This window comes from Carassius gibelio, chromosome A12 (assembly GCF_023724105.1).
Source record: "Carassius gibelio isolate Cgi1373 ecotype wild population from Czech Republic chromosome A12, carGib1.2-hapl.c, whole genome shotgun sequence".
NCBI lineage: Eukaryota > Metazoa > Chordata > Actinopteri > Cypriniformes > Cyprinidae > Carassius > Carassius gibelio.
The window spans coordinates 14,855,601-15,143,958 of record NC_068382.1 but is presented as its reverse complement, the minus strand read 5'-3'; the positions used below and the strand labels follow the sequence as shown (position 1 = coordinate 15,143,958).

General features: G+C 37.2%; 5 protein-coding genes, 1 long non-coding RNA gene and 2 pseudogenes across 30 annotated transcripts; 2 read left to right on the top strand and 6 right to left on the bottom strand.

Annotated features, from left to right (window-relative positions):
- Positions 1–71,795: 71,795 nt before the first annotated feature.
- LOC128025255 (ankyrin repeat and SOCS box protein 3-like) lies at positions 71,796–78,591 on the bottom strand (annotated as a pseudogene).
- On the top strand, positions 78,362–80,088 carry LOC128025647 (putative glutathione-specific gamma-glutamylcyclotransferase 2; annotated as a pseudogene).
- Positions 80,089–80,622: 534 nt separating this feature from the next.
- LOC128025250 (proteasome activator complex subunit 4B) lies at positions 80,623–103,788 on the bottom strand. Of its 2 annotated transcripts, XM_052611420.1 has the most exons (47): positions 103,266–103,788; positions 101,955–102,095; positions 101,456–101,572; positions 100,728–100,781; positions 99,047–99,091; positions 98,578–98,727; positions 98,388–98,451; positions 98,215–98,289; positions 97,630–97,752; positions 97,446–97,538; positions 96,622–96,887; positions 96,021–96,207; positions 95,769–95,858; positions 95,609–95,673; positions 95,376–95,526; positions 94,349–94,447; positions 94,175–94,244; positions 94,026–94,093; positions 93,543–93,758; positions 93,273–93,430; positions 93,071–93,166; positions 92,501–92,556; positions 92,341–92,397; positions 92,184–92,239; positions 91,954–92,052; positions 91,820–91,882; positions 91,222–91,317; positions 91,001–91,132; positions 90,689–90,898; positions 90,302–90,438; positions 90,164–90,217; positions 89,948–90,077; positions 89,050–89,131; positions 88,761–88,914; positions 88,603–88,669; positions 88,397–88,522; positions 87,343–87,495; positions 87,141–87,245; positions 86,678–86,769; positions 86,438–86,569; positions 86,034–86,328; positions 85,765–85,893; positions 83,812–83,967; positions 83,561–83,717; positions 82,719–82,852; positions 82,465–82,603; positions 80,623–82,006 (listed from the first exon to the last, which is right to left on the bottom strand). In XM_052611420.1, the coding sequence occupies exons 1-46, from the start codon at positions 103,460–103,462 to the stop codon at positions 82,469–82,471; spliced, it is 5,532 nt and encodes a 1,843-aa protein (XP_052467380.1). In that variant the 5' UTR covers positions 103,463–103,788; the 3' UTR covers positions 80,623–82,006; positions 82,465–82,468. The 2 variants fall into 2 exon arrangements, with proteins under 2 accessions (XP_052467380.1, XP_052467381.1); XM_052611421.1 differs by lacking the exon at positions 100,728–100,781 and having other exon boundaries at positions 103,266–103,787.
- Positions 103,789–106,288: 2,500 nt separating this feature from the next.
- LOC128025247 (supervillin) lies at positions 106,289–173,818 on the bottom strand. 22 transcript variants are annotated; one of them, XR_008186122.1, is made up of 44 exons: positions 164,232–164,423; positions 159,998–160,058; positions 159,399–159,484; positions 148,226–148,286; positions 147,859–148,016; positions 146,965–147,622; positions 146,164–146,238; positions 137,849–138,622; positions 137,198–137,365; positions 136,238–136,272; positions 134,594–134,658; positions 134,138–134,274; positions 133,388–133,483; positions 131,780–132,065; positions 130,989–131,051; positions 129,016–129,415; positions 123,305–123,539; positions 121,875–122,007; positions 119,951–119,998; positions 119,039–119,107; positions 118,443–118,493; positions 117,872–118,040; positions 117,629–117,724; positions 117,240–117,326; positions 116,939–117,116; positions 116,635–116,807; positions 116,213–116,368; positions 115,336–115,472; positions 114,524–114,671; positions 114,255–114,400; positions 113,704–113,879; positions 113,226–113,373; positions 112,927–113,120; positions 112,765–112,847; positions 111,447–111,595; positions 111,099–111,204; positions 110,745–110,952; positions 110,529–110,662; positions 110,017–110,172; positions 109,641–109,784; positions 108,711–108,832; positions 108,467–108,622; positions 108,042–108,103; positions 106,289–107,069 (listed from the first exon to the last, which is right to left on the bottom strand). XR_008186122.1 is itself a non-coding variant. In XM_052611411.1 (44 exons), the coding sequence occupies exons 4-44, from the start codon at positions 148,231–148,233 to the stop codon at positions 106,983–106,985; spliced, it is 6,633 nt and encodes a 2,210-aa protein (XP_052467371.1). In that variant the 5' UTR covers positions 148,234–148,286; positions 159,399–159,484; positions 159,998–160,058; positions 173,677–173,818; the 3' UTR covers positions 106,289–106,982. The 22 variants fall into 22 exon arrangements, 21 of the variants coding, with proteins under 21 accessions (XP_052467371.1, XP_052467359.1, XP_052467358.1 ...); XM_052611411.1 differs by lacking the exon at positions 164,232–164,423 and adding an exon at positions 173,677–173,818 and having other exon boundaries at positions 108,042–108,062; XM_052611399.1 differs by having other exon boundaries at positions 108,042–108,062; positions 134,594–134,655; positions 164,232–164,424.
- A 24,040-nt stretch (positions 173,819–197,858) lies between these two features.
- LOC128025251 (junctional cadherin 5-associated protein) lies at positions 197,859–216,994 on the bottom strand. 3 transcript variants are annotated; one of them, XM_052611425.1, is made up of 5 exons: positions 216,838–216,983; positions 206,823–207,304; positions 201,764–205,566; positions 201,401–201,694; positions 197,859–200,026 (listed from the first exon to the last, which is right to left on the bottom strand). In XM_052611425.1, the coding sequence occupies exons 2-5, from the start codon at positions 207,173–207,175 to the stop codon at positions 199,992–199,994; spliced, it is 4,485 nt and encodes a 1,494-aa protein (XP_052467385.1). In that variant the 5' UTR covers positions 207,176–207,304; positions 216,838–216,983; the 3' UTR covers positions 197,859–199,991. The 3 variants fall into 3 exon arrangements, with proteins under 3 accessions (XP_052467385.1, XP_052467382.1, XP_052467383.1); XM_052611422.1 differs by having other exon boundaries at positions 201,401–205,566; positions 216,838–216,994; XM_052611423.1 differs by lacking the exon at positions 216,838–216,983 and adding an exon at positions 207,512–207,629 and having other exon boundaries at positions 201,401–205,566.
- Positions 216,995–245,642: 28,648 nt separating this feature from the next.
- Positions 245,643–251,138, bottom strand: mtpap (mitochondrial poly(A) polymerase). Its single transcript, XM_052611429.1, has 9 exons — positions 250,845–251,138; positions 250,479–250,639; positions 250,138–250,365; positions 249,757–249,981; positions 248,944–249,152; positions 248,219–248,445; positions 247,265–247,357; positions 247,018–247,091; positions 245,643–246,522 (listed from the first exon to the last, which is right to left on the bottom strand). The coding sequence occupies exons 1-9, from the start codon at positions 250,996–250,998 to the stop codon at positions 246,169–246,171; spliced, it is 1,725 nt and encodes a 574-aa protein (XP_052467389.1). The 5' UTR covers positions 250,999–251,138; the 3' UTR covers positions 245,643–246,168.
- Positions 251,139–251,223: 85 nt separating this feature from the next.
- On the top strand, positions 251,224–259,169 carry LOC128025254 (mitogen-activated protein kinase kinase kinase 8-like). Its single transcript, XM_052611430.1, has 8 exons — positions 251,224–251,916; positions 252,551–252,884; positions 253,106–253,276; positions 254,958–255,219; positions 256,234–256,340; positions 256,991–257,143; positions 258,060–258,306; positions 258,398–259,169. The coding sequence occupies exons 2-8, from the start codon at positions 252,564–252,566 to the stop codon at positions 258,520–258,522; spliced, it is 1,386 nt and encodes a 461-aa protein (XP_052467390.1). The 5' UTR covers positions 251,224–251,916; positions 252,551–252,563; the 3' UTR covers positions 258,523–259,169.
- A 13,369-nt stretch (positions 259,170–272,538) lies between these two features.
- LOC128025256 (uncharacterized) lies at positions 272,539–280,036 on the bottom strand. Its single transcript, XR_008186123.1, has 3 exons — positions 277,399–280,036; positions 273,999–275,191; positions 272,539–273,889 (listed from the first exon to the last, which is right to left on the bottom strand). It is a non-coding gene; the product is annotated as an uncharacterized LOC128025256 (long non-coding RNA).
- Positions 280,037–288,358: the final 8,322 nt, after the last annotated feature.

Here is a 288,358-nt window from a genome sequence, read left to right as displayed (position 1 = left end):
AACAAGAGGATCGCTTAATTTTTACGGCTGCTGCACACACCTGAAATTCAAAAGGTACTGTAAATATGCATTGCCGTCAAATGTTATAGTTAGATATTAATTACTTTATGTACTGCAAACATGATGTGCTTCTTCTTCATCGTTGTCATGCTTGATGCACTCAACCAAGCCCCACAATCTTGCCCCTCCCCACTCCCCAACCATTCAAATTACTGTAGGCAGAAATTATTTTAATGATATTCTAAAAGACTGCTCTGTGACATCACAAAACCCGGAAGGCAACGCTGTAGTCCAAACAAGCCTTTCATTGTAGTTCTTGAAAAGGGATTTTGTTTTTTTTTGTTTTTTTACTAAATATCTCCTTTTGGAGTAGACTGAGATTTGTAACTTTGCAGATAATTTTTACTGCCCAAACATACACACTACACACTGACTTAAATTCAAACATTGAAAAGCATAATAGGACCCCTTTAAACTAAACCATTTAAAAATAAAAATATTCAAAAAAAAAAAAAAAGCCTTAAAGTGACAGTCCTCCTCATTTGCTCATCATCAAAGAAGATATTTTGAATAATGTTTGTAATCATTAATCATTAATCTTGAGTACCTATAAAGTAGTACTGCATCCTTCATATATAAAAAGTCGTGGTCCTCTTTCCCTCACATACAAAAACAAAGTTATTTGGAGACATTCTCTAACAAATCCTATGCAGCGCTGCCAACGATCTCACGATGAAGCGCGTTGATGTGCGTGGTCTCGCTCTCCTCTTTAATAAACTCCTTATCACTGCTTATAGATAGTAAGTAAGGTAGTTGCTGTAGTAACTATGTTTAGAAATGGGATTAAGCCTGTATTTCCGACATTTTAGTACATTTTTTTAAATGGTTTCAATGAGAGTTTCAATTAAGAATGTTCAAGCACTCATCACTTTTTAGTCAGAAAACCAATTACAGCGAAGGAGGGGCGGGACAAATTCCACCCCAACCAACCGACATCCTGCTTGTACAACAGCAACAGAGAACAACGAGAAGCACAGCAACTGAACAAAATCATTGAAAACAAGGGCCACAGCAAGTACTTTATAGTGTCAACATTTTTATATACAGAAATAAACTATCTGTGAAATCAGATAATAGTAACACCCTCAAGTGCTCACAGCTAGGTGTTTTCAGCTTTCAGACTAGCGTATTCAGCTTGGTAAAATGTTTTGGTGGATATATGACCTAAAGGATCTAGTATATAGTCATGCAGAAAAAGGCATTAACCCTTTCGAGTCGATTAACGCATATATGCGTTTTGAGTCATTTTCACCTGATAACCCCGAAAAGAACTTAAATTACACTCTCAGTTTTAATCGTACAGATAAGAGCAATACATCAATCGAATCTGTAAAGGGTCTAGTTTTTTTTTGGATACAGACATAATAACAAAAAACCTTTGTGCACTTATAAAATAAAGATAACAAACAAGGTGCGCTGTCTACAGTCTTTGTCTCCGCTGATCGTCATGTACAAACATTTCATTAAAATGAACTGTAACTCCGTGAATACTCAACGAAGAGACATGAGAGAGATATTTATAGAAAGCCTGGAATGTCTACTTTTAAACTAAACAAGTGCTGCCGAAAACAAATATTCTGAGATAAAGTAATCCATATGAAAACAACGCAATGTCTGTTTTTCATATCTCCGCTCATTATATCTAATGTGACCACGCCCCCGCGCTGAACGCGCTATTCAGATTCAAACTGAAGCGCGCGGCTTGAATACGCCCACACAGAATAAAAAGCGGCGAGACTATTCTTCAAGATTTTATTTTATTTTACTGTTTGCTTCGCGATGAGAGGACTAAGACATAATTCACCCCAAAAAGATGTGATGTGGTTGAGGATTTGAGAAATGGATTTCCTCAGAAAAAAGAATGAAGCACTTTATTCAGCAGAGATCATAAACATGAGTAAGTCTCTTTTTATTTATTTGTACTAGTTTTCACATAATGTGTAAACATTTTACTAGTTAGACTTTTTCCAAATACTTTTTCCAAACTATAATTCCTGACTAAATGTATAATCAAGTGAAACATTATGAAGTTTCAATAACAATATACAATACTATACCATTCAAAAGCTTGATGTAAATAATATAAATGTGACAAATAGAGATAACTCTAACAAATGTAAAAACAATGCAGTTCTTTCGATTTATTCCCCCTAAAAAAACCTGAAAAATATTATCAGCTCTTTTCAACATTAATAATAATAATAATAATAATGATGATAATAAATGGGGTTTATTTGGTAGAAAATAAGATTGTTAAAACGATTTCTGAAGGATTGTGTGACTAGAGAAAGGATGCCAAAAAATTTGAAAGTCAGCTTTGATTGTTCCTAATAAACTGTTTAACTGCTCCCCCAAGTGGATATCAAATTATGTTGTGGGATAATTAAATATATTCTTAAAAAACTACAAACATAAAATTATATACTTTTATTTTGTTCTCTTTCTTGTAAGTCCTCCCTCACAGTGGCACAGTTGAATGAGAGGCTCATTATGCAGCTCATTATGCGGGCCTTTGTCTTCTCAGGTGTAAATCACAATGATATTCATGATAGTTGACGCCTACTCGCATATGACTTTTACCAACAAAAAGTGTTTTAGAAAATTTAAATCAATATATTGTTTTCTGTGAGTGAGTAAACAAGATGATTTTCACATCATTCAGAAAGAAAAATTCTAGGCTACAAGCTCCAGTTCTCAACTTTTCCGGCAACCAATTTTATGTATGTGTTTTATTGCCTTATTCAAGTGATTTAACATTTTTAGTTTTTCACTAACCATGCATAACATTTTTTTTCTCAAAAATACAATCATGTACATGCATGGGTTTCACATATTATTATAGCCTATGTGCTATGTAAGTACTAATAAACGCCAATATGCTAGAAATATTTATGCTAGCCAATAGTAAATAGTTTTTCTAATTTAAAGTGTTACCAAAATTTCAACTAAAATTGAAACCAGAAAATATACAAATAAAAACGAATTTAAAATATCTATAAAAAAAACTACAACAAATCTAATTTTAAATAATACTGTTGCAAACTCCCCGCAGTCATATCCAGAGCTCATCTCTAGATGACTGACTTTTTTAATAAACACTTGTTAAACTGTATACGTCTGTCTTAATTAACCATAAAAACAGCCTTTGAATTGCTTCCAATGGCAGGCGGTGAACAGGCTCATGGGGAAGATCAACAAATGAGAATCTAATGAAAGTGTGAGCTGCCTGCCTTTCCTCAGCCTGGGGACAAAAGCACGAAAGCCCCGAACGCTCTCAGTGAGCCACAGCAGGAGTTAGAATGCAACAGTGCGGAGTATTTACTTCAAAAAGCTTAATTAGGTCCAAACTCAGTCAGCCACCACGGTAGAGCTGCTACCAAGGGAATGGAGCCTACGCCTGTGCGATTTCTTACCGAGCAGAAGGAACCAAACACCCCACAATAACACTGATGGAAAAAAATGCCTCACCCTGATTGGACAAGTGACATCACAAAGACGAATGAATGACATCAGCGAGAGTTACTGTGAAGGATACCATGTTTTAAAAGCTGTAAGGATGGACTTTCTTACCTACTGTAGAAAGGCCAATCACGGTGCAAAAGTTGAATTCCAAGGGAACTGTGGGTAGAGGAGGACAGATTAGTATAGCGAACACTGCAATGCCCTCTACTTTCCATCCTGCACCTTTCCTCCTGGACTTGGACTCTATTAATCATATTTAGTTAGATCACTTCCCCAGAGCATCTCCATCCCAGGAGGTTACGAGCATGAGAGCAAAGGTGGAAATCTACATTAGACCAGGGAGAGTATAATTATAACCTAATGATAGCATTTATACAAAATGGAGCATTATGGAAAAGATTGCAGTGAATAGAAAGATATCTTTGTTAGTATGACATTAGCGGATTTATTTTAATATTATTTAATTAGAAATTCTTAGGTGGAAAGTATTAATATTTAAACAACGTATGCATATAAAATCAAATGCAGAATAAAAGTGTGAAAATAAAGGAAATTCTTCCCTTAAGCATCCATTCCCCAACCCCTCACTACCCCCTCTGCTCTACTAGAAGAGAGGATCAGGTGGTGGCCTTCCCGTTGAGAGAAAGACCCATATGGTGCAACACATCAAGACCACAGACAAACATAACCTACAAAACATGTGGGTGTACAAAGATACAAACATTTCTAGAAAATACCAACTGCACCATAGGCATAGATTTGAGGGACAGTAGGACATGAACCTCTCGAACATTCCTATATTTGTACCTTAGGACTTTTGAATAACTCTGAATGTATTTCCCACAGCTAGATGTTTCCTTTTGACTTTAAGGTTAAATACTTGGTATATCTCAATCCATCCATATATCCATCACTGACTGTATTGCTCCAGATGTACTTATTTTAACTAAAATATTATTATTGCAACACATTGACTCTTTCAGCCACACTGGACATTTCAATTAATGAAGAATTAATGATATATAGGATATACAGAAATAAAAAAAAAATTGAAATGTTATTTGAAGTAGTAGTAGACTTGAGAAAACTCGAAACGAACTTGACACAAACTCGGGTAAATATGTCCTCAAACTATTTTTAACTATTTTTGACTAGTATTTCATCCAAGTACAGTCGAGTTCACGTCATGTGTAACACCAAAATTTAAATTAAGTAATAATATAAAATTAAGATAACAATAATAAGGAATTGGACTCAAAACTAAGTAGCAGTATAAATAATAATAACATTATTATTATTTTATAATTATGTATTTAAAGTGATTATTTTTGTATACTGGATACGCATCCATTATGACCAACAGACTAATGTAATCAGATTGACTATGGGGAAAGAACTTTTACTCTAGTCAAACATTATCAGCTAGATTTTACCAATCTGCATGATTTTTCAAAAGTCCCTGTTATTTCCAAGTTTTCACTGACTGTGGGACTCTAGCATATATCTCTACTCTAACTGCAAATTTCTTGACTGCTAGAAATAATTTGCTTTTAAAGCAGCCATTTACAGTATGCTAACCTGTCCATATACATTTTTTTTCACTTATATGAACAGAAAAGTGATCAAATTAGCATTGCAGATGGCACAACAGGATCATATGTGGTTTATAATAATGGCTTGATGAATGTTAGACTCATTTTGAGAGTGCAGCGCAAATATAATATAGTTATATGCAAATTAAGCATTTAAGCAATAATGCAAGAGGGAAGGACAAGACACCTGGCTCAGATACACAATGCCAAAAATGCAGACAAAACCAATAAGTATCCTATGTCCATTATAGGACAAAAATTAACTTTACCGATATCCTGCATTTGAGATTTTTAAGTGCTCTTGATACTATGATAGTTAGCTTCATTTGTTTAATTAAATGACTTAATTATGATTAAAATATAAAATACAAAACCAGCCTACACCACTGAACCAAACCACAAGCACTGGAGAGAAACGTGAATGGATGAACTCCTCACACACACTATCTTACAAGCATTTGATAGGAATCGACTGTTCCACAGTCAGAAGGAGGTTTATTCAGAAATGTCACTATTCTCCATCACCCTGGATAAAGTGCCATGCTGAGATAAAGCAGTAACCCCACCTACCTCTGATCTATGCTGCTGTTTCTTGCTCTCAACTTTAAACAGCAGGATGCCCCGGGGAGGCCATGTGTGGCCTCTGTATGCCACAGACCCTCTGGTTTCTGTATCTTCCAAGGCACTGTCTCAAGAACAGAGAGACAGAAAGCACAGAGCTCACAACACCAATTATCTAATGGGGTGCTAGAGGCCCTGACAAAAGAGCAGCAGGAAGAATCGTTTTTCTTCCTTGTGCTTCCGTCTCACTCCCTCTCTGTCTCACTTACTCTTTGTCTGTCTGCCAACCTGGGTGAAGGGCTGTTGCGCCATTGTGCTACAATCTTACTTCCTGTTCTCAAAGCTTGTCTCTTACCCAGCTATTTTTTAACTCTAGCTTGTCATGAAAAAAGCTACATAAATTACAATCAAGCTATATCAGCCAAAAACTAGTTTGCTACACAACTAGCTATAGAGTACTGTAGCAAATTACACTGAAGCTAAAGGAGCAAAATAATAATAATAAAAATTAATTTATATTGCTTAACAAAGGGGGAAGTCGTGGCCTAGTGATTAGAGATTTTGACTCCTAACCCTAGGGTTGTGGGTTCGAGTCTTGGGCAAGCAATACTACAACTTAGGTGTCCTTGAGCAAAGCACCAAACCCCCAACTGCTACCTGGGCGCTGCTGAATAAATGGCTGCCCACTGCTCCAGGTGTGTGTTCACGGTGTGTGTGTGCACTTTGGATGGGGTAAACGCAGAGCACGAATTCTGAGTATGGGTCACCATACTTGGCTGTATGTCACTTTCACTTTAAAAAAACACATTCATTTTACAACTAGCAATAATAATTCACTTGGCAAAATCATCTGATATGGTATGACTTGGATCGTATGAAATGGTACAATGGGAGGTACCAGAAACATAGATTTTTTTTTTCAGGCATGTCCAATAAAGACTGGTTGGGTTTTGAACAAATAAAAAAATGGAAATTACAGAAAAATTTACACCAAATACAACTAATAAAACTAAAAACTAATAAAACTAAAAACTAAAAAGTAGGGAAAAACAGTAATGAACAGCAGCGATTAAATTCAAAACACTGCACAATGCTGCACAAGGACTAAAATCAGCGACTCGTTTTGAATCCGTTTACATGAACCATCTTAATCATTTGCAGGAACCATCCAAACAAATCCATTTGAATTAATACAAGTTGTACGTTTTAGGAGAACATGTTTGACATCACATATGGCAATGTAATGGTGTATGATGCAACACTGTTACCTGTTCTGAAAATGTATGTATCCAGGGTCCCCATTGTCCACAACATTCTAAGAGTGCATGACTTTTCCATTCGCAATTTCCAACCAACAACATATTTAGAGCATGGCATGACTAGAAAAAATACAAATTCACTAATAAAAATGCCCATAGAGCCAAAACATTACAATAACATTAGCCATAAAATTATTAACAATATAACTAATTTACATGACTTCGCTAGTTCTAGAAATAATGTCGTAATGAAATAAAATAATTTCATAATATAATCAGACTACCTTATATAAAGATACGATTGTGCCCTGGTTATTTAATATGTATACATATGTAAGTTGTTAAGTGAGTGAATAAAAAGAAATGGCCTGATTTTTTGTTAAAGTTATTATAATGGTTGTTTTGACATATTTTAAATCACTAAGTCATCTTGAGGTTACCTTAGAACAGGGGTGCCCAAACCCGGTCCTGGAGGTCCTTACTGTCCATACTTGCAGGGAAATTTCTAGTATGCCTAGTAAGAGCTTGATTAGCTGGTTCAGTTGTGTTTAATTGGGGTTGGATCTAAACTTGACCCTCCAGGACCGAGTTTGGGCACCCCTGACTTAGAAGGTTGCTGAAGCCCCTGAGTGGGCCCCGGCCCCCTGTTTGAGAACCAAAGTTTTAGATTATTATTGCCAACAATGTTCCTACCCTCCCCAATCACATATTAGATTAGTCAATAACATTAGTACTGTACTAACAAATAAAGAAAGTAATAAAAACAGCACATAGAAAAAAACATGGTAAATTGTAACATGAATCACTTCAAATGGTAAGGTTTATCAAAACTCACAACAGACCTTTTCATATAATAAAAATACGTCAAGATACTTTGTATTCAGCTAACAGTCTGCTCTACAAAATGACTACTGTTTGAGCGCTTAGGCAATATTGGCAGTTTGTCCATCTTCATGAAACATTGCTTGGACACATGTCAATTTTCCTCATTTCCTTTTCAATCACATGTGTTCTTAATGTTTTTTTATTTGTATTTTTTTTTTTTTTGTGCCACAATCATGACCAACTCTGAGAGGCTTAAAGGAATTTAATTGAGCTAGCAAAAGAATTGGCACAAGCAGCAGTTCACTTTGGAGATAATTCATCAGAAGATGAAATGCTTAATGCAAAGAGCGTAATTTGTAAAGATAAACGTGCATTTCCTTCTCCACGCACTTTCACACAGATTTAATAGAGCTGACAGCACAAGAAAAAAAGAAAGAAGGGGGGAAGTGCGAGTGAGGGAGTGGGTGAGAAGATAAAGCCTCTATTTTGCTTCTTCTGCTGTACATTCACTGCTGCTATTGCATGCTGCAGAGAGTGAACTGCTGACACACGCAGTGAGAGAAGGTGAGAAATTTCACCACTGACAATGGCTAGACTTGTGGTGTATTACCATTTGCACCCTCAACATGTTACTATTTCAAAGTATTCAGCACCACCACACAAACTAGAAAATGAAGAGAGACAGGTATACATATACAGATGTTTAAAACGTAGGTGTATTTATGGAGCAAATTCTAATATAGAGAATACAGCGATAGCTTTGGCAGAGCGAATGAAGTTGTCAAAGGGAAGCCATTTTGAGTTCTTTATCTCCCTCTCTATAACGTTAACTGTTGCTGCCCTCCCTTTTCCCTCTTTTCTATCCCATTGGAGGAAACCCGCTCTATGATGTTTGCTATGCATACCTCAGCCGTGACAACGTCTCAATAGCTTAGCTCTCCCTGATGATCAATGGTGTGTCAGAATGACTAACTGAATTAGCTGAGGAGGTATGCCATGTTAATCTCCATCAAAAGGTCACTTTGAATATGAGCATAATTTGCTCTGTGCTGGTGTTGCAGAAAGGAGGGGGAATCTGAATCAAGGCTTTTGGCGCCATTATATTTTTTCTTTAAGGTCTGAGTTGTGACAAACTGCAGCAAGTCAGCTTTTCCTTGTCAATGGCTCAAGACCTGCCATACTCGCCATACTAGCTAAGAAAATCTCAAGTCAGTATTTATTTTACTGTGTCATTCTGAGGCATATTTCACAGCATGTTGTCTGAAAAACATAAAAGCAAACAAATGGGTTTTTTGATCACTTTATTGTGTGTTAGCACACTGACATGCTAGATTGACCTACATTAGGTGAAAGCAATGATCCTGGACGAGTTTCAGAGCATGGTCAGTAAGTAGACATGATTTTACATTTCTATATACTTTTGAAATAATATTAGAGATGAACTTGCATTGTTATTCAAAACAGAATCACATTATCCTCATCAACACAGATCTTGTTTAACCCTCATGTTCTGTTTGGGGTTTCACAGCCTCCATGGCCCTTGTTGTAGCTCTAAAAAAATTATTTAACATTGAAGTATCAAGTTCATACTTTCAGGTCTTTTAATAATCTCATGAACACTATATATAATAATTAGAGAGTTTGCCCAAATATGAAAATTCTGTTATTATTATCTGTTATTAAACTATTTGGTTACATAGTCAAAGTCATACAGGTGACTCATGAGGGTAAGTAAATGATGACAGAATATATTTTACGATTTATAACATGCATTAAACGTCCTTAATTAAATGTATTATTTATGTGTGGGGTCTTAGAGACCTCAGATGTGATTTTACTGGTGTGTATTTGACCAACAGACCTAATGCAACTATACTGGATAACAGATATTTAACAGATATATTAACACAGTACTGGGATCCCTGAGACCGCAAATATTAAGACAGTACAGTCAATGTCAACAGACTATGAGGGGTTAATGAATGTTTGAATGTTCATTATATTCTGTGTGTTGCCAAGTATGTGATTACCCTGCACAAACAGGTCACTGCAAATCTATTATATATTTCTTTTCTAATTCTTGTTGTTATAATGTCAGTTACTGTCAGTACATCAAATAATGAAGCACACATAAAGGTAACATAACCATTAATATAGTGTTGGGCAATATGCTCCAGTCATATCGTCTTAACGTCAGCCTGTGAGATTGCTGATACACAATATTATTGTGCTAATTTATTTAATTATTTACTTATTTTCATAGCCAGGGAGTGAACTAACTCCAGGGTCTGGCTAAAAGCAGCCTATTAGTCTAATCTATCCACTACACATTATTCATAGATATCATGTGATGTCACACAGTGGTGTGGCTGCCACCGTGTGTAGGACTGAATTGCAACATGCCGTCTATCTTCTGTGCTGTGGACTGTGACAACAGCTAATCACAATGGATTATTTACCAAGAGATGTGGATCTATGGCACCATTTTGGTTAAATATTTCTTTTAAGCATCGATGCACATTTACATTTTATTATTTTACCTAGCAGGCATTCATAAGTTCCTAGAAAAGACTTGCAAAAAGTTAAATTCACATGCAAGACTCGGCTTTAGCTACCTAAAGTTAAGGTGAAGAGGATAATGGTCCAGCATACACAAGGAGAAAGGTTTGTATTTTTAGTTTACAAATTCTATTTCTGAATGGTATTCTAATAAGCAAAATTATTTTTTTTATATATATTACTTTAAGGATGTTAGAGTGAAGAGGATTTGTTTGTACTATTAGTATTATGATTCTATAGAAAATAGTTGTCTTAAAATAACCTCGGTTAACTAAATACATAAGCTAGTTTCAGTGATTTTTACGATGAGAATGTACTACAGTCATATAAATATGCATTAGTATGTCTGAGACTATCTGCAATAGCTCTGTCCTGTACTGCTATTGATCTGCTGAATTTGGATTTTTCAGGCATTTTATTGCAGCATTCACTGTCATTTTTCTGCAGTGATGTTTCTACTAATTTACTTAAAAATATAGTCAACCCAGAATTTTGTCATCATTAACATCAGGGTTCCTCAATAGGTGGCACGTGGGGTAACATCAGGCTAGTGATAGAAAAAAGTTTGGCCCACACTAATTTCAAATACTGTGGCATGAAAATTCAAACGCAGCATCAGAAACCGACATTAACTTACATCATGCCTACACCAGACACCGGCGGTGCAAAGCAAAAACATGGTCAGTGTGTAGATAAGAAAAGTCCACATGGAAATATACATGAATATAGACGATCAACAAAAAAAATCTAAGCATAAAAATATTCAAACTGACAAATCTAATTATTGAATCTGCAATTAGGGAAAGTGGAGAGAAGAGATCCAGTTTGAGAATGAGCAGGAACAGTTGATTTGCATGGCAGACATGGAGATCCATATTTATTTGATTGTTCATTTGTTTTTAATATTCATATGGAAGGTTCTTCTGTATCTAAATGGAAAAATGTTTATAATTGTTTGAATAAAATAAACTACTGGGGAAAAAAACCTGAATACTGTATTCATCTTGTGATTATTTTCACAAAAGCAACAATAATATAATAATTGTAATAATAATAACAATTATAATAACAATACTATTTGTATTTAACATGATAACAGTTTAAAAGGAACATTGTAAGTTACTAATTATGATGCTTACATTTATATATATATATATATGCATTTATGAAATGTAGAAATGTAAGCATCATAATTAATGAGCACCATAATGAGATGATTAGGGCTGAATGCAACACCTCAACAAAACATGGGTGAAAAATCGGTGGATTCTACTTTAAACGCTTCTGATTGGCTGTTGGGTTCAAGAAATCAACGAATATGTCTGTGATACGCTTCATTGCTCATCGCTGTAAAAGATGTTGAAGTAGAAACCGATCAGCAGAGCCCAAACCATAAAGCACTGGATAGTCTGTCAAATCTACTTTGAAATGCCATTATTACAGCATTAACTAAGAATGCTATTGATATCATTTAAGGGTGCTTAACTGGGCCTGGCGAGAAACGGGCACTGAACAACAAAACACTGGTGTTTCAGCGATGACTCATCAGAATTCTGAATGCCTCTGATTGGCCTCTGCATTCATAAACTCATGTAAAAATGAGGAAAAATATGATGAAACAAATAAGCCCTGATATTAATTAGATGATAATACTAGCCTGAAAATAATCATAATAGTAATCGTCTTGCTATCGTCAAAAGCATCAGTCACAGGCTATAGGCTATTTCTTGAGTATCATAGATAAACTATCATCTATCGGCACAACCCTACATCATTAACTATGTCATCATACTACACTTTATTCAGCGTGACACAGTCCAATACATCAGACTCAGACAGCTCTTTAGATTTTCATATAATGGGATTGCAAAAGCCTTGAAGGCAAATTGAAATATCCTGTCATCTCACAGTCAGCTGAGGCTTATATTTAATCTATTGCAAAGTATTAAAAAAAATAATCACTAAGTGAAAATATTACTGGTGTTCAAGAAGTCATCTTATTAAGTGCTTAAAATGGACTTGCACATATTTCCTGTTGTAATATTACATAGGCCTACCATGGGCTGAAACTACTACCACTGGGCTGGTCGTGTTTATGTGTGTGCGTGCTCTAACATAGTGCATTTTTGTGTAGTTCATGTAGTTTTAATCTGCTTGGCCTTGATGCTTTTTCCTATTCAAAATGAAACAAAAAGACCATTGCCTAAGAAGAGAACAATGGAAAACATTACAGTTCATATACAATTGAGAAAGGCATTCTGATTATATCACTCAGTCAGTGCATCATGATTTGCCCAGATGTTAACAGCTAGGTACAAGCAAATGCACTTTCAGATGTTTTGGGGGTGGGGGAAATCACCTTCACTTTTGGCTAAAAACATCAGTGAATGTGGAATTTGTGAAACATATTTAGGATGGCAAATATGATCATATTTAAAGATATAGATATAAATATATTTCAAGAAATAGAAGCTGACTTCCTCTTTTAGAATGTTTTAGCACAGGGATAGGCAACTCCGCTCCTGGAGGGCTACTATCCTGCAGAGTTTTGCTCAAACCCTAATTAACACACCTGAACAAGGCAATCAGTGTTTTCGGGATTACTAGATACAGGCAGGTGAGTTTTTATGAGGGCTGAAGCTAAACTCTGCAGGAAAGTGCCCCTCCAGGACCAGAGTTGCCTATCCCTGTTTTAGCAGCTTGATAGAAAACATGTCAAAAATTGTACACTTCACACTTGGGTAAAAGCCCAAGATGACACCAAAAGAGAAAAAATAAAATAAACTCCAGGAGGGTTAAATGTGTCACCTTCCCCCTCATAACTTTGTCTCCTAGGGGATTGTGTGTGTCCGTGTGAGCCAGAAACAGAAAGAGGCAAAATAAATTGTATTATTTTTGTTTGCCTCAGAATACTTCATATTTTAAAGAATATTTTCATTTTTATTATTATTATTATTATTATTATTATTATTATTATTATTATTATTATTATTATTATTATTATTATTATTATTAATATAATTGTTTCTTCTTCCATATATTAAAGATCATTAAAAAATTATATTACAGATTTATACTATAATCATAACTATACATATACTGTATAAAATAAAATTGTAAAATATATTAAATTAGCAGTAATATATTACATTATTTTCATCATTATTATTATTATTATAGTAAAAAATATACAATGTAAGCAAATACTGTAATATATTACAGTATTATTATTATTGTAAAAATATTCACAATATAAAAAAATGTATGTATGATAAAAAAAAAAACAGAGAGTACAGTATAGAAGCATTGAACCTTAACACAGATGATAGAAATAATGTACTGACCTTCAGATTGAAATCACACAATTAATCACATATAAACCAGTAAACAAGTTCATACATCACCTTGCTGTTCTGTCATTTTGTGTCATTTAAGATAAAGGTTTGGGAAGATCGGCTCTGACTGTGTGCTGTAATGTTGCTCTTCTATCAGAGAGAGAGAGAGAGAGAGAATGAACTCCTGCTGGAGCTGCTGGGGACAGCAGGCTGGCAGACGCAGCACGTTGTACTGTGTTCTCTTTCATGGTTTTTAATTAACAGCCTGGGAATTTCCAAATTCCGGGGGAAAAAAAATTGAATAAATGAACAGTTCTGTGAGACAGATGTTCTGCTGCGCCACAAAGTGAGAGAAACAGGGAGGTGAAAAACTCTATAAATATGCCATGCACATCAATCAGCATATATTTATCTTAACATGGGAAAAAGCACAACAGTCATGTCAATAAAATTTTGCTTGGTTTCATTTAATATTCAATGGATAACGTCCACTCAACTTAGCTTCAAAACTGCATGTGGCTTTGACCGCCTTCACCATTGCTGAAGGTACGCTATCGACAACGTCTATAACAGTTTGTCCTTTGGAGGTCATAGTTAGCCATAACTGCAAGGCATAAAATTTCACAACATTATGTGTAGTGATCACAGACGATGCAAGGCCTTCATGTCAAATGGAATACTGAATTTTGAGACGCTGTAGAACTGTATCTGTAGAGAAGGGTTATGCATAAGCAGGAATTTCTCAAATAAAGAACTCAAGCATGCCTACAGGGCTGTGGATAACAAAACTCTGCTGAAAGTCACAAGAAACTGCTCCTGGTTCATTCTGAATAAGATATAACAGGAAAATGATTCACAGTTCTGCGAGGAGTCAGTGATGTCGTCATTAATGACTTTGAATGATTGATTCACTGACACAATGAGCTGATTCAAACCACTAACTCATAAGCAAATTCCAGGGAGTTTCATGAATCATTAAATATAACAAATTCATACAAGTCTTCGGTTGTTTGTTAATCAGACATCACAGCTAGTGCATGAGAGATGATATCTGGCAAAACCTGATTTGTATGGACACACAAGCTCTCCAATGGCAAATACATTTTAAAATATAGCTGCAAGCAGCAATTACCGGCGTTCAAGCACTTTAAGGGCTTTAAGATTCTATGCTTTTAGGGTGTAGTTCAACCCAAAATGTATGGCTGGAAGTAAAATACATTCATGATGGAGAATATACTTACACACAGAGAGAGAGAAATTAAATGATAACACACACACATTCTGTTGCACAAGTAGATTTCTGAAACAAAATGGTAAGTAACAAAATGCTTACTGCATGGAAGTCTTATAGTAGCAGCTCCTGACTGTAAATTTAGGTGGGGCAGATTCTGGGTCGTAGCGCTAGTTTAAACTCAAGAAAGCTTATAGTCTTTATATATTTCGACTTTATAGTCTAACACATACAAACACTTTTGGCAGGGATATAACATCCTTGCTTTATTATGTCCTGTAAACGGTGCAGTCTCTTTAATATATTCTGCTCACTTTATGATTTAAAATTGTCAAGAAAATCTAAAATATATTTCTTGTAGAATGCTGAACACATTTACTTTTCAAAATTACCCAAAGGGTGAAGGTCAACATTTTTTGATAATTATTGATCTAGAGAGTCCAGAGAATGGTACTGCAGTGGTTTTATTGAGGTTGAGTGAAAAACCTAGGACTAGATGGCAAAAGTAGTCATTTCAAATGCTGAACAAATTAATTGATTGACAACAGAGGTTCATGAGCCAGAGATTTATCATATGATATGAATATCGTGTGTGGGTCAAAGACGAAAAGGGGGTTTCATATATATATATATATATATATATATATATATATATATACAGTATTGTTCAAAATAATAGCAGTACAATGTGACTAACCAGAATAATCAAGGTTTTTCGTATATTTTTTTATTGCTACGTGGCAAACAAGTTACCAGTAGGTTCAGTAGATTCTCAGAAAACAAATGAGACCCAGCATTCATGATATGCACGCTCTTAAGGCTGTGTAATTGGGCAATTAGTTGAATTAGTTGAAAGGGGTGTGTTCAAAAAAATAGCAGTGTGGCATTCAATCACTGAGGTCATCAATTTTGTGAAGAAACAGGTGTGAATCAGGTGGCCCCTATTTAAGGATGAAGCCAACACTTGTTGAACATGCATTTGAAAGCTGAGGAAAAAGGGTCGTTCAAGACATTGTTCAGAAGAACAGCGTACTTTGATTAAAAAGTTGATTAGAGAGGGGAAAACCTATAAAGAGGTGCAAAAAATGATAGGCTGTTCAGCTAAAATGATCTCCAATGCCTTAAAATGGAGAGCAAAACCAGAGAGACGTGGAAGAAAACGGAAGACAACCATCAAAATGGATAGAAGAATAACCAGAATGGCAAAGGCTCAGCCAATGATCACCTCCAGGATGATCAAAGACAGTCTGGAGTTACCTGTAAGTACTGTGACAGTTAGAAGACGTCTGTGTGAAGCTAATCTATTTTCAAGAATCCCCCGCAAAGTCCCTCTGTTAAAAAAAAGGCATGTGCAGAAGAGGTTACAATTTGCCAAAGAACACATCAACTGGCCTAAAGAGAAATGGAGGAACATTTTGTGGACTGATGAGAGTAAAATTTTTCTTTTTGGGTCCAAGGGCCACAGGCAGTTTGTGAGACGACCCCCAAACTCTGAATTCAAGCCACAGTACACAGTGAAGACAGTGAAGCATGGAGGTGCAAGCATCATGATATGGGCATGTTTCTCCTACTATGGTGTTGGGCCTATTTATCGCATACCAGGGATCATGGATCAGTTTGCATATGTTAAAATACTTGAAGAGGTCATGTTGCCCTATGCTGAAGAGGACATGCCCTTGAAATGGTTGTTTCAGCAAGACAATGACCCAAAACACACTAGTAAACGGGCAAAGTCTTGGTTCCAAACCAACAAAATTAATGTTATGGAGTGGCCAGCCCAATCTCCAGACCTTAATCCAATTGAGAACTTGTGGGGTGATATCAAAAATGCTGTTTCTGAAGCAAAACCAAGAAATGTGAATGAATTGTGGAATGTTGTTAAAGAATCATGGAGTGGAATAACAGCTGAGAGGTGCCACAAGTTGGTTGACTCCATGCCACACAGATGTCAAGCAGTTTTAAAAAACTGTGGTCATACAACTAAATATTAGTTTAGTGATTCACAGGATTGCTAAATCCCAGAAAAAAAAAATGTTTGTACAAAATAGTTTTGAGTTTGTACAGTCAAAGGTAGACACTGCTATTTTTTTGAACACACCCCTTTCAACTAATTGCCCAATTGCACAGCCTTAAGAGCGTGCATATCATGAATGCTGGGTCTTGTTTGTTTTCTGAGAATCTACTGAACCTACTGGTAACTTGTTTGCCACGTAGCAATAAAAAATATACTAAAAACCTTGATTATTCTGGTTAGTCACATTGTACTGCTATTATTTTGAACAATACTGTATATATATATATAAATGTATCCTGTTTCATTTTGTTTTTCTGAACAAAAAAAAGATATATTATTAAAAACTATTACTATAATACAATATGAACAATTATTAAATAAACAGAAGACAACCACTAAAATGTCATTCAGTGTTACAATATTTACATACTAAAAAAATCTTATTAGGCATATTTTAAACAAGTAGAATTTGATAACAAATTCAAAGACTATATTTAAGTAGCACAGTGCAGCCCTCAAATACCAACTAACATAAATTTTTAAATCGTTATACTCTGCAAATGGCCTTCAGACCACTGGGGTTTATCCATTTGTCAGCAAGAAGTTTTCGCAAGTAAGTGAAAGTCAATATAATAACATTCAGTATCATCACATGTTCTTTCATGTATTTTAATAATTAAAGGTCAGAATATGTACATTGTTTCATTTTTACATAAATATATCTGTTATACATTGAAAGACGATGGTTTATTACTCTGAATTACACTTTGCCAAAAAGGGAAATATACAGTAGTCATCGTTCCCGTATTTGCAATGTTTTTGTAACATTGTTTGTATGATTAAATAAATTTTAATAATAATGCTCAGTAAATGATGGCAGAAGCAGATGTTGAAAAGTATTAAACATTTTATTCCACTGTTCTGATGCTCTCTGCCATGCTTGCTTAGCTTGTCACTGTTTATGACTTGCTCAATTGCTGCTTGCAGGTATATTTATGAATTTAGTGTGATATGTGATATTGCTGTCCAGTGGCTGATTTCTTTTGAATTTCTTAAGGACTTTTAGTGTCATGAGTCAAACAGGCCCACCCAGTTTCATTCTAATCTTAACTTTGGTTAACTTTTCCGATGGTGGCCACGCTTTTTGAGATACGCGAAAGATCTTATTGATGCTTGTGGCACTTTGGACAGAGACACGGCATATTTCAAGTCAATCGAACTAACAGGTGCATAGTTATAGCCATTTTTATACTTTTTCAGTGTTATAGCACCAAGTTGCCAAACTCTGCAATTTTTTTGTGATCTCAGATTGAGCTGTTACATAAGTGTACAAAGATATGTCATTCTGCTCAAGAGTTTTAGCATTTTAGTAAAAGTTGCTCTGCCCACTTCAAAATGCGAAATTCCAACTTTTTTGTTGATTATTTACTTTCACTCTCCAGAGAATATTTCTGCACTGGTTTGGTTCTGGTTTGGTGAAAACCCTAGGACTAGTTCGCAAAAGTTTTGAACAGAATTCAAAATAGCTGAAAATTTTGCATATAACTTGAAATTAAACTGCACCCCCTATAGGCCAATTGGGTCAATCATTGCCAATCTCTCCCTAAATTGAACTCTACCATTTGGCCAAGTTTCAAGTCTATAGTCCTTATGGTTTGGTCTGTATAATCTGTTTTATGGCAGAAAAATAATAATAAAAATCCTTACAATTACAGTGTTTCGCACTTGAACCCCTCATTATTGTCCTCATAATAATTAACAATCATTTATGAGATGAGAGATTTCTATTTAAATCGAACATATTGTATAAAAGAATTAGTTGCCATTTCAGTTAATATCTTTGTCATGTAATTAGCTTTTTTTATTATTATTATTAAGGCATGAACATTATTATGTATCAAGGTGCATAATGGTCTAAAAGAATATTACATTTTTGTTGATTGCTCATTTATTCATTTTTAATTATTTAAACGGCCTAGTCTTGTAAAAAGCACAAGAACAAAAGAAGAAAAATGGAAATGGTAATGGCCATTTAATAAAAAGGATATTAAACAGCTGCTTGTTACTGTTTGTTCTTAATTTCACTTCTCTGTAGCAAACACATCAACATTACCCCAACCAGCATGGTAAAATAAGACAGGGCAGTGGCAAACACACTGACTAAGGTTCATTATTATAGACCTACAGTAGCTTTTAGGTTTGTCATGCTACCTGATTAATGGTTGATCTTTCAAACATTCTCATTAATCCCTGAACTGAGATGCAGCCTCCAGACTAGGACTTTGTTTGACTCATAGTTTAGTCCTGAATTTGAAGACTTTAGATTTCATTTGGGCAAAACCTTCACCATTTACGTGTGTCTTGGCTTGACTAAGTCAACCCTCCACAAACATCAGTTCAATGTAGTGCGCAAGTTGATCAGATGATGAATATAATAGTATAATTATCACACACACTGGACTCGTTATATCAGTGATATTGTTTTTATTCTAAAATCATTCTTATATGCTTGTTTGGGTCGTCAGAAACATATCTTGTTATCATTTAAGTTTAAAATGAAAAGCAACCTTTGCAAATGCCTCCCCCAATTCAAACATCACAAATATAGCTCTTATGGGTCTATAAAACTGAAGGCATGTCTCAGGTAAAAGTAGACTACTTTCAATAAAAGGTCCAACATATTAGGAATACTTTATTTTAGCTTATCTGGAAGCTCAAAAGACCCATTGAGAAATATGGAGAATTAACATTCAAAGCTAGTCTCTGACATTCAGCGAGCACTTTGGGAGTGAGTCTGGCTTTTTTTTTTTTTTTCATGTGTGCAGGACGCAAAGTCTGAGCAAACAGGACTATAAATAATATGTTTGGAAACTGCCACCCTACTTACCGGCTCCTACGGCACAGCTATGGCAGCTTTTAGCTCCTGCAGAAGTGGAATTTGATTCACAAGGCCGAATCCTTTAAGCAGAAGTAGTAGTAAAGCTAAATCAAATCTTTTATTTATCAGGCCATTGAATACAGCAGGACAGGAAGTCAAGGGGTCACAATATACCGTGTTTATTTGCAGCTTTGTGTCAATTGGAGCTTGCGCTTCTTACTGTGGAAGAAATATACGAGCCCAGGCAAAAGCTGTGTACCGTAAAGCAATCACAGGAAAGACACTCGAGATTTTGAAAGGTGCTTTGCTCTGTGTGTGTGTGTGTGTGTGTGTGTGTGTGTGTGTGTGTGGTAAGCAGGACTGACTGAAGCAAGCTGTGTCTTTATTTTCACCACCCTTTTCTAAGATGTGATTCATGCTGTCTGAAAACGATGACCAACGCTGTGTTACAGACCCTCATACCTAGAATCCCAATCTCTCCATTGGCACGTCCATGTGCTTGTGTGTGTGTGCATACTGAAAAGGGCAGATATGGTGGTTGACAGGACCTGTCTGTTTAGGAGGTACACATGCCTTAATGTGTGAGAGATCAAAGTTTCCTCCATCGCTCCTCATATATCCCAATCACATGTTTCATCCTCTCTTCTCATGCAGCAGGTTTCCACATACAATGAAACCCTCATGAGCTCCACTGGAAGATTTTACCAGTGTAACAAGTTGAATACAGAATTTTGTTTGAGTAGTTCTCCTAACTGTTTCTTAATGTAATTTTGCTAAGGTCGTTTTGAAAAGGGTTAAAATGTATTATTATTATTTTTAACTAATCTTACTTTCTCTGTTACACTTTATATTTAAACGAAGACACATGGCAGTTTGTTGTCATATAGAGAGAATTAATTACAGTCATAAAGATAAAACGTTATAAAGACTTTTATGTGCTGTAGTGTAAAGTCTTTAAAACAAATGATTTACATTAAGTATTTTAATGACAAAAATCAGTTAAAGCCACGTTTGACCATGTTCTATATAATCAGAACATGCCATATGATTTTATTTAAAAGAGACACTAAATGCTTACTGAAACCATCCCAATCATGTTCTTCGTCCTGCTTATACCCTTTTCCATTTTTTCAGTTTTTTTAAAAAGTCATAATTCAGGTTGTGTCTATAATCATTAATCTTTTAGATATAATTTTCAACAGCTTATTTCTAATATTTGGATCATTCAGAAGGATTTGCAGACAAATGGGTCTAAAGAAATTTCCATACAAATACAAACATAACAAATGTTGTATAATAATAACTGGTTGCTGTTTTCTAAGCAATTACTATTAACATGGCAGCAAAAGCACAGTGATCATTTGAATTTATGGGTTGAATTTAAGGAGAGGATCAGTCCAGCTCTATGATACTGCATCTTACCTTCACACGCATATACAACCCATACTGTAGTATATGGCCTCACAGCGGATTTTACTTAACCTTTACTGTTCCTGAGGTTAGGCTTTAAATTCACCTTTAAAAGAGCACAATGGCATCTCCGACAGGGCTTATGGGATTTCTGTCTACTGGACAGGCCTACGTTTATTTCATCCAGTGCAGGATTTCACCTCCTGCAGGCGATTTTTCCCGCAGAAATGCTGCTGGCCAGAGTTATTTGCGGCTGTGTGATTGACTCATGAATCTGTAAGATGGGAAAAGGCTGCTCCACCTTGCCCTCCATCAATCAGAGACAGTGCAGGATCCCAAAGCCATGTGCATTCTATAGGCTTTCAGTCAAACCATACATTTGTACAGAGGAAATTCCCAACCACACGAAGGGTTGGAAAATGAGAACTGGTTCCATTTATAAAATGCAAATCCAGAATGAATGACTAACTAAGTTCCTGAGCATCTACCAATATGAAGATAGCGTCGCGGTAAATACCTTGAATGTTTCCTGCACTGCAGTGCTACTGTATTTTTACAACATGATGAGGATGTTTTAGCGAGCAATCCACAGATAAACTGATAACTTGAATATTAAAATCTATTTTTAAAAAAGCACAGAAATGAAAATGTCAACAAAAAAAAATTTTGTTGAAAAGTCAACAAAACTGCAATCGTTGATTTAACAATAAATATTACAAGTGAAATTAGGTATTAAAATGTATAGTAGAATTGATATACATTTTAAGATTTACTAAATATTATTTACGTGTACAGCACTGAAAAAAAAAGAAATCTCTGCAAAGTTATCTGTTTCCATGGTTTTAATATTAATAGGTATGTTTTTGAGTAAAATGAAAATTGTTGTTTTCTTTTATAAGCTACTGATGAGATTTCTCCCAAATTTTCCAAATAAACATATTGCCATTTAGAGCATGTATTTGCAGAAAATGACCCTGCATGTTCTCCACTAGTCTTTCACATTGCTGCTGGGTGACTTAATGCCAGTCCTGGCACACACTCCTTGGCTTTCAGTGGGGTTCATGTCTGGAGAATGGCCTGACCATGACAGGGTCTTGATCTGGTGCTCCTCCATCCACACCTTGATTGACCTGGCTATGTGGCATGGAGCATTGTCCTGCTGAAAAAAAAAAAAAAAACAATCCTCAGAATTAGGAAACATTGTCAGAGCAGAAGGAAGCAAGTTTCCTTCCGAAGTAACCTTGTATGTGGTTTGTTTCATTCAAAGTCGGTGCGATGCACTATGGCTTTACTTTCATTTTCTATGGCACTGTGTTAGATGTCTTTCAAAAACATGTATATTACTAAATAAACAAACAAATAAATAAATATCAGCTAATAAACATTTTGGTACAGATATATGAGCTAAGCATCATCACATGACAGCATTGAAAATATTTTCATTGGGTTCTGCTCGCCGACCTAAGCTCATAAATATCAGCCTTATTTTGACAGCTTCATTGCCATATAATTAGTTCACGGATGGCCCATAGTGGTATTAAGTAACGCCATGCTGTGGAAAAGAAAGGCTCTGTTGTTCTGGAACATGTCACTTTGCTGAGTCGCTACCTTTGGAGAAAGCCTGCCGTCTAGTCTTTGCGTCATGCCAGCTGCTTAAGCAGGGAATAAGTGCCCAGTTATAGCTCTGCTTTACAGCAATGCAGGTCTGTTGGGGAATAAATCATTTATTGTGATCGGATGAAAACAGCACTAAAGACGACTGCTTTAAAGGGCTTAGCGGTCAGACTGCCTTACTCTGTAATCAAGCCAGAGTACCATTTCACCACTTACCGACATGGAGCGGGCACTTGTCTGCAAGCGCTTTGGCCATGTCCAGTGCCAAATAAAGCAAGCAGGACTGTTATAAACACAGTATTAAAAGTAAGAACAAAATGACCAAGGAAGGTTTCAGAAAAGCAACCAGAAAAAAAAAATCTAATGCATCACAGAAAGGTCTGAAATCTCTTGCACATAGCTCTGGTCTAAAGCAGAGCTGTGTTTTTGTAGTTGAGCCACACCTGGACTTGAATGTCAATGTGTGCTGTGTGAGCAAGCCATGCGTCGAATGAGGGGCATACAGATGAGGCTGCTTCTTAACAACCACAGATAATGATGAAGAATGGTCTGCTTCACAGGGTCGTAAAAGCACAAGGAGCTTCAGAAGCGCAGATAGCAACCCCAGGCAACCATTCTTCCTCCTGCTGTCCATTTCTTTCCATACTTAGCATGCAGGAGATAATGAGTCAACACTTCTTTGTGAAAACAAAGAAACAACTGTGAGCATGGTAACCAAGATCATCGGACTCTCAGAGGAGCACGGCATCACGGCCAGATGCACAGTTTGTGCAAAATTATCCAAATGGTTTGTGTCAGAGAACAGATGATGACGGATGAGAGATGGATAATGTAGACAGAAATGCTGAAAATGATCTCCATTTCAAATCTGACACGTTAAATGCAATCTTAAAACATGAGAATTGGCGCGCATGCATTTGTCTATTTAGTCTGCATTCCTTTCTGCAGCGGCGTCCATTAAATTCAATAATTCAAAGCTTTTTCACCTGAAGAATGCAAGGCCAGAACATTTCTCATATGCATTTTATTCCTACACTCACAGCATCTCTGATTTATGCCTGTGAGGCATTGTCACCAAGCTCACCGCTGAGCTTCACATCTTTGAATAAGGAGGCTAAACTAGGAGAAGACATACATAGCAACAGCAAGGTCACCATGGTTGAACCCTTCCTACATTATTAATACGAAGAGAGAAAAAAAGAGGGTAAGGTGTAGAATATGCATTAAAATGAAATCATGAATGTCCTTAAGCTTCAAGCAACACAACCTTTACCTAATGTTGTATTGGAAGGGGGAAAAAAATTGCCTTTTTTTATACTCAGGTCCAGTTTTTAGTCTGATGCAATAGCATATTCATCACCAAACTTATCTACCTTTTGATTGCATTAATTAAATCCTCACTGCCAAGAGATTTTTGTTCTTTTTCACAATGTCATCCCATTACTGGAAATTCTTGTGATGATTTGCATATAAATTATTACAACTGTAACTACCCCACTTCCCTTGGTCAACTTTACACTCTCACAGACGCATGCACAAAAGAGCTTCATTTTTCACTGATGAAGTGGATCCATTTAAATACATCTGAACCACATCAGTCTTGTTTAGTTACTTGGTTAGTTATTCCATAAGTCAGCTACTCTGTTGAGGGGGAAAACAAGTTTATTTTTTACACCATTGGTAACTTTTTTTTCTTTTTTTTTAAGCATAGATTTAACAATTTAGTTAGGTTTATGCCTAAAACGATAAAAAATTATTATTATTTTTTTTTTTGCTTCAATCAAGATATATTCTGTTATATATTCTCTTTGACACAATTTGATTCAAGTACATTTTTTTGTTTTAAGTATGTTTAGATATTTTAGAAAACCAGGTATGTTGTTGTCTCAGTTTCAGCTGCAACCCAAGTTGCAAGTTTACAAAAATATCAAAGAGACACGTGAAAAAAAAAAAAAACTCCTGATGTTCACTGTCTTTGATATCTAGGAGGGAGGTAAGACCACAGAAGAGGAGAGGTCATACACAGGAGTGAAGCCTCACACTTTCGATTTGTATATCAGTTCATTTGTATATCAGAGTGTGTAAAGAGCCAAAATTAGATGTTCAAAAGAACCAAACGGACTTGAATGGATCTTAATCCACCTCCTCCAATATCTATATACTGACACTGAGCTCACATTGATGTCAGTACTTCCATTTGACCAGAAGACAGAAAACAATAGTAAAAAAATTTGCTTAGTTCGTTGTGCATATATTAGCAAATAGATGTTTCATATTATAATTTGTTAGAATTAAATATATATTTACTACTGCTCAGTACATAAAATGTATACTATTCTCTGCAGAAAATAATATATAGCCTTTATGCTACTGTACATTTATGTATCTAATTTAAGCTACTGTATGCACATAAAATGGCTTCCGCTGGAGAGGATAAGAACTAGCGCTAATTTAAGTCATATTTTGAAGAAGAAAAGCAGGAAGCAATGGCATATATAGCAAAGGGTTCAAGTAACGACGGACCGATCATTCCGCAGTGTTTCTTCATCTGAGAGCGCAGGGCAGAGCAGTGACACAAACAATTTTGTATATTCACAAGACAGTCCATAGGGAAAGACAGAAGAGACATGGATTTGGTTCACTGGTAAAGTGGAATTCCAGAGCTTAATGGGCCTATGTAGAAAAAAAAAATCAGGCTGCCATTCAAGGGACAAGTGGAGCGTTGGAGAAAGAGAAGGAATGGGAGGGGCGGAAAAACCTAGTGCACCCCATGACCAGAATACAAATTAGAGAAAGTAGGAGGAGAAGCATTAAATGGTCATTGATGTAGGAAACAACTTTAGGCTAACTTTTTATGGCATGGTTTATGTAGTCTACAGTCATAATCATTTATAAAGCTCGACATCAACTGCTAATGATTGTTCTCTGCATATTAGGGACGATGCATGAAAACCACAGAGTGAAACTAACGGTGTCCCTGAACGCACAGCTAGATACCTGAAGTCACATGTCTTCTCTTGAAAGAAGCTGTTTTGTCAGGGTACCGTAAGGAAAGCGAATGAGGCAGGGAAAGGTGATGTTCTTTACCAGCTCCCTCATGGACTGACACAAACCAACCCAAGAGACGAGCATCCGGAGCTGACATTCTCCCTTTCTCTGTGTCCGAAGAAACGTACTTCCCTGCTGCACAGAATGCAAAAGTAGTATGTCAAACAAGTAGGATATCCAAAAACTCTGTATTCATGACACAGCAGGTGAACAATACTTGGATGATGAACTGCACCTGCTGAGATCCTGAAGTGCGCAACTGTAGGACACTTTGCTATCCCATAATGGATTCAGCTGGATGGCTCTTTTCAAGTGCTATAGGTGCCAAGAAAGCTGTTCCTAGGGGTTCATTTGTTTTTGTTTAACAACTCCAAAGTTCACTGTTCCTGCACTTGTCGTCCATTTCAGTCATATTTGGACTCTGACATGCTCTGTGTTTCAGAGTGAAGCGCAACTATATGTTCATTTACACAAGTACAAAAAAAAAATCCTGTTTTTTCAGTGTCTCTGATCAGCTCCTACACGAACTCCGCAAGCACTGTGGGTCACTTCTTTTAAAAACATAATTTGCGCCAAACATCTTCCCAAATTTGTTATGTTAAACGGTTATATGTTTATCGGTTTTCAACAAATGAGCACAGCGCCTTAAGGTCTCACTGAAAATAAAACTAATAAAACAATTTAAAGCAAATAAAGACAGCTATAAACATTAATATTGTAATTTTACTGTTGAAAGATAATCTTCTTCTTCCTACTATTATTATTCAAAAGGTTTTTTTTTTTTTTTAAGTACACATTTATTGGCTGATTTTCTTACCTTTTATATAATAATAATAATAACTGTTGGTGGTGGTATTTTGGTATATATTTAGTTTTATCTTTGTTTTGGTATAATTGTACTGAAAAAGCTCCGTAAAATAATAGTGTGAATGTGAACTGAAGTAGGGAGAGAATTTTTACAATCTTTCTATTTAATCTAACAATATGACAAAATAAGTGCATTATATATATATATATATATATATATATATATATATATATATATATATATATATATATATATATATATATATATATATATATATATATATACATTATATATACATTATAAAAATATGATTTTATTAATGAATGAAAATATTTTTGTGTATTTATGTTTACAAAGTGAATCAGTTTAACTTGAGCTGTTTTTTGTTTATTTTTGCAGCCTGTGAAATTAAATTAGGTCTATTAAATGTTTTTGTTATGACTCACACTTTCTTTCATAACTGATCAATTTTAAACTTTAAAAATAAATTATGAAAATCATTATTTAATGCTACCTTTAAAATTTCAAGTGCTGGCATACAAACATTTTTATGAATCTAGGTACACAATTGTCACTGCGAGTCCCTGTCATTCAGTAGACAGTAAACAAGCGCCAGGAGAACATGGCATTATCTTCTTTGTCTTCATTGACTGTTTTGTTTGAAGCGTGTATCTGAGAAACAACCACGGTAAGAGCGATCTTTCTTTGTTTATCATGCCATCCACTAGCAAGGCGTTTAAACAGTGTGTACATCCGTGTCGACGTTATTTGACACCTGATGACACACAGTCTTTACGTCTCTTGTTTGGGCGAAGAGCACGCCCACGGTGTCCTTGAGGGGGCGATCTGCGTGCATTGTGAGCATTTTTCTATGAAAAAGCTCAGCTCTTCTTTGTCTCTCTTTTCGAGGAAAGAGGGACAGCCATCTGCTTCCTGCGGTTCAGGACCCGCCACTGCTGAGGCACGGAGGAGAATGAGCTTGTGGGGATCACAGGTGGATATCGTTGAGGAGTTTAGAGAGGGACTTTCCCTTTCACGCTCTTCGGCGGCAGATGAGAATTTCATGAGAAAGATGTATTGTCATTAACCCTTTCTGATACTGAAGTTAGTGCTCTGCTGGGTTCTGCCCAGGAAAAGAAGGAGATGTCTGAGGGTGGCGAAGAAGCCGAGGCTGAGCCTTCTCAATCCTCCTGCCCTGCGTATGTGGAGCTGTTAGAGATTATGGATCGTGCCACAACAAACTTGGACTTGCAATGGAAGCGTGCCAGCAAAGTGACGCCGCTGGTTGTCTCGGTGAGCGTTATGTGTCTGCCATAGCCCTCCAGCCCAGTTGAGCCTTCCATTCTTGCCTGATTTACGTTTAGAAGTCGAAAAAGAATGGAAAAGGCAGTTTTCTTCTTGCATCCATCTGTTTCAGCATACTAGTTATGCTAACATCGAGGGCATGCACTAAAACGGCTATGAGAAGATGCCCCCTGTAGAAGAGACACTGGCTAGCTATCTCTCTGTGGGGGTAACATCCTCTCTTAAATCTCCCTCTTTGCCATCTAAGCCCCTCCAGGATACATCCCGCTTAAATGGCAGAGCATACGCAGCAGCAGGTCAGGCTGTGGCTTTGTTGCACACGATGGCAGTGCTTCATGCTTATCAGGCTGAACTGCTGAAGAACCTGGATAAAGGCAAGGACCTTTCCACGGATCAGATAGCCAAGCTGCGCCGCACAACAGACCTCTCTCTCCATGGCCGCCTCCACCATCGGTAGGTCTATGGCGGCCATAGTGGTAACGGAAAGACATCTGTGGGTGTACCTGGCAGGCATCGGGAGGAAAGTAAGGGGCTTTCTTATCGATGATCTTGTCTTGCCATCTGAACTTTTCGGTACCTCCGTCGAGATGGTGGTCGAGAAGTTCAGGAAGGCAAGGGCACGCTCAGCTGCCTTTAAATCCTTCATTCCAAGAAGGTCCAGGTCCGAGCCCAAACACACAGGGGTCCTGGCCTGTCTCGATTTGAGGATCAAAGACTGGCGCAGAAGGCTAGTGTCGTGGCTTGCACTCCTCCCTCGCCTATGGGCAGGGGCAAAATGAATCATGGGTCACCAGGAGGTAAGCAGGACCTGAGGGATGTGATTCAGATGAGGCAGCGTTCTCATCCGAATCGGAACGATACCTAGGTAGCTACTCATTCCCTTTGGGTATTTTTAACTTCTTCTTTTATCCTCCCCTGCCTAATTCCCCTGTAACCACTAGCTCTCCAACTGATCAAGGTTAGGAGGTTAGGTGTTCTATATTCATAGTAACCACCTTACTGATGGTCCAGACTAAAAGCCAGTGTATCCATTCAGTCAGAGTGTATTGGTGTATACACTTCAAGCATTGCTTCCCTCAACGTGAGGGGATATCTGGGCGATTTTTTCTTGGTAATTAGCAGCGCTCCCCTTTTCCAAGAAGAATTACCTAAGAGTGTGCTACTCTGAATTTGTAGTTCTCCTCTCATATGAGACTGTGTTCTCTGTTTTTTCCAAACCAGAGTGCTCCAGCATTAGTTCCACAGATCAAGTTGATGACTCTCAAACATATTGTTTAAGATACACCATTCCATCTGTTAACGGCTTAGCGTGGTTGCTTCAGCCCTTCCTTGAGTTGGAAAAAGCCCCGTTCATCTTGGGTGCCACTCCATTTATGTAACCACGGATACCTATCTAAACAGGGTATTGCTACCAGGGATCTGTTGAGACAGCTCCTTCAACAAACTTGTGCGAGAGCAAGTGATAGCCCCTGTGTGACAGGCAAGACCTTGTATAAATTTTGGGTTCTTAGCCGTATCCCTTTGAAGGAATCCTTCCTGATTCCAAGTCTTTAGCTCTACCCTGGGCCGAGGCCCTAACAAATAAAAAGCTTAGGCCTTTGGCCGTAAAGGATAATGTCATGGACAGCCGTCTAACCATCCCAGGGGCAACTCCCATGGAAATGGTAGAGCTGAAACTTAGCGTTTGCCATGATTCTGACCTGCACTCCCCTCAGCATGGCGGTGTGGATATACTGTTCCCCAAAGCTCCCCCTAGAGCAGTGCTTCCCAAACCTGTCCTGGAGTACCCCCTGTCCTGCACATTTTGTATGTCTCCCTTATCTAACACATCTGATTCCACTCATCAGCTCATTAGTAGAGACTGCAAGAACTAAACTGGGTGTGTCTGATTAGGGAGACATACAAAATGCACAGGGCAGGGGGTCCTCCAGGACAGGTTTGGGAAGCACTGCCCTAGAGGACGCAGTTCGAAGTTCCCTTGAAAGGGAACATCTCAGGTTACAAATGTAACCATGGTTCCCTGAGCAGGGAACGAGACACTGCGTCCTCTAGCTCCCTGCCATGCTTCGGTCGCAAGCTTCAGATGAAGAAGTAAATGACGTGTTCTCCTGGCGCTTATTTATAGTCCCGCTGGTAGTGATGTAGGGGCTGTCGCCGGCAAACGCATTGGTGTTTTTGAAAGTATGCTTCAGACACGGAGTCACGGCAAGGTGTTCCCCAAAGTGCCCCCTAGAGGACGCAGTGTCTCTTTCCTTAACTCAGGGAACAATGGTTACATTCGTAACCTGAGATGTTACTCGTCATTCTACAAAAACAATATGGGGTATGTAGAAAAATTGTGATGGTGAATTAAAACCACTAGTAGATGCTTTGACATTGTCAGCCTTTAGGTTATCAGTCTTTATAGAACAGACATAACTTTATTAGTTCTGAGGTGCAGGATACTAGATTTTCGGATAGGGAGGATGGCAGCAAATACAATCATGGACTGAAGAAGAGGAGACAGAGGAGAAAATGCTGAGGGGAACTGATATTATCTCTGTTTTGTGTCCATCTAACACTGTGGTGCTTTTTACTTGTCAGCACTGTTTTTTGTTTTTGTTTTTACCAAGGTTAAATGATAAAGTCTCATTCATTTAATAAATAAAATAAAAATAAAGTTAACCTGCTGAAGTAATTAATCACAATTTATTTGCAGATTTTTTTCATTGCTGTAAATTACCACAATGTGGCCTTTTAAAATGAAGTGCATATTGTTCCAGTGCTCTTACCATTAACAAAAGAAAACCAAATAATATACTTTTGACCGGACAATATAGGTTATGAGTTATATGCCATAACTTCACAAAAAATGTTCAGGGAATTATCAGCAATTTAAGAATGGCTGCTGTAGGTTTATGTGTATTACACAGAGGGAACTGACTGTTCTTTCAGGCTGTTTGACAAAGAAAAGCTTTTAACAACATACTTTCTTTCCTGACATACTCCAATTTTGGGCCATTTTCCATGATTACAAGTAGTTTTGATACATCTGAAGGGTTTTTGCCATTCTTTGATAGTACAGGGAAGTATGCACTCCTTTATCAATCATAAGCCAGCTACTAGTATAATAATTTCTGTAATTTGTACACTCTGAATTTTCTCTCAATGTTTTTACCAATACATGCCATTGAAGCCCACTCAACAAAAAGATCTGTGTTCCATTCCTCAGATGCGTGAATAGAGGAGGAGAATTAATTTATTTAGAATACCTTTAGTAATCAGTGTCCAGCACTATTTACTATAATCAATTCAAGTTTTTTTTCAATTCAAGTTTATTTGTATAGCGCTTTTTACAAAATAAATCGTTACAAAGCAACTTTACAGAAAATTATGTTTCTACAATATTTAGTAGTAGCTAGTAGTTTGTGCACATTTGACAGGATTTTAGAAAAAAATACAAATAATAATAATAATACAAGACGTAGTCAGCTAGACGATGAACTATCAATATTATTAATTAAGTTATTATATGATTCAGTCACACATTTAGCAATAATTGTTAGCTCTGTTTGTTGATTCAAGGTTAGCATCATCTGAGGTCCTCTGAGGGTCAGCATCATCTCTTCTCAGGTGTTCTGGATCCAGACTGGAGCTTGTTTAAATCCTAGTTACCACGGGATGTAAATCCCGTGGCGAAACATAGAAACAAAATACAGACATCATTAGCATAGCTGCTGATCCAACAAAGTAAAATTAGTTTAACCCAAGTTAATGAATAAAAATGCACCTTTGAACAGATGCAACTACACTCACAATTAAAAAGATACATTATTCGAATGCTTGGCGAAAGAGATGTGTTTTTAATCTAGATTTAAACAGAGAGAGTGTGTCTGAACCCCGAACATTATCAGGAAGGCTATTCCAGAGTTTGGGAGCCAAATGTGAGAAAGCTCTACCTCCTTTAGTGGACTTTGCTATCCTAGGAACGACCAAAAGTCCAGCGTTTTGTGACCTTAGGGTGCGTGATGGGTTGTAACGTGGTAGAAGGCTAGTTAGGTACGCTGGAGCTAAACCATTTAGGGCCTTATAGGTAAGTAATGATAATTTGTAACTGATACGGAACTTAACAGGTAGCCAGTGCAGAGACTGTAAAATTGGGGTAATATGATCATATTTTCTTGACCTGGTAAGGACTCTAGCTGCTGCATTTTGGACTACCTGTAGCTTGTTTATTGACGAAGCAGGACAACCACCTAGAAGTGCATTACAATAGTCCAGTCTAGAGGTCATGAATGCATGAACTAGCTTTTCTGCATCAGAAACAGATAACATGTTTCGTAGCTTGGCAATGTTTCTAAGATGGAAGAATGCAGTTTTTGTAACATTGGAAATATGATTTTCAAAAGACAAATTGCTGTCTAATATAACACCCAGATTTCTGACTGTAGAGGAAGTAACAGTATATCCGTCTAGTTGCAGATTGTAATCTACAAGATTCTGTGTAGTGTTTTTTGGTCCAATAATTAGTATCTTCTGTCTTATCCGAATTTAATTGGAGAAAATTGTGTGTCATCCAATCTTTTACATTTTTAACACACTCTGTTAGCTTAGATAATTGGGAAGTTTCATCTGGTCTCGTTGAGATACAGTATATAGCTGAGTATCATCAGCATAACAGTGGAAGCTAATTCCGTATTTTCTAATAATATCACCAAGGGGCAACATATATATTGAAAATAGAAGGGGACCTAGGACAGATCCTTGTAGCACTCCATATTTTACTGATGATAAATGAGATGACTCCCCATTTAAGTAAACAAAATTGTAGCGATCGGACAGGTAGGATCTAAACCATCTTAGAGCCTGCCCTTGAATACCTGTATAGTTTTGTAATCGATCTATGAGTATGTCATGATCTATGGTGTCGAACGCAGCACTAAGATCAAGTAAGACTAGAAATGAGATGCAGCCTTGGTCTGACGCAAGGAGCAGGTCATTTGTAATTTTAACAAGTGCAGTTTCTGTGCTATGGTGGGGCCTAAAACCTGACTGAAATTCTTCATACAGATCATTTTTATGCAGGAAGGTGCTCAATTGAGCAGACACAACTTTCTCTAAAATTTTAGACATAAATGGAAGATTTGAAATAGGCCTATAATTTGCCAGTACACTAGGATCTAGTTTTGGTTTCTTAATAAGAGGCTTGATAACCGCCAGCTTGAATGGTTTTGGGACGTGTCCTAAAGTTAACGACGAGTTTATGATATTGAGAAGCGGTTCTTCGGCTACAGGTAACAGCTCTTTCAGTAATTTAATGGGTACAGGATCTAATAAACATGTTGTTGGTTTAGATACAGTGATAAGTTTATTTAGCTCTTCCTGTCCTATGGTTGTAAAGCACTGCAGTTTATCTTTGGGTGCGATGGATGAAACTGAAGTGTTAGACGCTGTAGAATCTATATTTGCTATTGTATTTCTAATGTTATCTATTTTATCAGTGAAGAAATTCATGAAGTCATTACTGTTTAACGTTGGTGGAATATTTGAATCAGGTGGCATCTGGTAATTTGTTAACTTAGCCACTGTGCTAAATAAAAACCTTGGATTGTTTTGGTTATTTTCAATGAGTTTGTGTATATGCTCTGCCCTAGCAGTTTTTAGAGCCTGTCTATAGCTGGACATACTGTTTTTCCATGCAGTTCTAAAAACTTCTAAGTTAGTTTTTCTCCATTTGCGTTCAAGACTACGAGTTAATTTCTTGAGAGAGTGAGTATTACTGTTATACCATGGTACAGTACGTTTTTCTCTAACTTTTTTCAATTTGATTGGGGCAACAGCTTCTAATGTATTAGAGAAAATAGTGCCCATGTTGTCAGTAATTTCGTCTAATTTGTGTGTATTTTTGGGTACAATTAGCAGTTGAGATAGATCAGGCAGGTTATTTGCGAATCTTTCTTTGGTGGCTGGAACAATAGTTCTGCCCAGACGGTAACGCTGCGACATATAGTTAATATCAGTTATACGCAGCATGCACGATACAAGGAAATGGTCTGTAATATCATCACTTTGAGGTACAATATCTACAGCAGTAAGATCGATTCCATGCGATATAATTACATCTAGTGTATGATTAAAACGATGAGTGGGCCCGGTGACATTTTGCTTGACTCCAAAGGAGTTTATTAGGTCAGTAAACGCAAGTCCTAATGTATCATTTGCATTATCAACGTGAATATTAAAATCTCCCACGATTAGCGCCTTATCAACTGTAACCAGAAGGTCTGAGAGGAAATCTGGAAATTCTTTTAGGAATTCTGTATACGGCCCTGGTGGTCTGTACACAGTAGCCAGAGCAAGAGATACATTAGATTTCTTTTGCATGTCTGACAGAGTAACATTTAGCAGAAGTATTTCAAAAGAGTTAAACCTGTATCCTGTTTTCTGGGTAACATTGAGAATATCACTATATATTGTTGCAACACCCCCGCCACGACCAGTCTGACGGGGCTTATGCTTATAACAGTAGTTTGGTGGAGTAGACTCATTTAGACCAAAATAATCATTTGGTTTTAGCCAGGTTTCAGTCAAGCAGAGTAAATCAAAACTATTATCTGTGATCATTTCATTTACAATAACTGCTTTTGGTGCAGTTTAACTTTAAAAATTGTTTTTGTTCATTTACTTTACATTTTTCTGGTTTAATTACGATAAGATTTTTTCTAGATCCTACATTATATTTATATTTTGACCTCACTATTCGGGGAACAGACACAGTCTTAATAGGTTTTACAGCGCAAGTACCTTTAGCATTTAAGCGGTTAGAACAAAACTCATCATAATGGTTATTTAAGAATTGTCTTACTAGTCACATGGAGCGAAGTGTCCTGGAGATGTTGTCAGAGAGAAGCTCCGCTCCAATTTTGCTGGGGTGTAATCCATCAGCGCGAAACAGTCTAGGACGCTCCCAGAAAAGATTCCAGTTATTAACAAATAGCAGTTTCTGTTCTTAACACCATGACAACAACCATTCATTTAAAGCAAAAAGTCTACTGAACCTTTCGTGTCCTCGTCGATACGTGGGCAGTGGTCCTGACATGACGATCGTCGCCGCGGGCGTCGTGCTGCGAACCGTCTCGATCAGGCTCCTGAAGTCCCTCTTCAGCGTCTCCGTCTGCCGCAGCGTGGTGTCGTTAACCCCGGCGTGAAGCACGACCGCTCTGGGGCTCTCGCCGTCCTTCAGGATCGCGGGTATCTGCGCAGAAACATCGAGAACACGAGAACCAGGCAAACAATGGGTGTGCACTTTACCTTCGGCTAACGTAGCACTTACGTGTCGGATGATGGAGTCTCCGATGATCACAGCGTCGCGTCCTGTCTCGCGGAGGGGAGCGAAGCGGTTCTGGATGGAGATCTCGAAGGCAGGAGGGGGAGAAGTCGTCGCCCGGGACCCAGCTCGCGTCCTCCGCTGTGGATGCACCCAGGGTCCGTGGTGTCCCGGCGTCGCAGTGAAGGACATCTGGGAAGATCGCGTCCTGGGTGCACCGGGCCTGCGCAGAGAAACACACGGAGTAGACGTGGTGGGACTGTTAACAGCACGCTGTATACTTACCCCGGACTTGTGAGCGTCAGCCCGGGATGATTCCAGCGCGGCTCTCCGCTCTCTCAGCTGGGCCTGCTTCTGTTCCAGGTCGCGAATCTGCTTCCCCACGGCCTCGAGCTCGAGCTGCAAAGAGTGGAGACATTCATCCGCCATTAAAGCAAGTAACAGTGAGTACAGCAGTGGTAATGTGTGAGAATAGAGTATTAGCAATGTAAGCGCAGTTAGCAGCAACCACGCTTGCTGATGCTAAAAGCTAATAGCGGACCCGGGAGATCAAAATAAAACTAGTGATAGCGAGGCGCTCTGATTGTTTTTTGTTGTAGAATACAATAGAGGATATATTCACGCGTTATATAAATGGAAACAATGATGTATAAAATTGATTTTTAAGTTAAAAATAGTCAATGAAAAGAATATAGTGACGGAGCTCAAACGTAGTACAGCCGTCAATCAAAAGGTAATCAAAAGCATAATCAAAGGGTAACACAATATTGATTCCCCCCAATTTCCTGACCTCAGGATACCTAAAAAAAATAAATAAATAAAAAATGATAATAATAATAATAATAATAATAATAATAAAATTATAATAAAAAGACAAAAAAATATGCAGATGTAATAAGCATCTATAGATTATTTAAATAATTGATTAAAATAATAATTCATAATTTTAATATATATATATATATATATATATATATATTTTTTTTTTTTTTTTTTTTTTTTTTTAATCTAGTTGTATTCCACCACAGGCTCCCGTTCAAAAAAAATAAAATAAAAAATAACAGTGCATTTCCGTGTTTTTTTTAATTATTTATTTTTATTTTTAGGACACAGAAATCAAGGAAAGACCTGAGCCACACCCATAATCAGGCCTTCCACATTCAAAACATTGGAGCATGTTCATTACCCACCAGGCCACTTCAACAATGTTACAGTTTACACTGTAATCTGTGACCTTTTTAAATAGTAAAATCAAACTGAAAAGCCCAAAAATAAATTTCATGCCATGTTATTCACACCTGTGACATGTTTATCCAGCAGGTAACAAAGGAGCAAAACAAATCATCAACACTTTGGCAAGAGGACAGATCCCAAAACTCATACATTTAATGAGAGAAACAGGATTTATCACCTTTTCCAGCTGTGAGAGAAATAGACTCTGCCAGTGAGAAAATCCCAACTTTAATTTTAAACAGCTGTTTTTAGCATATTTAAGAAGCACAGTCTTGCCAAGAGCAAACCAAACAGACTTTTGTTGAAAAGGACTTGCTATTTTAGTCCTGTACTGTTTGGCAGTGATGGCTGAGCTCCTAAACCTCATTACAGTTATTAAAGGAGCTTTTTGTCTTAATCCATTCCTCTCCTTTTTAATTAAGTTTAATATTACCATGCATGTATGTACCATACATTTAATTGTTTAAAGGCTGGAAGAACATTAGAGTGATTTAAATATCAGCATAAGATCACACAGAATGTAAGAAATCCATGCAAGGATTTAGCTCATACTTATCATGGATTTTTAAAGAACTACATGCAAATAACAGCAGCAGATGAAAATAAAAAATCTCAAATACCCTTATAGTTAGCTTTACCAGCATATACTACAATATGTCTTAAGAGGAACATTCAGCATTCTATCAAACAAAGGAGAATGGCAGACAGATATTACAATCCAAAAGCTTGTCATTTTTACCCAAACACTCAACAGTGTCATAGTTAAAATATGTCTCAGCAAGAGCTTTAAGTAAGTGTCACTTGGGTATAAATGAACTTGGACTGCTCTGCGCTTCTCATATGAGATGGTTGTCCAGGGAGCTTTTCCTCTTTGGAAGCTTACAGAGAGAGTGTGACAGAAAAACTAAGAGGGAGAGAAAAATAGACTCTGATTTACTAATGGTTTGGGTGAAAATATATCTGATCTCATATACTAACATTCACTAGCCTATTAAGTGTTCAAGATTAATATGTGCTTTATAAGTAATAATCAACAGCCAATATGCTAGTCATATGGAGACTAGTTAATAGTGAGAATTGGTCTTTTACTGAATATTCATATGTATACACACCATTCAAAGGTTTGGGGTCAGTAAGTCTCTTATGCTCACAACGCTGCATTTAATTTATCAAAAATACAATAAAACCAGTGATATTGTGAAATAATTCAAACTTATGCGCCCTCCAGAAACTTGCGCTCTGCAAGTGAACAACGCCTTGTGGTGCCATCCCAAAGAGGTTCAATATCACTCTCACGGACCTTTTCCTGGAATGTGCCAAGCTGGTGGAATGACCTCCCAATCTCAATTCGAACAGCTGAGTCTTTACTCATTTTCAAAAAAAAACATCTTAAGTCTCATCTTTTTCGCCAGCACTTGACCAACTAATACTAGCACTGACCTTTTCTTGTCTATCCAATTCTGGAAGAAAAAAAAACATAGCTACACGTTCTGTGGTAGACTACTGAGACTTGTCATGGCACTTGTTTACTGTTGTTCTCTCGTTGATCTGATTGCTTCTATTGTTCTCATTTGTAAGTCACTTTGAATAAAAGCGTCTGCTAAATGATTAAATGTAAATGTTAATATAATATAATTTAAAATGACTTTTGATAACAATTTTAGCATCCTTTTAGTATCCTATGTTTTAACTGTAATAATAAAAGTACATTATGTATAATTACTTTTAACTAAATCAAACTCGAATCGAATCTGAAGATCTTACCATTTCTGTTTGTACTTCTCCGTGGCTAACGACAATAATACAAGATTGATGTTTGTGTGAACCGTGAGCAAGGTAACAAGATCTAGTCAAAGTTTTCACTTTAAAATACACAACATAAGACAATGATTTTTTATAATAAAACATAAATTCATTTGAGCTACTCTAAATCATTAAACTAAACTAATGAAAACACACAGACACACACACACACACATAGAGTTCTGAAGATGAGAGTTAACAGAGTTTGCATGAAGTTCCAAAAGTTTAGTACTGTAAAGCCGCGTTTCCACCGCAGGAACTTTACCCAGGAACTAGGGACTTTGGCCTGGTACTTTGTGTGTTTCCACCGCAGGAACCAGGAACTAAATAAAGTTCCGGGTAACAAAAATGCCCCTCAGAAAGTCCCTGCTGGCGAGGTGGTACTTTTTCAGAGTTCCGGAACTTTCGGGGGCGGGACTTTGGCGCTAAACATTCTGATTGGTTGAGTTCACGCAGCATTGGTTGAGTTCAACCACCATTTATTCGGATCAACATTTTCAAAATATTACTGTTATTGTGTCATGAAATGTAATTTTAAAAGTATTTCAGGCGAGAATGTAGTTGTTTAAAACTCAAATCTGTTGTTTATTTATAAAGACAGCGCCTATTTAAAAATGTGTTTCGCCGATCTCTGAGACGGTGAGCTCCACGCAATCAGCGGGAGCTCAGTCCTCATGTATCCGCCGAGAAGCAGCCTCAGCTTGGATAGACCTTCTGATATGTGCCGCTGGCTCTGATGTCTCTTTAGTGGTTAAACATAAAATATAATTCAGCTGCTGGGTAAATCTAACAGGTTTTCTTCGGTCTGTATTCAATTTATCTATATGTTCAAATGAAAATAAAAATGGTAAGTCTATATAATATTTCGTTTCATTGTAATGGCTGCATATACACATATCTCTGAACTAAGTACATTTCTGCAGGTGTTATTATGCTTATTATTATGCTTAAATGAAAACCAAAGGAGGCAGTGGTATTTGATATCCTATTTCGTTTTATTGTAAATATACAGTAGGGAAAATTGCAGTAGCCAAGACGAGCTGACTGAAGTTATCAAGTATAATATATAGTTACGCTGCTGTTTATAGATTTACCGTACTTGCGTATTTGCGGACATCACGCTCCCCAGTCGAATGCACAAAGTCTGAACTAACTACCGTTGATGCACGTCCAAAATTAGCATACTTTTTTTTTAATCAGCGCGCGGACCTACGTCACCAGTCATTTGCCTAATCTTCCCGGTACTTTACACCGCGGTGGAAACGCAGAAAGCAACAGGTCTGTGGGGAAAAAAGTTCCTGGGAAAAAAAGTTCCTGGTATAAATGTTCAGGGTAATTTCGGTGGAAACGCGGCATAAGTTATTCACTATCAGTTCTTGAAACTGCAACCAATTCAGCACAGATTTCAGCAGATAGAAGATTTTGTTTGTTACTTGTGTTTGCGGTGGAAAGTGGGGTTTACTTTTCTTCCTGACGGAGTCCTGTTGCTTATTGGCTGGCAATCTTCCTTGATTATATATTTTTGGGAGAGCCCTCGTGGTGAATGGAGGTTGCCTGGTTACATAGGACCTGTGGAAGTAGGTTTGCAAGACTCTGAAGATTTCTGCAGTCACAAAACTTCAACTGAGTATTTGGTTACCCAATCGCTCAATGGTGCGGTGAAGGTGCGCATGCTTAAGGCAAAAGAGCACTGATCTGTTCGTGACATTTGGTTTTAAGCGAGCCGACTAAGTCCGTCCCATTGATCATTGTTCCAATCAGATACTGGCAGCAGGGCGGGGCCACGCCCGGGGGGATTGAGTGAGGAATGGCTGGCGGCAAGTGAGTAATAGTCTGCGGCTTGAGTGAGGAATGGCCAGGGGCTTGAATGAGGAATGGCTGGGGGCTAGAATGAGGAACGGCCTACGGCTTGAGTGAGGAACAGTCAGGGGCTAGAGATAGGAACAGCCAGGAGCTTGAGTGAGGAACAGTCAGGGGCTAGAGATAGGAACAGCTGGCGGCATGAGTGAGGAACGGCCCACGGCTTGAGTGAGGAATGGTCAGGGGCTAGAGTTAGGAACGGCCAGGAACTTGAGTAAGGAACAGCCCGTGGCTTGAGTGAGGAATGGCCGGTGGCTAGAATGAGGAACGGCCTACGGCTTGAGTGAGGAACAGTCAGGGGCTAGAGATAGGAACAGCCAGGAGCTTGAGTGAGGAACAGTCAGGGGCTAGAGATAGGAACAGCTGGCGGCATGAGTGAGGAACGGCCCACGGCTTGAGTGAGGAATGGTCAGGGGCTAGAGTTAGGAACGGCCAGGAACTTGAGTAAGGAACAGCCCGTGGCTTGAGTGAGGAATGGCCGGTGGCTAGAGTTAGGAATGGCCCACTGCTTCTGTGAGGAATAGCTGGGGGCTAGAGTTAAGAATGGCTCGCGGCTTGAGTGAAGAACAGCCGGGAGCTAGAGTTAGGAATGGCCGGCATATTCAACAAAGGAGTGGCCGGAGGCTTGCGGCAACCACATGTGATGACCCCGGGCTGGGCTTTATCCAAGGTGATATCAGATCCGATGATCCAAAGCATGCAGTTGATGTATTTCCTCATTGACTAGCACGGATCAGCTTTAGGCATGACGAGGCAGATATCATCCTCTTTTGGAAGGCCAAACAAATTAGTTTTGCTTTCACAATGAAACACACAGCATCTCCACTACATGGTGCCAGCGACAACAGCGAGAATAAAAGGTATGCCTTCTTTCTTTGCGTGAATATTTGGGCAGCGTTATGCAAATCTTCCCACATAATGCTGTAGACATATTGTGCCGTGTTTAAATAAGCCATTTTAGGAGGCGTGGACAAGTATTAACTTTAATAAAGAATATCTCTTTGGATTTGAAACTTTAGAGCTTTTTTTCCAGGATTCTCATATCAGCATCAGCTTATTGTTGTAGATCTATGATACTTGGAAAATAGGTGATTGTGTATTTGATAGTAGTTATTTCCAAAATGTCTTTTTTTCCAAGTTTGTAATAATCTGTTAATGGTCAAGGTGAATTGTACAGAGTATGCAGTCAACAGTATTTCCACACATGAGACGCAGTGTGATCTGTCTCGAACACAACGAGACCCATTAGTGGAAACCCATTTTTATTGAGTCTTATGTTATCCATGGTTTTATATATATATATATATAGAGAGAGAGAGAGAGAGAGAGAGAGAGAGAGAGAGAGATCACATCTGATATCAGTTAACATCTTGTATTACATTAACAAAGATTAAGAAATTGTGTAATATATGTATTGTTCATTCATGTTAGTTAATACATTTAACAAATTTAATCTTATTGTAAAGTGTTCCTATTAATATTTATTCATCATACTGTTGAACTCGACAGTATTTTCTCTCTTGTTATTTCATATGCGCTTCAAAGAAGACCAGAGTCTTGTGCGCTGCGTTTATCAGTATCCTTATGTTTGTTAAGAACAGCCACCCCAAGGTTTCTATAGATATCACAATATATCGATATTGTGAATTACTATGGCCACAAGAACAGTGTTAGGAAATATCGAATATTGTGACAGCCCTAATCTAAATTCTGGTGCTCTCTTGTTTTGTGGGGAATGTGGCTGTTTCTGCATGATAACTATCTTTATGAGCACACTTCAGCATTTGATTACTGTGTAGGACAGCTGCAGTCTATATGAATAGAGTGTAATCATTGCTTAGGCTATATGGCGCATATATTCATATATAGACAGAAAAAAATGGTTGCAGGAATCTCTTTTTTATGGTATCTACTCCAGATTTGAAATAAAAGCTCATGAGATATGTGACTTTCAACCCATTACTTTTCTGGATTGCTCCAGCACTGATTTCATGTATTTTTATAGACTGTTTCAATGGCGACAACATAAACAAACGTTACTGCACTTGCAAGCTTTTGTAGCCCTAACTTAACTTCCGGTAGACTTCGAAATAGAATCAACAACAACAACTAAGTAGTCCCTTTGGAGTATACTATTTTTGACCGAGGTTTCCCCTGTGACAGTTGTACACAAAGCAGCACTGAGCTCACAAAAGCTGCTTTATCAGGCATATAACGTAAGATGAAATGGAAATGACATTGAATATTTTTTAAAGATAGTCTTCATTCTGAAATACAGAAATACGTGCCTCCTTAGGATTTTTTAAACGTGCGGTACGTTCTCATGTTTATTCAAGGAAGCCTTTTGAAAAATCATTCAGTTTTGATATTGTGGCAAGCGCCACACATAAATAAATGTATGGGAAACACATTCCACAGCACAACCACCTGAGCCCAACTTCAGTCTACTCATCACCTTAACTTTAACATTTTTGCAGCCGGTGCCATAGACAGACTGATTAAGTTAACTTCAGGCCAGGTTAACAGGTTAATAGTGTGTTTTAGTAAAATATATGTATAGGCGAATACTGCAGTTTAACCCAGTGTGGAAAAAAAATATTTTAAGAAATTTCAGAACATACACAAACATTGAGATATTGAATATCATCAAACGACTAAATAAAATGGAAACTTTTCTTTTGAGAAAATACTGCAACTCATCCACAATATGCCAGTGAAGCGTGTACACACATTAGTGCCATTTATCGAGAATCTTAGTGAATCATGGCCATAAATGCACAGAAGAGAAGTCAGATTTACCAGATTGAAAAGAAACAGGGGGAAGAGGATGATATTTGGAGCATTATATATGAAGGTTTGTGTTCTGTGTGATCAGTGATGCATTAAACAGAGGCAGGCAGGAGTGTTGAACAGATGTGTGACTTGGCCAGGCATAACTGATTTTTGCCCTAACACAACACTGTTCAAAAGACTTCTCTCTTCTCCTCAGATCTGAACTAGAAGCTCCACAATGGCTTTATACGTTACCAAGGTTATAAAAGTAGACTTTGTTCAATGTCCATTCACAGGATCATTGCTGGCCACCATTTATTCTACAAAATGAATTACAGATTCAAGAGAGTGAACAAAACACTGATTTATAATTGTCATATACTGTACCATTCTCTGTTTGAACAAAGCCTCTTTAACGAAGATTAAAGAGAGAGAGAGAGAGTTTTGTATTCATATTTTCTACCTCTCTCCACTGCACAAAATCTTTCAGCAGAATTTCATGCTCCCACGCCCTTGCTTTATGTAATCTCCTTTATTTAATTTCAGCTCTAATTTGTCGTCCCTGCTTCATTACAGCCTGCTTTGCTGGTTGGCCACAATTGTTTTCCTTGCTTTGGTCGATGGAAAATGAGAATGACTTTTAGAGGCAGACTGACATTAGCATCATTCAATATTCACCAAAGGTCTCTCTCCACAGGAGGGGAGAGAACTGGCTGAGAACATTACTAACTCATTTCAAACATCTAAGCCACCCCTCCCCCACCCCCACCCCCTTTTTTTCTTCTTTTGCTGTCGCCCACCCTGATCATCATTTTGTCAATCCTTTTCATATGTTTGTGGATTTATCCATTTCTCTAGCTCATGGCATTCAGAAATATTCTGTCAAGTCAAGCTAAAATATTTCTGAAACATCCATTGTCTTAAATAATAATTAATAATAATGATAAAAAGCAAAAATCAATGTTACAGCAAAGACCAACGGAAGTAAACAGGTCCAATTTTAAAGAACCTATTAGCAGAAATGTGAAGTTTATAAGTTTGTAAAAGCACTTACATTCATTAAAAATGATATGTGCTTTGAGCTGAAAAGCTGTTTAAACAATTTTTTGTTATTTTAATGTTGATTGCCTTGCGTTGTCACAGCAACAAAGTTGGCTCTAAATTTGGCTACAACTTTAAACATAATATGTTCAGACTAAAATCATGTTAAAATATATGGTATATTATTTTTGTCTTGTGGCACTTAGTATTTTAGTATTTTAATATTTATTTTTTATCATAGTGCCACAAATACTAACCTGACCTCACAGGAAAATTAATCTATTACAATGTAGAGATTTCATATAAATTGTTGAATCATGCGAAAATGTATTATTAATTAGAAATAAAATAAAATAAAAAAGTCCAAACTTAAACATAACTGTGACTGGGGTGTAAGTAGATCATACAAAAACATACATATAAAATCATCCAAATTATACGGATTAGCTACCAAAGCTAAGCTAGCAAAGATTAGCTACGTCAAAATGTAAAGTGCTTACAAATCATCAAAATATTGTGTTTCTTCCTTTTAAAACCAAGTCACATATTTTTATGTCAACTCCAAAGTGTCCTGTAGATTATTCAGTTTTCCTTTCATTCTTTCAATGATATCAATTCTCATCTCATTAATAGTAATTCATTTATCAAATTTAAGCCGATGTTTTAGGTTGAAACACATCATTTATTTGCCTATTATATTTAATCCATCTATCTCTGGTTGACATATTTGTGTTTATCATCTGTCTATATATATTAAGGTCTATAAACATTAAGTAAAAGGTTTAACAGAACACACAGCTTCATGTCAAAAAAGGCATTTGTCTTCTGCTACATCACATGTCATTATAACAACCGAATGAAGATTCAGTGGCCTCGTAAATTATGTCAGTGACTAGCATTGTCATTTTTCCCTGGCCGTCGAGCTGGACAGAGTCCACACTGGCACACATGCTCTCAGCACACATCTGCTCAGTGCAACTGGCCCGTTAGCACAGCCCTCAGCTAGAGGTCAAGCATCCCATTCTGGCCAAAATAAAGAATACAGCACAGACACATGGCCTATCATTCTGTGTTAAAGTTAATTAACACTCTCTAATAATCTCTCTCTGTCTCTCTCTCTCTCTCTCTCTCACACACACACACACACACACACACTTAAACATACATACAAGCACAGACAACATGAGCATGCCCATATGACAAAGTACACAAATTAGTTCATTACCCTGTCAGTTTTGATTGCCAGTTTTTGTTTGTTCTGTCAGCTTTGCAACATATATAAATTATTGGCATGACAAAAATGATTATAATATGATACCTTTAGATGAGTTATTTAATTCAAATCGGACATATAATGACTCTATCCATTCACCTTACAATAAATATTAATTTATTATATATGCTATTGTTCAAAGTTTTGGGGTTACTAAGACTTTTTAATGATTCGGAAAGAAATCTCCTTTGCTCACCAAAGCTATGGTTATTAGATGAAAAATTCGGTAAAAACAGCAATATTGTGAAATATTATTATAATTTACATTTATGCATTTAGCAGACACTTTTATTTTCAAAGCGAGTTACAGTGCATTCATTGTATACTTTTTTTTTTTACTAGTATGTGTGTTCTCTGGGATTTGAACCCACAACCTTTTACGCTGCTAACACAAAGATCTACCACCAAAATACAGGAACACTCTTAATTTAAATAACTCTTTAAAATAGTTTCACATGTCATTTATTTATGTTATAGAAAACTCTAGAAGATTAAACTGTCTCAATCCTTCATCATACTAATATGATGATTTGGTGCTCAGAAAACATTTCTTATTATTATCAATAATGAAAACAGTTTTCCAAAAGTGCTGCTAAATTAATATTTGTGTGTAAACCATGATAATTTACACATTTGAAAGGTGCTGTATGTATACTTAATATTTAATTATTTATTTAAATTACAACGAGAGCATCCAATAACTTTAAAAATGTAAAACGTTCTGCCAAGTGGGGGAAAAATAAATAAATAAATACAATCTATATAATTGGGCTGACAAAAATGCCCCATTCTGAAAAGCCTGAAATATTAAAATGTGACTGCCCACATTTACATTTCAACAGAACCTATCTGGTGTTCAGAAACTTGGTCTGTCCAGTCAAAGTAAGGTTATATGAAGGAAGTATTATTACCACCAGAAGAAATGATTATAAAACTAAAGTGTGAAAAAGTCATGTTTCTGACAATTTGTAGCACCTGCAACTCCTACAATCTCCTAAAGCACAGCGTTAGCAAAGAGTAACTGAAGGTTATTTCTAAGATGGTCTTTTAAAGGCACAGCGGGGAAAAAAATGACATTGAAAAACAAAATGATTTAGGCTGTATTTTTGAGTCCAGTATTTGACTAGACAGTGTGATTGCATACAGTTTGAAGAACAATGGTGCTCATGCAAATATGAACTACAATAACTTGAAAAGCTCATGACACAGCAAGCATTGCTTAAGTGCCAAGTAAGCATCTTTATGCACCTCTTATAGATGGAGATCATTCATGATGCTATAAATTCAGTGACCTATTGATGATTTGACAGTAGATGCAAGAAATGCATTGAGAAAACAGATCCCCATGATGTACGTGACAAGAATTATTATTATCATTGAAGAACTATTGATATGTTTACAAAAGGAACACATCGGATGTAATTAACGAGAGAGGTGAGAGACTGGCTGACATTATTAATCAGATTACAGTTCAGTTGCATGTTTTGTAGATTTGTATCAGTTTTAGCGGTATCTTTTAACCTCTTTGTTTTTCTTTAAGGTCTGTATAAATATATAGACAAGTCTGAAAGCAAACTGAAACTGAGAAACAAAGTTAAAATATAAATTAGAAATCTATAGGTCACTAATAAAATAAGCAAAGTAAGGTTTTTATTTTGGGCACTACTGTACATGCGTACAATTCCAGTCTAATTGTATCCTGAACTGAACATTCTTCTTTTTTTTTAAACCCAGTATGGACACTTTCAGATTTAACATAATTATTCCTCTCAGCTGTGCTCCTTCCAGAATAATGTTCATGAAGAGCTTCAGTGATGAGCTTCAGGATTCAGCCCTTGTCACAGCATGGAGACAGCACTTGTCAGAGTAACTTAATTACATTTGACAATGGATGTATCTCTGTGCTTCTATTACTAGACCTTACCACTGCATTTGACACTACAGATCATAATATCCTTTTTACAAAGGTTTAAGAACTACTGTGTGTCAGCATTTGCTTGCCAGGTTTATACCTCACCTGTCAGATTGAACCTGATGAATTTTCTTTTTTTTTTCATTAGCTGGTTGTAAAAATGACATTACAAGCTGGATGACCAGCCATTATCTTTTCCTCATCTTTAAGGAAACAGAATTAGGAGTCACTAAATCTATATAACATCGAACTAAAATGTACCAAGTTCACAAGCACAATTTCTGTTTTGATGGTTTCGTGTACTGCAAGATGTGGTGTCATAACTGACAGTAATCTGAAGGTGTACTCAGAATTTTCCCCCTCATTAAAAAGTTTTACACAAAGACAAATCTGGAGAAGACAACTCCTAAGCAATGGTGTAATAAAATCTATTTTTTGAGATCACAAGACCAGCTGAATAATACCATTGCACAGCATAAAAATAAATAAATAAATAAACTAAGTGCATCTTAAATGTTACTCAAGTAATTGAAAAATCAGCCTTAAATATTTAGGCCTATATTTAAGATTTATTTCTTACAGGTAATTGCAATATAAAAAAAAATATATATATTGGACATACATACATGAAATAAATACAAATAAGTCAAGTCACCTTTATTTGTATAGTGTTTTATACAATACTGATTGTAGCTTTACAGTGTCAAACAGAAATTTAGTTTGTCAATAATACAAAAAAATATCAAAGAGCAGAGATGTATAAAGTACTAGAGAACCATACTTGAGTAAAAGTACAAGTGCTCTATCAAAAAAGTGACTTGAGTAGAAGTAGAAGTGCTCTTTAAGCACCACACTTAAGTAGAAGTACTAAAGTATTCAACATTTTTTGTACTTAAGTATTGCAAGTAGTCTATTTTAAAATTTACTACTCAAGTACTGAAAGTAAAAGTAGAAGTATGGTGTTATGTAGCTATTAAAGAAAGTAGTCAAAAGTTTGAACATATTGTTTTTTCTATTTCAAATGATTAACCTAAAGGACAATCACAATTCCTTTGACTGTAACTTCTTGTAAACAAAAAAGGGTTACTAGGGTTAGTTAGCCCAATTTGCAAAATGATGTCATTAATAACTTACCCTCATGTTGTTTCAAACCCGTAGGACATCAGAGGGTCATTTAGAATTTTTTGAAGCATCGAAAATACATTTTGGTCCAAAAATAGCAAAAACTACGACTTTATTCAGCATTGTCTTCTCTTCCATGTCTGTTGTAAGACAGTTAAAAACAAAGCAGTTTGTGATATCTGGTTCGCGAAGGAATCATTCGATGTAACCGGATCTTTTTGAAACAGTTCACCAAATCGAATTAATCTCCAATACGCATTAATCCACAGACGAATTAAGCTGTTAACTTGTTTAATGTGTCTGACACTCCCTCTGAGTTAAAACAAACCAATATCCCGGAGTAATTCATTGACTCAAACAGTACACTGACTGAACTGATGTGAAGAGAGAACGTCTCAGGTTACGAATGTAACCATGGTTCCCTGAGAGGGAACGAGACACTGCGTCCTCCGAAGGGACACTATGGGGAACACCTCGTCGTGACCCGTGTCTGAAGCATACTTTGAAAAACGCCAATGTGTTGGCCGGCGACAGCCTCTGACGTCGCTACCGGCGCGACTATAAATACGCGCCCGTAGGACCCGTCACTTATCTTCTTCGTGAAGCTTGCGTCCGAAGCATGGCAGGGAGCTAGAGGACGCAGTGTCTCGTTCCCTCTCAGGGAACCATGGTTACATTCGTAACCTGAGACGTTCCCTGTCAAGGGAACTTCGAACTGCGTCCTCCGAAGGGACACTATGGGGAACAGTATACCCACGCCGCCATGCTGAGGGGAGTGCAGGCCAGAATCATGGCAAACACTAAGTACCAACTCTACCATTTCACCGGGAGTCGCCCCTGGGACGGTTCGACGGCTGTCCATGACATTATCCCTTATGGCCAAAGGCCTAAGCTACATACCCAACTTACCTGAAGGGCCTCGGCCCGGGGTAGAGCTGAAGGCTTGGAATCACGAAAGATTCCTTTAAAGGGATACAGCTAAGAACTTAGCACTGTTTATTACCAAGTCTTGCCTGTCACAAAGGAGGGGCTCTCGTGGCACTCTGATAGAGCAGCTCGTAGATGGAATGGCCCGGGAGCAGAGCAATTGGAGGACGGAACATACAGATGAAGCCTCGGCCACGCCTGTACCATGGCGTCCAGCCCCAATGGAGCTGGATGAGTCAGAGGAAGCCAGAGGGGATAGTGCGACGCTCTCTTGAGCCGCAAAACCGATCCACCCAGGTCTGGCCAACCTCTCTAACTCTACTTCAACACCTTGGTGCGAAGGCGCCATTCCCCGAGCCTCAGCAGGATGTCTGCTCTCACAGTGCGTCTCAAAACAGTATGTAGTACTGGAGCGCTCTGATGAAAAAACCGAGAATTCAGTCTCCCATGAGAGGAGGACTCCGAGCTCCGAGCAGCATGCTCATAGGCGACCCTTTTAGAAAAGGGGAGCGCTGCTAAACTACCGCGAGAATTGCCCACACAGCCCCCCATGTTAAGGGGCGGTGCTTGAGGTGTATTACAAATACACACTGGTTGGATGAAGCCCAAGGAACCCCGGGGCTAATCATCTTAAGAAAGGGAACGAAGCGGAGCGCGTAACCCTTACCGTACAGGATTTTAGAAAGTGCGCAGAGCCTTGCGTGCACACTTACCACTTACGTGGATTTGAGACAGTGCGCAAAGTGTTCACGTGCACACTGACCACCATGTGGTTTTGAGAAAGTACACAGGCTAAGCGTGTGTACAGAAAAAGGTTACCTGACAACCACTGTATGTGGGAGCTCACCTTCAGAGAGACCTGTGAAGCCTACTATCTGATAACCACAATATGTGGGAGTTCACCTACAGAGAGGCCTAGAGAGGCCTACTACCTGTTACCTGATAACCACCTCAGTGTAAGTTAATATGGAACTCGACTCCAGGGAGGCCTGGTGAGGCCTACTACCTGACAACCACAGTATGTGGGAGCTCACCATCAGAGAGGCCTGGTGAAGCCTACTATCTGAAAAGACCACAATATGCGGGAGTCCACACAGCCCCTCATGTTGAGGGAAGCGATGCTTGGGGTGTATAACAAATACACACTGGTTGAATGAAGCCCAAGAAACCTCGGGGCTAATCATCTTAAGAAAGGGAACGAAGCGGGGCGCGTAACCCTTACCGTACAGGATTTTAGAAAGTGCGCAGAGCCTTGCGTGCACACTTACCACTTACGTGGATTTGAGACAGTGCGCAAAGTGTTCACGTGCACACTGACCACCATGTGGTTTTGAGACAGTACACAGGCTTAGCGTGTGTACAGAAAGGTTCCTAAGCATCGCAGAGGCGCTGGATCGCACGGGAGAGGCGAGCTCCAACCCTCAAGCGAGGGGAGCATCACCTGAGGCAGTACATACAGAAGGACTCCGTAACTACCACCTCCCCGGATGCGCCAAGCGGCCAGGCGGCCCCTCAGGGTGACCTGGCCGGATATCCATGAAATTCCTTGCAGTGCTATGCCAGTTCTGACGATCAGCCAGGCTCCTCGGGAGGGGTGTGGGACGAGCAACCGCAGAGCGCTTGCTTCCCGCACGTGGAACTCGCTCCGCGGTGGGTGTCGCGCCCTGGGGGGGGCGAACCCACGCGGCACGGCCGCCTGCCGAAAGCGTGTGATCGTGGCCAGAGCACAAGGCTGGAACTGAACACTGTAAAAGGAAACTCACAGAGTCTGTTAGAAGACATAACCACCAGCAACATAACACCCATAAGCAGAAAGGGTTACATACTCACCCACCCTCCTGTACTGGAGTCCCGCTTTACGGGGCGTCCCCTTTTGGTCCGGACCGTCAGTAAGGAGGTCACTATGAAAATAGGACCAACCAAAAACATAACAGGTCCAGGATAGGAGACTGTTATGTGAGAAACTTTCCACCTAACCACGATCAGGTGGAGCGCTGGTGGCTACAGGGGAATTAGGCAGGGGAGAAATGAAACAGAATTTAAAAACATCCAAAAGGAAGTGACAAACTCCTAGGTATCGCTCTGATCCAGACGAGAACGCTGCCCCGTCTGAATCACATCCTTCAGACCCTGCTTACCTCTTCGTGACCCGCGATTCCTCTTGCCCCTGCCCTCAGGCGGGGGAGGAGCACGAGCCGCGACACTAGCCTTCTGCGCCCGTCTTCGATCCTCAGATCGAGATGGGCCAGGACCCCTTTGTAGTTCGGGCTCTGCTACTGCGTATGATTTACCATCTAAGCGGGATGGATCCTGGAAGGGCTTAGATGGCAAAGAGGGAGATTTTAGAGAGGATGTTCCCCCACTGAGAGATAGCAAGCCAGCATCTCTTCTACAGGGGGCATCCTCTCATAGCCGTCCTCGTGCATGCCATCGATATCAGCATAACTCGTATGCTGAAACCGATGGATGCAAGAGAAAACGGCCTCTTCCATTCCTTTTCAACTTCTGCATGTAAGTCAGGCAAGAATGGAAGGCTCACCTGGGCTGCGGGCTATGGTCAGAAAAAAAACACTCATCGAGTCTACCTCGCGACGTTACCTTTCTGGCACACTTCCATGGCAAATGTATTTATTTTATTTAAAAAATTTTTTTTTTTTTGGCCGCGGCGCGATCCATAACCTCTAACAGCTCCCCAATACGCAGAGCAGGAGAAATGAGCGGCTCAGCCTCAGCTTCTTCACCACTCTCAAATATCTCCTGCTCTTTCTGGTTAGAACCCAGCAGAGCACTAACTTCAGTGTCAGAAAGGGTTAATGACAACGCATCTTCCTCTCGAAGTTCGCTCTCGTTTGCCGCCGGAGAGTGTGAGAGGAAAGTCCCTCTCTAAACTCCTCAGCGAGATCCACCTGCGATCCCCACGAGCTCATTCTCCTCCGTGCCTCGGCAACGGCGGGTCCTGAGCCGCGAGATCCAGATGACAAACGAGAGCGGAGCTTTTCCACAGAAAAACGCTCGCAGTGCGCGCAGATTGCCCCCTCAAGGACATCGCGCGCGTGCTCTTTGCCCAAACAAGAGACGCAAAGACTGTGTGTGTCATCAGGTGTCAAATAACGCTGACATGGATGCACACACTGTTTAAATGCCTTGCTAGTGGATGCCATGATAACCATAATAGATCGCTCTTACCATTCTGGTCGTTTCTCAGATGCACGCTTCAAACAAAACAGTCAATGAAGACGAAGAAGATAAGTGACGGGTCCTACGGGCGCGTATTTATAGTCGCGCCGGTAGCGACGTCAGAGGCTGTCGCCGGCCAACACATTGGCGTTTTTCAAAGTATGCTTCAGACACGGGTCACGACGAGGTGTTCCCCATAGTGTCCCTTCGGAGGACGCAGTTCGAAGTTCCCTTGACAGGGAACTGAAGATGAACACCGAGCCGAGCCAGATAATGACTCGTTCACGAGTCAAGAACCGTTTCTGTCAGACGCGTCCGATTCGTGAACCGAGGAGCTGATGATACTGCGCATGTGTGATTTAGCGTGAAGCAAACCGACACACAGAGCGTCTGGAACCGAACTGATTCTTTTGGTGATTGATTCTGAACTGATTCTAATGTTATGAGCCCATGTGCAGTCAACGCCAATGACGCCATTGCATCGAGCGGAAAAGAATCGGTGAACTGTTTTCTTCAACTGGTTTATTGAATCGAACTGTCAGAAAGAACTAACGTTACTGGTCATCCGAAAACCGATGCAACCGGTTCTTGACTCGTGAACGAGTCATTATCTGGCTCGGCTCGGTGTTCATCTCTCTCTTCACAGCAGTTCAGTCAGCACGCGCAGTCTCGCTTGATTCGCTCAATGATGTGCCAGCTTCATCAAACCTGCCATCTACAGTTCTGGCAGTGGTTTGTAATGGATCCATTCATTCGAATGATTCGTAACATTATTATAATTGTAACGAGTAACGATGCAGCACATAAAAAAAATATCGGAGTAAAAGTATTAAACTCAGCGAAAATATGTACCGAAGTAAAAGTGGAAGTAGGAGAAAAAAATAATACTCTAGTAAAGTACAGATACCGCCTTTTAGTACTTAAGTACAGTAGTGAAGTAGTTCTACTTCGTTACTATACATCTCTGTCAAAGAGTCATTTTTTTTTCCAGATAAAGTCAGTTCATTGATGATTCAGTGATGTCATCATCCAGTTCAGCTCTCTTCCAATAGTGTCTGTGCAATTAGTCAAGCTTCCCCAACTAAGCTGGTCAGAGGAGAACTGGCCCTCAACTGAGCCTGGTTTCTCCCAAGGTTTTCTTCTCCATTCTGTAACCGGTGGAGTTTTAGTTCCTTGCCGCTGTCCCCTCTGGCTTGCTTAGTTGGGGTCACTTAATTTACAGCGATATCGTTGATTTGATTGCAAATGATTCCACAGATAATATTTAAACTGAACTGAGATGACATCACTGAATTCAGTGAGGAACTGCCTTTAACTGTCAGTTTGCATTATTGACACACTGTTATCCTAATTAATGCTGTTCAGTTGCTTTGACGCAATGTATTTTGTTAAAGCACTATACAAATAAAGGTGACTTGACTTGACTAAGCAAGCCAAAGACAACAGTGGCAAGGAACCAAAACTCTATTGGTGAAAAACCCTTGGTAAAAACCAGGCTCAGTCAGGGAGCCAGTTTTCCTCTGGCCAGATGAAACCAGCATGACATGGTTTAATTCCAGAGAACTTCTGATAATTTGCATCGCTTTCTGCTTTCATTTTTTTTAGTTTACATCCAATCATTTCAGTGGGAGAGAGGGCAAATTTACTGGTGCACACAGACAAGGGTGCATGCACACACTTTTCTGCACTCCACATAACCTAATGTTAATGGTTTTTAAATGATAATTTTGCTGCAACAACAGAACTCTTGCTGCTTCAACTCATTGTCGCAAACACCAATGACCGGGTACAACACCAGAGCAGATAATCACGAACAGAAGCTTAGTTATAGTCACAAACACAAGCATGCTTAGTACAGTATGTAGACCTATTATACAATACAAAAAAAAAAAAAAAAAAATTATTATTGTTAAGCCCGTTATAAAGATCTATGCGAAGAGATCCTATAGTAAAGTTTAGTCTTAACATTACAACTCATATTACTTTTATATCATTGGTGTCCAAAAATCTAAAGTTTATTCCTCTCAGCACCTCTTTATCTGTTTGCTGTGATGTGGGCGCTTACAAGCCGTGCATCTCACGTGGACCAATGTAATATCAATAGCACGCTTAGCATGTGATCTAATTAAAGATAATGAAGGCAGACTGGCAAGACTTGACATCACGTTTGCTTCATACTGATTACTTTGTCACAAAATATTTGTTTCAAAAGTCTTCATTTTAAAGTCATGTATGTGTGTCAAGTATTCACTGAGTTTCAGTTTAGTGTCGGGTTTCAAACAGATATGCCGCGGAGAATGAAACGGCTGAAAGAACACCCTGTTTATCTTCTTTATTTTACAAAAGCACAATGTTTTGTTAATATTGTGAGTGTACATAAATAAAAGACCCTTTACAGATTTAAATGATGTATTACTCTTATATGTATGATCAAATATGACAGAGCACTTTAACTTCTTTTCATTGTTAAAATCTGTCGACCCCATGAGGTTAAAGGTATCAAAGTGGTGGAAGTTAGAAAAGTGGTTGGAAACACGTACAGTTACAAATGCTAGAGCAACTGAACTCAAAATAAAAATAAAATTGCTTTGAGTTGAAAAAAATGCAGGATACATTTACACATGCCTTTCTCAAAAATAAAAACTAGCCAAGAACATCTACCAAGCAACTGCCAAGAGAAACAATAACATTGTAGAAAGTTTCAGCATTTTGAAAACAAAAATTTTGTGGAAATTTGATTTTTTTTCTCTTTAGGATTCTTAGCTTAAACACAGCATTTACCGTATTTGAAATAGAAATGTTTTGTAACATTATAAATGTTTTTTTTCTGTCACATTTGATCACTTGATTTGGGTAATTTGCAGAATAAAAGTATTAATTTCTTTAACAAAAAAATCTTACTCTAAAGTTTTAAATATTGGCGTTTCTAAAATCATTTATCAAAACAAAACAACTCAAAATAAGTCATAGAATGAAAGAACAGAGTGGAATATGAATATAACATGTAAACATACAAAAAAACATTTAGATATACCATACAAACACAATAAATTCTTTCTACAATCAGGGAGTTCCTCAAAATGAAGAAAATCTACTGCTCACAAAAATCTAAATGTTTAAATTGAGCATAATACAGCCTTCACACCCTTTTGCCCCAACCTCAGGATCATTATTATCAACACAAAATGTACAGTTATAATGCCAGTAAAATCATTAAGTGCAAGATATTTTAATTTCACAGCTAATTATTGGCAGGTATGGAAAGTTGATTTAATTTCCTGAGGAATAAAATTCTAATTGGTAAAGTAGTGTGATTCAGTGTTTGAGGTTATATTTAAATGAGGAGGTTTTAATAAACCTGAAGCGAGAGTAGCAGAGTATATGCAAATCGACATCTGAAATACGTTAATTAAGACAAGATGGTGATCTGCTCTCTCTCTCTTCACTCGAAGTCGGTCAACATTGTCTCCTGGGGTTGACATGACACTTCTAACAGGCAGGAAGTACTGTGAGCAAGTGCGGACACCTCTGCCCCGCCAAAGGGCAGCTTTCTGTTCGCCTCTCGAGGGGTCAAGAGTTGAGTTCCATGTGACCACACTGGCCCGGTTTTCAGAGCGTGTCCATGACAGGCTGTAAAGCCTAAGGGAAAGACCAACAGCTCAGCCTCATACTTCTGTCAGACTATAGAAACAGTACTTTGTCGAAACGTACTCAGACTTCCTCTGCCAAATGTCCCTTGTCTGTTTGCCAGACTGTCAGATACTTCATATTGAGTGACCAGATAACAGCCCCGTACCTCATGAGCTGGACTTGTTTTAGGGTGGATTACTTTAGTTATCTCTAAATCAATGTGTCTCCACCACCCTGTGCTGTGCTGAGCCTCACACTGTGCAGGAGGATGTGGTGGGATTCTGTGAGTCACGGTGTGCAAGAATCTCACCACCTTCTTGGACTACACAGAGTGCAGGACAGAAAAGGCAGAGAAAATGAAGAATACACGAGTGGGAGTTTATGATTTTATTTGCACAGGCAATTAAGGCAGACTAGTTTATAAATTCAGATGCTTGTTGTTTCTGTATGACTGTTTCCCCCCATGTAGGATGCGTAATCGTGAACTCCTCTGTGGCCATGTTGATGGAGGCCGTTTAATATTGGCTGACTGAACATTCCTGCAACTATTTAAAGTACGAAGTTGAAAAGTTCTGCATAACGTCACAGTGTGATGCTGACCAACCTGTGATGACTAGAGAGCATGCGACAGTGAGATAATGCTTTATAAATAAACTTAAGGCTGTCCCACTTTAAAACGGCTAGAGTTTTAAACAAGATTCAGCAGAGACATGTACTACTAATGAAAAATATTCTACTTTGCAATTTTTGTATATTTTTTTTTTCATTGCAAATTATTCTATCAGCATGACAGTTCCTGGATGCCTTTGGATAGCTTTACAGCGGACAAGCTACATGTACTCCCCAAGGTCGTGTAAAAATATACACACAGAAAAACATTCTTGTGAGTATTTACATAAAGACAGTCAATTATATTTCTTAAGTAAATGAATGGGAAAGAAAGCGGAAGCATGGCACGTCCTGATTTTGCTGAGTTAGATGTGTTCCTAGGTCAACATATTTTGTTGACCCTGGAACAACATTTTACTCCAAAAATGTATTCTTGACCATATCCCTACACCTAAACCTAACCTTAACCATGAGTGATCCTTAAAATCTGAGAAAATGATAGATGAATGACACTGATGTACCAGCACCAAACAGTGATTTTAAGAATAAACTTCACAAAATCTATAAACTGGTTCTTCAAATCTGATTGGTTAATCACAATGTTGTTCCAGGGACAACAAAGATGGTAAAATCAGGTTCTGCAGAAGCATGTCAGTATTAGATCAGTGCATTCTGTCTTAAAGTGACAGTAGCCTAAAATAAACCTACTGCTGTCTGTGTCATTAAAGTTAATCAGACAACAGAGAAAATATCTCACTGCTCTTGACTGAATCTGTTTAATAAGAATCAAAACATATTTAATTAATTAAATGATGATAAGTTGAACTTAGGTTTTAATGACCATTTTGTTTAATGTAATATTGTGTATTTTAAACTGTTCAAAAAGATAAGTCACTCCGGATATTCTCGACAGTAAATCTCAAAATTGGGAAAATTACGATTCAGAACGTGGATTGTGACTTTGTGTTATAAGATTGTGATATGATATTTTGGGAAAATTGCCCACCCCTACTTCTCTGTATGTGAAAAATGCAACTGTCGCTGGTAGGTCATGTGAAAATGACAAAATGGCGAATGTAGCATTTCTCGATTACATTTGAATTACACACTGCGACGCAGAACATACTTTTTATATATATATATATAATTTGCAAAACAATTATTCAAAAGAAGTACGTTTTATGCAATTTCAGAGACAGCCCAGTTTTTCAACTAGTTTGCTTCCTAGTTGAATCTAAGTAGAGTTTGATTCAAAAGTCTCACATACTCACGTTCCACATTGCAAAATAAGGTTAATAGAATTTTGTTTATTTTAAATATTTTATATTTCTAGATTATTTCTTATTATAATATTTCAATAAAATTCATATGAAATAAATTAATATTCGATTTTTATGCATTTTTTGTTTTGTTTTACATTACATTTAGATTTTCTCACTTTTTCAGCCAGACTTCCAACTTATGGGCTCCACTTTACTAATATAATAGAATAACATTCTAATATAATGATAATAGATAAATGATAATCATAGGAATTAAAAATAATATTTTTTTGTGCATAAGGACTGCATTCAAGCGATACATTATATCTTAGAATCAAATCCATTACCTTGCTGTTGCTAGGGTCATGTTCTTCTGTTTCAGCTGACCAGAGTGATGAAAGAGAGAAGACAACAAAAAACTTAAATACTGTACCAAATTTAAAATGATGACTAGAATCATCATCGGCACAGTAATGCTTAATCTAGAAAAGAAACAGGTCCCACTTTTCTCTATGTTGGTCTGAAGCCCTGAAGATGAACCGTCCATATGCTACAGTTATTTTTTCCAGTTTTACTGAGAAACCACCAGGGCTTTCGGCCCACACTCACTGGATCGAACAGGCATTTGACCAAATCGTTCAGAGTAACCAGTGGGCCGGGACAGGGATCGAAGCAGAGTGGAGCTATGAAAAAAAGAAGAGTAATGACTGCAAGAAACAAACTGACCCCAAATATGCAAACACAGACACACTTGCATTCTAACTTCCTCTCACATGCTATAAACTAAAGCGCTAAATAAACACGCTTAAGGATGTTTTAGTCATCGTGGATGTGGAACTTCAGAAGACCTCCTCAGTAGTGCCTAGATGATGAACTCCATCAAATACACCTCCGGCACATCTATGACAGCACAAACGGAGGAGAAGAGAGCACCTCTGCTTTCCACTCATATTCCGAGGTGATGTTACCATGGCAACAGCCTCCTAATATCCTACGGCAAGGTTTCCACAGCAGGCTCTCTCTGCACCCGTAATCAAAGGCACATATTCGCTCAGTCTAATCTAGATCTCGTCCAATCCAGCTGTTCTGTAAACATCAGTGATGACACACTCTGACTTTATGGGCCACAGCATTCACTTGCGCATTAGCATATTTTCAGGGGGAGCAATGAAGACATCAAATGTCAGATAAATGTCAAAATGCAATAAAATATTCAGCCTTTAAATCTTTTATATGATGCAGAAAGAGAAGCGTGCTGGCTTCGCTCCTGCGGTGTAACCGTATTACCTCTAATGTGTTTGAGATATTTAACAATTGAAAGACAATGCTGAAACACTTAGATGATAATGGTAATTACAGAGGCGGAGTTTCATATTGTTGTCGCCTATATACTGTTCAGCAGTGACTGATGTACCCTCAGCAGTACTGCCCAAGCCTCTGCTAAGCTTTTAAAGAGAGCGAATCAATGCCATTTATAGTCCTTGTAAAGGGATAGGTCTGTCATCATTTACTCTGTCACACTACTCATTTTCATACAATAAAAGTGAATGGGGACTAGCAAAAAAGGACACCATAAAAGTACTCTATATTACAGAGCCCTGTACATTATATGTATATCGTGGACACAATTTACTTATTTGTTCCCTTTGTTGTAGTAAATCATGGCTACGATTTACTAATTTGTTCCCTCATTTTAGTTAATTCAAAACAAGGGGAATTAATTAGCACAACATAGCCACTTACTAAATCGAGGAAACATATTAGTAAATTGTGGGCATGATTTAAATAAAATGAGCAAACTATTTTTTTGAAAATAGTGGCCACGAATTAACAACGTGGGAATTACTTCTTAAATCGTGGCCATGTTATAAGTTTACTAAAGTCAAGCAAGTCAATAAAAAATAATTAACAAAAATCTTGCTAGGCACCATGGTTACCATTCACTTTTAATGCATGGAGAGAAGCAGCTTTGAGACTTATATAAATATCTCCTATCATGATTAAAAGAAGAAAAATGATTGCATAATAAATTATGTGAATTAAAAATCTGAAGATTATACAAAACATTTTTTGGATTCATTACTTCATTTTATAGATCCAGATGTTGAGGGAAAACTACCATGTTCATGCCTGTAATGCTGTCTGTTGACTAACTTAACTTTAATTAAAAATAAAACTAATAAAAAAAATAAAATAAAAAACTCAATGAAATCAGACCAATCTGTTCATTACTGATAATGTAGTTCAACAGGCCAATGACTTTCATCCTTTAAACCTAAAATTATTTCACTCAGCATTCTGTTCTGTTTTGATATTATTCATAAACTGTCACATTTTACAAACAACACATACATAAACATATGTTAAAGGGGAGGTTTAATGCTATTTCTTGCATCCTGACTTATTTACACTGTTTTTTTTTCTCATGATAAACATGGACAAAGTTAAAAAAAATTAAAAATACAACCTATGGACTTATGATGGAGTATTTCGGTGCCAAATACACTCCTTCAGGGTACAGCATGCTACCGACTCTTTAGCGCCACCCACAACAAATCTCCAGGAGCTCAACTATACAACTATTATCTGTCTTTTATAATGATGATTTATGATAAAACTAAAGGGAAATATCTTTGGAAATATGAAGGATGCCTTACTACTCTATAGGAACTCAAGATTAACATAAGATTATCAGAAACTGTGTGTGTCATGTCCCCTTTAATAATAGCATTATAGTGTACCACAATATCCTCAAGGCAGCCTGACACACAAGAGTGGAAAAACACAGTGACAAGCTGTGGTGTGACATGTTTAGCTGTGTTTTAGTCACACTGCCAGGCACTACATGTCTAAAAGGGTTGTAGATGTATAGGTTTAATAAGCATCTCCAGTTGATAATAAGGAATCTCTGCAGTGGTCTTACGTTAGCTTACATGTATGCATTTAATCAACAAACCACATCATGTTGAGCGTAGCATTAAACCGATTTCACAAACAGGCATTGCCTGCAGGGTTAAATACCCTTGGTAACCTTGAATAACATGAAAGTACACATAACGCAGCACTTCAAGCTGGAAACATACCATTAGCTGCTATTACATTAAGTCAAAATCTGCATGGTGCTATGAAATCATCCTGAATATTACTCAGTCCGTGCCTGTGGGCCCTGGAGAACATTTTTTAAGAAACTGTTTCCTGCAGAGTGTTGATTTACTCTTGAATCCATGAACAGCAGCCACTGTGTCAAAACACAGCTATATACAGAAAGCAAAAATAGGTGATACAACAGAAAGTGGCCAAAAACAGGACATTAGGACAGCTGTGCCTCATCAAGACTGATCAGCAACTTCATAAATTGAGCAAGTACTCCAAGCCAAGACTTCCAGCTCTTCTTGAGCTCTAGAAGTTTACCCTGAGCCACCTGTCACCTCGCACCCACCCCGGCTTGCCATCATTGAAATGTACTGCCTAAGAACCTTGTGCATACTATTCCCTTGACAAAGGCACTGGAGACTTTATCATGTGAATTTTTATTTTAAAGTGGCTCTCCTGGGCATTTTCGCTCCTTGTGCTCATTTTCATTCCCTGCCACATTATGTAACACAAAAGATGATTTCTCCAGTGCCTCAAGGACTCTAAAGCTCTCTTTTTAGGTATAATTAAAGAGATATACTACAGGTCTCTTGATTTAAAAACGTCATTACTAGTGTTTCCCGCATTTCTGCAGACGAAAATGGGAATTATGCTGGTAATTTCTGGAAATCACTTTTCCTTTGATCTCATTCAAATGCATGTGTAACACCTTGAAGGTAAAGCACTGAGGAAAAAGTGTCCAACTAAGGAAAAATGCATTTTTTGAAAAAAAAAAAAAAAACTTCAGATCAGGTACACTGTGCCGGAGTGTTTTCTTTTTTTCTTTTTATGTTTGTTAAGTTTCCCCTTAATTGCATCATTCTTAGATGTGCTCTATTCTGTCCCTCTATGAAACTCCGGGGAGACTTGCTGCCACAGTAATAACAGTTGTGTGTTATGTGTTATTAATGTGAATGTGTTATTAAAGCAACTTGGCAACACAGCATCCCTTAGTAAAGACAAGAAAACAATTTGCCACAGTAAAAGCACATTTCTGTGATGCTAAATCACTGAACAAAGAAAAAAAGCAAAACAAGAATGAGAAAGATAAAGCACTGTTCACATAGAGAAGGGTCCATCTGCCTCCCGCAGTACTACACACCACACCCCTCCAAGTTGCACCAACTGTACTGCAAGCATAGAAGTTATTGACTAAAACAATCTTTTAAAGTAAACTATATTTTGTTTTATGCATGATGTTTTGTATTGCTTTCAGATTTTAAGTGTGAAATAACCGCTATTAGTAAAACATAAAATAAATAATATAATCAAATGTATACAGTCCTATGGTAATTAACGCTAAAAACCTATCCCCAACCCTAAACCTTACTCTAAACCTGCCCCTTACATAAAATAAAAATCTAATGTTGATTCATAATTAAAATATATAAGAGTGGTAATGTCGACATCAGATCTTAATGGTTCAGGGAATAAGTGAGAACAACAACAACAAAAAATAATAGTTTCCACATCACTTACTTTCTAAGGCACACACACACACACACACACACACACACAAACCACACATTTAATAATGAGCCAATCTTAAATCTGCAAAGATCAGTCGATCTCCCTTTTATACAGTTTATATTCATTAGTACTACAATTTGTTTACAGTTGGTTAACTGTAGGCTTCAGTAAACTATTTCAATTTTGTTTTGTATTCCTATACGACATGAGCATGGAGGTCCTTTTTACAACACAAACCAGCCAGATATGATATGACGTGCGGATCATATTCAGTGCCATTGTTTGTTTGTTTTTTTACACAAGTACACCAATGCGTTTGAAATTTGGCCAGATTTGCCACCTTTATGAGACATATATCTAACTTGTTTACCTGTCATATTCTGGAGGTGACCCAAAATTCATAATGTTAAGTTCACTGATACAATCCAATGGAAACCACCAGTACTGCCCAAGCCCTCAGATTTACATTCTCCATTAGGACATCCAGTATTCAACATATTGATCACTATATGGATTACTTTTAAGACTATACATCTTATTTTTAAGTAAGATAATACCATATGGAATAAATAACAAAGTAAAATAACACTATAGTATAATAGTAAAAATCTTAAACTCTATAGGCTATAGTAAATAGATTTAAATTAGATCTTAGATACCAGATATTTAAGCCTAGGCTGAACATTGTTTTTTTTTATCGCATGATTTGATCTTGGTTAGCAATTACTCAAACAGTTAATAATAAATAGATTACAGTGCATTCAGTCTAACAATTTTTATCTAACATGTGTTCCCTGAGAATCAAACCCACAACCTTTTGCCAACTTTTGCCGCTTGCCAACACAATGCGTTATCACTTGAGCTACAGGAACACTATAAATAGATATGTTTAAAAATGACTTATGATGTGAAAGTGCACATGGATTTTACACTCCAGTGACACTAATAATTGACAATCAATTTAACATTCTTATCCCTAATCAATTTAGGCCTAAGAATGTTAAATGGCAACACCTGCTCTGCAAGGAATTAAGAAGGCAAAGCTTTAATAATCCTCAGTCGTCACCTGAACTCGGTCTTGATCTACGTATGCGTATTGTCAAAGCCCATATTGCAGGCAAGGATTATAAAGGCAAGAATTGGATGTATTAGCCATACAGAGTATCATCAAGAAGTTCAAGATGTTTAACACTGTTAAAAACCTGGATAGGTTAAAAACCTCTGGAGTCACTAGAAAGATCTGCTATAACACAAGCAACAAACATTGTATCACCATAACCACCATTGTGATCTTCATGGACATCGTCCCAGAAAAACACATCTCCTTGCACAGAGACTTTGAGCTACACATCTGGCCACTGAAAGGGATCAACTATTATTGAAAAAAGGATTTTGTTTAAAAATCCAAAGGGTATGAATAATTCTGAAAATGGCAATTTTTGATATTCTTCAATAAAATACCCATGAAATAAAATTTTTAGAAATATCATATTATCTTTTAGTGTTTGTCAATATTAAACTATTTCATTACTGAAAACAATTAATAATTTTAATTAAGAATAACTGTGATTTTGAATCATCTCTTTATTACTAAGCGTTTGAGTATATCTGAGGCGTGTGTAGTCAGAGGTACTCCTCAGTGGGAACCATTTTATTTTGGGTAGGTCATTAATGCATTCCTAGTGAGTTTTTACAATGAAACACAGCAGAGAGAAAAGTTTTAATAAACTCAGCTTTTTCTTGGAAATAACCATGTTTTTTTTTCATGCCATTTGCTGATATAGCTGAACTCTTTTCTTTTTGTAGTTCAGCCTTCAAATCTTTAATATTTCCCTGCAACGTGACCACTTTGACTTCTCCCTTGCCATCTATGCGCTCGCTATGCAACCTCAGAGAAGATCCAACCTGTTTTGGAAAGAAAAGAAGGATCGTGAACTGAAAAAGGAAAAGAGCCTGTGTTGCAGAGTCCATGATTAGCATCTATGTTTAATCTAAGGTAGAAAATGTTGAATTAGTCTGTCATGACAACTCTGAGGGATTGGCATGGTAATTTACATGAAATTGTTAAAGTATTTGGTCTTGGCAGAATAAATCTGCTACACTGCTGCTGTGGCAGAGCAAGTACCGAGACATACTACTCCCAATAAATCCACAATATGCCACTTTTGTGAGCATGTAAGATATATTGTTGCTACAAATATAACATACATGAAATAGCCACACAATGCAGGAGACATAGAAGGGACAATACAAGACAAACAAGACAAAGCATCCCCCAACAAGCAGATCTATTGCCAAGACATGTACTACTGCTGCTACAAAGAGACATGTGAACCTCATGTATTACTATCTATGTGTGCCTGAGCCTTCATGCCAACTGGCTTGACACTGGTGGCCTATGATGATGTGAGCCTTGGCTACCATGCCAACTGGCTATATATCTGCTGTTACTAGGGCTGCACAATTAATCGAATGTAATTGTCATGTGCATTCTGTTAGTAAAGCCGTTTCTGTAATCAGCAGTAAATCATCATCACCTGCTTTCAGATGGAGCAGCATTCACTACAAAGAGCTGTGGTTCACTGGCAAGTTACGCAAAAAAAAAAAACCTTGTAGACTATTTTAATGTACGATTATGAAATCGAAGAAATCGTTTGCGATAATGACTGCTGTTTACATAGCTTCTCAATGAACTATGGCTCTGTGTAGTGAATGTTGTTCCATCTGAGAGCACGTGAAAATATCACATTTAATAACGTTTTTACTCCAAATGAACTTCATAACGTCAGTTGAGTGTTTAAAATAAATCCTTCTGTGAGATGATGTGGCGTCTTACACAGAATAAGGCATGCAACATATTTCATAATATTCTAAGCGGTGATAACGGCACTGCATTATAAATATACTTTATTTTATTATAAAATAATAAGAACTTAGATCAACCATATATTGTCATAGTCGTGTGTTTATTAGTCACGTTGAATCAATGAAAGCAGTTAAATCTACTGTTTATTCAGTTACTGCTATAGGCATTTCCTAGGTTTCTTCTTCGGGGCATATTTGGATTTTCAGCTTGAGAACGCCCTCTGGCCTTCGGATGGAGATTTACTACTGATCACAAGAACCATGCTTCTCTGAAAGATACGCATGAAAAGCGCAGCTTCTGTTGAATCACGATTTCGATTCCATTTCAATTAATCTGTTAATATCTCTTCTTCATCAGCCCCAGTGGCAGCATAACAGCTTCATAATTCATGCAATAATGAGATAGACAAAATTAGCTGATGCATGCCATTTTACTCCAGTTTTCTGAATTACACAGCACAGCGAGAGCACACGTCGCACAAGCAGACTATTCATAATGCATTTTAACTAACTGTTGCAGCCGTAAAAAGTGATCTTAATTTAAAGTGATTACATATGCTCTAACTGCGTTTTGCTCCAGCTGTATAAACACAGATGCTAAATGCTTAATATATATATGCTTATATAATATCTATATCTATGCTTAATATTTGCTCCTGCATACAATACAAATTGCTAAAATGAAAATTAGTTTAACTTGACTATTGGCTATCGATATAGGAGAGAACCAATCAACTGTTTGATAATGATGTCATTAGGTCAGATTGAGTTAGACCTATCAGACTGCACCATCTAGAGTTTCATGCCAGAACTCTGTGTATGTCTATATATATATATATATATATATATATATATATAAAATTAACACATATGCAGCTCTAGCACCTTGATGTGCTGTAACATAATTATAATTGTGGCTTTCTCAATGACAAGTGAGTGCAACTGGGCAGAAGCATAACAATCTGGCACAGATGAAGGCCATAATTTAATGGATGATGACAACTGATTGTGCAAGGCTTTTCTGAACGACAAGCTGAGGTTGTTTTAATGAGGCATGATTACAGGGTTCTGTTTTCCTCTCTCTCCCTCTTTTAAACATCTCCATTGAAGAGCCTTGCCCCCCTGACAAACATTATATAGTAAATTTATCACCTTTGAAAAAGCAGTAACGAGCATGGTGATATTCCGAAAGCTAAATAAGGAACACATGTCAGTTTTTCTTTTATTGACTGCCAGTTTCAAGCAGTTTTAAGGTCTCGAGTCCACGGAGGTGCTTGGAAACACCATTAGCAAGGCCATAAGAAACCACATTTCCCACAGTGCAACGCATCAAAGACTGGTAAAATGTGACATGGTTCAAAATGGCCCACTCTTCTTTTGCAGGATGAAAGTAATTGCTTCAAAGGTGTTTGTATGGAGGAGCTGAGCTGACTTCTGGAGGGAATGTCACCATGGCAACAAGCCCAAGACGATGACATTTAGAATCAGTGATAAAACATTAAGCCAGGAATACAGCAAATACAATTACCAAGATAGCATTTGTAACACTGGGGGCCAATGGCAGGATTCAGATCTTTTCCCCAGTTAAAAGCACAGATGCAGAGCTGGTGTTTTTGCTTAACAGCCTTTCAAAGCATCTCAGTTTCATCAGAGCCCCGCTCCGATTCTGTGAACGGCTTGCTGTAAGCCAAGTTGATTTTCTGCCTTTGACTTTAAGAGGACCTTGAGAAGGCTGCAGTCACACTTTAGCAATGGGTTCCCTCCTGAGGCTAGTCTCAATCAGGCAAAACTCTGCGCAGTCCCTGTGAACAGCTCTGTGACCGCGACTGAGGAAATCATACTAACCGAAGACAAGAGGCACGGGCCACTATTTACACAATACACTAACATGTGACATTCCCAGAGGGTTCCTGTATGTTTTACCATTTATAGAAAGGGGATTAAAAAAATCATTGTATCACGCATTATTTTGTGTGTATTAGAAGATCTGCTGGGTATAAATCAGACCCTGCAATAATTGTAATGCAGTACAACAAAAAAGACAGACGTGGCAGGAATGGAATGAGACTGACATCATGAGGTCTATTATGTCTTAATGGCCAATGTTGTCACCAACCACAATGAAAGATGGATGATTGGACTGTGACATCTAGTGGCAACCGGCTGATTGATGGGCTGTCAGATTGGAGATTTCTCATACACAGTTCATATATGTCAGCCATCAGTCTTTTATAGGCATTTTTGTTTACTAAACACAAGACTATTAAAACTATCATTTACCCACACGTAATTAAAACTGATGATAGTCGCATTTTTACATACAGTTCTATGCAACCGATAATCATATTGATATATCAATTGCTGCTCATCTGTGTAGTGCTTAAGGCACATTTGTGAAAAAATAAGATTTTCCCCATAGATCAGACTATAATAAGCGGTAATCACAATAAAAGCTGATCTTCACAAACTCTACAGTAATTGAGCCTGGAGAGTCCTGTGTGGAAACATGTTTCAAGATAAGTTGCAAAAGATCATTTGTTCTATGAACTTCTTATGAAATACATTCAAGTGAAACGGATTATTGAAAAAAATATAGGATGAGGACTTGGTTGTAATATTTGGTTTTTGATTGGATCGAGGCGGATCTGAATAGAAGCTTGCAGTCAATGAAGTTAACTTCTTTAAAATCTTTAATAAAATCATAAGTTACTCAATTTCTAAATATTCTGGCATTGGTGAGTCGTTCATATTTTGTGGGTTTTTTTTAGAAGAAAACAGCTGCCCATTTATTTTGCTATTGTAACATAACCAATATATGTATGATTTAATCATTTTATTTTCAGTCTTACATTCATTTAGGCCTCCATTGAATATAACAACTTCATCATATTCATCATCAAATATTTTTTTTTTGTATATGCAAATCCATGTGTTTGTTTGTATATTTTGGTCTTATGTCATTGTATAAAATTAATATGTTGCCTGTTCATGTATAAACATATGTTCTGCAAAAAAAAAGAAAGAAAAAAAGTGACATTTTGATAAAAAAAAAAATATATATATATATATATATATATATATATATATATATATATATATATGTGTGTGTGTGTGTGTGTGTGTGTTTTGTTTTTAATGAAACATGCAAAGGTGAATTGTTCACAATAACATTATTAAAGATGCATTTAGAAAACATTTCATTTCATGTCGACTTTACAGTAACTTATGAAAAGAAGTACAGGAAATTAAAACGTTTGTGTAGATGGTAATAAATACTAAAGTGGTGATTAATTTTCTCTGGTTTGAAGAGGCTTAGAAGGTTCTATTCCACATGCTTCTAATGCGTGATTAATTAAAGACTTCACAGTCCCTGACTTATGGCCTTGACACTTGTGATCATCTCAAATCGCACTGCTTCCTAAATGGACACAATATATAGTACCATGGACAAGGTTGCCAGCATGTGTAATAAATAAGTAAAACCTGTGCAGATTAGGAATGGGGGAAACTCATACTCCGATGGTTTGATATGATAAAGCATGTTAATTTCCTCTTGTGAGTAGTAATACTTTTTGTACAGCCAAAAAAAAAAAAAAAAAAAACTAAAAGACTTTGCCTCCCAAGAGTACATTCTTTTTCTAGATGCTATTTTTTGTTCAAATCTCAAAGGCTTGCAGTTAAAGTTTATGAGGGATTGAAAATGGATAATTAGCATTTAAATGATCTAACACTTGTCTTTTTTTTCATCAAGGCTGTCACTGTAACCTTCTGTGATGCGCTTTCATCAGATAGCACTTATGTTCATCTGGCTGGGGAGCTGGCACGGTCTGTGACTGAGTTAAGTCTTCTGGTCTGGAGGCTGCTAAGGGGTCATTACTCATGGACTCACAGGTTGTTGAGAATAAGCTCGATAAGAAACGACCAACTGTTCAAGCGCTGAGATCACACATGAGGTTAAAACCCATTCTTTGCCTGAGGAGCCAGAGCAGAGGCGTATCATTTCAGCAGGGTCACTGCAGGTGTCGACCGACTGTGGACAATCCCAGCAAACAAAGCACGTCAAGTGTGAACGTTCGCCCGTTTGCCTGTTTAATTATTCAGGGAACTCATTAAGAAGAGTGGCCTGCTTTTAATATAAAAGTTAATTAAAATTGTTATTTCCCAGTCTTTGATAAGGCTGATGTAGTCATGCAAAGACAATAACACACACTCGCACAAAATAGATAAACATGAACGGCTGGATGGAGAGAATAGGACCGTGGAGGATAATTCTGCAGCCGGAGTCTCTCTCTCTCTATCTCTCTTTACCTTATAGTGAAGTAATCTCCTCCATCTTCTCTTTTCCTGGGCTCTGTACCTCACTGATTAACACAATGTCAAAGTGATTGACTGCAGTCATTATTTAAACGGACGTTACCTCACCGGGAAGGTTCAGATTTCTCCCAATCAGCAACTTCTTCACACGAGCAGCGACTGTTTCACACCTGGAACACCCATGTGATGAAAGAACCAATCCACACCAATTATTTCTGCTAATCTGCTCCTGTAAGTGAGGACGACGCAGAATACACAACAGAGCAGTGTCTTAAAGGTATTGTTCACCTATAAATGAAAAGTCTGTCATCATCTAGGCCTACTTTCTTTCTATTCATCCGTAGAAGACAAAAAGAGATGTTTTGCTGAATGTTCAAGAGGCTTTTTTCCATAATGAAAGCAAGCAGTGTCTAAATACTGTCGAGCAACATGAACAAACATGCATTGTACATAGTCCACATGACTCTTATAAACTATATTCTAAAGGTCTACCTTTTGTGTTGTCAACTTTTTGAAAACACAAAAGGTTTATTTACAGTGAAAGCATTTTTTTTTATTATTATTATTAAACTTGTTTAGTTAGATCAAATAAGACATAAGGTTGCACAGGACTGAAACAGGTGAGTAAATAACAATATTTCCAATTCTTCATGAACTATTCCTTTAGCAAAGCACTTCCAATCACTGAAAACACCTCTCCTCACCAACAGCAAGTCTTAGATCAACACTGCAGTTCTCTTCTTCTGTTCCCTGAAACAAATGTCCAAATGAAATGGCCCATTTCCTCTGTCCAGATTACTCCTGACAAAACAAACACACCGACACAAACACAAGCGAACGCATACATAATGACCTGTTTGTGAGGTGGCAAAGAGTAAAATCAATGAGATGAGACATGTAGGACCTGGAAGATAAAACAACAAATTGACTTGGAAAAACACATTAATCTCATGTTCAGTGAAAGCAAACAGAAGCCCATCACCCTTGTTTATTTCCTTGGTGTGTGTTAGCACTGGGTAACAGAGTGCACAAATGCAATAAGTTCCAGAACTCTTCCATCAAAAAGGCAAGAATCATCTAATCATACTGAGGAAAATAAATCATCCATACACAACCAAAGCTGAACGATTCCCAAGAGATGTAGTAATATGCAGAAGCAAAGCAGCCTTAATGCTTTTGTCCTTGTATAACTGTATACAGTATTAGCACATGTATGCGTTGTAGGAGATGTTCTAGAAGGTCTAGTGGAGAAAAAAAAGAAAAAAAAAACTCTGTGGCAATGTTTTAGCAGATATTTCCCATCAGCAGGTCGCCAGGCAACTGTGTCCTCATAATTCAGGTCCATGGTGAGAATAGCACAATGAGGCAATAATCACAGCTCTGTTTCCTAGCTGGATCTGACACTGAGACAAACTAAATCCCTGCACAGAAGAAATATGAAAAAAAGAACTCATTCACACAGATAAAAACATATCAGCTTACTGTAAAAAAGCAACATTTAATGTACTAATACCACAGTCAACTACAGTTGTGCAACTAACACTCAGAGAAGCTGAAAAGCCTGTGAGACGTACCATGTGATTAAATAAAGAGACAGGCACTAGACAGGCAATCCACTGTGGTGATCTTCCCCACAGCTCAAAGCCTCCAAATCCTGAGCCACTCTGGAATCAACTAAATTCACAGAATGAAGGGTGGTGGCTGTTCAACAATTCAGGCTTATAGCTGTAAACAGGTGGACTGGCTTAGTGCTGCACGTCACACTGGCTTTTTATAGAACGTGCACCACATTTCAGGACTGGTACATTTTAGATTATGCTGCATCAATTATGTAAGTGCTCTATTCTAGACATCATTCCTCTGTGCTGCCATCAAGTTTTAATTAGGGGAGACAAATCAAAGAGGTTATTTGAGACTGGGTTTTTAACATAAAAAAAAAATCACTGTAAACATCAGAAGGTACACGTAAAAAAAACAAACGTATCTATATTGGAAATGTGTTCAAACACACACACATAGATTCTAGCACACGCATACTGTGTGTTCTAGCAAATGTGAAAGATCAACATGAAGTCAGTCAGTCCTTTGGTTGAATTTCAAAAGCCTGATTGCTAATCAAAGGCGAACTGTCGGACCTGAGCTTACCTGCAGCACAAGAAAAGCTTAATGCACATGATTACTGATGCCTTGCCTTTCCAGAGTCTCCCACAGAGAGGTGGCCTGATTGTCTAGAACAAGGCGCAGAGTTGCTGAGACACAGCCTCTGGTTTGCTCTGAATTCAAAATATCAGGGAGGCAAGCAGAAATGGCTCTCCTCTTTCACATAGACAGGCTGCTAGGTACTGTAGGTAGGGCTGGCGGTTATGCTGTCAGTTATCCGTGTTCTCCCCCTGCTGTTTGCACATGGTATACAGTATTCCAAAAGAAAAGGCTTGGAAACAAGGAACACCTTGATGTTATATAACATGATATTTGTAACACAATTATGCAAGCACCAGTTGGTCTTTCCATAGCTGAGGTTAAAGAGGTGTTAAAAACAATTAACCAGGATATGTACTGTAGATTTATTTATTTATTTTTAATACTGCAACATTGAGTCGGTGTGAATTAGAAACAGATCAACTGCCTATTCATAAAGGTACGAATCGATTCACAAAGCAGCAAGAGGTTGAGAGCATCACGCAGCAGAGATACTGATTAAGAGGCTTTTGAAGGTGTGCTATGCATATTCCTAAAAGGTAACATAAAATGTTAAATACATAGTGTGACCAGAGGAAGATAGTAGCATTTCTGAACGAGTGTGGCTGCGTTGGCAATTAAGATTCGAGGAGAGTATGCGTCTTTGAGGCAGAGTGACCTTGGAGGCAGACAGAGAGGAGAGCCGCTGAGAGAGAAAAGATAACGAAGCAGACCAAAGACACGGAGCAGAGGTGAATTTCAACACCAACTCGGTATGAAGGCCAGCTGTGGAAAAGGGGAACTGAACAGTGAAGATAAATTAGTGGAATTCTCCATTTGTCCTCCCACATTTTCTAGATACCAAGGTAATGAAAAGAGTCCCGAGTCCAGCGTCATTGAGCAGTCATTAAAATTGTATTAACATTATATACAAAATACTGCAGCGGAACCAGTTGAGATAACTTAATTAGCCACACATAACTGTCAGGCCGCTGTGTAAGCAAGCCTGGGACGTCGCTGAACTGAAGGTAGTCCTGAAGCAGTGTGGGGATGGGCAGCTGTTTGATAAAGGAGGTCTTAGACAGAGCATTGCTGCCCACCACTGCCAGTCTGCACAGATGGGTGAGAGCAGGGACTGATTCTACGACCAAAAGCAAAAGGTTATTAAGCTGTGGCCACTTACCACATCAGATGATACAGCACCAGAATGCAGTAGGACAACAGTTATTTAATCAAAAATATTTTAATTACTTGCATTCAGTAAGGACACACTGAATTGATCAAAGGTGACAGTAAAGACTTTCACATTGTTACAAAAGATTTCCATTTCAAATAAAGGCTGTTCTTTTGAATGCTCTATTAATATAGAATCATGAAAAAATTTCATATCATGGTTTCCACCAAAACTATGTTAACTGATAAGCAAATTATTATTATTATTTTCTGAAACTGAAGACAATAACAGGAATAAATTACATTAAATTAAAATAAGTTATAATATTTCATAGTTTCTGACCATATAAATGCAGCTTTATACATATATAAAATATATTTGGAATACCATTAAATATCTATCAAATATTCATAAATTATCTGGGGAACAAAACATTTCAATCAGCCATATATTTTTAAATAGATTAAAATGAAAATAATCATGGAAGAATTATGCATTACATTTTTCATTTATATGCATCTATTAATACATAGTATTAAACTGCATAAATATTTTAATTTAGTTTATTGAAACAATTTAAAATGATTCCAAAAAAAAAAAAAAAATTACCTTGTCAACTATGATGCAGAAACTCTTAAGAAAACTTTAAAAAGTGTAATGAAATGATTCACTGTGTTACTCTTTTGGAAACTTAATGGACAAAAAAGGTGTAATAAAATCATTCATTCTGTTGCTTAATTTCATATTACCAACAAAATGATTGCAAATAGAATGCAAATATTTGATTAATGCAACATGCTGAAGGATTAACTGAAAAACACCTGAAGTCGTGAAACCTACACATATACACACACAAACACACACACATATATATATATATATATATGATTTAAAGTGTACAGGCCATACTGAAATGCTTCTGTGATGTCCAGGTGCCATCTGCTTGACGGTGAGAGAGAATCTGAAGCATTGATGAGGGCAAAGTCTTCCAATTAATGAACTCCAGAAAGAAATTAAGCACTCCGTTCTGGGCTTCTTCAAGCCTGCACCCAATTAGAGCATAACAGACAGAAGTGAAGAGCTTAGCGCAGTAGTTTTTAACTGACGTTAATAAAGCACAATCGTTTATTAAACAGCACGCATGGTGAATCCAATCTTAATTAAAATAAAAACCTGTGTGGCACAACAACCACAATGTGTTGCTTACATTTTGAGTTGGAGGAGCAGCATGGGGTCCATTCCCGCTTTGAGCAGCAGTGGAAGCCAGAAAGAGGTGCTCTGCATCTCAGCAAGGGCTCTACGGGCCAGTTCTTTGAGTCGTTCACCTTGAGGGAGGCCAGCGTGCTCTAGGATCAAGGGCAGGTGCTCTGGTACTTGGCCCTGTAATGCAAAGGCATAAATGCCCATGCTCACACATGCCCCTGCTGCCAAGAGCATCACAGTGACTTCACGAATCTGGTGACACTCGCTGTTCAAACTGAGAGACAAACAGGAAAAAATTTTATGTCATACTGTTCAACGGATTGTGTTTAAAATAAAAAGCGGGACACAAGTGTACATCTATGTCATACTTCCAAGAGCTGCACCATAGAGCCATGTCCAAAGGGCAGCTGTAGCCAAACTGTCGACAGCTCTGGGCGTCTGGACTGAAGCCTTTCTTTAGCAAGGCCCTCAGGCTGTCCGCTTGCCCGCTAAGTACTGCCAAATAAACTGGACTGACCTTTCCCTCGCCCCGATCACATTCTCGCTTCGTTACCGGAATCAGCTTCTCTAAAACACTATAGAGAATGACAAGAGATGAGCAGCCAGATTAATGCAGTTGAGCAAATATTATTTCATAAAGGCCAAAGTAACATCTTCGTTTAAAAAGTACTAAAGGTTAGCTTTCAAATGCGTGTATAGTGTTGATAACCATTTGACTAGTCTCAGCCTCAGACGTCATGCCCATGGACCGTTTAATGTTCACTTTAACGTTCCGCATGGAAACAAAGATGACGTGCTGCCAAACCCCCTCACGAAAGAAAAAAGCTGTAGAGTTTACAACTGTGACAATGAGTGCTTGTCTGGATCAACTAAACACTGGGTTTTCTAAAGGATGTTTGATGTGATGGTCAAACCTCCTCATGGGAAGGCCTTGGCCAAAGAAAGATGCCATGAATTCCAGACATTCAGCTGTTAGTCTGAAGGTCTGGCTACGCAAGACTACCATTTGACAGACCCAGTACATCACTGACTGAGTTGCCATTCCTAAGCCGACTGAACTGGGCCGCAGCATGGATGGGTAGCTGCCAGCAGTCCTCATTGCAGGTTGGGATCAGCTCCATGAGCCAGCAAAAGCTCCACACACTGTACGTGGCCCTCCTGAGCAGCAATCAGCAGCGGCGTGGCCAGAACGTTTGCTTGGCAGTTCACATTCGCCCCTGTGGCAATGACAAACTGTGCTTAGGCGACCAAACTCTTATCCATGACTGCAGTGTGGCTTTTTTCTTCATTTAATAACCATTTATGCATATTAGATAAATGACAAATAATGTCCATTACAAAGAAAATGAATCTTTAAAAAATATTGGTTGTGCCAAGTTTTTAGAAATGTCTTCAATGTATTCATTTTGGTTCCGTATGATTTTCATGAACTTTTATATGATTTTAGAGAGGGATTTTATTGTAATGTCTATGAAATGTAGGTATCATGTAAAAAATATAACTATTTCCCTACATCGACAAATGTACACATTTTAACATGTTTTGTAAAAAGGCATGATATAAATATTCACTAACAAAAATGTTCAAAATGTGGGGCTGGTAAGATTGTCTTGTTTTTTTTTTTTTTCTGAAAGAAGTCTTTTATGCTCAACAATGCTGCATTCATTTGATCAAAAATAAACTAAAAGAGTTTCTATTCTAATATAATTCTATTTTTTTGGAGTCACACCACATGACATTTTACAACAAACTTAACTTGCAAAAAATTATTTTTCTTTTCATGTTAAGAGAATTTACTGGCTGTCAAAGAGTCATAAGGGTCTGCAAGGGTCTTCACAATATAAATGATTTGGCATGGCTTTAGCTAACTTTGCAGCAAAAACAACCAGACTACATACAATTTTCCTTTGGATAATTTTATTTGCTTAAACAGATTTTTTTCTTCATTACTAAATCAAGACTAGATCTGATTTTAGCTTGCACAGTGTTTTTTATTAAAGAAATGTTCTCACCGGCATTTGCAAGAATCTTCAAGCATTGGTGATGTCCATACAAATAATGATGTGATCCCATAGTCATCAACAGCCTCCAGAGAGCACATGTTCACCAGGTACCTTACAATCTCAGTATGGTCCTGGAAATAGTTTTACAGGCATTTATTTAATCAGTTCTTTGATTAAAGACTTTGGTAATCTGCCTTAGATGTAGGATTTAAAAACCTGATTTAATTAGAAACAAAGCTAAATGGCCCGAGCTTTCATTTTTTAAGTTCAATTAAAGGGGGTGTGAAATGCTATTTCATGCATACTGAGTTTTTTACACTGTTAAAGAGTTGGATTCCCATGCTAAACATGGACAAAGTTTCAAAAATTAAGTTGTACGTTTGAAGGAGTATTTCTGTTCCAAAAAAACCTCTTCCGGTTTGTCACAAGTTTCGGAAAGTTTTTTTCGAGTATGGCTCTGTGTGACGTTAGATGGAGCGGAATTTCCTTATATGGGTGCTAAGGGCGCGTCTGCCGGAAGAGCGCGCGCTCCCGTATAGCAGAGCAGAGAGAGGCTGTGCACAGACTCACTGATCAGAGCGAGAGCGTCGCGAAATGTCACAAAAGGAGTGTGTTTTTGGTTGCCAGGGCAAGACAACCCTGCACAGATTACCAAAAGAGAAACAGCATTAAGGGACCAGTGGATGGAGTTTATTTTTACAGAGCATCAACGGAGTTGTGCAAGTGTTTGTGTTTGTTCCCCTGCATTTCGAAGATGCTTGTTTTACAGACAAGGCCCAGGTTGACGCTGGATTTGCACATCGTTTATTTCTTAAGGATAATGCAATCCCAACGAAAAAGGGTCACGATCGTGTGTTGGAACCGCAGGCGGTGAGTAAAACTGCTTCAAATATCTCTGTGTTGTTTACTTAGCTATCAGCACATAAGCACATCAAGTAAACAACATGCGATGTTGTTATCAAACTGCACTTTCCACATGTACAGCTTAAAAAAAAAAAAAAAAAAAAAGACGACAAAGTGGAACTTAGTCATTTTCCAAAACCGCTAAGCAAATATATACAGTTTCAGTACATACCACATAGAGAAGCCTTTGCTGATGCTGCTCTTGTTCAATTTCAGCCTCTATCTGTGTCACAGCTTCCACATGCTCTCAACTCAAAAGCCTACTGGCGCTCGTGATTCTTTAGCTCCGCCCACACGTCATGCCTCTAGTCGCTCGTGTTTTTCCGGGAAAAATCGGTACAGACTATCTTTCTCTTATAAATATAATAAAAAATAAAGACTTTTTGGAGTTATGAAGGATGCAGTACTACTCTATAGGTACTCAAGATTAACAGGATATTGAGTGAACACGAGCATTTCACCCCCCCTTTAAACATTTAGTATAAAATTTATTGAAAGAGGTATAAATTTAAAAGTAGTCATGACGTGCAACAGAATTATTTGATTGTTGTTATGCAGTTCTTCCTGATAAAAACTAACTGATAAGCATTTACACTTAAAAGTGAGTGAGCTGCAGAATGTATTGTTTGTGCAAATTTCTGTTTCCAAAACATAAATATGCTAAAGAGGTTCTATTAATATAGTGGCCTATCTTAAAAAGAATTTAACAAATGAACGTGAACTAGTTCGTTTTTAGATATGTGAACTTAGTTCATTAAAAAAACATGAACTAGTTCATTATCATCTGTGTGAACTGAACTTTGAGCTAGTTCTTTTTAAGTATGAACTGGCACAACACTGCACACGGGCCCTAAAAACCCCGTCCATTGTTTTGTGGAGTAAATTAATTTATGTGTTCAGACACTGACCCGAGCTGTCAGCAGGAAGCATGTGGGTTTTTGGTTATGGATCTTTGATTTGGAAAGTTGACTTTCCATACGAGGAGTGGGTTTCGTCAAAGGTTTCAGTCGCAGATTCTGGCAGGGAAGCACGGTTCATCGAGGGGTGCCTGGAAAGGTATGGACAGGTTATTCTTTATCAAAGTCATACGAGTTTATGAACAGCAGGTGTCCAGTCGTAGTGACCTTTCAGGATGACACCGCACTTTACACACTACCATTAACACTTTTACTTCTTATTGATTCTATTTCAGCCGGGCCGAGTGGTGACATTAATAGAGGACCCTGAGGTAATGACTGTCAGTCTGTTAAATACTGCTTACAATGCCGATATATGGCGCATTACATTACACTAATTTAGATATTTCTGATAAACTATTATTTAATACATTTGTAATTACCTTGCATGAAATTAATATAAATTATAATTATAACACAAAAAAACAATATATTATTTTATAATATTAAAACAATATTTAAAATAAACTTTTACTTATACAACCTTGAATGAAATGTAGCTAGTTTTAAAAATCACATTTCTGTATCCAACCTTAAAATTGTGATTATGCAGTGTTTTTATAGTGTCAAATTTATTTTTTTATAATTCACAATTTTTTCATTTTTTAAAATAAATTATCATCTAATATAATTAACCTCACATACAATTGAAATAGTTTTAAACACATGAAATGTATGTATCCTGTCTTATAATGGTGGTGCAGTATTTTTTATACAATGAGCCTATTTATCTTTTAATTCACTTAAAAGTTCATACATTTTTTAATAAACTGTTATTTAACAGTTAACCTAGCATGAACTTTAGCAATTTAAAAAAACAACACAAAAATGTCTGTATATCCCACCTTAAAGATGAACAATTACACTATGAATAATCTTTTAATCCACTTTAATATTTTTAATTGTATAAAAAAAAAAAAAAAAGATGTATTAATAATTTGTATACAATATTTATTAATTTAATTTTTTATATGCTTTTTTTTTAAAATAAATTGTAAAGTTCAACATAAGAGTGAACTCTGCTTTTTCACTGACCGGTTATTTTATAATATATATTTTTGGAAGTTTCAGACCCTGTTTTGTACAGTATTAATGGGAAATGCCATATATTATATTTGTGATGTGTCTTTTAATAATACTATATGAGATTTACATACATAAATTTAATTTAATCAAATATATTTTTGAGGGTAGAGAAATGAGAGTAATCCAAAAAAGGTTCTAGCACTCTCTATTTCCTGCAGGGCTGTGTGTGGGGCGTTGCTTATAAGTTGCCATCAGGTCAAGAAAAGGAAGTGAAAGAGTATCTGGACTACAGAGAGAAAGGCGGTTATGGGGTGATCGAGGCACCAACCGATGCAGGACACATTGCTCTACATCGGCTACTGTGACAACCCAAATTACCTTGGCCCAGCACCTTTGGAAACAATTGCTCAGCAGATTGTGAAGTGTGTAGGCCTCAGTGGCAAGAATACAGACTACCTCTTAGAGCTCGCCGATGCCATCAGGAAACTTATACCTGGAGACTTAGATGATCAACTGTTCTCTTTAGAGCGCCTTGTGAAGGAGCTGCAGGAGGAGGAAGAGATGGAGTGATCTGATAAAGCCTGCGCTGTCCTTAATCTTCTGAAAAACTCAGGAATTGTCCTTTTTTCCCCTCGTATATAGATTATGATATCTAAAGTATGCTAAAAGGGATTACTTGATAAAACGTTGGATAAGCAGTACTTAAACTACTGTTCTGGTTGCCTCTTGACAATGTTTTAATCTACACTTGATTTTACAAAGTGATATTTAACATTTGTCTCGCATTAAACCTTGAGATACAAATCAAGAACTTAAATATATTTCATTATATTGCACATAATATATAATGTCAAAACGGTAAATAATGTAAATGAACGGATGGTTTCATTTTCAGAGGCTGGTTTATTTTACACGGGAGACTTGAATATGTTACTAAGACATTTCCAAGCCTTTTTTTTTTTTAAGTTCCTTATCATCCTAATCTTCAAATAAGCCATAGCAAGGTGAATCTCATGAACATAACATGTTTTAAGTCACCAATTTACCCTCCAAAAAAAAAAAATAATAATAATAATTTGAATAAATCCAAATTAAACGTTCTTGGAACCATAAATAATTATTTTTCATTGTATAACATTTGGATGACATTTAACGGTTTTTCATCCAAATTCACACTAACATCTATCCATCTATCTGGGATTTGTGAGATTCAACCAAGCAAAGCTTTGAGTTTATACATTTACATTCATAATTTATCAACTAATGTTTAAAAAATATCAGAATTGTTACAACTCAATTCTAGCACAAGTGTGTTGTTGTATTGTCCTGTGTGTACAGGATCTTCACAGAGTTCATCACTGTTACTACAGAAGGTAATAATAACGATGATGGCATATTTATTGTGAGGCCCAGGCACTGATCTATAATATAGAACATTGGGCCCAGGTAATAAATAATAAAAAAGAACATTGTAGAGAAAAAAAGAGGACTTTTGTTTTAATTTGTTAAAAACAACACATTTATTGGCCTTGAGAGTAAAACAAAGCAAATCTAAAAAATAAAAAAAAAACGATAAGAGAAAAATCACTGCAGTTTTGGCACTAAGCTAAATAATGTTTCTGTTATGTACACTTCCAAATGTAAAATGGAGCTAACCATAGTAGAACCTGAAGCCCTTCCTGGTGCCTTGTGTGATTCAGAGGAAAATCTAACGTGGTTCTGTACTGAGGCTGGAGTAAATAGTTACAGAAAAAGAAAAAAAAAAAAAACACACCAATCCGGGATTCTGTCACATGCCATTAATAAATGGATCAAAATGTGATGAATTTGGTCAAACTACAAACATGCACACTCACACTCACACCAACATGTACACGTATATCAGCGCCTTCCACAAACTCCCATCCTGGATCCGGTCTGGCTGCTCTCTAGAAGACGAGTCTGTCGTTTACACAGATAAATGCATATGTACAGTACATAAATACATAAACACATAGGACACAGAACATATCCGTTATGATGGCAATGTCACCGCTACCTTCAGACACACATACCACAATAACTTCAGAGCACTCAGACTTGCGTCCTCAAGTGGTGATCAATAACGAGAGCTCAACCCAAATATATTCTTCATCAAGTCGAGGAACCATCGGAAACAATTTATTTTTCCCAAAGAGGTGCCTGCCACATCAGATTACTGTGGAGGATCAAGTTGAAAAGATGCTGACATGAAAAAAAATGTCTCTGCCACTCAACAAAGAAACACACGCTGATAGCTGTAAAATGTTTACGGAAAACAAAATGCTAAAAGATGAAAAATCTTCCAGTTTAGTGCAGAAAAGTGGTTTTCAAATTCTAAACGTAATGGATTCGGTCGTCGGACTATCTTCACATGCTCGGATCATTTAGAACCTCATGGCAGAGAGCATCATGGGGGCTTTGGAGTTGGATTTATGGGGCGATCCATAGGCATTCTGTCCATCACACAGTTCAACACTGGATTATAGAGGAAAAAAATAAATCTATCTGTACAATAATTTTACAGACTGCAGGCCATTCATTCCTGCACTGGTAAACCTTAAATATTAAGTATAGTTGAAATGCAAAAATTTGGGCTAGATATATACATACAAACAGTACGTACAGTGTCTATGTCTAGGTTGTGAAATTACTCATCCTGTGTCTCTTTCATGCCTATACATGCCTCCTGCCCTCCTCTCATCATGGTTTAGTGGGCTCCTGGGTCTGTGTTCAAGAGGTTCTGCAATAGATGCTGAGATCCTGAGCGTCTGAGTCCTCCCATCCCATCCTCATGAATGCATAAGATATTTTATTTGAATATGAAAAAAAAATGAAACTAAAAAAACTAAAACCTGCAGCAACATTGTTGCAACCTGAAAGAAAAAATTAAATATCATCAGCTCACGATCATGCAATCAAGTAGAGTTTACAGACTATAACAGCTTTCATTTAAGAATTACTATGGCAACATAAAATATTATTAGCAGAGTCAAAATCAGTAGAGAACAGCATTTACTGGTCATCACAGGAGCAATTTGCGCCAAAACAGGAATGGGTCACCCAAAAATGAAAATGTACTCTAAATTTAATGAAGCATTACATCACTTGTTCACCAATGGATCCTCTGCAGTGAATGGGTGCCGTCAGAATGAGAATCCAAACAGTTGATAAAACAGCTGATTATTGTGATGTAATGCTACATTTCTTGAAATCTGTTCTGATGAAGAAACAAACTCATCTAGATCTTGGATTGCCTGCGGATGAGTACATTTTCAGCAAGTTATCAATTTTTGGGCAAACCGTCCCTTTAAACAAGGGTTCTGTAACATACCCATCTATGCATAGTAGCAGGGTGACACGAGAAGGTCTGTGAGCACCACGAGCTGGTCGTCTGTGAACTGCTGCTTGTGCTCCAGCCAGTTGTCGTGATGAGTACGGCGGAAATTAGACAGAGTCTTTTTCACGGTCATCTAAATCAGACGGAGAGAGGCTTGTATTGATTTTTGTTAGATTTAATGGGCCCTAAGAGCCAAGAGCACAAGAGGGAGACAGAAAGCAATTGTGTTTGTGATGTGACCGGTATACCTCAATAGGCTGCGTGTCGTTGAGGTGTGCGCTGAGGTCCATGAGAAGCTGAGGCATCCAGGTTGGGACATCATACGGGCTGGATAAGATGCAAGCACTGAGTCCCAGCACTCCGGCGTGACGCCGTACCAGATCTGAGGATAGACAAACATGGGTTATGTACAGCAAATGATTCTCTCCTTTTCCCCCCCCAATAAATGTATCTGAATATTGCAGTAAATTTATTTTTTAATAAACAGATTTTTATGTACTTATTTTACATTTAATTTTAATTACATTTTATTTGTTTTCTAGTAAATAATAATATAAAAACATTTAAAAGGATAAATTGGATCCTTTAGGTGTTTTTTTTTTTGTTGTTTAAAATAGAACATTTATATTAAAGAAAATAAATATAAATGTAATATAATATAACCCCCCCCCCCCAAAATAAATAAATAAATAAATAAATAAATTTGTTTATAGATTTCTCTTATAATTTATCTTGATTAGAATTGCATTATCGAGTTTTGCTTATCAAGTGAATGTATCCTATTTTAAGAATATTTAAATATTTTATTTGAAAACAAAAAATATGCATATAAATAAAACACTAGAACTCTTTTTAATTATTATTATTATTATTATTATTATTATTTACAGGCATTTCATGCCTTTTTTGATAGAATAATTAGACAGAGGGAATGGGACTAAACCAGACTTGAACTTAAGTTTAGTTCAACTTAAGTTTAGTTTAAATTTAACTTTTAGTTCTTAAATTTTGCGGGAATTAAATGTTACCACTGTGCCATGGCTCCGATACAAACAGCACAGCAATGCATTTGATTAAAGCGTGATCATACCAACTGAAGGAATGGTGTCCACCACAGAGCCTCTCTTCCTCTTTTTGGGTAACCTGGTTTTGCATAGAGCCTCAAAGTGAGTCTGCATGGAGGCATCCATTGCCAAGAAGTTGCACTGCAGGAAGCCACTGAGAGTGGTGGCAGCCATCTCTCTCACCTAAGACACAAAGATGCGAAGGGATGAAAGTTTAATGAACAAGGCTGCGTTAAAGTGAATAAATGATGATGCCAGCATGTTGCCTGAAAGGTACCTCCAGCTGCTCATCCTCCAGTAGCCTGATGACCAGTGCTCTTACGTCTTGAACAGCCTGCTCATTGCTCAGCATGGTGAACAGATTATAGAACACCATTATCTGGAGGTATGTTAGCACTGAGAATCGTGCATGCCAAGAGCTGCTGCCAGCAATCTGAAAAAAGAATAAAAATCTCATGGTTACATAGCGCTCACTAGGACTGGATAATAATGGCAAAAATAGTCAATATAAATATAAAAATATAAATATATATATATATATATATTATATATATATATATATAATATATATATATATATATAATATATATATATATATATATATATATATATATACATACACACACACACACACACACACACACACACACACACACACACACACACACACACACACTGACACGTTAAACGTGTGATATTACTATATATATATTACTACGATATAATTAAATGATAAAATCATGACATAGTAATGAAGCATTTTAAATGTCTTTGTAGTACATAATCAGTGTCACTACATCGTGATTATTGGTGAGTTATCACCGGGGAAAAATAAGCAACATTTTAATTATTACCATTTTAAATATATGTAATGCGATCTGGGAAAACCCGTCGGATGTCGTGCTGGGATGTTTTCAAGAAATTAAAAAAATAGGTTATATGTTAATTTTTTTTGTCAAAATTAGGATTTCATTCAATTATTATTTTCTAATATCTTGTCTATCATCTCTGAAAATATCTTGACAAAATTCACTTAAGTGCAGAAAAATAGCGATTTATTGCAGCAAGCAGAAAGGATGTTAAGAGTGCTGCGGAGGTGTTTTCTCTTAACACCACAAAAACAGTTCACCTGTCAAAATAAATTATGTAACATATATAATAAAGGTGTATCATATATATGTCTGTTATATATGCACAGGTGCGCTGCGCTCACTTTTCTAACTACACATTCAAGGGGTGATGAAATGATCAGAGACTATGCCCATCATGATAAACAATGGAAAACTGTCTTCTTCAGGGTAACATTAGTCTTTTTATGTAATTATTCAGTAGTGCTCCTGACAGACAGCAATCGTTTAAGTGAAAGTTCTCACTTTAAACCCGTTTTTCTCAAAATTCCATTCATGAAAATCATAGCTATCAGCCAACTTCAGATATCCATAACTTGTGTTATACATTCAAGCTATGGACAAACAGCAGTTTTGGAAAGGGCTTGAACTCAGCTTTCCAATGGTATGAAAACCTGAAAAAGGTCAAATTTCACCATGTGCTAGGTTCCCTTTCAATACTTCACTCTATGGGAAAAACTCATTTTTTCTCCTGAACCGAAGCCTTATTCAATCACGCAGTGAAACTGCATGGCCATTGGATCGTGCAGTGTTATTAAAACAAACCAATGGTCTGGCAGTGGTGCTGCATGAACCTATGGCAGCAAAGCCCGCCAAAGCCCGGGGAATCTGGCTATATATTGGCCGCTTCGCCACAGGAATTCAGATTTCTTCTGAAATCTGAATTCAACGCATTACTCGTTCCCGTATTTCAGGGAACCGAGGTTACGTTAGTAACCGAGTACGTTTTCCTAGATCGCATCACATTTAAATTAGCGTACATTTTTTACTTTCAGTTTTAATTTAGTTGTTTTAATATATTTCTATATGGCTTTAATTATTTTTTTCTTCAGTTTTAGTTTCAGTCATTTTACTAATTCAACTGCAACTAATTTCAGTTAGTTAAGACAATTTTTCTAATATTTTTAATATTTTTCTAATTTAATTTTATTGATATCAGCTTTATTTCAATTACTGGTAACACTTTCTAATAGTTTTAGTTTCACTAAACAATAACAATAAGCTCTTAAGTAAAAATAATAATAAAATAAATAAAATAGTCGAGATCAAATTCAGCTTTCAAACGGTCGTCCTAATATGTGGGGTCGTGTCTGAGGCCTTACCTCATGTAGCACCTTCAGTACCATAGGGATCTGCTCAGGATAGAGGAGACCCTGAGACATGAGGGACAGGCACATCTTTGCGTCCCTTTTCAGCTCATCATAGCTGTCATCATTTTCTACAGGAGCGATCTGCAGATGGAGAGAAACAGTCACAGAGTGGAAGTCAGCAATCCACTTCAGAGCACTCCACAGAAATGTATAAAGGATGAGATACAAAGAGCATACGCTAAGATAGAGAGAGATAGCGAGAGAGAGCGAGCATGCGAGACCTTAAAGAGCAGGGGCAGCAGCTGCAGTTGCTGAGGAACTGGAGTAGAGAAGGAGCGCCCCGCACTGGCCATCAGCCACTTCAGAACAGTTTTGAGGAGTCTGATGGCCTGGGTCCTCTCGTCCTGCTCCTCCACTCCGTTCTCCTCCACCACGTGGTTCTGGATCTCCTCGTCTCCCTCAATCAGAGGCTTCAGTTGAGACAAGATCCTTTCGGTAAACTCAGCAATGTGTGGTGACTTAGTAGGCAGAGTGTATGGCAGGTTGACGTCGATCATGAAAATGTACGTCAGCACACTGCAAGGGAAGACATGACAAGACAGAAATCATGACAAGAGAGAATCAGTTGAACTGTCGGTGTATTTTCAGACTACAGTGACCATTTTGACCCCAACTGCAGACATACCTGCCAATGCGCTCTCTCACATTCTTATAAACCTGAGTGAGTTTGGGCTCCAGGTAACTAAGCAATCTGTGTAGCAGCTCTGAGACCCTCCACTCCTGCTGTGCCAGACCACCTTGCAGCACGTATAGGTGGCTACAGAGAGAGAAACTAATTATTTTTCTCAATTATCAAAATATGAAATATGCATCCAAGTCTGAATGGTTTCAGATTGTCCTACAAACCAAACCAAAACACACCTACCAAGCATCTACAAACGATCCACCTTCCCCACTGAGAGGACACTCCATCAGCATCTCAAGAAGCCAGTGAAGCTTTCGTGGATCTCGGCTCTCCTGAAAACATAAAACGTCAACAGTGAGTTGTTCTCATAGCTTCACATACATAATAATGTTTCGATAAATATAAAGAAGTTTTTACAGTCACTTTTGACCAATTGAATGCGACCTTGTTGAATTAAAATAATTAAAAATTAAATTGTAGTTTAAAAAAAATATTTACATTTAAATATTGGATAGTAAAATCTTTGGAAATTTTAAATATTTAAATCATCTTGATATTTATATATAGACCTTTACCCCCTGAAGTCTATTTTGAACATGCTCAAACCTTATTTTGAACCTAGTTACTGTTGGTTGCAAGCAGACATTCAGGTGGTGGATTAAGTGGCACACAATTTAACAGACTGAAGATCTATGACACATACACAGGCAGTTGCCACACAGGTACCCCAGTCAGCATAGGTCTCGACAGTAATATTGGACAGTGCTGTTCGCATCAAAGGAATCAGGAATTTCCATAATGCCTCCACCTGTGTGAACGAAAGAGGGGTTTCAGACATCAGTGTGGTTAATATCTCAGTGGCTTCCTAATTTTAGTGCATCCCTCATGCCTGCAGCGGTGCTTACCTTGCTGAAGCTCCAGTGCTTGCTGCCTCTAACCAGCCCGGCAATGATCTCAGCCACACAGCGCTGGGTGCTCTCGTGAGAGTCATTTGCCAGCCGCTCCATATGAGGCTTTAGAACAGGCAGGAAAGCATCACTGTAGTTCCGGAAAAGACCCTGTGGGTGTTGAATGAGAAAGCAAGCCATCTGTATGTTGTAATAAATTTGTGTGGCAGGTGAGTAAGGCAGGTTTATGAGATGGTTAAAATGCAGAAATTTGCAGAGGTAGATGTGGCTTGGAGCACAATTATATTTACTGCTCTCTACAAATCATTTATTGAATACATCCTCACAATCGGTGCGATCTCTCAGGTTGGGAATTAGAGCTGGGGAAACTGCAACACAACTGCCGGAATCAGTGAACATGAACTGGATGAAAATGATTCAATAAATGCTCAATTTTAATGTTTTCTCTCTACTGAGAACCCAAAGATAGAAGGCAGGGGAATTATGTGGGGATTGAACAGAGTTCTGCATGCACCCTGGTAAGCAATTGTACAATCTGTACAGGGACAGCATTAATTCTAACCACTTACTCTCAACTCTTCAAAAGTTTGGGATCGGTAAGATTTTTTTTCCATTATTATCACATAATTACATATTAGAATAATTCCAAATGATCATGTGACTAGAATAAAGGCTGCTGAAAAAATTGTAGCTTTGTCAGCAGAGCAGTAAGTTATTCACCAAGTATTAATTATATTGAAATAAAAAAATATGTTCAATTGTAATTTCTCAAAATATTACTGTTTTATTGTATCTTTAATGAAATAAATACAGTCTTGGAGAGAATAAGGTTTTTTTTTTTTCCTTTACAAAAACAAGAGAAAAAGATTACAAAGTTTAAAAACTTTTGAATGATGGTGAGTATTGGTACAGGCTAGATAATAATCTTTAAACACAATATTGTCATATTAAATAGTCAAATCTAATTTCTGTTGAATTTTTTTTCCTAATATACTGCAAAAACTGTACTTTCATCTCCTCTACCATGATTATTGTCTTACGATGCTGGTACCTTGAAGAGACAGAAGCGACGAGGATTGAACTTGTCTTTGCCCTTTCGGTCCTCAAGAGACAGGAACTCAATCAGCTGTTTGATGAACATGGGTTCTGTGAAACGGTCATAGATGACGCGCTCCCTCTGTCAGAAAATCATGTTTAGTACACATACTGTCAAGTTTGCCAGTAAAACAAAGTGTTGCGCAGTCAGTCCATGTATACCTCATTCATGTTCTCAGCAGAAAGTTCCTTGGGCTGCTCCGCTGCTGGGGCATATACCATCAAATTCCTTTCAGCAGAGAAATGGAAAGAGTGAGAAAATGTCTAGAAGCAGAGATTTGGAGTGAATCAGACAGTGATCAGAGGCTGAGAGTGTTTACTTTGGCCAGCAGTAGTAGCCCCAGTGTGTCTTCTCTACAAAGCAGAAATTGTCCCAGTCCTGCTGGGTGTTGGGCAGGCTGTCACCGTGGTACTGCAGCCAGTCATTCCCCGGCCGGTCTCCTGCTACCAGCCCCTCCGGCTCCTTTACACCACCTGCAAGGCAGCACATGTGTAATTCTCTCCTTCCACAGGTACTGAGATGAACCAACAGATGGATGTGCAGAGTCATTTAATCATCTCCTCATTTAACAATACCATCTATTTGTTTTCACAGCGTTGTTTACTCACTTATATCACAGGGACTAACAGGTATTTTCTTGCGCGGTCTCTTCAGCTGTTTCAGGATGCCTGCCATAGCAGCGATCGCCATCTATATCAGCAATTATATAATACAATAATATACACAATGTTTTAAATGTAACAGACTAAGTGCATATTCACTCACTACTGTTCAAAAGTTTGGAGTCCGTAAGTTTTTTATTTTTTAAAGAAATAATACTAAAAATAATTGTATTTAGCAAGGAAGCATTCAATTAATTAAATGTGACAGTAAAGGTATTCATTTTACAAAAGACTTCTTTTTCAGATAAATGCTGTTTTTTGAAGGTATCAAAGATGTCAAAATGTTAGGAAGCAGAAACATTTTTACCACTGATAAGAAATCTTTCTTGAGCACCAAGTTATCCTATTATTAACTTCTAAAGGTTAATGTGACACTGAAGACTGGAAAAATGGATGCTGAAAATGCAGTCAAAAATAAATAAATTGCACAGCATTTTAAAACATTAAAATAAAAACTTTTTTTTTTTTTTTTTTACTGTAATACTTATTTCATAATATTTTGCACAACTATACTGTTTTTACTACATTTTGATCACATAAATGCTGCCCCTTGGAAGCATAATCTCTTTCAAAAAAGAAAAAGAATGTCAAACAGTAGTGTAGATGAGGGGGGCCCAAACCAACTCCTGGAGGGCCACTTTCTTACAGACTTTAGACCTAAACTTAAAACTAATCTTAATTTAACACATCTGAACTAGTTAATACAGGTTTTCATTAGTAATAGAAACTTCTAGGTAAGTGTATAGGAGCAGGCTGGAGCTAAACCCAGCACAACCCTGATACAGGTTTATGCAAAACGTACAAAAAACAACAACGAAACAAAAAAACAAAACATTCCACGAACCTTGCGAACAACAAGCGCATCATGGTTGAGGCTCTGTACAAAGAAGAGCACCGCTGGGGCCGGGAGGGGATGGTCATCTCTTAGCAGTAGAGACAGGAAGCCAATAGCTATGTGCTCAAACTTCCAAGGCCTGATGACACACACAATAACATATCCACTTGAGTGATGCTTTTGTAGAAACAATGAAGCACTTTAAAACATCTATTAGATACTTACAGGTCCCGGTCATCTAGACATTCCAACAGGTCTCTCACAAGCTTTTCATATTTCCTGAAAGAGGAAACACAGCAAAGATTGATACACCATGTTAAATGAGTATTAAATGTTGTGAGTGTGTATGTGTGTAGCCCTTACTGCACTGCCTCCTGGTTTTTGTCTTGTTGGAGCGTCAGTCCCTGCTCCAGCTCCTGTTCTGTGGGAGTGCCAATGTGTGGAGTGGGTTGGCTTGAATCAGTGATGCACCGGCCTAGCAAAACCGCGCTCTCAGGTACCTACAGATTCATCCAGGGACAGCACAAGATTGCTACCATTTTAAATATGAAAATATGGGTCTAAGAACAGAAAAGTTTTTCATTTCAAAATCCCAGAAAATGTAGATTCCTATTGAAATTACTGGATTTTTACTTTCAACATTTATCCCAAAAAATAAAGAAATGTGTCCTCACTTTAATAGTCTGAACGACACGCCATATTTTCCCAAAGTTTATGTACAAAATGTACAAAACAGGCGACCCTGCTTACTGTGAAATCGATGCCGATGGTCTCGTACTGCCGGTGGACTTTGTCCGCGAGGTCATCGAAGAGTCGGACAATGGAGGGCTTCTCTAGAGACATAGCTGAGCTGAGGCCCGAGCGCACTATGGACGGCCATGTCTGAGCGATGCAATCCCAGTCATGGAGGTTAGCAAGGCACACTCCACAATGGTTCCCAAGCAAGCAGTACAGTGCCCCCTACAGCGCAATATGATAAAAAAAAAATATATATATTAAAATAAATAAAGACAGATACAGCATTATGCTTTTTATGGAAAGTGAAAATTATAGATTGTAGACCTTGAACTGTTGCTGGGTGATATCAGTTCGTGTGGGCTCCAGTAGCTCCAGGACACGTGGAGTAATGTCTCGGCAGCAGAAGTTATATGTCCCCAAAGCAGTGAACAACACATTTTGGGCCTTGCTGCGGACCTGAGGGTCCAAAAAAATGGGAATTCAAGCATACATATAAAATAAGGGGGATTATTTTGGTGTAAAATTTGGTGGATGTGGAATCAGACCTGGCTGTAGGTGCTGGTGGAAAGACGCAAAAGGTCCTTCAACAGATCCTGATGAACGGTCTTATATTCACACCCCTCGACCAGCAACTTTCGCATCTAAATGTGGAAAGCAGGCAAAAAAATTTAACTTCCTAATAGGGGTGTTGGAATTGACAATAACCTAAATTAAATAAAAAAAATAGGTGGTATAAAAAGAAATAACAAAAATAGACACTACCCTCACCCTAGAAAAACCTAACCAGCCATTGCGGGAGATTTTTTTTTGATTGCTTAAAAATATGAAAATTAGACACCCCAGCCTGCAAATCTGCTGATCAACAGTAATTATTTTTTTATATGCTTTGTACGGTTTTGTTGACATCATTCTCCGTCTATCTATAATCGTATTTAGTGTGATACTTTGTCCAAACAACAGAAACACAAAAGTTAAAAATGAATTTGACTGATAGCATTGTTTATTTTTTCTAAATTTCTTTAGATATCATGATAACATTGTTCTTGTCAATTCTTTTGGCCACGATAACGGTGTAGTAAAAATACAATACAATATTTCTCATGTTGCAAATTATTATGCCAGGTTATTAGCAATGGCTCCTACCTCATGCTGAAGAAGAACTCTGTCAATAAGAAGAGCTCGAATGTGCTGTTTCTTCCCATGAAGCTGGAGAGAAGAAGAAGATTCATTAGATAATTATACATTTCAAATGAATGGCACAGGACATTTCTACACACCCTGTTCTCCATCGACTTCTTCACCAAGGTGAAGCTCTTCCATCGAGAGTCAAACTCATGTTTATGGGAACCTCTGAAGTGCATCAAGTCACTGATGATCTGAGGGAGACAAACAACTGATAAATCACAAAACTTTAATGGCTAATAGCTGCTATATGATCCAATACAATCGACAGATGAAAGAACAATGATCTAATCAGTTTGCTCAAATATCTGCTCCGCACACTCACCTTGATAATGGAGAAAAGGGATTTGGTGTCGTCCTCTGAGTGCTCCAGAATGTAATCTACAAAAGAGAATTAGAGGATGCTTGTCTTAAGAATTATGGGTAATGTAGATGAGGTAAATTCTGTGTGCAGGCAGGTGTTCTAAACAAGGAGCACTTACGAAGCAATTGTCTCATTACTTTACAGATGGCCTCGCGGTAGTTCTCTCTGGACTCATCTGGAAAAATCAGCAATGTCTTACTGAGAAGCCGATATCCTGTTCTAGCATCAGGATACACAAGAAGTTACTCGAACTGCACCAATCCCCAAACTTGGCTTACCGTAGTCAACACCAATGTACAGCTTTGTTTCCTCCAAACTAACCATGCTGGGTACACTGCACAGAGGAGAGAGAATAAAAATATCATATTTGAACTAACATGCAAAAGTTAGGTAAGATTCTTTTACATTATATAAAAATAAATAAATGGTTGCATTTGATTGAATAAATTACCATATATCATAATATTGTTTCTTTCCCCCCCCCCCACAAATTTAAATATCTGTTTTCTATTTTCAGCAGCAATTTAGCAGACTTATTTAAGATTTAACTTTTTTTTTTAATCAATGTTGAAAACAATTGTGCTGTTTAATGTTTTTTGTGGATACCATGAATAGAAAGTTCAAAAGAAACGCATTTACATGAAATTGAAAACTTTGTAACGCAATAATTTCCTGTACTATCACTTTTATCAATTTATTGTGTTCTTGATTAATAAATGTAAAAATAAACGTTTCCGCTTTTAAAAATGAAATACACAAGGATTCAATAATCTTGATTTATTATCCCTTCAAATATCCACAGCTTAAAGCAAACATTGCATATCTCATATTTGAGTTTTAGGACTTACAGGCCGGTGACTGTGCGTCCATCAAGAGGGGGGAGCATGCTGCCAGCACCCAGCAGACAGTGCTGGACTATACACAGACTCTGAAGAACGTCATCTCTGTTTAAAGCGCAATTCAAGAAAATATCCACAACTTTTAAAATCAATACAGAACGATAGTATTTTGTCTTTAGCATTATTACAGAGTGCACTTTTGACCTCTGACCTGCTCATGTCCTGTTCTCCCTGTGCATATCTCTGCAGACGCTGGAGCTCTGGCTGCAGAAGCAGGTCCAGAACATAGAACACAAATGCCATCTCCTCTGCGCTGGGCACATGCCACTGGATCTCCAGGTTCCAAAGGTCCCCCGGACGACCCCAGTCCTGTGAAAAGAATAAGGACGGAGGAAGTGAGTACTCAGCAATGATCTAATACATTACGCGGTTGTCTCCACTGGTCAGATGTCATCACATGTACCAGACACATTCATAGTACCTTAATGGGCAAGTACTCTTGCAGGGGTCTACAGAAGCCACCGGGCACACTGCAGTAGTCTGTGGGGTAGGTGAGTGCTGTGGAACGCAGGATATGGTGCAGCAGGTTGCAGGCCAGAGTGTAGCCCTGCTTACAGCGCAAACGCAGGGTCAGCTGCAGAATCTGCACCAGCTGTGTGCGGTATGGGAGGAGCTTTTCTCCATCCACACGAGTCACCTGAAGATCAGCAAGAAAGGGCGGTAATGTGAGATACACAGAAATCACTGTCTAGTGTCTAAATGGATGTAGGGTGACTGATTTGAATAGCAAGTAGATGTAAAAGAAACTGCATAATTGTGCCTAGTTAAAGGGATAGTCCACACAACAATGAAAATGCTGTTTTTAATTTACTCACGCTCATTTAGTTACAAAGTTGTATGACCTTAATTTATTCCATGAAACATAAAAGATATTTTAAAGAATGTTTAAAGATGTTGTTTTGACCTCAGAAAGCAGCTGGAGGTTCCAGAGCAGTTCTTTATCCAGCTCTTCCTCATTTGAAACATCTTCATCTGAAAGGCACCAAAACACAAGTGAGGATGCTGACACAGACTCAAGATAACACAAACAGTCATTTATGTTCTTGTACGTACTGGCAGTTAGATGAGTAATGGCGTTACAGCAGTGTGGTACAAACAGCCTGAGAGACTCAGCAGGGTGACACTGAAACAAAGCAGAGGACAGCCGAATCAATGTGGCCCCACGGCTGTGTGTGTGTGTGTGTGTGTGTGTGTGTAAGCACAAGATGGGCAAAGAGAAAGTATTACTTTAGAAGCTGCTCTGCACATGTCTGCCACCATCCTGCCTGCTACACGAGTCTCAAAGATGTTGGTGGTGGCAAAGTTGAAGACTTTCTCGAGAGCCACCTAAAGACAGATAACAGCTGTTAACAGAAATCATCAAATCGATTTAGGAGTACATGAGGAAATACACTGTTCAAAAGTTTGAGATTGGTAAAAAAAAGAAATTTTGTAAACATATTTTTTAAAAAATCTTATACCAAATCTGGATATATTTGTGAAAAAAACAGTGATATGGTGAACTACTATTATAGTTTAAAATAACTTTATTTCATGTATTTTAAAATGCAAGTTATTCCTGTGATGTCAAAGCTGAATTTTAAGCAGCCGTTACTCAAAGTCTTCAGTGTGACAGGATGCTTCAGAAATCATTCTAATATGTTGATTTGTTGCTTAAACATTTATTATCTTATTATAATTTTTAAAACATTGTGAAAATAGTGTTGCTTAATATTTTTAAGGAAACTATGATACATTTTATTATTCAGGGCTCTTTTGTAACATTAGAAATGTCAGTCATTTTTGGCAATTTAATGCGTCCTTGCTTAATAAATGTATATATATTTTTTTATATTTTTAAATGTATTAATCCCAAACTTTTAACGGTAGCATATATGGGTGCCACAATTAATGTATTTACAGTCTAATATATATATATATATATATATATATATATATCAGTCAGATGATTCAGTCAGACAACTCCCTTCATTATTAAATCAGTTCAGATTACTCACTGAGCTATAGATTAATATAAGCCAAGCATGTTAAAAACAACAACAGAGTTCGAAACTGCTGTTGTAATAAATGAAATTAATTTGTCTAAAAAAAATATGTACAAATATAACATTTGTAAGGCTAGCAAAATCTAAGGACAACAGAAAGGTCTCAACAGAGAAGAGACTTGTGTAATAAAGAGTCTTTTCCCTAAAGAAAATACGTACAAATAAAATGAGTTATAGATAGATCAAATCCTATTAAATGTAATGAAAACCTTGAATATCTCCATGGAGCACTGCGTCAGAATGGTGCTGAAGGTGGATGAAAGGCCCAGCTCCACCAGACTCTCTAAATGAGTCATTTTCTCTGTCTCCGTCTCCTCACGCGTCTGCTCCAGAGTGCTGCTGTCAATCAACGCAAAACACCTGCAGAAACACAAAATAGGGCATAAGCCACAACAATAGCGTATTATACTTTTTCAAGCACACACGTCACGAAATGACTCGCCTGTCCATAAACTGCAGAACAAAGTCTTCAAACTCAGCAGAAGCCGAACACATCTCTCTCTCCATCTACAACAAATACAAATAAAAGATTTTATGTTGGAATCCAGACAGAATAAAATCTCTGCAGGGAATCTCTTTCACATACGGTTTCAGAGCCCTACCTCGGTCAAGTCGTTCTTCTCATGGAGGGCTGATGAACAATCCACCAAAGGCACTAAAGTAGTAAAAGTAGCAATGAACTGGAACGTGATCTAAAAACAAAATATGTGGACATCATATTAAGTCAATTATGAATCAAATCAGCCAAGAGAGCAACAACAAGGAATCAAAATTCTTAACCGTCATATTTTGTTTTGATTTATTTCATTGTTTCAAGAACACCATTGTTGATGTTTATTTCACAGCTTGCCCACCATGCATTTGCTGAAGTCATTAGGGTCAACACCAGGCAGTGCTCTCATTAGCAGGGGCAGGACGTGCGCGGGACCTTCGGGGTAATGACGGCCACCGCTGAGAAGACTGCGGGCCATACCAATCATGCAGCTGAGAGTGGCAGTAAGCTGGTGTGGCTCCGTCAACGTCTCCATAGCAGGATACGTCCTGTAGGGGGCAGCACATCCACACATTAGCTTGAAATTGGGAAAAAGTCCAGCTGGAATCTAAGATGCCTGCTTACAAAGCCTATTTACTAAAATTGGATTTGTAAATCCAGGCAGTGAATAAAAGAAGCCACTATACAGGCTATGATGAAGCTTTGTGAACTTTAACTCATGATTTTAAACAGCAACTTATCTTATACAACTTACATTTTAACATTTAAACACTTTACTAATTTATCAAAATAGATAAAAAAAAAAAAGACTGGGGTGAATTCACTTTGTTGGTTTAGCTTTGAAGTAACCATCATTCTTTTTAGCACAATCTTTTGATGTAAATCAATCATGTGCTATATGCCTTATATTGGCGCCTACAGGCCATGAACATCTCACATCTCCAGCAGCTCCACACACTCACTTCTCCAGCACAGGTGGGATGACCAGCTCTGGTCTCATCAGGGCCAGGTTCTGCAAGGCCTGAGCCGCATCCATGCTGCCTGTCTTGCTGAACATGGCCATCAGTACCGGCTGCTTCATGCTTTCCACAAAGTCTGTCACATCCTGGTCCGTGAGTCTGTGAGTGGTGGGAACAGGGGTTATCCAGCACGGTTTCTTATAGCGCTCCCGATGTAGCCGCCGAACAACACTTGCAGGAAGACGCTGTAGAAGCTTCATCAGCTTCATCTGGAGAAAAGGGCAGTGATATCAAAATATGACACAGAAAGTTTCAGGTACAGGGGCATTTGATTTTCAATAGTAGTATTTTTTCTCTAGTTTTGTTTTTCTTGTAAGTGCTGCTAGCAGCCTACACGGACTGAGTAACGCCTCACAAAGGCTTCTTGTAGTACTTCTTGATCAACACTCTTGAATAACATTGGGATTTAAAAAACCAAGCCTTGCCATATTGAGTTAAATAATTACATTTGCAAACTACCCTTATGATACTGTATGATACATGAGTGCAGGAAAATGATTATTCTCTATGATGCTAGGCAGTCAATAACTGGAAAGTTGTTAGTGGTGTTTCAGAGGTTAGAATGTGGAGTGACCTCACTCTGTCAAAGAACCATCAGTGTCACTTCATATCTCCCTCTTGCGCGTAAACATAAATATCAGCTGACAACACACAGACTGCAGAAAGTTCTAGAATGGACTCAAGGGGTGGGCTAGACTTTAATGGGGACGAGATCTTGCATTGCACCATATTGTTCTGGATGTTTATGCTAACAGGGAACATCTTACCAGCCAGCGCCCATTATTTGAAGGGTGGTAGAAAGATGCTATACTACTGAAGAGCCCATTAAGCTGTTTCTGGACCTGGTTTTGTGGGCCGCCCTGGAAAAAAACAAAATGATAAAGATCTGTAAATAAATGGAACATTTAATAATTAACATTTTATAGGAGGAATGCGACTCATGAAACTTACTAGCATGGAGGAAATCCAGAGGACCACGTGACCGATATCGTAGGGGTTGCTCAAATATCTGGGAACGAACATTTGGCTGGTGCCAACAGGAAGATTGAAGCTACGCAGAACCCTGGTGAAGATCTGAAGCAAGACAACAAAAGTATCAGTATAAAATGCTCTGATGTCTTTAAATTATTATCTGCACTATGGTTCAAAAGTCTTTGGTAATAATTTAGGAAGGATTTCAAATAAATGCTGTTCTTTTGAACTTTCTATTGATCAAAGAATCATGAATCACAGTTTATAAAAAAAAAAAATCAAGCAGCACAACTGTTTGTGCTGATGGATCATGTGACACTGAAAACTGGAGATTACAAGATTACATTTTATTTTAAAATATATTAAAATAAAAAAACTAATTTAAATTGTAATAATATTTGCCAATATTGCTGTTTTATATATATATATATATATATATATATATATTTGTTTTTTTTTTTTTTTGTTTTTTTTTGTTTTGTTTTTTTATCGTCAAATAAAAGCAGCCTTGGTAAAACATGACCCCAATCTTTTAAACAGCGATATATATAAGCAGGATAGTACCTTGGGAATGAACGGATCCCAGTTCAAATAGCCAATGTTGTCATTAGCCAGACGTGCAAAAAGATTCACTAAATTCTGTAAGAGGAAACAAAAGTTAACAGAGGATAGAAAGCCAATGGTAACATAATATTTAGCACTTAACAAATGAATTCAAATGAATGAGAAGTACTTACACCCTCCCAAGCTGGCAGGTTTTGCACTGAAACCCAGAGATCCATAATTTCATCGAACCATAACCTAAACCATGCACAAATCCTCCTATTACACTGGCTCAGACTTATTGGATGCACTTTATGAATACTGACTATTTTATTATTAGATTCCAACTCTATTTCATTACTAAATTGCGTAAGAGAGTCTTACTTGAAACCTTTGTGATGCTGTTCTGGGGGCATGATGGTGGGCAAGAAGAGCTCAAAGTAGCTAATGGCCTTCTGCATAGTGACATCAAACGGGCAGAGTAATGGCCGCCACTCATCAAGCATCTCCTGTGTAGCTGACTCAGGGAAATAACTACACACACACACACATTATGAGAACCAAATCACATGCTATTTCCTCAGACCCATGGTTGTTTATTTGTTATGTGAGCTCTTGCAAAATGATGAAAAGGGGTTGTTATATGAATGAAACTGTTAACAGTATAATGTGTTAAGAGAGCTGTAATCGGCTCAGTGTGAAAGCTGTGGGCTTGTCTAACAGCGGCCTGATTACATGATTCTTTCAACAGCACAACGGAAAGCTGATTAACACAATGTGCAATTCTTTTGTGAAAGGGCTCGAACATTTATAGGCACATTAGTGAATGACGGAAGACTGAAAGAGCACTTACAGTCGGCAGCTCTTCACTACGGTCTTCAACACATTCTCCACTGAGCTAAAGGGGAGAGACAAAGAAGAGCATTAATATAGTATGAAAGGTTAGGCTCATTTGAGGTTGAAGCATTAGATGCGATTAGACCACGTGCAAAGCAGTAACTCGACTACAGTGCATTTTGTGAAAGTGTAACGGAGAGTTTCCCAACAGCAGAGCCTGGGCACATGAGTGCAACATGCCAGGTGATCAGGTTCTCCTCAGGTCCTTTTTAAAATGGCGCTCAAAAACGCTGAATACAGTCAGACTATATTAACAGCCAATTCAAATCAGGAAGCTGCTCCTAAGTACACAGTTTTTTTTTAACTGGTCAAAGTTGACCAAGAAGTACAAAACATTGGCTTGGGATTATGACTTTAAGAATACAATTATGCTACTATCGGTTAGGATGGTCAACTATTTGATAAGGATTTTAGCCTTAATATATTTGGCTATGGCACTTTGAAGTCAGTAGTATTTTTGTGAGGGCTATGATAGTGATTTACTATGAAATGTTATAAATATTAAGCCAAAACATTTATTAGATTTCTATCAGTGATGCTACTGAAGGCCTCTGTGATTTATTCTGTGCCATTTTAACTCTTCTGCACCATGAATGTTGCATTTTTAACATTTTTAAACATGTGAAGTTATGATTTACTAAACCTGCATTCTGTTCCATTCTTATGTGGTCAATCCATCTGATTTTTTTAATGCAAGAACACTAAATAAAGCCCCTTAGAAAAATATCTAATTGGGGTCTGCTGATCCTGACTTAAAAAGACAGTTCACCAAAAAAAATCTTTCATAAGTTACGAACCCTAATGTCATTCTGAAATTCATAATTTTCTTTCTTCTGTGGAACATTTCAGTCCGTCATACAGGTTTGCAACAACATGATTGGATTTTCATTTCGGGGGGAGTATCTCTTTAAGACAGGCTTGTCAACTAGCTGTTCAGATAATTCAGTGACTAGTTAATTATTCAAATATGTTGTCTTATACATCCCTAGTTCTAAAAATAGACCCCCGGCGAAACTCAGCAAGACACGGCAGCTGTTGATCTTCCTTTCAGTACAAGTGTAAGCAAACACCTTCCACATGCAGCACACTCTCAGTTCGGCCAAGATTAAAATAGAACACAATGACACCAGAAGCCAAGGGGAAAATTGGCAAAAGTTGGGTGACCTTGCTCTCCAAAACAGCGAGCCAAAGTGATCCGACCCACATATACAGCCTGACCTAAAAGAAACAGGACTGACAACAGACCACACTTTGTTTTCCAAAAGTGCTGTAAGCTTAAAGGGATAGTCCACCCTAAAGTGAAAATTCATTGATATTTTCACCCTCGCATCATTTGCAAACCTGTATGAGTTTCGACACCTCTGAGCACCCAGGAATTGTGTATGACAGACAAAACTGAAATATTAGAAACTTTAAAAGGAGCACCATTTCCTGATCCGTTTATGAAGCATGTTATTAAGTGGATATGACTGCTACTACAGAAATAAAGATTATAAATACAAATACAGGTGTAAGCTGTGGTGGGATTTTCATTTAGACTGTTGATTTGCTTTTACTTTTGGACACATGCAAAAAAAAATAAAGCTGCTGCCCTTGGAAAAATAGAGTGCAACATATAAAACACTGGCTGTGCTTACCGCTTGCGCACAATATTAAGCATTTTTTGTTTAGTTGAGGCTTCTGCTCGATAACTGAATGTGAAAAAAGGAAAAATATATAAGCCAATGCTAGACACACCAATAACATCTCAATCATCAATCTTAATCTCTTAAACGGTAACGGTTGTGTTACAAGAGTCAGCAGTGCTCAGTAAAACGTCCCAAATGAAATGTGGGAAGACAAAAATAAAACAAGACAAAGCAAATAGCTTAATCTTAGATGCAGCACATCAGGGTCATTCTTTTCCATGAACAAATCTTGGAACTGACAAGTTTTTCCCTCCCTTAAACCTCTGTAAAATGACCTGTATGTTCACTTTACATCTCTGCAAATATGTCATGAGCAGGCCCACAAAGAAACTGAAGACTTCATTTCACATTGGCAGGGAAATCTGTTCAACGGGTTTAAATATGGTAGAACTAATTATGATTATATAATAAACATGGTATAAACAGTAGCAGAAAGCATAATCAAATTAACTAGGGCTTTAAATAATCAAACTTCCAAGTGTGGATTGTGAGTGTGTAAACCTTTGTGAATAATGCCAATTTAAAGTCAGTCTGTTTGGGCCCGGTCATCAGGTACCATGCTATTATAAAACAGTCCAGTCACATTTAAGATTTAGTTTGAACTTGTATCCATAGTTCATAACAAACTAGAATCAGGGAGATGATGGCAGAAAGATGAAAAAGTGCAAAAGGCCTACTTTGGAAACCAGTTAAGGCCGAGATGCTCAGTTTTTGAGTACAGGATACTCTCATAGAGATCGTACAAAGGCCTCCAAGGCAATTCCAAGTCATCCCGGGACAGCAGTTCTTTCTTCCTGTCCATTTAAAAAAAAGAGAGCATTCAAAAACATTAGGAATTCGTTTAACTTTAACCAAGCCTTTTTAATAACAATTCAATAATAATTAAATAATAAGAATAAGGATGCATTAATCATAGCCAGGGGTTTGTGTTCAATTATATTGGAAATAACAACATGTTCACATATAACAAAAATAAACTTTGATTTACCTTTGTTAATTTAAATTAACTTTTTTTTCTCTTTCATTTTGATACACGCAATTTATTTAAATTATTTTTAATAATTAAAAATGTAATCCATGTAAATAAACATTTTAACCGACCAACAATTTGACCGTTATTCTCAAATGTGTGTCAAATTGTCAATAGTCAGGTGTTTGTTGGGGACACTTGCGTACTTCAGTAAGTTGATGAGGAGTCGTGCAAAGCTCTGCATCATGCTGATGTCCAGCTTGGGGATGGTGACCAGCTCGTACAGGAGCTTGATGAAGAGCACATGATCCTCCTTGCTGAACTTTCTCCCATACAGCCGAAGGTATCTATAAAAGGGAAGAGTAACAATAAACCACCAAATACAAAAGTGAGCATCCACCACTCCGAACCAACATATATTACAATGACTGTTCAGAAAGCCTAAGTGAAAGAAGAAGAAGAAATATAAAGGGGAAGCACATAGGGCCATCAGTTATCTGTAGGTGCAATTCTAGCCTTATCACTAAATGTCTAAGCCCGAAGGCCACCTTGTGATCATGAGACAAAGAGAGCTGTGAGTCTGACTGAAGCAGTCAGGCTAACATGGCATAAATAGTGAAATGCATACTCAAAATAGATTATATAAAGACAGACTTTGCCCCTTTTTTTTGTAGGAGTTGGCAGAGTTTCCTCCGTAACTACTGTTTGCCCATTTAAGCAGAGTTATTGTCAAGTATTTAGTGTAATACAAACTCTACGTAGAATCTATAACAGTCAAAAGACTTCACAGAACTGAAGGGGTACCATATAAATGTTATCCAGCATGAAACTGATGCAAGATTTTTTAAGTGTCATTAAATAATGCATCATAAAACGTAAGCATTTGAATAGAATAATAACCCCTTATCTTATCTTAAAAAGGCCTTGTGCCTCAAATGCAAGTGTCTATTTTCAACATGGTAAAAAAATAAAATAAAATAATCATGATACACTTTGAAGTTCCAATTAGCAACCTACTAAATAGGTCTAAATTAATTTAAGAAAACCATAAAGGCATGAAATAAAATGCTGTTTTACAATCGTTAATCGGTCTTCTCCAGGTAAAATGTCCTTTTAAGGACTCCATGTCTAAACCACTAGTTGCAGAAATGCATCTGGCAGCTGCTTCTCCAGCACTCATGTTAGCCTCCGTTAGCTGATTAGCTTAAAAACAATTAGCTTACAACAGTCCTGCATTTCCTGCATTTTACCTACTGAAGCCTCGCTGACAAACTGAACCAGAGTAATATTACACTCGATATTATGAAAGGTCATAATGGAGTATAGGCAGATACATATATGTGATGTTTACTTATGAGCAAGGACAGACGAGTCACTCGGGTACGTTAGCGCTTAGCTTTTTAGCTCGCGAGCTAACGGCTACAAGCTACCCGAGTCATTCAGCTCTCCCTGTTGTTTATTAATAAAACATGCTCAATTCATAAAGCAAAGCATTTTAGAGTCTTGAATATACTTACGTGGAGAGTTTCCGAGTCCAAAGTAAAACTCCGGGCCATAACTCACGGAGCTGGACAGCCCGACCCAAGTTCCCTTTAATCTGGGCCAAAATGTCATTGGATTCTCGGTCTAGATTGTCTGCGTACGGGAGAAGTTTGTTGTAGACGATCTCTTTCTGAGGGACAAAACCTAGTATCTCGACCTGCTCCTTTTTCATATTACGATTTCCCCAAATAAATATCTTCTTCTGACTTGTCTGGCTTATTTCCTTCCCCTCTTGATAGAAGTTCCCTTCACAAATCTTTGTTTTACTCACAGAATCCGCTACTTTCGCATATGTGCCGGTGTTGTGGAGCGGGTTTCAGATCAAAACTTGATACTTCAAAAAATCTCTGTCTTTCTGACCTCTGGTGTTAAACACATTAGCGTCTGTCACCTACATAGAGAAGTCTCCCCTCACTCTCTTGACACACATTACGAGTCACACGGACAGACACACACCCACATACACACACGCTCAGACTCACACACTCCTGCGGGTGCTACAATGGGCCATGAGCGGCGCGCCCCCTGGTGTTCACCTGCACGTTCAGCAATAACAACAAGGCTCAGCAGGAGGAGCAATGAGCTGCTGCGGGTCCGTGAAAAATTTCAAAAGTGTGAAAATACAATAAAAATAAAATATTTTAAACAAACGTTAAAGTGACAAATACGTTAAAATATAAAAGTAAACATTAAATGATTTTGTCTTTTTTAAAACATTTTTAAAGTGCAAAAAATATATGTTAAAATAATTTCCAAAGTTCAAAATAAAAAGAATAAATAATTAAAAGTTAACCAAATTAATAAGCCATTTTTTAAAATAATTTTTCAAAGGAGTAAAATATTAAATAAATAAAAGTTACGCCAAAACGAATGACAATTTATCTTTCATTAATCTTTAATCACGTAAAATAATATCAAATATTTTATTGGCAACATTCACAAATAAAATAAAAGTTAGCACTAAACATAGAAGCACAAATCATTTAAAAAGCAAACGTTTCTGAATGTGTCACTAAAATTATTTGGTAAAACCATCCGTTTTCTTGCTCTTTTCTAAAATTAACATGTCCTTTAACCACAAAAACTTGAGAACATCCGCATGATGTGAGCTTTGTTTGCATATAGGGCTCTTCACTTTGTTTAAACGGTTTACCCGAGGCAATGATACTAACGAGATCACTTAAATCCGCTTTGGTTCTTTTCCTTAAGGACTGACACAGTGCAGTACAATTCACTTGACCTACTGTCATAGCAGAAAACAGGAAGAGGGTTCTGTGCAGTCACCCTGCAGCCGCTCTCATTCTCATTTGTCTATTTCTGTAGCTCAGTGGACCTTTAGTCTAACAATTTAATTCAGTTTTTCTCATGTTTTCTGTTGTCTTCAGCTTTCAGTTTCTCAGATATTTAATTTTGACAGAAACCGCAGGTTAACGAAAAATGAGCTAATTCATGGCAGAGAAAACAAGTGTACGCCACATTCCAACAGCTTCTTTCACCATAGGTTCCTTAAAGCTATTTATTACCCATCAACACCACACCCTATGTCTTTTCTGACCAATAGGAAATTTAGTAGAGAAATTCCAGCTAATCAGATGCAGTGACCTTTTACCATTCAGCCAATCAAATCCCTTGCCTGGAGGGTTACAGCATTCCAGGTAAAGCAGATTTGTCTGCCCTGATCATAGATACTGTTAATGAGATCCTGGATTAACCAGGCTCACTTGCCAGTCTCAAAAAAATGTCAGTTGTAACAGAGAATATAGCATCTGAATGACCCGTAATTGAATGCATATCATATAACAGAATATTCACATGCAAATTTTTTTTCAGGCCCCTCCAAGCTACTATTTGAAGTCACTTACACCTTATCAACATGCATGCAAAATGCATTCTAATGTTACGATCAAATGTGTTCATACAAATTGCAATAATGGCTATTGTACACTATGGCTAGTGTACAACGGTTGTGCACTAGACATATGGTTTCTTAGATTCCTCCGTCTGACATACAGGAAGCAGCTACTTGGCCATACAACATTTTTAGCCCCGACTTTGATTGGATCATGTGACTTATAAATCCCACCTGACCTGACAAGTTCAGAGCCTCAACTCCAGGTGTCCTAATTGTGCTTTTGTGGAATTATGGCAGTGCTCATTTGTTTAGTATTTACTTTCAGTTTTTTTCATTTATCATTAGTATTCCTAATAGAAGAACTGTGTTAGAGGAAAGACAAGCGGTGGACGCTCGGGTGAAAGTTAAAAAGAAAATAAATAAATTTTTGTGAATCATGTTTCTATAGAGAAACATTTTCAAGTTGAAGAAAAAAAGAAAGAGATAATGAGATAATAAAGGTATATCCTGGTATTCTACTCTGCTTTCTGGGATGACAATATTAATAACTTTGACTTGTGGGACAACAGCTCCTTCTGCTGGTCTAACTTTTTTATTGATTCTTTTTTTTTTATCTTTGAAGGAGGAAAGGTTTATTTAAACTTTTGCATTGCCCCCCAGAAACTTTACATTTGCTAACACAAATTTGCATTGACTCTCAAAAATTTCATGTTTCCTTGAGAAATGTTGTGTTTGCTCAGAAATTTAGCATTCATTGCAAAGCTTTCGCATTCCTCAGAAAAAACCTTCATGTCTGCCAGCTAAAGCCCCAAGTATAATTTGTTTCATATATTAATGGTGCATGAATCTGAACTTCAAATTTGCACTGAAAATAAACCATGGTAAACCAGGAAGCTTTAGGACATTCCTTTCAACATACTATGGTATTTTGAATATTGTTTCGGGCGAATAGTATGCCAATTGAGACACCTCATGTCAAACACGCCAAAATCTATATAATCTAAAATAAATATATATATATATATATATATATATATATACATAATGCTAAAACCTCCAAAAATAAGAGTTTAATGGTGATTTTTTGATTTTGATTTCAAAATGTGTGATCAAAACTGATTTGCAAACAAAGGACTGGACGAAATGTTCATGATCTCCATTATTCAGTGTTTATTTGCATCATTATTTATTTATATCACAAATATCTCTTCAAAATGCAGACTAGCATCTGTCTTTATATAAACTGTACATGAAGGCAAGGCACTATACAACGCAGAATAGAAAGATATATTCTCTTATTCCACAGTTTCATTCAGTCTTGTTTTAAGACACACACACTGTATGGATTCTCAAACACTCTCCCATGCGCACACAGACATATATAGGGTTCTCAAGTTTAAGCATCTATCTGGAAGGTTTAAACACATCTTGAGGCCATTTGTGAGAGCAGGTATGAATGCACTTACATAAAGAGCTCTTTTGAGCTTTCTTGCAGTTAGATAATAACTAAAAGGCATATATTTATTAGGTCTTTATATAAAGCTGGGCAGTGCATGTAGGATGGTGACTGGCTTCATGTGGACATAGCAAATCTTGTTAATTGACTGATAACAACAAAAAAGGAGAAACGGGAGAGAAATGTGCTACAGGAGGCTTCTAAACCCCTGGCCATCTGTGTCTTTTCTTCTTCCTCCGGCTCCTTTTCACCTCCTGTGTGGTTTGACACAGCTAGATCTTCTCTTGTGTTTGTCCTGTCTGGATCAAAAGGAATGAGGTCTCCACTTCATACTCAATCCAGTCAATCAGCAGTTCTAGTGCAGTCCGATTTCCTCTAGTCCCTTTAAAACAGTCCTTTGGCTTTCTTCACATTCACTTGCTTCCATCCTGGCAGTGCCTCATACTCACTTCTTGTCATTTCCAATGCTTTCTGTAGAGAACATGCACACATATATAAGGATTTAAAAACGGATGTAGATGACACAGATGTGTTCATCATACTCAGGACTCTGAGGTGCTGAACATAATCGATGAATGATTACACGCACACACACACACACACACACACACACACACACACGAGCTGTAGGATATGGTCACTGCCATTCACCAATCTAAAAATGTAAATAATATTAGCGTACCAAGTATTTAAATGAGATATGCACAATTTACATGAACCATATATGTTTTCAGCTGATATTAGATTTTTTTTGTTTGTTTTTGTTTTCAATGTATAGGTCTGTCAATTTTGAATATTTAATTGTTCATGCTCTTTTCTCCAATTTTTACATTAAAATGACTTTTGCCAACATCTATCACATAAAGTTAGTAAAAACAATATATATATATATATATATATATATAAAAAACACAGTTTAATCTAATCAAAATGAATATTTTTTTCCCATGCTGTGCATCATGATATTGTGATGCCAAAATTCACATGAAAAATGTAAAGACATTAAACTTTTTAGTTTTATTTATCTGTTTAGATAAAAATGGCATACAATTTTATCATCAGCCACTTTTTGGTTAATGACCATGACATGAAAATAATTACTGGATTATCAATTTTACTATTAGTATATGCCTAAATTAAAGAAGACTACCATTCAACCGTTTGGGGTTAGTATGATTTCTTTTATGTTTTTGGGAAAAAAATAAAATCTTTAATGACCCCAAACTTTTGAAACAGTGTAAATAAAAAAAAAATCAACCCAAATGTGAGACTTCAAGTGAGTATCAGTAAGATATGAGTGGTGAACAGTGACCCACACGCTGCTAGATGCTCGGCGGTTTGTGCCAAGGCATGAGAGAGACAAGCACATGGTGATGCAGTTCACACAGTGAGGATGCGGCATTAGTGGGAAAACACCAGTGTTCCTCATGAAACAAAACTCACCTTCCCAGAAGCCCCTACACCCTGGCATGTGAAGGGAAAAATTTACCTCATCAGACGCAAAACTACACCAGCAAAAAGGGAAAAGCAGAAAGATGCAGGGAGAGACAGGTTAAGAGAGGCTGCATTAAGATGACATAGTGGGAGCAGAAGTAGAAACATGAAATAGATGAAGGGGAAAAAAGGCCAAATAAAAGTAGATTGTACTTGGAAGACGGAACATATGAGCAAACTCAGGCAGACAGATGTTACAGAACAGATACTCCTCAGTAATATCCCTGTCAAACGTCTCAAAATCATACAATACTTTAAATCGTCCATAACTATAAGTTAGGATAAGGGTTAAGCCCAGGGTTAACCCTAACCCTATTTTACCAATTAATGGAGTAATCTTTTAAAAACCTCAATGTTAATGTGATTTTTCTTACCTCAAAGTCCTCATCTGAAAGGTAGATCTCGAGACGAAGAGGGTCAACACCTTCTGGTAGTGGATGGGCTTGAAGATCAGCGAGTGGGTAAGTGGTCTGGCAGAGTCTAGTCAATACGTCTTCAACCAGAATAATCTGATTACATACTTCAGCCTCCTATAAAATCACACAAAACAACTAAATCTTTAAAGCGTATTCTTAAAACACAAAAAACTTGGTATGTGCATAAAACTTTCTCTCTCACCTTCTCGGTGATCTCAGCAATGTCCTCTCTGTGTTCCCAGCTGGGAAACATATTAGTGAATGTAAGAGGCTCAAGTCCTGCATGGATCAGGTATGATTTTGGAGTTTTTTTCTCATTTTTTTCTAAAAAAAAAAAAGGCAAAAAGATTATATTGTACCTTTTTTTTACTGTTTTAATACTATCATTATATTAAATTACAACAAAATAGCAATAATAAATACAAAATAAAAAAATCATTTAACTTCAAAATGATATTAAAACAAGTCAAATTTATTTAAGTCAAGTATAACTTTTTACATTACACATTATTTCAAAGCTGCTTTTCAGAAAGGCATACTTGTGAACCTGTATCACTTTGGTTAATGTTTGAGCCACAAATTAAGATATTTTTATTTTGACATAATATCCATCATAAGTTGAATCCATATGAATTGAACAGTTTTGTGAAGTCATGTGAAGAGACATGATCGCTTTATATGGGGAACAGATTTAATTTAGGTAATCTAATTTAAATATTGGCCGATATTGTACTATTAAAGGGTCATGAAACCCTGATTCAGTTCTGTTAGTCATTACATAATCATTTGAAAAAATTATTAAGCGACTTATATAATGGTTAGATTTGTTCCAAGCAAAACTGTACAGTTCTGAAAATGCATAAAGGAAACATACGCTAAGTGAAAAACAGCCAGCAGTCGTTTAAGCAATGATGTTGAAAAATACAGGCCTGGTTTAGATTAAGCCAGCATTAGGCCTTATTTAAATTAGAACATTTATTTTGTAAATGTACCTTAGAAAAAAACATTACTCTGTGTACCTTGATAAAAACTGTAGTAGTTTAAATGGGGATCAGCTAGAAAGTTAACATATCATGCTTTTACACAATATAATTTTTGTTTCTTTACTAACAACATCATTAAAGCGTGTCACCTTTGCTATACTGGAGCACAGTTTCCATGGCACACTTCCTGTCAGAGTCCCATCGTATGCGAGCTGAGCCCGTGCTCTCACTATCCTGAGGCCACCAGCCCTGCCACAGGTAAACTTCATGGTGATTATCCACCAAAAACAGGGCTAAAAGATAACCGAACATCATGACATCATGATATAGCCACAGACAAATCTCATGATTTTTCAGTAAGTGTAAGGAATCTAATTTCCTTAAAACATTATGCGTATCATGAGTGTAGAAAAGTCTGATTAAATTGTAACTGACACCCACCCAGAATACCTAACAGTACAAGTTAACAAGTTACATCCGACAGCCCTCTTAACGGTGTTTAGTGAACATGAATATGTCAAGCACCTGGCTGAGTAGCTGTATACAAATCCTCCTGTAGGAAAGGCATTGAATTGACCAGATTTGGTTCCCTGGATGGATACACAAACTCCATTGCCACAAACTCTCCTGAAGTGCTGCTTAACTGGAACAGCCGGGGAGTAAAGTTAAACTTTCCCGGATCTGAGAAACACAACAAAAACACATAAATCCACAGTATCTTTCTAAGACAATGATGCCACGTCTTTTCAGAGCAAATCTAGACAACCTCAAAATAGATCACATATCTTAAATGTAAACAGCCATACATTTACATATATAAACTGCAAGTTTAAAATACCCAGGGTATGTTTTATTTCATATATACAGTACATACAAACTAGCGGTTAATCAATGGATTTAGCTAATGATAACAAAAGGAATATAATGATTCCTTATAATGATCAAACAGATTTTAAGACTTTTTAAGGACCCTCAGAAAACCTGTAAATCAGCTCCGCGTCAGCATCCAAACACACAGATGGAGCTTCTCTGCTCACCCTGTAGCATGCAGTCATACGCCTTTCGATCTCTCCTTCCCAAGGCCTCCCAGAAGCCGTGTGGTTCAGCTCCCTCATCACACTCCAGAATGGACACCTTACTGCTGCTGTGAAGCCCCGCCTCGAGAGGACACCTGCATACCGGGAAGCCGTCAGGGGTCTGCAATCGTTTCGCAATGAAGTACTGTTGGTTTGCTTGTGTGTGAGTTGACTTACTGCTCTTTAATTTTGTTGGCAGCGGTACGACCCACATCACATGTGTGCATCTGTGCTTTGCAGCCGTGCCACAAGTACATGCTGGCTTTTGGGATGTTCAGGAGGATCATAGAGGTGCGAGACCGTAAGCTGCTGCAATGGCACACCACCTCTAGCAGATGGCCCTCTATGGGTTTCTCTCCTCTCACACAGTATAAGCGCCAGTCATCTGCACAATAAAGGAAATCGAGTCAAGTCCATATGAAGTAGTGTGTTCAAAATACGATTTTCATGAGATATATCACTTAATTTAACTATTTAACTAAAAAAAAACGTTAAGGATCAAATACGTAAAATATAAGCAAAAAAGATTACTTTGAACATTTTCTTCCTCCTCTTCTCTCTTTCCAGCATGAACAATCATTCCGCCACTGAAGCACTGTAAGAAACAAGGAGGCTCCTTTCCCTGCTGTACCTGGACCTGCATAACAAGCATCATGTTAAACCCACTTGTTTTTACAAAAGATTTCTATGTCAGATGAATACTGTATTACTGTATATTACCATAATTTCATTCTATTTTTGATCAAATAAACGCAGCTTTGGTGAGCATTATAGACTTCTTTCATAAACACTTAAAAAAAAAAAAGCAGTGCAGAAGAGGCTTACGAGCATCCTAAAAATTAGTTTTAAAAAGATGATCCATAGAACCATAGTGAGTACCTGAGCACCTCTCTCCTCATCCAGCTCTACCGTCATCAGTGCTGAGGTTCCCTTCTCGCTCACAGTGGAGTTACGACCCTGCCAGAAGAAATAACAACATTTCTCCTTCCCTGGACCGATGACCCGTTCTGAATGCAGTCTCTTGCCAACTGTACAAAAAAGCAGAGACTTTTGGATCATGGTAAAACAATTTTTTCAGAAACACTGTATCTTCTGGTTTCACAAATGTAACATATGGGGGCAGCAGAGGAGGTTTAATTTAAATTAAATTAACAGAAAATATTTTAAAATAAATGTGCAAATAAAGTGTCTAGTGCATTTTATTTTTTCTGTTTTAGCAATGTTAGTGCTTAAACTTATTTTAGATTTATAAAAATCCATATTAAAGTGTTCATCTGAGAAATAAAATTTGAATCGAAGCATCCTGGGTGTATGTGACTTTCCTCTTTCAGAATAATCTATTCAGAGTTGTATTAAAAATTGTCCTTGCTTTTCCAAGCCTTTCAGTGGGGGTAAGCACGTGTTTGTTGTCAACAGTTCAGAAGATGTGAAATAAAGAGCATGCATCTGTTATAAAATGTTGGTGGGCGGGCTAATAAAGGCCCCCTGTAGCGAATCCATGCTTTTTTGAAAGATAAATATCCAGATTTCAAATGTAATAAACACTTTTCCTAATTTCTGCTGACTGTTGTTGCAGGAAGCAACCTCTGGGAAATGTAGGGGTAAAGGAAACAAAGTTTCCTTACTTTAGCAAAGGAGAATCATTGTCCTCTTGGCTGGGTTTTTTCTTTACAAATCCTCATTTTAAGCTTCTAAATTGTAACCAGCATTTTGTTTTGTTCTCTCTCCATGCTGTTCACTATAACCACGCAGCGCTGACGAACTACAACATCTGCCTGGACGTCTTCCGGTTCCCCACAGACAGCAGAAATGATTAAAAAAAGTGATTATTACGTTTAAAATATTTATCTTACAAAAATGGCATGGATTCGCTACAGGGGGCCATGTGTGGGATGTCTTATTACAGATGCGCGCACTTTATTTCACTTCTTCTGAACTGTTGACTACAAACACCCTCTTATCCCCATTGAAAGGCTTGGAAGAGCAAGGACAATTTTAATATAACTCCGATTGGATTATTCTGAAAGAGGAAAGTCACATACACCAAGGATGCTTCGAGGGTGAGTAAAAGAAAAAATTTTAATAAAATTTTAATTCGATTCAGCAAATTAGCATGGCATAAGCAGGATAATGTCACGTCACATATTTTAGTTGCCAAAAACAACATTACTATGCACACCTCCAGCATACAACTCACCTGCTGTGCTGATCATGTACTTCCACTTGACCACGTATGTGTCCCCTTCATGGAACTGACCAATGCTCTGTTTGGGTAGACGACTAGAACAAGCAAGAGAGTGTGTTTGCATATGAAACCCCATTAATTTAACATTCTTATCAAATAAATGATCCGTCCTACCTGTAGTCAAACTCTAGAATGTGCCAGACATCAACAGACAAGGTGCTGATCTCAAAATTACGCCCCTCGTCACCTTCCACCAACCCACAACCTCGTCCAACATTGACCCCATCCAGAACGGTCTTCACTGGCGTCCACACTGTCTTCAACATCAGTGATGCATTGTACGGCCGACATTCCCCACCCCGATGCTCCTAAGGAAATTAACCAACCAATTTGATTTCATGTTTAGCAACATTTATAAGACTTATTCTGAAGTATCTAATTCTAATTTAGTAACTTATTTATTGAGAGTCTACCTGATTTTCTACAACATGCGAGTCACCATTCTTCTTAGTGGATTTCTTGGTGTCACTCCAATCCAAAAACTTTTCTTTAAAAAGAATAGTCTCATTGTGCTGACTTAACCTGCCAAACACAGCCCAGTCTGGTCGTCCCTGGCCTTTCCTTTGAATAACACATTCAGAGAAGACAATGATTGTTTTAATTTCATAAACATTTTATACAAATCTGTATATAACTAACAGAACAAAACCATGAGATGTGAACACAGCAGTCATTTATTTTAGGAGTGACACATCTGGCAACCCAAGTCTGTTTATGAACACCGAGATACTATGCTACTCTCCTGACAGGTTTAGTAAGTTAAGCAACAGTAGCACACTTCTGACCTGAAAGGCCTCTGTGAATGCGCTTTAAAAGGTCACAAGTGCCAAAAATTGATCTATGATGGAACAGTAAGCAGCAGAGCCAAACATACTCAGCTCTGATTTGTACCTGGGTATAAGGTCGTTGCACTCTCCGGGGTCCAGAGGATTAATATCACAGTTGGTGTAGTCAAAGGTGCCATTCCACAAGTGCTTTGCCAGCTGAAAAGCCACTTTTCTCTGTGCCAGTGTCACCTCCTTACCATGCCATATGTAGATCTCGCTACCAAAATCAAACACCAGCACCTAGATGTCCAACAAGAATAAAAAGTTGGTTTAAACTTGTATTTGCCTTACTTGTATTTGTAGAAGTGTTTAGCAGGGATGCACAATATATTCATAATTAAAGTGAATTGAACAGAATTCTTTTTTTTCTTTAATTGTTAAGTATTGGCCAGAGTAGGCTGATATTTAAATGAGTATAAGATCAGAGTTATTTTGTTTTTAAAAAATCGTACCAAAAATGACTACACATCCTAAAACATCTTTTTTTCCTGCTTCACACGTGCAAACTTGTAGACTGTAGCTTCTAATATGAATATAATACATTATTAGTTAGAATAAATGGTCTAAATTTCATCAAACCATCCTTGATATTAAATATGTAGTATTTTCAAGTACTTCTTTAGGCTTAAGCATGGAGCAGCGAGGGACTCGACCCCAGAAGTCATCTTCAGGAACAAGTTTATCCTCCATGAGCCCGTAGATGCAGTTGGTTTCTACAACGGCATTCTCATAGAACTCATCTTGTTCTGGAGTGCCAGCAGCTGTAAGGTACAGAGGGCCATATTTACAGGGACTGTGGTACGTAAAAGTCATTAAAATGCTCTAACATCAACATGCCTTATGCTTGAATACACAAAAATACTTGTTTAAACCGATTAGCTTACCTTGATAACTGGCTTGGCCACCAAGAATCTTCCAAAACTCTTTGGCAGCATAAGTGTGTGTGTTGGCACCTTCCTCGATGGTCTGCACATACGAGGCTCTGCATCCCAGGTCATGCTTGGTCTGAATGAATGTAGCTAACTCTGCAGCCTGCATGATTGAAGATACAAACGCTTAATATTTATTTGCACCACAAATATAACATAATACAATACAATACAATATAATATATCAACAGTCTGTTCTTCTCACTCTGATCCCATGTACAGAAATACACATATGAGCAATGATTAAAATAAAATAAAAAATGTAAAAAAATCCATCAGTTTAAGATAATGAGCATTTCATCACTGGTGAGACGCAAGTCAAACAGAGTTCAGTGACCTGCAATCTGGATTGAACAATGATAGAAAGTGGTGTGTAAGAGAGAGACATGAGCTTTTACATTTCACCTCCTGCTTCCTGTAAAACAATATAACATTTCCTTTGGGGTTACTTCTGTTTACTTCCTGCACGTGGGGACCAACATATGAATAGTACTTAAAACTTTTTTATACAAGTGACTGATACTGACATCCTGCACTGAACAGACAGTGTTATTGTAGTATTACTTTTATAGTATTACAGTGTTTATTAAAATTCTGAATAAACTTATTTTATTTTCAATTTTCATTTTAACTTTAGTTTACATTTTAAGTTTAAAGTGTATTCGTTTTAATTAACAATAACGACACCGTTAACAGCTGGATATTAAACAGCGCTAAAGTGACAGCGTGATGTGTGTTTATTGGGACACATAGCAGGACACACTCACTTTGGCCTTCTCAATAACATTAGCAAACTCTCCAATCCAGATGAAGCAATGATGGGGTGTGATCAAAAGGAAGCAGTCACCACTGTTCAAGGAAGAAGCTCTGGGCTCAACCAGTCTGGTCTGAACATGCCGTCGACCTGATTAAAGTGAACAGAGAAATTGGGACAATATCACATGTGAGTCACATGCTGAACCCCTGATGTCAGCAGCAAAAACACCTAGTGATTTGCTTTGCCTGTACAGCTTTATCTTGGTTGAAATTTAAACTAAAAAGACATCTATGTTATGATCTAATACATTACAATGAAATGTTATGTCGTACGTTTATAAAATGTGCACCAAAAACTAGAATTAAAATCAGCACAAACTTCCGGCACAGGAGAACATTACTACAGCTGGCCATACTTTGTTCATGTGTTGTTCACTTCATTGAGCATATCTGGTTTCTTTCTCTCTGTATTTATTAAGGGCAGAATGTTGTTGTGGGAACATGCACGTAGGTTTAGATTGAGAGGGATGCCTTATGAGGAATTGGTATCCACAGTCCTTCTACATCCTACAACAAGCTGTCCCCATAACAAAAGCAGCAGGTCTCATGCAAGATGAGTTCTCCGTCTTACATAAGTAAACAGCATCGTTCATGGCTGTCTCACTGCCAAATAAGTACAGCCTCTACAGAAACACACAGAAACAGCATACTCTATATGGCTAGCTGCTAATCAGAGACCATTAATCTTCATATGAAACACAGTTGAGAATAAAGCTGTGCCCAAACTAGGTCAGAAACGATGGTGAATGTTATTGAGCCATCTGTAAAAAGAGCAGCTTTCATTGAGCTGAAATATTGTGCATCACAGCTGTTGTCAATGTCCCTCACCTTTGACCTGAATGAGCATGAGCTTTTTATAGGGCATGGCACTGTTGTTGGAACTCTGCTCAGATGCAGTCACACTTCGCAGACTCACACTGCTGAAGTTTTCTTTACTGGCCAATCCAGCAAGAGCAACCTCAGAAAAACCGCTGTTCTTGTTCACTATGAAAGAGAGGAATCAAACAGAGAGAGACAGCATGAATATGAACTCTTAACTTTTGAGAGAAAGACATTAATTCAAAACAGTGTTTCAGTGTATTCCGTTACACTGTCCTCACTCTTACATTTGGAGCAGTTTGGGTGGTTCGTTTAAGAGATTAAACTAATTATTCAGTGAATCATCTTGTGCAGAATTTTTTTGCAGAAAGTCAAAAACTGCTGTTTGTCATACAAAATCTCCAATTCTACACATTTACTCAATAACTCACTCTTTTCCTGCTTCATCCTCTTGCTCTCCAAAAGGCCAATATTCAGTCTCTGTTCTATGTACTCGTGTCTGATGTCCTCCCGAACGGCCAGCATTTTAAGGGGGTTTTTGGATGACTGAACGTTTCTGGTGGGCCGCACTGCACGCTTGTGCTGCACCATGTCTGAGGTCAACCTAAAAAAAAAAAAAACCTTAGTTTAAATGTTTATCTGTAAATAAAAAAAATATAATATTGTAATACACAAAATATGGCTGGTTGTACAGAGGCAAGTCTGGTCATTCATAGCACAGATCGCTGGCTTTACCTGGGCAGCTGCCCTCCAAAAATGGCATCAAAATCGTCGCTGATTTCCACCCTGCTAGAGATCTTGGCCATATCCTCTGTGTGTCGATAAAACTTATCGAAGATCTCATCATCTACAGTCATGACCTCTTTAACAGACTTCTCTGTGACTGCAATCGTGGCCTCTTGAAGTCCTGAAACTAAGAAATGTACATTACGTACAAAACAAACGTTAAGAATAACCTTAATAAAATATTAAGTTGTTGTAGGAGAAAATGCAAAAACATCTCTGAGGTTCATTACTTATTTATTATCAAACCAACCTTTACTATTGAGCCGACCAAGGAATGACTCCAACTTTTCCAGCTTCTTGTCTGATTCCAGCTTCATGTCCTCTCTGACTTCAATCTCTACTTAAGAAAATACAGCAGTAATATAACTATATGCAAATTATATATATATATATATATATATATATATATATATATATATATATATATATATATATATATATATATATATATATATATATATATATATATATATATATATATATATATATATATATATCTATCTATCTATCTATCTATATATATATATATAAATATATAGATATATATAGATATATAAATATATAGATATATATAGATATACATAGATATAGATATAAATATAGGAAATGACTGGACTTGAGTAAATTATGGCTTTTCACCTTCGTGTGGCTTTGAGATGGTATGGGAGGTATTCTTATTTTTAGAGGACAGAGGGGATGACACTGGATTTGTGAGAACAGAGGAGGCTGCCAGACCTAGAGCGAGATAAAAAACAGAGGAGAAAATTTCACACTGTTAAAAAGCAAAACTGTATTATAATTATGTATCAAAACTATGTGTTTTGTCCACTTAGTTAAAAAAAAAAGTCTCAATCTGTGTCACTGCTGTGAAGTTTTACAGACCTTTTTTAACCATACGGCCAGCCACTGTAAACTGAGTTGAGTCATTGAATGCTCCGTAACCTTTGACCTTCCAGGCATCCTCTTGTGCGGTGATGAGCTGCTTGCGTTCCTGAATAGACATCTCGTTTCGCTCAATCTGCTGACTCTCCACCACTCCATTTCCCATCCTCTGACATGACAAAGGAAAAAAAAAAAAAACATTTACATCACTGTCACTGTAAAACATGTTCTCACACTTTAATTTAAATATCTTTTTAATCATTTTAATTTAAAAGTGATTCTTTGTTGATAACCATTATGATTGTAAAAGAAGTGAGAAACAAAACCTCTCGTAAAAGATTTAGCCATGAAAAAAATTTGTATACACATTTAGCCTCCGATTTCCTAACTTTAACCTGCAAAAAAAAAAATCAAAAGCATCTAAAATATACTGAATATTTATGTTGGGTCAACCTAGCTAGTTATTGACTCCAAAAAAGACACCAAAGACAACACCGCAAAACATGTTTACATACATTATTGTTGTGTTATGGAGGAATAGTGGATGTGTGTTTGGGGGGGTGAGAGGCACCTTCTGTCTCCAGGGGTGACGCTCATCCACCTGCACGGGCAGAGGGGTAGCCTTCACACGGAGGGAAGAGCAGGGAGACAGATGGAAAGAAAGAGGAATGAGAAAGAATGGAAACAAAGGATAAAAGGTGAGGGGATGCATCCTAGACTAAAGGTTCCTATTAATAGACACAGGAAGGAGATTTACTCCTTGTTTAGTTTTATAGTCAAACATTGTTGTCTTAAAATGATATAGGCTTGTATGAAGCCAGAAGCCAGTTGTAATTTATTTAATAATTATATTTCTTCTTTTTGCTTTGTTACCATTTGTGTACATTATTTTATGCTACCGGTAAGTATTACACAGGTAAAAAATACAGGCAATGAAATGCCATCCTTTAAACAATGTCCTTGTATTTTATATTATTCACTTCTGGTCTGATGTTTTTGTTGTTGTTGTTTTTTAAACCATAAATTTAACAGGATTTAGTGGTGTAGAAATTAAAAATGGAAAAAAAGAGAAAAAGAGAAAAATATTAGTGGTCAAGAGGAGAGGCCGGCTGTCAGTATCGGAGGGTGGAATGAGGAGGAAAGTTCACATTGGGTGTTCTTGCTCACCTTGGGGAGGACTGCTATTTGATCCAGTGGTTCAGAGGCACATGAAAAGGAGGAAGAAAAGACAGGATCCTAAAGACAGGATAGAAGGGGGAAGCAAGACAAAAGTTGGAGAGACACATGACAAGTAATGAAGGGGTAATGAAGAGGAAGTCCAGGGACAGACAGCAGGCAGGTGATACTGGTCTAGGCTTAGACAAAATGTCACCTCTATATAACCACAAGACCTCTAGACAAAACGTCAAAGTACTTTGCTAGAATGCTATGGTCAAATCTAGAGTACAACACACACACACAATTACCAGCCTTGTACAACCACCCTGAATCTGATGATGCTCAAATCAAACTATCTGCTGTCAATCAAGCAGCTGCAAGAGAAACCCCAATGGAGAGTACTCGCCTCAAATTAAATTAGTGTGCAGATACAGTAATGTAAATAAGTCACATATTCACAGGGTCATCATTGTTATTATTTGATACTGTCCCCGAGGAGGCAGATCAATAGAAACTAAAAGTCGGTAAAATGTAGGACTAAAGCTACCTGAAAGCCTTTAGCCTATCTATAAGAGTGATTGAACAAGGCAATTAATATCACACCATAACCGTGAAATCACCATTGGGAAAATGATAAAACCACCACAATGGCTAAAAAAATAAAATAATAGAAACATTTTTTGAAATTGCAGAACTCATACCGTCACCATGGTAGCAATGTGAGAGGAACAAGCAATTAAAATCACCAACACAAGCAACAGTGTAATCCTGAGTTACAAGTTCTGAAACACCATGACAGCACACTGACATCACCATGATTACAAGGATTAAACTAAAACAAAACCAAAACCATAACCCATGTACAATGGCCATACCCATGCAAAGCCTGTTAGCACAGTGGCTAATGGCTAACAGCCTTACCCAAAGTTGATCAGACACAGCAAAGTCATCTATCATCAGCCCATCATCCTGGAAAAAGGGGTGAAATGAACGGGAAAAATGATCCCCTACTAAAAGCTTGAATTCTTAACTTAAAGCTGCAGTAGGGAACTTTTGTAAAAATATATTTTTTACATATTTGTTAAACCTGTCATTATGTCCTGACAGTAGAATATGAGACAGATAATCTGTGAAAAAAATCAAGCTCCTCTGGCTCCTCCCAGTGCTCCTATTGCCATTTGCAGAAAGCCATCCGCTCCCGGTAAAAAACAAACAAACAGAGCTGCGGTCCGTAACTTTGTTTGTGTTCAAAATGTAGAAAAATGAACATAATAAGCGAGTACACCATGAATCCATTTTCCGTGTTTTTAGCTTGTCCTGAATCACAAGGGTACACCTATAATAAGTGTTTATATTCAGATTATTTTAGATTGCTTCTGGGGTACCGCGGCGGAGTAACCCAGTACCTTTGTGATTCTTCATAGACATAAACAGAGAGAAGTAGCTCCGGCTACAATGTTCTTCCGCAAGACGCAAGCAGTTCTGTTTATTAACCACTAGAGCGCCAAAAGTTCCCTACCACAGCTTTAAGCTTGAATCTGATTACTGTGAAGTATAAATATGTTCATGAAGTATAAATATGTTGAAGATGCTAGGTTGATAGGTAAATAGGTAACTAGGATTGTTATTCTCAATATTATTAAAATTCTACTCATATTAGAAGTTAACCAATTTGTTAAATCTGCATGAACTACTGTGAAAACGTATTCTTATCTAAGAGTACTAAACTAAATACAACTGAATATTTTTTCCCATATTGACATACATCTGAATGAAACTGTTTATTGATCAGAAAACTGTAGAGCCGGGACTTGGTTGTTAGTTGTTTAGTTGTTGATGGAATAGAGGCAGGTCTGACTGCGAGTTTGCAGATTATTGTAAGAAAGGGAAGGGTTAAGCAGACTAAATGCTTGAAGATCTGCATTCATCACCACAAGATCGCTGGAAGATCGATTAATGCATGTGAAACCTTACTACATCCCCCACTGCTCCAGAGAATTAGTATCAAGCATGCACATTTTTGAAACATGTTTTATTGTAATAATGAAATTATAAAAAAAAATAATAATAAATGCAGTAAAGTAGTGGACTAGCAGAAAGATCATGCAGGTTAAGAAAACATACTGTATCAAACATACAAATAGTCCAGAACCCTTTGCTACAACAATGATGTACACATTCATGATGACCATATGACCTCGACTAGCAGCAGGAAAAACACAACAGCATGGACAGCACCTGTTATTGCTGCAGGACTAACATTTGTGCCATAATGTCAGTCCCAATAAATTATCAGCCTAATTTGACAATTTCCATCCATGATCAACAATCACACTACACTGTTTAAAGTAAATGAATTGCTTGCTCTGAGCAAACCTGTCGGCCGTAGAGCCCATGTGCAGATTAAAGTTCTTGAGTTTCACACAGAAGCAAAATAAAATAAAAATCTACAAATTATTGAGAAGTGTCCCATGCTCACCACAAAAACATGCAAACAGAGAGGACAGAAGAAAGTGAAATGATACAAGAAGAGAAAACAATGGATAGCACAAACCCTTCTCTGTAGAGTTCTCTAGAGTTACTCAACTGCACAAAAGCCAATTCTAAGATGAAATGCTGAACAATGTAACAAATGCAAACTAAACTTCTAAACCACAAAATTTAACCAGTTACATGATATTTGGACTGCATCAACTTAAGCAGATAATACAAGACGCTACAATATTTATATATATTCATTAATCTAACAACAGCTGATGAACACACACTGTATATGAAATTAGACAATGCACCATGACCTATGACCTGTACAGTCAGGTGGAACAGCTCAAGGTTCAGAGGTTACCTTCTTCTTGAAGCTCTGCTCCACTTCCCATAGCTGGGCATGTATTTCAGACACAGCAACCTTCACCACATCCTGTTTTTTATTTATCCTGTTCCTCCAGTCTTCCTCTCCACTCTTCTTCAACAGAGCCAGCCTGTGAAGGACAGAATAATATGTCATTATGAATTCTTGAATGATTTAATGATCTAAAAAACCTTGTATACAAATTTAAATGCTTGAAATTAATTTGAAAGATGCACTTACTCATTTATAATTGTGTAGCCTTTTAAATGTCTTCACAAAAACATTTAATGGGTGAGAAGGACCAGATGTAATAAAAGTTAAATAAGAGCAGCTAACAAGAGTCAAGCATGCATGGAAACGCCTTAAACACTGCCGAAAAGCAACCCTGAAGGATTTCTCTGCAAAGTTGTGCAGTACTGTATTCTAGAAAAACGACACCTACTTCAAAGTAGCTAAAATGTCAGATTAATGTCAGATTTTTTGGTCCCTACATAATTTCCAAATGTATGTTTATGTGTATTGAAAAAAATGGTGCATTAAAAAACTATTGGTGTGTTGAAACATTTGACTGGGATTGTGTAACTAAACATGCATGGCAAACAGCAATTTAATTCACAAATGTTTCTCTGGAAAAGTTAAAAAGCAACAACAACAAATAAGCATTATTCATGCTCATTCACATGCATTACATTTTTTAATGTGTGGCTACATATTTATGCAGATGAATGGTTTTCATTATGTCATTAAATCAATTTGACCAGCTTGCTTCCTATGGCGGCAGACAGATGCCCATCAGTTACACAATACTTCGATCTCAAACCGGACACAGCTGTACAGCTCTGACAAAGCTAAACAAACAGAGTTATACACAATATAGAGTTAAACTGAACTGGAATATGCAACATTCAGTATGTTTTGTTTCTTCTTCTTCTATCTGACCTCCTTCATCTGTGTGCTTGCTGCCAGACCACAACACAAGGATGCAGTTGGCACGGAGACATTACTGTAACATCATTACTATCAACAATGACCAAGTTTATAGTTAAAAATGCTGTATAAGGACTTGGAAAATCTGATGTTTCCATTTCTAATGTTATGTTTCTCCCAGTTCTCAATCTAAATGGAAAGAACAATGTGACTTATTCAAATTGCATATATTCAAAAGACAGAGTGCAACCTACTTTCCCCAAATAGTCAAAGTGGAACACACACAGAAAAGTCTAAGGCAGCTTTGTTTTACACAATTTACTATAAATAAAGCAAAATTAAAAAAAAATAAATAATATACATCTATAGTTCTAGAATGTTCCTATACAAAGGCAAAAAAAAACATTTGAAATTCTGCTGACTTCCTTTGACATCACATTACAAACTACACAAACTCTTCAGAGATGGCATTCTGGATATTTATGCTTTCATACACTCACCTTTCTTTGATGGACATCTGTTTGGCAGACATGATGTCTGAGAGCTTGTCTCCCTCCTCTGTTTTAAAGTCAATCTCCTGCTCTTCTTCTCTCCTGTTGTCCTCCAAGAGGTGTCCGGCAGATTCTGTGTGCGTTTGTGCATGCGTGTGCTGTATGAGAGAGCTGCTCTGTAAAGAGGATGAGCCCTGTAATACAGCTGCTACTGCACGTTCAACGGCTGTGTGCACAGGAAGATCTGTCAAACACAGACACAAGAAAGCATTAGAACAGCCCCAGTGATACAATCAATAACAGCTCAGTAACAGGCGGAGCCACCAGACACATATAAACATAGCCAAAATCTCTCAAAAAAAACATTTAGTCCTGTAGTAGTCAATGCTCACTTGAGCATGTGAATATACACATAGTAAAACTGTGATAAATATGTACGAAGTGCTACACACGAGATCAGTGTTTCTAAGTATAAAGGTAAGCTTTGTTGCTCATGCTGTGACCATGTGACTGAGAGAGACATCTTTCTGTCTTTTCAAATGGGGAAAAAAGTAAAAAACCACCAGCCTGAATGACAGACACAAAACAGGAATACTCTAAAGAACAGACGCCCATCATTTCCTATCCACACCTCTCTTTTTCAAAGTCACACTGATATCAGCACAGAACACATGTACAGCAGAAACTGCAAAAAAAACATCATAACAAACCATCTATGATAAAATAACCAGTACATAACTGTGTGAATTGTAGAGCAAGATAGAAAGATGCACCATCATGGGGACAGTATTTTCTTTTTCTTTTTGTGGAACAGTCAAATTAGAACCTTTGGGTAAGATGCAAAAATTAAACTGAGCAAAAGCCTCTACAGAGCATTAAGCAATTCCATATAACTCCTCTTTCTTTCTTTTTTTAAGGTTGTGATTTTGAGATTTGGCAGTTATGATTTTATTCCATTTGAGATACCGAGACACATTTTAAAGTAATTAATGAAAAAATATTAATGAAACTTTTTAAAGAACATAATTCAAAAGTTTGGGGATGTTTTTAAAATAGGTCTCATATGTCTGATTTACAACATGGTCACAGTATGAGCACAACTGTGCCCTAATGAGAGCAGCCCGGAGCATAGGTGAAAACAAACAAAACTAGAGGTATTTCATGTTGCATGGTTGGAAAGTACTTCTACTTACAGAAAAGGTCTAAAAACTGCTAGTTCTGCTTATTATTATTCTTTTTTAGAAGAAACAAACACAACCCCAGGCATTTATTCAATACAGTGACTAAATTAATGAAAAGTAAAACAATCAACAGGTGTTGATATTTCCCAACAGCACAGCAGTAATGACTTAATGAACTTTACTTACAATATCAATACTATTAGAGATAAAATTGTAACCAAGCAGCTGTCGGCTACAGTATCGTAGGGATGTGGGGTATACCAGTACTGGAAAAATACCGGTATATATTAATTTCAAATGATACGATATCATAATTTTGCTCAATTCGATATTTCATGCGCTGCTGTTCAGAAGTTCACCTGTAGGTTGTTGCGAAAACTTAAAAATCTTAAAACTTAATAATAACGCAACTTTGAATGTTACTTTGACTGTTAGAATAACAGTTATTGTTATTATTGATCAACAGCACTGCACTACTTATAAAATGTAGGTCAATGATTATTTATAAATGATAAATGTAGGCTACTAATACATGTTTAGTATGTTAACATTTCTTTATTCATTAAACACATAGCTAAAATTAACCAAGATTAATAAATACTATAAATGATAATCATTCACTTGTTTTTGTTTTCCCTTTTTTTCTCAGTTCACTTATTTTTTGAGGGCTGGTTATTTGTCACCTATGTTATCGCGTCATAAATAATTTTCTACATATTTTTTTATTATTATTTTATTAATTTGTCAATGTCATTAGGATATGTCCCAAAATCGTTCAAACTGGCTGTTTTTGAGCCTCATTAAAAGAATTAGAACTTGTTGAAAAGTAGAAAATTCGTTAATTACAAACCGATTTTCCTCTTCCAACAAAGATACTAGAAAAGGCATTAACCTCACAACTATGTTCCTTCTTAAAGCAAAATGGTATCTGTGAGCATTTCCAGCCAGGATTTAGACCATATCATAGTATTGAGACTGCTCTCATCAGAGTTAAAAATTACCTGCTCTTATCATCTGATTGTGGCTGTATCTCTCTCTAAGTGCTACTGGATCTTAGAACTGCATTTTGTCAGTATTGACCACAACATTCTTCTGAGTAGACTACAAAATTATGTTGGTATTAGTGGTATTGCATTGCATTGGCATGGTTCAATTCTTACTTATCTGACCATCATCAATTCATAGCAGTGAATGAAAGAGGTATTATATTGAACACAAGTCCAGTATGGAGTACTACAAGGCTCAGTACTAGGACTGCTGCTTTTCACGCTTTACATATTACCCTTGGGAGATATCAAGAAACATGGTGTTAGCTTTCACTGTCATGCTGAGGACACCCAACAAAACATACCAATTTGCAAAACAAAAGGAATACATTACTGAAATAAAAAACTGGTTGACTAGTAATTTCCTACTGCTAAATTCTGAAGAAAACAAACATACAAAAAAAACTAAAAAAAAAACAGAGGCAAAAACCTCCACATGTAATAATCTAGAACACTATCTAACACCTGTTGGCTGCTCTGTCAATTCTTCGTCATCAGTTAGGAATCTAGGTGTACTATTTGATAGTAATCTTTCTTTTGAAAACCATATTTTTAACATTTACAAAATCAAATGTTTCCATCTTAAAAATACACCTAAATTATGACCTATGCTCTCAATGTTAAATGCAGAATTGTTAATTCATGCATTTATGACTAATGCTCTTTTGGGTGGTTGTTCTGCAGGCTTAATAAACAAAATCAAGCTGGTCCAAAATAAAGCAGCTAAAGTTCTTGCTACAACCTGGAAGTATGACCATATTACCACAGTTCTGTCAACCCTGCAATGGCTCCCTACAGAAAATTGTATACTGTAAAATCTTCCTAGTTACTCATAAAGACCTGAATGGTTTAGATCCTCAGTTCTTGAGTGTACTTCTATCACATCAGATTCCTTCACGTCCGCTGCAAACACTGCAACACTGGCCATTTGATAATACTTAGAATATATATATAAAAAAAAACTGCGGGCAGCAGATCCTTTTCCTATTTAGTGCCCAAACTCTGGAACAATCAACCTAGCTTTGTTCAGGAGGCAGACACACATTGTTAGTTAAAATCTAGATTAAAGACCCATCTCTTTAACCTGGCATACACATAGTACACTATGACATTTCTATAATTCAAATCAGTTAAAGGATTGTTAGGCTGCATTAATTAAGTCAACCGGAAATGGGGAACACTTCCCATAATACCTGATGTACTCGCTACATTGTAAGAATGGTATCAAGACTAATATTAGTCTATTTCATTCTTATTCCAAGGTGACCGTAGCCCACCCAGATCCAGATAAAATGGTGGATCAGCACATAGGGACAACCTCTACAGCCCTAAATGCAGAGACCATGCCAACTAGATGAGCCCTAGAAACAGATCCCCTGCAAAGACCTTGTCAACTAGACGGCCATTTGGAAAAGACCACAGGAACCAGACGAGCCCTCTGCACAATCTGACATGTGTTGCAGCCTGGAAATAAAACACATCATGCTGGTTCCATCTGGCCAGAGAAGAACTGGCCCCCAACTGAGCCTGGTTTCTCCCAAGGTTTCGGTCACCGATGGAGTTTTGATTCCATGCCACTGTCGCCTTTGGCTTGCATAGTTGAGGATGCTTAATTTCAGGATTGCCCAAACACTATTGGAAGAGAGCTGAACTAGATGATGACATTGCAGAATCAACAATGAACAGACTTTTTTTTGTTACTGCCCTCTTAAATTATTGACTAACTATTTTCCTGGTAGACACTGTTAAGCTGCTTTGACAATCTGTGTTGTATGAAGCACTACATACAAGTTGACTTGACTGTTTTTACAATGTCCTGCTTTATAGAGAGATAGAAATATATCTGTTTTCAATATACATCTATAGTTTTAGACACATTTTATTGCAAAGGACAATCCAATCAAAACATAACTATCTGCTTATTTCCTTTTATATCATCAAATCACAAAATACACAAATTATTCAGAGATGTCATTTTGGAAATTTCCTACGTTCACTTCTCTTTTAATTAAAGCACCTCTTCTTGCCAAGTATTAACCTGTTTAATCCCAATTTTTTTCCCCAGACATGAAAATATCCACGTTTCATCAGTAACTCTTTGAAATAATCGATAATTATTTTTTTGCAATTTTTCTTTTTGGAAAAGTGTGTGAAAAATTGTGTTTTGAGTTGGGTCACAATTGTGACCGATGGGATAATGTGTGTACTGAAATAACATTTCTGCAGTCAAAAATGGTTAGATCTACATAGGTATTTTAAACTGTTTGATCACATTCTAGGGTTACTATTATGCATAAAAAGCCTTACGCAGCATTGATAGGAACACGGAGATAAAAAATAAAAAGATTTAACCACTGCATTTCAAAATTGATACTTTTTTGTAAAATATATATTTTATATTAATGCTCTGAGTATTACAACATCATCATTTAAATGTTTTATTTATTGCAATATTTTGTCATTGCAACATTTTATTGTCATTTTTTACTAGCAACTACACTTGGATTTATTTTGTATACCTAAGCTCACTGTTATCCCACCATTCACTATATCGACATGTTTACTTATTCTATGATCACACTCAACAAAACTAAATATATGTGAATGCATATATTAATAATAGACACCCTAAAGATCATGCGTACCAAAAATCTTTGTCATATATTTATGTTAAGACACTTTACTAGCCTGCTCTGGTCATGTGACAATTTGCACTAATCATGTGAAACTGCACATATTTAATTGAGACCCTTTATTTTTTCCATATTTACAGAAAGTGCACTAAAATATCAATGAGTAAGGTTTTAGAACTTTATAAATAAAAACCTTTCTTACGGAGCACCGTACTGTTTACAGTTAATTAAACGGGTTAATCTATATCTATCTCTCTCTCTCTCTCTCTCTCTCTCTCTCTCTATATAATTTTTTTTTCACACACACACACAACCAGTCAAACATTTTTTTAACAGTAAGATTTTTCATGTTTTTTAAAGAATTATTTTCTGCTCACCAAGCCTGCATTTATTTGATCCAAAATACAGCAAAAGCAGTAATATTATACAATATTTTTACTATTAAAAATAGCTGCTTTCTATTTGAATATATTTCAAAATGTAATTTAGTCATGTAATTTTAAAGCTTTTTTTTTTAGCATCATTACTCCAGTCTTCAGTGTCACATGATCCTTCAGAAATCATCATAATATTCTGATTTGCTGCTTAGTGAGAAAAATGTAATTACAACTGAATTAAATGTATTGAATGATGTTACCAACATGTACATGTATCACTGTACATGTCTAACTATACAAGTAAATTTGCATTGTTCTTACAAATAGCATCTTGCCATATTATTAACTGAAGGAAAATAGGAAAAGGACAAAAGTAAAAAAAAAAAAAAATTAGTTAAAAAATATTACCTTGAAGTACAGAAATTTGTCAAGGACAAGAGAGCACTTAGAAAACAAAGAAACATATAATCCATATTTCTCTACCTGACATGGCTGCCTTTGACTTGAGCTCTCCATCTGTTTGTGAAAGGTCTTGAGGGGTCACCGGAGCCTCACTGTGCCCTTTATGCTCCGCCCAGTCTCTGGCTGGTTGAGCATGTGGTGTCTGTTTCTTGCTCTCTGGAGTGGGGAGATGCTTCTTCCCCGTGCTTAATACCAGCATTTCTCCTTGGACCACCGGGGACAAATCTGGACTCTGATGTGTCTGGATCTCCTGGGCAGGTTGAGGGTGGTGAGGTGGGGAGAAGTTCTGCTCATAGTAGGCAGGGCCAGATACATTAGGCATAGTCAGGTGGATGTCACCAGCATGTTCAGTGGAAACGGTTGAGGATCTCAGGGCCGACGAAGAGGTGGATGCAAAACGAGCTCCACTCGCAGGCTGCAGCTACAAGAGGACAATAAAAGAGAAGGATAGAAGAGTTTAAGTAGAAAGGCAAAGACTGAAGATTTGAGAGTGAAGAGTATGAGAAAGAGAAAGATAAGAGCATGACGGTACATTGGTTAAAGAGAGAGGGATGAGAACAAAAATCAAGTCAGCACGGGCAGAAAAAAACAGCACATTCATCAACTGTTCATCAGCAGACATGTCAATCATGCTGACTAATCAGAGGCTGACTGCATTTCCTGTAGCTGAAAGGCAATCATCAAATTAGCCAATAACAAATCCATTCACAAAGCCATTCATTGCTTACTACAAAATAGGCAGAAATCAGAAGAACAGAGACTGCAGGAAAGCAGGTTTGACAAATCAGTGGTCTGGCGTTCGCAATTTAGATTTCTAAAAACACCTTTGCTCACATGCAAACAAGTGCATGCACAACCAAGAATCTTCCTTCATGACGTAGACATGTGGAGGCATGTTTAAACGAGCCATTTTAGGGGACATTGTGTTGACATCACAATTTGTGACGTGGAAATGGACTATAGTACATCGATGACATGTCGGTGTCTATTAAATTAGTAATGAGACTGCATGTTATTCGCTTAATTATTCACAACAGCATGTTGATTTGCTATGACAGACATTTCAAACAGTGAGATGACATTGCGCAAATTAACTGAGAGAAACGTTCTTGGATCGAAGAATAATGTTTGGTTTTGCTTTGTAATAAGAGTTCGGCACAAACTTAATTCATTCACTTGGTGAGCATAACGGTTTTATTTTTTTAGCATTTTTTTTTTTACCGTGGTGAGAACTAACCAGTGCTGAAACGGGGGGTTTCATGACCCTTTAAGATTAAAAAAATACTTTTCATACTTAAGTACAATAAAGGGAGGAATCAAAATGTCAGCTTAAAGTCTGCATGAAATCAAAATGGACTATTTACTTTAATAGTGCACATCGCAAATCTTGATGTGAACAATTAATCCGTGCAAATTAATCTGCAAATTAAATTTTTTGTCTTGGTAGCCTTTAATCAAAATCTGAACATTTGCTTCCACTCTGAAATGGAATTCTTTCCTGATGACATTAGTTTGACAGCTTGGGCAAAATATCCTTATATATCCATTATATAAATATCCATTTTTCCATGCTTCGTCATTCTGTAATCAAAGAATGCAAAACACACTATAGCAAATTTCTTTGCACATTAACCCAGCACTAATGAAGTTTACACATAAAACACAATAAACAGACAAAACATTGTATCTGTTAACATTTCTCAACTCAATTTCAAAAGCACATAAAGACTGCAAAGCTTGTACTTGAGCTTCCAGCAAACTGGAACTACATTCACATACAGAAGCATTTACCTCCATGCCTTCTTTGGGACTGTAAAATCATCTAAGCAAGATGCTTAAAAGAAACACCTAAATTCAGCCTACTGGCATATATGGACATATATGCTGAAGCATTAGGACAACTGCTTCTAAGACATGGGACAATGGTTTTACTGCAGGCAGAGTAAAACCTTGGTTCCTATTAAATCTTATACGGTTCTATAGAGGATCCTCACATGTTCCAGATCACTCAGAAGCTCTGAGAACTCAGATTCCTCGTCAAACATCTCAGAATCATCCTGCATTAGAGACAAACTGCTTTAAACCATCAGTCGTGTCAATCTGTGTGTGTAAGAGTAATATTGTGGGTGTAATACTTCAACATATGCCCAACAAACTTAAAGCTGGGTACACAGTAAGAATAGCCAATATGAGCAAACATATAAATCATAATATTCTTAATATCCTTATGACAATTTCCAAAATAATAGTAGACCTATTAAAGTCCAACGACACAATACATAAATGTTAGGTCATTACAGATTAACTGAACAACGTTTGGGTGTTGACTGTTAAATACAATAAAAAAAAATGTAAAAAGTTTGGTTTCGAATTACGAATTTAGTGCATCCGTTTTCAACCACACTACACACATTAATACTATATACTACAGAACATACTTTTTAATGGCTGCTAAGTAAGTATTTAAAAATAGCACCGACTCAGAATGTGTGCAACTCCAGGATCAGCCTGTGACTTCTTATCCCCCGATTTCTGTCTGACTTCCTTTATAGCTTCATTGTTTTAGTCTTTTCTCTTCTCCTCCAGTATTTAAATGAAATACACTATATAGCCAAAAGCATGTGCACACCCAAAGATCACACCCATATGAGCTTAATTTAATGGCCAGGCATGATTCATGACTTAAATGACATGATGATTAATGTACTAAACTGATACAGCTCTCAACTGTGGCATTTATAAGCATGGTCTAATTGTGTAATGAAGAGAGAGACAAGGTACATACCTGTTCAACTTCTCCTAGTGTAATTGGCTGAGTCTGGTAGCGTGCATTACTCCTACGAGACCTAGTGTCTCCTCTGGCCCGAGGGCCAAGGCTGGTCGGCTGTGCCAGGCGGTTGAAGAGTGCCATCTTCTCTGCCAGACTGAGCGTGGAAAGGTCTGGCTCCTCTTGAATAACCTCCGCTGGAGATGCTTGGCGAGCTTGATCCGTCTCCACTGTCCCCTGAGCCAGCCGAACCTCTCTGGCCTGCTCCCTCACCATGGAGTTCTGCTGAGATGATGCCTGCAAGCTGTAGGACACATCAACACCAGACTGTTCAGGAGCACTTAATGCATTTCATATTAATTCCATTATATCACCTGTAAGGCTGGGCTGCATGACTATCAAATATAGTTATGATAACATAAAAGAATTACAACGTTGGGTATTTAACTACTTGCATAAATTTGGATTAATCACACGTGCATGCATAGAATATACAAGCAAACGTGATTCATGTTACATCATGAATAAAGCAGTGTAAACATAACCACATAAAGGAGCATTTTGGCAAGAATCATTCAGATTATAAGATTATAGTTGCATTCGCAGATAAACATGTCATGTAAGTTATATGCTCAACAAGCTGCTGCTGAAGCAAAAAAAAAAAAAAAAAAAAAAAAAACACACACACAAAAGTGGCATGACTCAAATCCCTCCCAGCAATGGGTTACACTTCCACAAGTATTCCAAACCCATTTTTTTATTATTAACCATTTCCATTTCATGACCTTAGGAAACATTAATAACATCCCCTTTATGTACACAAAATCAGTAGCTAATATAATTGTCATATCGATACGCTTAACATATATAATAGCTCAACACAAGTCAGTGATGATCAGGATAAGTTCATTTGTAGTCAAGAAATTGTGGGGGTGCTTTTGAAATCTTCACTCTTAATTCTAAGAGTACTTAATGTAAAATAATGACCTGTATTGGCCGGAAAATACCACAAGAGGGAGCTGGTTCTTAATTTGATTTTTCAAAGTTGTAAATAAAACAAAGATTATTGGAGTAGGCTTTACAGGAATAATTTTTTTTCTACTTCAAAATTGCATGTTTAATTCAATGTTACTTCCTGTTTCTTTGCAATTGAGTGAAAACTGTTTTTATTTTTATTTTTTCAGGGATATAAATATACATTTTATAACTTACCATTAAATAGTATGGGAACAGTGAGATGTTTGGAAAATAATTCAACAAAATAAATTAATATTCAAAAGAAAATTAAGCTGCACAACTGTTTTCAACACTGATGATAAAAAAGGTTTCTTGAAAACCAAATGTGCATATTAAAATGATTTCTGAAGGATCATGTGACACTGAAGACTGGATATTAAAATATTTAATCGTTCCCTATTTTAATATTTTAAACTGTAATTATATTTCACAAAACATCTGGTGAGTGCTTTTCTCATGATACACAAATCAAAAGAAATTGAGACTTTTTTGTAAAGACATCTGTGAACATGCGAGCTCTCAGTGACAAACATTAGTATTGATAAAGGTGACCATGCCTGTATTATTCACACACGCTCATGGGAGTGTTTGTATGAGTGTCCTGGGTACCTGTATTTGGTCACAGAGCTGCTGACTAGAGTAGAACTAGGAACTTGTGTTACAGAGGTTTGTAAAGTCACGGACTGTGACAAATGGCCAGGGACACTTTAAACCACAAAGAGCAAGAGGAATGAAACAGAGACACAGAAAAAAAGGAAGAAAACAGAACATAGCTACATACACCACATGAAAGAAAACAAAGGGATAGGACACAAAGGAAAAATAGCATTGAGAGGAATGTACATGCTGCGAGCGGTTCTGAAGCCATATTCATTTGCTGACTGATACATTGACCAAATGTGACCATAAAGACTTTTATACTATTACAAAAGATTTCTACTTTAAAAAAAAATGCTGTTCTTTAAGTCCTAACTGTTTTCAACATAACGTTTCTTGAGCATGAAATAAGCATATTTGAATGATTTCTAAAGGATCACGTGGCTCTAAAAACTGGAGTAATGTCTAGAATAAACAACATTTTACAATATATTAAAATGGAAACCAGTTAATTCAAATTGTAATATTTCACAACATTGTTGTTTTTCAAACAACAAATCAAATAAAGTGCATAAGACACTTTCAAAAAAAAAAAAAAAGTTTTTAAATGTTACAGACCCACCAGTGAACAGTAGTTTATCTTGCCGAATCTTTTAAATATTCATGTTGATGCACATGATGGATATAACAAATGTAAACATTTGGGGGACTTTTGTTACCTCAACCTGAATTACTCAACATGTCACATACTATAAAACTTACGTAGCAGCGATGACCACTTCCTCCGAGGTGACCGGCTGAGTGCGCGATCGATCCTGCCCTCTCCTCAGCCTCCGTTCAACAGCAGGGTTACGGCTCAATGCCTTCAAAACAGAACCATCTGAAGTCTTCTCGAGCTCCTGCAGAACAGAAAAACTCAATAACTTCAAAAAAACTATATCAAAACATTAACATACTGCATTTGACTTTACTAGCATGTTCAAGATATCAGATGTTTTTCCTTTTGATCAGGTTTCCATTGTGCTGTTGGTCACAATTTCTTATGCTGGTTTCATGTAAGGGGTATTTTGTGTGGTTTGCATAAATGACCTCAGGGTTGTAGCCAGCAAAGAGCCAGTAATATTTGGTTGCGATGCTCTCTTTATAGACAGCAGAAGGAGAAGCAGCTCACTTTCGGGGTTTGGAACAGGAGCAAAGACACACTCAAGCACCACATACCCTGAAGAGAGAGCGCTTGGCGGCTACACTCAGCTTTGCTCTCTCATCCAGCTTCTCTTCATCTACTGGAAAAACACAGGAAGAAGAGAAAGAAAAAAAAGAATGAGTCAGAAACTTTTCTCATGAGAACCATTTCATGAAATCCCAAGGCTTTCAGAGGACAAACACGATGCTTAACACATGTTAAAAAGATTACACAAGCAAATTTCTGCTTCTTTACTCACACAGGTTAACCTTAAGAAAGACACAGCAATGGAAAACAAATGCTTTACATCTACCAAAAGCAACATATCATATTAAGATCTGCTCTGATACAAAGTGTAGCATGAGTTAAACAACACTTAAAGGGACAGTTCACCCGTAAAGGAAAACCTGTGACCATTTACTCACCCACATGTTGCTTCAAACCCAAAGGATTTGGGTTAATCTTCAAAATACAAATTAAGTTATTTTAAATGAAACTTAAGACATTTCTACCCATCCACTGAAAGGTCAGGTAACCAAAACGTAAAAGATTCATGCCTAATTAAGTTTAAATTATTAAGTTTAGAAGATAAACCAAAGTTTTATGGGTTTGACATGACAAAAGGGTGAGCAACTGATAGAATTTTAATTTTGGGATGAACTATCCCTTTAAAGGGGTCTTATAATATCACCCACTTTCTGTAATGTAAATGGTCTTTGAGTTTATCTTATACTATGCGTTCACACCAGTAGTACAATGAACGGTTTATATAAAATATCAAATAAATTTATTTTCTTTTCATTCTTCCTCAAGGTAGAACTTTCAAGTAATACACAACTGTTGAAAATCTTAGGGTCAGCATTAATTCAGCAAGTTTTATTCAGCAAGGACACTTAAGACTGATAAAAAAAAATTACAGTTAAGACATTTAAAATGTTACAAAATACTTTCTTTCCAAATAAATGCAGTTATTTGAAGAAGTCCTAAAAATTTATTATATGTTGATCTACAATAATATTAAGCGACAATTGTTTTCATCCCAAATCAGCATCTTAAAGTGATTTCTGAATGATCATTTGACAAGACTGGAATATTGACTGCTGAAAACTCAGCAGCTTTACCATCAAAAGGAATAAATTACATTTTAAAATCCACAAATTAAAATAATTATTAAAAATGTAATTATAATAATATTTAACTATAATAATGTTTACTGTATTTTTTGATCAAATAAATGCAGCCTTGTTAAATATATGAAACTTACATTAAACATTTGTAAAACATCTTACAGACTGTTTGCTTCATTCAACACAAAAACATTTCAATGCAAATTGGCATTGCTTAAACATACAGTAGGACTATTAAAGCAAAGCAGTTCTAGATTTACTAGCCCTCCAGAGATGCAAAAAAGTAGGTCTGTTGCTCTCTGGAGTAATCATGGACACTCAGCCAAACTGCACAGTCAACTACCTCTGCCTGAAGTCACAATGCCATGTCTCCATAGGCTTTTCCTAAGGAAATAAGCTTTGCCCCACCACAAAGTTTTTATACGCAAGTCAGACAACAACTAAAATTAGCTGACTTTTTATTTTTAAATGAAACAATAGAAAGGCATGTTATATTAAACCTTAAGTGATGATACAGATTGTGTAGTTTATCAAAACAAATCTCAGACTTACCCTCATGACTTGGTGGTTCAGTGCCTAGACGAGACCTAAAGAAAAGGAAACAAAAGTTAAGTCTTATAAAACAGTTACAATGAAACATTAAATTGTTTAGGATTGGAAAAGGATTAGTTCATCCAGCTGACTTGGAAAAAAAAATGGCAATAGTGCAAGCAGACAAATGCAGCAGCATATTTAGGAAAAGGAGAATCAGGAAAATACACAAAGCGACTAGTGGGAAAGTGCGGAAAACACAATCATAACTGCTTTATCCACAGCGTTAGACAGAATTATAGATTTCGGCACAGAAATAGAAGAGGGGAAAAAAAATGGGTAACACTTTAGAATAAGGTTCCATTAGTTAATGTTAGTTAACTACTTTCGTTAACATGAACTAAGCAAGAACAATCCTTCTACAGCATTTATAAGTCTTAGTTCATGTTAATTTCAACATTTACTAATGCATTATTTAAATCAAAAGTTGTGCTTGTTAACATTAGTTAATGCACTGTGAATTACCATGAACTAACAATGAATAACTATTTTCATTAACTAACATTAACGAAGATGAATAAATACAGTAATAAATGTATTATTAATTGTTTGTTCATGTTAATTAATACGTTAACTAACATTAACTAATGGAACCTTATACTAAAGTGTTACCAAAAAATGACAGAGCCTTTCATAAAAACCACTGACCAAACCTCTGGATTAGAATCTACTACACATGAAAACATTAAACAGTGTGTTAATGAGTAAAATATAGCATTATTTAGAGAGCCAAAGGCTAACTTTACTAAGCAATTAGTGCATAAATAAAGTGCAGTTAAAAAAAGTTAATTTAAAAAGTTTATTTAGAACCAATCTGGTTTTAGTTTTCTGAGTTTATCATCGAGTGTACATCAAGTGTTATTTTAAATTTACATAGGATAACTCTACAATTCCGTGCATAAAACTACTCAAAAGTCCTACCGGTCCGACTGTTTGTGCTCAGTTGAATTGATAGGCTGCATTCTAAACCTCTCAGATGCAATTCTACTGTCAGTTGGACAGATATACCGCAAAGGGCGACGAGATGAGCGATCTTTGACTCTCTCGCTTCTCCAGGGGGCTTGTGTATCTGGAGGCACATCTTCTGCCCTATTATGTCACAAAGCATGACTGAACAAGGCTGCATTGAAGAATGGCAGGCGCACAGGCATGAGAGAAAGAGCAAAATGCTAATGCTGGAGGAATATAAGTGGGTTAAACTAAATAATGAAAACCCTACAAACATAAAAAAGGTTAAGAATTATTCTGTCAGCACAACTAGCATAAATACATCCATAATTGTATTTAGAAACACAAAGCTGCCAAGCCAAGGAAAGAAAAAAGACAGAAATGGTAGAAATGGTTAATTATGGTGAACACAAGCTGAGCAGCATGATGACTAAAGGAATGGAGCATTAAAATCTGCTGGTCAGTTTTGTATGAGTGATTCCTCTGTAAGATCATAGAGTCTTTTCTTACAGTTCATTCTCCAAGCAGTTACATTAGACGAGATTTTGATTAACCATGTTAATCGACAATGTTAGATGTCAATGTGAGTAATACGACACATACTGATAATGTACCACCACCTACAGTTTGGCTTTCCGAGGACTCGCAACACTTTTCAGGTAGGTGTAACGGAGTTGGGCAACTGAAACCCTTGCATCATGGGATGGGTGATCACCATTAGGTACTTTCTCCAGAGGGGCAGACTCTCTGATTGGGTTCTGAATGGCATTCTGTTGGACATTTCCAGCATCCAGAGGTTTGGATGAATTTGGCATAGATCTCCCACTGGAGGTCTGAACTGGAGCATAGCAGCTAGTGTCAGCCCTTTTATGAGTTATTTGAGCACTTGCTTGCATAGACTCTGTGGCCTGAAGTCGGGACACATGCTCTGTGTAAACTTCCTGCCTTGACTGACCTCCACGCCACCCTCTGGGGTCATTTGCAACATCCTCCTTCCTGTTCCGACTGATGCCTGGGTTTACCTCTACATTTTCAGTTCTTCCTCGGCATGGGTCTATAGTGCTCTGTTCTTTCCGCCAAATTTCAGAAGGTAAAACTGACTTCTTGCTCTGCAGGCGCCCCCCCATCCTCACATCCTGTTGAAGCACTTCTTGAATCTCTTGTTTATGCCTGGAACCGGATTCGCTGCCCATAGAGAAGTAGCTTTGGCCACCCAGGTCATGGCATTCCTCCTGTCCAGGGTAGGTCAGCCGCTGTTTGGCTGAAGCATCAGGGAAGTTCTGATTGTGAGGGTGATATCGAGGGTATGATTGAAGAAACTGGTTGTATGCAGTTTCCTCTGCTGTTTGACCCCTGTGAAATGGCTCGTCATGGGCCAGTCTCTCCCTAACTCGGATTCTTCAGAAGAAGAAAAAAAGGGTTGGTTATGGAGAATTAAATTAGATAATTCTGCAAAAGAATAAAATAAAACAGAACTGTTTCATGGTCCTGGAAGTGAGTGCAAGCAAGAAATTCTGATCCAACCAAAACAACCCAAGCCACAGAACCAGTGGAAGAATCTCAATATGGTTTGTGCTTATTAGAATGTGGTTAAAAAGCAACTTTGACAGTTTGGAATAAAATAAAAACAGTGAGAAACTTACAGTGTGTATCAAAGTTTATGTTTTCAGTGGTTGGAATAATGAGAACCATGTGAAAAAGTGTTGTGCTTACGGTAACAAAATCAAGTCATGGGGAAGTTGTGGCCTAGTGGTTAGAGAGTATGACGCCTAACCATGAGGTTGTGGGTTCGAATCTCGGGCCGCCAATACCATGACTTAGGTGCCCTTGAGCAAGGCGCTGAACCCCCAACTGCTTCCCGGGCGCCGTAGTATAAATGGCTGCCCACTGCTCCCGGTGTGTGTTCACTGCTGTGTGTGTTTGCACTTTGGATGGGTTAAATGCAGGAGCACGAATTCTGAGTATGGGTCACCATCAGTGTTTGGAATAACGGCGTTTAGGTAACAACGTTATTTTTTCAGTAACGTGGTAATCTAATTAATTACTTTTCCCGTCGTTACAACGCTGTTAACGTTACTGAACGTTAAATGCGGTGCGTTACTATGCATTGATTTAATAATATGCAATCCGAACGGACCCCTGGCTTACACACAGCGAATGAGCAGGTGGGTTAAAAACGAGATAAGCAGTTGTGATTGGCTAAGGCAGAGTCATGTGTTTCATGGTAGCCAATCAGAGCCAGTGTTTATACACACATGCCGGCACACGCGGCTGTGCCAGCGGCGCCAAACACACACACACACACACGCAACAGCTACACAACAGAGATTCGCAGCAGAAATAGCAAGTCAGGAGCAATCCGATGAAAAGTTGGCATTTTCAAGGTGAAGATATAAGCACTACTTCAAATTCATTGTGGTCAAAGGCAAGAACGTGCATGTAATGTGTACATGTAATGTGTGACACGCAAAGCTAGTGGCCAAAAACACTTTTCTTACAAAGATAATACTTGAAGTGCAGGATAAAACTCTAAATTCCAACTGACTTGTAAAAACTGCAAAAAAAAAAAAAAAGTACAAATTCTCTGACATGTAGCAACTTTTTTCTTTTTTTTTTTTTTACATTAACGCAAATAGTTACTTTCCCTGGTAACGAGTTACTTTTATTATAGAGTAATTCAGTTACTAACTCAGTTACTTTTTGGAACAAGTAGTGAGTAACTATAACTAATTACTTTTTTAAAGTAACGTTCCCAACACTGGTCACCATACTTGGCTGTATGTCACGTCACTTTTTTTTTCACTTTCAAGCAGTAAATCACAACAACTGTGATATTTGGAAAAAATCTAAAAGCAGGAATGCAAAGGAAAAATACAGGCAGCTATTGTTTAATGTACGAGTCATTTATGCTGTGTGGTGAAAAATACTAAATGTAAAAATTAAGACAAGTTAAATACATGTGGTCAAAATTTAATAATTAGCTTTTATTTAATTGTATATTATTTATATTAATATTAAGCCAAAATAAATAATTAAACAATTATTTGAAAAATATCTGCAGTGTAGAATGTATAAATCTGAAGAGAAATAAAATGTTTAAAATAAAATATATTTTTCTTCCTTTAACCGTGGCCCCCAACTACCTTACAGCCTCCTGGGGTTCCACAGACACAAGTTTGAAAAGCCCTGCTTCAGATGACAAATGACTGAAAAGCCAAGAGATTCATCTTTGCAAATTCCAAATAAGCTTATTTGTGAACTGTAGAAAAAGCCTCAAACCATTTTGATACATAAATGCAGTTTCTTCCTTATATATTACCATATAAATTTGTAGCTAAGGGCATCTAAACACCCAGCTAATTTCACACTACACAGCATTTCATTACATGCTGGGTAAGAGAAGTTTGCTGATAAAACTAGTTTAGCTTGTGATGACTGGATCTTTAGGTTTAGGTCAGCAGAATCAAAGCTCTCAGCAGGGGGAGGCAAAAGACTCTCATCCAAATCCTCATGCAGTCAGTGCTCTACCAGTAAAGGGACAAAGAAAACTTCCTATAAAGCTTTTAAAAGATCTCTGTGCATCTCTATCTTCTTTTCCAACAGTTCACCTATGTTAATGCTTGATTTCCATCAGCTGAGCCTGAGAGCCATAACAGAAGTTAGCAAACAACTCAACCATCCTCTAAACATTACCCTTTTATGAGTTCTATCCCACACTGCTCTAGCTGATAAAAGCGGTTTCTCCTGACCCAAGCTTTATGGCTGCCCATCAATACACTCACACTTGAGTTTCACATATGGAAAAATGCACTCCGTTATGCTCCTCTGGACCTCTGTTTAACTGAAACCATGCTCTGCACTCTGTAATCGAGTCATCTGAACTGTTTTTAACCACCTCTAAGTGGACTGTATTTGTAAGGGTACAATAGAAAAACATCTGTAACAAAATGCAGCTAAATCTGTGTTTGAGATGTCATTTGTGAAAAGAAAAAAAAAAAGCGGTTGAAATCTTTTTGGCTATGAAGTAAATGCAAATATAAACACAAAGGTTTATTGATAAGACCAAGATCACATATTTAAATATAATACATTTTATCATATGTGGCTGGCTTGCATAGGAATAGATGATAATGCGCTTCTTCGGTTTTCATCTTCAGTAATAGAAAACAGTTAGTGCAGATTAAGAATACATGTTCAGACCCTGTCTCAATTACTCATGGTGTTCCACAGGGGTCAGTGTTGGGTCCGCTTTTATTCATCATTTTTTATATTCTACTCTTATTTTTAGTTCCTATGGTATTAATTTCCATTTTTACGCTGATGAGACAAGTGCATAATTCTACAAGACTTAAATGTTTCTCATTCCCCTCCTGACCTTACTAAATTTCTCTGGACATCTGGATGACTAATAATTTTTTTAACTTAAATACCAATAAGACAGAAGCCCTCCTTGTGGGTTCTAGATCTGTCTTATCTAAAGCTCAATCCATTACCTTGTTCATTGATAATTGTTCATTTTTCTACCCAGGTGAAAAGTCTTGGGTTACACTGGATGGTTTCGTTTCGTTTGGCTCTCAAATTAGTAATATTTCACGTTTTGCATTTTTTCCATTTAAGCAACATTTCTAGACTTCATTCTTCACTCTCTCAACATAGTAAAGAAGTGCTTATTCATGCATTGGTTACATCCCAGATTGATTATTGTAATTCTCTTTTATTTGGCATTGCTGAAAAACTACTTCATCGATTAAAGTTAATTCAGAATTCAGCAGCTAGGATAGTTTCCCATTCATGTACTTTCACATAACTCCTATTCTTCTTAAGTTGCATTGGCTTCCTGTTCATTATCGTGTACATTACAAAATTTTACTTCTTACACACAAAGCTCTTCATAAATTGGCTCCTCATTATCTTTCAGATCTTCTCCATTTGTACACTCCTTTGCACTCTTTGAGATCATCTTCTGCACATTTATTGTCTGTTTGAAACTTCAAGATGAGTTCCTTTGGTGGTAGGGCTTTTAGTTGTGCAACACCGAAGCTATGGATCTCTTCCCCTTTACACATTCGCCAGCTGGATTAAATTTCCCCTTTTAAAGCTCAGATAAAAAACATATTTGTTTATAATTGCTTTTAATGATTTGCTTGTTTAATGTGTTATAATGCTTTTTTTTTTATTGTACAGTGTCATTGAGTGTCTTGAAAGGCGAAAATAAAAGGTATTATTATGATTACAATTTGATGTTGTCTTTATACGCAAATTTATGGCCGTTGAACACACTCAAAAATCATCTACATCTCAGACTTGATCACTGTAACAAACGGAAACTGTATTTTTTGTACTTTTTTAGAAGGTTATGATTGTGCAAATATGCTGCAAATACTTCTGAGGGGGAGAGCCCATCCTTCTCCATTTCTCTCTTCTATTGACATTGGGTTTGTCTAATTCACATTAATAAGTCCACATTATAAAATAACACATTACACTAGTATAATCTGTGTTAATAAAAAGTGTGATAGAATGGGGCAAAAGCAGAGGGGGGAGAAAGATGCAAAAAGGGAATATCATTGTTTCCCAGCGAACTTGGCTCTGGTGTTTTGCATGACTAATCAAGTTATTACACTCTCCATTTGGCATATTGTGGTAATGAAGACCAAATGATTTTACATTCTTGTTGGGTTTGGTGACTCACAGTTCAACAATTTTCTCATCCACCACAGTACTACAAACAAGTCACGACTGATTCAATCAGGTACTGAAATACAATATGAGGACGATAACCACCATATAGGGATAAACCATACACACTGGACAGTGAACTGTGCCTAGTATATATTAACAATAGTCAATGGTAAAAATCCAGCTAGAGGTTTAAATGATTGATTCAAATTCAAACCCACAACACTCATTAATAGTGTGGATGGGATGGGTGGTAGAAATGTTTGCGAGGATGGCCATTTTGTTACTGAAATGTTAGGCCCATCTCAAAACAACACCCTGAGCCCTTACCTTGCTGGTTCAAAAACAACCTGAAAACTTTATTAGCTATTTGCAAAACTAGATTGCTAACATGATCACTTAAGTAGGAAACATAGTAAGAAATAGGGCTGACAAAAAAAAATCGAATATTCGTCCAATTTAAAATTAAAATCCACATTCAAATGCAAAATTGTTGCATTTTAGGTATCTGTTAAGGATGCTGCTTTAAGGCCCGCCCCTGGTATTCAGGGTATCTTCACATTTTTTAACAGCAAATTTAATGACTTTTAAGACCTTTTTAAGTCCTCTAAAAGGAAAATTTAAGACTTTATCTAAACAAAAAAAAAGGGAAATGTTCAGTCCGACAACACAGATTGATGTGGCGAAGCATTAGTGTGGCACAACTCATCACAACCACGCTCAAGACAGGTCAAAGGGGCGCGAAAACTTTTATACCAAGTGCTGATTGACCTTACAACCCTGACATGGTTGACTATGTATAAATTATCAGCCTTTAAGGTACTTCAGGTAATTTCTAAATTCTGGCCCCTCATAGCAGTTTGAAAAAGACATGGAAGACAGCCCCAGGACATTACAAAAGCCCATTTCATCATACTTGATCTAAATTATGGTTAAATGTTGCTGCCTTATAGCCTTGAGCTGGGTTTGGGGGATGTTGTTCAGGGTCTGATTAGTGTTTTCTATGTCATTTCAGACACAGATAAATGCAAGCACATTCAATAATCTATGCATAGACCTAATGAATGACAGACAATTGTAGGAAAGATCAGGATCAGAAATTTATTGCATGTTCCAGTTGTAGGAGATCCATGACTTTCCAATTTACTGTGGATACATCCATTGACACAGAAAGCATGTTCCTTAAATTAAGTTCCTTGGTGCCCTCCTGAAATTATAAAAAAATAAAATCAAAACAAAGTCCACCTCAAGAATGATAACATTTTCATTCATGTTCACTCAGATTAAATTTATGCATTTAGCAGACGCTTTTATCCAAAGCGATTTACAGTGCATTCAGGCTATAAATTTTTACATATCATGTGTTCCCGGGGAATCGAACCCCCAAACTTGCGCTTGCTTGCTTGCTAGATCAGTGCTCTACCAGTTGAGCTACAGGAACACTAGATTAGATGGTTTGTCTAAAGTAGTCCACTGGACGTATGCCAGATTACCAAGGAGGGTCTGTGAGCAAAAGTCATCAACCAAAATGACTGACATGGACTGTGACACCGTTGAACATTTCCAATTCACTTCTCATGACTTGTTTTCTAATCATGCACATTATTAGCAGGTGAAGTTAGCCATGGTTTCAGAAGACTAAAATGTCCTACATTTTTACATGCATTAGGGATGATCATTAAGCCAAATATGTCAAGTTTTTTTTTTTTTTTTTTTTTATTGGCTAAGTGGTCCTTGATTTGAAAGAAAAATTTTTTTGAGAAACAAGTTAAGCCATAATAGTGAATGCTCACAATTTTTTTTAACTGATTGGCTGGGACAATATATCGATGCATTTTGAATCGAGAAATTATTCTGGATCGATTCCAATTTTTTCTGAATGCATCGCGATTCTCTCTCGAATCAATTTTTAGTTTAGTTTTTAACAGCAGATGCCACTGCATGATTTATATGCCTTACACACACCACTTGAACCTACTATAAAATAATAGTTAATAAAGTTCGAAAAGGTTGAAGCGAAGTACAAGGGTGTTTGTAGTGGGTCATTTACATTAATCTCGCGTCATAAAAGCAATATATCAATTACATAATCAGACTCAGCAGAACGCACGAGCGCTCTTCGTCGTGAGCATTTGAGTGCTCGGTTAAAAACTAGCCTAGAGCGCAATGTGCAAAAACTAAGCTCAGAATCAATTCACAATGCATTCGGAAAAATTTAAATCAATCCAAGAATTGTGACGCATCGATATATTGTTCCAAATATTCATTAGGAAATAACAAAAACACATGAAGCATTTTAACATATTCAAATAATTTTAAATGATACTTTTAGAGTCTTACCTTAAAGTGCTACAGCAAGTCTTCTGCCGTTGAGGGGCTCAAAAACTGAGAACCAAGATAGCGAGACCTGACAATCGTGGTCTTGTCCACAGCTTTATCGTCTTTGCCCATGCTTGCGATTTCGCAAACTGACGTGGTGGCGAACCATCATCGCAATGCGTTCATCAATCACTTACTCGTATGTCACCTATGGAATGATGCAGGTTGCACCCACGAAGTGCTGCCCCCAAATGTTACGCTGGTCAAATTGCGGTTGAAAAAATAAATAAAAATGACGAGTCGGACATGAAATTTAAGATCCCACATGAAATTTAAGACATTCATATGGAAAATTCCAGGATTCAAGACATTTTCAGACCTTAAAAATCGAAAATTGTATTTAAGACATTTCAAGACTTTTTAAGGACCCGCGGGGACCCTGGGTATACTTCACATTACGTGTTTTGTTCCGTCACACACCGCCTCATCTGCACATCTTTCAGAAAGCAGATAAGCTGGAAAAGCAGTCCCACTTCTGTCTCATCATTCACCTCGAGCATGCGCTGTTGACAGCCGAGCAACCGTGTCCGCGTGCAGGCACTTTTTGAGACCGCACAGACTTGCTGCCACTGACTGACGTTTTACCAAGGTACCAGCACAAAAAAACTATTGTTTAATTATTGTTATTGAAAAATCTCAAGTTTATTTGGTTAATAATATCACACGCCCCTAGAACCTATATACAGTCATTTGCAAAGTGGAACAACCAGACTTCACTAGAAAACACAAGACTCCTGTCATAGTCATTCTTTCCTCACATACCAGCAAGGACGTTTATAGGACAGGACTGGAGATGGTTTGAGATAGGGCCATGAGGTTAGGCGGGACCACTGTTAAGTGTAGGGTGTCGAACACACCCATAAATCCCAAACACATGATACCTGGAAGGCCAGTTGATTGGAGATAGGGTGTCTCCTTCTGCATCAGTCTGAAGTGACCACTGGTTTGTTGACTGGCTAGAGGAGCAAAATTAGTTGAGAGATGCCCAAGAGAGTGAACCACTCAACGGTTTAATGTTTATGCATAGAAAGAGGGGGAGAAATTTTTTTTTTAGGAAAAACGACAGAAACTATGTTCCTAAAAAGAAAGTATGGCCTCAAATAAATTATGAAAATTGAGCTTGGTCTGCTGGGAACAGGGTTTTAAATGCAAAGTCCTCATTAGTTCATATTAACTAACCAATCAAACTTTATGATGACATTATGAATGTGCTCTGGGTATTTCCTGAATATCATTCTTTATCATATTAATTTGTCATATTTTGGATTGGCTTGATGTTGGGATTTTAAATGCTGCTGGAAAGTTTTGTTGCAAAATTTGGCTTAATTTGAAATGCTTTCATTCCAATGCATCACACAATGCACTGACCCATGACATAAAGAAACAACTACCGAAGGACAGTAAAAGCTCAATGCTAATGCATAATGTGTCAAACTGAACAGAGTCCACCTATGTTTAGGGAGCTGTTGAAACACTCCTAACTGCATGCAAGCCAAACCCTGCAAATTGATGGCTTTTTTGGGGGGAAAATTCCTGTGAAAGACAGATTAGGGGGAATACCAGCCAATATTCTTTCCAAGAAAGGAAAGAGTAACTGAAGCAAATTACGATACTAATACTACTTGGTGACTGTAAGATAGAGAAACAAACAAAGAAACATCTATCATGTTGAGAAGACTCACCCATGTTTTTGGAGGATGTTGTGAGCCTGCTGCTCAATAAACAGATCACCATGAGATGCTCCATGTTTGGGAGATGGCATCATGGCCCTTTGGCCTTCATTAGGTGAGCTGGGAACCCCCATTGCTCCAGGTTCCTTCCCTGGGACCCCGGCAGACCCAGATACATCCATATATGCAGATGGGTCAAGTGCAACCCCTCCACCTCCATGCAATCTATCCCGCTCCTGTGCCCTCCTCTGGTTCTCCAGATTCATCATCCTCTCGCGTTTGGAGATGGACTCTGGATCACTGTGAATATGTGAGCTGCCACTATCAACATGATGGCTGGGGGTGAGAGCATTATGGTCCACCCCATCTCCTCCTTCTACCTTTGACCTGTGTTGATGGTCTGAGCCATCGGGCTCTCTGGAGGTTCTGGAGTAACGAGAGGTGTAGTCAGTCTCTGTCTCCTGATCCAGAGAGATGCCATAGCGCTCTGCTAGCTGGCGACGCCGTTCTGCCTTGTAGCGTGCAATCCTTTCTGCTTTAGAGTCCAGCTCTGCCACTTGACCAGAGCCAGCTCTGTAGGCAGACTCCGGTTGAACTGTGTGGGTTCTGGACTGAACCTCTGCACTGTGCAGATTTGGGCAGTCATTTTTGCCATAGTGCTGGACAGAAACTACAACAAGAGAAAGACAGACAATGCATTACACAATCAATTTCTCTAAACTTTAAACAAGTAACCAACCACTAGCTTATCAAATCAAACTGAACGTTGTGTGTGCTGATATGCACTGCATAATATACAGATGTATAATGCAAATTATTTCTCATTGCAGACTACTTCCCATTAATGTTATAAGCGAGTGAAAATATAATTCAAAGTATGATTCCAAGTATAAAAATATTAAGCACATTTCTCTCCTGTACAGGGGTCAGAGGAGTCTGCTGCACGGGTATATCTCGGAGTGTCCTCCTCTAGCAATCGATTGGTAACTAGACCATCACAGCCTGGGAGATTTTGGAGAATGTCACTATCGATTCCCTCCAGACGTCTTGAAATTCGCTCTTTCCTATAAACAGGAGTGGTACAGGGATTTATTAAACGGCATAATTTTTTTTATCTAGGGGGGGCATTTGTTAATGAAACATACTTTATGTTTATAAATTACTTTTCCATATATTTGATATTTTTGGTTATGTTTATACAGTACCATTCAAAAGTTTGGGACATTAACTGAACTTTGGCTGTGTGTGCTTTGAGAATGATTTAATTTCTCACCTGTTCATGTCCCAACTCTGACTCGAGCTTATACTCTCAAAACGTTTCCTTAATTCTGAGACTAAAAAAAGAGAGAAAAAGAAAGGCAAACTGAGAATGGACTGGTAAAAGAGTGAGACAGAGAAGATTAAGTAAATCCATAAAAACCATTACAAATACTGAAACATACAGTATATAGTATACTGTATTTGTTATAATCTTACTCAAAACATGATAAACGCAAAAAAAAAAAAGAGTTTCTGCCAAAATCAGTATCGTTTCTGGCATGGGCCGCATTAACAATAGGGCAAGGAGGGGGCCCGTGATTGGCTGTGAAGCAGATTGACTACTACTAGCCATCTGATTACAAAAGCCTTACCACAACCTCCACAAATTAGCCCTGTTATTTAGTGGCGCTTTGCCGTATATTCCATGAATTATCATGGAATCATCATTAATATTATAGTGACCGTTCACAAAGACATGCCTCGGTTAGTTACTGTGTGACAAGCCAATCTCACGAGTCACGCACATCATATTCTCACTCACGCAGTGAAAAATTACGTGCCGACATACAAGAGAGAGCTCAAAGCAGCTTACTGTTGATATGAAACAAAGTCTCAACTTTCAAATATCGTCATTTAAATAATGTAAACATTTCAAGTTCAAGTCCACCAACGTTAATCTACTGACTGCTTTGTTGTCGGACAAAATTGTGTAATCGCCGTTATGATTGGTCAGGTCAAACCCCGTGGGCAGCGCCTTATTAGAATATATGCATCAACCAATTAATTGCCTCCACACTTCACTTCATTCTAGACTATTCTTAAAATTGTCATGCAATATCATACCTGCCAACCTTGAAGAAATTTTATGAGTACTACACCACCCCCCCCACAAACATACGCGCGTGAACCTTACAGCCCACCGCCAATGTATGCTCCACCATTGCACACACATCTGTGAGAAACCTATGAGATACCTAACACTATAATACATATTATACACATAATATCCTTTCACCAATTAAGATTTATTAGTTACTCCATAACATGTAAGTAGACCATAAATGTTATACAATTTCTGCAATCACTCCGAACGTTTTGTACTGGAGGCATAGCCCATGGAAACTTCTTCCACCTGAAAATCTTGTCAGAAATAAAAGTAAACTGAGGACATTTCTTTCTAAATAAATAAATCAAAACATTAAATAAATGTGCAAAACCAGCAGTTATCAATATCAAAATCAGTTTGCTAAAAACAAACAACATTTTTTTTTATAATTTTCCATGCAAAGTGTTTAAACTTTTGACTTGTTTAACTTGTTAAAGGTTGCAGATTTGGCTTTTTTAAGTAGTGCATCAGTGAAAGTCTCTTTGTAACAAATGCTGCCTTTGGAGGCAATCATGACTTTTTTTGTCACCAGAGAACTAAACATCTCTGTGCTCATATTAATAGATTATTATTAATGTTGAAAAGAGCTGAGAATATTTTTTTTTTCAGGTTTTTTCGGGGGAATTAATTGAAAGAACAGCATTGTTTGTTACATTTGTTACAGTTACATTTATTTGTAACATTTATATTATTTACATCAAGCTTTTGAATGGTATAGTATTGCATATTGTTATTGAAACTTCATAATGTTTCACTTGATTATACATTTAGTCAGGAATTATAGTTTGGAAAAAGTCTAACTAGTAAAATGTTTATACGTTATATGAAAACTAGTACAAATATATAAATAAATAATAAGAGACTTACTCATGTTTATTATCACTGCTGAATAAAGTGCTTCATTCTTTTTTTCTGAGGAAATCCAAATCTCAAATTTACTTTTACATTTATTCATTTAGCTGACGCTTTTGTCCAAAGCGACTTACAATTGCTATACAATGTCAGAGGTCACACGCCTCTGGAGCAACTAGGGGTTAAGTGTCTTGCTCAGGGACACATTGGTGTCTCACAGTGGATTCGAACCTGGGTCTCTCACACCAAAGGCATGTGTCTTATCCACTGCGCCAACACCACTCCACAAATACTAAGTAAAATAAAAATTTTATTTAACATTAGAATCTGAATAGAGCGTTCAGTGCGGGGGCATGCTCGAATTAAAAGATAATGAAGGGAGATGTGAAAAACGGACAAGACATCGCGTTGTTTTCATATGGATTACTTTATCACAGAATATTTGTTTTTCGGCGGCACTTGTTTAGTTTAAAAGTAGACATGTCAGGCTTTCTATAGATATCTGTCTCATGTCTCTTCATTGAGTATTCACTGAGTTACAGTTCATTTTAATGACGTGTTTGTAAATTAATATCACAGCAGACAAAGGCTGCAGACAGCACACCTTGTTTGTTATCTTTATTTTATGTGCACAAAGTTTTGTTGTTATTATGTCTGTATACAAATAAAAGTAGACCCTTTACAGATTCGATTTTGCTCTTATCTGTACGATCAAAACTGAAAGCGTAATTTAAGTTCTTTTCGGGGTTATCAGGAGAAAATGACTCATAACGCGTATACGCGTTAACCAACTCAAGAGGGTTGAACAGAACACTTCAAAACGAAAGAAAACCGACTGCTCTCTGCTTATGTAAAGTTAATCCATATGAAATGTGCATTTCTCTGGCGCATTCACTACTGCGAAGATCGCGAGACAGCATCGTCAACTTTATCTTTGCAGTTGACATGACATTGATAGGTTACAGAAAACACTTGTTTATAAATAATTATATTCATAAAATATATTTTGATGTCCATAAATTCAATTAGGCTAAACATAGCTTAACTGTTTCCTTTTATCTTACGTTAATCAGCACCTGGCCTGTCTAAAGCCTTCTAGATTTCAAGCCATTCCACAACTTTTCTAACTGCCAACTAAGCTTGTTGATAGGAGGGGCAGGTGGGAGGTGGGTTAACATGCACCGCTCTGATTGGCCAAAAGCTTTTCAATCCACTGTGGATCAGCGGCAGAATCAGCGTCATAGATTGCATAGAAACTGAAATCGGCGAAATGCGAGACGCAACAAAATGTGTACCTAGAGAGCAGCGAATCGTACAAGCGTACTTATGGGTCAAAATGCGTGCAGAGTACGAAAAATGCGTACATGTTGGCAGTGGTGGACAGTAACGGAGTAGCTTTACTTCATTACTGTACTTAAGTACATTTTTCAAGTATCTGTACTTTACTGGAGTAGTTTTATTTTGAGCAACTTTTACTTTTACTTCACTACATTCCAAAGCATAAAATCGTACTTTTAACTTCACTACATTTCATAAAACATATCGTTACTCCCTATAATATATCACGTGCTCCGACACGCAGAAGCGATGTCTGATTCATCATGAACGAACTGAGTCTTTTCAAAATAAACTTTTAAATCGGATCGCAAACATATCGCAAATCGCACCAAATGATTCGTTTATGAATTAGAATGATCCAATTGCAGCTGTTCTGGTGTCGACCACTCACTGATTCAAATGAACAGTTTAGAGCGAGTCTACAGAAGTAAGAACCGGGAGATCTTGTGAGCTCGCGTGCGTCTGATGTTGCTAAAAGTAAGTTATTAGTCGAAATTTTGGATTAATTATTGTAACTGAAAATCATATTTAGGTCAAAACTGTCAGTTGTTTGGGAACTAAATCCGTTGTAAAGAGTGATCTATTTAAGCCCACTGAAATGCTCCAGTGCAGACGATGCAGACACATAAATTTTAGGTAAAAAAACCAACAAAAAAACTAAAAATAACACAGATTAAATATAATAACTCATGCACGTTGAAATTCACAGCTGCCGTAATGTTAACAGTTTTATTAAAATGTCCTATGTGACGTCTGTTTTTATATTGTTTATCGACAGTAACGTTATACATATGTATATTGTTTGGATTAACTAGACGAGTAGACCGACATGAATGTTCATTGTAGGCCTACTGAAAATAAGTAAATATTGTTAGCTGATGCTAATTGTCTAGCTAACAAGCTTGTTGGTGCTAAGTTGATGTATTTTTATAAATAATGTCCAAATATTTTTATTCAGCCACCTATATATATATATATATATAAAACATCTGGTTAGAAAAGAAAGGATGTGATGTTCAGAACATGGTAACTACAGTAATTATCAGTGGGAAGAGATGCACCCCGTTTGGCCAGAGGTGTTTTTAAACCGCAGACAAGATTTGAGAAGGAAAAAATCATTATGAAAATATAATTATATTTTCCTTAAAATGTTCTTCCTAACTTAGGCCTTATTATCATGTCATATATACAGTACAGACCAAAAGTTTGGACACACCGTCTCATTCAAAGAGTTTTCTTTATTTTCATGACTATTAAAATTGTAGATTCACACTGAAGGCATCAAAACACATGTGGAATTAACACATGTGGAATTATATGTGGAATTATATACATAACAAAAAAGTGTGAAACAACTGAAAATATGTCATATTGTAGGTTCTTCAAAGTAGCCACCTTTTGCTTTGATTACTGCTTTGCACACTCTTGGCATTCTCTTGATGAGCTTCAAGAGGTAGTCACCTGAAATGGTCTTCCAAAAGTGTTGAAGGAGTTCCCACAGAGATGCTTAGCACTTGTTGGCCCTTTTGCCTTCTGTCTGCGATCCAGCTCACCCCTAAACCATCTCGATTGGGTTCAGGTCCGGTGACTGTGGAGGCCAGGTCATCTGGCGCAGCACCCCATCACTCTCCTTCTTGGTCAAACAGCCCTTGATGCCTTCAGTGTGACTCTACAATTTTCATAGTCATGAAAATAAAGGAAACTCTTTGAATGAGAAGGTGTGACCAAACTTTTGGTCTGTACTAACTTTGATGTTCTGTAAAACAACTAACTTTAAAATACTTTTTTCTTACTGGTGAAGATCAGATGGTCATCTCTGTTTTCTCTCGGCTAAATCACAGTGTAAGCTTCACAGTGAACATTACTCTTATCAGTGTAGTCCATATCAACAACAAAAATATATCTTGACTCAATATAGTGGTTATTTTGGAAAAAATCCCAGGTATTTTGAGCAGTAGGATTATAAAAAAATGTGCTAAAATAAAATAAAGTAGCCTATATAAAATTGCAAACATCTATTTTGCAGTACTTTTTTACTTAAGTACATAAAAAATTGAGTACTTTTGTACTTTCACTTGAGTAAAATTGAAAAAGGAGTACTTTTACTGGAGTAATATTTTACCATATGTATCTGTACTTTTACTCAAGTATTTGATTTGTGTACTTCGTCCACCACTGCATGTTGGCAGATCTGCAATATCTTAGTCTTCGATAGCATAGCTAAAAATGTCATCTTTAAAAAAAAAACATGTGTGAGCTGAACAGCAGAGGAAACATGAGCTACTCAGTAAAATCCCCAAGCTATCGGGTTATTTTACTAAAGCTGATGATCACGGAGACATTGTGGAACAGCAAGTGGGCCGGGCACATGCTGGAGCAGATAAAGATAGAGCATCATCCTCCACCTCACAATTTTCCGGTAAGTTTGATTATTAACTTGATGGATGTATGATATTGCTTTTTGTGTTTGATCAAACTCTATATTCACCTAAAGGGCTGGCGATAATATATCTGGTATATAATGTCAATTGTGCAGCACCATCATGATGTAAGTTTATAATTTAAACACGTTTTAAGCATTGTGGTTTAGATACAAATTATTTAAAACTGCTCAGGCACAGTAAGCAGCGGGAGATAATTAATTTAGTAAATGCTCGTTTTGAGACCATGGTGAACTTGAGACGGTTTTGCACAGGGCACTTGACTTGAGTTCAGACCCTGAGGTCTTAAAGTGACAGAAGCTGCTAATAAAACTGCTGTCGCCATTTGTGTCAATAATGTTAATCAAACATCAGAAAGAAAGTAATTTACTGCCGTTGACTGAATCACTTTTGTAAAATAAATAAGAATGAATGTTGAATTTATAGTGAAAATTATGTATTGTATATTTGATTACTTTATACAATATAATATTATTCAGTGCTTTAAGTTTTTCAAGCAGGTCGATTTCTTATGTGCCTTTGTTCTATCCACAAAAGCAGGAAAAAAATATTTTAAGGTAAGGTATTTTTTTTATTGTATATTGTAAAGGAATTGGCAACTGTTATTCTGAATGATTCTACATAATTTTTATGTAAACAACTTCAGCAGTGTTTAGAAAAATGCGGGGGGGTTTTCTCTCTCTCTATAGTTGGTGCATTAACTCATAGCCCCGGGGCCCAGTGAGTTCTTAATGCAGCACTGGTTTCTGTTCATAATTGAAAAGTCAATTAAAAATTTTATGCAAAATGCAATATACGCATTATTCAAGTTATTAGGTCATGTTTTCACACTTTTTTTTTTCTCAAACAACAAGTGCTAATCTCCCTTTTTGCAGAATGCGATACATCCGGTTAACCAATCACAGCGCACCATTCTATGCACTCTAGACAATAACAATCAATCACAGTGCACCATCGCTTTGAATACATAGTTTTATTCCTCTACTTTGTACTTCGTGATCAACAAACAAGGGCTGCATGATAAATCACATGCAATTGCCAATTCGCATCTCGTCAGTAAAGCCAGTTCTGTTATTAATAGTACCGGTAAATCTCCATCACGGGCTTTCAGATGGAGCGACATTTAATACACAGAGCCGTAGATCAGTGACATTAGACATTAGATGTCAAATTCGATTAATTAATGTGATATTGCGTAGAGAAAAAAAGGATTTATTGTCATGGATTCATTGCATTTTGGGGCAAAATATTATAACATTTTATAATAAATCATTGAAAATCAAAACCTGGATTAAAATGTTATGTTATTATAACCTAAAAATGCTACGTGAAAGTTTGAAACAGAAAATAGTGGCATCTTGCCACTTTCTTGGTAAAAAAAAAAAAATGCATTTTTACTAAAAATCTATCAATCTAAGTGGATTTATTGCGTTTTGGATAAAAAAAATTTCAAATATAACTAATTGGATAGCATGCACCACACGAAGACAACCTAATCTTTACATAGTTTGGCTTTCCTGATGTTTAATACCAAGTCATGTTTCAGGAAGTATCTGATGGATAACACTAACCCTCAGAGGCATATTGTCTCCAGCAGCATCATAAACCTGTTCAATTCTGAGAGCTCTTTGGCATTATTAACATTTTCCTACAGTAATGAGTGGTAAGCATATCAAAACACTAAACACTATAAAAACACTAATCCAGGCATTTTAAAAATGCCAATCCCCAACCCCTTGGATTTGTTTTCTAAAAATAATCTATATCCTTCGTGATCCTTATATATTTTGCTTCCTGTGTCACTAAGGGCACTGCCATGTTGTTACAGTGACACAATTCCAATAATAGTCAAGTAGACAAGAGTCAACAAAAGCTGCTTACACTTAAGTCGTCTGACATTAGCTAGGAGCAAGGCAGAATACGTTTCCACAGAAGTTAGCCAAATCATTGGTGCATCCTCAGTGAATGTTGGTTCAGCTGTAAACATGGAAATATGACACTCAACTGTGTCCAGTCACCAGGAGACCAGTGAAGTGATTGAGAGAAGATTGATCATGGGCTAATGTGTACACACAGCACACTTGTTTCTAACAATGCTTACTCTGCCTGGTCTCTCTGTGATTCAAAGCTAAGAGCTGGACAATGCAATGAAGAGACAGGGCAGTTTCATTGTCTCAGGGCAGGATTTTCTGTTACATGTAGTCAAGTAACAGGGTTTCTGCAGGTTTTATGAAGGCAAGAACTTTTAAGACCAAGGGAAGAAAATTTAAGTCAAAAATGTAATAACAAAATACGTCAAAATAGTCTTTAAATGTACATAAATGTCTTTTAGTGGCAACAATTTCAAGTTTGAAAAAACTTCTAACAAACAAATCTCCATTATTTTAATTCTTTTTATGTATTCATTCAAGGTTTGAATATCTGCTACTAACCACTAGTATATGGAAATAACTTTTACTGTACATTCATCAGCATTTTCCAATGCAAATGTGTAAAGTTTCTTAAATACGATGCATTTACTGTAACTTGAAAAGAAAAATGACAAAATAAGAAATCTTGTTTTATGAAAAATGTATCTTAATGAAGTGTTTAGGATTAAAACATTAACAAATTCTACTTAATTTTCAAAGGGAAAACAAGTTCATACCCAACTGACAAATGTTTGTTATTTTTTGAAGCATAAACTCATTAAATCTTGATTCAAGAATGTTTAGATATGTGTATTGGAAAACAACCAGAATAAAAAAAAATTAGCAGTGTATGCAACATTTAATATGCCATGTCTTTATGGATTTGAGACTTTCTTCTCCAATTTCTGATCCAAGATCGTGTCGTCCTTAATTTGTGGAAATGCTAATTAAGATTGTTAAGGCCCTTAAGTAAGGTCAAGTGTGTCTTACTTGCTTAGCTTAATTAATTCTATAAATAAGTTATTTTTATTAATTTATCAGCAACTTTGATATATTTTAAGTAACACCGCATGAGTGTTCAGGTCATGTCATGTCAAGTTTTTAGCTAAGACTAACACCTGTCATAAGTTTTTCAGAAAGGAGAATTCCTACTGTTATCAGCAAATTTACAAAACACACACACAAACAAACAAGGGAAAACAATGTGAACTTCATCCATCAGAAATTAATTATATGTGAAAACTGGGTGTTATGTGCTAGAATGGGGCCAAATCAAATGCGAGTGTCTTGAAACAAATGTCTAAATGGTTATTTGGCTATAGAGTAAATATCAAATAGTCTGTGTGGCATCAGAGGACAAGGACGATCATTTAAGAGGAACAATGTTATTACATTTTGATTAAAAATTCAACAGACAAACTAAAAGACAAATGTATCTTTTGAATTAAGCACTATAAATAGTTCACAATAAGACCAGGAACATGCACTGACAAATGTTCGATTTTTTTTAAAGCAATAAAAGTGCTTCAATTTAAAAAAAAAAAAAAAAAAAAAAAAAAAAAGCATTTATAAAATTCACAAAATCATATTTACTCATTTTCTGGACTGGCTTACAGTACAAACAATTTTAAAAAAGTATTTTGGCACTCTCTTTCACACATAATTAGGGTTGGGAATCGTTAGAAATTTTCCGGTTCCGGTTCCACCTAACGGTTCCAGTTCTGATTCCGGTTCCATTAAAATCATTAAATAATTATTAAGAAATAGTGGTGAGGAAAAATGCACAATACTCAACTACTCAATGCACAATACTGTTTTTTACTTACTGTCAACTTAATTTAAAGGTTAGCTATGTCAAAATTCAACATATATTACAGTGTACAGAAGTAGGGTGGGGTATTTTTTTAAATGTTCTGGTTCGGCTTCTGGTTTCATTTAAATGAACTATGTTTTTTACTATTTTACCTTCACTGAATGTAGCGTTGCTGGAAGGTAGTAAGTAATGTTGAGTAATGCTAGTCCATCAATTAGCATGTGTTTCAAAGTTGATGTTTTTTACACTATCAATAACGTTTTGCTTTTCAAGCAGGAATAAGCTTGTTGGCCAGACACTTGAGACACTTGTTAATTTCCCTAAATTAATGAAATATAAACGGTTAAACTTAAAGTCCCTATTTTACAAATAATAATGCAGTCAGGAGATGGTGTGATACAATGAGTGGTTTCCACATTTTTAAACATTTAAAGTGCATTAAAATAAATATTTTCTATCACGTTATCACTTTTGAAATGACCTGTTACACTAAATAATCTAACCCTCATACTTGCATAACAATAGCAGTTATTTAGTGGTCCAAGATGAAGCCAGTATGTATATTAATGACATTTTGGGACAAATATAATGCAATTTAGTGGCGGCAGGTGCAGTGCGTTGCCGTTATATGTACAGTCAGACAAAACGATGTGCACAGTTATCAAAGGCGCGAGTGCACATACAGTCATGGGAAACAATGTTTCGGCAATTAAAGACGGGACAGCGGAACGAGTTTGTGGAATGCCCATCATTGGAATCAATGTGCTCTGTAATTAAAGAGGCAGGGAGGCGTGTCTGTTATTCAGTTCGTGACATCCTTTACGGCAGCGGTTCTCAATTCCAGTCCTCGCACCCCACTGCTCTGCATATTTTGCACGTTTCTCTTTGTTAACACATCTGATTCAGATAATCAGCTCGTTAGAAATGAACTCCGTGCATGAACTGTGTTTCAATTGTTCATTGCTCCCTACTCCCTGAGCAGGGGAAATCTGTTGAAGTTTACCTCACATCGAAACATTCATTCACTGATTTATGCTGTGCAGCATCTTTAAACATGGACAACTCTGACATCATATACCTCTGTAAATCAATACAATTTAAATTCACGTCTTGCGCACTTTAATGCACTTAAGTTTGAACAGAACAAATCTGAAGCGCTAAGAGAAACGTAAAAAATGTGCAGAGCAGTGCGGCGCGAGGACTGCAATTGAGAACCGCTGCTTTATGGGAAACGCTGAATATTCAGAACACCCAGCGCAAGGCTGCTCACAGCACTTGGTCATGTGTTGCACCAGAACCATTTCGGAACCGAAACATAGAAATTGCTTACGGTTCCGGTTGTTCTTTTCAAAGAACAAAACCGGTTCTGAATAAGAACCGGTTTTCAGTTCCCATCCCTACACATGTCGTCACATTTTCAGGACCAGTAAAGCAAGCCAACTTATCCAACAACAGGTGGCCCCCAGCAAACCAAATATAGGTCATCAGCATCCCATCCCCCCAACCCAATAACCCCCACGTGTCCAGGAAGCAGACAGTGCTAATTAAAAGAACATACAGTCTTGAAGCAACCTGTGAAATTTTGATCAATGTACCATGGCTAGCATTACATACTTTACCATTTTAGCAGACTGTTGTCATCTAATGTTAATACAGAATGCCTCATGTGACTATATCAGGGACAGACACCCTAAAATTGAGTGCACTTAAGAGCCAGTGATCATTCAATGTTCAAATCCTCCTTGGGATTAAACCTGCTACCTTCGTATTAAGATACTTAACCATTAAGCTAACACACCTCAATTAGAAAAGTGCAGAAGTTAACTGAATTTTGTAGTTTGTGACAGAACTCGTGGTTTCTGGAGTAGTGATTTAAATACTTACTAGTATATGATAGGCAAGATAAAGAACCACAGAGCTGAAGTGTTGATGTATATTGTAATTACCCTTGGGTGTATTTCTCAGCAGACTGACATCTAAATCTTTGTTGAGTCCCTCGTCTTTCTCCTCAAACAAGAACTCTTTCTGGAAGCTGGACAGAAAAAGAAACCAGCATTAAATTTCAATATATTTTGCATATAATGTTTATAACAGAAACAAGAGGCCTCGGAACTGCCTGCTTTTGTTGAAGCAGCACCTAAAAAAGGATCAGAATCTTGGCAGAAATCACACAGTTCCATCCAAAAAATGTGAAATGCAATATCTTCACATACAATTATCATTTTCCACAACTGGAATTTTTTTGTAAGAGTAAGGTTAAGAAATATTTTCCTAACAGCAAATAATGTAACAGCACCATACAGGACTAAAATAATTAGTTGGGAGAATATTTTTTATCATTATTAAAAACGAACATCCAATAACATGAATACATTTGGAGGTACACAATGTAGGTCCTATTAAATTTGTTCAAGCCTTATACAAGATATTTAAAAAGAGTGAATTTCTGTTGGTGTGGATCTTTTACACTGAGCTTATAAAAACACTCAAATCCTAAGTTAAATAAAAATTCTACAAAAGTATTACATAAAAATAAGGCTCTTACCTAAGAGCTCTCCGTTGTAGTTTGGAATGGCCAACTTTAGGGGCTGTTTCTGCTGTGAAGCCTGTGTGCACAAAAAGAGAGCATAGCCTTAAGACTGCTGGTGTCAGGAATGATCAGCAAAAGATGTTTCAAAGGCCCCATATGAAGGCCAGGAATGAAAACAATATCAGTATCAGTATCAATTTCATGAATTGTCAACATGGTGCTGTGACCATAGTTGAGCAGACTTATTTTTGTATGTAAACTGCCTGTATGCTTTTTTAACAGTTTTGTTAGTCAAAGTGTCCACCATGTAATGCTCAAAGTTGTCTGTTTCTAACCTGCATCCATAATATTACAAAACCTAACAGATCACCTGAAGGGAAATACACTGCTATTTTCATTAATAGCAAGAATACAGCAATGAAGTTATAATGAATTCTTCCAAAAAAAAATACTATTATATATTATAAATAAATATTTTAAATAAATAAATAAATAAATTATAAATTCATTTTTTATTATGGGGGCAAATAAATGGGTAACAAAAATAAAAAAAAAATCTTATTACTAATACTTTTAATACTAATTATTAATACTATTATAAATAATACTAATAATAATACTCAAATAAAACAGTTTTGTGTAAAAAAATAATACAATCATCAATTCTGTGTGATAACCAATGACACCAACATGTAATAATGTCTTCAAAAAACAAAGATAAAAAGGCCCCAACAGGTTCCCAACAGTCAGCAGAATGGAGGATTCACTACAGAGGGCCATTATTAACCCCCCTGGAGCCGTGTGAGGGATGCTTTATTACAGATTCCCACACTTTCTTCACATCTTCTGAACTGTTGACAACAAACACCTGCTTACCCCAATTGAAAGGCTTGGAAGAGCAAGGACAACTTTTTGTATAACCCTCTACATTGCAAGTAAATCACTCGCATATGTGCCTAGATCTTCACTCTGGGCGACTTAATGATGTCTTATATTAGCCAATGGCTAATAAATTCTCAGATTTTACGCGCCAGTGTGTGAGTTGGAGGCTAAGTATAAGTTTAGCTCAGATATATGTTCACTCGCCGAACACTCTCTGACTGAGCGCTTCAGAGTTGTATGCACAGCATACCTGTGTTTGATGTACCGTAAACTCTACTGTAAAGGCGACCACTCGCCGTCGCTTTGGTGAGAGCAGAGAGAGCGAGAGAGTCTTACATACATGCAGAATTGACGCGCTACATGTAAACGATATACTTTACTATATTTTCCTGTCAAAATAAAGGAGTTCCTATGATTTTTTTCAGCTTTTAAGTTTTTTTTCTGGTAGTGGGCGGAGCTAATGCGCAATCGACAATCTCTTGTCCTCTAATCCTTAGTACCCTTTAATGCAATGAAATGACTAATACTGGTGTTGTTATCCAGGTGAGGCATCAATTCTATGAATAAGCACATGGACATCTGAGACTCACAGAGGGATTGGAAGATCAACAGCCTGACCACACATTCTCCCACACAGACCAAAAACCTTTTCTGACATTCAGAAATTCAATATTTAAATATGTTAATCTACAATAAGAACCGTGGTTAGATGAAATTATCTCCTCTCTCAATAAAAACCATCTGAGAAGAGAAAGTGAATGAGAGAGCCAACCGATGGACTCTGTTTTGGTACGGATGGAGTGAGTTTTCACAGCTGGGATGAGTATCTGCTAAAAACATTCCTCATTGCCTAAAAATCTCCTCTCAATTCAGAGTCACAGGGCCAACAGACAAGTCAACATCAACTGGAGGGGGGATGGAAAGAGAACTTAAAAACTTGTTGGATGCAACATACAGTGGATTTGTCCTGCTATGCCTGATATACACAGATTGTTTTAGCTTCAGCAATGTATTCACAGTAAATGACACAAGCCCTTTTGTTCTGGAACTCTGCACAGAGGGCATCTTCCTGTACCATATGTTACCAATGTGTTATTGTTGCATCTGGGATAATTCAACAACAAATCCATTGCCGTTCAAGCAAACCAAATGATTAATGATGCCAGCATTAGAAATGAAGCGTAGGTAGATTTTCCAATGTCCTCAGTAAATCAACACTACAGGGTAAATTAAAAGGTAACGACAATGTTTCCCAGAAGCAGAAAAAGCACAAAACCATCATGAAACTGATAAAATATACTGATCATGACAATTAACCTAAGCACTCATTATGTGCATTACATGGTCTGGTCTTGTTGAGACTGAGAGCACCCACTGCTGACAGACATGCATGAAAATTCACACCATCTTGGCTCTGTGCCCTCTTAAGTACAGATGCTAATCAGACACAGTCAAGTGCAACATTTGAAGCACTTTAAATGGTATGCGTGTTCTTCCAAAGGCCTGTGACACACCAACATACCTCTCCGATCTATAACAATCATCATATAGAAGCTGATTGCACTGCTCTGAACCTTTTTCAGGTTAGTTTTATGTTCCAGCATATCACACACCTGTTTTCCAGCACAGTCAATACCAAATAATTTGGTGACTGATAAACTTGCATGACTTCAGGGTTCAGTCACTGATATCTGGCATTAGACAGAGTAGAAGCACATGGAGGAGATGCGGCTGAAAAAAGTCACAGCCTGTTTGGTCATATGATGAGATCATAAACTCAATGCTCTCTGGCTTCTATTCACTGTGGTTAATTTCTAAATGTGCCTAAACAGTGACAATGTATGCGATTATTGTATTATTAACTATGAGGAAAGATTAAAATTAAATCGCATTTCAACAAATATAAAAAGTTTGGGTCGATAAGATTTCTTAATGTTCTTGAAGTCTCTTGTGCTCACCAAGACTGCATTGGTTTGATCATGTAAAACATTATAATTTAAAATAATTTATGCATTTGAATATATTTTAAAATGTGATTTATTCCTGTGATGGCAAAGATGAATTATCAGTATCTATTACTTCAGTCATCAGTGGAACATGATCATTCAGAAATCATTCTAAAATGCTGGACTCGGTACAAGACATTTTTCAGTTTTAGTGTTCATTGCCAAAAACAGTTGTGCTGATTAATATTTGTGGAAGACTTTTTTTTTTTTTTTTTTTCTTTGATGGACAAAGTATAAAGAACAGTAAAGAGTACCGCAACAGTAAAAATTATGTTGACAGAATATTTTTATTTCAAATAAAGCTTTGGTCAATTTAAATAATCCTTGCTCAAAAGTATTTATACACACACACAAACTTTTTGCCCCCAAATGTTTTGAACAGTAATGTGTGATCTAATAAATATTTCTAATAAGTTGGAACATTTACTTTTCAAGTACAATTAAGAAAGCAAAAGTAACTGAGAACTAATTACTTAAAAATGATCAAATATGAAAGTCAGCCAGTGGAAAACACAGGGCCAAATTGTGACAGTGAGGGGTTATTGTAGCACTCATCTTAACTTATAAAGGATTAGTCTTCAAGAGGAATAGGATTAGTCAGTGTGGACACAGGGAAGTGTGCCATCACTCATATGTGTATGTGTCCAGGAAATCATGAGGTTTATTAATGTTGTTTTATGTTTTAATACTAGCTTAACTCCAAACGTTCTTCAGTGCCTTCAAACGAGTGTAAAACTGTCATTTACTGATTGAAAGACAGAGGAAGATCTTAAGAGTCTTAAATGAGACAGCTGGTGTCTAAACTCCAGGAAAGGGCGAATTAGGTGACGGGGAATCTCTAAAAACCATTTATACATTTACACATTAACCTGCATTTACATTTAAAGCAGTCAGAACGCTGACTATTACGGGATTCTTTCACTATGATCAAAAACAAATTAAATATTTGAATGAAAACGACATATTATAATTAATTTTGATGCACAAAATGTCCAAAAGTGCTTTGCTAGTCACAGACACCTGCTATAAATGTACCAAATGCACCATTTAAGACGACGCAGGATAAAAGCATGTGGAGTTGCACAAGAACAGAGGCCATAACAAAACCATTAACAGGCAATACCTCAAGTCAAATTCTCTGCAGAATTGAAACAATTAAAAACATTTGCATCTAAAAGCACAAATGCATGGAAAAGACAGTGCTTATTTTGCTTTAAAATGCCTCAATTCGCTTCAATTTGAGTCAGCAAGTTCCTTGTTCTGAATACGTCTGTCCTTGGAGGCTCTAGTACCATTAGGATTCAAGCAGACATGTGGTAGGCCTGTCCAATCCCGTCCCACCCCAACTGCCATTTACTCACCTTGGCACAACTTCACATGGTTGATATAGTTGGAGATCCAAGGATTCCGGTACATATTGATTAAATAAAATGAGGGGTGGACGACAGATAAGAAAAGAAAAAGACCAGAAAGGAGGGGTGAGGGGTTGTTGAGGACCAAAGAGAGGAGGAAAATAGGAGAGCGTGAGAGAGAGGACTGCAGAAAGGCAGCAGTGTCTGAACTGCAAGGTGATGCAGAGTCAGCTGCAGCAGTCCTGGGACAGCCAGAGAAGGGAGGTGGATAGAGAGAGAGAGAGAGAGAGAGAGAGAGACTGTGAGAGGAGGAGGAGAACAGTATCTCCTCAACACTATGACACTATGCTGACGAAAAGCCTTTTGCTGTCTGTGTGAATTCTGCTAAATGTTAGCAAGTTAACTCCAGTGCTAATGCTGCTCACTGCTAATCAGATTAACAATACTGAGGCTGGGGGATGAGGGGAAAGAGACATTTAAAGAAAGGTACGGCTGAATTTTAGCAGTTGCCTACAGTTGAAAGGGTGAGAAAGGAATTCAAAGGTGTCTCAAAGGAACTAGAAATTCCACCCATCTCTGAGCAATGACATATGTGTGGTACTGAGAGAAAGAAAGAGAATGGAAAAGCAAGATCTCCGTCACGAGGAACGTAACTTGCCAAGTCATATTGTTGTGCTGAGTGCTCAAAGGAGGGACAAAATAATTGGCGATATGTGTAGAAGAAAAATAATTTGATTAATGGACTCATCACCAGGCTTTCTGCTCTGTCTTCCAAATATCAACAGCTGTGTGTTAAATAGGTTTAGATTTTTTAAATTTACTATCCTAGTCCCTGTGGTGTAGGGAGGAAAAAAAAACTTCCTTGCTTTAGTTTCTTCTCAGGAATACCAATGGGTCTCAAAAGAATGACTCTCTCTGACCAAGCACACTTGTTAGCTCTGGGGTTCAAATGGGATAAAATATCCAAACCAGAAGCCAAACTCAGAAATTCTTGTGAAATAAAGTCACCCATCTGTGAGGAAGACACTTACTGCTGAAGAATGGAGGAAAAGATTAAAGTTTAAAGAGAGAGAGATAAGAAAAAAAACATGGACAGATGATGGACAGTTGAAGAAGGCTAAAGAATCTTAAGTTACAATTTTATATTTTATGTGCTGTAATATTACAATTTCAAATTACTATCATCTATTTAAATATATTATTTATTTTTTCAAGTTCAAAAGAAAAGCATTTATTTTTACTAGAAATATTTTGTAACATTACGAATGCCTTTACTGTCCCCTTTGGTCAATTTAATGCATCCTCAAAGGATTATTGGCTAATCTCCACATAAGTGAGTGTAGTTCAGACTGCTGTCCAATAGGGCGATGAATGACTGATTGAGAGATTGAACTTCATGTATGTAGGTAATCAAGTTGTACCAGGTCATTAAAACAGGCTACTGCATGAAAAGCTAAATAAGTAAATATTTATGATGTCAACATCCATAATATAGCAGAGCCTTAGAGTCAACCCAGTTGTATTAACTAAACCTGGACAGACCATATTCGGCTGTTGTGAGAATGCTGCCAAACTGAGTAACATTATAAATGAGCTATATCTGAAATAATAATGCATTAAAAAAATGGGCACTGTGTCACAAAAAAAAGGACAGAGGGAGGTGGTATGAAGATGAAAAGACATTGGAAAATGAGAAACAGACCAGTGTGGAACAGAGGGAGAGTAGACAGCAGTGGAGAAAACTAAACCTGTGTGCGCATTCAAGCAAGCAGGCATTTAAGCACTCGTGTACATGCAGAATGGCATTTGCCTTGCACTATTTCTGGCCTATTATACTGACTGCAATGTTTCCACTGCAATACTTATTCTCATAGACAACCAAACAAACATCCTTCAAGAATGTGTCAGTAGCCAGGTTTCCATCAAATGTTTTTTTTTTTTTTTTTTGCAAAATAAATAAATAAATAAGACTCCTGGGTCTCTTAAAATTAACATAAAAAATGCAAACATCAAAAATAAACATTTTATTATTACTCATTGTTTCTCTGTCTGTACATGTACTGTGAACAACGACAAGAAAGTTGACAGATGAATTAAGTGCATTTAAGTGACATTCAGTTGGGGTTTTAAATAAAGCATTTTCTGAGATGCACATTAAACATTGAACACATAAAACATTCATTTAATTTATCTTTTAATTATTGAAAATTAACTTAACTTTTTGGTAAACAAAAGGGATTTACTATTAAAAATAAAACATGGAAGAAATGTTGTGTGATTAAACCGTAAAAAAAAGTTAGATTTTTTTTTTAGTAGTAGGCTATGTACATTCTGCTGAACAATAGTCTTTAAAGGGGGGGTGAAATGCTCGTTTTCACTCAATATCCTGTTAATCTTGAGTACCTATAGAGTAGTACTGCATCCTTCATAACTCCAAAAAGTCTTTATTTTTATTATATTTATAAGAGAAAGATAGTCTGTACCAATTTTTCCCGGAAAAACACGAGCGCCTAGAGGCGTGACGTGTGGGCGGAGCTAAAGAATCACGAGCGCCAGTAGGCTTTTAGGTTGCTGTGACAGATCCAGAGGCTGAAATTTAACAAGAGCAGCATCAGCAAAGGCGTCTCTATGTGGTATGTACTGAAACTGTATATATTTGCTTAGCGGTTTTGGAAAATGACTAAGTTCCACTTTATGTCGTCTTTTTCTTTTTTCTTTTTTTTTAAACTGTACATGTGGAAAGTGCAGTTTGATGACAACATCGCATGTTGTTTACTTGATGTGCTTACGCGCTGAGAGCTAAGTTAACAACACAGAGATATTTGAAGAAGTTTTACTCACCACATGTGGTTCCAACACACGATCGTGACCCTTTTTCGTTGGGACTGCATTATCCTAATATAATGGACAGGCTACTAGCCTATATAATTTATGCAATGTAAATTAAAATAAATTAAATTAAAATAATAATTATATATAAATAATAGCGATATAGGTGGAAATTATGTATGGAAACAGCTCAAGGGCAATTTATTTTTTTTGCAATACAGCAAAACTTTTTTGGAGGGGGGGGGGGGGGTCATCACACACACCTTTCTGTCTGTAAAAGGCTAGTTGGATGGATTTTTTTTATGCATATTCTCTGTCGATAACAACAGTGCAAAAACTGGATGGAAACTTGGCTAATTAGTGTCTCAAGTGGCCAGAGAAATCAGCTGCTGTTTTTCTTGACACAATCCCAGAGCCACTTCAAGATATGGAGCAACAGTATCTGATGGAGATCAGACTTAATCACAGACCATGATTAGGAAATCAAAGACATACCATAGACTGAACTAATACCTAAAATAATCAGCACTTGAGTCCCCGTCAGGATCTAAAAGTCAGAAAAGGGATGACATCACCACGTGACTCTTGAGGAGGGCATGTGCACTGCCATGTCATTACAAAAAATGTAATCTACTAGTTCCTCAGAGACTGGTTTGGTTTCTCAGATGACAAATAGCACAAATATGACATCATCCCTTGATCCAAGACACTCCATCTAATGACACAGTCTCATGCACATGTTCTCAGTATTTACAGCTCAAACTGTTGGGCTTGGTTTTACACCATCTGCACGCTATAGTAGTAAATAAAGATTGAAATGGTAGATGGTGACACAAATCAAGTGTAATTTTAAGCCAAAAGGCCATGCAGAGGGTCTAAGCTTAAATCTAGAGCAAAAAAAATAAAACCTTTTGTTAACCTAAGATTTGTTTCCTGTGTACCAGAAATGTTCATAAATCAAAGCAAAGAGACATGGCCACAGTTTTGGTTTGTTGAATTTTAGCTTAAGCATTTACAATCTACCAAACATAACTTTTAGACGTCCTAGGGCAGGCAAATAAACAGATAATAAATTAATGGGGTTTCACATTTAGAAATTAAGAGTATGGATGGTTCAAATTTGATCGGTAGAAAACTAAACCAAAGATGCTGTGTTTCTGGGCTCTCTTAAAGTTAACATGCTATTACCCAAGTTCACCTAGTCCTGAAAATGGCCCTGATTTCCCCACATATCAACTTTCAGACGGTCCCATGCCAGAAATACAAAACCTGGCAAGGAGTTCAAGCTGCTGTCTGCTAAATAAAACCAACCAAGTCTGAAATATTCTCCATAAATGCTTTCCATTTTATTATTTTCTGAAAAAAGAAAAACCCTGTAAAACCCTGAAGGTGCTGCCTTATCTATTGCTGAATTATATGAAGAAAGATTAATTGCATCTCTTTAGATGGGTATCTGTCATCATCTTTGCTGTTTGAATGTTAGATTAAGAGAGTCAGATTTCCAGCAGTGCTGGGCCTCAGAAATATGACTATAACATTTTCCCTGCTACATTCAGAGTTGAAGTAGAATAACCTTACCACAGCCTACAGATCCAAGGTAACTCATTTGGCGGATGCAATTTAGGTTGCTGTAATGAGACTCAAACATAAAGGATCAATGCTAAACTAAATGACGAACATCTATAAAATGATGTGTGAATTGATTAAAGGCTGGAAACTTAGGCACATCCATTTATGTTAAGGCTACAGAACCTGAATCATTAAGCAGAATGGGAATAATATGCAAAAGGAATCATTCTGCATCAGTGAATCAATGCTTCACTTCACCCCTGTAACTGATGTAACAGAATTAAATCTCAGATTGTAACACAGAAGAATGAACGAATGACCCATAGTTGCATTCTGCACCATTCAACCATTATGATACCACAGTGCTTGATATATAAGCAAGTCCTGAGATTTGGAGGTGACTGGTAAACAATCATGGAGTCCTGTTTCAACCGCTCATTGGTCACCTGATTTGGGTCAGTACTATGCAGCAGGATAAGGTCAGAAACTTGTCCACTCATTCCACATCACATTTACCTAAAATTACCACTCCCACCCAGCTCTGACCTAAAAAGGGAATGTGTTTTCTGAGTGGCTGACTCTGGGCCACCGCTTTTGTCTTTACCTTGTCTGTATGGCTGAGCGGTGTCAATGATGTGACTGTACCATTATTCTGGAAGCAAAAGAAGGATGTGTGCGTGTTGTGTTTGTGTATATCTGTGTCCAGTGCATAACCCTCACAGAGTATCTAGGGCACCAATTACAAGTCACCTTCTAAAGAAAGCCAACAGTTTCAGTCATGGCTTTCAAACCCAGCTTATAGAAAATATAAACAAGTGCCGTATGTATAGTATATTAACAAACAGAACACAATACTCACACACAGGAAAAAAAAAAAAATTTAATAGATCATACATATGTATGATTTGATATCATATATATTAGAGCTGCAACTAACGATATTTTTTTCTGTCGACTAATCTAACGATATTTTTTCAGATTAGTCGACTACTCTAACGATTATTTTTATTACAATAAATAATTAATCTAATGTTCTTTTTTGATTAGCTAATGAATCCTTTGGATAACTTTACAAGAAAATGTAAGTACAACTTCTAATCAAATATTTCAACCTTTATTCATTTTCAAACAATGTGGTTGAAGTTTTTACAGTATACAAAAATAAAGAGGCAAAGAAGATTATAGCGCTTTTAATTAAACCACAGTAGCCACAAATTTACAGTTGTCTGAGACGTCATGAAATGTTATTTAGCATCACAAACCATAAAATGTAAACTGTTGTCTCGTGGTGCGCTCTCTTTTAAGGGGCCGTTCACATATCGCGTCTTTTGCGTGCTCAAGTTCGTTATTTCCAATGTAGGTGTGCTGTATGCGCGCTCATAATGGAAGCGACACAGTCGCGACACGCACGGGAAAACAGGCACGTCCGCACCGCATCGAGTTAAAAACATCTCAACTTTTCAGAATACAAGCGCAACGTGGGTCATGTGACAAGAACTAACCAATCAGTTTCATCCTTTCCCGTAACAACGTTGAAAGCTCAGCTAAGATGAAGTAACTGCTGATCATAGCTGTTTATGGATTGCCATTTCGAAATAAATTTAGTAGCAGAGCTACTGCAAGCGATTTTTAGTGCTGCAAATCCATTTATCCTTTGCTGAAATTTCCGCGTCTTCGTGGAGAGAGCACGTGATGGTTGCTTAGCAACAGCAGACATCCCAGGGGCGCAACTGCCCAAGCGCTTTGGAAAGTAGGAGAAAGCGACACGACTAGCAATTTCCATGCATTTTTAGGCGCGATATTTGAACGGCCCCTAACGCGTGTTCAAAACCCACACCAACACAGACTTTATTTTTTATTTTATCCTTACTTCAGCCGCTACGGGTGATCAAACCAATAACTTGTAATCTTTACAAGAATATCAGAATCATGCAATGAGCAAGTCTGCATTTGATTAGACACTTAATAATATCACATCAGTTTGTGCTTTTAGAATTGCCGAATATGCTGCAGTCGTTCCATCACATCTGCAGCAGTACCTGAACCAGGAAGTTAGTCGCCAGATCACACGGTAACCAGTTAAACCGTAACACCGGAGAGCGCCAGGATGTTTTCGTCTGAAGTGTTCGTGCATTGCAGTTGTGCTGCCGTGGTACACCATATCGGTTTTTCAAATGGCCATTTTATTTGACCTCTGTTTGAAGTATTCCCATACTTTTGATAACAGTGGTCTCTGTTTTTGTGATTGAATGCAACTTTCGCCATTCCCAGTATGTCATTACGCGAGATGTAAACAGTGTGATTGATTTACATTTATCAAGGAATCCTGAAAAAAAGCATCATGATTTTTTACAAAATAAAACATAATAATAGCACATCAGTTTTCAACATTTCTAATAAGAAATGCAACAAATCAGCATATTGGAACGATTTCTGAAGGATCACGTGAAACTGAAGAATGGAGAAATGGCCACTAAAAATTCAGCTTTGCTCGTTTCCGGTCACAAAAATAAATTACAGTTTAAAATATATTCAAATAATAATAATAAAAAAAGTTATTTTAAACTGTAATAATATTATTTCACAATATTACTGTTTTTGCTTTCTTTTTGACAAAAACAAATTAAGCCTTGGTGAGCATAAAAGACTTTTTCAGGGTTCCCACACCTTGGTTAACTACAAATTTAAGGACCTTTCCAGGTCCAGCAACCTCAAATTCAAGGACTTAATGTGTGTACGTAAGAAGCTTTGTCAACTTAACTTTATCAAAAAGCATCCCAAACAGGGCCGGCGCGTGCCTATAGGCGAACTAGGCAGCCGCCTAGGGCGGCAGCTCAGCCAGGGCACCAAGAGAGTGAGAAGGTGAGAGAGAGAGAGAGAGAGAGAGAGAGAGAGAGAGAGAGAATTATTAATTTATTTGTTTGTTTCACATAGGTTACAATTATCGCACTTCAACAGAATTTTTTAGTAGCTATAAATAAATAAAAAACTTTTACATTTCGAATAAAAATTCCCACCCAGCAGCGCCCTACTAGTAGGTCTTTATGCATGCAAAATACTTTAATGTATATTCAAAAAAGTCAAAACGAATAAAATTATCTGGTCATGAGTAATCGCCTCCGTGGAAGAGCGCTTTTCGATGCTCAGACCATGGGCGCGTATTTGGATTTTTATATGACATCGCATCTCTCAGCGAAAAAGAAAAATACAGTAGGCCTAGTTCTTCGGGATTGCTTAGGACTGGAAAAGACCCTGACTCATGGAGGCTCGCGGGATGTTGATGGGCATGAATTGTTTGAAGAGCTTACTGCTTTGGGCAGACGCCTGGTTGCTGGATCTAAACCACTGGATGCACTTAAATTCATCCGTGAAAAAGGAATGGAAAACAATTTTCCAAATGTTTGTGTAGCATTGAGAGTGCTTCTCACTCTCCCAGTCACTGTGAGATCTGGAGAACGCAGTTTCTCAAAGCTTAAACTGATAAAAATTTTAAGGAAGAGAATACAATGCTGAATAAAGTCGTAGTTTTTGTCATTTTTGGACCAAAACGCATTTTAGATGCTTCATCAAATTCTAACTGACCCGCTGATGTCGCATGGACTACTTTGAAGATGTTTTTATTACCTTTCTGGACATAGACTGTACACCGTACAGACAGTTTCAATGGAGGGACTGAAAGCTCTCGGACTAAATCTAAAATATCTTAAACGGTGTTCCGAAGATGAACGGAGGTCTTACGGGTTGGCAACGATGTGAGGGTGAGTCATTAATGACATAATTTAAATTTTGGGGTGAACTAACCCTTTAAGACAGATAATGTGTCGTTAGACAGTTAAGCTTCGCTAAAACTAGAGCAGGTATATTTAACATTGGGTTAGTTAATTTACATCAAACACACAGCCTGTCATACTATTAAGGACTACAAATACTTATCCAATGGAAAATAATATTGCACTGTAGAAATGGAGTTAAAATATTTACATGGCTTAAAAGCTTTTCCAGCAGTACAGAATGTGTTTTCATGTCCTAACCACATCTAACTGCATATGGATACAAGCAAAAAATCCTAATTTCCTCTTTTGGCCTCATGTTATACAAAAAATATTGTTTGTAATGTGTATCTGTCATTTGTGGGGGTCTATTTTGGTCAGAGAAGTGATGGAGAGAGAGCAGGTGGGGACACTGGACAGCTGTTGAGCATGAGGCTTCGTTATTTAGGCTTACCGTCCACACACATGTACACATAAACACACCATTAAAGGATGAACAGCTCAGCAACAGAAAGTGGTCAGAAAAACACTGTGGCTGTGATTAAAACCTAAGGTCAATGACTTTACAGGCAGGGTTTGTTTTTTTTTTTACACAAAAGCACCTCCTAATAAAACAGGCTTTCAAAGCACATGTCTAATGATAGCTTTAAAATATATATTGTGGTCACAAATTGAGAATGTGTTTCCTCTTAGTAATTTGTACCCACGTTGTACTAATACTTTACTTGTTTTAATTCAATTAAACCGAGGGAACAGATTAGAAAAACCACTTAATAAAACAAGGGAATGAATGACTACATTCATCCATTCTTAATTCATTTCTATGATTTAACTAAAAATAAAATGTAAAAATTTTTAATTAAATATAAATGAATTAAATAATAAATTAGTAAAAAGAAGGGAAAAATTCTTAATTCGTGGCCAATCTCAAACCAGATGAAGATATCTATAATGTTACGCAAAACTCTTTATATATTATTTAGCTTTCAAACTTATCCTATATTATGCCATGGACACTGCTCAGTCTCTCTGAAGTCTCAGTCACTGATACTGACCCACTTTACATACAGTAAAAAAAAAAAAAAAAAAAAAAAAAAGATACAAGGATTTTGGTTTCATTTAACATACACAGACTAAATCATGCAGGACAACACACAATTCATTAAAATTACATGTTTTTTTTATATTTTACCATTCATAAACTCTCCAAAACTTTAAATAACAGAACAATTATCAGAATGAAAAAGGAAAGAAAAAAAAAGACCAAATGTGTCCAAATAACTTACTGTAGCAGTAATGCTTGTATCAGATGTACCTCACTGGGGAAAGTGGACTACGGTCACTGCGTTTAAATCATGAAAGGGTTAAATAAAGTAATGCGAAGGACAGACGTATTCACTGCTCTTCAGAAAAGATGTATCAGCTCTGGGTAAGGTCAGAGAGCGAACAAGCAACAGGAAGAGGGGAGGACAGCAGAGGGCCATGTGGTACTGGCACACACACACACACACAAGCACACCTTCACTGTCAATCACACCCCCTCTACAGGAGTACTGTTTGGCAGCTAAAGATTCATGTCAAAACAGACATCAGAGGTTTTCAAATATAGCACGGTGCTTTCCCACCACAGCCAAGCCATCGCAGGCCTCACAGAGCGGGCAGGGAATAGATTAGAGGAAACGTGATCCTGTGCCATGAAAGCACAAGGACAAAGTGAAGTCTGACACACTGACGTGATGTGTTAGTGAGCTAAAGCATGCATGCAGATCACAGTAATATAAGAATGGAATGAAACATAGCAGGGATTCTAGGTTTTATAAGGAGACTAGTCTAGATGCATCAGTTGTCACTGGTCACTCTCTCAAATGTGTCTTCTGTTTTTGTGATCAGCAATATTTTTTATGTTTTTGATGTGCCTCTTATGCTTTACATATCAGTATCAATTTGATTACAAATATAATTTAAACATATCCGCTTTCATTTTTATATAATTTTAAAAGAAATGTATGTCTATGTTGTTGGGCAAAGCTGAATTTTCAGCAGCCATTACTCCAGTCCAGTGTCACATGATCTTTCAGAAATCTTTATAATATGCTTACTGGTGAAACATTTCTTATAATTTTTGTGGAAACCAGGATAATTTTTTCAGTATTCTTTTATCTAGACAAAGTCATAGGGGTATATTGGAAAGTTTGATAGGCGGTCTCTATAAAGGCCATAAATTGATCTCAAGCTGACGACACGCCTGCCGTCAGACGTTTGGCATGCCATGCAGCGGCACTGTCTCAAACGCTGTCCGATGCAGGTAAAATAATTATACTGCTGAAGGCATACAGTAATATATTTGGTAATGTTTATTTGGCGGCCCATCACAATATCAAAACTGACCTCCACAAATAGATTTTCCAAAAGGCTTTGAAAAAACACAAGTACTGCACATGTCAAAGTCTATACCTGGTGCGGGTGTTTTTATATCACTGCATTTCTGAAGGAAACCAACTATCTTTTGAAAATTATGGATGCCATTTTTATTTCATCTTGCCTGTAATGCCTGAGCAGTGTTTGTGAGTGCAAGCTCAGCGCTTATTTGATTACATCCGTTACTGGAGAAACCGGCTATCTCTCCTGCACTACAAGCTCCTCCTGCTGGCAGATAATTAATTTGCATATATGCCACCACAAACAGAGCGCAAGTCTGTGGGAAACACTGAGAAGGTGAGGCACAATTAATTGTTCTTTATTGAATAACTTACAATGAAGTTTAAAACTTTCTGTGAGAATTCCACAAACAGCGTGAATGAATCACAACACGCTCATTTGTACAATTAAGACAGCGTTGCATCTTCACTAAAGTTTATAATAAGTCTTGCCAGTTTTTAAAGCATTCAGCACTCATGCGCTCTCCTAGAGACGATGCACTCATGCACAAAATGCACACACATAAGGCCGCCTCGCATAGATCTCACAAAATCAGGCTTGTGCTGTGTTTAAGCTATTGTGCACCAATTGCCCCACTGTAAAAACAAAAATGCACTGCATGATCAAACTTTAGGGTAATTATATATTTTTGAAAAAAATGGCTAAAAGATACCCCTCCTCCACCTCTCGAAAAAAAAAAAATAATAATAATTTCACCCCCCCCCCAATACTCTAAACCAAGAGAGAGATTTCTGGAGATAACATGATGACAGAGTGCAGGACAGAGTCTAGGTGTCAGCGTGAGATAAAACAGATCATGGCTGTTTGAGATTAATGCATTCTGTAAGAGTGGGGTAGAGAGGAACAGCAATTTAGTTGCTTGAGAGAGACCGAAAAAAAGTCAGGATCCTCACCTGTGCTGAGCTCCTGAAAGAGTCCATAGCTCCACCTAGTGCCCCTTCTCAAACCCTCTCATACACATTTACAAATGTTCTTTTTATTTCTCGATCATGTTCATAATGCACTTATGCAATCAAATCAAGTAAACAATTGGTCAGTAACCTTTGAGAAAAGTAGTTAACTTTAGACTGAATTAGTCAACAGGCTGGGCATTTATCCAGCATTTTACAACTAACTTAGATTGTTTGTGTGCAGAACTATTGGAAACACCCTCAATAGGATAAATGATTTAAAATTAGTTTGTATGAAGTATGTCCTCATTTAGATAGTAGACCTGTGTTTGTCTTTGATGTCACTGGTGTAGATGTCATTGAACAGTATTTAAACCGATGATGACTTTATTCAACTGGGTAAGTTCAGTTTTTCAAATTCATTTGAGTTTTTGTCCAAACACTTCGACCGTGACATGCTGCAGGACATTTTTCAGTCAACTGTTTTCCATTTTGTGGAGTTGCATTAAATGACCCCACCCACTGCCAAATCTCATTGGACCAAAATGCCATGCCTCTATATATAAAATAATTAAATATTATTAGATTGCATTTTGTCACTATCCAATAAGACATTTTCAAGTTCAGTCCAATAACTGCAGTGCTGTATCCAACTAGTAAATAAGGAAATAACCAGAAATATTAAAATGAGCAAAAACAATGTCCCTGACGTAAACAATAAAAATCAGTCACTGCATAACAAACTACTTGTTTGTGCACACAAACTGGTTTTAAAAATGTAGCTGCACAGAAACCGTTATCAGCCATGTGAAATTAACAGGTTATTCTGCTTCAGATTCTTAGCTCAAAATAGGACACTTTTAAACAACACAAAATATTAAGATGACTATGTATTTTTACAGCATCTTCGGTGCCCTGAATACAATTTCTCTGTTACTGAGAAAAAAACTGATCCACAAATTTCTGCAAAGGTTGGCAGAGAATGCACAGGGAACCATTATGAGTATGACAACAATTTCCTGAACTCCTTTGCACAAATACTCACTTTATCACAGAACAGAATGAGATGAAAAAATATGCATGCCTCATGGGCAATCCAAATGAGGCTTTTTTATATATTTCTTGATCCTCATTGACATGCTTAACAAAAACAGCCCAACATAAATATTTCTGGATGAGCCTTATCTGCATAACATCTTCATGTCACGTATAAAGAAGCAAAAATATGACAGAGAAAAACACTAAGCACTTTACCTCTCAACATGCTCTCTCCCTTTAGCATTTCTTTATTGGCACATGGACGTCAGAGTGAAATCTAGGAGCCTTAACAACAAACAAAGAGATGCTACATCCTGCAAAGAATGGGAAGAAGTCACTGTAGAGAGAGGCATGCCAAATGGGATGGTCTGGGAAGGACAGTACAGCCCAGTAAACTGAGAAACATGTGACACACATGCACCCAAACCAGTATGTGTTTTCACAACAGAGAAGTTTTGCTACCACCAAGTGTTTTTGTTAGATGTTAATGCTTTATGACTGGTAAGATGCAAGAGACTAAATAAGTACCGTAATTCCTCAAATAAAAATCGGGGGGGGGATTATGCAGCAGAACCAGATAATGAACGTACACGCCCACTGCCAGAGCGTTTCTCGTTCTTGAGTCAAGAACCGGTTGCATCAGTTTTCGGATCACCAGTACACTGAATCTACCAGTACTATGATCTCTGTCTACTGGAACACTATCGCTTTTAATTTAAAAATGGTTATTTAAAACAATTGCTTATCAAACAGATGCAATTAGAAAAAAGGCCTGCCTCTAATAAAAGCCTGCTTCAAATCAAAGCCTGTTACCTTCTGCAGTTCAGGTAAATAAAGGCCCCGGCTTTGTTTTGAGGAATTACAGTAATAGGTTTTTTAGGGCAGCAAGAACAAAATCAAGCATGTACCCACATACCGATATTGAACCTAGCCAAATCTACAATGGCCGTCCCAAAACCAAGGACACAAAAGGATAACGAAAAGCTTGCCAACTCATCAAGAACTCAAATGAATGGAGATAACGGTTCATTAGAGTGCTGCAATGTTGATAGAGGCATAAATCATGATGAAAAACTTTTAATGAGGGTAACAAGTGGGGCACGGCAGGAAAACATTTTGTATAACGAACATGAACCAATGCCAGATGGTCCATCTGGCCAGACACACAATCAATGTAACCTCTTTGTTAGTTAAGGCATCAACATCTTCCCTGTGTCAGCAACAAACTGAAAACTCAGTTTTTGCCAAAGACAACATTTACCAGTAAACAAACATACAGTGCTGTCAACTGGTGCGGCTGCACCAGGCCCCGTGCTTGAGGGAGCCCCACGGTGAAAGGACCACGGCAAGAATTTAGATTTCAGCAGAACTAAAGAATTCTGACAAAGCTGATTTTTTAAATCTTTACTTTAATATAGAAAATACTGATAAGTATTAACATAAATTAGTAAATAAATTGTAATAATAAATAAATGGAGATATTGAAGCGCCTTGTATTAGCCAGCTAGTTAGTCAATTAGCATAACCAAACCTTTCATTTCAATTTTGTGCATACAATTGAAAATGACATACTTGACTGAATGCTAGATTATAGACATTACGACACTTTTTGAAAAAAACAACGACAAAGCAATCAATAATATAACTGAAATTAAATCAACATTACAGAAGCTTAAATTGTAAAAAAAAAAATTTTAAAATAAAGTAAAATGAAATCAGCAGTTAACTCAAGCAAAAACGTTCGATGGTATTAAGTGTTGCCTATTAAGATGTCCTAAAAAGGCTATTTCAATATACTAAATAAACATCACAGCTAATACAGTCGTTAACTTGTGATTTTTACCTCCATATTGATATTCTGCTCCTCTTCTTTGCGTCGCTTCCAGTCTTGTGCCCCTGATAATTTTCTTTTTTCACTCATTTTTTAGAAATTATACTTTAAGAGCACATAAATGGCTAAACTATTTTAACTGCATGCACCATTGCATAATTAAAGCGTTATGATGATGTATATTAGGGCTGTCACTTTTATTTCGAAAATCGATTGCACAATCGATCTGACCAACCTTAATGATTTCAATGTTAAGTCAATGTAAAGACACGTTTACTTGCGTCTGGAGGTCTCGCGGCAGACGTGTATTCGCCTCATTGAAAAGGACCGTTGCAAGCTGACAGCGACCGGCTTTTGTGGTGGACAATTGGCAGTAATACCCCCACCTTGCGCAGCTGTAACGTTACCTGAGTGTCCCTGGGACATCAGTGCGGTCGGAGCACGTCTTCTCAACAGCTTGACATATTGTAAATAAAAAACACTCTGCTCTGGACCCCGAAAATGTTGATCGACTTGTTTTCATGTCCAATAAATTTGAAATGGTGTCGTTTACATTCAATAAAAAAATTTAAAAATAAATTTAAAAAGTCAATTTAAAGTTTCATAATTTAAAGTTTCTTTTTTTTTTTTTTTTTTTTTTACAGTTGTTTGAAATGGATTGAATCATTTTTTTAAATAATCTTGGAGATTTTTTAATTGCCTAAATCATAAATGCAGCCGGGTTGAAGCCTGCACTGATGTTTTCCTTTTGTTATGGCAGCCGTCCCCTCTGCACATTTATATTTTTTTGCTGTTTGTTATTCTGCACGAAAATTCATGCCAATAAATAAGAAACATTGCTGACTTGTGCGTTTCCAGCGCTCTCTTTACTTTCGTCCGTTATTTGACATTGAAAAAACTTCTTTTTTTTTTTTTAGACATGGAAAATCGATTTTACAATTGATTCAATGAACACTTATCGAAAATGATTTTTTCACAAAATTGACAGCCATAATGTATATCATATCTGTCATATATATGTTGTATATATGTCATGTCACAGAAAGTGTTTAAATTAGTCCAACATGACGTTGTCAAATCTCATTTTTTGTTAATGTCAATTTTTTTCTAACATTATTTTAATCAGTCCGATGATGGATCAGTACTAAAATTGTTAACTGTCAGAAATTGTTTTGCTTTATATATGGGAGTAAGAGCGCACAAAGGTCACAAGAGGGCGTACTAACGACCCAAAAAAAAAACCTTTCCTGCTGTGCCCCCCCAGTCATTTTGCGCGTTAAGTCACCTATGCCACGGTGTAAATTTAAATAAGTTGTCAGAGAATCGAAAATGCAATCGAATCGAGGATTTGGAGAATCGTGACACCCCTAGTGATTAACAACACATTTTTTAGTGGTGTGACAAACTCAGAACACATATTTAACACTGCTTTACACAAACTTTAAATATGTAAGTTCCTGATATCTAGATCTGATTTTTTATTTATTTTTGCTTTGAGACGTAATAACTAGACAATAATAAAAATGTTAATTGAATGTAAAATAGTGAGAACCTAATAGTGAGAATATATATATATATATATATATATATATATATGAAACAAAATGCAAACAGTGGTAAAATGTTTTATTTGTGTTTAATTACCATGTTATTTTGATTAAACAAGATTATTTGTAATGGGTCACATAGGGGTGTCACGATTCTCCAAATCCTCGATTCGATTGCATTTTCGATTCTAAGGTCACGGTTCGATTCGATTCTCGATTTTTACATTTATTCTCTTTAAAGCACAGATTGTCATTTTTCAAACTAGACTTTTATGTTATATAATATCTGACCTTTGTTTGCAATGTACCACATTACACTGTCAAATTAAAAACTTTTATTAACAACATAATGTAACAATAACTTATATCTTTAGTCAATTGAAAACTTAAAATAAACTGCCATCCAGTTTCTCTTTTGTAAGTGCAGTCTTCTTCAAAAAAGATGACTATATATATATATATATATATAAATAAATAATGTATGTATGTATGTTTGTACAGTATGTGTGTGTGTGTGTGTGCATCATTACAGTCTGTAAAATATGTGTATCTCTTATTACAAGACTGCAATCACTAGCAATCAGAAGAATTCCAGTTAATCAAGTATCTAAAAAAGATCTACTCTATAAACAATGCATTAAATTACATTAAAGACAAAAATAAATTAAACAAGCAAAAGAAATGATTATTCACATGTACCTGGTCCACTGATGAAGTCATGGGTCAAGTCAAGTGAATTATTAATCATTTTCTAACAGGCGTCGAATACTGACTTTAGAAAAAAGGGGAATAACCAATGACATTTGAGATAACAACTAAAACAGCAAGCCCCGCCCCACGACTGACAAAAATAAAATTGTTTGTGCGAGCAGAGGTGAGATGATCGAGCGCGAGGATGTGGGGAAAGAGCATGCGCGGGCGAGGGCTTTTATTGCGCGCAAAGTACGTCACGCGCGCGCGAGAGTTTGAAATGAGCTCGCGGGCTCCCGTTTCTTCGCATCCGATTCAGTTTTCCTCTCGCGGAAGCCATATAGCGCACGCGCCAGCATCAGTTGAATGCTCGGTTATTTTTGTCATTGATTTGCCGTCATACAACATGGGGGCGTGGCAGCATCGACGATTCCATTTTTTAATTCGAAGTTTGAGACTGTGACTTAATTTCGATCGAAATCGTGACACCCCTAGGGTCACACTAAACGTAGGCTTGAAAATGTATGAAATATTTGGCAAAAACAAAAGTAGTCTTATATCCACTTGTATGATATTATCGCCCTTATAAAGGAATACATGTCAAGATACATGTCAGAATCGGAGAACAACCTTTGCAACACATCCTCAGGTACAAATTCGTATTAGCCATTAGGCGATTTTCTCTCATAAATCTCACCATTTACAGGCAAGCTATGAAATGAACTGCTTCCGCATCAATGACACAACAGCTCACTTGCTCTGCAATTTTCTCTAACACTTTGAATAGGAACATGACGTAATGTTGGTCTTGAATCGAAGTACTACATGTCTGTCATTTAGTGGTAGGGAATACAAATGAGATATTACACCAAGGAACAACAGTCTATTTTATTAAGTACAAAGTCTTGTCGCAATCTTGCGTCTTTGACGCTTAGAGGGTTAACAACCTTTTCTTCTACTAGCTTAAGACAGGTTAAATACAGCTTGACATTATTGTAGACAGTAGGGGAGGAATCAAACATAGCTGAATGTCACTAGGTATCTGTGTAAATGCTTTTCAAAAGACATTTGTACCCACCCGTCCTCTTTCCATGTCTCTACTCAGGCAATTATTCTATCTCCACAACTCCATCCATTAAATAAAACATGGACACTTATCTCTCCATTACTGCATAATGTCTAAAAGATATATTGTGCAAAGATAATGCCTAATCTTTTGATAAGCAATAATGGAAGAAAAACAATGGTCTCATAAACTGTAACAAAACGTGTACACTCCCTATACATTTCTGAGCCACTCTAGACTCAAAATATTGAAATCAACATGATAAATTTGACCAAATTATAATAATTGTTCAGGCTTGTATTTAAAGGACAACTGGAAGAATACTCACAGAGTGGGTTTCAAAAGTCTGAGACCATATTGTACACATTTAAAGGGGTCAAGAACTACCTTTTTAACTATTATTAATTGTGTACTGTTCTCTGAGGTCCACTTATAATGTTATCAAAATTTTAACAAAAATAATACATATTTTAGCAGTAATTAAATATTTTTCTGTCCTGGTTTGACCCCTTTCATCAGAAGGCTTGAATTGTGCCTTGTTTGTAAACAAATCTGCTGTTAAATTAAGTGAACAAACGACCAACCTTTTACTGACACTTTCCAAATGCTGGGCTCAAGAGGAAGGCAATGCAATGACTCTTTTCCCACAGCTAGGCACTGAACAGCGTCTTATCTTCAGAGCATCTTTATCGTTTGGTTTCTGTGTAGACCTGCATTCGTCTTTCTCGTTATTTACACTGTGTGTGTGTGTGAATAAGTGGCAGGAGCTAAACAGGCAGTTGTGTTGAAGCATGCGTTGATCTTCTGCGGAGACGGGGTTTACCCACTCTATTACGTCAGAGCGGCACAATGCACAAGCTGTCGTTTTGCCAAACTGGCTTCAATATAAGCTGTTTTTAGACTAATGAGAAAGTTTTGAGTTCTGAAACTTGCCGGATATTTTTTATAGTATGATGAACTCTTATATGATCTTAAAAGATCAAGGGAATTTTGATTTCTCAGTTCACGAACCCTTAAAATGTAATGAATAATAGAATACAATAGAAGCATTTCCTCAAGTAGTTTCAGACCTTCAGATGACAAAGTAAACTAAATATATCTATTGGATACAGATATTAGGCTTGCCGCGATTGGTGTAGACGATGATACTGGTTTAAAGCTGCGACACCGCTTACACATCCCTTTCCGACTGTGACACCGTCCCCACCGTGTTTTTTTTTTTTTTTTTTTTTTTTTTTTTTTTAAGTATTTGTTTTTTTGACAAGTAAAAATAATAATTATAAATAATTTTGTTTAAAAGAGAGCATACACTATAGTTAAAAACTGAACGCAGCAACAATGCTTCGTGCCAAGAGAGTCACGTCACAGATCAGCATAACGTCATCTCTTCTCCCAGGGCTGCGACTCAAAGACGACACATTGGCCACATCATATCTATTTTAAGGAGCTGTGATATTTTAGCTGAAATTGCCATCAGTGACAATATAAATATATGCACTATGAGCAAATAATGTCTTTGCATGTAATGTGCCCAAATATGCACAGGGAAAGCAAAGAGTAGCATACCATCTTGTTCAAACAATTATCATCCGTCAAGTACCAACGCTGATGGCACACCTGCTGATAAAAAAAGCTATCTCCAGATGTGCCAGCAATAGAGAGAGAGAAAAAATGTGGACACAGAGGATCATTCTTCCATGTCAGTCACCCAAGTATAAGGGCAGAAATGCATTTTAAAACTTCTTGGATTCAATACTGGACAGAGAAATATGGATTTCAACACTGGAAAAAAAATTATTTGAAGAAGGAAACTGAGAAAACATGGCAATAGTTAGAAGTAGGGCTGTGACGGTCACCTTGACAACTGCCACTGGTGATAGTGCACGTAACATCACGCACTCTATAACAAGCATAATACAAAGTTTTGTATACAAGTGTAATAAAACGAATAATTTTATTTAGATTCTAAGTCTATGGTAATTCACAAATTACCTCAAACACCGAAAACAGCATTTCCTTTAGATTAGCAGGCTCATTGAGCGCAGGAAAATATAGTTTATGCATTCAGCAAATTAATTTTGTGTTGGGCAATGGACCTTGTTGAGAAACCAAATACTACATCGTTGATCTGGAGCCATCCCCAGTCACGTCACCCATCTGCATTTGTACAAGTTCCTGTGATCACAAATGCCTGGCTGGTCTGGTTTGGTGAGGCTTTCTCCAAACTGGCCAAATACTAACGAGACAGCAATAAATGAAAGATTAACAAGAAATGTGGCGACTATTCTTATTTCAAAGTGAGCACATGCAGATGAGGAGTTAATGTGCTTGCTTTCTTGGTGGCAGAGAAGTGAACTGTGTCCCCACCGCATCACAACAGGTTCAGTCTGTCTAAAGTCTCCACAGGACATTTGAACTTTGTGTCAGTAGCCTACCTTATAAATAGGACGTGGCAGATTTCTGTCAGGGATTTGTCATGTTGTGCCGCTCCGCATCCAGTGTAGTATCACTGATTATAAGGAGCATTTGCTTGCATTCTTATTTAGGCTACTTTCTTGTTTAACTGAATAATTTCTTTGATATTTATTTTAGTGTTTTGCAGGCTGCCTATTCACTGACAGAAGTGCTAAAATAAAAACGATGATGAGTTGATGAGTTGAATCAGGTGTGTTAGATGAGTGAGGGTGCTTTCACACTAGCACTTTTGGTGCGCACCCGGTTTCAATTGATGTCAGAGTTCGGTTCGTTTGGATGATGTGAACGCGGTCTTCCAAATTCGAGGGCGCACCCAAAAACCATACCCGAGTCCACTTAGAAAGGGTGGTCTAGGGTATGGTTCATGTGGATTCTGGTAAGGTTGGCTGCTGATGTGATCACAATCGTACCAAATTGCACCAAAGTGAACCACTATTAATGAAGTATTATTTGATGAAAATGCGTGTGTGTATTTCATTCACTTTCCTGACAAGCGTGACTGACGCACTGCAAGCAGAGAACTGTACATTTCATTTCTGTTCGCAGCGTTCTTTAGAGCATTTGTAGAACATTCGTAGGACAGACTCAAGTGCCGTTATATGCCGATGCTTTATAAACAAAACAAACCGTTCAAAAACTTAAATAGATAAAAGTAGAGAAAGTAATGTTATGCATTCACAATCAAACTCGGGTTCGGACCAGGCAAGCGAACCAAGTGTGAAAGCACCCTGAGATAGTGCTGGGCTGCTCCAGGACAGTTTTGAAAAACCATTTCAGAGACAATTTCTTAAATGTGACACATAATATATACTGTATATTAAATGCATGCACAGTTTTAAGACAACTTTAATCACCTTTTCTAACTTAATGACTTAATTGCATGCATTTAGTTTATTTCACGCTTTTATATAAAAAAGGATCTACAGGTTACAGTGTGATTGAAGAGCACGCGCTGTGATTACTACAAATAACCATAATCCAAAATTTAGTGTTTGTGATTCTGGCTTACAGGTTAGACTATAATTGTCAAAATACCACACAGCATGAGCTGTGAACTCTTTAGCACGAGCTTGACACTATTGGCTACACTTACAACACACTGCACATCAAATTAACGTTAAAGATAAAGATTTTGAATATGATTGGGGTGGTTCTCCATTACTCTATATAAAAAATGTGTGTGTATGTGTGTGTGTACTAACTTAACTATATTTTCGGGACAAATTTGTACCGAAAATATGGTTGAGCTAAATCTGACAAAATCTCCAAAAAAATCTCCCTTTGGGGATGTCCTCATTTGTAAAACTGCTATAAAAATAAAGTAAACCTTTTTTTTATTATTGTAAAATTGCAGAAAGTTTTCTAAGGGCTAGGTTTAGGTGTAGGGATGGTGTAGGGCGATAGAACATACAGTTTGTATAGTATAAAAACCATTACGCCTATGGGATGTCCCCACTTTTCATAAAAACAAACGTGCATGTGTGTGTGTGTGTGTGTGAGAAAGAGAGAGACTGTATGATCTTTAACATGCACTAACTTGGGTGGAGGTTTGATCTTCCTCCAGATCTGGCTTTTTGCACTCTTACGAAGAAAATTCTGAGGCAAGGCTTAATTGAAAAGTCATGTTCGCTCTCTCTCTCTCGCTCAACCACAAGCAGAGCCCATCACTTCTGCAAAAAACAGCCTCTTGCCTCTTTTCCTCTGTGACATCCAAAGTGCTAAAGGAAGTTTAGTGCCATTTGCAGAGGCAATGGTTTGCAGCTGCAAGGCTGTATAATCAAATCAACTCCTGATCCGTCTGACAAATATGAAAAGCAGAGTTGCATTTTCGAAAAGACAAATCCATCCACAACACAGCACACTGAAAGCAACCAGAAGCAAGATGTAAGTGTCCAACGTGTGTCAGCATTTATTTTTAAGTGTTTTCTCATGACATTCAGGGATTGCCCAGGTGAATTCATTAAAAAGCTTGAATCAATCCTCGCTTAAACAATACCAATGCAGGATCTCATTCTTATTTTGTATTTCTTGGCGAACTGATTTCATTGGCATCGTTTACTACAATAAGAAACAAAAAAATCATCCTTGTAAAAGTTAATAAAGTTACTGCTGCCTACCTGGCAAAGTTGAATGATTTTGCTGAAAGCAAAAGAAGGGCTACATTATCCAGCCAGGAAAACATTGACACAACTGTGCCTGCGTATTCCATGTTAAGAGAATTCCCAAATGCAATTTGCAAACCACACATAGTTTGACAACAGTCTGAAGTTGTTAACTTCCATCACGTGGGCACCAGTGTTTTAAACAAATGCAATTAAATAAATTTAAACCCCCTCAAAGCATCTTAGATTGAATAAGCAAGCAGAAGACAGCTGACGGTGCACATAAACAATCAACCTAAAAGCACTGTTATCTCTAAATGAAGTCACAACAACTGCAAATGGAACCAGTGAATGAAAAACAAATAGGCCTATACGACCTAACCTCTAAATGGATGTGCTTTTTTCTACTGTGACACATAACACATTTAAACAATCAAAAAACTCAAGAACAATAACAGTAATGACACAATGTCTTCATTAGGTCTTAGAAACAGACTGTGCTTTTCCCAGTGTACTCCAGAACTCTGTGGCCCACTGCCAGAGAATATCGTGAGTGATCAACACATCTGGGATCCTCATGTGAGTGCAAAGTAAATATGGTGGCAAGTCTGTCCATGGTCAGGAGCTCAAGTGTTTTTGTGTTTATACTTCGCAGTGAGTCATAGATATTCTTAACTCATAATTGTGACACATCCGTTCTCTATAAACTAAGAATACATGCCCTCCAAGCTTAAGATATACAGGGGTCATTTCATGAGGAATCAAATTTTCTTGAACTTTCCAGGAAGAGTTCAGTGAATTATGAAAACATACTAAATGAAACTAAACTGCACACGTCTTGTACTTCTGCAACATTAAAACATTAGACAAAATAACACATTTACAAATAAGCAACTCCTGTTTGGTATTCAGGCAAGTGACATAAGATGAAATCTGAAGGAAAAGCCTACTATTATTTCTAATCAGAATAAATAATAAGACGGGCAAGACGGTTAAACTTTGCACTGCTGCTGACTGTGTGTAGCACACTCTGTACTTTCTCATAAAAGATCACAACATTACTTTTAACAAGATTCCAGATAAATTTCAGTCCTACCATCGCTATATGTGGACATTTTAAATCACAGATTATTTTGCGAACACACCACAGCAGCTAAAACTATAGACCTGATATTAAATCCACAGGTTATGAGCAAATAAAAAAAATAAAAAAAGTGTTGTATCTTATTTCACATGCAAATGTGGTTTATTCGGAAGATCTAAAGCAAAGGCAGCTAAATAGCCTGTTTATGGTGCAAAAAAAAGGAAAAATCATGACATAAGGAGAAAAAAAATACAATTAAGATAACCTTTTTTTTGCACTTCATTTAGACACCATAAGCCATGAATGACTATTGATTGCTCAAACACTATTACACATCGAAGTCTGTGATTAGTAAACCACATACTGTATGTACATACATGGCATTTTAAAATCTTTTTACACATTTCTGAAAGGTTATGTAGGCAAAATCTTTCAAGAGAGAAACTGAAGACAAAGGCACACACACCAACCTATGGCCTTGATCATTTACAAGCAAAATGCAAAAACCAGGTGCTTGTTACACAATACAGACAGAGGAGCAGTTTCTCAATCTTCTCTCAACAGTGAGGGCCACGCCTCAGGAGCCCCAGCTGCTCCTCATCCCAGTGCCGGGGGGAAATTGAGGCCCCACACCGGTTCTCACTGCCTTAAACTACAGTGCTGGGTCTCTAACAATGATGTCAGCCCCTGCACTTATCCAACAGGGTCAGCCATGACTCAGAGAGAGTCTACAGGGAAGTTCTCCTTTCGGACAACACTGGGACTGTGTGAGAGAAACCTTAGAGGAACAAAAAAAAAAGGGAACAACCAAGATCCAAGAATAATTTCTCATGAAATGTTCTCATAAGCTGCAATCATTAGATTGTTGCCAATTTTCTGTAACGTCATTAAGCCTGTTATGTTTTTAGAACTTTGTAGGTACACTACATGTATAGATTTTACTCCACACAGCTTCTCAGACTAGGATGTTCAACAGTAATATTTAAAAGGTGAAAGGAACGCAAAGAAACTCAGTGCTGTTTGTAGCGTCTCCATATAATTAAACGATGACAGCCTTTGTGAAGGAAATATGATAATATAAAATATAAATATAATAAAATATACAATATTAATCAAGGGTAACACGAGAAGTACTGTTGATAACAAGAACAGAATCCAGTCTCATTGGGATGTCATGGTAGTTTCCCCCTGCTTAGGCCAGAGCACGACTACAGCTGCTATTATCTTGTTCAGAGAGCTGATCCTTATTCTGATTAATGAGCAGTTGCTTCAGAAGGCCCTGAGGGTTATGTCTGCTGAATGATGGGTACAGATGTTACTGTGCCAACCACGACACAAGGTCATTCCCCCATTATGCATACCTCAATGACAAGTGTGTGTGAACAAACATTTAAGCAACTAAACATTTTAATAAAAAAATAATAGCCAATACAAAATATTATAAAAACATAATAGTATATAAACAATACTAAAATAACACTGCACTCAATATTTAACTCAATATGCTGCATATATTAGGATATTTAAATAAGCATGCTTAGTCCTCCTATTTTCACTTTTAATTACCTATGCTATCATCTATGCTCCCTTTTAATCTGAATTTACTATAAATTTTTTATACTGTATATTGTACTACAGTGATGACTAAATTCACTTTTAACAATTTAAAACTACTGACATTACTTTTCTACCATCACAGTCTGGTTTTCTGGGTCTGTAATTCACAGGCCATTAAGAAGTGAACCAATTAATACAAATAATAGTTTGAACATGATTTGAAGCAGACAAGGAATGAGCTTTGAAAATGTATACATTACAACAGTCATCTGACTCAAGGACCACAGACGGAAAGTGAGGTTAACCATAAATTTACTAGATTAGACATCCTGTTCTGTAATCCACATCATGCTCCTTCCACTGCAAAATATAACAGCCTATCGAAAGACAGCTTTGTTATGAAACATAAGAGCTATGATCAGTCATGAGATAAAGCCCCCCATCACCTTGATGAAAACAGATACGGATGGACAACGTGACCCTTTTACTGTAGCTTGGAGAATGAAAAATGAAATTGGCCTTTCCCTATTCTGTAGAAAACATCTGCACTTAGTTCACCCAAAAATGTACATTTGCTGAAAATTTGCTCATCCTCAGGCCACTGAAGATGTAAATGAGTTTGGAGAAATTTAGCATTACATCATTTGTTCACCAATTGATTCTCTGCAATGAAAGGGTGCTGTCAGAATGAGAGACCAAACAGCTGATAAAAACACCACAAAGCAATCAACACAATACTAGTCCATCAATTAATGTATTGTGAAACAAAAAGCTGCAGGTTTTTAACATACAAATCCATTATTAAGATTGGTTAATTTCAAGCCATTGCTTCTGAGTCTATCAATTACTTGCTTAGAGATGCACCTTTTCAAAACTCAGGATCGGTGTCAGCTCTAATACTAGCATTTTCTGCCGGATCGGGTATCAGTCAGACGAGACCAATCCAAATCCGATATTGTGCGTATACTATTCTGTGTTATTGTTCAGCTCCACCAAAGGCACAAAAACATTATAAAGCACCAAAACGTTTTCGTGGACATATTTCAAGTGTTCTGAAGCTGTTCCATAGTTCAGTGTGAGGTACAGATTAATATAGAAGTCATTAAATTCAGTTCACATAAACTCTTCTTTCCACTGTGGCTGTCAATCATCCTCCATTCAGCAATCAAGCTGCAACAACTATGTTAACTGAAAAGTTCATTATCATTATTGATGTGCACAGCTTTTCAATTAACACCGGCTCTGTTTAGTAACAGCTGCTCTATGTGAAATCACGCACCTGCTGGAATTTACAGCCGATTAGATAACTGGCTGATGAGATTTGCATTAATCACCGGCCGATATATATCGGTGCACCCCTATATTTTAGCCTGGTTTAACCCTAATGGAGAGATGGATATGTAAAAAGCATGCTGAACATTTAATGTCTTTGGCGTATAAAACAGACCGACATCACTGGGCCAGTTCTCTCGGTTTATACTATACCACTCTCTAAGCCCTTCATTTTGTCACTCTCTCTGGTTAAAGATCTATGCCAATAGCTGCCAGCATTACGAAACCCATTCAACTCAGCTTTTAAAGGCCAAGCAGGAAATCATTAAAGCTCAAATTGCAAATTAAAGTTTCAAATTCAAACCAGGCACACCGTATATACAAGTAAAAAGACCTGATAGCAATATGCTCTTATTATTATTTTGCCACTTTTTTTATTTTATGCTTTTAACATATATTAGCAATTTCTCAACCAAATTGACTTGGCAGCCTGCAAAAATTAAATATGGAAACAAATAGTTTAGATTCAAGATTAGCTTGAATTTGTTTCTTACCCTGAGTAAATTTAATACAAGGTTTCATAATTCAAATGTAAGGGTAAGAGATTAATTCACTTGCATTTATAACTGTTTGGGTTTACAGTCATGCTCTTTGACAGGGCAGATCACAAATGTTTGTTGTCAGCCATATGCAGTACTAGCATTCACATTTTCTTATAAAATATATTGGTGATAAAGTAACTATTTCTAGGTATAAGGTAAAGTGTATCTTAGGTTCTGTAACTGGTCAACTGTTCATCGATTTCTATTTGTTAAATTCAAATACATACAGTCAGTACGATGTCATATAACTGCTTACCTATTTATATAAATTATGCAAATTAGGGCTGTCAAAAAAAACAACTCATTTTTAAAATTCTTCGAATTTAAATTAAATTTAAGGTGTGCATATTTATCACATTTTCTTGAGGGACATCTATCACCATTGCACTCACGTCTCACACAAGAGAGCCAAATGTTTAGAAAGCCATGTAAAATTAATGCAAGTTAAACATTTCAAAAACATGTCTCAAGACATTATGGCGGTTTTCACCATCCTACTGCATCTCAAGGTTTTAAATGAAGAAAGTACTTTTCTTTTTGTGATAAGTTTTTGGTGCTTTTTTTTATTAAACTATACATGTGTGATGCTGTTTTTTTTTTTGTTTCTGTTTAAGCAAATGTATTAATTATATAAAGATTTATAAAAGCTTTTTTTCCCCCTAACTGAAATTATGGCTTTTAAAGTCAAATATAATTCGAATAATTATGAATATCATAATTAAGTAAAATATTTGAATGAAGTTTTTCAGCCATTATGACAACCCTAATGCAAATTCTGTTTAAAATAATTTTAGATGGTCTACAGCATGTCATAACCATTTGCTGTAGAAACATAACCAATTCAGGCCAACTAAACGCATGAAAAAATTGTTTTTGGCAGAACTAAATGCAAAAGTGAACCACAAAGGTCATAAAGCTGCGTCACTGATGGGGCTATATTAGATCAATGCAAATGAGACCGGATCATAAAATAATCCAGTGCAGCGCAGCAAAGGCTCTTTTGTTGTGTTACTCATGTACACTAACTCTGTACACAGAACTGTGGCTCTTAAACTATAAAAACAACATTTGTAAATTGATGCAACTAAATTTAATCTAATTTCTACATTACTACTAATTGGCATGCAAAATAATGTACAATGTACACCCCCATGCCGAGTCCGTGACATCATACGACTTTAGCCATCAGGAGTCTCATTCAATTCTCTGCTTTTGTCAGCTGCATCTCCCCAGGAGCGCGCTTCATGACCGCGCCTCCAGCTGGGAAGCATGTAGTGTATCAAGTAACGGGAGCGACCCGTCCTTTAGCCACAATGAAGGATAAACAGACCACTGGTACGCTTTACATAGCGCTTCGAAACCTCGCCCTGTTCCTATCTCACGGATACACTTCAATAAAAAGTTTAATACTTTAGTCCACGGTCTATTTTGCACACTTTTCACGTGTGAGTCAAACATCATTCAATTGCAGGCGCACGGGAGCGCGCATCCTGTCCGCTGTTATACTCAAGAAACCTTGTAGTAAACTAAAGAAACCTTTACAAAATGAGAGCCGTTATGTTTAACTGCAACGCCAAGTAAAACTAAAATAGTAAATACTTAAAAACGATTCAATACTTTTCTTGGAGACAGTTAAACAAACTGACAAAGACAACCAACAGGTCTGAGGAGAAACAGCCTCATCTCATTAACACTACAAATTACTCAAGAGTATTTAGGCACAAACCTATTTATGTTGCGTTTGTTGTTTTGTTAATTGCTGTCAACAAGACAAAACTCACTTGGGGAATTACGCACAAGCAAAACGATGTTTAAAAGGCGTGACGTTAACATCCAACGAACAGTACGCAAGCAAGTTAACTAATTTAACAACTTACCCGAGAGGTACTCGTCACTGACGTTTAGGAGTTATCTCCAAACTGTAGTTCGTGAATACAAAAGCGTCAACAAAGATCATCTCCTCAAACATATCTTGACAAACGTATGAGTTGAGTGAACGCAGGGAAACCGTGCGCGCGTCCGTATGTTATTCACGCTCACCAGCGCGCGCCTCCAACTTGCATTTGTCTGGCTTCCGGGCGACGTGAGTGTAATCTTAAAGGAATAGTTGATCCATCCAAAATATAAAATAAAATAAAATCTATAAGTATTTGCTCACCGTCATGAAGTTTCAAACTTTATTACTTCCTTTGGATATCCAACAGTCACTCAGTTGAAACTGTCCATTGGAAACCATAATAGAAATAACAATTGTTCCCTTATCATCAGCCTTTCCATTATTCATTATTTTGAATGAATATACAAACTGCCAGATACATCATTGTGGTTTGCAACAAAATTCCCCACAATACAAATTCAGCAACAGCAATAAAAGCATCTTTGTATTCAGAGAGCTAAAGTTTGAAAGGACAATGATTGTTAGTTGGCGGAACATGAATTGAAAAAGCATGCCAGCGTAATAAATTTGAAACCGGGAAAACATGTGGTTACCATGTATGAGACAATAGACCCATGAAGAGACAATAGACCCATGAAGAACTGAGACACTTGAACTGTTCCAACATTGGTTAGTATGGTTACTTGTCATTCACCAGGACCTGGAAACCTCACAGTGCATTGGCTCCAAGAAACCTCTGCAGAAGCCAGAGCTATAAATACATTGGTATTGAAACTCTCCATCCAGTTTATAAGTTAAACACTTGTGTTGGATTAAATTCTTATAACAAATTCGTGCTCTGTGGGTGTCAGTTTTCTGCTCAACACCAGTCAAGTGTATGCTTTATGAGTGATTAAGATAAAATCTTACTTTAATAGTCAAGTTTACATATGAAGCATTTGATTTCACTAATAAAAGAACCACTTCAAATCTCATTGTGTGGAGACAAATGAGGAACAAAAATGTTTGTTGAACCGTCATTTCACATGCAGCAGAAGGGAAATTTGATTGCACATCCATTTGGTATTTTGATACATAGGAAACAGATGTGACCTTCGCCCTTTATGTCTTGATATTGCATTTCAAATCTCATGCAAAGCTTACAGAACTTTATACGAAAATGGTGCATATATTTCATATGCATATTGCATGTTCTGTTCTAAGCAGTGTTGTTTACTAAAACTATATAGAACTATAACTAATAAATATTGTTATTGGAAACTGAAAATTGAAATTAAAAAGTTGAAGAACTTCAACTTATATAATGTAAACAAAACTGAGAAATGTTGCCTTGGTGATTATCTAAACTCAGTTTAAGCCGTAACAATAAAACTAAAACCAAAACTGAAAATAAGATAATTTAAAGCTATATACAATAATAATAATAATAATAATAATAATAATAATAATAATAATAATAATAATAATAATAAAATCACTTAACAAAATTACTAAAACTAAAATGAAAAATATACAAATAAAAATATTAATAAATACTAATAGAATAATACTTAAAAACACTGACTGTAATGTTCTTGTGAGGTTTAGAAAACAAAGGTGTGTTGAAAGAGAACAAACAACAACCTTTTGTCGAAATCGAATCGAAACTTCAACCTTCTGAAATGAATAAATAAAAAGGATGTGTAAGGTCAGTTCTTGTTTTTCAGCCAAGAACTGATCAACAATGCTCTTTTGACTCGGGCTATTGTAATGCCACCAGTGTACCGATGTGGTCAAAGAGATGCTGTTCATTGGTTACAGCCAGAAGTGTCTCAAATCCTTAGTTTCTATAAAAAGACATAAGAATGTAATGTGCCGACTAAATGGCGTAAAAGCTTGAAAGAAAATTACCCAATTTAAGATTACAACAAGCAAATGTTATGAAGAGGAGGATGCTATCGAACAGGGTCAGCTGTATTAATTATACAGCGGACCATCTTTATGCTGGCCTTTGTGAATCTGAAGAGAATTTTCAACTCAGACACCAAACAATATGTTAATGTTGTTTGATTAAATAATTTATTGTTTAAGCACATCATATGCCATGTTTAAGTTTCAGTACATAAAGTGTAGTATAGGAAATAACTATAGAGCAACATCTTCGAAAAGAGCTTTAATTTTGTTTCATTTTTTCGTGGGTTTAATGTATTAAAACACTCTGTACAGCCCAAGCTCTGGAGGCCTTTTTTGTTGTTGTTGTTGTTGAAGCTGAGACAGAGAGCAAAGGATGGATGGTTCATGAGGGACAAGGAGGAACATATCTGAACAGAAAGGAATGAAGAGAGTGAAATGAGAGTGAAAACAGCAGAACTTATTACATGGGTTGATGTTGATGAGTCTCTGGGTTAGAGGAAAGACCATAAGCCATATTGTGAGCGACAGGAGGTCTATTTCGCCTACAACCATGAATCTCCATGCAGTACAGATTTATGGGAGCTAGGTGCTATTAGAGCAGACATAACTTGGAAGTGTGAAGGAAAAAGCTTAATAAAAATCCAAATGGAGCCAGGTTATGCCATACTACAGTATCAAGATAATGGGGAAAATGTGTTTTTTGAGAGCAAAAATCATGAATCATAGGTTCAAGTTGACTAGAGGAATATAAAGCTTGATGGATATTTCTTGCTGACTGGTTGGTAGTTTGAATGCACACTCATCTCCCACTTTATGATCCATTATAATTTCACACAAAAGCAGTTTTGGTGGTTTTGGTTCTCTTTTGAAGAGAAAATAAGATAAGAACCCTAGTTTGAACTAGATCTTAAATTAAAACTCTTTATTTCACAGCTCCAAACTAAGCTTAACATTCAGCTTGAAGAGTTTTCAAATAAGTTAACAGAACAACTGAGAAACACAGCAAAACTTGTATGAAATGATGTAAAATAGTCCTGACACAAAGTTTTACAACAGCCAATTTCCACGTGAACAAAACAATGCCTCAGATGATTAAAATAATTGAATTTGTAATGAAACATGTCACATGATCTTTGTAATAATACGAAATTGATCGAATTGTATCTGTAAATGTTTTATGGTCATGCTGAGCGGTGTCAGATGTCTTTAGCCCCTGCTGAGACAAAGCCTGTGTTTACCTCAAAGAAAGCAAAGGAAAAGAATACAAAGGCCTCAAATATGACTGCCATCCCCCACCCATTGAGTTAGACATCATAATAACATTATTGCTCAACTATAACATGCCCCTGGCTTTATTGTGTTTATGTCAAATGGTCTCATCCTGCTTCTACTTTCCTATGACTCAAGCCCATTGAGAGGATGAATACAAAAAGATCTCATCCTGTATGTGGCCTCCGGTTACTCTCACTAAATAATTTAAAGACATCCACCCACTCACTCATATAAACAGAAACATTACAGTAGGAGAGAGAGAAATGGGCCCAATAACAGAGCGAATGAGGGAGCGATGAGTTTGAAGATGTTGAAGGCATTGGTGATCTAATAACAGAACTAAAGCACATCAAACCAAACCTAAAGGTGATTTCAAATGTAAGTTCCACATTTAAACTATAAGCAATTATATTGCTTTTTCAGTCATATTTGGTAGAATGTTGAATGACAAATTAGATATTGTACAATATTTACTGTATATTAAGAACAAGAAATTTAGCCCATGTATACAAGTCACCCATAGACCACCCATTTTATTATCCAGAATTATACAACATTTCAATAATGAAAGAAGTTTTGAAAGATTCTCTACATCAGCTCTGTGATATAAGGTGGATTGGTGGGTTCTTGGTGGGTTCTAGTGGGTTTTCTAGTTTAGTAATGGGGCCAAACTCATAAATTGTTTGGCCAAACCTTTCTGTGGAGATGGGCTTGATTTCAAACATGCTTTTGATGAAAAGAGTCACCAGTCCACAGTGTGCTTTTTAATCTTTTTACTTTGTGAAGGCTACCAAGTAAATGTCTGGCAGAGGTAAACAGCATCTATCCTAAAGTAACCATCTATCCTGGTCACAAATACAATCACTTTACACTTTATCTAGGGCTTGGGACAAGAAACCGCACCATTATCCAACATTAAATGCATTGGCAGTGAATTGGCAGTGAATCTGAATCTCCCTGGACATGATGGGTAGGATACAAGGATTCATTTGCACGATTATCTAGATCTGGATTGAAGTACTGAAAGTTCCTCAATTCACAATAGCGTGTGGGTGATCTGAGATTGCTGTGAAAGGTTGGTTAGTTGGTGAGATCAAACATTTTAGTTAGACACTGACAATTAAAGGCTTTCTTTTGTGTGTCCGTCTAATTGGAATGAGCTCATGGCCACTCGCAGCCAGTTGAATGCTCAACTAAGGGTCAGGCTTGGAAAAGGCCACTGGCTCTGGTTCAGTCGACGGAAGGGTAATTCTTTAGCCTAACCTTTTCTTTCTGCAACCTGAGACACAAACAGTCATCAACTGACAATTTTGCCTGTGACTGTAATTGAACTTGGCTGGTGATTTATGCTCCTGACCTTTTGAAAGAACACAGAGAGGCATGAGAAGGAGGCAGTCGGACTGACAGAGAGAGAGCTGAAAGATTTACAATGAGCCAAAAATGCCAGTTCAGTTCAAAGTCTGTCCAGAATCTCCAGAAGGTTTCAAGCATTTGTACATCATATATGTTACAGGTTTAAGTGTTGGCAAACTAGGGGTAACATAAAAAGAGCTTTAGACCTAGTTTGCTAATTTAATTTCACGCTGTCACATCCTCTTTGTGCCTTACACCAGTTGATTATCATGGCTATCTAACAGTCCTTTGAGATCCATTCCCCATATCCTATGTGAAGCCGAAAGTTTTAAAACAGTTACAATTTACAAATGATAATTTTAGATGTGCCTGGGGTCCCAAGGTCAGCCTCATTTAGTTATGGAAACAAAAACTAAATTCTCAACTTCTAGTGAAAAAAAACTTTTCACCCCCAAACCAATAAATAAAAAATAAAAACAAAAGTCCATGCAAGGAGTTTAATAATGAGCAATCTCCATTTCCTCTCAAACATTTCATTCACATTCACCCAGTATAAAGACATAAGTACTGAGGTGCACAGTAAATACTTCCTTTTCTGTAAAAAAAAAAAAAAAAAAATATATATATATATATATATATATATATATATATATATATATATATATATATATAAAAGATTAGCTTGTTTTGATTTTAAATATTATTTTTATCAGGATACAAATGTGCACAATGTAATATGATGAATACATTTTTAATGTAGTACCAAATGCAGAAAAACATTTTCATGACCATAGTTTACATCTCTTATATCATGCAGAGAAGGCAAAAAAAATTCCAACCCAATACAAAATAATCATGTACAGTTTCTGTAAGAAAATAGAAAAAGATTTTAAATGCCATATATGTTATATGCAACAATATAATCATCCATTTTTGAAAAACTAAATTGTACAAAATGGTAGAAACAATCAAGGACTACTTACAGCAATTACATGACTCTAACTTACAAAAAATCAGTGTGATGAATGCTACGTCTATACTATATATTTTTTTCTAACCATCCACTGACTATAGAACATCTATCTGATTTCATTCAGTTTATTATTTAAAAAAAAACACTGGAAAAGATTTATGATAATATTACTATAACATTATAGTATTGCACTCTTTATCCATAACGATAACTATAATCTGAGCAAATGGAAGCAATGAGTCTTCTGGAGTTTTTAGCCACTATTTCCAGTTTTTGAATGTGCTAATTACTAAATTAATTTTAGTGCACTCTGGACTGCATTTATAAAACTATGTTATGGATATAAATAACATTGAGGAACTGTGTCCACCTCAACTTTGCATGTTGTGTTATGACAGAATGTAACTAAGCAATTATGAGGGTAAATTAGTTAATAAGCACTTCATCCGGTAGATATACTCACAATATGAGTAAGTTTTCAGAACTGATATGGACTTAAGATGCAGAATACTTTGTATGTGCATGAAGAAACACATGTAACACTTTCTGACATTTGTGCAAAAAAAAGCACACCACACGGCACAATGAAAGAATCATTCATTGTAAGATTAATACAGGATAATATACATATTCAGATATGATATATCCAAAATGATTGTAAGCAAGCAAATAAAGTAAAATAACACTTCTTTGAATATATTTTCATCTGTACAGATTGTTGATAGCTTGATAAAAATAAATAGATTTGTCTTTTTTGATTGCATTTTGTGATGAGATGACATGATCTGATTGCTACTCTGAAAAGCTCAAACTGCATATGAGATATTTATGCACATGTATTTAAAAAAATGAATGAATGAAGGGAGTCATTTTAAAGCAACTATGGAAACTGACTACTGAAGTCACTGCACTTAAGATTAAAGTTGCTGAAGAGTTTTTCACACAAAATATTCTTAAATCTTTGCCCCAGTTTAGTTTTCTTCTTAACTGCATCATTTGGGTAAAAGCAGCCTATATTCCACTGCAAAATATATAAAATCAAAATAAAAAATGATTTTGTATTGCAGTTCTACCACAATGAAATAAATGGTTTCTCCCACCTCTAAAAATGATAATAATGCTTTCCTTTTAACATTTCTTACAAAAATATTTCTTTGTGATTAAAAGCACAGTGTTATGTCACTGATTCAGCTGCTACCTCACCAGTCCAATTCATTGCTTTAATACATCAAGGCCTCTTTCCTTTCTCTCATTGGTAATCCTGCAGAAAATGAGAAGTGCAAGCTTTTGTTTCTTTCTTGTCGCTGTTGGCACAATGCCACTGTGTTCTGAGAAAGTCCAACAGAACTCCAGCATTTGCTGGTGCAGAGAAAATTATTAAGTCTATACAGACAGATTGTAGCTATTTCTGTAATGTCTGAGCTTTACTTGATATACATTATACATTCATATCTCATTGATAAACAACTTAGCTACCTCATCCATCAACAGGCCATAGATGTTTTGAAAATGATTCTTAATATGTGGCATGAAGTCCATCTTCCTGCTTATGATCTTCTGTGTTTGTTTACATTATGTATTGCAGTAAGGTCCCAGAGTTTGCTTTGACAGTGTCCAAGATCAGACTCTCTCCACGCGACTGGGGTCATATACATCTGAAGACAAACACAAGTTATATTAGCCATTTTTCATGCAAAACCACAACAAGAGAATGGACATGTCAAGGACCATCAATATACTACAATATATGTCTATCAGAAAAGCAGATTGTTAAAATCAGTTTAGTCTTAACTTTTTTAAATATAATATAATATATTATAATATCTATTCTTCGCTTATTTGTCAAGGCAAAAAGTATGGGAAATCAGACCATGCTTCCCTCTTGTGGTGAAAAACCACATAGCTCATTGCTCTTAAGTTATTGTGGCTTGGCAGATCATAATGCTACAGAATATGTAATAATAATAAAAATAATAATAATAATAAAATCAATCCCTATTTTCACAAGAAGTTGAGTATCTGTCCTTTTTTTCTGTTATGCAATACAATACTTTGCTGAAGGTGACCTCTCCTAGGGCACTAGATAGAGTGGACTTCACACAATATCAATATCACAAAGGCATATATAACAACACTGATATTGAAAGCAGACTGGCAAACAACAGCCAAATATATATATATACTCTTGTGGACTAAAAAAAGGGTCAAAGCCAAAAATGGCTAAATATTTAGACCATTTTATCCAGAAATCACTGTTTAAGAAACTAGCAAGAATTGCACAAATACTGCAGATAAAGGGACAGATGCAGATACGGGATAGCCTTTGCCTATTTTCTTGCAGACTACTTTTCACAGGAAGACGAGTTAATGTTATTCCATTGAATAGTACTTGAAAAATGTCTCCCACTTAGTTGGAGTTTAAATATACCTTATAGTGTTCAAATCTGGACTCTGACCAGGACAAAACATGAGCCTGATGGACTTGTATTTGAAGTGTGGGCTGGATCATTTTTTTGTTGTTGTTGAAAAATAACATTTCAGTTGTGGGAAGCAAGCCATTCTGCATTATTCTTTCACACTCCATAGCATCTTTTGAGTTTTCACAGTGAAGCAGTTCACCAGTACCAGCATCTTCCTCCATGCTTCACTGTGGCACTGTAGATGCGTTCCTTGTTGTATTTGTCACCAGATCTTCAAAGCTACTGGTCTGGTGAATAATCATGCAAGTCATGTTTTAACATGATTCATCACTCCACACAACTCTGCTGAACCGCTCTGAATCAAACAAAAACCTCATTTTATCTTTGATGTTTTCTAAGGAAGTGCATTTGCTACATTCTTACTCATTTCCTTACAAGTAATTTGTGCCATTCAGTAATTTGTGCTTTTTAACGGCATTTGAATTTTTTTGGGGCTTGACCAATTGTGTTTATGTATTAATTTATTTAGCTAGCTAGCCCAGGAGTGTACAGTTACTGTATATACAGTCTGTCAGCCTTACAAACTTGGTTGGACTTCAGTGTACTGACCTGAAATAAACAGCTTGTCATCATCCTCAACTGCAGCCATTGTATTATCCATGTTAAATCCTTGTGGCAGAGTGATCTCTCTCTTTGTTACCATGCCACTGCGTGGTTGTGGGATTGGACGTGCTGTTGACTTTGGTGGCTGCCTTGATCTTCCTAGTATCACCTCTTCAGCTGAAACTTCCTCCTGAGCCTTTTGCTCATCCTCTTCTTGCATATAACTGCTCATGTCTTTGTTTTCTCTGACTGCATTCTCACTGTACTGGTTCTCTTCCTCTAGTGTTTCATCCTCTTTAACTGATTTGTTTTCTTTGACTGCATTCTCACTGTACTGGTTCTCTTCCTCTAGCTTTTCATCCTCTTTACCTGATTTGTTTTCTTTGACTGCATTCTCACTGTAATGGTGCTCTTCTACTAGCATTTCATCCTCTATTACTGATTCTTTTAGTTTTCCTCCCTTTTCTTCAAAGTCTGTCTCTTTGGCCAAGGTGATCCTGGTGATAGTTCTCACTAATGACTGAGAGCTTTCTTCCTTTGCGTGAATGGTGTACTCCATGGATGGTTGATCATTTGTGAATGAGGGCGACATAGGAGATTGGCAAAATGCCTGGAGGTGGTTCTGTGGCACTTCTATAATATCAGTATTAACTGTCTCCTTCCTGTCTCCCCCACCTACACTAAGAGTCAGTTTCTCATCCTCGGTCAGTGGAAGCGACAAACATAAGTTACTTAGAGGAAACTCTGGCAGCTCCAGCACTGAGGAGACTCTCTGACTGTTCTTTTCAGCACTAGGTAAATCTTCTCCAGACTCTGGATCCCCTCCAAGCACTGCCTCTGACATATCTCCATGACTTTCCATAGACCTATCTGGCACTTCCTCACACTCTCTACTTACATTCCGTTTCTCCTCATTTGAGCTCATCTCTTTGGTTTGTATTGCCAATTCTGCAGCAACTGTGGTTTTCAGATTTCTTTCCACCGGTTTGTCATCAACTTGGTCAACAACCAAGGCTTCAACTGGCACTGCAATGCCGAGTATTCTGGCAGCCCGTTGTTCAATAGATTCATTTTCAGGAATGCCTTTGGCACACTGGACTTGGTACAGTTTACTAAGGTCTTCAGTCTGCATACTATTGGCCTTCTCTTGACTCAAAAGAGTCTCAAGATGTTCATCTGCCAAGGTCTTTTCATTACTCCAGCTTAAATAATCTGAATAAAAACTGTCGTCATCATCCTCATAACTAGCCTTAAACCTACAATGGAGACTCTTGATCACACCGATACGCGAGGACCTCCCCGATCTAGTAACATCTGTGTTTCCTCTCCCAGCTTCCTTCTTGTTGAAGGCCTTGGAGTTGAAGGCATTATTATCGTTCAAGCTTTGAGTACATTCAGCAAACTCTGGGCTGTGTCTGCTCAAATCTCCACTACTGTCTGATGACGTAATCTGCAAAGTCTCACACATCTCTGAGTTGTCTGAAGGGCTGGTTAACATAGGCGACTCAGGACTCAAGCATGTAGGAGATCCAGAGGTCACAGTGTCTGGAATGGCAGTGTATACTGTTAAACCAACATCCTTAAGCAAGCACTCCTTCGGCACTGGGATATCCTGCCGATGTATTGCCGAATCAGCATTCCCCCTCTGCATAATCTCAAAGTTGGCATAATTATTCATTTTAGTGACAGGTATCTCTTGCATCTGGCTGTCCAGGTTCACCTTTGCATTGGACAAGGAACTTATTATTCCTTTGTATTCTGGATGGCCTCTGTTCCCTGAATCACACAATACATTTAAGTTATTGCTTTTCATTTGCATCTCTGTGACCTGCACTATATGTGACTGCTGGTCAGTGTCCTTCTTCACGTGAAGTGGGGTGGTTTCCTGTCTTGTGTAAATGACTTCTCTGTTTGTGTCACTCAGCTCCAGCATACTGTTCAATGCCTCATCCAGCTGCTCTATATTCTGATCAGCATTTGGATGCTTCCCAGTATGATCCTGTATCTCCTTATTAAAAGACTCAAGCTCCCCAATGGCATCCCATTTGCGTCTGTTCACTGGCTTTAGCAAGAACTGTCCAAAAACTTCTTGCGAATCTGCTGTTTCATTTGTCTTTCTCAGCAAAGGCTGACGGTCTGGAGATGATGGATTTGATGCTGATTGGTGTAGAGTCGGACTCTTTATATTTGAACTACTCACATTCCTAGTCCTGGAGAATGCACTGTTCCTGGAAGGGTTGAGATCCTTTTGACCTATCATGGGATATCCGTAGTTGGCACTACAGTTGGTTTCACCTTCATTAGAAGTGATTGCGTGAGGGGAAGAATGGTCATTTGCCAGAGGATGGGTATTTCTGGAAACTTCCGGAGAACCCGTCTGAGTTTCCTGGTTTTTGTAATGATCTCCAGGCCAGGATTCTGCATAGAACAATTCATTGTCTTTGATTGTATTTAGTGACCTAGTATCTACAATCTCTTTCCTCAGAGGGGATTTTTTAATGGATGGGGAGCTGCTGGACAGTATTTGTGTCTCTTTGCGTGATGTTTTTAAAAGGTTTTGGTCGTCGTGCTGCACCACTGTGTTTTCTGTCGAATTAGTCACTTTTTCATTGTTATTTGGGTCAGAAACACTTTTGTTAGCTTGTATACTAATAGGGACAGAAACCAGGCAGAACATTGTCTCTTTGAGCTTTTTCTTTGAGCTTTTCTTGTTCTCAGACACAGTCTTTGCCTCAAATGTCTTTACTTGTGTCACTGTCTCAATTAAACCCTGGTTTGAATTCTGCTGCATCGTCATCTGAAGAGCAACTATATTTCCCTGGGTAGCTGGATGCCTGTTGCAGTTTTGGTCAGGTAACGTGGCTGAACTTTCTGTCTCCTTAAGCACTTCCTTTTGTGTACTGTCCTCATTAATAGAGTCACTAATATTGCTTTGACTTGGTTCAGTGCGGTCAAAGGGTTTCTCTGTGAGAGGAAAGGCACCGTCGTTAGACTTCTCAGATAAGACATCGATCGGAATCTCATTTCTGATGTTTCTGATTTTGTCTGCATCTGTCAGCGAGTTTCCATCTATCCCTGCACCTGAAACTTGTCTGACACGAGGGTCATTAAAGGGAATGTACTGAACATTACTCATCCGTTCTTCACTGTAGCCTGGATATGCCTGTCTCCTGCAGGGCATACTTCTTTTTCCGTCTCTGTAATGGTCGGGCCAAGCCATCCCAGTCTGCCTGATAAACCATTCCTGCACTTCTGTCATTGCAGATCCCTGTATATATGAGTCACCTCTATATTGGTGGTTACCCATCGAGACAGGATAAGTTCTGTGTCCTCTGTTAACTACAGGCTGCCTCCTGTAAGTTGGAGGGGGGATATAACCGGGGGGGTCCACACCAGGTCCAGCGAGTTCTTGTACAATGTATTCTTGCCTTGAGAAGGGCAGTGGAGTTCTGTCTCTGGGACGAGGGGCAAGCTCGCCTGTGAGTATCTCTGCGCTGCCACGCATCTGCTGGTGCACTTCATAAGATGGAGGTCTGAGAGGTCGGCTGGATCTGGGTTTTGTTAGTGGTGCAGACTGTGCACCTGATCGGTCAGTCCACCTCTGCCTGTTCTCCCCATCATTAAGATGCCGTCCATGAGGGTCTCGTGCATGGTGGCCATTTAACTTATAGCTTCCATATGATTCTTGCCCAGCAGTTGGTATGCTGACGTACTGGAGGCTTTCAGATTGCAGAGCCATTCTGGGCAGTGACTGGGACTTGTTTTTGGTTCTGTGTGGAACGGCTCCTTCTGCAGTCCGTGGCCTGCGTTGCTCTTGTGCCACCTCATTTTCAGATGGTTGACGGCTCGTGCTGGTCACTGGATGCCACTCCTCTGTTCCCAAACTTTGGTACTTCCTTTCAGCTGCAGTTCTCCACTGGTGCAGAGCCATCTCTCTCTCCCTGGCACGTGCACTCTCTGCCCGCCGTAGTCTTTCACGGTTATGTTCCTCTGTGCTTAAGGCAGATTCTGGTCTCTGCTGTTTGTTGGGAACACCTCGTCCACTTCCGCGTGGATCCCTGAAGTCTGCATAATCCAAAAGCACACTAAAGTCCTGACCTCTTCTTCGCCAGTAGGAAACATCCTGCTCAGATCTAGGCTGAGAATGTATTCCTCTGTGGGTCTCAAAAAACCTGCATTAAAAACATACAGAAGCAAAGTTGTGAACTACTGAATTAGGTAAGACAAGCAGAAACTGGATAACAATAAACACATTTGTGTATAAATCCCACCATGCAAGCACACAGGCAACATCAGATCAACACAAAACTAAGAGGACAAAGTGTATCTTCACAGTGTTGTCAAGAAAGTAGATACCCTCTAAGGCCCAATAAATTGGGTAGCTTTAATGGTGCAAACAAACTAAGATAAATGGGCAGTATCTCTTAAGCAGAAACATGACTAGCTTGTTTGGTGCAAACCGTTGAGTCAGCACTGAAGGTCTGTTCTCTCATCCAATATCTTGGCAGCAGAGATAGCATACGATCTGCATGTTAAACAATCCTGACCTGCACTCATGGAAGGATAATCTTGCTTAGTAACTGTCACACTGTCTGTCTGTCTGTCTGTCTATCTATCTTGAAAATCTATGGCACGAAGACATTATGACTTACTGATCTACACGCATAAAGAAAAAATGAAACTGTTCCTATGGAAAAAGAAGCTTGTAATCTATTCTCTTGTAATCTTTTTTTTTTAAAGCAAATTAATCTCTGAAGCTGCTCTGTGACAATATGGCTGGCAAATGCAGATATTCAAATTTAGCTATATTCATAATGTTTTATTAATAATGGTGTTATATAAGAGATTCTTATAAGGAATGGAATATTGATCTGACAAAGGGCTCATGGGACATGTAGTTTACTGCTGGCTCTGCCTGCAGAACTAAGCATGCTCAGTAGGTGGTGCTGCGGGCTTTCTGACGTCACTTGTATTTCTTCCACTATGGTCCCGAGTGAAATAAGAGGAAATAAAAACGCACTGCAAAACCTACTAAACACAGTTAATGAATTCATCAGCTACAGGGAGAGTGAGGTAGGAGAGAGCGCAGGGACATGAGTGAGACTGAGGAAACATGAAAATGTAGGAAGTAAAAAGATTTCAGAAGATGAGATGAGGATGAAAGAAAGTGCAAAAAAGAGAGAAAGAAATGGAGAGAGAAAGGTGACAGGGGAGAAATAAAAAAAGCAAAGGGTTAAATTGGGATCTGTCCTGGTGCGAAAGGGAAGTCCTTGACAGCTCCTATACCTTTACGTAACACTCTTCATCATGCAAGACAGCTTATACCTCAGATCAAAGGGACGAATGAAAAAGAAGGAAAGACAACAGCAAGACAAGAGTGCGGGGCAGAAGATGAAGAGGTCAAAAACTATTCACCAGCACAACTCACCCACTGTCCGTGGTCAGGCTGTCTTCTGGCAAACGTCCATCTCCTAGGTTCCCGTTGTCCATGTCTTGTGTCCTCTGCTTCCTGACCCTGTTCTCGGCGTCACCGGGGAATCCCCCGGCAGGAGCTTGTCTGATGCCTCCGCTGCTGTAAACATGGTCCCCCTCATAGCCGTTCACGCCGATGTGTCCTTTCCGCTTCTCAGCGATTTCACACCGGCTGTCGCTTCGCTTCGGCAGACATTTCTCATAGGTTGCCGGGTGGGGGGAAGACGAATGTGAGACAGGGACATTGTTGCTGTTCCTTTGAGGGACTTTGTATCCATGAGAGATGAGAAGGTCTTCCACGCTGTACATGGCTAAGCGATGCGTTTTTGCTTTTAGTGGTGTGTGTGCGCGCGTGTGTGTCCGTGTGAGTTTCAGATGAATTTTGCTCCTAGTCCAGATGAGGCAAGCTCATGAACAGCTGCACAGGAGAGGCCATCGCTGTGAAAGAAAACGGGACAGAGGGGAGGGAGAGAGAGAAAAAGAGAGAGAGAGAGAGAGAGAGAGAGAGAGAGAGAGATGAAGTTAAAATGATTCTCTTTCACAGTCTTTTTCATAAGAGGATTGCTGCTCACAGCCAAAACAAAAGGTCCTATCTAGCCACAAGAGAAACGATTTGTATAGCTGTCGGTCTGTCTATCCACTGACCCAGTCTTCTCTTCTCCCATCTGTCCCGTCTTCTCCTCTTTCCTCTGTTCTCTCTCCAGATGACTGACTACTGTACCTCACGCTCAGAATCTTCAAATTACCTAGGTGTGGAATGTTTAAAAAAATCTCAAGCCACAATCCTGACTCTAGCAAACAAGCAGTAGTAATAAAGACTCTAATAAGATTTTTTGATGATTAATAATTTGAATAACATACAAACTTAAAATATGACACAAACCTGCAATAATTAAATGTTAAATAACACAAATGTATCTAATTCCATTTTATTAACTTTGCTGCTGTCCTTTGATGATCCAGTTCAACCATACTAATAAGCAAAAATGACTTTAGATAAACTAACAATTGTGCTTCATTGTTTTGTTTTTTTTTGCTGAAGACTGTTGAATCTTCTTCTCCTGTGTGCTACTGTACAGAGTTCATTTACTTTTCCTTCAGCCTGAGGTTTATTCTTTACACTTTTTGGTGTGAAAGGGCTTTTACATTTGCTATAAATAGAACTTCTTATATTAAAAACAATCAAGCCCTGCTCATATTTAAAAAGTAACGCAAAAGTAACGTAATGCATTACTTTCCATAAAAAGCAACTAAGTAACGTAATTATTTACTTTTTTGGGGAGTAGCGCAATATTGTAATGCATTACTTTTAAAAGTAACTTTCCCCAACACTGGTCGCAAATAACAAAACCTGCCTTGAAAAGACAGAAATGGAAGTGTCCTAAGGTTACCTAACCTGCACACACATTCAGAGAGAGACGCACAAAACAAAATTGCCTGCAATCTCCCACCATCAGAAGCATTACAGTTATTTCTTTGATCTGCAGAGGGTAGAGTCCAAACTAAAGCTGAGACTTCCACAATAGCTGAATGTTCTCACATGATTATGTAATCTTGATAAAACAAGCTAAAACCGAATCTTTTATGGAAAATACATGGATATTTTATTCTTAAAGAGTCGATACACAGTTTTTCTAATATGATTAATTAATTTCAAGATTACTTTAATATACATATTTAATATCAGTTCCAAATAAACCAAATAATAGTATCAGGAAGTACATCAAAATAGTAGGTCAGGCTGGTAGGGTACAGCATTCTCTTTCACAGAATGCCAATATGATTTCCTCAAACCCATTAGTGCTGGGGGACTGAGTTTTGACGGTGAAAGAGGTAACAAATGAGGTGACAGCTTACATGTTGGTGAGAAGTCACGGGTTGAGCTTTTACTGATGCCACTATACATTCACATGATGAAACAAAAGCATAAGCGTTTCATGCCGCTATATTTACTGAAACACTTGTCTGTTTTGATCAAAATGCTGTTTGTCAGAAGTAGAAGGAAGCAGTTAGCAGAGATATGACTTTCGCATTTTCACACTTTCCAGCCCAGATACTCCAGACTGATCCATATTCACCATTAAAGGCCCTTGGAGACAACTGCCTCTCACAGCATCCTCTAGCACACACAGAGGTCAAAAGAAGCACCAAAAATAATGCTCTTTTTTTCCTTTCCTCTACCTCTTTATGTTTCCTTACACAGACAAAATTCAGCACAAACAAAATATGAGGAAGGTATATTTCCCATCTGTTCTGCCACAGGGAAAACCCTTAGTGCGAGTTTTATCAGTGCCATCCATTATCATTAGCTATGGCTTTCAGAAATATTTAAGAGTGCACCTGCAAACACACACATTCATATTTGAGTTTGTTTATAACTTGGATGGATAACATGATCATCAGGTTTTACTCAAACTTGTGTAGTTCATGTCAGCTAATGTGTTGCTGTCATTAAAATAATCGTTTTTTTTTTTTTTTTTTTGTGGAATATTGGCGTGTTTATTATAAATAATTCATTTTTGCATATCATTATTTTTAAATTAATGTGCCAGCATAAACTTTAATTAAAAACTTCCCCTTGCTCTCGCAACAAAATCTCTTCTCTGATGAGGTGTGCACCGGATCAAGGGCGGGACATCCAAGCAAACTATATTTACATCACAACAGGGAAGAAAAGGTGATTGCAATTTCCGCTGCATGCAAAAAGTAGACAAACCAACCACTAAAAGATTTGAATTTAATTAATTTAACTGTCCAAATTAAATTCTATAGTACTTTTGACTTAAATTATTTGAAAATATAACAAAAATATTAATAAATGAAAAAAAAAAAAAAAACTCAGGCCCCACAATATGTGCTTCTTCATCCCATAGCAACAAAACACAATACAAAAGCCTACAACTTGGGCAAAAAGTGGAAACAATTCAAGCCAGGTCCATGGAGACTTTAAATGGCATAGAAATATCTGCCTGCGTCAGAGCACAGCTGAAGTTTTAACAATGACAAACTGTCTCTTAGAGCATGAGTAAATTCATAACATTGCAGATACGTGATCTACACTACTTTTGCTTTTTTTTTTATTTTTTATTAATGACCTGCTTTTATGGCTTACACATGTCGAAGACTAAAACTGAACAAAAGCAGAGGCAGACCAGTGATGTCATGAGGTTTTTCTGAGCCAAAACGCCACAATAACAGTGAATCATTTGATTCCACTCAGATATCGAGAACATTTAGATCTTTTTTCCAGCAATAAACGTTGAGGACCACCTCTTTGTGCCATTCGCTTCCTGTAAAATCCTTTATTTGCAGCTAAATGCTAAAGATAAAACCCATAAAGGCCGTGGGCCTCAGTCGAGACTGAACTCTTTTCCTCTATAGACTGCAAGGTATGCCTGCGGAGCCAGATCTGCCTTCCCTCATAAATGAATCACACATTTTTAGATCTGGCCCGCCTGGCTTGCGCCCCCCTCACCAGCAGCCCTCCGGAGTCTAGAGCTGCCGCCATGACAGTTTGGTGTCAACTCTTTATTCTTAGACTTAGTCAGATTTGTGGTATGTGTTTGTGAAAGAAAACAGACCAAAAGAGAGGACCTAATAAAAAGACATGGTGTATTTTCACTCAGAATCCGATAATAAACTGTATTTTTGCTCAACTTTTATCAAAGTTATTCTGCAAAGTGTGACTAAGATGTACACCAAACCTGAAGTCCATTAACTAGGAATTGACTGGCCAGTGTAAAAAGTGGAGAAAGAAGATAAAACAGTAACATGGACTTGCATGTCATTTTGATGAAGGATTACAAAGACAACATTTAGTTTTCTTTCAAATAACATTAACCAATGAATTGTGCATGATAAGACCAGGAACATGCATTAGAGAGTAAATAAGGTCACTTTTGATTTCATGTTGACAGCACAACTGCAACAGATGATGAACCACCTCATCAGACTAATGTCTCCTCACAAATTGACTAATAACTGCCATAAACATGCACATAAGGGCATGACACGGCGACATCTCTTTCACTGAGTCAGATGTAAATAGGGATTCTGAGTCTCCATGTTTAACCAAGAAAACATGTTTTATAACAAACAATCCACTGTCCACCCTGTCCTATAAAAAGTTCTTTCAGAGCCTCACCCCTTCATTGTTCAGTCCATCCACATGGATCTCCTACACAGTCCCTTAACAGGCACGTGTTCACACATGTGTACGACAGGCTCTTCATCGTAAACAATGTGACATCACCACCGTTGACCTCTGCTTCCTGAGGATGTGCACGTTTCAAGAGATGGGGCGGAGGACTTCAATGAGCATGTCAGCAAGACACAAATACTGAGAGGACAGAGCCAAAACAGTGGGGAAAAACTTCACCAGAGTGGATTTGGGGATCTAAATATCATTATTCTGTCACGCATTGGCCATCAATAGAATTTTACTTTGTTTCTAAACAAGTAGCCTATAATGTACTGGCAAACATCTACACAATTTATCTCCATCCCCAGTTCACCCATTCATTTATCCTTCTTAGGGCATCTTGTAGGCAGTGGGATATGTTCCAATAGTCTCCATTCTCTGCTATGCGAACCAGTTTATAAGATTGCATTACAATCTTACAGGCAACCTACGGTATGAGAAGGAAACGTAACTCTGAAGTGGTTATATTTTTAGAGCGGAAACATATTTAGTCTAATTTAGGCTTAGTTTTGTGTCAACAGTAATACACCTCTATGAAAATGTGCTGTTCCTTTACAATTACAATTAATAATTTTATTAAAAAAATTCAGGTTAGCCATGACAAGACTAGATTACATTTGAAATGGCAATAATATGTCATAATATTAGTGTTTTGCTGTATTTTGGTCAAATAAATGCGGCCTTGATAAGCAAGTAAGATTCTTCTTTCTAAAACATTAAAAAGCAGTACAGTCCCCAAACTTTTTGCAGGGAATGTGGAAATATGGAAAAAATAATAGTCAGTAATATTAGTAGCACCACAATACTGATTTTAAGCATAAGTTTTAAGAGCATTACAAAAGCTAGTGCAGAAGTACTGTAAATAATAAGAGGAAAGGAAGAAAGATTTATTTAAAGGTATGGATTAATTTAGTGCTTATATATATATATATATATATATATATATATATATATATATATATATATATATATATATATATATATACATGTGATAGACCTAAGCTGCATCTTTTGAGGAAAATCACTTTAACCAGCTCTTGTTTTGTTTGAGCAGTGGCCATGAAGATTACCATTTTGCTTTCTTTGAGATTTCAAACAATAGACTACAAGTATGGTGTCACTGGCGACACTAAAGAAATGTTTTTAAAGTCTGGTAATTCAATTGGTGGGAGGACCAGAGGATCATCAAAGAAGGAAGTCATGCTTTTTCCAGCCTGGGACTAATTAGAGTGCCAAACAGTACAATTCACAGTTCTTTGTGTGCTCTACAACCCTGAAAAAAACTAATTTACTAATTTACTAGTAGAGTACAGAGCAAATTTACAACAGACTGTGTAAATTTAGATCCACACGCCATCTGAATACAATTTCTTTGATCAGATTTAAAACAAAGAAGTTTCCTAAAGAAATTTGATTATTGGGCCATGCTGGGTAAGTTTATTTGCTCATCATTTAAACCTAACTAAAAAGTGCCATTTTTCTTTCAATTCTGAAATGTGTCAGCTCAAATGGGATCTTTGTATCAATGCTTGAAGGTACTGTACTTTCAAAGTCAACTGCTTCTCTGTGTTTAATGTTTAGTAATGTGGCACTTTAACCTGAGCAGAATTTTCAGGACTTGAATGACCAATAAAACTAATCAAAATGTATATGTCTATTAAAATATGTGTCTGTGACTGTCACTAATGGGTGATATTACTCAGTGTCATTTGAGACATTCATGATTTGTACCTCAATCTTCTTGGTTTACGATAGACAGCACAAAGTCCTTGAGGAATATGATACAAGAACTATATTATAACAATTTATCAGTGAGAAAAAGCGGTTGTGTTAGGCCTTGGCTCAAAGATTTGACCAAGGACATCTACAACTGCATGTTTATAAAAAGCAACAATCAAAAACAGAATATGACTTATTTATTTTCTTAACATTGATAATAAGTATGACTTATTCACGACAGGGTTCCAAATGAACTAACCCTGTGGCTGTGCATTATTAGAGTAAGGAGACTTGACCCACAGAGAGATGACAGTGACAAGGTTTATCAGTTAAAAACACTCTGATCAAAGCACTGGCATACATAAGCATTCTGCTAATTACGCTCTTATCCTGCCAAAGAATATGATCTCAAATGAAGGGGAAGAAGCTTAGAGACGTTTCAACAAACAGCACTGTGTTAAAGAGCACAGACAGGAAAACTTGGTGACTACAGACTGAAATTGCAATGGCAAAATAACAGCCCAAGTTTAAGTAACAACACATAATATGCAGTGCTACTTCTGCTCATGTTCTTCAGTGAAGAAGGTTGCTGTTATAATCAAGAAAACTAAAAACAAAAGGCTGGCAACTGGTCCTTATCGGTTTCTATTCCTCCCCTGAGGTTAATCATCTCTGGCTAATGGATTTGACCAGAAGAATCCATACAGGAGCATATAGGAAAGTTCAGCAGTCCATCTGTTTTCCATATGAGTTTAAGGCCTCTAATGTATGACTTCATCATACGCAAGGGCTATATACCAATCCTTTACCCTGAATCTCTTTTAATTACCATTTGGCTGCTATTTCATTGCACAGTTTCATCTGCAGATGGTTGTACTTTGCTTGTTAAATGTGTATCACAACCAAAAAGCTTCTGATCTTAAAGAAGCTAAATTGTTGCCCCACCATTTTTCATTACTATGCATTACATAAGGGATTTGTGGGGGAAAGCTGTTCTTTGTCATGTTATTGCACTGTAACGTCGAGCAATATGCATAAACTCAGACTACTGTAATTGATCAGTGAACTTTAGTTGTATATAAACTTATGTTTTTAATGAATTGTTCTGAGAAGAATTTCTAAAAAGTCAACAACAACAAAAAAATGGAGGAGGGGGGTATTTTTTATGCTTTTATATTTTACCATCTTAAAATTAGTTTTCAAAGTTTTCAAATGAAGTGTCTGAAGTTCTTTGTGTATGTTTTGTTTCCACTACCCCGCAGACAAGAACTGAAAATAAACGTATATTGATGTCATATGTTCTTTAAATGAGCAATGGCCAAATATTTACTACGAAATAAATGAGATTACATTCATGATCTGCACATGAACCTATGAAATGACTTGCCCTATGCTACTACAAAGGAGATTGTGAGCATATTAATTGTTTTATGTATGAGATAACTCTATTCATTAATATCTATTAAGGAGGACTTGTATGCTCAAAGGATGTTCACAAATGAAACTACACTTTAAAATAAAAACACCACACCACTGTAAAGAGCCCAAAATTCCACTGAAATTACTCTCTAATACATCTGAATGATTAACTGAGCAGTTTATTTTAAACAAGGAAAGAATAATGTCATCAGTCTGTTCAGTAATGAACAGCCCTCACCGCTTAATTCATCCAAAATTCCCTTTGTGTCCAACTGCATGCGTGCACCAGCAGTATCAGCAGATTTCCCCATTTCCAGGAAACAGACTCCAGCCTTTCTCCACGTACCACTAGATAAGTGATGCTCTGTGATTCAGCTCTCTTCCTCTTTTGTCCTTCTGTTGCCCTCCCCTTTCTTTAGACTTAAAGAATACTTAAGTAGACAGCTTTGAATGTACATGCTCCTAGTTCCGTGTTACTTGATGAAGGTAAAGTTGTGTGAAATAATTCTCTTGAGTAGCGGTCAATCAATATGGATTTTTCACTAGACGACACGATTTCTAGAGAGTGAAGAATGTCAATACATGTGATGTAGGCCAAAGGCATGTTCACACCAATAACGATAATTATAACAATAACTAATGATAATGTTGGAATCCCTTTTTATGATTTTTTTTTCCAAGCTGATGAACGATAAAAACATAAACATAAGAACCCACACTATTTTATAGAGCTTCCGCATTTAAAGCAGCATACTACAATATGCAAGTGTGCACTTATAATAAACAAGACAATATCATTCGTTAACATTATAGATATCTTAATAGTCTTTGTATATTAGTCTATCAGCTGTCTTTCACCGCTGTTTGAACATGTGATCCTTTTGGCCTCAACTTGACATGTTCACATTTTTCTTGTGGTTGACCATTTGTTTAGTTTCATCGCCTTTGACAACAGCTTCCAACCTCCACAGCTTTATGTAACCACAAAATTCTTGCTTTTGAAAACAAAAATCTGTAAACCACATGAGGACAGACCTGCTTCAATAGTTCCTTTCCAACAGTGTCTAAGCAGGACCTTGGCAATCAAAAGCCCTGTTATACATTGTTACAATTTCACTCTAATCACAAAACATCACTTCACACAAATAATGGCTGATTCTAAACCAAACTTGTCTGCTCTGCTGGCATCTATACAAGTCAAGGTCAAAAGTACCACCAAAAGCAGCTTTACTTTTAAACAGTCGCTTCCCAATTGAGTGGAGTTACCATCCGGCACAGAGTTGTTGACCTCGCACCTCACTCTTCGCGTGCCGCGAGCTCACACAGGTCACTTCCTCTGCACGTGAGACACATGCTCTTTGATGTTATTCACTATCCAGCCAGTGACAACACAACAGGAGGCTGTTAGTCTGAACAGTTTATCAACAACTGCTGACACAGCCAATAGAAGCTGCCTGATCTCCATTCACACTGAGGCCATAAGCACACTGTTTGTTGTCAGGAATGCCAACTTCATCTTGCACCACACAAGTTGTCAGATTGCCCCCAGTCAAATTAAGAACTAAGTAACCTGACATAGGCTGTCTGCTGTATAATAAAGTTTCAAATAATGCTAAATAAGCTACTTATATTTTTTTTGATGTTGTTAAACAATCGTATACAATAGCCACGCCCATTTTCAGCGTTGCATTTGTTGTCTTGTCTTCTGTCTCCCGGATTGTATTTCCACAACATGAAGGTTACAACTCACGAATTTATGAATGAACCATTAATGAATTTTTGAATACGCATTAATAAGTAAATCCACTTAACCAGCTAATTACGATGCTATAAAAATATACCACCAAAACAAGACGGCTAATCTGCCTTTTATGGTTATTAAAAAGTTTGAAAACACAGTTAAAACAAAACTTGTTGATATTTAATATATATATATATATAAACTTATATATGATAATTAGGAGGTTAAAACTCACATTTTAATTAAATATTATAATTTATTTTGGATACACCAAATACATGGAGTGCGTGTATAGCGAAACGTGAATGTTTGGAGCATTAAAAAAAAGAAACAGTTGTTATAAGCTGTGGATTTGAGCACTTTTGTAATTGTATACAGTGAATCCGTGTGCACATAACTTGACATCAAAGTTGTAATGACATGTTTATATGAAGCTCATCCTTCCTCTGCACGACACAATCTGCTCATTTCACCCTTTACTTCTCTAATGTAGCACACATCTTACGCACTGCGCCCGACCCCTGAGCACACAATTCACAGTCGAGAAGCAAGCTGTCTGCCTTCTGAAGTATTTTTTATTTTTATTTTTTTTACACAGACGAACGCAACAAATTAGCTGATAATCATCGATGCAATTCATCTCAGTCCTCAAGATCATTCCAGCGGTATCCGCGGTCATTTATTCCGTGATAGACGCAGGGACATTAGCCTACGGGACGACAGATGCAGGAGCCCGTTATCTCGCAAGTTCATGTTTATTGAACGGGTCAGCGTTACTAACGCCAGAAGCTGAAATCGCGTTTAATACTGCCGGGTCTACAAGAAAGCCTCATCCACGAGCCTATTTTCTCACATGTTCATATATTTCAGTAAAATGTAACGTCCACGTACCTGTGATGTGCTATTTTCGAGGTCCGTGTTTAGTTCCTGTTGTAGTGTGTTGAATCCGCTCTGTGCTGAGCATATCTGAGGGAAAGGCTGTGCAGAGGAGAGGGAGAATTGAGCTCAAATGTGTCTTCTGTGGGTCGGCCGGCGAGGGGAATGGTTCCTCCTCCCAGCGTGTGGGTAAACTTTTACAGACGACGACGAGACTGTAACACACCCCACCCACCCCATCCCATCCCACTATTACACAAACCCACACTGGCTTGTTTATGCTGGACTCGTCTGGACATATGATCTTTGATGATTACAATTGCTGAGTAATGGGGAAAAAGCAATCAAACTTCTCAATATACCAAAAAAAAATTTTTTATTATTATTATTATTGTTATTATTATTTTTAACCCAGCTGAAGAAAAAATGCTTTAACCAGCTTAAAGGGATACTACATCCCAAAATGAAAATGCTGTAATTTTTCCACTTATCTTCTAAGATATTTTGAATGAAAACTAGTATGCTTGAGTCTGTCCCATAGACTGCCAAATAAATTACACGGTGTCAAGGTCCAGGAAAGTACGAAAAGCATCGTCAGAATAGTCCATCTGCCATCAGTGATTCAACCGTAATGTTACGAAGCGACAACAATACTTTTTGTACACGAAGAAAACAAAAATAATGACTTTATTCAACAATTTCCTCTCATCTGTGTCTTTCCAAATCAGCGTAGTGCCATTTTGGCAAATCTGATCTGTACACAGATGGCGTATGTTCTTCTGTATCAGCCGCGCCACAAGGATACGTTTTTTTACATGTATTTACGCTTTGGTTTGAAAATAAACTACGCATCGGCACAACACAGATTTGGCAAAATGCCACTACGATATCATGATATCGATAATTGTTAATATCACCGGTATATCGCAACATCCATAAGTGGAACCAAAGGTTATGTGATCAAGAAGCACATCAGAGAGGTCAAATAGGTGGGTGTCAGTGCTGTATCAAATAAAGTCAGTGCCATTGCTTTACATTGTCTCATGTGATAAATGAAAATCTTACCATGTGGAAGTTTACAAATGACAAATCCACCCCTGAATTTGAAAAGGTCAACAGCATTATCAATTCAGTCATAAGAACAGTACAATAGTTATACTTTTTTTAGCACTGTAATAAATAGTCAATAGCATTACAGTATACAGTAGTTCAAAGTACTACTTTGTTTTACTCTAAATTTGCACAAAACCCTAAGGCAGTTTCCTATATTTATTGATAACAGACTGGATGGATATCATGATAAATCGTTAGTACATTTAGTGCCTTAATCCTTGAAATCAAGGTATTTTTAGATGTTTGTCTGCAACCCTTTAGTGATTCAAGTCAAGTTCCAGGAAAGTGTGGGCTAAAATATTTCCTTGGATGCTTCATGTAGTTCAGTAGCACACAGACACAGACACAGACACACACACAAAACACACACTCTCCATACCTGAGTGTTTTTGTGGTTGACCATTCACAGATGGAAAGCTGTTCGCTTTGAGAAGTTTAAAAACACAAAAAGGCTGACAGATCTAATAATATTGACACAGATGTTACATATAACAGGGAAGGTTTTTGGAAGGAGAGTGGGTTGTTGGAGTCTCAGTGCATGCTCCCTTTTTACTTCTCATTTTGAAATCACCGGAGTTGATCTGAGCTGTGGTTTACTTGTGTTTCCAGTGAAATCATGAAGTTTGTTTTGTGAGGTCACCCTATGCTTAAATATCTGCTGAAGTAACTCTCAAGGTCATGGACCTTCAACCGCTTCAGTGTTTGTGATAATTCCAACCGCCTTGAAATTACCTAGTCACTGCTTATCTGCTTCCTGTAAATCTAGCCATTGTTTAAGTCTGCCTTCCTTCCACTAAAGTTCAGATAAACAATATTAAGGAAAGTCATAGCTTGTAAAAAAAAAAAGAGGTAGCATCCGGTGTACCGGTGTCAATTTAGGAAAAAGAGGTACAAAAAATACATTTTCCTTTGAGGATATGTGGAAATTCTTCTAAATACCTCCTAAATCAAGCACAAGAAGTTCAATAATTGGTGAATATTAGTGCACCTGGAAATCATTATGGAGTTTAAGCATATGAGATATAAATTTTACATCCAATAAAAGCAGTATCTCATGTCAAGATATGATATATGATATATATATATCAGTCTGAAATAATTTAATTTTTTTATAAATATAAAGGACATGTCATCATTATAAAATAATGTATTATTTGCATAATGCATTATGTTAAATACTGGATGTGTGCAAAATGTAATAAATTATATTTGACATACAGACTAAGTGATCGCTTATTAATATCAGCTGAAGTGTTGAAATGTTTTGTTTTAACTCGTGTGAACGGGAGCAAAAGTGAGATGCTTGGCAGCCTGAAACAGAAAACAAGGTAATGGCCTTTGGAGGACAATCAATCAGCTGTGATATATAGCATAGCTCCAGCCCCTTTAGCTCAATCATACACATGCACAACTTGGCGTGGTGAACAGAGAGATGGTCTACCACTCAAGGTTTCAGTGCCTCTTGGCCAATGTGCTTCACCTTGGACTGTCTGCTCAGCTCTGATCTGGTTCACTTGGCATTTACAGCCTGTCGACTAGAAACTGTCAGACAAATTATTTAATTGGCTTCCAGTTAATCTGTAAATAGATCAAGGGGGCGCCTTTATACATATGAAGCACGGATATTGCAACATCTTGACCAGACTACATCATCTACAGAGTTTAAGATTGGATTTATATCTGTACTTAACATTACATGCAAACTAAATACAAAAACAAATAAACTCTAATCTCAGCTTTACATTTTGAGGTAGTAGGTGTTTGTGGGCTGACATATTTTACAATGCTGTGGCTCCATAGACATCTTATTATTCTGCCAGACTGAACAAAACACCAAAATACAGACTTGTGGTTTTGAGTTGGAAAACATTGCAGGGGCTCACTAGTTCCTTAATTGCATAAAAGAAAGTTTCCAAACGCAGATCTGCTGGAATAATAGTGTTCGTAGAGATATTCTTAACATCCACCAAAATCAGGCTCTGCACTTTTTGGGTCCAAAGTGAACCTATAATTTGGAGTGACTATTTTGGGGATTGCAGAGTGGCCTGTGGTGACTGGACCCATGCCACGGCAAAGCCAAATACCAGGTCGTGGAGTTATTCATTCCTCAGACTTGTTTGAGCGAAACGGGTTGACTGTCTCCACACTGATTGATGGTGACACGTAAGTCTGTTAAAAAGGAAATTGAGAAACCAAGGGAACATTTTTGAGAAATTTTGGTCTAGTTTATTTGCATACAACTTTGAGCAATGATTGAAGGTGGCAATGCTGTTATTGTTGACAGAACTGATGTTGTGTGATACAGTAGGCTTTAAGACCACTTGGAAATCACTGTTATTTGACTACAATTGGAGATACATACACATATTGTTTGCTCCACATCTGTTAAACTGATCCCATTTTTATCTCACATACTCCCTCCAGGTAAAAAAATAAATAATAATAATAATAATAAAGAAAAGTCAGTTTGAGAGACCAAACTGAAAATATTGTATTAATATTTATTTTTACTATTATATGAACGTATTATGCAGTATTAATTTAATATTAAATATTTGCTCATGTTTTAATGTTTTTAATTTATTTAAATATTTATCTGAATATTTTATAAACAAAAAAATATAATGTTTGAATTTCTGATAATTCAGCTTTGACATTTTTTTAAATTATAATATCTCACAAAATTAAAGGGGGGGTGAAACTCTGATCAGGCTGTGCTCATCCTCTCAGTGCTCTGCTATACGGGAGCGCACTTAGGACCCATATAAGGAAATTCCGCTCCATCTAACGTCACACAGAGCCATACTCGAAAAAAACTTTCCGAAACTTGTGACAAACCGGAAGAGGTTTTTTTGGAACAAAAATACTCCTTCAAACGTACAACTTAATTTTTGAAACTTTGTCCATGTTTAGCATGGGAATCCAACTCTTTAACAGTGTAAAAAACTCAGTATGCATGAAATAGCATTTCACCCCCCCTTTAATGCTTTACTATATTTTGGAGCAAATAATTAAATGAGCACTGGAGAGAAAAAACCTTACCAATCCCTTTTACCAATACCTTTGAACAGTAATATATATGTATGTACATATGCATTCATATACATTTTTTAATTAACGTGTATTAAAGCTGCAGTCGGTAACTTTTTGCGCTCTAGCGGTTAATAAATAGAACTGCTTGCGTCTTGCGGAAGAACATTGTAGCCGGAACTACTTCTCTCTGTTAATGTCTATGAAGAATCACAAAGGTACTGGGTTACTCCGCCGCGGTACCCCCGAAGCAATCTAAAATAGTCAGAATATAAACATTTATTATAGGTGCACCCTAGTGATTCAGGACAAGCTAAAAACACGGTTTGGAAAATGGATTCAAGGTGTACTCGCTTATTATATAAATCTTTCTTCATTTTGAACACAAACAAAGTTACGGACCGCAGCTCTGATTGGTTGTTTTTTACCGGGAGCGCATGACTTTCTGCAAATGGCAATAGGAGCACTGGGAGGAGCCAGAGGAGCTTGATTTTTTTCACAGATTATCTATCTCATATTCTACTGTCTGGACATAATGACAGGTTTAACAAATATGTAAAAACTATATTTTTACAAAAGTTACCTACTGCAGCTTTAATGGAGGGAGGAAAATAACACAGAAATAAATAAAAGGCTAAAAGATTGTGTCCATGAAAAGGAATGCTATGTAAATAAGATGTAACTGGAATTATATTAAATAAAGAATTAAAAAAATATGTAAATAACAATTTTGGAAACCACAAATTAATATTAATAGTATCTAATAATAAGACTGCATCACACAGACATGGTTAATCAATGTGATTTGAGCTGTATGTAAACACCAGTATTTGCCATACTCATAATTACATCATAAATAGATCTTCGCCCATGCAAAGTCTCATTTATCTCCACCTCAACCAGAACAGATCTATAAAATAGCTTAAGACTTGGCTACCACCTGTGCAGTCAAAAAGCAATCATAATTGAAGAGATGTATCGCAGTATCACTTCAGCCACAAAAGGGGTGCTGGGAGTGGACCAGGGCATCAGATCAGAGACTAAAGGAGGCGTAGTTGGGGCATCTGGATATCATAAGGAAGGATGGACCACTGGTGTGGCAGAGGGGTTGCATTAAACATATGGGGATCATGTACAACCCACTCACCTCACCTGAACTGGCTGTGCGAACAGCTGCCAGCTGTTGATATTAGGGCTCATGCTGATCTGCTTTGATATAGCACAAGCCCACAACCTCATACCGAGAACTTCTGTTCAAGGGCACTCTATAATGAAACACATCCGGGAGGTGCAGAGATGGCTTATTTCGAATCTATACAAGGAATTCAAGATAAAATCTCAATCTTAGTTGAATTTCCAGCCAAATGTCACCTAATTAAACATCAGATCATATGTCTAATGCACTCACGAAAGTGAAGAATAGTAGAAAACTCAAAAAAGCTGACCTATATCCTCAGCACACTTTGTCATATCTTGTTAAGTGTACAGACACATTAAACTGAGAGCTAAGAGAGTGATCGAAGTCCTCGGGGATCCGTCATCTGCCACCGAGAAATTTTGTGCCGGTGAACATATTTACATAACTGCCATTCCACCATGGAATATGAAAACCCAACTCCTGTCCTTGATAGACAAGCACTGAACATCAAAGGCATGTGCATGAAAACGTGATATGCGCTGTATAGATGTGCAAAACAATCACAAAGTCTTTGAAACTAATACATCCTCTTATCATCATTCTTCCAAATGACATGAATAGTATTTTTTTATGTATTTGTCAATATCTAAGTCATGGAAAAATAATAAAAAGCCCTGTTCGTTTAGAAAAAGGCAAATTAGCAAACACAGTCTTCAGTGGTAAGGAGTTTGGAATGGGACCAACAGCCACGTGCCAGTGGCTGATTACAAAATCCTTCCTGTTTTTATAGGAAAGAAATGCTGAGCATCTGACAGCAGTTTCACCTGATGTAAGCATGGCTATCAGACTGACCAAACAGCAAAGCTCACCCAATATATCCCACACAGACGCCAGAAATTCCCCAAGGCAATTACAATCCACAGACAAGTTTAGAGTATATATGCGAGGGTCACCAAACTCAGTCCTGGAGGGCCAGGCACGTGCACAGGTAGGGCTCAACCTGTGCAGAGCACATGCCCTTTTTGCCCTTACACTCCGAAGTGCCCTTTTTTTTTGGTGGTGTTTTTTTTTTTTTTTAATGCTATTGGTCACCCTTTACGTCTGTCTGTCTGTTTTACAAATATTTAGCAAATTAAAGTTCTTAAAACGAGCTTGTGTAAATCTTATTCGATCCTCAAGCTGTCAGTAAGCTGATAACTCCGCCCCCTCTATATTCATTGAATCAACTGAAGTTCCACAGCAGCCGCACTGTAGACAACAGCTGAGCTGAAAAAAGTTTTGCGAAGGGTAAATAAATATCTTGTTGTTTTAATAAGTACTACTAAACACTAGGCTCATATTTATTTATTTGATGTCTGACTGACTCACTGACAGAGACATGTGGGACGTCGCCTGAGAGAGAGGGCTAGCATTTGCCATCTAGTCATAGCCAACACTTAAATAGCCTGTGCATACAGTTGCATTTCATCTTTAATAAAATGCTATTTTGGCCAAATGCACTTTACCACAGGAAAAACTGAGCGCTCCGTCTATATAGCTACAAAAACTATTTTGTAACCTGTAACGTTAGATGAAAATGTAATGTGATGCCGGCAGGGGCAGGCGCCGTCGCCGTTTTAATGACGGACAAAAAAAAAAAAAATCACATTTGCTGGCCAAAAACAATATATTGATAAGTAATACAACAACATATAATTTGTTTTTACCATCGGGAAATCATAACAGGTTTCGTACTGGAACTTACACAAAGCGACGAGTGATCCTCGTCACCTACATAACTATATTTCTAAGAAATTTATTCTATGATTTATGATTGCTGATACACTTAATTTATTAACATTTAGGCTAATCACGTGATGGTATACTCTCCGCTCGTCCTCACATGTATAAAATGTTGTAAAACATGGTTTTACTACAGTAATGTAGTAAGTTATAACTAAAAAAAAATTACAGAAGATCACTGTGAAATCGTTATATTTTATCATGCAGAATGTAATTCATGATTCATTCCAAGGGTTCATTTATTTGATCCAAAATACAGCAAAATCAGTAATATTGTGTCATATTTTTACAATTTTAAATAACTGTTTTCTATTTGAATATATTTTAAAATGTGATTTTATTTTTGTGATCAAAGCTGAATTTTCAGCATCTTTACTCCAGTTCAGTACTCTTCAGTGTCACGTGATCCTTCAGAAATGCTTTTCACTGCAACTGTAGTTTTCACACTATTTTTAGTTATTTTTTTATTGCTGGCTTATTTTAGGGAAAGTGTAGTGAATAAGAGACCAACATCCCTGGTCCACCACAGTGTCAAATTTTTTCCAGGTACATGGCTCACAGAAGGTTGATATTGTAATTAGGGATAGAGAAGCCCTTAAAACCCTGTTTATCTATATTATCTAATTATCTAATATTATTATTATGGTTGTTATTAATTGTGAATAAATCTAAAGCTTTTGAGACTATTATTTTGTGTTATTGAATTTGTCATGAAGATGTGACCATTTCTTCCTTTTATGCAGGCTTACTAAATAATCTTGATATAAAAAAGGGAGGGGGGTGCCCTTTTTCAGTTTCAGCACATGCCCCTCAAAAGGTCTGTGCACGGCCCTGTGGAGGGCTGATGTCCTGCAGAGTTTAGTTCCAACTTGCCTCAACACACCTGCCTGGAAGTTTGAGGTATATCTAGTGAGATCTTGATTAGCTGGTTCAGGTGTGTTTGACTGGGGTTGGAGTTAAACTCTGCAGGACACTGTGCCCTCCAGGACTGAGCTGGGTGACGCCTGGTGTATGCTTTGAACTTTCTCATTCTCTGATTCTGATAAACTTGCAATGTTTTCTTGAACTTTTGCTGGTTTTGAACTGAATTATATGGAGGGATATACAGATGAACAGAAATATCAAATTGAATAAATTTGAGCACTTTAACAAGATATGGGCTTATAGAGTTATGTTTAATTTCTGCATCACATGCACCAAACAGAATTGTTAAAAATAAAATATATATTATTATAAAAAAATTTAACTCTAAAAACTAAAATCAATAATTTTAACTGTGCTTAAAGGTGAATTTAGGAATAATATATGAAAATATTTTTTAGTGGTTTTAAATAATATTTTAAATTGTCTTTTCAATGACCACAAAGATGACCTAAATGTAAAACAAGGAAATGAAAATGTAACAGTTTATGTAAAATAAAAATAAAAAATCTGTCATAATTTACTCACTCTCATGTTGTTCCAAACCTGTATGAAATTCTTCTGTTGGACACAAAAGAAGGTATTTTAAGAACGTGGGTAACCAAATTGTTGACGGCAGCCATTGATTTCAACGGTTTGGTGGGAAAAAAATTGTTAGTCAGTTGCTACCATCAACTATTAGGTTAAAGAATAACTATTTTTGCGTGGACTATCCATTTAAATAAGCAATATCTGCAGTTACTGATAAATAAATATAATAATAACTCAAATCTAATATTGGACAGTAAGTACATTTCAATACATCTATTATCAGACTAAGTAGACATCACTGAACCATGCCACTGGTTGGGTGACTGTTGTTACGGCCCACTGAGCTTGCACTTCTGTTTGATTCTGGCATGGGCGTAGGTTTGGTCTCAGCTTTGGTGCGGACACCCCCATAACCCCCGGAAGTATTTTGTTATAAGATACCAGTGATTTAATGGTGATTTAGTATAACTGTATAACCTTAAAAATGCACTCTCAAAAAATAAAAATCTGAGACTGTGTAATGCTGCCATATTTATCTTATTAAGATAAATTATGTACATTAGTATTTACAAAAAATACTCTGCCACAAGGAAACAAATCGAAATAAATAGATATAATAACCTTTTTCTATTATAAACACTATTTACCCTCCAGTACACTCACGTTTATGTTGACTGCAAGATTCTAAGTTAAGGTAACAGGCTAATTGACATTCAGTTACTTGCTAACGTAGCATTCTATCATCCTGGGTAATACTATCACCAGTTAATACTATTTTCCACAGAATATGCATTTGAAAGCCTGGTTAGTCACTACTGCTAGTTTATTTGTGTGGCTAGCTATAGTTATTTTGCTTACTTACACTCTGACTCTGTTTTATGAAAAAGCTTCTAATGTCCCCTTTCTTCTTCTTGGGTGGCATCTACAAAGTACAAAAATAGGCAAAAAAAAAAAAAAAACGGAATATTAAAATTATTTTACTCTGGCCTTTGTATGTGGTAGAGAGACAGCCCTTGTAACCTACCGTCGGCTGTCGTCAACATGCGCGTGCACACAAACCACCCGCTCGCTGCTAGTGCAAGCACAAAAGTAGTCCCGGCCCGCGCGTGTAGCCTGTCAGATACCCCGCCGCCAATCAAATTACTCCGTTTCTTGTACTGTCGTCGTCCTGGCCGTTAGAATCGATCCAAATAGCAGTGAAAATATCCAAATAGCTGTTCAAAGGAGCTTGCTAAATATTGGTGGGAACAAATTTGTCATCTCAAAATACTGATAGGGACTACTAACTAGCGTCCCCCCCTAAACCTACGCCCATAGATTCTGGTACTGCTTTAAAAAATGACACTTTACCTTTAAGAGCTTGTGTGTTATTATTACTGGCCTAAACATATCGTTATGGAAAAAACAGCCATGTTTCATAGCCTAATTTCACTTTGCATGCAAACCACATTCATTTTATGAGATTTTAACAAGACTTTGCAGTGTGTGCACACTTCTGTTGGGTTCATGCCCTTTGTTTGTGTGCTCTGACGTATGGGTGCGGAACACCATCGTGTTTACAAGCCAGTCTGAGCTTCAATACCATTGCACTGTTAAAATACACACACACCATCTCTCCTCAACTCAAAAAGTTTAATACCAAAAACATACATGCACACACACAATCACATAGAGACTGTATTAGCAAACTGTGAAATACAAACTTTAAGCTCTGATCTGTCAGTCTGTGCTTGACAGACAGATGAAAACAGAGAGTAATAATGCTACATTTGCAACTAACAAAATATTATAAGTATTCTGCTTTGTGTTTTTCTTATTTTGCAAGACAGTATCTGTGAAAAACGAAAATGTAATGGTGTAAATGTTTACTATACAGTCAAACTGACCAAGGCTAAAAGCGAGTGATATCTCACAGTTCTGTCTCTCCCTACACAAAGGTTTAAGGAAAACAGGATCAAGAATAAGAAAGGGAGGTAAGGGAAAGTGGAAGGATAGATAGTGAGCAGAGGATAAAGAAGGGAGTGCATTGGACTCGAAAGCCATTGCCAAATACATTGAGATAATCGCCATCTGGAGCCTAACAATGCTCATTTAGACAAAACAGGCACAAAAAAAACATTGTATTCCATATCAGTGAAAATTAAGAATGTTAGGATAAAAAGTTAAAAACACACGTTGGAGGACTTTAGCACAGCTGTGTGTTTAGAACGGAAGATAAAATTCCAGAGCATCAGGAGGGTTGATGAAAGACGCTAGTATGACTCGCTAATAACCCCGTGGCTTTCTTGCACTGAACTGTATGTTACCCGTGACAAATGGGCTTTCCTCTGGTGGACTGAACCTTGAACCTCAAGACATCACCATCAGTCCTTCTGTCATCATTAAATGAATGAAGAGAGAAGGAAAGATCATTCCTTCACTTTCAGAGAAACGGTGTTTAAATAAGTACAGAAAAAGAATGATATGTCCCCAGTAAATATCAAACGCTCACACATCAGAGAACTTGACAGTTTAAAGATGGCCGTGTGCTTAATTTTCAGGAATCGGTCTTTCTGCAGCCACTGTTTTCTTTTCCTGGAAGTGCTCTTACAAAACAACTTGACCATAATTCTCCAAGTCCACACCCAAACACTCCCTGCATCACACTCGCCACATGTAAAGCAACTGTAGTGTGTGTGTGTGTGTGTGTATGTGCACATAAGATATTTTTTTTAAACCTGGAGATTTAGTTTTAAGGTTCTGAAAAATGTAAATCAAAGAAATATTTACTATGCGTTTCAATTCAAGTAAATTAATTGTCACAAATGTATAATCTAATATGTATATTTACAATTGAAATATATATTAAATATTTAAAGAAATTAGAATTTTTTTATCTATCTATCTACAAAATATGCATCATTTTATTTACACATTTAAGGATCAGGTCAGATAGAAGTTTGTGAAAAAAAACTGAGGACATTTTGGTGCACTACATATTTTTATATACGTTGGAACAAGGAGTGAGGCCGGCGGAATGATTGGGAAATCGGCGACACCTGCGCCCCACCACCGGTCTCGAGTCCCACGTAGGAGATGGAAGGATATAAAACTGGAGCGACGATAGTGAAGGACGAGAGAGGACCAGGCCTGGGATTTTATTTGTGTTTTGGGTTTTATTTGAGCGCACCAGTCGTCCGTGAGGGGCTGTAGCGCTGTTTTGTGTTTATTTGGAATTATTTAAATGTTATTTTGATTGTCCACCGGTTCCCGCCTCCTTCTTCCCGTAGTTATGGAGATTTTATTATTACAGGCTAAATCACTAAAGACATCATTAGAGAGTTCATGTTTGAGTGCTGCTGTCACCAAAGCAAAACAATTATGCAGATAATATCATACTGTATAAAAATGCATTAAAATAAAACTTATAAAATTCTAGTTGGCTTCAAACATTTGGACCCCAGTAAGCTATATATAACTAGTTCCATTTCAAAACAAACCATCAAAAATAGCTTGCTTCATTCAAACAGATATTTCATTCATGAAGTAAACATTAGCATAGGTATGCATCACACGCAAGTCAAGTTCGTAATAGAACAAAAATAGACCTTATGGTAAACAGTGAGCCCCCAACGGCACTCAATCCAGAGAGAGTCTTTGTGTGGGGATGTGCGGTTGACTGAAATATGATGAGATAGACTGTGTGTGTGGGGCAGAGCAAAAACTAAAGACAGCACATTCGCCTGCTCAAGGACTGTCATAACTCATAGTAATTCGCAAAAGACCATGTCAGACGTTCATTTCTCAACTACAGTGTAAAGAGCAGCTGGGAGAAGTTTAAAAAAGGGTGTGTGAGTGAGATGGAGAGATAGAAATCAGAGTAATTCCACCTCCTCAGTGTGATCCTAATCTAAAATAATATCTTTATAAATCATCGTTTTAAAATCATCACATTATAAATTATTTTCAACAACAATCTCGGCCACGCTTAACCCCAATAAAGATAGTGGATCTGAGCTATAAGACTTGCCAATGTAATCAGCGCCGGTGTAGTGAGCGTTGGATTGTTTTGAATGTGACTGAGAGGGAGAATATGTTGCTGCTCTGCTTTAGTCCAAGTGCAACACACTGGTCTGCGGTCTGAAACCTCCTCCAGCAAAGCAAGACCGTGTAAACAACTGAGAAAGATGGAGAGAGAGAAAAGACAAAGACTGCGTCCTGACATCTTCCCCCTTTGGCAAAGTTATAAAAAGGGCCATTTTTATAAAACAACAAAAAAAGGAGGTAAAAAAAATGTTTTATGGAATTTTATATCTGGTGCGCGTTTAAAAGCTCATTTAGTGTGGCATGAGTTTATGGGCTTTCAGGCCATCATCTGGTCCAGAGGAAGAGTTTTCTGTCTCTCTGCCGCTATTGGAGGTCATAAAACACTATATAACTCCCACCAATAAACATCCACACAGGTAGATCGAGAAAAAAGCTTCATACTCTAAACCGAATAAACAGCAGTGTTGTGGGTAACGCGTTACAAAGTAACGCGTTAGAGTACTCTAATTACTTTTTTCCTGAAATTTGTAACTTAACGCGTTAGTTTCGTGCGTAAGTAATCAGTAACTTCGTTATTTTTTTTAAAAAAGTAATCCGTTATTTTAAGGAAAGGAAAATCCCGACTGCAGCCTGCTTTTTGTCAGACAGTAGTCCTAGGTCTACTGTGCCACCTGCGGATGTATCAGCGGAGCCGAAGCTCTGTGATCGTAAAGTCAATGGCTGTGATGCGTCTGTGCCCTGCGCCTGACCCTGTGTGTGTGTGTGTTTTTTTTTTTTTTTTTTCGAACTCCCGGCAAGATAGCAGAGAGGACAGCGTTTGGTTTATGGAAGTACGCACATTATTTTCAATTTGTCAACGAAAAAGAAAAGAACATAACGGTAAAATGCACACTCTGCTTTGGTGAAAAGCTTCTGTCGACCGCCAAAAATTCTACCTCAAATTTAACGCTACGTTTTAATCACTACTTTGAAGAGTAAATGTAAGAGGACTGTGTTAAAGCGAATTTAGGCTTGTGACTGTGAGTGACACTTTAATAATAATTAGTTCGGCTATTAAGCGATTTGTCATTTGCCTGTGTGGCAGTGAAGGATTTAATTCGGTTTGTTATCATTTTTGTTTGACAGGCAGCTGTTAATTTCTGTTAGATCATTGGCTGGCTCGTTGTTCATCATTTCTAAATGGATTTAAATCTTTAATGTTTAGGGTTGTGTTTACAAGTAAGCATACTTGTACTTTGATAACTGCATTATTTAAAGTTAAAGAAAAATCAGGAGTTATCTTGTGGTGCTCATAATATACAGTAGCCTAGGCTACCCGGGCTGGGTAACGTTAGGTGCGAATTTTGATTAATAATATGTTCTGTGATAATAAATAAATAAAACGCCATGTGGAATAGCCGATTGCTGACTGTCTTTCCTGTTATTGTTATCCTGCAGTGTTCATGAAGTCGGATGACTGACGCTATTCATTGTCGGGAGTCACGACTTCTAGGTGCATTTAAAGGGGCCGGGGGCTGTGTCTGTCATGTGTGAGCTGCTGCAAACGGCTTTTAATTTTTGGTAACGCATGAGTACTCTAACGCGTTACTTTTATGAATAGGTAACGCTGTATCATAACTGATTACTTTTAATTGATGGTAACGTTGTAACCTAACTAACTACTTTCCAAAGTAACTATACCCAACACTGATAAACAGTGATGTGTGGTAATCACACACACATGGGCAGGTTGAGCTGTGGGAATGCGGCTATTAAAACCAGTAGGATTTGGGGAGCTCTTGTAAAACCCCATCTCTCTCTCTCACACACACACACACACACACACACACACACACACAGAGAGAGAGAGAGAGAACAGTAAGCGGTGCTATCTCTTGCAGTTTTAACCTTAATGCAGTTTTCACATGGCACAGGCACGCTATCTGAGCCTGCATGGATATAAACAAGCTTCAAAGCTCTGGTTCTAGTTGTTAAATGAGGTTAGAATTGTTCTGTGGTTTACTACCGTATGCTGTATCAAATCAAACTTCTAATTATATAGGTATTACTCGGATGGGGCTCATCACTGATCAAAACCACATGTTGGAAGACTAAAATCTGCAAAGTAAAAATATTTATGATTTCATTTTTATGTTAGGAGGTCTAATTTAGATCGCAGGAGTGGGTATAGCTTGGATGCCAAGCTTATATTATAGCTTATGAGTTTATACTACTTCAGACCCACCTGCTGGGTCGCCCAGACTACACCACAGCAAGATCCTGCCAAACTCCAGCCAGACCACCAACACAGAGCATAGCATCACTGCTCGCAGATGGATTTTCCTCTTTCTCGCTCTCATTTTTATAACATGTCAGGTATTTAGGATGCCGGTAATGTTAAATGGCCAAACTAAAGTCTGGTCCACATTGCAGTATTGCTCACTTAGACAGGGAGAAAGGATTTGACAGACACATAACATTTGCTCACTTTTATGTGCTGTTTAGTGGGTGGGATTATTTGAAATAGATTACATGACCATACTTAATTCTATAACACAAACTACAGAATTCTATAATTTATATATATATATATATATATATATATATATATATATATATATATAAACTGGATTCAAATAATTGTGCAGCAGACTTCATGATTGGTTGTAAAAAAATAAAATAATAATAAATAAATATAATAAAAAAATACTAATGTTTTGGTGGAATTTCTAGCCATCAGAGAGTAATAAATATTGTTTTTTTTTTTACAAAACTGTGAAAATAATAAAATTTACAGATACAAATTATTGGAATCAATTATATGACAATAATCTGCATATGGCAATAATTAATTATATCATTCAATAATTAATTACATGAAAATTTGTTCAGGAGTCTTCGTTGCACAATCAATCAGTCAATCAAGAAAAATGTTTGGGGAAAATATATATATTTGAAATATATGTAATTAATGACAATACATACTTAAAGTAGCCTACAAACAAATATTGTACAGCAGTCTTCATGAATGATTTGGGGGGATTCAAAGATAATAAGTATTGATAATTTTACAGACAAACTATGAAAATTATTTAAAAACATAAAATATAAAGTCCAGGCATGCTGTCTGGAAGTTTCATAAAAGGCCAATATGACCAGTAATTAGCATTTTTATGCCCAACATGCATCAATATCATTGAATGAACTGTGTTCCTACAATCTGCAACTAAAATTCCAGTATGAGAAAAATACTGCTTTTATTTGTCCTTGAATAGGCACTGGACGCAATTAATCTTTAGATTAAACAATTCACAGACACAGTGTGCTATATGTGAGATAAAAGCAGAAAGAGAGAGAAAATAGAAGATATAAGTCCTCATTTATTAGTATGGGAACCGTTTTCTCTACGTTAGCACTTACAAAAGTGTTCAGTTATCTACAGTAACCATTTGTTTCTCAGTCCAGCCCATCTTTCCACTTCATGAAATGACCTCACAGTAACACTCTCCTCCCATTCTCACTCCCATCCTGACACACTCACTGTGGGAATAACAGCCGGTGACTGCCTCGAGTCTGGGAATTCCTCTCGGACAAAGTGTGACTTTTACATAACTCTTAGCTATAACAACCCCCTCCCATTACCAAAGAATTCCCAGTTCACCTCCAGCCTGTTGTGTCTAAATGGTGCTGTGTTTGATAGTGCGTTTGATAGTGTGTTTGCATTCCAACAGATAATGAGCAGGGAAACGAGATATCTGCATCCTTATCATCCACACAGATACCAACCAAGAAAACACAACACTATAAATAGAGCCACTTATAGGACGGTGGGATACCAGACTAGGAGCATGCATCTGACATTCAGCTCACAACATATGGTAATGTAGGATGTCCGATTGTTTCTTGGTTTGAGAAGTACAAAATCAGTTTTTGGGGGCCTCCCATCAACCCCCAGTGATTCTCGTATCAACAATAATCTACCAACAACAAATTTAATCTTGATTGTAGATCATTTCAAATAGTTATTTTGATGTACAGTAATTATGTACTATTAGGTCTGGTTGTAAAAAGAATTTGAAGCTATCAAAGCCCAGATAAAAGTTGCAGATTTATCGCTACTCCACACCCATTCTGATCTTCATCACTGGACATCATGTCGTTTTTTTGTGGATTATGTCTCTCTCAAACCAGACCTGGGGAAAAAAACAGTCATAGATCAGTGCGAAATGCAATGCTTTCCACACAAGCCCTACCAGACAAGAGCACATGACCCTGCGATCTCTGCATTAACCTCTGAACCTTCCTAGCCTTCATCTCTGACCTTTCTGGTTGGTTTGGGTCAGACCTGTGCTGTGGTGGCCAGGCATTAGGATTACTCATGATAAAGAGGTAAAAAAGACAGCACATATAAACACGAGTAGTGTGCTTGTACTAGAGTGAGAGAAAGGTTTGAGTTCAGTACGATTTTTGAATGCTTTTGTGAGAGTCTCTCATGCTCACCAAGGCTGCATTTGTTTATCACAAATACAGTAAAAACAGTACAGTTGTGAAATATCATTACAATTTAAAATATTTTTCTATTTCATTATATTTTTGTAAAATGTAATTTATTCCTGTGGTGGCAAAGCTAATTTTTAATTTATCATTTGATCCTTTAAAAATCATTCTATGATTTCTAATATTTGCGCTGCTTTATACGTTGTTTTCAGGATTCGATGAACAGAAATACAAGTGGCATTTATTTGAAAAAAAAAAAAAAAGTTGCTTCTAAATGTCTTTACTGTCAATTTAATTGATCAGTTGCTGAATAAAAAGTGTTAAATTCTTTTAAGAAGACCTTACTGACACTAAACTTTTGAATGCTATTCACATGAATCAGAGGATTCTTACAGATAATCCAAATGTGGCCTATCAATCTGGACTGCAGCTGCAAATTTCCATCTTGGAAACCAGAAACAGGCCACGGGTACATGAGAGAGATCATGACTCACATGGAAAATAATATGGGATGGAACATCCTCCTAATCAAACCTTCCAAAATATAAATCAATATATAATTCAAAGTAGCACTAGCTGACGACAAAATTTACAGTAAGCAAACAAGCATTTCTGAAAAAAAAAGAGAATGCAAAATATTCCAAAAATATGCAAATATATTGATGACGTCATGGCTGAATTGAGCATTGAACATTCTATTGAACGTTTAAACTTTGATCTTAAAGGGACAGTTCACCAAAAAAATTAACTGTCAAAATTTCCTAATGTCCTTCCAAAATTGTATCACTTTTATTCTGCTGTGGAACTTCAAAGATATTTTGAAACATCTATCAGTATTTTTTCTCTATACGATGGACAAAGCTATGGGCTCCAGCGCTGTTTGGTTCCCAACATTCTTTAAAAAGAAGACAGTAACTTAAACTTATTTGGAACAACATAAGGGTGAGTAAATTGTGACTGAATTGTCATTTTTTGGGTGAACTATCGCTTTACATTCATTAACAAACAGCAAACTTAAAGGGATTTTTCACCCAAAAATTTAAATTACCCCATCATTTACTCTCAATCAAGCAATAGATGTATATGACTTTATTCTTTCGGAGGATGACAATCAGAATGAATCAGAATCAGAATGAATCAGAATGAGCTTTATTGCCAGATATGTTCACACATACGGGAATTTGTTTTCATGACAGAAGCTCCGCAGTGCAACATAATGACAGCGACAGAAACACAATAAGGAATAAATAATACAAATAGGTAGGTAAGGAATGAGAATATACAAATTGATAATGTATGGCAGGTACATTACAAAGAGCATTTATGTATGTACAGGTATATTATGTGCAAAAAATTTAAGTGTACGCTAAGTATGTGTATTATATAAAAAATATCTGAGTTTTATTAAAACACAGATGAATCACTTCGCTTCAGGAGGCCTTTATTAACTTCCCATGTGGAGTAATTTTTATGATAGATTGACACACTTTTTTTCGGCTTCAAAATCTCGACCCACATTCACTGCCATTTTTTAATATAACTCAGATTGTATTTGTCTGAAAGAAGAAAGTCATATACACCTAGGATGGCTTGAGGGTGAGTAAATCATGGGGTAATTTTCATTTTTGGGTGAACTATCCCTTTAAGGCTGAGTTGTTTATAAGTATGTTAAGGCTAAATCAGACTAAATTAACTGGAAAGTTTAGAAGGTTTAATGAATAATTTTAGAAATTAAATTTTCATTTAATGGAACCACAGTGGTTAAGGAATATCAATACCAAGCTGCCTTGCAAGTACAGATAAAATGTATTTCATATATAGACATTACTAATACAACTAAAACTGAGAATAACTCTGGAAAAACAATACAGTTGACAGTTATATGAACAAATGCTTTCCGTCCCGGACCTGAGCTCCAGAGAGCTGTTCACTTTACAGGACTTGAGATTAATCAGAGCCAGTGGGTCCTGGCTGCTCTGGATATCCTCACCAGACAAACGAGAAAAAATCTCTTTCATACTTCCTCATTTCCACAGCACACGCCTATGTTTGGATTCCTTGGCCACTGGTGAGAGTGAGCTGTCTTTAAAACAGACTAATAATGGAACGATACCAGGACATTTTTGAAATTCTTGATTTTACTATGCATTTTTAATTCAAGCGTTTTTTAGAAGACCAAGTGGAAAAGTTATCTAATCTATGACATCGCTGTTACGATTCAAACAAGTATTCTTTGACATCGCTTTTGATTCAAATATAGATTACTCATCCATCATTAATTAATGATCTAGTAATTATGAAGCAGAACAAAATACAGCATATTGACCAGGCATGAATCAGTTAATAAAGGCTCTGTCGTTATAAACAAGACTGTTTGTCTAGCAGCTGATATTAATTGCTTTCTGTATTAATATGCTAATTATTTAGCAAATAATGATTATGCATGCGTATACAGTTACTCAAGTAAGAGACCAATAAAAAAAAAAAAAAAATAGAAAAACCTTATTCAGACTTATCTTATGGTTTCCAAAGACTAAATGTAAAAAGTTAAATTTTTACTGCCACTAGTGGTAATTTCAGCTGAAAACTGCAATGAATTTTATGTATAGTCATGTTTTGTAATTTTGCACAAAAGTCGCCACAGACATGTTTTTCCAATGAGCCTAGGTTGGGTTTGGAATAACACGAGAGCATGAAAACAAAGACATTTTACAGGTAAAATATGAATCTAGAAACAATGTTTGACAGCTTAATCATGTCATTTGAGACTACAGCAGTCTGTCTGACCTCCATCTCCTATAGGGAATTACAACAGCACTTTGGATGTGATATTATTAGTGCTGTCTGCTGCCTCACCTCACTTCCTGTGGATGTCTAGACTTCAATTTCTGTACTGACTTATTCCACTGAGACTATTATAAACGTCCTGTAGTCTGCAAACAGCATGTACTGTATTGCCCTATGACCCTGAATTATTAGAAAAGCTAAAAGATCACTTCAGATTCAGTGCAATGTCCTTTCTGATTGTTCGTGACACATTTTCTTGCACATAGAATAGGTATGAACTCACAACCATCATTTCAACTCTCACCCTCATCACTTCTCCTGTTCGATTTCACCCGCTCCTTCTTTCTAAATCACTCAATGACTTCATATTTTTCCAATCGTTTCTACAAATCTTATCTCAAACTACTTCTCTTCACTTTCCATTACCTTGATGACCTTTCTAGCACCTTCATTCGATGGCCACTCACTGAACAGACAGTCTTGGATCCCAGAAAAAAGGGGTCGGGCCGGACCGCTGATGGCCCCACACCTCCGACTCCCTCTTTCCTATCAACATATGTGCTGATTTGAGGTAGGGTGGAAAATTTCTGAGCTGTAAGCTATCTGCACTCCTGGGCTCCCTCTCTCTCAAATTAAAGGCATGTGTGGAATCTTGAGCAAAGGCTCTGACAGCAAGGAAAGAGGGGAATGGGGGAAAGGCGAAAAGGAATTAGATGATCCTTGAAAGCGTGGATGACCACAATAAAAAATAAAAAGAGATACATAAATGACGTAAAAGCAGATGAAAGTGAGCATGATTTTTTCTAAGGATATAACTTACAGAGGATGAAAGAGAATAGTTGAGATCGTTTAAAGAAAGAGAGAAAGGGGAGAGTGAAGGGTGGAGATGCTCCCAGGGGACGGAGCAGCACATATGCTTCCTATCCAGCACTTCATGTGTATCTCTCCTTTGCTCATTTGAACCCCCCCCTCAATTTGAGCTGCTGGAATGGGGTGTTCGAAAGTCCTTAGCACAGATGCAAATAGCCCAAATGCCAGTTTAATAAAAAGAAAACAAACTCTCTCCAGCTTAACCTGTCTGACCAGAGGGGGAATTTGAAGAGGGGGTCACGCAGGACTGTCCCACCCAAACCCAGCCACTTCCTTGTCATACATCTCACTTGGGTTTCTCTTTCTGGAGACAAATTGTTGCACTAGTGGAAAGGTTGTGACTGACACTTCACTAAGGACTATGTGCATATACAGTGGGTGGTCCAAATTTTGTGTGAAAATGCATCTACTCTGCTCTCTTTTCTAATTAAATAAAACATTTTATTAGAACTGCTCTATAATGTCAAAAATCTTAATAATTTTAGTCAATATCACATTTACTTGACCACACTTACTTTTGAAACATTATGCATTTATTGAACTTTTAAATAAAAATGTCACACACACACACACAGACGCACACACAACAACAACAACAACAGCATCATAGCAAAGCTGAATGCAGCACATAAATCACTTTATCTTGATTATTTTGTGTTCATACTGTAGTTGTTTAAAATCATTGCAACTGAAAATAAAAACTGACAACCAGCCCTACAATAAATTACAAGTGACATTATTACCAGTGAAAACTGAAATAAAATATTTATATGGTTAATTCCCAATATTCTGTGTGTCCTCCTTTCTCGTTAATGACAGCAACACTCGAGCAGACATGGACTGATGATCATATTATCCAGCATGAATTGAGAATGTTTGCTCCAATGGAAGTGACAGCATCTGACCTTTCGTTCACATGGCTGACGTCACATATTTTCTTACATTTAATTAGTGACCTAGAAATAATATTGAATCCCATTTCTTTTTAATTAGCTATTATCACACTTCATAAGAGCTGATCTAATATACTTTGCATGTGCACATATACACTCATAGTTTGCACGTGAGCTTCTTAATGAATTCTTACACTATAAAATGACATTTCTATACATCAAGTGAATTATCATCAATATTTTGCCCCTAAAACCCTGAGGAACTGGAACAGAGATTAAATGAGGATTACTGATGCTCTGTTTTTATGGGACCTTATGAACACATTTAAGAATCTTCTTGACAACAAGTGAGTTTTCGTCATCTATGAACGTCACTACCACAAGGCACTGAGGAAGAACACCAGTAATTAATGTGCTCAGCTGTGGGTTGAACACCACAAGAGCCCAGAGGAATCCAAAACCTTTAAAAGGCAACATCATCATGTACACTCAATGAGACTTGCAACTGGACCCATGGCTGCTTATTTATGCAATCACTGCTGTTATCTCTTTTCTAACAATATAAATAGCAGGTTTGCTTCAGTGGAGTTATTTCTAAGGAACTGTTAATAATTCTGTTATTTTTGCTCCACTGAATGAGAGACGGGAGAATTTAGGACACATCACTCTATGAATTTCCCAACCATTTCTTGGTCAGGTGACCTCTGTTAGAGATGAACTAAAAAGCGGCCCGAGGGAGAGGACACAGAGACCAGCTCATCACCACGAAACAACAGTTCAACTAACGCCAGACCTCAGGATGCACGTGCAGAGCATGTGCCGTGTGACCTTGCACAGGTCAGCAACATAGCTTTAAAAAGGCACCCTTCGAACTTTATGACCTTTAAAAGCCATAAAGATTTGACATTAGAGTGTTTGTTTACTTAATCAGGTCACTGAACATTCTTGAAGTTGTCAAGACCTCTAAACGGACTCTCTTGTATCCTGAGTTCATTTCCTTTCCCGGGTTTTTCCTAAACTGAAACAAAATTGAAATGAATGTGCTTTCACTTACTGCTCCTTAAGTTAGTCTTTCTATTTTAGCTTCATGCTGACAGAATCAAAGATGTTACTGTCCATATGACTTCAGCAGATGTTTTTTTGTTTTTATTGCTACCATGCCAGACATCATTACCCCTTAACAACCTCTTATTAAAAATGAACTGACCTGTCTATGTGTGTGAAATCAGGCTGAATACGGTTGTACGGTTTAGCTGAATGCAACTAAGCAGTAAATAAACATACATATAAAAACATAAGAGTAAAAACACAAAAACTTCATAGCTTTTCATTTTTATTTTTATTTTTTTACAGAGAACAGTGTGGAGTGCACAGAAATGCCAAACACCCACACACAAACAGTTTCTGAGCACAAAGAGAATGCTGGGTCTTGGGTGGTGGGATAATGGGGTGAATCCCAAACAAAGGCCATTTTGACAGAGCGAGCTTTGTCTGCATCAGCCCACAAATTCATCCACTCAAAAATAATGGGACTTTAAAGAGTGCTGGCCCTTGCAAAACAAAACTGTTCAGCACATGATGTTGACCTTTTGTTATTTAGCCTAAACCACTTTCATCCTATCCCCATAACAGAAATAGAGTTTGTAATGTGCCAAAAGATGTCATTACAAAGCTCAGGTTTAAGGTCTTTTATTATATTAACCTGTTCTTTCCCTCAAAGTTTGTTGTTGACAATTTATAGAACATGTGAAGGAGCAGTGTTGTATTTGTACTATAGCTATATACTGTAAGAGTTCAAATTAAACCATTTCATTTTTGTGTTTGAAATGCCCCATGTTAAAGTGCCTGTTATTATGAGGACTTTTATTCTGACGGGGTGGAAGGCAGAAAAAGAGAGAAGTGAGGAGTTTGGTGAACCCGACAATAAAGCGGGGAAAAATAGCTTGTCAGTATTCGAGTGTTTTATTTCTAAAAACATTCAATTATGGCCCCGAAAACACCCACAAGCGCTGAAGCAGCAAGCGTTACAATACTACTATCTTAATGTCATTCTAGCAAGATGTCAGGTTTCAGTGCTACTCAAATTGCACATGTATAGCATTGCAGTCATGCAGATCTAATTAGGGGGCATTCACACAAAACACATTTTGCATTCCACTGCACTGATTTTCCAAAGTTTTTCTATTTAAACATACAGTAGACGGATGTGTTAGATCATTGCACTCACATGTTTTGCAGCATATGACATGAGAGTCCAGGGGCTGCATCCTTAAAGGGGTAATCGGATGCCCATTTTCCACAAGTTGATATGATTCTTTAGGGTATTAATGAAAAGTCTGTTTAACCAGTTTGGTTAAAATTTCTCAATGGTAGTGTAAAATAAAACTTCTTTACCCTGTCAAAAACAGCTCATTCAGAGCAAGCCATTTTATAGCATTTTCCTTTAAATGTTAATGAGCTCTCTGCTGACCCCGCCCATCTCTTCCGAGTTTGATTTACATCCAAACGAATACTGACGAGCTCTTTTTCCCCGCTTTATTCTCGGGTTCACCAAACTCCTCACTTCTCTCTTTTTCCGCCTTCCGCCCCGTCAGAATAAAAGTCCTCATAACAACAGGCACTTTAACATGGGGCATTTCAAACACAAAAATAAAATGGTTTAATTTTAATTCTTACAGTATATAGCTATAGTACAAATACAACACTGCTCCTTCACATGTTCTATAAATTGTCAACAACAAACTTTGAGGGAAAGAACAGGTTAATATAATAAAAGACCTTAAACCTGAGCTTTGTAATATATATATATATATATATATATATATATATATATATATATATATATATATATATATATATATATATCTGTCTGATTATATGTATAATGCTGTCACTCTAACTGAGATCTGGTTATTGTTTAGTATTTTGTTCATTTCCTGTTTTCAGAAGTCCAGTCACTCTCTGACCTTGGCTTTCCAGTGCTATGAGGTCATATCATCTCCTTTCACTCCAATCTAGCCACCTTTCACCTAAATCACGTTAACAGAGAACCAAGTTACTGCCTTGCCAAATATACACTAATTCAGAGTCTCTCTTTAGACTGAAATTGAATTTCAAAGTGACATCAGTTAATTTACTAGCACACAGTCCAACTCCTGTTCCAGCAAAGCGTATGGCAGGATGTGCTTTAACCACAAAAATTTTGCCACTAACATAGAGAAATGTTTTTGAAGCCATATCTTAAATTAAATGATTAATTACAAAGATTACTGTCAACTCTCCTCCTATTAATGCATTAAAATTATGTTAAGGCAGATAATCTCTTGCTAGACACAAACGACTACCCACACAAACTCACACACCTAAAGAGTAATTGTAGAGAAGAGTGGGAGGAAAATGTCCCTATAGTTCTCCAAGTGTGAGGTGAAGATGTCTGAAAGATGAAAAGTGGAATAGGATCCTACTGTTGTGCTTTTCAGTATTGAAATGGGGGAGCTGCTGCTTCTCTCTAATAGTTTTAGCAGAGATAGAGCATAGAGTTGATGGTTCCAGGAATGGATGTCATTACATATGGATTCACCGCCACTGATAGAACCCAATATTCATGGAAAAACTTGTGCTGATGCTCTAGAGTGTTTGAGAAAGAGAAGGAATGAAGTTCTAATTTGCACAAACCAATTGCAATCAAACATCCATGTAATCAATTTCATGCATTTGATTCTAGTTTTCATGGTGTAATAAGACACATACAGTGAGAAAAACTCAAAAGTGACTAAAAAAGGTTTTCAGGGGCTGAATAATAAAACTTCCATTTTCAAGAAACCTCTCAACAAGTGGCCACAAATACCAGTTTCAGCTGTGTACAGGAATGGAGAAAAAGGCCTCCTCTGGTGACAGGGGAGAAATCCTGACCTCAATAAATTTATGGTTTGTTTAATTTCAGTAAGTGCATCAAAAAACTAAATACAAAAATGTATAAAAAAATGTATCACAGCTCTTGTGAATAGTGCATATGGGATTCTCAAAGCAAAGTTTTTTTTTTTTCACTCTGACAACCGGATTAATGGCTAGTCTTAAAAGTTTGCTTTGCCTTGACATGGATAAATTACATTCTAAAATATATAAAAATACAAAACATTTATTTCGAATTGTAATAATATTTCACAAAATTAAAAATAAATGCTGAGAATGATGAAAATAATTAGGAACAATGCTAATACGTGAAGAAACCCATTAAAAGCTCACAAGGTCCAGTAAGCTGTTTTCACCCATCATTAGTAACTGTTAAACAGAGACAGGCGTATTAAATGGAGGCCTTTCCAGAAACTCATATTGTGTTAGTAATGCCTGTATTGCAGCCAGACCCTCAGCACCAGAACAGCAGACAAGAGAGAAATGCTATCGACCGGCATTGTTGTATCGCTCCACCGAGGTCGACTTTTGGTGCCAGGCTCAATTAAGCCTTGCTGAGGTAGAGAACTAAAACAATAGGAATAGTGGGTGCACACAGATGCCCATTCTGATAATTTAACTTAAGTGTGTGTGTGTGCTCACGCTTGAGGTCACTTAAAATGACAACAACAGGCCAGGAGTTTCCAGCAGTTTAATGAACTAATGCTATTGGCTGGTGCAGTGCAGTGCAAGAACTGTGTCAGAAGCTTTCTGATTCTCTTGATCCACAAGGTGCTTTGGGAAAAATAAACAGCAGGAGGTGGAAAGGCAAAGAACAGATCTGGAGACAGTGACCCTTCACTGACAAGGAAAGATTTAGAGAAGACATAGGGAAGGGTATTCAATGTGTTTTGGGACTACATGGCAAAATATTGGCACAAGCTGTTGGAAACAGGACTATAACACACTCTGTGGACAATGGACTTGAAAGGGAAAAGGAAGTTAGATTACGCCTGGCTGTGAATGATATCACATGAGAAATTGAGATTGTGTGATTAAAGTTATACAGTTGCTGTGGACAAATTAACGTATCATACAAGCGTCAATTTTTTTGTAACACCACACTAATCACTGCCTGTAGAGGTGTAGAATAATTTCTGGAGCATAAACATCCAAAGCTTTAAAATGGTAAATTGCACCTAAGCAGCAAAATCCTTTGAAGAGGTTGTAAATAGCACAGGTTTTGGACAGAAATTCCACTAAGACGGCAAAGCCAAGAGCATTTTCATTTCATGTTGTTTTTCCTGCAGATCCCCCCTGAGTTTTTCAAACCCACAAGCCACCTTTCCAAAATTCTTTCAGGCTCAGGAGGAAAACCTACAGCCAAGAATAAGCAGAAGGAACGAGCGAAAGAATGGAAGTATATATTTTGTACATACTCAAAAGCAAACACTCTATGGGTAGTACGAGAACTGTTGGAGAATGTGACTAAAACACATCTCCTTTGGAGCCAGGGCATAACCATCATCATTTCAGGAAATAATCATCATATTTGAAGGGGTTTGTTTAGTTTGGCAACAAGGTCAGAGGCCGAACAAACACACGGGAAGTTGAGCTCCCTGCCTGGCCGAACCAGTATAACGGCTTAAATGTGGTTAATACCAAGTCAGCATATTAGACTGATTTCTGAAGGATCATGCATTTTAAACTCCACAAGCTACTTTGTTGTATTTACAGACACATACAAACAATAAAAAAGTACCTTTTAGGGGGCACAAATGCAGCTCTGCAAGTCCTGAGCTGTCATTGTGTATATATTGGGACTGTAAGACCCCTTATGAGGTATAAAGAGAAATGACTGAGCTGATAAACGATCGCAAACTGTTTGATGCCACATGATACAAGCTCTTAAACTCCAAATGTCTTTCAGCTGTTTGGATAAAGACACATCTAAGCAGCTCTGGGTGGGATTTCACCTGTGTAATTGCATAAGGATATTGAGTTCTTACTTTATCACTCCATCCTTTGCCTGTCTTAAGGAGCCCATGACCTTCCTCATGTTCTCATACAGCCACTGAAGTTCAAATTCAGTTCAGAAGGCTTAAAGGTGACAAAACTGTCCAGTTATCTGGCTCTCGGTAGTAGGGGTAAAGTTAAGAGAAATGGTTTCCACTATACCCTTTGACCTCTAACCTCATCAAGTTGCTCGCGTAATGAACATTAAACCAACTAACTAGCACTCCCAGGAGAATTTACACTCTTTCATCTTCTACCACTATAGCTTTCTTCCCTTGCTACTAATCGTCCTGTGATACAGTCTCAAAACACTTATTTCCTCTCTGTTTGCCAACACTCTACAACTTTTTTCCATCAGCTCACTATCTGTTTCCTGCCCTCCACACCGAAGTGCATAGTTCTCCACCTTTCCCATGTCCAGTTTATTATGAAAGCCATCCTTATATTGAGATATGGTCTCAATGACGAGAAGTCGCAACTGTAAGATAGAAGTTAACGCTGCAAGATATCAAGTCTCATTGTGAGCCAAAATGAACTGAAGTCACAATTATGAGAAATAAAGATGCAATTGTGTGAAACAAAAGAGATTTTAGGTTACGTTGGGGCAAGTCTCACTGAGAAATTAGTCATAATTACGAGGGAATGGTGCTCCAATCAGGAGAAATAAAGTTATTATTTTGAGAAAGTCACACTGTGGTTATAGTCACATTTACGAGATTAAGTCCCAGTTATGAGAAATTAAATCACAATTCAGATACATACAGTTTTGAGAAATAAAACTCATTTGTTCACTCTGTGGCAGAAACAACGGAAAGCCTGTTTCCGCCACGGAATAAAAAATACAAATAAAAAAAGGTTATTGTGACTTTTTATATAAACGGTTGCGAGATATAAAGTCAGAATTGCGAGACAGTGATAATATAGTGATATAAAGTCTATATAGTCTATAAAGTCTATTTTGGGGGGGGGGGGGTCTGGCATGGTCTCACAATTCCGACTTTATTTCTCAGATTTCCATAGTTTTCTCACAATTTACTGACTTTTTAACTCGCATTTGGGAGTTTATATCATGCAATTCTAAGAAGAAAAAAAGTCAGAATTGTGAGTTTGTGTCACACAATTATGAGGAAAAAGAATTGTGAGATTACGGGATTCAATAAGAAACAGGCTTCTGTCATTTATGAAACATTCAGACACTTTTTTTTTTATTATTATTAGTATTGAGAAAATTTTAATTACAACCCAAAAAGAAACAAACAGTAATGGTCTGAACGTTACTTTGTTTTAATATCTTATAAAACATTATTTATTTTACGGTGACCGTTTATATGTTTTAATATTTTATAAACAATTATTTAGTTTACGGTGACTTTATACTTTTTGCACTTCTCACAACACCATGATACTGATGTAAAAACATGACCTCTGATTCTACATAGAGACATAGGCCCTTGTATTGATCTGGCAACTCAGAAAAGATGGAGCTTGTGTAACAAACACAACTGTTCCATGCAAGCTGTTTAGTGTTCAGAGGTTCTGCTCCACTTCTCCGGAAACCATAATGATTGTTGTTATCAGATCAACCATTAAACTCCTTTTTTCTAGGAGTCAGAGACCGCAGTGGACCTCTTCTTCCTATGTTATATCATGTTGGCATCTACAAAGTTTGTCTTTCATGTGAAATACTGGGGTAGAACGGAAACTGAGCTTATTTGTATTTTTTTTTTACATTTCTTAAAAGACTCGCAGATTCTGACTGTAGAAATATATTAACTTCCTGTTAGTTCCACTCTTTGGGCATGTTGGTCATTTAAATTGGTTCTTCACAAGACTTTTCCTGTGTTCTTCCGGGGGGAGTGAAGTTTATTCATATCACCTACTAGAGTTTGCACTTCCTTTCTTTGCAACAGTTTCACCACCTTTAATCTTCAGAGAGTCTAACAGGTTCTTTATTCTTGAACTAGCCGGTTCCAGTTTTCTCTTCCTGCGATTTTTCACCCCTGCTCCTGAGGTGACTGAAGGAACGAGAAGTGCGGCGAACCCCCATGGTGAGTCCGAACTCTGGTTAAGATTTTCCTTCTGCTGGAGAAGCCAAGCACTTTCGCGACAAAGTGCCACGAAACGTTCTAGCTGTGTTGCATTAACATTCTTGCTAATGTTTAGAGTGGTTTCAAATGGATTCTGGATATACAAAGCTGTCGTTTCCGGTTTGGTCTGCTCCTTTCCCTGGTGAAAGAGATATAAAGCAGGATATTTAAGCATTCAGACACTTAAAGGTACAGTATGCATCAGCATTTGCACTCAATTTGTTATAATGATCATTTAATGCACAAAAACAACATGTGCACAAATACTGTACATGTGGAAGAATTGACAATAAGGCAGACTTGACTGAATATGTTTTTTTTTTCATCAGCTTCATTTAAATCTCAGAGTCTCTCAAATGTGTATTTAATAAACTTCCTATAATACTTTGCTAATGCGTTGGTTGAATTGTTTTCCTAAATCTTTGTTTATGGCAGCAGAACATCTCACAGGTCAAGGGAGCTGAACAGATTTGATTGCAACTGCACATCTGTGTCCACTGCAGACAGACACTTTCTTTGAATTGACTACATATACACTGCCCTCTGGTGGGCGTTTGTGGAGGGTCTGCTAAGACGTCAGAGGTGTCTTTTGGGAGATTGCACATGGATGCTCTGGCGTTGGTGGATGACTCACCTTCCTGATATTGATCGATGCCTTGTTGAAAGGAAAATTGCCATAAAACTCGAAGAATTCCTGCAATAGTTTCTCTTTGGATGAAAAATGAAAACAGAAAAATAAACAGCAGTGTCCTTAACGTCCAATAAAAATTGAATGCATCACAAAAGCAATACAGAAATGAGCTATCTGCCCACAGATGAAAAGGTAAAACCTTTCATTAAGTTTGTGTAAATTATGAAAACAATCCATGCGCTCCACTCACCTAATGTGTCTGTGTTCTGCTGCAGTGTAATCTTGCTAAGGTCACTGACAATAGTGCAGTCATTACCCTCAATGACACACTTATCTGATGGTCCTGGAAAGTGCACACACACAAAGCATAAATATAATTTGAGCAGCCTCCATATAGTAATGGATTCTGTATCACTATTGTGGCATCACTGTCCTTGACCCTGGTAGACCAGAAAAAGGCAATTATTTTTGCGCGTTTAGACACATTAGATACATCATAGACAATAAGACAGTCTAAAGTATTTTGCACACTCACACACACATATACATATATGTGTGTGTTATAATGTGTAAGAAAGTAAGCTCTTATACTTACCAAGGTTGCATTTATTTTATCAAAAACAGTAAAAAATATTTTAATCCTATTTTAATATATGTTAGAATGTAATTTATTTACACGAAGGCAATGCTGAATTATCAGCAGCCATTACTCCAGTCTTTAGTGTCTCATGATCGTTCAGAAATCATTCTTACATAATAAGAAATATTTATTATTTATTATTATTACTCTCGAAAATGGTGGTGCTCCTTAATTTTCTTTTTCTTTTTTGTGGAAACCTTAATAAATAGTTTTCAGAAATGAATAAAAACATCAAAAGAACAGCATTTATTTGAAATAAAAATCATTTTAATAGTGTAAAAATATTTACTGTAACTTTTGATTAATTTAATGTATCAAGTTAAATTGTAGGGTCACATGAAAAGAAAGTATGCACAGTTTTCTAGAGTAAGGGGACACCACAATGACTTTTTGATTATTATATATATATATATCTGTAAAAGGACATAACATAAGAGATCCTATTTCAGTCATAGCGGTTTTAACCAAATGTGTAGTTACTGTCTTTTGCCTTTGTATGGCAGTATTGTACAAAAGACAAGAAACTGCAGAGAAGCATGACTGTAGAAGTAGAATGGAGTATACCTGCCAGCTCCTTCAGTCGGTCCAGTGTGGGCAGTATGGGAGGACCCCTCTGCTGTAGAAAGAACACCACCATGACCGTTAAAGAGAAGTTGGTGATCCATGCTCCTGGAATACTGCTTGTGATGCTATGAACTCGAGCCCAGCACCGCACGCTGAACACCAGATGCCGAACACGAGGGTCCAGCTGGCCGTAGAGAAACAGCAGTTCTGAACTCTTCATTGCCACCCTTCACACAAGGACGTTAAATAAAACAAAACATGGGTTTAGGACTGGACTATCTGTTTGGTTAAAATATAATCATTTTTGGTAATTCTATCTGGTGCCACTAGGAGTGCACCACACCTTTATATGACTGTCTATCATATTTAAACTATGAAGTCAGTGTACACTGTAAACATCTGGGAATACCCCTCTCTAACCCACAGCTTGCCCCATGAGGGGTCCTAGCGCAACAAAAACTGCTTAGCAGATTTCTGTGCATTGCTGGTGTGTCACATTCTAAAACAGGAAGCATAAGAGTGACCTTTATTTTGGGGAAGTGTAAATGGGAGTGAAAAAATAAGCTGGCAGACCTTAACGCCCACAAAACAACCCTTTTAATGTCTTTGTATGGTACTTACAGAGATGAACCATTACTTTCCTTTTCAGCTTCTGAAGTCTTATTTCAAGATGCAGTTTGAGTATGGCTAATTATGTGACGCGTCATTCAGCAGACATTACCTACCTGTTATTTGCAGTGAGATCACACTGAAAGCCAGAGGGTTGGTGAGAAAAGCGGACAAGAGGACATCGAGCTTGGAGAATGTTCTGGACTCCCACACATCCAGGGCCAAACTGGTCTACACATTTCCCAATGACTGAGAGGATACTCTGGGTCACAGCCCGCTCTGATGCTCCTCTCTTCACCTGGTACTCCAGAGACAGTCCTGAGCCCTGTTTAAAACATTACAGCATGCACTAATCAATTAATTTTTAAAATATCCCTACTATTGTTCTAACCTTAATTATTTTTTTTATTATTATTATTAAAATTGACCGGAACATTGAAATATTTAGTCATGCAATTTAAATTTTTTTTTTATTTAAAGACATATGATGACAGCTATAATAGTACTATAAAAATAGTCATTCAAACATCTACTTTTTGTTCTATGGAATAAATAAAAAAATCCATAACTAGGCAAAAACAAAACAAATGAGATTTTGACTTTTTCATACTAAAGGGGTACTTTTAAAAAGACAGGTCGCCAAACTGTGAAAATACTGTGATAATTTACTCATCCTTATGTGATTCCAAAACTATATGACTGACTTTACTCTGCAGAACAATAAAAAAAAGAGATATTTTGATAAATGTTTCAGTGGTCTTTGTCTGATTTAGAAATCAAAACTGTTAGGTTACAAACATTCTTCAAAATATCTTCACATTCCAAGTCATTTGTATTGACACAAGGATAAGGAGGATGAGCAAAAGACAGAATTCTGGGTAAACTATCCCATTTAGATTTAATCTACATAAGCAGTCCACAGCATTGACCTTTTTCTGGCTTGTTGCATAGATGCCGTCGAGGTCCAGAATCATGTCAACATCACAGCCCAGTTTGCCAAAGCTGTTAACAGTGGAGCCGAAAGGCCTGATGATGCATTCTGGGAAATATGCACCAGCTATGTCTCGAAGTAGAGAACAAACAAGAAAGCGCAGGCTGACGTTCTCTTCTGTGAGCTCTAAGGTTTCTGTGAGACACTGCAGTTGCTCATCTATCTGTGAAAGAAAAGTGAAAAAAAGTTGCATATTTGAAGCTCCATCTAGCAAACATAAAATAGGAGCAGTCTCCCATTCCAATTTTTATCCTTTCCCATTAGCCTAATCATATGTCTTGGTTTTAAAAAAAGAATGTATCGCCAAGGGAAGTCTTACGCTGTTCTTTTCTGAGAGCAGTTGGCTGATTTCACTGATGGATGGAGGGGACTGCACTTTGAACTTCGGCATGGGATGATTGCTTGACTGACTGCCTGGCCATTTCAATGACAGCAGGCGAGATTTGAAAGGCACTGCAGCTTCATGCTCAACAGCTGGAATATTTGTGCTCTCCTTCAACGAGGCAATGCTCTCTCTGCTGGAGAATTCAACCACTGCATATGCTCCCTACAGAAACAGAATCACATGGTAAACTATAATTCAATTTCAGATTTTTGTGATCAAGCATCACACGATTTCTAGATATCAAACTTGTAACTGTATAGTTCAGCGACACTTACATAGCTATTGTAGAAGAAATGCTTGTTGATTGTCCCATGTTTAGACAGGTAATCTAAAAACTTATTTTCGTTGATCTTAGAAGGACAGCTGATCAAAACCGATCTTTCAGCTTGTTCTCTTCTCTCCTCTTGGATTGCTTGAAATGTTTTACTCTCCTTGGCTTTCGTGATTAGAACGAAAATGGGGCAAGACGAAAGAGGCTGGAGTTAGATTTTTTTTAACCATGATAAGACAACTTGGTATTTACTTTTAACATAAAATGTCAGATTAGAACACGTTTTTACAGCTGTCGTTCCCAATACTTAAATGAGATGACTTGGTAAAAGTCATGCCTATATATCTACATAAAAACCATGTTAAGTTACCGGCTCTCGCTGTCGTGTTCTCTGTCTGGGCTTTGACTGCCGACGCAGTTGAGGTGAATCTTCCTTGCGTTTGGGGTTCCAAACCAAAACAAAATCTATCAAGCAATCCTAAACCCCTGAAACGTAACCTACATACTGCAGAGGAGGCCGCCATTGTTGATTTGAGATGGGCGCATGCGTACACATTGCCTCTACGGTGGCTGTGAACGGACCTGCACTGCTGCGTTGCGAATTTGGAAAAAACTGAAAATGTCAAGCTACGACGGAAGCCCGGGGATCCTCAAATTGGAAAATACCTAAGTGAGAACACAGTTGGAGATTTTGACTCATTTCCGACTAACGTTACTTTGAATTAGTCCGCCAAAAGATTCGTTCACGGATTCATTTAGTAAATACTTTTTCTATATGAGTCACGTCAGTCGAGTAACGTTACATTTCATTCACAAGTGACATACGATTTACGAAAGATTCGTTCACTGACTCGTTCAGTGATCATTCATTTCTGCAAGTGTAACGTTACAAGTTGTGATGTTACTTAACTAAAACGATTTACGTATCTGAAAGATTCGTTTAAAACATCGATTCGTTCGTGAACAAAACGACACACATTCTGCTGCGGAGTCTGGACTTCACTAATTTGAATACACTTTTTGAGACCGACAAAGAGCAATAACGTTTTTAAGCTCATATATCAAAGGGCACAAGCGTGTGGGTGCTTCTTTATACCGGTTCATACTAGTTTAGCTTTTCTTTGCTACCGCAAGGTTGTTATAATTACAAGACTGTGCAACATTTTCTCTTGCGTATCATCATGAAGATGAAAGAGAATGACATCCTTCTTCTGCCACGGAACATTCTGATAGGGGACTGTGGCAAAATTAAAGCAGATACGTGACCTCTCAATGAGAAAATACCTCTCGCTGGAGAAAACGAAACCGCAGCTGACGTAGGCGCCGAGCGGAGGCGTAGCTCACACTCCTCTCGTCTTCGAGCGTCTGTCTCGGAGCTTCAGTTCAGCGGGACATGGACAACCAGTGAGCACGTGCCCTGCTCTTATCACACTGACCGAGAGGTAAGCAAACTACGGCTGTTTTAGAGTTTTATTATATATTTCGAGCAGCTATTACTAGTATGATAATTTGGAATGTAACGTTACACAGCAGAACAAGCAGGTTGGTTATTGGCAAGTGATGAAAACCTCGTCAGCTGCCTATTTCTAGTCAGTGTTTCTGAGCATCCGTATCGTTTAATAACGATAAATTATTATTGTTGTGGTTGTTGTCATCGTCGTTATACATGCTTTTATTTCAGATTAATTATGTATTAGGAGACGAGGTTGATGAGAATTTTTCAGCACTTTGTTGTTTGTGTCTGCCTGTGTAAAAATGGGGTTTGTGGGGGTATGTCAGAACAGACAGTCAAACCCACATTTCTTACCAATCTTATTTGTACTTGTGAGCTTCTGCTTAAGGACCTTCAAAAGATCTCCATGTTTCAATATAGGCTAAACTGTTTAACTTCCATTTGCTTTGAAGAAGAAAGCCCATCTTGGGGTTTCCCACCCTCTGAAAACCACCCTTCACTTGCAAGCAAAACAGAGCAAGCAAGCAGATCAGGAAACATACCTGACCTGACCACACTCTTAACATGCATGTATGCACTTGAAGTACATTAGTTAATGTCCTGTTTCTAACATTCTGTTGTAGGATTCAATCAAGGATGGCGTACGAGAATGAAAATGCGGGTATAGAACTGCTTCTTGCTCACATGAACATTGAAGACTTCATCCAAGAGGAAGATAATTTCTACTGTGTTGGCGAGGAGGTGGAATCGGGAGTTTCGTTTGAGGAAAGTTTCTCACAAGAAGATATGGATGAGACTGAGGAGACGCCACAGGATTTGAGCTCACATGTGCAAAATCCCGGAAAGGTCCGTTACGGGACAGCGTCCGACCTCCTGGACTTTGTAAATATGGTTTCAAACACACTGTCCTCCTCGCTCTTAGAGGTGGGAGAAGAAATGGGGGTTCTGCTCAACAAGGTAAGCTCTATTGGTGGTTATTTTGACAGATCCATAAGATATACAGCTGAGATAGACAGTATGATGTTAAAGCATTATGTAAAGTGAATGAATTCTCTACACTGTGCAATTGAAGGCTTATTCAAAGCAACTCATATCTGAACATAATATGTAAAGGAGGGTTTACTTGTTTTACAAGTTGTCATAGCCTTACTCATGATCGCCCTGCTTTGTTCCTGCAGACAGACATGGTCATTAAGGATGGGCATTATCGCATTGATTTGGACGTCCTTCTGTTTCCGTGGAAACTAACATACAAGCCCCCAGGCCCTGGATATGTTCCCAAAGGCTCATTTGGGAAGGTCCATCTGGCTCAGGACACCAAAACTCGGAAGCGAATGGCATGCAAACTAGTAAGTCGGGGAATCCAAAGCATGTTTGTTTAATGAATGTCAAATTTTTTTGTTTGTTTTTTTCATGCAAAGGTAGTTCATTCCACTAAGAGGTCTTAATGGACGTGACTTCCCTTCTGGGAATCCGTGTTCTTTTATGAGTAAAGCAAAAACATATTTTATACAGTTTGTTGGGTCCCACCTTATATTAAGTGGCCTTAATTACTATGTACTTACATTTAAATGAATCATTTGGTACAATGCACGTATTGTGTACATATACGTTTTTACATTGTACTTATATAAAAAAAATACCTGCATGTAATCACATCTGTAATTAATATCTGTAACTTTATTTATAATTACACTTTTGACCTATCGCTTACACCTTGAACCACCATTAAATCTACCCATTCCAAATCTGTCCCTAACCTTACCCATATCCCACCTCAATAGCAGCCAAAGTGTTTTGCAATACACTATGAACACAATAGGGGGAAAAAGAAGGATTTTGAGCATAAGATCAGTCATTAAATAAACATACACTCATCACGTGGAAATAGAAGACAGAAGACACATTATACTGCATGATGTGTCCTTGTGATGATCTTATGCACCAGCATGGGAGGCCAACAAGGCTTTATGTACAGTGGAAAAATAATGGCTCTGAAAAGAGAAACACTTCTTTTAGAAACTGTAGCAGCAAGAAGAGAATATTTTGAAATGGGGAAGAGCACTTTTTGGGAAATAACCCAGTTTCCTTAAAACGTTTAGAGGGTCAGTGTGCAGCATGCAGAGTTTGAACAGAAACCGAGAATGGCTGTACCGCACACAGGAAGCTGACAGGAACGCCCCTGTGGAAACATGCAGCCCACAGAGACAGTGTCTCAACTGTGTGGCACTGGCGGAGTGCAGGTGTCTAAAGTTTCAAAATTGTGGTCAGTTTAACCGGTTGTTGCTGACTTTTACAAAAATATTCACCCTCTTATTTTGGCCTTTAATGTTTTGATCAAATAATAATAATAGTAATAATAATTAGGGGTCAGTTGCCTGGTGTAATGAACTAATGTAACTGTTGTTTGATGCAGCATGTGGCGTCTTTGAATCGTTAATTTAACCGTTTTATTCATTACATCATTCACTCAAAAACAGTGAGACACTTAACTGCTGACTCAATGACAAAGACATTTTTTGTAACTAACACTGGCATATGCAAGAAAATCTGATTAAAAATTAATTTAACTTAATTAAATTAAATATTTTATCAAAAAAAAGTGCATTATTATATATTATTATATATTCATTGACGGAAATGTTGGTAGATTTCGTAAATACTGTTAATTATTTAAGTGGGCGTGGTTGTAATATTAAACACCCAAAACAGAGAAATATATAATCAACCTGGTGTATAAATAAATCCGTAATTACTTCGAGTTCAACACTTAGGGAATCAGTGTAGTAGTGTGATTTGTGTAATTAATATTGTGAATATAAATGGGGAAATGTGTAGATCATAAATAGAAAGACTGTAAATATATTATAGGGTTGCTTCCACCTTCTCTAAACCATCTGTATTTTCTCTTTCTTATTAAATTGTTTGCATATATGAATGATTTAATAGCATCTTTTATACCTATATGTATATTGAGCAAGCTCAATTTTGGTGCACTTCCATAATGTCTAAAATGTACTTTCTCTTCAGATTCCTGTGGAACATTTCAAGCATGCAGAGGTGGAAATCCAAGCCCGGTTCCAGCACGAGAACATAGCACAGCTGTATGGGGCCTTGCTGTGGGAACAGACCGTGCATTTGTTCATGGAAGCGGGTGAAGGCGGCTCGGTTCTAGAGAAGCTGGATAGCTGTGGTCCAATGAGAGAGTTTGAGATCATTTGGGTCTCTCAGCAGGTTTTGCGAGGCCTGGAGTACTTGCACTCTCACAAGATTATACACCACGACATCAAACGTAAGTGCTTTGGATTGCATCATAAAGGTTTTTTTTCTGACATATCACTGCAGCTTCCTGCCAAACTGTTTGTTTACGACCATTTTACCTCAGCTGCTCTGAACTGAATTTGCAAAACACATTTCAAAAGAAGGGTCAAAAGCAGTTCAGGACTTTTTTTTTTTCATTGCAAACCACACACACATACACACACACCAAACCACTGTTATTTCCCCCCCTAAATGCAACAAAGGTGCTTTGTAGGTAAATCAGATAATGACAATGTGGTCGAGGAAGGAATTTCGCTTATTTGACGGAACTTGAAATGAGGCCATCGAGAGGAAGCAGCACTGTAAAATGATTGACGGAACATTGGCCACAAGCTAGAGAAGCGTTTTAAGGCTAAGCCCTTCATAGATGAGGATCACAACATCATTTAATATGGTTGGGTTGTGGCCGACAGCATTCTGCTGCTGTTTAGTCATTCGCAGGAGTCAATCAGCGCTGCAGCTCATGACTTCTCAAGCGTCTGGAATTTCCAGTCAGGAGAGCCAGAGCAGGAAGAAGACTGTCAAATGTATTACTGTCAAGGGCTTATTCAACATGCCACCCTTCTAAATAATGCTTTTAGTAAGACTGAGAGAGTAATGTGAAGAGACAGTGAAATGGGTGACCAATCACGAGCCTGCTTTGTGGTTTTGAGGACTGGCTTTTTGACATTTGGCTTGGAGAGGAAACATGTTATTTCAAGTAGTGTGAAATATGGAGGGAGAGCAAGAAAAGGGGGTTTTGAGACTCCGGATGATCTGTTTTTCAACTGTTCAACCCTTCCCATGAGTAATGAGCTTACTCTGCTTCTGGAAAACAACACTTTGCTGCATTTGTCTCTCTGCGCAGCACAAACAAGAACTGAACAACCTATATTTTTCAGAATTAATTGTAACATCTCAAATATTGCTACACATTTTCCGAATGTTGTTTTTTTAGCTTTGATGTGTTTTAGAAATTATCTAAATTCAGTTTTTGTCCCTGCAGCCAGTAATATTGTGCTGATGTCTGCTAAAGCCGTGCTGGTGGATTTTGGGCTGACAGTACAGATGAAGGATGATGTATATATTCCTCGCGATTTACGTGGCACAGAGGTGAGTATTTTTGAGGTCACTTTGCACAGTTAAAGTCTGCCATAATTGTTCTGACTCTGTTGCGACTAAAGGTTAGTTTAGGCTATATATGAAAAAAAAACAATGAAGAATTAGATTTTGTTTCTGATGGTGCTGTTGGCAGAATTCCTTTGGAAAGTCATACATATACATTGTCTTATGGTACATTTTTTAAATAGTTAATGGTGATTCTGAAAGGAGATCTGAAAGGGCAGAAGGCACATACATGAACAGACACACTTTTCCCCCTTAGCTGACATTCTGTTCCCTAACAAACTCTGGGAAAGGCCCAAAAGGACACAAAAACACATGCACATTAGCTGCCTCAGTGTTGACTTTTTGCCCCATTTGGAAAGTCCAGCATGCCTTGTTGACCAGCACTAAAGATTCCCCAAATAGAATAATAAAGTTGTTTATTGTAAGGCAGTACAGTGAGCAGCTCACCAGAAGTTCATTTGACCATTTGCCTTTTACATCAGAAGTTGTTTTTCATATTTATATTATTCAGAGTGACTGAACAGTAGAAAGCAGCTAGTCCTGTATTTGATTCACAAAATTAAACAAGAAAAGTTGCTGCATATGTGAGTTCTGAGCTCACTGCTTCCATATTTCTTGTTTTTCCTTCTATACAGATGTATATGAGTCCAGAGCTAGTTTTATGTCGAGGACACAACACAAAGACCGACATCTACAGTCTGGGAACCACAATCATACACATGCTGAGTGGAAGTCCTCCATGGGTTAGGAGATATCCCAGAAGTGCCTATCCCTCATACCTTTACATAGTAAGTGTGATTCTTCACTCTTTTAATTGTATTTTGTATGTATGTGTTTTACTGTAGCAGTATAAGGAGAGTCCCTGAATGTGGGAAAACTTCACTGCATGAAAATGACTCTATACATTAACCTCAGAGCAAAACCCAGAAATGTCATGCAGGTTGATGTCATGATTTCATGACATAAGGGCCTCTATTAGCACATAATGTCTCATACTCAGTATCATTTTAATAATACAAATGATAATATTTTTGTATTATTATATTATTAGTATTATTTATTTTGCTTTTGCTCTTTTAATTTTCTTTTTATTTGTTTGTTTTATTTAAACCACTGAAAATGATGGTAATTATATACCATTGTAATAATAATTATAATAATTGTGTATAATATATTATAGAGCCGTTTTTCTTTATAGGTTTTTCCCCTTCTTTTAAGCTTCCCTTTTTCAGTTTAAACTACTGTAATGCAAATGATGCTAATTCTCTAACATTCTCTAAACCTTTTTTTGCCACTATAAAGCGAAGGATCTCAAGATACAACTTGTGATTGCAAGTTCTTCTTTCCATTGCGAGAAATTTCCAAATATCTCTTTTATTAAACAAAGAGGAAAAAGAAAGAGAAAAATCTCATATCAGCAATTTAAGCTTCCTCTATGTGTTGCAGATTAATTGTGTTTCAGTTTAAGAGCTGCCCGTGTAATGGAAGCAGACTGAAAGCTGGCTCTATAAGAAATAATTTTGCTAGACAGACATTTGCGTTCAACATTTGTACTGCAGTCCAACTGGTTTCATTTCCCTTTTCACGTACTACAGTTCCTTTTCATAGAAATGAATGTCATTTCATGTACTGTGTCTCTTTGCATGTGACTGCTTGCGAATGCACCCGTGCCACCATTGATTTTCATAATCTCTGTTTTTGCAGATCCACAAACAGGCCCCTCCTCTGGAGGACATACCTGAAAGCTGTAGCCCCGCGATGAGGAGACTCCTGGAGCACGCGCTCGATAGGGTCCCCGCGCGGAGGAGCTCTGCCACAGAATTACTGAACGAGGAGGCCCTCCATCCTTCTCGGGAGGACCAGCCACGCTGTTGGAGCCTGGACTCGGCACTGGAAGAAGGCACACATCCAATGCTGCGACAGCTCAGTCAGTTTTCAGACAGCACCCAAGGTATATCACACAACACACACACAGACATACAGTATACCATGTCAAATTTATTTAATTGCATGCTTGAGATCCTTTACTCATCTATTTTCAGATTCGTCCTTGTACACCGAGGATTCTGGGCACTCGAAGAAGAAAGGTTCCCTCCATATAGATCTGGGCGCCTTGGCTGGCTACTACAGTCTGGTTAGAGGGCCACCATCTTGTGAATATGGCTAGTTAAGGTGGATTTTTGCTAAAATCCACTGGATTACTTGTATAGTTTGCATTCATATATAAGCTGTAAGAATTGTGGAGCTAAACTCATCAATCTGATGATTGAGCATATATGGTCCCAAATGAGGACAGTCTACACAGATTGGATAGTGATTGGACGTGAAGAGAAGACGGTCCTGAGGTGTTTATATTGTTTGATGAACAGTTTGTGAGGAGTAGTTTTGTTAATGCAGTTCTTTGTCTGTGTTATGAGAACATGAATATATATGACAATATACTGTATTTGAAATGCATACTAGGGATGCAACAATATAAAAATCTGACCAATACAGATAAGCAGAAAAATATTTGTATATTATGACTGCTGAAAATAAATAGCTGAGTATATGTATGCACCTTTTTCTTTAAACAACAACAACGTTAAATTTATTTAGGCATCACATTATAAAGTATGAGAAATGCATATTCTACAGTATGAAAAATGCATATTATATAATATATATACTACAGCTAATTGCAGATCACCGTAGCTGTGCTAGGTGCATTGATTATGTATTCCATTTCTGATCACATAAGGGCAGGCCCTAATGATAGTAAATCTGTGCTTTAAAATATGTTGAAATATTCATTAAAATGATTATTATGCTAGATTATATTTGCTTAATGTTATTATTTTTTTTAGATTTTTGACCATAGCAGTGCTATGTACGTTAAAAACGTATTTATCTCCAGTGAACTACAAAGGCAGGCCTGTGTTATCTAAAACTTTATGCATTCTGACCTACATTTGTAGGTTTTATTATTTTTAATCACAATGTGTTGTGAGTCTTTTGAATTTGAATATTTGATCTCTTTAATAACACATTTCAGGAAATAACTTCAGGTTAATGTTTTAGATTCATGTATATTTGTAATCCCCATGTGAGTGCCTTGTCTTTAAATAGCTTTAGATCCCTTGATAATACAACCATTGAGAAAAAAAGACAAAAGAGCAGACTGCAGCAATTATTTTTCCCCTTCAGGAAGTGTTTTCGGATGATATGGAAAATCATCTCAGGGTTTTATTCCCATGGAATGTGTTTTTGTTGAGTAGTTGCAATGCAAGAGAATGAAATGTGCACTCAGACAAAAATAAAAAATGTAATAGATCCTCCAGATTAATGACAGTGTTCATAAAAAGTGACTTCATAAACATGCTGTGACAGCAAAGATGAACTGATCTTTTGTTGTCTGAACATCTGTATTGAAGAGCTCCAGTCTGCATATTCATGTCTAAAAAAACTACGTATTGCACATATTAGCTTATTTGTATTTGCTAAAATCAGCATATTTGTAGCTTTTCATGTGTTTAAACATTGCATAAATATATAAGGGCAGGATGCTGTCAATTTTGCTTGTATTTGTAATCTAAGGTTGTAATTTCAGATGAAAAAGGTAAAAAGACATTTGACTGTTCCAAGCAATAAACTGTTCTTGAGAAATGTCTTAGTCATTCTGGAAAGACCAGAAGGTCGGTGTGTGTGATAAATGATAGTATCACATAAGACTGCTGTCCATTTTGACAATACTTGGGGGAAGTTATAAAATAAAATAAAAAATTCTAAAAAAGATGAATAATGTGTGATTCATTCATTATTTGTAAAAGCAATACAGGTGTGGTGGAAGTTCTGATCGAGGGCACGTTTATAAAGCCAACAGCAGCAAGTGTCAAATGAAAATTTTGATTAATGAAAATGATAACAAGGCTTATGTGTTATTTATGAAGAGCTCAGATGAAAAACTTTCTAGTACTGTCTGAAATTTGCTTCTAAAATTATCATTTTTATCAGGCTCCTATATTTATCTTCCGTTGTTTCACTGTAATTGCATAGAAAAGGACTTGTACACTGCCATCAGAGTAAAAATACTGAACCTAAACATGAGTGTCACGGGTCGTGGTGCAGAGGAATCATGTGGAGAGGAAGTCATCCACGAGTGAGTCTTTAATTAACAAAACAAGAACAAAACATTCTGCAACTGAGGGAGACAACAACCACGACGTAACTTTAATGCAAGGCAAGGGAACTGAGGAAAACACAGGGAACGCAATAAGGGAGCATAGAAACAGGTGAGGAGTAATTAATCAAAACAGGTGAACAGAATAATCCGTGATTAACTAATATTATAATATTAATATTATAATATTATATGAGAACAGGAACTGAGCCGAATACGGGCAAACAGGAACTAAACACAAACCAACATGGGACAATAGAAGCCTGACAAAAATGCAAACTTATTTCCACGTAGTGACGCCGAAATGAAATGTGCTTTTGCTCAAGTGTTATTTCTTGAGAAAAGACGAGCATGGTCAGCAGAGCTCGAGTGAGGCAGTGGGTTTCCCCTGCAGGTTCTGCCTTTGAAGATGAAGGTGATGTGCTGAGAGAGAAACTGTATTCCCCGACCTTTAAAACTCACAGTGAGAGATTACAATTACAGTAAAGGGACAAGAATTTCTACAATGTGTCAAATATCACAATCACTATCTACTCCCGAACCGGGTAATTTACTATAGTGACTCCTTGTGGTCAGTTTTGGTACAATATTTACATTTTCGGTGTGTCTATTTTCACTAAGTGCAAATAGCCCGCCTCATTGACAGAGGCGATTTACACTAACTCCGCCCACCAATGTGTCATAGGGTTAGACAACATTGCAAAAGACTTCCTTAAAGGGTTATTTCACTCAAATATAAAAATTATGTCATTAATAACTCACCCTTATGTCGTTCCAAACCCGTAAGACCTCCGTTCATCTTTGGAATACAGTTTATGATATTTTAGATTTAGTCCGAGAGCTCTCAGTCCCTCCATTGAAGCTGTGTGTACGGTCTGCTGTCCATGTCCAGAAAAGTAATAAAACATATTCAAAGTAGTCCATGTGACATCAGAGGGTCAGTTAGAATTTTTTGAAGCATCGAAAATACATTTTGGTCCAAAAATAGCAAAAACTACAACTTTATTCATCATTGTCTTCTCTTCCGGGTCTGTTGTTGTTAACTTTTTTTAACTTGGCTGACACTTTTTCTGAGTTAATAAAACAAACCAATATCCCAGAGTAATTCATTTACTCAAACAGTACACTGACTGAACTGCCGTGAAGAGAGAACTGAAGATGAACCCCGTGCAGAGCCAGATAACGAAACAAACGATTGACTCGTTCTCAAACGATTGACTAGCTATTAAAGACATAATTTTAATATTTGGGTGAACTAACCCTTTAAAAAAACAGCTTCAACAGAGGAGGTAAATAACGTAATGACTGCCATTTGACACGAGTTCGAATCCGCCTTGAATTTCATAGCTTTACCAGGATGGTACTAAACTTTTATGGTACTTGGTATGTGGAAAAAAAAAAAAAAAAAAAAACTTAAGGACATGATTCAAAAAGGCTAAGTGGTCATAAAAAATAGGTGAAATGAATGGGAAATGTGGAAAAAACTATAATATGTGTATAATCTACATGAAGAAAAAAAAACACAGCAATGAAGGGGTGAAACTCCACTCTAAAACATCAAGGGCCTGTTTCACAAAGGAGGTTAAGTGAAAACTCTGAGTATGTTAACCCTGAAATGAGGGAAACTCTAGTTTTCAGTTTCAGAATGGGAGGATTGTAAAACCTGTCTAAATTAAGTGATAATAATAAAAAACACATTTTTATAGAATTTTAATGTGTTGTGTAACAAAGTGCTTTCTGTTTTCAGGTTTGAATGTAGTAATAATAATGAAAAACTTCATATCAACAAAAAATATAAACTTGGACAAAAAGCAGTCTTTGAGAATGCCTTCATACACATTTAAATCCACAACCTGATAAAGTAAACAATTAGGTATAAAAACAAAGGAATTCACAATACATTGCACATTTACAATATATCTAAAACATGACAAACCCATTTCCAGTCTTAGAGTCTGAATCGAATCAGGTGTATTTAATTTGATTAAGAAGGTATCCAAAATGTGTTCAGTGTACAGAGTACAGTGGCACCTCGTGGAACTGGGTTGTGAACGACTGATGTTCAGTAGAAATGAATCAAACTCAAAATATTACCGCTTATGTCCAAAAGGTGGCAGAACAAGACTGTCCAATGCTGCAGGGACTAGGATTTGACGTCACTCCAGATGTTCACAATCATCACAACTCTAGAACAATTTCATGAAGTGATTTACTACATCAGCCTATTCAAATTTTAAAGAGATACATCATAAGTCTCAATTCACTGAACAAAATAAAAAAAAGTCTACAAAATAGTCATTTTGCTTAACATTATATATAGTATATTTAGAGTACTAATATATTTATAATATAATAAATGCATTACATTTTAATATTTTGCATATAAAATTGTTATTACTACTTTATATTATTTACTATATGTATATATATATATATAGAGTATAATAATGAATATATAAATATAATTTCTATTAGTATAGTATAATGTGTTATATATTTATATCAGGATATTACTACTTTACATAAAATTTGCCAATTGAGATTTCATGAACCAAGCTCTATAGTTTAGTAAGACAGAAAGAAAAAAGAAAAAGACAGACAGACAGAAAGAAAGAATGAAAGAGAAAGCCCCCTGCTAACAGGACTCAGACAGATAGCCTCTGGTGTGGCACCACTAATGTTAGTTTGCACTGCTGTATACAAAGGGCCATTCTTTACAAACACAGCTAACCAGAGACGCACTGTCCTCTAATCTTCCCATCTCCAGACTGTGCAAACAGACGGTAGTTATTACTTTTCATAATTCATAGTCCTTTTCTCTCGAGACGCAGTACCCTGCAGTCATGGCGTCCAGAACCATGAGCTTGTGTACAGATGCACTTACGCGCCTGTTTCACACCGCTCTTTACTGGAATAGTTTTTGTGATGACAGAACTTGCTGGCGCTGTTTGCTTGTTGATATTTTTCTCAGTAAGTCAGGCTATGACATATGCATGGCACCCCTCTCTCAGCCTGGTAATGGCATCATTCCTGGCTCTGTTCATATTTGGACAGAGATTTGGCATGGTCAGGAGTTGCTGGTTCAATTTATATGGCCTTTATACTTACTTTGCTTCCAGTAATTACGCTGACCCTTCTGACAGGCTTCATTTGATCTGGTATTGGTTTGCCATTCAGACTTGTGGAGTAAAACACAATGGTCACACACAAAGGCTGGTAGAAAATCAGCTTAATGCACATATTGGAAGACATGAGCATCCTCGGGAAGTAAAGCTTATTATGGATTTCCTTGTACAGCATGGCTGTGTTGTCAGTCCAATGTTGAGGGAAACTCACCAATCAAACTCTTTGTCTTGCTGATGTAGTTTTCCTCACATCAGGCACCATTATGCACACCATTTTCTTGTCAGTTAAACTCACAAATAACATGATATGTATTAACCAAATAAAATCCTATTTTTCCACATAGAAATAAATATTTATTTATTTGTGTTGCAAACAGAATACGCTCAGCTGCTCAATGAGACTTCACATTTAATATTTTACTATCAAGCAGTTGTGGGGAAAATGACATTTTGAATGTAATTATAAATAGAGAACAATTAAATAATACATCAGTTAGACTATATGTGTGTGTGGGTGTGTGTGTGTGTGTGCTCTTGTTTTTGTGACATATCAGGACACAACTCTGCATAATGACATGGGTATGACACAGGTATTACAAGGAGAGGGTGACTGAGGACATAACCCATGTCCCATTTTTCAAAACGCTTATAAATCATACAGAATTAGTTTTTTGAGAAAGTAAAAATGCACAAAGGTTCCTGTGAGGGTTAGGGTTAGGGGTAGGGTTGGTGAAGGGCCATAGAATATACAGTTTCTACATTATAAAAACCATTACGCCTATGGGATGTCCCCACTTTTCAAAAAAACAAACGTGTGTGTGTGTGTGAAACAACTCCGATTTATTGTGTAACCATTTTCACTTAGAAATAGCTAGACATGTTTATAAAGAAATAAATGACAAATAACACAATGATTTTAATGTGAGATTTCTAAGTATAAAGACATAAATACATACATATTATATAAATGAAAATATATATGAAAATACATTTATGATTTGGTATATCAACCTCAAACAGCCACAAAAAAGCTAAAGGATTTTGATAGGAAAACTAACAAAATGTTAAATACATATTTATTTATTTATTTACTTTAATCATCATCTCTAGATGCTAAACCCAGGAATTTGTTTGTTTTAAGATGTCTGAACATGCTCAAAATTAAGAGATCTCTCTGTAAAGCTGCTTTGGAATAATATGCATTTATGTAAGAACAAAAAACAAACAAACAAACAACAGCTTTTTTAATTTCACATATTCTTTGCTCCTCAGCTCTAAGTGTTCTTTCAGGATTCAAATCCCCTCAATTCACTTATGCATTATGTTTTCCATCCCTCCAGCTTGACATGGAGCAGAGCGGTGCCACGGTGGTCTTAGAAACACAAGCTAACAGTGAACTGGGTTTCCTCCACATCTATTGACTTAAGCTTATGAGACATTACTGGACTTCAATCCATCCACTGACATAAAAACCCACCGCAGGATCCTGAGAGAAATGGGATACTCTAAACAGACATTCATCTAACACACTGCGCTCTCTCTCCCTCCTCACTCACGCTTACAGACACATACACACAGAGGTACAAAGGTCTCTTTCTGTAATGGACCCAGGGATGAAATTTGATGTTTAATAACTATGATATTTTAATGCTGTCTGTGCTGACGGTGCAGTGGGTTTTTGAGGCAGGATCATGACAGGACTAAAACACTACCTGTGGATTCCTGAGGTATTGAGTTCTAAAGCGCCGCTACGAGGTCCGTCGTCATTTGTTTCTAATAGTAACAATGCAGACATCTGATCAGAACTACAGTAGATGTGTATCTAAGCAGGATTAGACCTGGAGCCGAGGAGAAACTCATAAACAAAGAATCTTGTTTGGATTAGATTTTTTTTACAAAGCTGTGGTGTTTATGTTTTCTTTAACATTAACTAGAGCTAAAATGACAGAAATCGCTGATAAATTTCTGATAATAAGAAATCCCTGATAATAATAAAATTATATGTGAATTTTAAGAATAGCATTTTTTTATTGCTGTGGTTTATTTATATTGACAGTTAAGAGAAGGAAGAACAAATTGCTTTTGGGTGTTGGGCATTAGGACATGTTGCAGGCCAGACTCAAACCTGTATATCCAGTAGAACTGAGGCCATTATGTGTCTACAGTAAATACATTACTGCTGCACCACATTGCTGACAAAATGATTTTATTCTGAACTGTAAAATATTAAATTTTATTGGTAAAGAACTTTTCAGTGACAATATTACAAAGCTAATTAACCAGTTTTAGCAACATGAAACATGGGTTACACTTTATTTTAGGGTCACTTAAAGCTGCGGTAGGTAACTTTTGACGCTCTAGCGGTTAATAAACAGAACTGCTTGCGTCTTGCAGAAGAACATTGTAGCCGGAGCTACTTCTCTCTGTTTATGTCTATGAAGAATCACAAAGGTACTGGGTTACTCCGCCGCGGTACCCTGAAGCAATCTAAAATAGTCCGAATATAAACACTTATCATAGGTGCACCCTAGTGATTCAGGACAAGCTAAAAACACGGTTTGGAAAATGGATTCATGGTGTACTCGCTTATTACATACATTTTTCTACATTTTGAACACAAACTAAGTTACGGACCGCAGCTCTGATTGGTTATTTTTTACCGAGAGCGATGGAGTTTCTGCAAATGGCAATAGGAGCACTGGGAGGAGCCAGAGGAGCTTGATTTTTTCACAGATTATCTGTCTCATATTCTATTGTCAGGACATAATGACAGATTTAACAAATATATAAAAAAATATATTTTTACAAAAGTTACCTACTGCAGCTTTAACTAGATGCTTATTACCATGCACGTTACTAGAATATTAGCCATTTATTATAAGTAATTAAGAACATATTAATGGCTTATACTACATGACCTTATTCTACATCCCTAATCCTACCCAATACCTATACATAACAACTATCTTACTAAGTATTAATAATCAGCAAATTAGGAATTTATTGAGGGAACAGTCATAAGTGTTCCCTATTCTAAAGTGTTACTGAAATATGAAAGCAACATGAGTATCTGCAAGAACAAAATGAGCAAGATAAAAAAAAAATTCTGTTTTGTGTACAATATAAAATAACTGTTTTCTATTTTAATATATTTTAAAATGTAATTTATTCCTGAGATAGCAAAATAAACAGTTGAAAATCCTGCTTAATGTTAATGTTCATATTTTTGTGAAAACCATGATACGTTTATTTTTTCAGGATTCGCTAATAAATATATAGCTCAGAGAAACTGCATTCATTTTACATATACATCTTTTGTAAAAATTAACTCACTTATATCAATTTTATGTCTTTTCTGAATAAAAGTATTAACTTTAAAAATAATCTTACCCCAGATATTTTAACAGAAGTGCATTATTTATCTATTTACTTATAAAAGTAAGACATTCTGAAAAAATGAAGAAAGTTAGGTGATAGGAAAAGCTGAAGTATTATAGTATTAGGTCTGCATCGTTAACTAAGCATCCTGAAGCTTAATGACCTTTGACCTCTCAGTAAGGTGGTGGCTTTTTCATGCCTGTCAGACAGCATGTGTTCATAGAGACCAGTCAGTACGCAGCCATTGTGTCTCTGTGTCTTTTGGGCTAATCCGTGCAGCCCACCCACAGGCCTCAACATATAGTCTATTCTCTCCCATCATGTCTATCTGTCTCCTACTATGACTCCTCTGCTTCTGTGTCTGCCTCTTATTAACCAAATATCCTCCGCTCAGCCGAATGTTAGGCTCAGTGAGAACTGAACATGCTGGTCTGAATAGCCATGGGGTGATTCTTCACATGATATTAAGGGCTATTTTCTGTCCCCTAATATGATTATAGAGAAATACTTCAATCGTTCTAGTTTCCCGTGAATGTTTTGACCTCTCATTTCCCCCGCAATATTTGCTTATGACCGCGTTTGAGTTTGAGGGAGAATATGGTAGAGCTGTTTATCTCACTCGAACCTGTCCAATCTTTCCAGGTCTGTTCGCTCATGCTGACACACAACACTGCCACTAATGGCTAATGACCGAATGATAAATGAATGCGTGCACGCTCGCACACACAAACACAGAAATATGTGAGGAAGACTAATGTGAAAAGCCACAGTGCAAACACACACAAGCACAGCCTCTGTTTATCGTCTATTGTCCGAGGGGCTTCTGTTTTTTCACAGAAGCACGAGAAAGAAGATGGATATGTTTACATATGTGGCGACAGCTTTACACGCATTGTTTAAAATAGCGTCTGTGGGATAATCTCCCAGAAGTCACCAAAGTACAAGCAAATATCAAACATTAAATGCAGATTAGAACTGAACATTCATTAATGAAAGGCTAGTTTTGGTAACTTTCTAACATAAGCTCACTGAAAACTTCAAAAACATACACATACATAAAACTCACTGCAGTTTCAAACTGAAATGAACTGATGAAACACCAACAAGTTGTATTCCTTTTCACACAGTTTACAATTACGGAGCAGATTATTGATTTATAAATTATTATTCTCATGCAGTTTCTTGTAAAATGCTATGACCTCGAAACCAAGGTAATCAAATGTTGCCAGGTTTACATTCACATGTTTCGGATAAAACTATACCTACTTTTAGAGCCATTCACTGGACACTAAGCCTTGAAAGTTTCATGTAATGTTGCCACAGGCATGTTTTTCCAATGAACATGGATTGACTTCTCTGCTTTGCTCAAAAAGAACATAATTTACTCATCCTCATGTCATTTCAAACCAGTATGTGGAACACAAGAGAAGATATTTTAAAGAATGGTTCAACCGTTGTGTCTACTGTGGAAACTAGACCCCACTGTCTTACACATATGGAAAAAAGCATCTTGCTTTGTGTTCCAGAGAATAGAGAAAGTCACCCAGATTTGGATCAACATGAAGGTGACTAATTTTCATTTGTGTGTAAACTAAATCACATCAACCACTATCTGTAACACAAGTAACAGTGGCAGATGTTAATGAAATGGATTTTTAAACATTCTCTGCCTAACATCAAGATGCCTGCAGTTTAAAACTATGAAGACAACGTACAACTTTAAACAAAGATTATAAACATTGGTCAAGCCATACATACAAGAATAGCAATTAGCGTTCATCTTGCATGCAGTAGTAGCCGATGCACAGCTGTGTCTGGAATTAAACAGTGAAGCCCCGGCCTCTCTTCATCTCACTTATCAAGCCATCGGATATAGCTGATGTTATTTTTCTCCTCTTTTTCATGAAACATGAATAGTGCCTCTGTCATTTAAAGAAGCAGAGAGATGGAATGCGTACGTGTGTATTTATGCGGGGTGTTTGTCGAACATCAATTTGTGCAAGCATGTGTGCGTGTGTGTGTGTGTGAGTTTGGGGGGAGTCTGTCAGTCTGGGTGCTAGAAGGGGCCTGGGATGTCTCCTTCCTGCTGACTTCCTTATCGCCACGGAGATCCCGAATCTATGTCTCTCTGGTGTCCGCTGCTGCTCCCAAGGCACACACAAACATTCATTCTCACACAAATACATACACACACACACACACACACACTCCTCAGAGACTAGGGACGGGATGCAGGAAATTGTCCTCCACCTCACTTGAAAGTAGGCCCCTGGTAAAAGAGCTTCCAGAGGGTGTATGTGTGTTAAAGTTGTTTGGTGGGGCCCAAGAATTGAGCTGCTGGTTTGTTTTCAGAGCCATTACTATGACAGACTGTTTACAGAGAGGGGCAGATTACAGTTGCACTCTGCACTGTTGCTAGTCCCCCAGCATAAACAGCCACACCAGCACGGCTTACTGTTATTAATGAAGAGCTACTCTTCTCGCTCTACTTATTTACCACACTCATGATTCATCATGCTCTTGAATTGCCTGCATCCTTAAAAGACACATTAAAGAGCCTGACGAGTGCAGTTGTATTTCCTATGCTGGCATATTTCCTATTGAAGCAAAAAAAAAAAAAAAAAAAAAAAAAACTGTAGTTTCCATCACAGTAACTAGCATGTTTTTATGTTATTTTAACATTATAAGAAATCATCAGAAATCAGAAAGTTTTTGTATTATTATCAACGCTCAAAACAGTCAAGCTGCTTATTTTTTGTTGTTGGTGAAAACTGTGATACTTTTTTCAGGATTAATCAATTTAATGATTTGCTTGTTTAATGTGTTTTTTTCATTTTATGTTTTGTTTTATTGTACGGTGTCCTTCAGTGTCTTGAAAGGCGAAAATAAATAAAAGGTACTATTATTATTATTATTATTATTATTATTAATAATAAAAATACTTCTCTAATTGTCTAATGGTATTTCTAAGGCTAATTTTTATAGCTAATATTTTATGAATTGAATACGAATTAAATAAATTTTGTAGCTTTCTATATTTTCATCACATGTAACACGCATTTCACAGACACTTTCTATTTAGCAAACAAAGTACAATATCTTAAAAAAAACTGTGTTACTGTAGAAATGTTGGTTGTGGTGTAAATAACAAGTGTGAGGAACAGTCATTTTTTTAATTTATTCATATTCATATATATAAATTAAGTCATATTCACAGAATTGTTGAAATTATTATCAGACTATTAAAAATGCTGTATTTTTGTTATAAATGTTATGTTATATTCTTCAAGCTAGGACTGTACTGTTTTAGTGTGACGTTCATATACATATTCGCATATATTGTACCATATCTCCTCATTTGTACGTTTTTTTGAAAATTGAGGAAACACCCATTACACAAGTGTGTGTATGTCTAGGTTTTAAAGGCACACTGTAGTGGAATACACACATACACTATTGATATTTCTTATTCAGGTGTTGATTATGATCAGACTCCGATTCACAGAAAAAAAAAGAATCGCATCCTGCTGTTTACATACACACAGGAGAAAGAAGGAGAGGACACAGGAGAAAGTTCTGGAAAGACAGCAGGGTAGTTTGGTGCCAGAACAGATAGCATTCCGGATGCCGCTCCACCTGGGAAAGTGACTGAAGTGGAGCAACCCTAGAAAAATAAGGGGGGTAAATTAGGACGATAATTAAAACAGAGTGCTGACAGAAGGAGAGAAGTTCAGCCAAGAGTCTGGCACAACAAACACTACCGACTGGAAGACTTCAGGCCATGTCAGAAAACCCCTAACGCTATATTTACAGAGCAAATAAAATGCTGCAGACATGACATTTCTGATGTCAGTTAAGACCTCCAGATATTTACAGAAAAGGCTTTTCCTTCAACAGGAATTGAGAGCATGTAGCAATTGCGCGTTTGAATCTTAATTCCTGAGACCATTTACACATCTTAAGACATTTAGACAGGTTGTATTTGCATAGTTGTTTGGATTTTTTAACATTAAATGCAGGCCCGGGGAAATGTACCCTGCATCAAGTGTAACAGGAAATGCAGACAGCATATTATATCGAGAACGTCATCCTGACAGCAACCCTAGCAGCAAAGATACATATGCATTTAGTGTTTTCAGCAAACAGAGCTGTTCTTTGTTTAGATGGTACACACTGCTCAGCACTCAGTCTCCATGTGTGTCTCCGAGGCCCTCAGTTTCGTGTAGAGCAGACACTCCTCAAACACACCGGCCCACATGCATGCACAAACACAATAAACAGTGGCGCCTGTCTTCTTCTTCATTTGTTCCCTGACCAAAACACACACCATACACGACACGCAGTCATGCACATGCACCCGTACACACACAACAGCCTTTCTCTGAGGAACGCAAATGCTAAAAAATCCGTGAGTGATATTCATCGCCGAGGAGTCCCCGTCTGAATGTTTTGAGAAAAATGGATAGAGACACCATTCATCAATTTGATTGATAGTGTGAAAAGCACACTTCATTTACACTGTGTCCTCAGATCGGCCAGTTACACGTGTCCTCGAAATCAATAGAGGAGAAGCGTTGAATAAACTACTTTTATGTGGAAAAAGATAAAACTGACTGCCTGTCTGGTAATCTACAACATGTTCCCCATGACAGATTCATTGTAGAGTGAGCTATATTTGGGGTGTACTACCAGAGTTTTTTTGACAGACAATGTTGGAACATGGGATCCGCGGATATAACTGACCATCATAAAATATTTATAAGCCAAAATTTCCTCCAAAGAAACATGACTTCTTTGGTTTATCCAATAAATGCCCAAGGTCTTGCTCTCTATTTGGAAGTATTGCAATGGTCAACACACATACAACAAATAAGGCATCAACATGAGAATATTTGAAAAGGGCGTGCGTACAATTATATCTAAAAACATCTAAAGCATAGCAAGTGCCATTCCAGCCTGGCAATTGCAGCCCATCCCAAAGTTATGTGGATCTGCCAGCACCTGCCATTTAGTTCTGCAGATAACCATAGTAACAGGAAGGGCAGATGGGGCACAGAGAATAAGAGAATAGAAGAGTGAGTGGGAAGAGCAAGGGAAGAGGGGAATAAAGAAAGAGGAATGGGGGTGGGGGTAATGAGTTTTAGGAGCGGCAGGATGGAAACAGGATGAGAGTCTCCAAGAGACTCGTTTAATGCAGAACAGAGGGAGTTTTATACCCTACTTCCTCTCTCTCATTTGGGTTTGAAGGAATGAGAAGGTGGGCAGACATGATTTGTCTCCAATTGTTCTGTTCACAGAGTGGTTACAGCATGAGTAACATGTAGTGAGTTTCACATGTTATTATTAGTAATATACTAAAAGATCAGTTTTGTGTTTTCTATATATATTAGCTGGAGTAGTTTATCCTCTTTAAAGGGAAAGTCACCGAAAAATGAAAATATTCAACTGATGTCCTCACGTCGTTCCAAACCTGTAAGACTTTCTGTCTTTCTTCTGTGGAACATAAAAGAAGATAATTGGAGAAATTTTGTAGTGTTTTATTTTTTACTGTTATTTTTTTAAAATACAAAGATATTAAACATATCATCTTTCGTGCTCTGCAGAAGAAATTAATTCATAGGTTTAAATTAAACTTAAATGAGAGATGGGGAAATTTTTAAGAAACTCACTATTCCCGTACAGGGCACGCTCACACACACAAAGTTTAGTCAGGAGTGACTCTCCCAGTAGGAAGTTGACTTGGTAGATCTACTTTCTTAAGAAGCCAGGGGTGAAAATAGATTAAAGCCCACCCTGCCGAGTGAGACAACGACAGACTGTGTGAGTGTGCAAAAGAGATGAAAAGTTGTATCATAAAGTATCTGGTTCCAGTGCTACAGTTAACACATCTAACAAAATACGCACACACACACACACTTGTGTTTGAAGACACGAGTGTGTGGAGAGGAAATGACAATAAACACACAGGAGGAAAAACACACAGTTTGACGTGACGGCAGGTGACATGTTCATATACCTAAAGCAGTTTAAAGTAACCTGAAAATAGATGTGATGACAAACCGAAACCTTGGCCTTGCAATGCCTGTGCTTTCCAGCAGGACCAACAGCATGTCTTAAATTGAGCTTGTTTTGCCACTTGTAAGAAGGATATGCATTATATGATACACATTATCATATATTTTAATTAATTTGAAAACTAAAATAACCCACATACTTTGATAAAAAAAAAAAAAAAACCTTGACCAGAATTATTTCAATCAACAGGATACAATATATTCTTATATAAGAACATTATCATGGATGACTTCAGTACAGGTCAAGGAGGAAATGTACCATGTAAGAGAAATTAAGAAGTGTAAAATCAAATGAATGACAAGCCGGATATGCGATATTCTTACTGATGCTGAAACGCTAATGCGGTTTTTGTGTCCCTCTATCAAAGCAAAAGGAGTCAGTCTGGAGCGTTTATGCATCAGAGACTGGCACCAGCAGAGATAAAAGAGATTTTAACCAAATAGCACAGAAAGGACAAAAGAGGCACCGAGACAGTGAATAGCTGTATACTGACTCACTTCACCTATTCATTCACCCATCTATTGATTTTTTCCTCCAATGCTCTCTCATTTCTGTTTTGAACTCAATATGTTCACCCCGCCGGTGCACGCGCCGCCAAAATATTGTCAGAAACACCCTTTATTTGCAATAAAGCCTCAGATTCTTAACTGCTGTATTCAGTCAACAGAAGTTTGCCGACCGTAAAACAGGATGCAGATTTCCCAACACTCTCAACCGTGCAGTTCATGAGTCTTGGCTCCAGGTGAAAGGACAACAGTCCACACTGTCCACATGTTCTGCAAACAGATAAAACGGTCCTGCCAGTGTAAACAGAAAGGAAGAGCAATTATTAAGAAATAAGCAGTTTAAATTGGTGTTCACCAAAATGTACATTTAAAAGCTTTCTATCACTTTCAAATCTCTCACATCTTCTTTCATAATTCATATTTACTCCTCCGTCCAGTCCCCCAGTGGGTACCCACATCAGTTATCGCTGTTCTTGGGGTAGAAATTGGTCTTTTCTTCAAAAGCTCCCGACTGTCCAATCTCCCCAGTTATCTTTCTTTTCCTTTCTTTTTTGCTCCCTCACTTCCCCTGGTGGTCTGTGTGTTGGCAGACCACGGGAGGCAGATGACTCTTCCCTCTCTTTGAAATGAGAGAGAGAGAGAGAAAGCGAGGTGGAGAAAGAGTGAGAGAGTCAACAGTGTAGACATCAAACACAGCAAAGTCACGACAAAGGACATTTAGGAAAGAACTTTTGATCTGTTCCACACTCCACCTCCCTCTGCCCTCTGTAAACCTGCCTATTAAAAGTGTAACTCAAACCAGGCTTGTTGGCACAGGAGGAGACATGTTTGGGCTACGATTACTCAGCTCAGGTCAAAGGTCATTGAATGGGTCTGTACACATGGGACTGTAACAGAGTTTAACCTGTGGATTTAGAAAACATTTTGAAAAAGACTGATTGATCTGTTTTGCTGTAATTCACCCACAATAAGAATTTTGACATCATCTATTCAACCTGTGTCGGTCTACCTGAACGTGAAACATAAAAAAAAAAAAAAGTTTAGCAGAATGTTTCAGTTGCTCGTTTTTAATACAGTGACAATAGAGTGTCAAGCACTAAAAAAATGCTCCTAAAAAGTTTTTCAAGTCTTCTTAGCCCGTCAGTGTTTAAAAAATGTTTATAATAATATAAATATAAATATTATCACTAAATTAATACTTGAACTTATTTCAGTTAGTTTCAAAGGAAACATTTCTATGTTTTGATTTAAGTTTTTAGAGCTTACTCTTCACTTTCTTTATATAAAGACACCTTGAAAGTCCTGAAATCTCATTTTTATGGTCTGTGTAAGAAGGAAAACCCTACAGATATAATACAGATTTAATATAAATACAATTCCTTTCAGAAATTTAATTTAAAAAATATATAAATATTACAAATTATTTCAATGTGTATTCACAGGCCCATTGGCCACTTTGAGCTGCATGTGATTACGTTAAACAATGTTCTGTTAATCTCACAAAAGAACACAAATCTACACATTGACTTTGGCACAGTTGGAGAGATGGAGATAATCGGCAGGAGAGACGCATTGCTCACTTTCATTCTGCCACTGTAGAGAGGGAACAAAGGACAGAGGTCAGAGGTCAGAACGGCAGGCCTCAAAAGAGTACAAGACAAAACATACAAACAGACATACCGACACACAAACTACAAGCCAAACACCAACATACATAAAAACACAAACACGCCCACACACATTACACACATGCATTTTATTATAAAGTATTAAAATCTGGTTGTAATTTGCTGTCCAACAGGAACATCAGTCCATATACACTACCAGTCAAAGCTTTGGAATAATTATTATTTAATGTTTTTGAAAGAAGTTCATTATACACCAAGGCTACATTTATTTGATTAAAAAATACAGTAAAAAAAAAAAAAAAAAAGAAATATTGTAAAATATTTTTTTCTATTTTCATGCGTTTTAAAATATTATTTATTTCTGTGATGGCAGAATTTCTAATATGCTAAAATGGTGCTTAGTTATTATCAATTATTACTTGTGCTCAGTTATAAATTATCAATGCTGAAAACAGCTGTGCTGTTTTTTTGTGGGGGGGGGGGGGGGGCTGATAAAAAGATTCTCAAGTTTTTTTATGAACAGAAAGTTCAATGAACAGCATTAATTTGAAACAGAAATCTATATTTATTGTCACTTTTTATCAATTGAATGTGTTCTTACTGAATAAAAGATTGATTGATTGATTGATTGTACCCCATACTTTTGAAAAGCAGTGCATCACAGTTTCCACAAAAATATTAAGCAGCAAAAACACTGATATTAAGATAATATTAAGCAGTTTTCAATATTAATAATAATTCAGATTGTTTCTTGTTTGAAGCACTGACAAACTTTTTTTGACACCAAAAAAGACAATTGCAACTCGTGACACTAATGGAAAAGAAATTGCACACTAGCTTTAAAGCACAGATATTTGAGGTATGAGAGGATATGAAGTCAGCAGTTTGTATATAATGCTTTCATCAGAGACAAGTGTGGACAACAGAGAGTCCTATTAACAAACTTTAAAAGAGATTAAAGGGACCAGTGCCTGAATCAAATGCTGCTAAAAGCCCAATGAAAGTAAAACCGAGCCAGTAAACGTCCGCGCTTTAAAAGCTGCCACAAACAAGCGCTAAAGGACAGTCGGGTTGTATATTCTCTGCTTGGCCTGTGCTTTGGTGTGCATGTGTATGCCGGTATGCCGGTGTTCTCATATAATGTCCTAAAAGCTTTCTAAGGGTCAGTGTTTGAGTGAGTGCATGTGTCTGTTTAACCATCTTTGTGAGCGGTTTATGTTTCTCAGGCGTTATGTAATGCATGTTCTCTGCAACTTATTAAGGCTTTCAGTGATGTTTGTATGTGTGTGTTTCTGTAGGCCTATGTGTCATTGCATCCTGGTGGTCATGTTCAGTATGTGTTTTGGCTGGTACTGCATAGCTATATGCTTAAAGCAAAAGGTCACCGCAATTGTAAACTTAAATTTCACCTTGTTTCTCATTCAAGCTATTGCATGACTTCAGAATATGTGCAATAATGGTACAAGTTGCATGGATTACATATTATGTTTTTTTCTTTAGCTTTAAAGCCACTAGTCACTGTCCACTTTATGGAAGCAAGCAGTATGAACCTTCTTCAAAACTTCTCTTAATGTGTTCCAAGCATGACAGACAATCAAGATAATAGTCTGTTCAATCTTTAGTAAGATGGAACCATTATAGAGGAGAAGGACACAATATAATATTCCTAGACAGAGAAGAAAAGAGTTTTAAAGGCAAGGAAATTTGTAGCTGCATTTGCCAGAGAAGGTCTTGGTATCTCAAGTGAGCATTTGAGAAGATATGAAGAAACTTGTTTCAATGGATTCCACTTTATTTTATTGTTATTATTTAGTTGAACATAACACACACACATGCACAAAGTCATTTCAAAATGGTTTTCTTCATTTAATATATTTTAAAATGTACTTTTGTTTTGAATAAACGTACCCTTTTAAGGATTCTTTTGACACACAGAAACGGCAAAAGCTTTAATTTGAAATAGAAATATTTTGTGACATTATTAGTGTCTTTGCTGTCACTTTTTTACTTTTTTATCACTTTTTTAAATATAATTTTTTATGTGTTCTTGCCAAATAAAACTTTTTTTTTTTTTTTTTACAATCAGATTTATGACTACCAATGTGCGACTAAAGAGCATTTGAGCTTTATTGATAGACAATACAAGGCAAAAAAATATACAAATGCACTTACTCTTATCCGTCTGTCTTTGCCACCATTACACTATTGGTAGTCAAGTATGTGACAAAGTGTAGTTGTGCTTCAGTTTGAACTGTGTCTCAATCTCGCTCCAGGCAGATGGTCTGAAGTCAGTCTCTAATAGCTCAGGAAACAGACTCCTATCTCAGCCGAACACTCTCCAGCTCTGCTGCATCTACTCACTAACAGATAGCACAGAAGTAGAGTCAGCTATGTGTCTGCATATGAGTGGATGCATGTGACATCAAAACTTGTAAAACGGCATATTTCTATCTCAAGAATATATCTAAATTAGTAACTACGCTCCCAATGTCAAATGCAGAAACATTAATTCATGCATTCATGGTCTCAAGGTTAGATTACTGTAATGTTTTATTGGGTGGTTGTTCTGCATGCTTAATAAACAAATTCCAGCTGGTTCAAAATTAAGCAGCTATAATTGTACCCTCACCGTACCTTTATTTCTGAGAGTGTAGAGTTCTTCTGCTTCAGATCATTTTTGTGAATCCTGTCATACTCAACACTGCACCGGCTCCCTATTTAACATCGTATAGCTTTTAAAATCTTGCTTGTTACTTATAAAGCCCCGATTGGTTTAACACCACAGTATTTGAACAAGCTCTTAATGCATTATAGTCCTCCGCATCCACTGTGTTCTCAAAACTCTGGAAATGTGATAATACCTTTTCCTATTTAGAACCTAAACTCTGGAATAGCCTTCCTAACATTGTTCAGAAGGCAGACACACTCTGTCAGTTTAAATTTAGATTAAAGAACAATCTCTTTAACCTGGCTTACACATAACACACTAACACATTTCCAATATTCAAATCCGCTAAAGGATTTTTAGGCTGACTTAATTAGGATTAAACTGGAACCGGGAACACTTCCCATAACAAAGGATGTTCTTGCTAGAAGAATGGCATCCACACTCATTTTAGTCTGTTTCTTTCTTATTCTGATGTCATCGTAGCCACCAGATCCAGTGTGTATCCAGATCAGAGGGTCACTGCAGTCACCCGGATCCTGTATTATCCAGACCAGATGGTGGATCAGCACCTAGAGAGGACCTCTACATCCCTGAAAGACAGCGGAGACCAGGACAACTAGATGAGCCCCAGAGACAGATCCCCTGTAAAGACCTTGTCTCAGAAGACCACTGGGACTAGACCACAGGAACCAGAAGAGTCCTCTGCACAATTTGACTTTGCTGCAGCTTGGGATTGAACTGCTGGTTTCGTCTGGTAAGAGGAGAACTGGCCCCCCAACTGAGCCTGGTTTCTCCCAAGGTTTTTTCTCCATTCTGTCACTGATGGAGTTTTGGTTCCTTGCCACTGTTTCCTCTGGCTTGCTTGGGGACACTTAATATCCAGCATTATTGTGGACTTGATTGCACAAATACTAAACTGAACTGAGCTGGATGATGACATCACTGAATTCAATGATGTTTTCTTTAACTGAAAATTTAGTGTTTACTATTTTCCTATTTAATACTGTAAAGTTGCTTTGACACCATCTGTATTTGTCATGATTCTGCCTTCATGTCCTGACTTTTCTCTAGTCTTGAGGCAGGATCATGACAGACCCGTGTTTTGTGTACAAGCACATGGCCTTGTCTTTGGGCCATGTGCTTGTGTTGTCTCGTCCCCTTGCCCTGCCCCCTTGTTATCCTAGTCTTGTCGTGATTGCCTTATCTGTGCCACCTGTTGTGTCTTAATTAGTTCTCCTATTTAGATCCCCTAGTGTGCTCTGTCTTTTGTCGGTTCATTGTTCCTCATATGTATTTCTACATGTCAGCCTCGTGAGATATTGTATCCTTGTAACCCCTTTAAGAAATCTTTGTGTAACAGTGAGTGTTTATTTAGTGTTCTCGTGTTTTGAGTCTTTGTTTATCTTGTTAACTCAGTCCTGTTAAGTTATTTTGTATCTGCCCTAGTCCTTGTTTTCCCCCTCGTGGGTTTTGTTTTCCCCACCCCTCCACATAACAGTATTGTTAAAAGCACATATATATATATATATATATATATGTATGTATATATACACAAAGGTGACTTGACTTTACTTGGCATCACTGAAATAAATGTGTGTGTGGTTACTATGAAGGTATAGCATCTGCCCAATAACTGACAGACAAAGCCAGAAAACAGACTTTTGTCTAACACGCAGCTGATCACAAAGATAAACATATAAACACTTTTTTTTACAGCATGCCAGATGGATGCTGGTGCACAACTTCAACAGCAGTAATGAACTGGTTATATAAACCTGATATCATGCTTTTACATAAAAAACAAACCAGTAAAGTCTTGATGTACTCATGGCGATGCTCTTTTTTTTGCTCCTTGCTCAGAGGTAAAACTATGCAATGATATATGGTTTTCAAACATTCCAACGCTGCAGTGTAGAAATAAAAGTTAAGAAATCATCTGTTCATATATAATGTACTATAAAGAGTGGTTCTGAACCACCAAAAAGAACACTTTCAGTTGGCCCCATTTTGTCTGGCCCAAATCACACATGTATTTCTTAGTTTCAACTATTTTTTAATGGTTCAAAACAATCTGCCATTATTTACCCATTCTTATGTTTTTCCAAAGTGGTTTGACAATTTTCATACCAGGACAGTTTAGTGACAACGTAAAGCTCCCTAAAAAATTTAAATAAAATAAACAAACCAAAAACACTCCTAATACAATACATATTTTTAACTATCCAAGCATGAAATTTCAAGTATCTTCTAGCCATACAATATCATGAATTTGTGTGACAATGAAGTCATGAGTCAGTGAAAATTTAAAACACACACGCGCACGCACACAAAGAAGTAATACATTTGCAAACTTCTGCTATCAAATGGTGAACCAAATCAACTGGTTGATTTAAAAGAATTGTCAATGATTTGCATGCTGATCTTCAGTCACAGTGGTTAACATCTTTTCAGAGGTGAAAATTAAAATAACTTAAATTTCAGCCTTCTCTCATACTAACTTTCATTTGTGGGTGATTTATTAATTTAATGTGTTAGGTTTTAAGCACGCATATACACATTCAGCTAATAAAGACACTATATATATATATATATATATTAGGGGTGTAACGGTTCACAAAATTCACGGTTCGGTTCGATACGATACACTGATGTCACGGTTCGGTTCGGTTCGATACGTTTTAGATACAGCAAAATGTAAAAACATCTCAACTTTTCAGAATGCCGCAAGCGCACCGCGGGTCATGTGACAAGAACTAACCAATCAGCTTCATCCTTTCCCGTAACAACGTTGAGAGCTCAGCCAAGATGAAGGATCAGCTGATCATAGTTGTATATGGATTGCAATTTTGAAATAAATTTAGTAGCAGAGCTACTGCAAGCGATTTTTAGAGCTGCAAATCCATTTATCCTTCGCTGAAATTTCCGCGTCTCATGGAGAGAGCACGTCATTGTTGCTTAGCAAAGACAGACGCCTCATGAGCGCTTCTGCCCAAGCGCTTTGGAAAGGAGGAGAAAGACGCGCTTAGCGTTTTCCATGCGTTTTTAGGCACGATATGTGAACGGCCCCTAAGGCGCTCGCTCACTCAGCACGCGCTGAAGGCTCGTTGCAAAATGTCGAATGCCTTTAACAGACCAGAAATATAAGATCCTAAAATAACCAACAGGTCTGGTGTTTGGGTTGGATTCCCTGTAAGCTATAGTTTCTAAATGCTGCAGGGATAGTTTGCTGCGTGCATGTTTCTCCTTTTTTTCGTCTTTTCCCAGATAGTACTGACGCATATATCCCAGATATTCCCGCTGGTGTTTTTTTTTTTTTTTTTTTTTATTCCCGCTGGTGTACCCTGTCATGTTGCAGATGCGACATACCGTTGTTTTTTTATCCACCACTCTCTTGCCATCACCATTATAGCTTAAAGGGAATCCAAAGTGCACCCAAACACCAGACCTGTTGGTTATTGGAGGATCTTCTCATTTCTAGTCTGTTAAACGCATTGGCTATTTTGCAACGAGCCTTCAGCGCGTTCTGAGTGAGCGAGCGCCTGCTGAGTAGCCTAACATAAACATATAAGATGGTGTTTTTTTCTTCTTCGGGAGTGTCAGGGGCGTTGCCTGTTACGTTGTTTGGGTTATTGGGCTACCTTGTTGAACGCATATCATTATATTTCTCTCTCTCTCTTTTTTTTTTTTTTCAAATATAATTAATTACTCCAACGAACCGTTCGGTATACATAATGCGTACCGCGTACCGAACCGAAAGCGTCGTACCGAACGGTTCAATACGAATACGCGTATCGTTACACCCCTAATATATATATATATATATATATATATATATATATATATATATATATAAATTGTTCTTCATTGAAGAACAACAGTGGGTGTCTTGTAGCTTCTGAAATAAAGTGCACTAACTTTCTTGAGCCTGTGGGTGGCACAAAGATCACCTCAGTGCTGTCGTGAACTTTTATGTAAGATTTATGTAAGCTTGAAAGCATGTGTGAGAGAGGATTACATTTTCACTCTGGACTTTATCCACCGCTTCCTGCCAAGCTTTTCCAGTTGGTCACAATCAGACTAATGGAATGAGGTTTATCAGAGCAAGATGAACTTTGACCCATAAAGCCTAAACAAGACTCGGGACAGGGTGAGGTTCATAACACACACTTAGCCTATCGTATGTACAAACATTCCCACAAACGCACACTCATTTTTATTTGAATGCCGAATAGAAGGAAGATCAAGAGTGTATTTTCCTGCTGCTGTAGGAAAGAATAAAAGCAAGGTATGACCTACCACAGAGAGGACAAAGAGATGACTCTGTAGCAGGTAAACCAAGACATCTGCTGAAACATGGGATGAAACAGTGTCATCCATCTGAATTCTCTCTCTCTGTCTGTCTCATTCTGTTGTTCACTCTTTCTGTCTTGCTTTCTTTCTGGAATCAAAGCGACATTGCTTTGGCTAATCAGCTACTCCTTTGATCCCTGTCTATCAGGACCCCAGGGGACTCTGGGTTGCCCTTTCATCTGCCTGACTACTGGCTGCTTTCAGAGAAGACAGTGATAATCTGATTAACTGTAATACTTATCCTAAAAAGAGAGAATGAGAGAGAGAAAGAGACAGAAGAGAGACACAGAGAGAGAGTGAAAGACAGAAATTGTTTGGGTGGGTACGGGGGTGGAGACCTTTTCCTACAAAACAAATGCCTAAAACGAACAACAGTGACCAAAATCTTAGTCCTGGACATACAAATCATATTAAAAGACGGAGGTCTTATATATAAACAAACACAAACACAAAAAGCCAGGAGTTTAGATTCACATACAAATGCTGAGCCAAACGTCTTCCTTCAGTAAGTATAACTGGTCTACTTTCACTGCTGTTTGTTTTCAGGGTAATTAGTTTGGAAGGGCAAAGTTGCTCTACCTACTCCAACCCCCCAGCAAATCATCCACTTCCTCTTCCTGTTTGTGCCAAGAACACTCTCAAACAGCTCGCTGTCAGGCACCAGTGTTTTATATACTTTAAGTATACCTTTTATGTTTTGTTTCGGTTAGCATTACTAACTATTTCCAGTTATGGTTTTAGTTTTAGTCAAGCACACTGCAGAGGACAGGCGAACAATAAAGAGCGGAGAAAAAGACTGCGAGGAAGAGAGAGAACAGGTCTAGCCCTGCCTGTGTGAATTAGATATGATGTCCTCTCAAGATAATGTTTTAAATGGTCACTTACTTCAAGGGTGTCCTCTGGAAGAGTACTGTAAATGATGGAATGCGCAAGCTCCTTTTTGAGGCCATTGATAGAGTTGTGATACTTTGAAATCACGCAAGAAAACACTGAATTGGATTTCTGAACTTGTTTGACAGTTTCATAACCGTGTTTCTTAAACTGACACCTAGTGGTGTGGATGTAGCATTATGCAAATACAGTGGTTCCAAGTTTCTGAAGTTATTCTAGAAATCACAGTCAGACACAACTTTATTTTGTAAAATGTCCAATGGGGTTAATGAGATAAAGCTAATAAGAATTAGCTAGTCCCCACAAAATGGTGGTACTCCTAAAACAGCTTTTATTTGGTTATGTTACATTTAAAGACATATCATTTATAGTATTATCTAAGATTATATAGTTTTACTATACTTAATGAATGTACGTTATTCCTGTGATGTCAAAGCTAAATTTTCAGGAGACATTAAATCAGTCTTCAGTGTCACATGATCCTACAGAAATAATTGTAATGCTGATTGGTGCCCAAGAAACATTTATTATCAGTGTTGAAAACAGTTCTGGTGCTTAATACTGAAAAAGTAAAAAAAAATGTATTTTATAAATGTCTCTACTTTTTGATAAATTAAATGTATTCTTGCTGATCTTTTTCTTTCTTTCTTAAATCTTGCTGACCCCAAAGTTAAGAATGCTATGGTACACGTTTTAAACTTTAAACTTTCAAAAATAATATTAATTTCTTTTAATTTAGTTATTTTACCATGACCTACAAGATATTTCATTTCATCTCTAGGACACCTCTGCTTGGTCCCCACCCCCCTGTCAACCTAAAGGTCTGTCCTTCACGTGTCATAGACAGCCACAACCACCATGGAAGAGCAGCGACAGACAGAAACATTATTATCTTCATCTTTAAAGAGATCTCTCCTGCTGATGTCTGGCCATCAGGACATATTTGAACACCCAGCACCTTCACTGAAGTGGTGTGGTGGTGTCTTGAAAAAAACAAAAAAAGGTGCAGATAATAGTGAGGAGATACAGTTTCTTTTTTAAATGCTGTCATGCTATGGGAGAAGGTAAATTGCCCGGCATAGAGATGGATTAGTTGAAATCACTGGGATTCTTAAAGGATTAAGAGTGTTCTGGCATTTCAGTTGTGTTAGAGGACTGGCAGGGTTTGAGGCCATTCATCCAAAAATAACATAAGGCTTTTAACTGTGGGAGAATGGCAAAACGACAGCAGCACACTGACAGCTTGTTTAAAGACAACCAATGACAGCAGACACTTTACCTAATGATGTTTTAGTTGTCATTTCTGACATGTCTTTGAAATGACATCACACACTCAAATGGCTGAAATTGACCTCTCGGTCTGTAAATGCATGCCGTCTCTCCGGCCTGTACTCATTGCTGCACGACACACTACAGCCAAGGTTAGGTTACACTCATTTCAGCCTGTGCGCTGTAATTGCATGGTTGTGTTTCCCATCAACCAAACCATTTCCAAACTCAGCTCTCATTAAATACAGTGGGAGGAAATGTTTGCGTCTGAATGTGATGTTTATGGGCTATATACGGAAAGATGGCCTCATCCACACCATAACAAGACTGAAACTGGGAAGTTTAGGAGGAAACTTGGGTTTTTTAACAAGCTAAATTTATTTCAGAGATAATGCTTTATGATTCAGTTTGTCATTTCAACTGAATGATAAGAAATTCAGAAATCACTAAGAGTTTGTAAACAGTTTGGAAATAGTGAAACTGAGTGGAAATACTGTAGTTGTATAAAATCCTAATTTCCCAGATTGCAGTGGAGCTCGGAAATGTTTGCTTATTTTCACTGCAGTAAAAAAATATATATTCTAATGGGGCCTTTAAAATGCTCAACAGTTGCTGATGTGCACTTATGTGAATACATCAAATACACTTACTTCAAGTCATACTTGAGAGCAGCAAGTCAAACCCCCTTGGGGTACAGAATAGATCCAGTATACTGTATGCATACATAATTACAATTCACAAATTTCCTTCTTGAGTTGTAGAAATACAAAATACATGATAGAGAATGTTGCCCCAAACTTTTGAACAAAGTATATTTACTTTATTTTTCGGACTATAAGTCGCACCTGAGTATAAGTCGCATCAGTCCAAAAATACGTCATGATGAGGAAAAAAACATAAGTCGTACTGGACTATAAGTCGCATTCATTTAGAACCAAGAACCAAGAGAAAACATTACCGTCTCTAGCCGCGAGAGGGCGCTATATTTCTTCAGTGAAGACTACAGGAGCACTAAGCAGCATAGAGCGCCCTCTCCCGGCTGTAGACGGTAATGTTTTCTATTGGTTCATTTCTCTTAGTTCATTTCTCTTGGTTCATGTCAAATTAATTTTGATAAATAAGTCGCACCTGACTATAAGTCGCAAGACCAGCCAAACTATGAAAAAAAGTGTGACTTATAGTCAGGAAAATACGGTACTTGCAAAGATTAAATAGATTAAAAAAAGATAGAGCATCTTTTCAGTGAAATCTGAAAAATTTTTGTCATTTGAACGTATTTTGCACAAACACTCTATATTGATCAGGCTTTTTGTCTCATGATTTCATCTGTGTAATATCCATACCTCAGAAGAAACTTGTAAATTTGTAAATTGTTATTGCTGGGAAACAAATTGCACAAAATTGGTGTATTCTTATATTATCTTTGTCAGAATAATAGTACATTAATCTGCTATTAGACATCTTCTCATTGGTCTGATTTCCTATGAGATGGAACCATGCTTGGCCTGATCAAATGCAATCAGAGCACAAGCAGAGAACAGAATACAATATCACCCCATTTACTGACTCCAAGTGCTTGTGTAAGAAACCACAAACTGCCCAAGTTTTCTCCTTTGTCGCCACAAAGCATCCTTGCAGTCTTGCAGTGGAATGGCAGGGGTCAGAATTCCCCATTATCTGGAGTCTATTCCAATTACTTACCCCATTATTGCAGAGAAAGACAAAGCGTGCAGGAAATGAGATAAATGTGCTGAAATTACAGCCTATGATTGGGCCCCCGCTCCCACTACCGACTGTGTCTGAATCCATTTAAGATGAAATGGTGGCGTTGGGTGCTTCAAGTATCAATGCTATTTTATTGTGTCTGCTACACTCAGGAGCTGAGAATAGATGCAGTGTATGAGTGTGTATATGTGTATACATAAGTGTCTGTTCTTGTATGCGCCGAAGGGGCACATGGGCCTCCCAAAATGGTTCCAGAGTTGAGATGAACATAAAAAAAAAATAATTCAACCTAACATTAAGGCATGCGCAGTACCCTGTAATTCAATGTACTTTGACCTGGTTTCAATTTGAAGGCTGGTGTCTGCAAGTCATATTCTCTCAGCGTGGAGCCCAAATTAAAATGGTCAAGTATAATGGACAAGCCTCCATCTGCATCTCTTTTAAAACAGGAATTAATTTCATGCTAAACAGAAAGCATGCTAATGGTAGTGAAATACCAGCCTAAACCCAATTACTGATGCAGGCCTATCAGTACACTTCTCAAGACCCTGTGTGATGACAAAGTGAGAGAGTTGGGACAGAAAAAAACTGGTTAATTTACAGACATGTAAGCTATCCTCACATCTCATCTTCAGGCTAAAATCAGTAGTCTGGCCACACTGGCTAAAACTCACTAACCCTCTGGAATCTGGGACCGAGACGGATCCTTGTCAGGACCAAGACCGCAAAGATCTGTATCTAAACTAAGACCAACAAACCGAGGTCAATGCTTTCAGTGTTGCCTCTAGTTGAGCTTTAGCCTTTTGGACTGGTACATTTTAGGTCAAGATTCATACAATCTGCATTACTTATTCAGTCTGTAATTATATTAAAATATGTTTGTGTATTTTAATGACATTTTTTAATGAGAAGGCAAGGAAATGTGTCTTTTTTTGGCTTATCAACTAAAATTGCTTTGTATTTATGCAGTGCAGTCATGCAGTGATGCTAATGTACAACCATATGCATTAGCTTAGCTAATTTTCCAAATTAAATTTAAAACATCATTACCATTAACTTTCCTCAATTCACATTAAAACCTGGAGCTCTTTTGGGTTTACAGTCTCAAAGTTGCAGTTGCCAAAAACAGCACAAAACACTTGCATGAATAAATGCATTGTTTAATTACGCTTGAATCAAGCCAATTGGAAATTAATCTGAGTGCACATAACAACATTTTAGCTATGCATACTGTTTTCTTAGGTTATTAGGACATTTCAGGTTAAACCCTCTAAACCCAAACTTAAATTGCCCTTACTGCTTTTCTTGGACCCCAGATAAGGAGTCAAGTCATTTTGTTTGATTACCAGTAACAGACTAAGGAAACAAATTTCAGTCATATGAGGACAAGAGGACTATGTGTCACTACTCAGTTTTTTATATTTATTTTTTAACTCAAACCAACACACTTCCTACATATTGGGAACATGCCAGAGTGACCCAGACCTGTCTCTCATCACCAATCTCAAAGATTTGTATCATCCTGTAAGGCTTTTATAATATAATTAAATAAGACATGTTGTATATGCGTACATGTGTGAGCACATTGTGTGTGCAGAGACACTGATGGTGATATCGCACATGTATTTTGGCTCCATGCTAGGTAAGGCTGTTCAGTGAACATCAGAAAACATTATGATACCACACCTGCCAGATGCAGTGTTTGGCACAGTGATCCAGGCACAGTTATGACATTTCCTCAGTGGATTCCGGGGCTCGTTTGTCTATAGATAGAACAGTTCTGCTGAATCAAGCTCATCCCTCACGATAAAAGCATTCCTTGTTCTTATTTTTCTGTTTTACCTATACTCTTTTTTTCTCCTTTCCCTCCAGTCTTTCATACTTATTTTTCGCCCTGCTTCTCTTGATTTTCTGTTATTTCCAAATATCTCAGAACCCAGTCTCTATGACCTGATCTCACAAATATGTATTTTGTGTTTAACAATTTTCCTAAGCAAGTCTTTTGCCTTTGGAAACAAATGTGGTGAAGACGGTCTTAAAATAAATCAATATATATTCAATATATAATCAAATAATTTGTATGAATTTAATGGGTTGATGCTATGATTAAAAACACATGGCTTTGTGCAGGCTATGGATTTCTGACACTGAAACATGAGATTGGACTCGAAATTTAGTGTGGTCTTTATGTGGTCTAATTGGCAAGAGAGAGGAAGGATAATCTGGATT

Excerpts from the sequence above, each read along its gene's own strand:
- LOC128025250 (XM_052611420.1), bottom strand. The coding sequence starts at position 103,462 with ATGAAAAAGGAGCAGGTCGAGATACTAGGTTTTGTCCCTCAGAAAGAG. Across the intron at positions 89,132-89,947 it reads ATGCGCTTGTTGTTCGCAAG|ATGGCGATCGCTGCTATGGC; the intron begins GTTCGTGGAATG and ends TTGCTGATATAG. Across the intron at positions 88,915-89,049 it reads TGTTAGTCCCTGTGATATAA|GTGGTGTAAAGGAGCCGGAG; the intron begins GTGAGTAAACAA and ends GCTGCCTTGCAG.
- LOC128025247 (XM_052611398.1), bottom strand. The coding sequence starts at position 164,286 with ATGTACCGGAATCCTTGGATCTCCAACTATATCAACCATGTGAAGTTG. Across the intron at positions 148,287-159,398 it reads GCTGAGAAATACACCCAAGG|TCTCAGAATTAAGGAAACGT; the intron begins GTAATTACAATA and ends CTCTTTTTTTAG. Across the intron at positions 119,999-121,874 it reads AGCAGAGCTTCAAGAAGAAG|GATGATGGGCTGATGATAGA; the intron begins GTAACCTCTGAA and ends CCCTTTTTCCAG.
- LOC128025251 (XM_052611422.1), bottom strand. The coding sequence starts at position 207,175 with ATGTACAGCGTGGAAGACCTTCTCATCTCTCATGGATACAAAGTCCCT. Across the intron at positions 205,567-206,822 it reads AGCCTGACCACGGACAGTGG|GTTTTTTGAGACCCACAGAG; the intron begins GTGAGTTGTGCT and ends TTTTTAATGCAG. Across the intron at positions 200,027-201,400 it reads TGACAAGCTGTTTATTTCAG|ATGTATATGACCCCAGTCGC; the intron begins GTCAGTACACTG and ends GTTTGTCTTCAG.
- mtpap (XM_052611429.1), bottom strand. The coding sequence starts at position 250,998 with ATGGCGGCCTCCTCTGCAGTATGTAGGTTACGTTTCAGGGGTTTAGGA. Across the intron at positions 249,982-250,137 it reads TGCTCTCAGAAAAGAACAGC|ATAGATGAGCAACTGCAGTG; the intron begins GTAAGACTTCCC and ends TTTCTTTCACAG. Across the intron at positions 248,446-248,943 it reads GATCTCACTGCAAATAACAG|GGTGGCAATGAAGAGTTCAG; the intron begins GTAGGTAATGTC and ends CCTTGTGTGAAG.
- LOC128025254 (XM_052611430.1), top strand. The coding sequence starts at position 252,564 with ATGGCGTACGAGAATGAAAATGCGGGTATAGAACTGCTTCTTGCTCAC. Across the intron at positions 253,277-254,957 it reads AGCGAATGGCATGCAAACTA|ATTCCTGTGGAACATTTCAA; the intron begins GTAAGTCGGGGA and ends CTTTCTCTTCAG. Across the intron at positions 257,144-258,059 it reads ATCCCTCATACCTTTACATA|ATCCACAAACAGGCCCCTCC; the intron begins GTAAGTGTGATT and ends CTGTTTTTGCAG.